Source organism: Strix aluco, chromosome 12 (assembly GCF_031877795.1).
Source record: "Strix aluco isolate bStrAlu1 chromosome 12, bStrAlu1.hap1, whole genome shotgun sequence".
In the NCBI taxonomy this organism is placed as follows: domain Eukaryota; kingdom Metazoa; phylum Chordata; class Aves; order Strigiformes; family Strigidae; genus Strix; species Strix aluco.
Window position 1 is genome coordinate 18,119,370 of NC_133942.1, and position 237,273 is coordinate 18,356,642.

The 237,273-nt window shown below is 45.2% G+C and overlaps 2 protein-coding genes and 1 long non-coding RNA gene across 4 annotated transcripts; all 3 read right to left on the minus strand.

The window, feature by feature from the left end:
- Positions 1-6,761: 6,761 nt before the first annotated feature.
- Positions 6,762-39,640, minus strand: ST8SIA2 (ST8 alpha-N-acetyl-neuraminide alpha-2,8-sialyltransferase 2). 2 transcript variants are annotated; one of them, XM_074837700.1, is made up of 6 exons: positions 39,436-39,640; positions 24,450-24,512; positions 22,336-22,464; positions 21,551-21,808; positions 18,974-19,267; positions 6,762-9,284 (listed from the first exon to the last, which is right to left on the minus strand). In XM_074837700.1, the coding sequence occupies exons 1-6, from the start codon at positions 39,531-39,533 to the stop codon at positions 8,999-9,001; spliced, it is 1,128 nt and encodes a 375-aa protein (XP_074693801.1). In that variant the 5' UTR covers positions 39,534-39,640; the 3' UTR covers positions 6,762-8,998. The 2 variants fall into 2 exon arrangements, with proteins under 2 accessions (XP_074693801.1, XP_074693803.1); XM_074837702.1 differs by lacking the exon at positions 24,450-24,512.
- Positions 39,641-47,890: 8,250 nt separating this feature from the next.
- On the minus strand, positions 47,891-53,214 carry LOC141928946 (uncharacterized). Its single transcript, XR_012624922.1, has 3 exons — positions 53,135-53,214; positions 48,457-48,976; positions 47,891-48,098 (listed from the first exon to the last, which is right to left on the minus strand). It is a non-coding gene; the product is annotated as an uncharacterized LOC141928946 (long non-coding RNA).
- Positions 53,215-87,617: 34,403 nt separating this feature from the next.
- On the minus strand, positions 87,618-235,773 carry SLCO3A1 (solute carrier organic anion transporter family member 3A1). The gene is made up of 10 exons (XM_074837329.1): positions 235,481-235,773; positions 210,576-211,041; positions 123,514-123,612; positions 120,246-120,509; positions 111,820-111,984; positions 110,072-110,270; positions 109,022-109,160; positions 104,461-104,636; positions 101,289-101,353; positions 87,618-96,816 (listed from the first exon to the last, which is right to left on the minus strand). Exons 1-10 carry the CDS (start codon positions 235,649-235,651, stop codon positions 96,437-96,439), a joined length of 2,124 nt encoding a protein of 707 aa, XP_074693430.1. The 5' UTR covers positions 235,652-235,773; the 3' UTR covers positions 87,618-96,436.
- Between the last annotated feature and the right edge of the window lie 1,500 nt (positions 235,774-237,273).

Consider the following 237,273-nt stretch of genomic DNA (forward strand, 5'->3'; position numbering starts at 1 on the left):
CCCTTCGCCCTGCAGCACACTCAGGGGTTCACATTTTTAACAGATCCTTTTGCTAGGAACTGGCTCCTATTCCAACACACATGTAACACCTTCTCTCCATCCCTAATTGCATTTCATTTAACATATGCAATTACCAAAATGACTTCTTTCAAAAATAAACCACAGGGTATTCAGAGCTGACTGGCTTCTCAGATGGTTTTCAGCCAAGAAATTTGTGCCCTCCTGGTCTCTCCTGGAAAGCCCAGGAGCAGGCTGGTGTGCTTGTAAATCTGCCCTTTCCATAAAATCCTGAGAAAAGATCCTGTGAAGCCTGTACTGAAGGCAGGTGAGACACACAGGTTACAAAGCATAACTCCTGCCCAGTCATTTCTAGGCATTTGTTACCGTGTCTTAAGTCAGCAACCTCAACAACTCCCCTGGTCTCCAGCCAGGAATAAAAGTGCTGAAGGAAATCAGGCCACAGTGATTTCCCCAAACCACAGCGCTAACATGCATGGTAATTAATTCTTTTAGTGGAGAGAGTTTTTTTCTGCTATGAACTCTCCCAGGGGCTGACACAATAGCCCATCTAGTTGGCGGTCATCCCATGGCTTTAATCATGTGTCCCATACAATTCTGCAGAAAAATTCAGCAGAAATTTTTCCAGCACGGTGCCGGAAACTGAGCTGCCGAGGTCCATCCTTTGAAACAGAGATGTGACCTTCTGGAGCGGTAGATGAAATCGTGGTGCTGCTGGGCTTGGTGGAAGCTGCCTCTGGACTTCAGTGAGGTCAGGACGTGTCCCACCACGCGCTGGCTTCTTGATGCAAAGAACAGCGTTGCATGCTAAGACCTGGAGTCTTTTGGGGCTCATTATTTGTTTTAAATAAAAGAAAACATCTGAATTCAGGGCTTGTGGTTAATACAGAGTTTGTAAGAACAAAGTTCATTTTTCCTAGAGTTGTCTTATTTATGGAAGAACTTCAAGAGTCCTTTCTCCAGCTTCCTTGAATTTGTCATTGAAGGTTTCCTGAATTATGCTTGCAAACCTCTTTAAATCTGATCACAGATGGAGCATAAATGCTATGTTATTGAAGTTGAAGGACACAGCTTACTTTCTGGGGAATAATACTGATACAGAATAACTAGGATGGTTTTTGTTTTGTTTCCTTTTAACCATGTTTCCTTCAAAGCTTCCATCCATAACACAACATTCACCCACCCCCGTAACGAATTCATTATTTTGCAGCAAGTAAAATCAAACAGGAGACAAATGACTGTTGTTTAGTACCATTAGTTTCAATGGCTTTACACAATATTTGAGTCATTGGCTCGGCTCTTGCTTTGGAGGAATCCCAAATCTGGATGAATCTACGTGCATTATAAACCATCCATGGGGCCAGGCCAGGCCTGCCTAACAGATGGAGGTCCATATGCTTTGGCTCTGCACACATATGGAACACTAATATGCAGTCCAGGAATAGAGCATGCCTCTTCTCCTCTTTCCTAGCAATCTCAAATCCAAAGTCGTTTTCAGACACAAGCTGAGTTAAGCAAGTTCATCTGGAACCTGTGCAGCAAGACACTACAAGGTCCAACCATAATATTTTCCTTGCTCTGTGGTTCCTGCTGAAGCCTAAATTGCAACATTTTCTAGAAAGCGTCGAGTCAAGCTTTCCAGAGTGCTAGTTAAAAAACCCATTACATTCCTATAATGTGCTTTAACCTTTGCTGCCTGGGTCGTGCAAGAACATGGAGTGCTTCATCGGCCCTCGCTGGAGGAATTTCTCCAGGCAACCAAACCAGCAAATAGCTGTGGATATTTCACAACGCCTGGGAGGTTTTGTTTGCTGGAGGCACAGGATTAGTATCAGATGGCCTGCTACCATTTCAACATAGAGGGACTTAGCTTTTATTGCTGGCTGCACTCCTCCAGCAGCGCCGGCAAGTTTGCTCTGGCCAGGCACTGTGAGGGGGGACAACACCCCCAGCTGCTTTTCAGTGTTCAAGGACAATGTTTGTCCTGGTGCCTAATCCTTGCTCAAACTCTGTGTTTTTCTCATCAATACAATGCAATAGATACAGCTCAGTTCTGTTTTGAGCACATGAGCAGTAAATTCAGTGCCTGCACTGTGCAATCCTAAAGGAGGTTGATATCTCCTTAAGATGGTATCTCCCTGATTGTCGCTGGGTTACGCAGGGCCGGGGTGAATGCCCTCCTCCTGCCCTGTGCCTTTTTTAGACCGTTGGAGATAACTGCTGCTGGCTGGGTGCTGAGGATTCCTATGCTCACCAAGAGGGAGATATTTCCATCCATGCTGTTACTTCATGTTTATTCTCAGCTCATGCACAAGGTTATGAGAGCATCATGGTGGGAAGGGTTCATGGGTGCTGATCGTGATTCTTGTAGAAGAGCTTGTAGATTTGTTTGGAGGTGATGTTAAGTAGCTAAATGCATCTGCCTTCAGCTGGATTGTGAATGTAATTGGCATGTGACAGCTTTGCTCATGAAAGATTTGGTGGAGCTGAACAGGAGCTGCTCCCAGCTAGAAAAGGAGCTCATTGCAGAATGCCTTGATGTTGCTAATACAGATGTTGCTAAGAGTCCATCTTCTTGGGAGGATGATGATTTTTTTTTAATTATCATTCAGGCCTCTGTCCAAGGTCTTTCTCAGTCATTTCTTTGCATACACAGGTGATGCACAACTGTCCAGGATGGCAGAAATAAGACGTGTAGCCCATACCCTGCTGGTGGTGACCTCTCCAACCTGGAGCTTAAGCTAGGAGTGCTGTAGTATCCACAGTAACATGACCCAACGTGGAGCTTGGACATGAGCTATTCCATGATGGTACTGGAGTTGCAGAGGAGACTTGCCAGCTCATTAGTGCTCAGTTGTTTTAATAGGGAAAAATAAGATTAAGTAGAGGTGAAGAAAAGGAAAGCTAGAAAGCATTTGAGGTAGTCAAAAGAGGAACCCCAAAGTGAATTGACACTGTTTCTCACAGCACGCTCCTGGAGAAACTGGCTGCTCACAGCTTGGATGGGCATACTCTTCACATCAAGTTGGGCAGGAGTGTTGATCTGCTTCAGGGCAGGAAGGCTCTGCGGAGGGATCTGGACAGGCTGGATTGATGGGCTGAAGCCAATTGTATGAGGTTCAACAAGGCGCAGTGCCAGATCCTGCACTTGGGTCAAAGCAACCCCACACAATGCTACAGGCTTGGGGAAGAGTGGCTGGAAAGCTGCCCAACGCAAAAGGACCTGGGGGAGTTGGTCAACAGCCGGCTGAATATGAGCTGGCAGTGTGCCCAGGTGGCCAAGAAAGCCAACAGCATCCTGGCTTGTGTCAGAAATAGCGTGGCCAGCAGGAATAGGGCAGTGATTGTCTCCCTGCATTGGCACTGGTGAGGCTGCACCTCGAACACTGTGTTCAGTTTTGGGTCCCTCACTACAAGAAAGACATTGAGGTGCTGGAGCATGACCAAAGAAGGGAAATGAAGCTGGTGAAGGGTCTAGAACACAAGTCCTATGAGGAGTGGCTGAGGGAACTGGGGTTGTTTAGCCTGGAGAGAATGAGGCTCAGGGGAGACCTTATTGCTCTCCACAACTGCCTGAAAGGAGGTTGTAGTGAGGTGGGTGTCAGTCTCTTATCTGAAATGTCAAGCAATAGGACAAGAGGAAATGGCCTCAAGTTGCACCAGGGGAGGTTCAGATTGGTTATTAGGAAAAACTTCACTGAAAGGGTTGTCAAGCATTGGAACAGGCTGCCCAGGGAAGTGGTTGAGCCACCATCCCTGGAGGTATTTAAAAGACATGTAGATGTGGTGCTTCAGGACATGGCTTAGTGGTTGACTTGGCAGTGCTGAGTTAATGGTTGGACTTGATGATCTTAAAGGTCTGTTCCAACCTAAACGATTCTATGATTCTATGAGTCTATGAAATTCTGCTGTCTGGTGCCAAGGGCAATAGAGTAACATTTAGGGATGAAAATAGATGTTAATAAACCATTCATAAATGTGAGAAACCTAAAAAGGAAAGGAACCAAAACACTGAAAGAGCTCAAAAAATGTGTGGTTTAACAAAGCATTACACTGGACTCCATGGTTATGTGCCTTGCTTTACCTCTTGACACTAAGGGGCACTCCAGAGCAAACCCCTGTCCCTGCTGTGGGTCTCTCAAAGCTTTAAGCTTTAATTTCCATAGTTTCACACCTCTCTAGCATGAAAAAGGTTCATTTAAATCTTTAAAAGGAGTGGTGGTCAAAAAATAACATCTGTCTGTCAAGATCTGTAGATGGTGCAACCTTTTTGAGACTATTTTGCACAAAATTAAAAATTAATTCATACTGGGATCAACTGAAACCATTTATGTCATTTAAGTGAGACTGACTGAAGTCCACAGCGCTCAGCGCTATTCCCAAGCAGTATCCAAAATGCAATGTAAAAATGCAGACAATTTTCATCACACCTTCAAAACAAAATACTGTGTCTTTCTGGTTTACAAGACTGGTGTCTCAAAAAAAAAAGATGATTCATTTGTTTCTTAGCACTAAAAAAACCCTTCAGGCAGCTTGAAAAAAATGAAAAAAAATATTGTAATTTGATTCACAATGACTATTTGCACTTTGTTCAGTAATTATCTGGGCTGTGGCTGAAGCAGAGGATTGGTTATTGACCCTGCACCAAGCCCTGGGTGATGAAGCGTTCAGGGGAAGGTGACCGTCCCTCCTCCATCCCTCTCGCTCGGTGCCTGGGGGTGAAGCGGTGCCTCGGCCAGCCCTGCCCGGGCGAGGGGCTGGGGAGTGCAGGAGGCAGCTGGGGTCCTGCGCCACAGTTCAGAGGAGCTGCTGCAACTCCCCCAAATCAGCTTTAAATAAGGCAGTGCAGGCATTAATTATGAAGGCTTTTGGCAGCATGGAGCCTGCGGACTCTGCAGCTTGACCAGAGAAGCCGTGCTCTGTGCCAGTGCAAAATGTCCCCCAGGAAAGCAACAGCCACATCACTATACATGTATATATGTATACATACTTTTATAGGAAGAACAAAAGTGCTGTGCTACTGCATGCCTCCTCTGCACAGCTCTGCAGCACACACACAGAGCAACGAGCGTGGTGAGAGCTGAATTAAACTTCTTGTCTGAAGGATCCTTGTTCAGCCAGGATGGGTCTTTAATGGCAGGTTCACTCCTTGAGCTTTGTCCACTGGAGACCAAAATCACTGGAGATCAAGGGGAGAGGAAAATAGGAGTGAGCGTGTCCTTGCCGTGATGCTCGCAGCGTTGGAGGGTGTGGTGAGGTTTCATGGCTGGGCTGGCTCTTAGCCCAGAGACACAAAGAAGCATGTGGCAGATCTGAGGGCTGGGATGTAACCAAGTGAACCATGGTGAAAAAGAAAAGCAAGTCAGGCAGCTGTGCTTCTGGCCATGGCGTGGCTAAGCAGGCAAGACAAGACCCTTATTCCCAAGCTGTTATAAGGGGAAAATGCACCAGAGGCACATGGCGAGGAAGAAGACACTGAGTTTGGCCAGGAGCAGCGATTAGACTATTGCCCCAAAACCACAGTCCCAAACTCTGGGCTTAGCCAGATGGAGACTCAAGTTTACCTCTATTTTACAAGCTTAGGTTGCTTGTTACCATCTAAAGGTCTTTTGGCACAAATGTGCCTACCCCATGGGAGGGAGCTTCCCATCCCAGAGCCACCAGCATTGCCAGTACGGGCTGGCCTCACTGCTGAAGGGAGCAGTGGGACAGAGGAATGAAGACCAAAGGGAGCTGCTGTGTCATTTAGGGCAGTTAAGTACATTCATAGTGCAACACGTGCACCTGCATCCCTGCCTGAATAGCATCAATACTCTTTTTTGTTTCACTCTTGACGACAGAAGAGCCTTAATTGGGCATGAAGAAATTCATCAAGCAGCAGCCTGGTGCAGCCGTTGGGTCCCCATAGCATCTGGCAGCTGCCGTGCTGCAGCCCCGTGGCTGCTCAATGGCTGGCAGCTGCCCCAAAATAGCCCAAATATCATCCACCTACTGCAAAAACTGCTGCTCCCTGTGAACGTGAAACTCCGCTCCCACTGCTTGGGAACAGCACATGGGCTTTACAGCTTGCTGAGCTGCAGGGGCTGGGGCTTGGTGGAGCCAGGTCCCAGCTATTTGCTGCAAAGAGAGACAATAAAGTATGTTTCCAACCTGAGGAGCTGCTCAGAGCAGCAGACTGGAGGACTTGATGCAGCCCACTAAAGGGGAAATTTCTAGATGCTTTTGTGCATATGAACTCAGCAGGGACCAACCCGCATGGCAGCGAAGTGAAAGGGGAGCTCAGCCATTGATTTCAATAGCTGCAGCGTCTTGCTTTTGGTTTGACGCATTTTTAAAACAGGGGTGAGCAGGACTCATACTGGGAATAGAAACATTACCACCAATTTCATCCCCCTGAATAATTTGCCTATAACTTGCCTGTGCTTTGATCCAGAAGCTGCTTCAAGGGCACCAGAAATCCCTTCTCACCCCCCCATTGCACCCCTGTTGTGCTGCTGTTAGATTCAGCTCAATAATCTCTGTAGGCACAGTGAGGACATCTCAGTGACTTCAGATGTCCCCCTGGCCATGCACCAACATCCACTCCAGATGGGCAAATAAGCCCAGCCTTCCCCTCTCCTTCACTGGCAAAGAAGGTTTCAGGGTCTCCCCATTTAATCCCACGGCATTTTATGGTCTTGCCCTCCTTCTCGCCTTTCTAGTCAATGAAAATAAATACAGAATAAAAATAAAAACCCCGCACGTTTAGTTCATTTCTTGTATTTTTATTTAAAAAGAAGGTTTGCTAACAGCAATCAGTACCGTGGCCCAGGCCCCTCAACACAACAGTTGGCTTTAGCAGTCCCTGTGGCTTCATCCCTACTCTGTCCCTCCTCCATGCCGGGGACAAACCAGGGAATTATCCAGCTTTAACAACCACTCCTGAATCACAGGATGCTCCTTGGGATTGCAGACTACTTCCATCTTGCAGTTTTACTCTCTGTCTTCTATCTCAGGAAACCCCAGAGCTTAAGCTGAGGTTCACAGCCAGGTTTAGCTTTATTGTGCAACTAAATTCAAGTAACAAAAAAAAAAAAAAAAAAAAAGAGAAAAAAGCCAGGTTTCAAAAAAATACATCAAAGAAATCATTTTCTGGAGTTGGAAAGAAACATCCCCTCGGTGGCAGATTAGCCCACATTTATCCACTATAATGTTGCTTATACCTTAATCTTAGGCATCTTCATCTGACGCTAATTAGCAGGCTGGAGGCTCCTACGGGTACAGTAGCTTCTACATCCCAAAACATGAAAGTGAGCTCTTCCTTTTAACCACTGGAAGCACTCCGTTTTTAAAGAGACAATGTCAAATATTTCAGCCCCAAACTGTACACTTTTTAACTTTAACACAGCAGTAGGAGGAGGCACAAAGGTGATGATACCCAGCCTTGAAAGCATTGCAGTGCGTGGCCAAGGCTTGCCTGTGTAGTGTTATTTACTCTCCCACAAATTAAACCCAAACTGAATTCACTGAACCCTGGACTCACCCGCATTCTGACACTGAGTGCTAATTAGGAGACAAATAGAGTAGGCTACAGAAGCAGAAAATTAAACAGGCTAATCAGACCAATCTAGTTTCTTCCCTCAAAAAACCCAAAGCTTAGAGAACAGCAAATGTAGTTATAAAAACTTCTTTATATTTTGCGTTCTCTCTGAAAAAAAAAGGGAAAAGATAATTCCTTTGACGTTCATCACTAGGCAAGCATCCATCCAGATCCATCTGACATCCTATTTAACTGTTCAAAGTAAGAGCTAATCGGAGCTTTAAAGAAAGGACAGAGAGGGACTTCAGGAATACAGCGCTGTATGCTGGTTCTCTGTGGAGAAAGTGAAAATAAATTATTTAGACTTGACAAAGTCCCTTGAAGTTCTGCTGTCTTTCTGCTTGGCTGGGTCTCAGGCCTATCACCAATATATCAGCGGTTATTTTTGGAGGGGAAGAGAAGACAGGCTGCTTAGCAGGTAGCATTTGGGAATTAAGAGCTAGATGTACTTACGGTTTTCACAAGCCCTGACAGATGTTGAGTGTCTTTGACTATGGGACAGTAAGACACTTAATACTAATGGTGCTGGTTTGCAGCATCAAACCTCCTTCCTGCCACATTCCAGCATCTTTGCTCCTTTCTAAATTGCTCCTTATGAAAGGAAGAGAAAATACATGCTCAGCATCCTCCTCACCACCCACATGGCTCAACACTGATGTGCACCCGTTCTCTGGAGGCCCTCACATCTCTTCTCCAAGCAAATGTCACCGGGATCAGCTTAGCACAGCTCCCCACCGCTTCCTGAAGACCAAGCCGCAGCCCAGGAGGCTTCTCCCTCATGTCTCCGAAGGCTGTGCTCAGCCTGGTAGTCCATGTTTCAGATGGATCTGTGCGCGACTGCCGGGCACCGGTCCCGGCTGGGCAGGAGACAGGTCCTGCTCGGTGCCGCAGGCAGCCCCTTGGGTGTGAGAGCCGCCAACAAACCTTCCCTGCCCACCCCGCTCCCTGCCCCTTCCCCTCCCCGCCACGAGCACGGGGCCAAGAACGTGCCTCGCTGCAGAGTGCCAGCGCCGGCATCCTTGGCCAAACTAACTACCAAACCTTGGACCAGTCACAACAAACGGCTTAACGTTTACCCATCACCTAACATACCCTCAAAAACCAAGGCCACCTTCACACCTTTGGACGTAGGTCGAACGTCCTTCCGAGCCCAGCAAGCCCACGGCAAGGGGTCTTGCCCAGGCCAGTCACGTCAGATGCTCCCGCATCTCTCCTGCCCCTTCCTTGGTGAACACCAAACAGTTATAATACTCAGGTCAATATATATAGGTACCACGTATATATATTTGTGTCGCTGTTCTGTGCATTAACAAAGACAACCAACCCCACCAGGCACCACTCGTCCTTTCCGCCCCCTCCCCTTCCTCCTGTGGCTGTGCAGGAACACAGCCAGGGACCACCCTACGTGGCCCCATCGCACTCCCCCACTGTCAGCTTCAAGGCTCCCTGCTGGTGCAGCGTCTTTAAGGCTTTGAACTCCAAGGGCATGGTGTGTGGGCTGGCCTGCGAGGTGTAGCCGTACTTCAGGCTGTCGTAGTAGTGGTACTTGACCGGGTTCTGGTTCTGGTCCAGGGGAAAGGGCCAGAAGCCGTAGAGATAGATCTGGTTGCAGAAGCGGGTGGCTAAGGTGTACATGAGGAGGCCAGTGGTGGGTCGTTTGATATGCACCTTGTTCGTTAGCCAGTACCTGCAAAGGGAAAGTAAAGTATGTTATTCCCCCGCACATGGAGCTTGTGTCTTGCATATTTTCTCTCTCCAGCCTTTGACTGAGATATATTGGTGATTCAAAGTGAGAGGTTTCTGACTAGCAGAAGAGTCCTCCATGCCAAGAAAAAACCTCTCTAGGGATTGCTTCATGAATAAGCATCCTCCTGCTCCCTGTCTGGCGGTTACATCACACTTGTTGCTATGGCATTGAAGCATCTCATGCCTCGGCAATCCTTTATGAAAAACAAATTGTTGCAACAGCGGCCTTCAGTACTTCAGCCTACAATTATCTTCCAATCAACCGAGGAGATCAATACCACAGACCAAACCATCCACATGTCAAGTAGACTCCAGCAACCCCTTGAAGCAGACACACTCTCACACACACGCGCTGATGATTTTCATTGATGAATGAAGATTTTTACTCTGACAGTAAACACAAAAGGGCTGTAAAAACGTTTGCCTCGGAATAAAGGGTCACCAGGATGCAAGAGCTAAAACACACTGCTGTGTTCCCATTATACCCAGTGATTGCTACTCTGATCCTGGACTAAAATACATCACAGTCTGCAACATCAGTCCATGAGATACACAATATTGCAATATATGGTATGCGATACAGAGGTCAGCTGTGCTCGCTGCTGTAAAGTGCATTAGTTTCTATGAGGGATGGAAAAAAGAACAGGGGAAGGAGGCGCCCTGTAGTGATGCATGAGCAGAAATGGTATCAGCAGTTGTATTTTGGCCTGCCAATAAAAGTTATTGCAGCATCAACATTCTGCAAGAAGATGTTTCCAGTGCCCAGTGTTTATTGCACAGACAATTTACTGGGTTTGCTCAGCAGAAAACCACTGTCAGAGGAGCAAAATCAGAAAGCAAAAGGTTTGGGGAGGTAGAAGATGCACCCCCTTGGGTGCACTCCCTCCTCCCCTGGCATGTCTGATGCTGGAGCTGCCCCACAGCAGGCAGGGATGGTGCAGACAGCGCATCCCACCGTGTCACAGCCCGCTCAAGACCTCAGATTATTTTTAATAGATATTTCAAAGGGCCTGAGTTCAGGGCAGCACTTTGCATAAAAAACATGAGGAAACAGAGCAAAGCACATGGCATTTCTGTGGTCTCACCCAGAGGTTTGGGACCCTGAGCTGGGTCCCACTGTCGTACATGGAGCCATGGTAAGTGTCTTGCTCCTCATTCACACTTTCTGCCGGGTTCCTGAGGGTCTGGCACGCAGACAACGGGAACCCTTGGGAGAGCTGAGCCTTAATCCTGCAAATTAGCTTTTCGCGAAAGCCATTAAAATTTAGCAACCAAGGCACAAAACGTACTTGCTTGTTCTCAGCCAGATAAGAGAAAAAATTGACTTTTCTGGCGAATCAAATTCTGGAAGCCGAGTGACAGCCTTGGTGTGCGCAGGAAGGGCATGACATGGTTTACTGGGGTCCCACATCCCAGGGGTGCCCAAGTACCTCTAGCTTTAGTAAAAGACAAGCATGACGTTTTGGGGAGGTCCTCCTTGCCTGACTTGTGGAGTCAGCATCCAGCACAAAAAAGGAGCAAGAAACTGGGGGGAAAACTGTGAGAACCAGTATCTCAGAGGCACAGCATCAGCATTTTCTGGGCTTGCCTGGCCATATGGGTTGCACTGTGGGCACACAGCAAAGCTTGCTGCGGTGCCAAGGCAATCTTCTCCCACAGGTAGCCATAAAACAGCCTCCTTGATGAGTTTACAGGTAAGCACATTAGACCCCTGGCGTGCGGAGAGAAATGGGAGATTATCACAACCATTTAACACTGTGAATTAGGGTATCCTCATGCAGCAGGGAAACTACCTGGGAAGAACTATCACGCCACATTAACCAGTTGGTTTTGGGGGAAGACAACTGTCTGGGTTTGTCCTGCAGCTGCTTTAGCCTTAAAACTCTTTTTATCAATTTACTAGCTGGAGCACAGAAAGATGCTGGTGATCTTACGCCTGCCCAAAATATTAACTTTAGGGTTTTGTTGAGAGGTTGTAAAAACTCTACGAACATACAACAACCTTGACAGTGTGATGAAGTGACCCTTGCACATGGGCACCACTTGTGACCACCAATGTTTCAAGTGTATTAATGATAATAAAAATGACCTAGGTCAAACAGAGAAGCGCCCTACAGAAGCACGCTGTCCTCTGCAACCCAGCACGCACAAACAGCCTTACCAAGCCCAACAAGTGTCCGCCACCAGTACCCAAAAACAGCCCTACCAAAACCAACCCGGCACATCCACCTCAGCTAGCAAGCACTCACTCAAATAATATCAGGGCAGGTAACAATGACACTTCAGTTTCTTATAATAAAAATTAAAACCTGTCTCTTTTATCTGTATTTCCCTCTATGGCAGGCATGGCATTGCGAAAACGAGAAGGATGACAAACCTCACTCCTAGAGCATCATAAATTCTCGCTGCTGGCTGTAGCTTTGGGAGGGAGTGATGGACTCCAGGCTGTCCCAGCCCACCCACACAGATGACATACATAATATATAATGCCCAAACCAACACAGAGACTATACCACAGCACTTGCAATTTGTCTCCTGCACAGTGAAGGTGGGAAATCCTCCAGTGAGGTCTGGGAAATACTTTTTAATGACTGGTTTGTGATGGGAGTGTGGGAGCTACCAGGAAGATCTCCCTCTTACCTCTCCCACCACTGGCCAACTGAGACAGTGGCCACATTCCTGGTGCAGGAGAGAACAGCTGGGGATGGAAATAAAACCTAATTAATTCTGTAAACCCAAATGAGGTTGTCTAGGCGCACATGGGATGCTGTGTCAACAGCGCACCTTTAATATGTGAGGTTCGGGATTTTAATTAGGAGGAAAGATAATCTTGAAGCAGGCAGTAATTATTTTTCAAATTGGCTACACCAATCACCATAACTATTAACTGCAACATTTTATGGAAAGAGAAAGCAATTAAAAGCGAAGAGCAAAGAGCAGTCCTGAAATCCGATACCTCCTTTCTCAGAGCCGTTCTCACAGCGTGGACCTCCTTCAAAAGCTGGTGCTGTTTCTGTAAATAAACCCTCAGGGATGGAAGCAGCTACAGAGATATGCTGGTGCCTGAGCGAGATGCAGCTATGAACAGGAACGGTGATGCTGTCAGGCAAAAATTGTCCAAGACAGCTCTTGTTTCAGATCATGATAGTGACAGATGGGAAATGCCATCAGATCTTCAAGGTCATCTTTAGTAAGGAGGGAGCCTAGACACAAGCCCGAGCACCTACTTGAACTAATACTTGATGGTAGTCAAGGACAGAGGTTTCAAGAAGAGCAGCTCAGAGTCTCATCCTAGCTGGCAGGTGGGTTTGGTTGCTCCTCAGCAACATCAATTTTCCGAAAGGTTTCCAAGAAACTTAAGAAGTCTGCTAAGCAGAACTGCACAGCACTGCTGCTAGCTGCCTGACCATCGGTGGGGTGAGGGGTCTGCACTGCAGCCACAGGGGAAGTGACCACTGTATTTGGACTTTAAAGCCCAGTGGGAATCCTTCAGGAGACAAAACGCTCTGAAACTGCCCCTAGAAAGCTGCAGCTCCCACCTGAGCCAGGGAAGGTGGCAACCTCCACATCGCACATCTGGCACACGCACGCCACCCCGCTGACAGCGCTCATCCTCCCACCGAATTCGGGCAGCAGAGCCTGGCCTTGATTTGGGTTGAAACAATGGGTGCAAAACTCCTCCCTGCAGGCAGTGTTTGAGGACCACCAGCAAGGGCAGGGTCCTCTTCTGTGCTTACCCATCATCTCCTGATGTGTCTGAGAAAACACTAAAGTAACTTGTACCCTCCAGGTAAGGGTTAATCTGCAGGATAAAATGAACAAAATAATCCATCACCCTGATGAAATGAATAAAAAACTCAGGTCAATGAAGAAATCAAGTTTCAGCAATATCAGCTGCATCATTTAGAGATACTAATCAGAACAGCTGAAATAATGCAATTTCAGACCCTTTTGAAACAGCTTATTCATAAAAGCGTGATACAAACACAAGCTGTTGTGGAGGTGCTAGTCCTTGACTGTCAGAAGCATATTATCAGTCTGCCACACGCATCCTGCTCCCATTAATACTCACAAAAAACCAGCCACAGATAATCAGAGCGGGTGCCCCGACAGTGCTCCGCACTCATGCTGGTGCAGGGGAGGACAGGACCCGCCGGTGCTGGCAGGGCACAGCACGTATCCCCGCTGCTGGGTGGATAGAGATGAAGTGATGGAGCCCAGGGAGCAATCGCTATCCCCCATCCAGCTTCTCCCAGCCCTCTTCTGTCCATCACCTCCACCAAAACAGCTGAGAGCCGTGTACAGCGATGAGATCTGTGCTGGATGGGAACTGGCAGGTCCCCATCCAGATTCATGCTAATGCTGACTCTAAAAGCTGGACGTGGAGTCAGAGGTGGGCTTTATCACCAGGCAGGGCAATGCCCAAACATCAAATCAAGCCTCTACATTCAGACTGGATATGTACCGTGTGGCTTGGGTCTGGTTTTGGTGACTTGGCACAAGCAAATCAACTCTGAATCACACATAAATAACTCTTTTCTCCTCCAGGTCCTGAGCTCTGAAATGCCTGTTCAAACACACATGGTACTCACACCCACAAGTTAAAGCATTTCCAAACAGAGAGAAGAGGAGAAAAGTAACTGGGAAGAGGATTACTCTATTTCTTTCCCCTTTCCTTCCTATGCCCCTCCCCTTCTTTTGACAAAGAAAAGACTAAGTCTTCTTCCCAATTAACTGAAACAAATTAAATGTCTTGGGGTCTCAGTGCAGACACACCACAGCTTGGGTAAAATGTGCCTCAAGTGCAGAAGGGGTGAGAATAATTGCTCACACAAGGATTTATTTGTGGGATATCCACACGTGGCTTTATGGGGCATTCGTAGTCCCACCCCAGTCACACACTTGTGAATGGCTATTTGGTCATCTTCTTCCCTTACCTGAGCGCAGGACCACTGTCCTTAAACTGTCTGTGGGACCAGAGAGGAAGGGGTTTAAGGCATGAGTCCCCAGAGCAGATAAGCTTTCAGAGAAGCCCCTGTAAGCATAAAGTACCATAAGGGACAAAGGATGAAATAGCTGGTTTAGAAACCCCTCAAGTGGGTGACGTTGGCTGATCAACAGCAGAACTGATCTTGAGACAGAGTGAAAAAAGATGAGGTGGGAGAGCTGTGAAAAGAAAAAGCAGCAGCTTAGGTTTGATGTGTTAGAGAAAAGGGGAGCCTGTGAAGGGAGGCAAAACAGTGGGGTGATGCAATCAAAGCAACAGGTTAGGAGAATAATCTGCACATGTGTCCCCTGCATGGCTACAAGCAAGGCAAGGCTGCTGGAAAGGATGTGGCATCCACCATGGCTGATGGATAGGAAAGGCAGCAGCTGAGCAGCATTACCCTGAAAAATCACCAAAGGCTTAGATGGCGTTTGGGTGTGAGGACCCACGGAGACATCTGAGGCAAAGATGAATCCACTTTATGCCCCACCAGGCTGCACTTCTAAGGACACGTGGCAGAGTAGCACTGTGCAAGCTACGGACCCTGAGCAAGGTGATCGCCGTCGTGAAGAGCGCTCGCAAACTGTCACAGCTACTTGAATGTTAAACCTAACGGGAGACCTAGCCAAGGAGCTGGAAGACTTATTGATTTTTTTATTTTTTTTTTTTCTTTCAAGAAGCTCTTAACAAAATCTTATGGGATTAGACTTGGTTACTGCCAAGAGACCCTCGTGATGGACTCAGAAATGCTAGACTAGATTAGACAAGGCAAACTGAAACGTGTCCATGAATTCTCCGCAAGGAGCGATAGTCAAACCTCCAGACACAATTATTTTCCCCTGCTTCCTGCATTTCATGTTATTTCTCTAACAAAAGCTGCTTGGCAATAGGGATTACAAGGCTTTTTGGAGACACTAACAAGATGACTTGCTTGCTTCCCAGCCAGGAGACGAGCACTGCACTCGCCAGATGAATTGCTCAGGAGACATTTTATAGAATCGCACCGAAGCGAGACACGCACCCCCGAAACGCATGGCACCATCCCCATCCCCACGAGCTGGCTCCCTGCCATGGCACAGCTTTCCTCCTCAGCCTTAGGTAGTGACTTGGCTTCCTTCTGAGCTGCTCCATCGAAACGCTGATGGCTCTCTCCCCTCCTGGCATGAAGATGGTGAGTTTAACCATGTAAGAAGAGCCTCTGTCCTATTGCACAGCCTATCCAGAATCATCAACACAAAAAGCTATCAGCAAACATTTAAGACACCCTTCCAGCTAGGAAGGTGATGACTCAAATGATGCTGTTAAGGATGACAAAACCAAATGCTTTTTACTTATCTTGGCAACGCACACTCCACAAATGCCCCAAATGCACTGAAAATTACAGGAAAAAATGCTCAATTGCAACTGAAATGCATTCTGGTCTGGGGGAAAGCAGAGCAGGACAATAAATATACTGTGGTTCAAGGAGGAGTCAAGAACAAATGCATTTCGCTGATAGTGAAGGAAGAAGAGAAAAGGCAAAGCTTTTGTAGTTGAATTGAAGTTGGCCGAGATGTTAGCCTTTGTAGAAAGTGCTATTCCTTGAAAAAAAAGAAAAATATAAGAGACTGTCTTGGCTGAAAAGACTTTCCCCATTTCTTTGTGATTTCCCAATCAACTCAGGATAAATTATAAAGGGTAGCTTTATCCAGCAAGGGAGAAGATGGGACATCTCTGCAACTGCAGCCCAGAGGGATGTTCTGTGGGGCTCCGTGGGTTACTGATTCTCTGCTGCATGCTACATGCCGCAAAATGTATTTGTTTCACAAATCTCAGATCTGTCAAAGAGAAGTGTAATGCTACGAACCGGCATGTTCCGCAGAGAGAGCTGGAGAGACAGAGGAGGTCACTGGAGACCATATCCCTGCAACAGCAAGGAGTTCGTAAGTGAAAATATAGCACAATTGTAGGAATTAGTACCACAGAAGATGAAAAGTAAACTCATAGTGATTCTTGTCAGTTTGACCTGAGGAAAGACTCCTTCTTCATCCCAAACTACATCATATCAATTACCCTGAGCAGACGGTCAAGACAACCCTATAGGCACCTGAGAGACTACTTCCTATACAGCACTAAGAGCATCACCACACCTTGCCTTCCTCAGCTGCGGCCAATTCATTCAACACTGCCTGAATGCCTCTTAAATCCATTCAAATCCAAACCTGAGGAGACTGCACCAAGGAAAGGGTTAATGCTGACTCTAGCCTTCCCCCAGTACAGCACAGCCCTTGGTCCCCCAGCCCTGGGTGGTCCCTCTGCAAGCCTCCTTAGACAGGCCACAACACACTGGGTAGGGGTTGAAGTGCTCTCATCAGTTCTGGCTTTCTGAGGGGGCTGCAGTTTTAATTATATTAATTGTTAATTAGTAGGCATCCTTGTTTTCCTGCTGATAAGCGTGAGAGCAGGAGGGCAGGTCAGGCAGCAGCTCCCTTGGCTTCGAGGGCAGCCCCTGACGAGGATTAGCAATGGCTTCTGCAGTTATAATTGAATTAGTGATGCCTCTGTGCAACCGCGACCCACCTTTCTCCACTGCCCCACAGCACGGTGACCAGCCCAAGGGACAGGATCGAGGTCCTGGCTGTAGCTCAGATCAGCAGGTACTTAGAGCCTGTCATCAGCATCAGACAGTGCCCAACCACGTGCTGGTACCATATCCATCCCAGACACCCACCAACAGTGGCCGCTTCACTCACTTGCTGGTCTGACTTGTTGCACCCCTCTGCGCCCCAGTAGGTTTTCAGAAGCCCAAATCCACGTTCCTTACATGGGACCCCATTCAAACCCATGGGAGCACTAAAACGTGAAAAAGGAACACCCTACTCCAAGCCATGGGGGTGCATCACTCCATGCACCAAGAGACAGCGCTGAATCCCTGGGCTTGTCCCAAAAATCCCCACATCCCCTCCAGCCAGGCAGGATCTGCCAGCCACAGGTGGTGGCTCCAACATGGCTCTGTGGGAGATGCATGGGGACAAGAGAGCACCTGCCAGCCTGGCTGGACCGCAGGGCTGCAGCACAGAAGGGCCTGGAAGTTGCCGTGAGTTGGAAGATAAGCTCAGCAGCAGAGCTTATCGAGGCATCCTCCTCCTCTCCCGTGGGAAAGCGATGCCCAGACCTTGCCAATCCCTCTGCAAAGCTTCCTACGGGAAGTTTCTGGCAGTGGGAATGGCTGCCAGCACAGGATTAGCAGCCTGTTGATTTAAAGGGCTTATTACAGGAGCTTAATTCTATTTTGACAGATGAAAGTAAGTCAATTACAGCTAGAAATAGCTCAGAATTTGGGTTGTGGGGGTTTTTTTTCTTCCTCTCCTCCCTTTCTGTGAGTTGTGGTATCGTTTCCTTCCCTTTCTTTACCTCAAAGCCAGCATTTTCTGCAAGATGCCTCTCCAGCCCAGGGAAGCCTCAAAGACAGGCGCTTGGGGCCGACATGGCTCTTCTCACCCATTATTGTTGCCTGTGATGCACCGTGGCACCAGAGCCTCCACTTCTCCCAACCCACCCAGGCTGTCTGTGGAGCTGCCCTTCATACCCCTCTCCCTGGGTAAAGCATCCCTTTACGCTTGCTTCTGTGGAAAATGACCCCAAAATCTATCCTGTGCCCACACCCTGTACTGACGCGCAACCTGAGTTCGGACAGAGCAGCATCCAGCATGGACCAACTGGCCAGAAGAGCTTGGGCTCAGATGTGTGTGGGGGAAGAAGTGCTCAAAGCAATCAAGAAACATTACTGCTGAGGCTTAGAGGTGGGAGGACCAGCTACATGAGTGAATTCCCATCCTGGGAGATCAATGGGGTCTAATCAGGATCAGAAAGGACAGCTACTGCCACTAAGCCATCTCCAGCATAAGCCACCACCTGCCTAGACTCTCCAAATGCCTAATGAATCATGACGCTCCCTAGAGAAATAAAGCAAGAGCCTACCCCATCCCCAAGTCATTTACATGGAAGTCTCACCCCTGGGGCGCTCTCTCTTCTATAACCTCCCCATCCTCACCACACCTTTGTCTCCCACACACCTGAAGTTGCAAGAAGAGAGCAGAAAAACCCCTTCCTTCCCTCCCATTCACCACCACCTGGTCCTGATCAGCAGGATCAGACCATGTCAGCCCCCTCCCTGCCTTGGCCAGTCATTTAAGGTGAGCAGTGCAATTAGCACCATTACAGGCATGAACAGCCCTCAGGCCTCTGCCACCACTGAGCCCATCCAGGCTGCCATGAGCTCCCTGACCCAAGGAGCTGTGTGAGACTTGTAGGTGTCACTCAGACACAAGGTGACGAACCTCACCACTAGCTCAGCGTGCACACATTTCTCCAAGGAAAGCCCTAACCATAGGTTGGGGAGTTATCATGGTGACACCCAAGCTTACAGCCAGGAAAACACTGGAAGACTTAGGCTCGCTATATGGCATGTCTAAAAGCCCTCAAATAGCAGAGCGGGGAGCCCCTGCTGGCGAGGTGGTCTCCAGTTCTCATCTGGAGTCCTCCTCACGGTCTGCATAAAGAAACAGCTCGTGCCGTTTGCCTCCAGCACAAACCCATCGATCGCTCTCCAGCTCAGGAAGCTCATGAAATCCTGGCTCTGAGCACACCAGAAACGCTCTCACCCTCGGACAGCGTGCAGCAGGCGCAGTGAGGGGTAGGCAGTCCTGACGTTGATGTGATGCTTCAGGATGAGCTCGTTCACCCACTCCACTCGCTCCTTGCCCCCCTTGGCCATGAACGCCGGGATCCAGAGGATGCTGCCGTTGAGGCTGTGGAGGCGTTGCAGCAGCTTCTCCCTCCAAGTCTCGTTCACCAGGTCCTCAAAGGCCCGCTGGATGACCGAGGGGTTCATAGTCACCAGGTCCGTCTTCACGCCCACGTCCTGCGAGTACTCCTGGACCGGGGCCAGATTGCACCTGCAAGGGGAAACACCGAACAGACCTTTACAAAGGACGTGAGAGAGGGCAGTGACGAACACGAGGGGTGTTTGATGCCAAAAGCCAGGGCCAGTGACAGATGTGCCCATTCGCCCTCATTTTTGGGAGGGGGAGGAGGGAGAATGAATCTCTGCAATAAATTAGAGAGGCTCTGAACTGGTAATGAAGAGCCATCCTAATATAAGGTTGTCATTCCTCAGCATGCTGGCATGTGTGTGCATATTGCTCTGGGGCAATGCTAATAACAGACATGACTCTGGTGTCTGGTGGGTGGGTTTGTTCGGATTGGTATCTCTTCTGGTGTGGTTCAAAAATAACACATAGCAACAAACCTTCCGTCTTTGCTGCCACAGCAGATTTGAAATTAAACAGCCTTTCCCACGCAGGGAAAGCGTTCACCTCTTAATTCCGGCCCTGTTGGGGTAATATTATCCCAAGTCCCTTTCCTTCCCAGTGAATCTCTGCTTAACAGCAGACCTGGTGACACCAGCAGTGGTAATGACACCAGCAGGCAGTGGATGCCAGGACATGGTCTCCACAGGGTTTGGCTGTCTGGAGGCTGTGACCTTCAAAACCCATCTCTTTCTGTAGCATTAATTGGTGCCTCCTCTCAGGCTGTGCAGGCAGATATGGGCACATATGATCCCCAGGGAGCTCCCACGCCACGACCTCCTGCATCACACCAGGGCTGAGGGGCTGCAGGATAAACTACCAACAGATCACCCTCGTTATACTGTGGTTTCCTACAGCTCCTCGAGGGGGGATCTGCAGCTGTTAAACTGTGGCCGTGCCAGGCACGCGGCACTGTGTAAGTGACACCGGTGACCAGCTGATGGGGGGTGCAGAGAGATGCTCCCCAAGCACAGTGAAAACCAGCAGGTACCCACATGTTAGTACACTGCATGCTCTCCTGTGGTGTTTTACAGTGAAGTTACAGTATTTAATGAGCAGGAATTGTATCCTAACCATCTGCCTTGATAATCAGTCATTGCTACCGTTTTCCCAACTTTACAGATGGGGAAACTAAGGGAATGGTATAAAGAAAATCCAGCTACAGGCACACAGGACCCTTCTGATCCACTCGTCACAGGAGTAAAATCACTGAAAATAAACACTAGATCTGAAAGGCAAAGCTGTATCCTGGATGCAGAGCTCACTGCTGGTCACTGCCAGCCCTGCTGAAAAGGCTGCCTGGATGGAGCAAACCTTCATCAGGAAGATGCAGATCCAAGTGGTGGCTCAGATAACCTACAGTGAGAAGAGCACGTCCATGCCAGACCTGCACTGGCATACCCGGCAGGAGAGAAGTTGCTCAAAATCCCAATGCTCATACCCAGAAAAGCTTTTCTCCTGCAACTTTGCTGCCTGACATGAAAGCCCCTCCCTGAACTTTGCCAGAACTGCAATAAGCAATTTTTACCTTTGCTTACTCTGTTACACTTAAGAATGTGAACGATAACACCCTGTCCCCTGCGGACAGGACGAAGCTGCTAGCAGCCAGGCAGGCTGGAGCAGCCAGGTTGGAGCGGGGGGCAGAGGTGACATTATCCTCGTTCCCACGTCATGCTGGGGACCGCCTCTGCGAGCTGCTGATGGATTGGGCTGTCTTCATAATAGACTCGCTAGAAAGCAAATATCTGCACATACATAAATCATCAGCGGACTCCTACAGCCCCTCAGCTAACAGATGTACACGGGTGCTGGGGATGGGAGGGCTGGCGCGCTCCTCCTCTCCACTTCAAGCATCTTCTGTAGCGATTTCAGTGTGTGTCCTAGTGTGGGTCAGGATCTGCTGCTGCAGGTCCATGGGGCAGCGCATCTGTGGGGACATTGGTGCTGGGGATGGAGCAGTCACAGGGGAGCATCAGACCCAGGCATGCACAAGTGTGGTGCCAGGGCCTGAGAGCAGAAATGATCTTGAGGAAGAATACAGCTTGTGTCCGTGGAAGAGTCCAGGACACGGTTTGTTTGCAAGAGGGCAAGCATGTGGGGAAAGAGGAGGGAGTGCTTGGGACTGGGAGTGCTGGGGCTTAATGGTGCGCCATGAGAAGACACGGGGTGCATTTGCAAGATCACTGGAGGAGCGCTTGGTGGTGGGTGGGAGAGTTTGCAGCCGGGCATTTGCATCGGTGAACTCTACGTGTGCACATGGGGCTGCAAGGCTGTGCTGCACCATGCGATCGGGACTCCAGCCCCTTTCCACCACTCCGAAACCCCCTGAACCCCCTCAGCCCCACCGTGCAGCAGGGAGCAGTCCCCTACCTTATCACAAAGCTGTGTGCATCGATCTCGGGGCCGCAGCCGCTGCTGAGCAGGACCCCTGAGTTGCCCACGATGGCGCAGGTGGGGAACTGCTTGCCCTTGAGGGGCGAGGTGCGGGGCAGCAGCTCGTACAGGTTCTGCGAAACGTTCATGGTGCTGTCCCTGTCAAAGACGTAGTGGATGACATCCCCTGGCTTCAGCGTCCCCTTCAGCACCGAAATGTCCTTCTCTGCATCCAAGAACTTCAAGATCTGTTTCCTGAGGACAGGGAAGAAAAGAGCTCCATCAGGTGAGGTACAGAGATCACTTGGGTCATATATAAGATGAACTCTCGCCTCCTGCCTGCCCTTGCTCTGTGGCCAGTCCCAGCCAACTGATGCTCTCCAGGAACAGCTTCCAAACAGGTATCTCCATCTTAACACCTGTTCCTTCTCCACCTATCCCTTCCCGGGGCAGGCTAGCACGGTCAGCCCATCATTAGCGGGGGTTCCCTGCATTCACCCTGGGTAAAGGCTCTCCTTCCCCCCTCCAGGACCAGTGCACATTGGTTCTACTTGGCCCAGAAAATGGGGGCTCAAGTGCTCCTTTTTTTGTCATTGCAAGACCAGCGTGTTCAGCCGGGAATTCATTTCCAAGCGATCGCTTACAGATATGAAGCCCAGCTCAGCAGGAGATAAGCCTTTTATTTCTTTCTCAACTTCTTTAGATGATATACAGAGGCAATTTGCCAGCTTGCACTGAAGAGGACCAAATCTGTCTCCTGTCCTATAGGTAATTACCAGTACCTGATCTTCAAAGAGAGTGTCTGGTTGTGTCTCCATTTGGATGAGGCTGGTTTAATGTTGTGCTTAATGCTTTCATTACTTCTGTCAACAACAGCTGGAGACGAAGAGTCATTTATTACTACTTCAGCTCTAGAGAAAAGAAAGACAGGGAGACGGAGAGAGACAGGATCCGTTAGCATCCCAATGGCACTTCTAATCACTGTCTTTGGCTCTGGCTGCTGGAATTCAAACTTCATCGGAAAAGCAAAATTGTAGTTATTAGCTAAACAAGAACTGAAAGCCTGTTTGTATTCTGCTACACTCAAGCAGACAGACACAAATCCTTAAATACCTGCTCGCTTACATGAACATAGACTTACAGTCAGGCACAGCTCTACAGAAAACACAATCTTACACATCTAGCTGTAGAAAAGCATGCACACAAAAACACAGGTAAAGACAGGCTGGAAGACGGACACTTGCACACAAGACACCCCAGAGCCCCAGGGAGCCCCCAAAATTCACCAAGACATTTCCTATGGGGACAGACGAGGTTGCTGCCCTGCTGCCTCGTGGTCGCACATGACCACCCCAAAGGGGAGCCAGCTCAGCTCCTGGAGAGGTTAAAATCTTCATCAGAGAAGTGCAACCTTCACTTCACCCAAAGGAGAAATTAATTTAGCTGAGCCGCCGAGTGCTGCTTCTGAGATTGGACTACGAGCATCCTGTACTGAACAGGGGGAGGCTGGCTCACTGGTAACTTTTTCTCCTGTTAGAAGAGAGCACCAGGATTTCAGCATCTGTATCGCCTGCTCCAGACCCAGAAATGAGCAGGGGGATGGGCAACAGCCAGATGCTGCAGTTTGAAGATGATCACCGGGAGACCCCAGCTTTTAATCCTTGCTCTGAGAAGCGAATCAGCCCCAGCACTTCAGTGCCATTTACATCAAATGGCATGAATTAAGGGAGCCTCTGAATATTTGATTCCAGCCAGCCGCCCTCCAAAGAGAACACCCAAGCAACTCATCAAGAAGCTGTGTGTGTATCCGCAGCCCTGAAAAAACCTTCACACTTCAGAGCGCTCTGAAAAATACACAGCCAAAGCACTTGCTATCAGTTAAAGGGAATCTCCCTCTCTGGTGCAAAGGGCTTTTTCCAGCTGGGAAATGGTTTATAAATAAATACAATTATAAAAAGCATATAAACCTCAAGGAAGGAGAAGAGTGAGAGATGGGGGCGAGCCGGTGGCCCAGGCTCATGGACAACATCCAGCTCCCAGGGGCACATCTCCAGCCCAGGGAAGGAGCTCCCAAGGACACACTGTGGCTCATGCTATGTAATGTTGCAGAAAGGCAAGGAAATGTGTTTAGAAATGCTGGCTGCCAGTGTCCTTGTGCGTGCTTGTACAGTACCTTTCCAGAGGCTGCCAGTCGAGGATGTTGGATTTTTTTGCATCTTGCATTTTGCCACATCACCTTGTGTCTTGCAAAGCTTACTGATAAGGTGTCAAAAATCATAAAGAAAACAGGGTAAAGAAATCTCGAGAATAACTACGATTTTTCTGTTTGTTGTCCATTTTCTGTGTTTTGATCATGGGTGGTGACATCATCAGAGAATGACATCACTCACTCCTTCTTGTGTGGTGTCACTAAGCTTTGCAACTGCGCCGCTTGGTAATGCTGGGCTGACATGAAATCATTGTAAAAATAACACAGACAGACACTAAATGAAGCTGCGATGCCATGAAATGACTCTGCAACGGAGCGACATTACTGAAGTGCATTACGATAAAACCGGATGGAGCTCTGATGTCAAAGACAGCGATCTCTCTTCTAATAGCACGTAGTAAAACTACGAAAATGGCAACTCTATCACTGACTTATTTTCACAATAAGTAACTCTCTCTTTCTCATTCTCTCAATCACCGCAACTTGCAGATCCTTGGTTATTTGCAAATGATTATCGCACTGAGCTGGGGGATGGAGGGGGAGAAACGATTAAGAAAATGCAAAGCAGAAGTGAAAAGAAACAGATACATTTGCTAAATAAGAACAGCACTATCCAGCGAAGAGGAGAAGCAGATTAATAGCTGCCTTACAGCAAAAACAAATGAACACAAAATCTAATTTACAAACCTATTAGATTTGCTATGTAAGCTGTTCACAGCTGATCTGATTGTACCTCTGCCTCCAGAACTCCTGCAAGACAAAGGAAATGCATTATTTATAAACCCAGCTCCTCTTTGCCAAGCATTGTTCAACAGTCAAGAGATCCTGCTCTGAAGGCCTCCGAACGGAGACACTGCTGCGCCGTTCGCATCCCACCCCATCCAGAAGGGAGATGTCCTGATGCCCGTGAAGGGCTTTTCACATCCATCGTCACTGCTGCCCTACTGCGACCGTAAAATCATTCCGGCAAAAAAGCTCCTAACCAACCCAATTAATAATACCTGCGCGATCTAACCAGCCATCAAAGACATCTGCTCTCCGTCGTCAAAGCAGCATGCAGTCTACAGGTTGCATTAAATACATCTCTACTTTTTTTTACAAGTCAGGTGTTAGCAGCACATAGAGAAGGTCTCCTCCATCTCCAGGCTGCCAAGGGACTTTCCCTGTCCTTTTCAGGTGGGGACTGAGCTGAAAGATCTGGATAGGATTCCCACCACTGTCTTCATCTTGGGCTTTCAGTTGAGACCACCCAACATCTCTATTTTATCCAGACTGAGCCACCAGCCTTCTAGGTGACTTGTGGAGACCTCATCCTCACAGTGACACCTTCTCCCAGCTTCTCACGGGACCCAGGGCCCCGTTCCAGCCCCCTCCGATCCCACAAGTACCCCGAAGCCCCTTGTCCCCACCTTTGGTGTAACCTGGCTGAAGCTACAAGGCCAACTCACCAGTCATTCGCATGCTGGAGCTGAGACCTGAAGTGACAGCCTTGTCACTCCCACGGCCTGACACCACTGCACAAGGACAGGTGCCAGACCTGCCCAAGCAAGACCTATGGGAACAGACAGCCAAAGTTTCCAGCACCTATATGATGCTATAATGAAGAACAGGTGGGAACAAGCCCCTTCAGAAACACATGTCACTCATACAACCTGTGAATCCTTGCTTAAACAAGTATTGGTCTGCATCTAGTTGGCTGCAGAGCCCCTCCTTACCTTAGCTTGCTATTTTGAAAGAGGTCACAAAGAACAAGTCACCCACTTCGTGATGCTCAGTGCGAGCTGAGCTCCTAGTCAGACACGTTTTAACTGCCATGTGCTCATTGCTCTGTTTTATTGTTTCTATTGCACAGATATCCAAATGAACATGCTCATAAAGAGAACCAAATTCTCCTACAGCAGAAATACTGTTACTGGAAATATATACCTTAATGAAAATGTATCTCAGGAGCATGTATTTCTACCAGTCCTAAAAAAATCCCAAATGCATTAGACATAAATGAAAAAGTAATAGTGTGCGTGAACATTTGGTGCTATCAAAAAATATTTTCAGACTTGTGGGATGGGATGTAAATCCCTTTCGTTAGGCTGAGCACAGCCCTCAGCACCACATAACATCAAACCCTTGGAAATGCCGTGGTGGTTGTCCCTTTCCTCCCTCCTGCTGGAGAACATCTACGGCCAAGTCAGAGCACTTCCTGCTTCGACACTCTCCTCTTTCCTTTGACGAACCTGAGAGTTAGCAAGCGGTTTCATTTTTTGGTGCATCAAGGGAACAGCAGGACTACCTTATTCCTAGAGCCTATTGGCATTTAACAAGCCTCCACTTTAATGGGGTTCACCGCAGGGTGTGGGAGCAGACTGGATTAGTGTGCAAACCACGCATCCTTTCAGAGACGTCTCCTCTGAAGGAGCCTTCCAAATGGGATTCACACTCCTTCACACTTGCTGTAAGTCAGATAGGGACTGGATTAAGGGCTTAGAAAAAGAAATGCTGCTCCCTGAGTAAGTGCTGGTTCACAAACTCTGTGAAAAAAATTAGAAAGAGGACAAGACCTGTTTGCTCCCACCTCATCCACGTTTTGCAGCTACGGCAGGACTGATCTGAAGTATCACAACATATTATTCAAATGCATTTATCCAGTTGGGCTTTACAGGCCCCCAGTGACAGGTCTGTGCATGTCTCCTCTTGAAATTAAGGCAGGCATCGGGGCTGGATATGCCAGCTGTGAGGAAGACAAGTTGAGAGCACATCTCCCAGCTCACTGTGCGCAGAGGTGGTGGGGAAGCCAACCGGCTGCCCAGATCCCCTGTTGAGCAGCCCCTCAAGGGAAGTTTCAGGGGTTACTCTTTCTCCCTCACACACTGCAAAAAGCAAAAGTTTTCAAAATATTGTAATGCAAACAGAGGTCGAAGTGTTCTGCTGTCCACATGAACATGAAGGGGGCTGCTCATCAGAGGAGGAGAGAGCAGGGCTCTGCTAGGCATCTTCCCATGACTTGTTCCCTGGCACTGGGCTCGCTGCTTTGCTGGCCAGCAGCAGCCTGGATGCTCTCAGTGGACACCTGAGATGCTGGCAAAGACACTGCTCCCTGTACCAGGCTTAGTTTCTCTCTCCGAGCCATGGAGATTGTCTGAAGCTGGGACATGATACTTGGCTGAAGGTCTCAGCTGGTGTAGCGAATCCTAAAATGCTCCTGTGGTTTCAAAACCATCAGCCTTTGGACCCTTTGTGTACTACAGTGCAACTTCTAGACATCTTCCCTACAGATCTCTCTTTGTACAGCTGAAGACAACGTGCGCTGTGAATATGATACCCCTGGGTGTATCGCCCTGTCCAGCCACCCTGCTCAGCTCGGCCCACCAGTGGGTACCAGCCAGGCAAACCAGCTGCTCAAAACACCCATGCTTTAGCCAAGCATGGTATTTTCCAAGGCCTGTTATACCTCATTATCAACACAGGCAAGCCAATACTGCTGCACTGCTTCACTTCCCCCACCTGGTAGAGGAAAGCATTAAGAAATGGAATGCACTAATTAAGAGGCACATGTTAAAAACAAAAAGTCAGCCCATTTTATTATACCTTGCTGACCTGGAGTTTCAAATCTCTTGGCTTCAAAAGGCAAAGACCAACCTCGATTAAAATTGCACAGATAGGCATTGATTTCGAAAAGCTTTCTAGTGCTACACCATGTTTAGATTGAATTGCCTTATTAATCTAGTTGTTATCAGTTTGATTGTATAGCCAGCTCTACAAAGTACCAACCTGCTTCCTAATCCTATTATTTACAAAATGCTCTTCTTTTGACTTCTGTTGGGATGTTTTCCAGTGATAAGTCGCATCTTATGTGCTAATGCCATATTACTGGCTTATGCCATCTTTTCTCATTTTTGCTTTGAGATTTTCAAGCTGAATTTCCACTATCTAAGATATTATATAGGTCAAAACATTCTGTGCTCAGATGTAAAGTGACACTGATTCATATATCAAAGGATAAAAAAGAAAAATTGTCTTATGGTTTAGGTCCAAATTTTCTTGGATGAATAATTTCTGACAAATCAGGTATGCGAGACTTTTCTATTCACCCACTATGAATAGGCTGTTTAGGGCTTTTGCTTCCCGTTTCATCGTTTCCCACTTTTTAAATGATTCTCTTAATTGTTGCTAGGTACGGTTTGGTCTTGCTTCGAGCAATTTCGATATGTGAAATCAAAGCTGCTTTGACTGAACAAGTAGGTCACACAGCCTCTTTGGGCGAGTGGATCTCTGAGAGCAGGCTTTACACATTCATATTCTCAGGCTTACAGATTCAAAAATGTGCTTTCCATGGGTATTTTACAATGCCCACCTCCAAGTCCTGCTCCTCCCCAGTATCTGTGGCAGACAATACACATGGGAAGCACATGAGAAGCATGAACTAGCTAGAAATTTCAGCCGTACCCAACCACCCATTTAGCCACATTTGTGGAGCCCATTCCTGGTGGAACAAAACCTCTGCCTCTTCCTGACCTTGGGCAACCCAAGTCCTCCTCTCCTCCCTCCTCCACATAAAAGAGAGATAATAATCCTTTGGGGGATTGTTAAATAGAATTTATCCATCTGAATGCCTCAGAAAGAGAGTTCAGAGTGCCACAATTTTTATCTGAGGGGTTCAAATGATTAACACCTATTAATTAAGTTTTCACAACCTGCTTCTGTGTTAGGCTCATTTTATGATCCCTGTTTTATAGCTGGGGCACTGGGGGTGAAGTAACACCAAAAAATGACAGTCTCACAAGCCAGGACAGGAGCAGGAACTATGGGCTTACAGCAGTCCTGTCCTCTTGAAAATACTGCTCGTTACTTGCCGAGAGTGAGTATAGCTCTTTCTGGGTGACAGGGAAGGACACATCACCCAGAGGACCACAGGAATCGATCTGAAAAGATCTCACCGGCCTGAAAAGCACATGCAGCCGTTGGTCTTGTGAAATGGCTGCAGGCTGTACCCATAAAGGCAGTCTGTATCTATTAAAAAAATAAAATCACCACCTATATTTACTTTGCTTTTTAAGGATTGATCTGATGTTCTCCTCAAGACCAGAAATCCTACTTTTCATCTGAAGAGCACCCGAGTGCGATGCCAGGCCTGGTCAGGGACCACCCTCTCAAAATCACTGCCCTCCCAACCCACGGGCTCTCCCTGAGGCAGCTGGAGTGGGGGATGCTGAGCAGGATGCTCACAGACCCTCTGCAGCATGCTGCTTCGTGGCCAGATGGACCCAGTCACTGTAACTAACAGTTTTGGGGAAAGGAATACACTGCCCAGCCACTGGAAATTAAATACAAACAGATAGATCACCCCCCTCCTCCCAGACTTGACAGACTTGCTCCTGCTGACGCTCACAGTGATATATAATCCCATGTGCATTCATGGGCATAAGCCAGACCTTGCAACATCAGGGACTAGCTGGCACGCCACCTCGTTAGAGATGGGCTTGGATGCACCGACTGCCCTATTAAGTGAGTGAATTCATTCTGCTGACTAAGAGCAGTGCAGTCATTAAGCTAAGCCATGTGCTCCCTGAGTCCTCAAAGATGGGGCAGGATTCGCTCAGGCCAGTGCTGTGAAATGTGGATCTGGCTATAGGTTTCAACCCTCCCTCCTCTTCCCTGAAATTCAGGGTTTGTGCTGAGATCAGTAGAGCAGCAAACGCGACTCCAGGGCTTTTGGGGGAAAAATTGCCACATTTCCAAGTTGTCTATGAAAGAGAAATAATTGGCTTTCAAGTGGCAACCTGTCCAGCCTGTTCCACAGGGTGGAAAAGCAAAGGTGTCCCAGGAGCCCAAACTGGGCAGAAACCAAGCCCAGAGGCTGAAAACCAGGATTCCTCAGGGACCGTATCCTGGCTTTCCATCCGCACATCAGGGTCTCACTAGAAGATGAAAAAAGGCCACATTTATTGGCAAGTCCCCTCGCGGGCTTCTCGCTAGACACTCCAGTGGCTTCTGTGGGGTTTAGGTCCACCCATATCCATAAAATGCTCTGTTATCACAGGAGAGACAAATTCGGAGAGGAAAGGCTTCACTGCTGGTTAGCCCTACACATAAACCAACTTGCAAATTAGAAACGCAAGCCAAAGCCAGGCGAGAAGCGATGGGATCAGAGATGCATTTTTGAACCTTGAGATCGTGTACTCAAACATCGTGCGCTCTCCTTAACACCAGTCTTCCCCCATCCAGAAACACAGCTCTCACAGGTTCGTTTCTCATCTCCCCTTCATGCATCACATTTTGTAACACACCAGGAGAAGCCAGGACATCTGACACTTGCAGATCATTCTCTGTGACACTTCATCAGTCACTTTTGAGACTTTCATCCCGGGGTGTGGAGGAGATTGCAACTAAGAGAATTGGTGGCCATTTGGGTAGCCCTGTGTACCTGCACTGTCCCGGTGAGCAAGGTTCCCTCTGTAGGGATTAATTTGGAAGACATTTCTAAAGTGTTTGTCTGCTAGGATGAAAGATCCTGCAATACATGTTGATGAGACGTTTCAAATCACGCTTCGATGTGTTTAAAATCTCACTTGTTCATATTGTCACAGCTTGGCAGCCTGGGTGTCAAAAATTTCCTAAATATCAGGTGCTATTTTTACTGCTCCAAGTTTCATTCTTTCTATCGAGTCATACAACTGCATTTGAGAGAGTGTGCCCATATCATGGCTTTCAGGAAAGTCACCTTGTCCCACTGGGGTCCTGACGCAGCTCCGACACACGAGCCGCAGGGGCAGTGCTTGTGCAGCCAGGCTGGCGGTGCAGCATCTTCCAGCAAGCCAAGGAGACTCAGTGTAAAAGCACCAGTCAATGGCCTCGCTGTGGCTCACAGTGCTTGCTATTACCCACCACGGGAAACACAGATCTGTCAGTCTCATGCAAACCAGCCTTGCTAATTTGGTCACCTCCTCCCATGCCTCAATTCCACCTCCATCACGTCACTGCTCCTTCCCCGGGACCACAACAAGGTGGGAAGGTCGGAGGCGTTCAGCATCCCTACCTGTCAGGTAGTAACCATGGCTCCACATCAGCTCCTGCGTAAATAAGAGCAGGGTTTGGCCCTGAGATTTCTGCCTGGCTATAAATCACTGTGGGTAACCATTGCAAGCGTACGCTGAGAACGCAGGAGTCAAGACACGTGAGTTTGCAAAACAGAGACACCTCTTGTTTAATAGGGAATAAGCCAATTAGGCTGAAACACTTATGTGATAAAACACGTGAAGAACCAGCAGGAACGGCGCAGCTCCGATGACTAAAGGACACAAGGCAACGGGAGGGATGCCCGTGGCAACCGGCCACCAGGACGCTGCTTGGGGATCACTTTGCACTTGGGTAACCAGAGCACCACAGCCAAATCCCTGTCCCTGCCTTGAGCTACCTGCCCTGAAGCACCTGCAAGGGGCAGGAGGATGCTTGAAACAGCCTGATGGTTACTGCTGCCCACGAGGGAGCCATGGTCCAGGACTCTCAGGCTCTGCCTCCACACCAGCATGTGCCTTCCCTGAGCCAGAAAAGTCTCTTTCGCACTCGTAGAGTGTCAGGTCTCACATCCACATGCATTTGCTATAACGTCAGCATGGCCTGACTTCATCACTCCGTGATACTCTTGTTTTATTGCTGATCTAAAGACAAAATACTCACGCGCTCACAGGGCTCAAATGTCACACACTTCACCCCTCCCCGTCCTCTGTACTGGCAGGACCTTATTCCTTCCTTCATCTCAGGTCTTCCATTAGAAGTTTATTCCTGGCGTTGGTTCAGTTTCTTTGGCTGTGTTAATGAAACAGCCAGCAAAGAAAAAGACATTGAAGCAGGCAAAAAGAATCCAGTGAGGGGGTTGGGATTGGGGTGTGTGTGTGTGTTTTGTGTATTTTTCTTTTCCCTTCTGGAAGTGAGAAAGAAACAACCCCAACATCCCAGCGAAGACCTTGAAAGGAGCTGAGACAAAAGCCTCACTGTTTAAAAAACATGTCTACACTATACATTTTTCCTGAGATAATTTTTTCAGCCAACAGAGCAGAGCTATCAGGGAGTGCAAACAGCAGAGCATCAGTCTTGAAGCAGATCCTGTCACCCTGAGTATTTGCATCCCAAAAGACAGAAATCCCAGTGGCTCCTGCAGCACCTTGGATGCCACATACCTTGGGAAATGCAAATGGTACAATATGAAAAGATACCATGTCTGAGGGGCTGTGGGTCCTTGGGCTCATTCTCTCACACGCACCTCTTGCCTACTTCTCCCACTGCTCTGTGCAGCCCCTTGGAATACTCAAGGTCTCTTATTGTTTCTTCTTTCACTGTTGACGTGGATGCCAAGGACCTCTCCTGGGCAGTGACATCCTCCTTGGGTGGTTCTTCTGTACGAGCATCCTCAAAATAACATCTGGTGCCTACACAAAGAGGGCTGGGAGCGCCTGGATGAGAGCTACACCCCTCAACCAGCAACTGCCTGAGCTACTTGCATTACAGGCACTCACCAGCAACAGAGCCATCCCAGGACCTTCGCAGGGACTTAGTCTCCAGATGCTAAATACTGAAAAGCCAATAGTGGTTTCAGAGCTTGGCCTCCTCTCTCCTCTCCTGGCTCATAAAACTACACCGTGGAAATCCAGGCGGCAGTAAGAAGGAGAAGTTTAATTACCAACTGAGCAGCTGCTGGTTGACAGTCAAGTGTGCTTCTGGGCATCTGAAAAGGCACTGGAGATGCCTTATTATGATGCTTAACCTTCGCAGGGGAAACATGTCCCCTGTTGTAGCTACTGGCTGAGAGCTGAATTATATTCCTGAAGATGCTGGTAAAGCCTGGGCTGGGAGGTGACAGGTCACAGTGGAAGAACTGTCCTTCGATTTGGAGCTGCCAGACACGCAGGTGACACCCGGAGTTCACCGTGATGCTGTTTGACTGACAGAGGCCTTGAGAGAGCACTTCAAAACTGTGCTGTGACAATAGGTGCTTTTAAAAGCAGCCCTGCCTGTGGAGAGCGCTGGATGGGGAGGGATAGCGTGATCAGCATGCACATGGCCAGCCTGGGGGGTTTTTTGTTTGTGATATTCCCAGTGGATTTCTGTATGCAGTAACAAGGGCTTTATGCACAGTAGCAGTAAGAAAGAGTCCAGCACTTGAATTTGGAAAGAACTGACCCAGTGCACAAGCAGCCAGCTTGATGAAATGCTGTGCAAGCAAGGAACTTCAGAAGGGTCAATAGTGGGATCAGGGCAATGAAGCTGCTGACCGCCTGGTAAAGGGGAACGTCTCTACAGCTGATGGTGTTTCTGCCTTGTAGTGCCACCCCCAGGAGCAACGATCACCCCTGGGCTGGAGCAAGGACTCCTAATGGGGTTACCTGATGGCAGGACACAGCATTTGTGCTGAGACATCACTTGCTGCTTCAGGAGGACTGTTTTGGTCCCACCACCCACACACCGAGCACCTTTACTTTGTGCTCATCTTCCTTCCTGCTCCCAGCCTGACCTCTCACCCCGCACCATCGCTGCTCCCCTGGCAGGTTTTGGCAGTGCCATGCCTAGATCGGCCCTTTCGCTTCCCCATAGGAGCCAGCGCTGCTGCTGTTGATGAGGATGCATCTCCCAAGGCTGCTACCACCACCAAGGCTGCTGCTCAGCCAAGACAAGGAGTTGTTTAGATTTACAGCAGGAACACAAAGAAAAAGGATCTGTAAAGATGCTCTTTTTTCTTTTTTCTTCTTTTTTCTATTGCATTGCAAAGGGCAGAGCTGCAACACCAGCCTGCTCTGCCGTGGTGTTTGCTGAAGGACACCTGAAACTCTGCTCCTACAGTGAATTTATTGTGCCAAGGAACTCCCTTGTTTCCAGAGGCAACTGGGGATGGAAACTAGAGAAATGCCAAAATAATTATTGTCTATTGTTGTAGTTTGGGCTGATTTCTTGCTGCTGAGGATGACCCAGGCCCAGGGAAAACAAATGATGGAGGCAATTAGAAGAAGCCTGTCTTTCAAACAACTGTTTTTTACAGCAACCGTGCCTGTAGATGTATTTAAGTAGTGCTGGTCTCAGGGATGAAAAGACAAAATACCTGTAGCCTGAAAGCTCACGGAAAGATAAGGGAGCCCCTGTTAAACGCTTTCCCGAAAGATCAAAAGTATATCTGACCCACAAGTAGGCACCAAAGAACAGATGTCCATGCAGAATAACCATGGCTGCTGCAGAGAATACAAGAGAAAACTGACCTCTTCATCCATGTCCGGGAGAGGCCAGGAGGGCTCCCGGCGGCAGCGGGATCTGCTGTGTCACTGCTGGCTGCGGTCCCAGGGCTTCGCTCTCTGCCCACGAGTACGGCAGTAGCACGGCGGAGCGGGCACCGTACTGCTGACGGCTGAATCACTTAACCTCACCGTTAGCTGCTCAACAAGCCTTCGCTAAATGAGCCAACATTTGAAACTCCTTGTTCCCCGCAGGGACAAAAAGATTTCCTTTGCTTTCCAGACTTGGAATTGTGCATTTGTGGGGTTAGAGATGGGAAACAAAAAAGCCCACCTGGGCAAAAGGGACACTTGAAGCCCTTGAGGGAACTGCTTTGCTCTCTTCGTTGCTCTGGTCACTGGGGCTGGCCATGGCTTCAGCAGCTCTGCACTGGCTGGCGACGTGCATCCTCCTACCACAGCTACTGCCCTCCTCTCTGGCCAGCTCAGAAATTCCATCCTCAGGGGCCTTGCAAGTTGCTGACAATCAGGATGGGACCAAAGAGTAACTTTTCACCAGCTGTACTGCAAAGCCCTTAGAGAGGGACTGGTTACATTCATGGCACTGGGTTTTTTTTCCTGTTCCACAGGATTTCTCAGGGGTCTGCCAGTACTTCCCATCTGCTGCCCCCAGCCCTCCAGCTGGACACAAATTCCCTGCAGGTACCACTGCTCCTGCTCAGCTTAAGGAAACAAGCTATGGAGATTTACCTCCTCCAGCTTGTTCTAGGAAGGAGCACAGGAGTTTTGGACACATCTTTATGACAGCCACCCCTGCCCCTGCACGGCAGCAGGAGATGAAGGACTGCTTTACAGGGAGGAAAGGGAGCTCTGCAGCCAACCTGACATTGTCTGCTGGAGCTCAAGTTATAATCAGAAGAGTTGCAATCAGAGCCTACACTTGGTATTTTCTTACTCAAATCAGTGCTCCAACACTGTGTTTATTTTCCAGCTCGATGCATCATGGGGCTTTTGTTATAGCCCTGCCACAGCCAACGAGTACAAAGGTCTCTCCATTGGCTCTATTTACATGAATAGTTACAGGGTGTCTGTGGGCTTCTGTCCTGCAGAGAGGTATTACTTCTCCAGACCAACCCAGATATTTGTTGGCTCACATGCACCTGCTGTGTAAGTGCACAAAAGTGTATGCTGGTAGAATAAGGCACTTTTTTCAACAAAACTTTCTGGTGGAGAGCAAGTCTTAGTCTAACTCTGGGTCAGGCGCGGTAAATCACAGCCTGAAAGACCTAAGCAGGACATTTATACTCCACGGACCAACCTTGACAAGAAGTGTTATGACTACAGCACACTACAGACCACTCAGAGCAAGCACATCAGCCACCATAAAGGACACAAAATCTCTTTGTGGCATTCCTGGGCCTTTGAAAGGCAGGCGTTAGAAAAGGGCACATGAGGAAAAAGTGGCCATTTACTGACAAGCTTCCAGGCAGGACAGCAATATTAGTTACTCCAATTCATCAGTTAAAAAGACCAGAATATAATTCCTCTTGTAATCAGGATGGAAAGGCATGTGGTCTGGGCTAGCAGAGAAAAGGTTGACTCATATTAAGACCAACCCATTACCAAGTGTCAAGTGCTCCCTAAAATGGCTCACACGTTAATTTGAGAAGTCACCTGGTGGCAGCGGGTCACCAGCTCCCTCTACAGACAATCAGGACACAGCCGGACCCCTGCAGAACAGCTACAGCAGATGCATAATAACAAAGACTCCCTTTAAACTGCCACCAAAGAGCAGAATTTTCCTCCTCCTCACCAGCAATAATTATTCCACTCAATGTCGAGTCCTTTGTCTTCCTCCGCGGCAAGAGGTCTGGCCCGCTCCCCTGTCCTGGGGTGGATGAAGAAATGGCTGCGATTGCATTAGTGTTCCTCAAGACAGACATGAATGTGTCTTTTGTTTCCTTCCAGGGAAACAAAGAGCTGGAGCCGGAGTGATGGAGGGAAATGTAGGCGCCACCGGGCTGCAGGAAAAGTTCAGCAGCCCGGAACCAGGTGGTTGCTCGAAAACAAAGTGCCAAGACCATTCGCAACGGCAATACTTCACCGCGGCAGCACACGCCGGCGAGTGCGAGGAGCGAGCCAAGGCGAGCGGGACGAGCGCGCCTGCCTGCTCGCTGACATCCCGCAGCACCGCCAAGCATGCAATTCAGGCGATGCGTCTATAGGTGATACGTATATATAACGACAGGGATGTAGCAGGATGAAAACCTGCGTGCAGAGGTGGCTGCAGGGTGGGAGGAACAGGCTAACAAGAGTGACAAAGCGTTGGGAGCAAGAAACTGCTGAATTTTCATCCTTGCCCTGACACCTCTTTGTTTCAGTATCTTCTGGCTGCAGGAGGTGGTATAAGAGTATCTGGAGGAGAAAGATGGGACTGATGAAGGAGCAAACATCTTTCTCAGAAGCCTTTGGCAGGCAGAGCACCTCCAGCCACCCTTGGCTCCTACCTTCCTTCACCTGCAATGCTGGGAACTTACTGACCTGGGAAACAGCATGATTTTATTTTTGTCCTTTTGCCAGTAATATTATATTCTTACTTTGTACCTAATGAACATTTTGTTCTTTCTTTCTGCAATTTCTCAGTATTTGTAGGTGAGAGAGATATATTCCCCCCCCCCTGCTCCCACCCATATGAGGCATATTCTTCCAAAGACAATCCAAATCACACGCAGGGGGCAGGGTATGTGTAAAAGTGGGCAAGCTGTTCACTCCTCACAATAATTAGAGAGTGTTTCAATGCCAAGGAAAAAGAAGAAAAGAGTGGCACCTGCCTGCATTTCCCAGCCCCCCTCAGTGCCATGAGCCTGCCAGGGGACACCTGGCCAGCTCTTTGCTTTCCTTAATGCTTGGGCTGCGCTGAGCACAGCGAAGGTGGTCTATGGGGGTGTGGAGGAGGACACTGAGCCACACGATCCATCAGCCCAATATTCCTGACCTAGGGGATTGCTGCAAAAATATCCGGTACCTCCCAAACCTCTCATGGAGAGGAGCTGTTCCCTCCTGGGCACACAGAGAGCTCCTGGAACACCTTGGAAGGGTCTCTTTCTCTACACCGTTGTGCACTTTTGCTGTCACAAAGTCCCCTTTACCTACAGGACCTGTTCGCAAAAGATGCTGCTATCGTGTGGCCCTCAAAGTTGAAAACCCTTTATCATCCCCTGATCTGTTGTAGAGTGGGCACTCAGCTTTTCCACATCTCCCCAGACATACACTCCAGCCAGCTCAGAGCATTGTGTGGACCATTCCTGGTACCATGGCAGCACACGGGGATGAAGCGCTCTTTGTGCCAGGCTCCTGTGCTAAGAGCTTAGGGTGTAAGATGAACAGTGTTTGGCCCCTTGCTGTGTTTGGGATGAAGGAGCTCATCAAACCCCAACCACTCTGGAGATGCAATGGAGAAAGGGAATGGGTGGGAGAGGACAAAGCCAGAGAAAGGGACAGGTTGTCCTACTTCATGATTACTTCTTAATAGAGCAGGGTCCCACCTTTGCTCTGTGCATCCCTGTATCAGTAGCACAGCTGTTAACTATGAACAGTCTGGGACTAAGGCATATCAGAGGGCACCGGACTGCAGGACGCCTCCTTCACTCCCTGGGGTGTAGGGTGCTCCTGTCCTTTGCTAGTTACCTCGTGCACTACACTTTTTGAAATGCTGTATGAAACAAGCTCCTCGCTGTTTCTACAGAACTCGTCTGACCCTGTTGCCGTCTCTGCCGCTGCACGGCTTGGCAGTACTTCCTTGGAGGAACTACAGCAACAAACTCAGATGCCAGGGCTGGAAGATAAGCAGCCAGCAAACACCCAATTTCCATACAATGTACATAAAAGAGAGGAGAAAAAAAAACCTGAAACACTGGGAATCCCTAATGAACCAGGGTGAAAAACTGGACAAGTAAGTAACAAAACAGAACAGATTTTCAATAAGGGCACAGCAAGTTCTAGCAGAGAGATCCAGCAGATAGACAAGGAGAGAGAAGAAAGAACAGAAGCCGGAAAAGAAGATGGGAGGAAAGCAAGGGGATCGGAGCAGTCTGTCCGACGGGGAGGACGCTTCAAAAGCTTTTAATTTCCTTTATTATTATATAGATAGTGCCAGCTCCTTGCAGAGCAACAATTCATCTAGCCTGGTAGCCTACAGCCCAGTGCTGGATGTTTCTGGACAAGGCTATTGAGCTCTAAGCACTTCTTGCCTGTGGCACCCAATATAATATAACAATGAAACAATGACAAACATCACTGCATTTCATTTATAATTTCAGCCCCAAGTGCCAGGTATTTGTTTTGATGTAACACAGTGGGCAATGCCACCTGGTCCCAAACAGAAAGACCTTCTGTCATCTGGGCACTACAAGTGCACCCCACATTACTAGAATTATTTGATTTGTTTTCCCACACTGCTGTAGCGGTTTCCTCAAGTTAACGCAAACCCTCCTCTCCACATCTGTTCTTCTCATCCCCTAAGTTTCCAAGCAGCCCTCAGAGATGGAGTTTATGGGGTGGGTAGGGCATTGCTCCTCTCCCCAGACTTTGGGGCTGCTTTAGCCCCTGCCAGACCAGGCACCTGCAGGTGAGCACCCACCCTGTAGGTGACCAGGAAGGGGTGACCACAAAGCCCCTGATGCAGCCCATGGGGACAGAGGAGTGGGCTGAGCTCTCCCACCCTGCGCCATCACACCCACCCAACTGGTCCCTGCTCCATCTCTCCCATCCTACGGACTGGTCGTTGCTCCAGCACCCTGCAGGCTGGTCCCTTATCCATCACCCCCGTGGGCTGCTGCCCTCTCTGTCGCATCCATCTGGACCAGCACTGGCACCCAAACCCCCTGGGCTGCAACTTGCCCCGCCATCCCTGGCCAGCAGACTGCCTGCACCCATGCCCTGTTCAGGGACCAGCTCCATCAGCCCATCAACACCTGAGCACTGCCCGTGCCCAGACCGCTCTCTCCAGACCACTCCAACATCCCTAATCAGACTGGTACCCGCTCCAGCATCCCTATCCGGACCTGCACCTGACCGAGCATCCCCACCTGGACCAGCACCTCAGTGTCCCTAACGGGACCGGCACCTCAGCGGCTCTAACGGGAGCGGTACCAGCTCCCGCACCTCTGCCCGGACCGGCCTGGGTGCCCCCCGCCCCTTGCCCCGGCGCGCCCCGTCCTGCCCGGCGGCGGGGCGGTCCCGCCCGGGGCTGCCGCCGGCTCCGCGGCGCTGCGCGGGAGCGGAGCGAGCTCCCTTCCCACTTCGGCGCGGCAAGAAACGGGGAGAGCCGGAGACAAAGAAACTGTCCGGGCGCCCGCCCCTCCTCCGCCCTCCGCCGCCGCTGCCGCCGCCTCCTCCTCCTCCAGCACCCCTCTCCTCCGCGCCCCTCCGCACCCCTCCGCGCGGGGGAAGGGGGTATTTACCCGCTCTCCTCCTCGATCTCGGAGATATCGGCGAAGATGAGGAAACCCACAAGCAGCGTGAGCAACGCCAGCGTCCAGCCCCGGCACGGCAGCGGCATGGCTCCCGGGCTGGGCCGGGCTGGGCCGGGCCGGGCCGGGCCGGGCTGGGCTGGGCCGCTCCGCGCCGCTCCGCAGGGTGCGGAGCGCGGCGCCGCGTCCCGGCTCGGCGCCGCCGCCGCCCGGCGGGGCCGCTCCGCCCCTCGGCGCCCGCGGAGCGCCCGTCCCGCCCCGCCCGGCGGAGGGAGGGAGTTGGGGGGTGGGGGGGGCACAGGGGCGGGCTCTGCCCCCGCCGCCCCCCGCCGCCAAACTTTGCGGCGCGTCCCCGCGGAGGCCGGGACACCCCCCCCCCCCCCCGACACCCCCCCCGCCCCGCGGAGGTGCCCCCCTGCCAGCGGGCTTTGTTTTTTGTTGTGGCTTCCCCTGCGCGGCCGCGGTACGTCCCCTCCCCTGCGCACACCGGCGCGGTGTGGCGGGGTCAGTCCTGGCTGGGAGCGGGGTCTGGGGACGGGGCACGACGCGCAGGCGGGTGGTTTCTCCCCGAAAGGACAAAAACTGTAATAAAATAAGACAAAGCTAACTACTGTTTGCGATGGCGGTGATTGTACCTTCCCCTCTCTTGCGAGGTGCGTGCAATAAAGCAGATCTTTTGGGATGGAAAACACTGTAAAAAAGGATGATGAATAACTAACCACACCCAGCTCTATTACTATTAATTCCTATTTTAGGAACGATAATTCTTTGCGTTACTATAAATGCTGACCGTCATAACCACACCGGTCCTGCCACAACTCTAATTCTCACTGGAGTTTGAGCAGGCAGAATTTATTTAAGCAGAAACCGCAGAAGGGGCTCCGCTCCTGAGGCACTGGGATGTGTCTCTGCCACACTCAGCCCCTGCGATCAACCTCCTGCAGGCCACAGCCATACCCTTAGATTTTGTTATGGAGAAAAAAGGCTGCAGTTTCTATCCAGAAAGGGAGGTGAAAGAATATGAAAGTTGGGAAGAAGGAAAAAGGGACTGGCTGGGCCAAAGAACGGCCAAAAAAGACCAAGAGGACCTTTCCCTATAGCTCTGGTATCTGTTAGTCCAGTGCCAGCCCTGGAGAGGAGAGGCCGGCTGTGCCGGGGGTTAGGCAAGGCCAGCCTGGCAGAGCGTCTCCAAATCCAAGCATAATTCTTTCGGACGAGAAAGTTGCTGAAAATCAGAATATCTGGTGATGTATGCACCGCCAAGCTGGAGAGGGACGCAGTGGATTTATAATGCAGCGGATAGAAGAAGCACAGATGTGTTGAGAGAGAGAGATACTAATTGCTTACATATTTAAAACAGCATCTTTAGTCTGAATGGGAGGCACCATTAAGCAAAACAGAGCTATTAACTGGGGCCACTTGGAAAGCTGCCATTTTCCCTTCTGTGCACGGCTTTTTGCATCAATACAAAAGTAGGTTGCTCAGGGTGTGATACGCTGTCGATGTTGTGTGATTCCTACTGAGGACACCGAGGTGCTTTGCACCGGGGTAAGCATCTCCATGCGTAGGGGAAGGCATACTCAGCGGAAGACTTTTCTCTTTATCTGGATTAAATGGTGGAAGGAGCCCATTACGAACAATGTGCTTTCCTGGGGATTCTGAAACTCTTGTAGAAAGAGGAGACAAACAAATCACCGCTACATTTATAGGTAAAAAATACAGCATAGGTGAGTCTGGTACAATTACACTGTAGTATATATGGCAAATTTACAGTCTAGTATACAGCTTTTATAATAGAGCATATTCAGGCCCCTGGGGAGAAAGTGATTTTAGGTGGTGTAAGTAGCCCCATAATTTACCTTCTGCATAAATCTGAGAAAAGCCTCATTTTCCTTCTGTTTTATTCTTCTTGGACTCCTTTTGCTTACCCTATTCTGGAGTTTCACAGCAGTGTGACTGGCCTGAGGATGAGGAAACAGGCTTTGAGGTGACCTTGCTGGTGCAGGGACTGACATTGGGGTTTCCCGAGATGCAGCGGGGCAGAGCACCAGTCCCCTGTGATTTGGGAGCACCACACCGCAGCTGGCTTCCCGTCTTACACATCCTCGAGAATACAGATGGAGATATCTGCTCCTGCATCTTTTTCAGCTCCATCCCAGGTGGTGTTTCAGCTCCTTTTGTCTGATCTTTCTGTTTCAGTTGCCAATCATGGTGGCGATGTGCAAGAACAGAAATCTCGATGGAGGCTGAGCAATAAGTGGGGGGATTGTTCAGTGCGTGGTGGGAGTCGGTTTGCCTGGATGAGGACTCTCGCAGGGGCAGGGACGTCCTATCTGCTGAGATGCTTCTTCTGCTGAGGAGTAGCTTGTCTTAAAAGACATGCTGGGATTTGACTCTGCTCCTGCGTGAGTCAATGGAAATGCTGCTATTAACTGAAATGAAAAAAACCCTCCTTGCAGGGTGAGCTGAGTTAAGCTTGATGCCCTTCACTGGAGAGCTCCACTGCTAGGGGCTTGCACAAAGAGCTCTGTGAATCCTGTACTTGGTATCATCTGTTGCTTTATTCCTCTGAAAGATGTAGGTCAGAGAGAAAGATCATTCTTCAGCTGATCAGGCTTCAAACATGGGGACCAGGACCTTGAAGTACAGACGGTTTTGAATGAGGAGGCAGCAAGCTATATACAGGATGCAGAAACAGTGCAGCTTGCTGAATTATGTTGTAATCAATTAACAAGGCTGTATAACATCACCAAGTGTGACTCTGCGATAAAAACGTAGAGATTTTGTTGCACTGCTCAGGACTAAATTCTGCATGATCAGGAGTCTTACCATAGTGATAGAAAGAAATTAATATAATAGATACTGACTGCAGGAGAGGACATTTTATTCTGCATTCGCTCCAAGTCCGTCCTTTACAGCATCCTAGCCAGATTTGGGGGAGGAAGAGATAATGCACCATAGTTTCATGCATTGCTCATTATCCTGAAGAACTGCAAACTGCTTTGGAGCGATTGCCATAGTTCCTCAAGTGTTAGTCATTCTGCACATTCAATTTGCTATGAATCCTCACATGATTCAGCTTAAACAGGTGCATAAATGTTGCAGGATTGGGTCCGTAAGCGTCCAGAGCCTCAATTTTATGTCTCATTTGTAAGATGGGTGGCAGGAAGATGAGAGCAAACTGTCACAAATACACTGTTGTGGTAGAGTAATATGTTCTGAAACAGAATGAAAGGCTATTATATCTTCTAGTTCCTAATAATTTGAGGAAATAATTCTGTATCCAGAACATTTGCAGTAAATACAATAAGGTGTACTTAAAAAAAAAAATCTTAGCATAACGGCAAAAGTAACTGCACCAGAACAATATTGCATTTTGCTGCTTTGAAGGGAGAAGAGAAAAGAAATGGCATTTTTATATTTTCTTTTGACCTTTGAGAAATACTAGGAATATGTAATAGCCATATTCACCAAAAATAGCTCAGAGGATTCAGAGAATAAGAGTTAAACACCTAGGGACATTTACAAACAACTGGCAGAGAGGCAATGAATTTAAGATGTGGGTATGAAAGGCACAGACTCACAGAGAGTGCAAAAATAATACATATTTTAAATACTTTTAATCAATGTGAGAAGCATCATTGAGAATGGTAGTGGCTCCTGAACAAGCGAAGGAGGGACAGAGAAGATGACCCATGAGGTCTTTGCCATGCTATGACGAATTATAAGACCTGGTACAGTGAGAGGTCTCAGGGGACCTTTCTCCATCAAATCTGTAATGCTGTAAAACACACATAACCTTTATCATATCTGTCAGCCAAAATGAACAAAGTTTACAGTCCATTTTATACAGCTAAACAGTACTCTGATGTGATGAAAGGGCATGACAAATGGGAGCCTGTATTAACCAGGGTCGCGATGTTTCATTGCCTCATTATTGGCAACGAACCTGCCTTGAGGTGCTTTCTCCAGTGAAACCCTCAGTCCCGCCTGCGAAAGTCAGGCAACTCCTGAGGGGCATGAAGTGTTTTTTCCTCCCCAGTAGGTTCATTAGCAGGAAGGAAGGATGCTGGTTCAGTAGGCTTGATGCTCTCCATCTTCTCCTGAATACTCTTGCTGGTCTCCATGCAGAGTAAGGGATCAGAGAGTATCACTCCAGCATCTTTACTCATAGATGGAGAAACACCAGTAATAACCAAACAGCTTCCAGAGCTGTCAGTCACCTCACCTGGCTTTATTTACCTGTGGGTGAATGTTTTCCAGGTGGATCACAAGCAGCTAGGTACATTGATAAAGTGCATTCACCTGCCTCCTGGAGGAGCTGTGAGTCTTACTAAAAGACTCCCAAATGCTGGACAAATTGTTTGTCATAGGCAGGGGGAGATGAGTATGGGTCTTTTTTTGAGAAGCAGCTCTAGCAGAGGCATTTAGACATCTCCTAGTGTCGGGCAATCTGAACTTAGCCACATTAGAGGGGTCTGTAACTTTCTGTGGTCTGTCCCCTATTGAACTGAGTGAAGAAGCTCCTCATCTGTTAGGCTGGAAGGGACAGCCTGTATTTCCTTGGAGAAAGAGCCAAAACCCTCCTGATTTTCTCTTTTCAGGGATTTTTGCCATTGGAAGGAGGACTCCAAGTCTATCCTCTTCTTTATACCCAGAGTGGTGTAACAGCAACAAGAAAGCTTTGGTGGTTCACAAGAAAGGGAGAAGAAAATTAAATTGTATTAATTTCAAGCTCTGTTAGGATTTTAAGAAAGTAAAATCAATAGGGAAGGATGGACTCAGTAGGGAACATGACCTTATTTTCCCAGTGTCTGAAGGGGAAGTGCACACAATAGAGAGACAAAAATACTCACTTCTATAAAACCAGATCAGTTTCTTTGATGTTGAAGAAGAGAAGTTAAAACGCTTACGTAAACTGGCATCATTTGACTGGCATTTAGGAGAAGTGTCTAAAGAGAAAAAGAGCAACAGCAAAAAAAACCAACCCCGAAACCCATCCAAAAATCCCCAACCCCAACCCCATCCATTAGTCCTTTCTGTTTCGTTCTCTCCTGCAGTAAATTGCAAGTGGTTGATCCATGCAACATTTCATCAAATATGACTCGCCATTGTCAGAGCAAAATGTTTGATATAAAGAAAGAATGATCCTTCTTTTTTTTGGTCAGGTAAGCTGGTCTGGATTAATAAAAATGCCACATTGACAATGATATTGATAATTTGCATGTGAAAAGCCTTCCACCTGGTAATGAAAACAATTTTTCAGCTTTGCCACCGCTAGTCACAAGAGATAAGGTCTGCTGCCCTCCCCCTCACAATTAACCACGCACACACAAAAAAGGGAAAAGGTAGAAAAAAGGGAAAAGGTAGAATATGTGTGACAATTGCAAATTGCCTGTTATCTGAACCTGATGCTAGGGTATTGATATTTCTGATTGTGGCTGCACAGTTGGCACGGTTTTACAGCCTGGCTCTGTGTGTGTGCCAAGCTGGGCACCTCCAGGTTGGGAAGGCAGAGCTAAGTATGTGCTTGTATAAAGTTTTTATAACAGATTAATGGTATTTAGGGAAAAAAAACCCTCAACCGTTTGCACCCTCCCCCCCCGCTTTGTGGTAAGCAAGCCACTGGGTGGCAGTGCTGTGTGCGCACATGTGTATATATACACACACGAAATGGGGGGGACCCTCTTTTGGGGGGGGTGTCTCGAAGCTGAGTATGTTTTGCTCATCCTTGATACGCTGAAGGCCACCGCAGTGCCCAATGCAGAAGGCAGAAGAAAGGGCTGAAAGATGCTTCAGCGTTGAAGAGCGTAGATGATTGCTGTGTTTCCATCCACCTGTGCAAAACTCGGCAGCCCGAAGGTCAATCCCAGTGTCGGCACTCCAGGCTGATCCAAGCTGTCCTAGCCTTGGCTGCAAACCAACATTTGTCTTGCACAGTCATCAGAGGAAAAAAGCAGCCCTTTGCTGATAGTCCTGAAATAGAAACAGCACAAGATACCTGCACTGTTCCCTGCCTATACTCTATCCCACACACTGCGCCCTTGTTCTTCCCACCCCATAGAGAAATAATTAACCCAGCAGAGCCATCTTTTCAGTCACTCAGAATATGCACATGTGCTTGGTGCATAAGAAGCATGCACATTTCTTGCACTCAACCAGCAATTATTTGAATTTAACAACGCATCCCCCTGAGATAATTCCAAACTGATAAAAATTTCTTACTTATAATGGTAGATTTTAAGTGTCTGATAAACAGATATAGGTTTCAGATGCCAAATTGAGACCTCACTGGGGTTTGAATTTTGTCTCTTATCTCAGTTCAAAGCTGCTAAGACATGACATTTCTTTCAGGTTTGTTTCTGCAGTATACCTTCATCACGGTACTTCTGTCTGCATTTCACGGCCCTTAAAGCACAGGTCATATTTGACTCTAGTTTTGGCCTGTTTCAAGTTGGCAGGTTTGATTAATCTTGTCCTACACTTGACAGAAACCCAATTACTCTCCACAACTGTGTCGAGGAGGTAAATCTACCTAGTTTGGATAAACAATCCTACATGTGGGATGAAGAAATAAGCTGTGTGTGGGCACCATGAAGTATGGGAGGGGGTTTCGTGCAAGATTAACTTGAGATTTCAGATCATTCCTGCCTGTGAGAAGTCAGAGTTAAAAAGAGGGCTGGAGAAGATGACACAAGAATAGGTAAAGAAGAGGTCCTTCCAGTACCTAAAGGGGGCCTACAAGAAAGCCAGAGAGGGACTTTTTACAAGTGCATATAATGATAGGACAAGGGATACCAGTTTTAAACTGAGAGAGGGTAGATTTAGACTAGATACAAGGAAGAAATTCTTCACTGTGAGGGTGGTGAGACACTGGCACAGGTTCCCCAGAGAAGCTGTGACTGCCCCCTCCCTGGCAGTGTTCAAGGCCAGGTTGGACGGGGCTTTGAGCAACCTGGGCTAGTGGAAGGTGTCCCTGCCCATGGCAGGGGGGTTGGAACTGGATGACCTTTAATGTCCCTTCCAACCCAAACCATCCTATGATTCTATGAAATCTTTATAACTCTCCTCTGGGGTCATCCAAGACGGTTCTGCTAACTGCTTGAAAATCTATCACCTTAGTGATGAGCACACCTGAGAAAACCTACAGGAAGGCTGTCTTGTTTTTTCCTCATCTTCTTATGGTCCTTGGGAAAATTTTGATCTATATCTTTGCAAAATGTGCAGATTACAACAGCAATTATAATAAGCAAAAAAAGAAAAAAATCACATGCACACATGGTCCTTTGCAAATGAGAACTTTTCTGCAAGGAAAACATGAGATTCAACAATATGTTCCATTTAGCAAAAATGACAAAATCTTAAGGGGCATTGTAAAGAATGTAACTTCTCTCTACCTCTTACTAACAGGTAAAAAACTGCTGTGCAAAAGGCCTTTAATGTGAAACCTCATTTCAGCTCTAGAAAGGCACTTGATTTCTGTCTACAGTGACTGTCGTTTTGCCCCCCATCAATAATAAATACTTTTCTCTGCTCTTATATACTAATATTTCTTGTCTCTCGTGTCCTTTGTGGTGGGCAGAGCTGCTGTGTGTATTGCTTAGGCTTCAGAACAAAGGGAATTTTGAAAGAGTAAAGTAGGGCAGAGGGATTTCCCCCAAAGAGATCTAGCCAGAAGCAGTGGGGAGAGTATGGCCTCCAGGTTAGCTCTTCCTGTGGAAGCAAGAACAGAACTTCTTTGCCTAGAGCTCACCTAGGACCTTGCCTCTTGGTGGTCAACACCAAGGAAAAATCACCTACATTTGATCCAAAAAGCTCTTAGTGCATTGAAAACACCCCAGTCACAGTAGGAGCAGCTGGGGCAGGATATTTTCAATATCATACTCCCCTTCTGGATCCTAAATTAAAGGTATTGAATACATGACCCTGGTTGTGCAGCACCACGCGCTTGGAAACCCACCTCTTTGGAAACCTGATTTGTTAGGCCAGCGAGCACCTTCCTCAGGAAGGAAAACTTCAGTGCAGCTTGCACCTAAATGCGATTTTTGCTCTGATCTTAGGTCATTAGTGTCCTCTGTGGCGAGGAATATGAATGTTTGATCTGCTGCTGGATTGCACCTAGCACAGCGAGATACCAGCAGAAGGGGGAGACTGCACATAACAGTCCTGGCAGGTTTAAGTGCTCTGTACAAATGTAGAAGGAGTAAGGAGCGAGAAAAAGAGTGTGGGGGAGAGAGAGACCACAGGCATGTAACAGCCTTCCTGACCTAGTGATTTATTTATGGCATTCCTAGAGGGGAAGAAGCCATGCAAAGATCATGAGCCTGCATGCTGCACGAAGTGGTGTGCCGGCATATATTTAACAAGCAACAATACAAGGCACAAAATCTACAGAGGATGGGGAAATACTTCCACTCTGTGTGAGGTTATTGAATGATTAGAGTCAAGGAATGAGAGAGTTTTATTTGGAGAAACCAGAAAGATTTCCCTTGCTTCTTTCTATAAATAAATTACAGGAAGATTTTGGTTTTTCTTCCTTGAAAGCCAGGATGTTTCCTCTCCCAGAGCACACTTCATCACACTTTCCTCCTGGTCCAGTCAGCTCATTCAAGGGCCTCTGCAGGGAATTTTGGATACTGATAGCCATCTCAGGTCTGTAAGAGAAAAGGCTCTGTTCACACCGAGATGCCTGGGAGATATATTTCATAGCAAGCTGCTGTCTCCAGGGTAGGTGAACAATGAAGGGAGCATTGTGGAGAATAGGCCTCCAATATAGCACAAAAAAGGCAGAATCTGTGTCAGCTGAAACCAGTCACAATGTTCATCGGCCTGATGAATACTTGCACTGGCAGATGGGAACGTTTATGAAGTACAGTATTGCATGAGGGAACTGTGCAAAGGTAACTGAACTCACTGAAAGGCCTGATTCTGCGAGGTGCCGAGTCCCTGCAGCCCCTGATGAAGAGCCCATTACCATGGCCACCATAAATAGATGTTATTAAAGTGGCTTACCTTCGCTGGGAACTGGAGCAAGCCTTGGATTTCACCAAGGCAGTCACAAGTGGGACCTGCAGCAGCATAGCGGGGGGCTGCACCGTGCCGTGGGGACAGCGAGGGGGAACACAGGGTATTCGTTAGCACCCGCCAGCCCTTTCACATCACAAAACACTAAGCCCTAAATGAGGACACAGTCTCACATTAGAGCTCTTGACTCTGTTGTCTAAATTAGACCTCATCAGAAACAAGATCCTGGGCCACCCCATTTTGTTTCTGAATTTAGCTTCTGCTTCAGCTTTGGGGATTTCAGGAGGTAACCCTAGTGGCCTGAGGCTCCTGGAGATCTGTGGAGACATAGGGCACCAAGTCTCCCAGCTGCCTCTCCAGCTGTGCAAAGCTGAGGGGCTGATGTCTTGAAGAAGGCTTAGAAGCATCAGCATTGACTTGACTTGAGGAGCTGGATTTAATTATTCCAGGAATGGACTTAATGCTTGAACTTGCATCCCAGTCAAACTTGTCTGTCATTCATAGATTCCTAGTGGAAAAAAAAAAACCACACCTCCATTTATATTTGGGAATATAATAATCAATCAAGCTTTATCTCTCTTGTTTCCGTTCTAGCAGCTTATAACCACATAATAAAAGCATATAATGAAAACATCATAAAAACACACAGTAAAAACACATTCACCATGCAAGTATTGCGATCTGAGCACATCCTGGATAGAAATGCTGAAGAGTTCTTGAGGCTTCTGGTAGGCACTAGTAACCTCCATAACACTACATCACACCCATCCTTTCCACTTGAGGAGTGCTATCTATTTAAACGACAATGGTTGTGGAAGACACACATAAATGTTAGGATTCAGCAAACTAATAACACGAAAGGTCTCCAGAAGACTTTTGCCTTCTCAGCTTTACAAAGTTGGTTAGAAAATTCTGTGAGAAAAGCCTCTTCAGCTGCTTTTGTTGTATTATAGCCCTTATTGGAAAAGCTGCATGAGATGGGTCTTGCATTAACACTCTTCTTCCCTGTGGTTTAAATTAAGGTTCATCTTCACAGGTACTCCTTTGCTTTACTTTGAAGGACGCAAAAAGCTCGCTCTGCCTCCCTGCTCTAGCTTCATTTCCCTGACACTTTTTCATATATCCTTGCTCTAGTAGAGCGTGGTTTGCTCTCACTGTAGATGAATCAACACCCTGTGGATGATTCTGCACTCTGACAAAAGATACTGGTCCATGCTAACTCTGCTTTACACCCAAACTGTTTTGATTCATGTCAGATGACTCTCACTGTGTTGCATTGCGATACCAGTGGCAGAGTAGTAGCGCTCTTGGACTTCTTTTCCCACCCCAGGTAGCAGCGACTCCTTTATCTGGGGAAAGTTGCTTAGGTCAAAGCCTCATGTAGCTGGGCACTGAACCTTCCCACTTGTCCCTTCACATATTTTCCAAGTTTCTCACACTGTTATTTCAGTGAGCAAATAAAGCAGAAATTAATCATCAATCCCTTCAGTGACTTTATCCTTTACTTCAATACTGCCAGAAGAGTTACTTCTCACTTTAATAAGAGCCTCTTGAATTCTTCTCACTTTCAAAGACTTTGTTTTGGGTTTGAAGCCAACGTTACAGTGACACTGTGAACTTAATGGCTCAGCTACAGGTTGATTTTTTTTTTTTTTTTTTTAAGCCACAGATGTTACTAGTAACATCTAAGATGACCGAACCTGGTTATCTTAGAGATCAAAGGCAATATTGTTCCCAGTTTTTTCCAGCTGCTTATTTTGTGTCTTTGGGAAGCACTTTGTACTCACACAGCTTTGCTTTTTTTCTCCATTACTTCTCTCTCCTTTGTTTGCTCGACACTTTCATGCAGAGAAAGAGGAGAAATATAAACTAGGCAAATGTGATTTGATCACAGAGCTGGTAGGGGGCAGGTACAGTCAATCACACTGCCTTGAACTCTCTTGTGTGCTATCAGCTGGAGTTTGTTTGGAGAGAGTCCCCTGAAATGATGTAGCACAGAGATGCCGATCCAAAGCCCATGATCAGTGGATGCCTTTGCACATACTCTGGATTGGGTGTAGTATATAAATATTCCCCCATATAATTTGCAGATGTGGGAAAAGCTGGAGGTTGGTTACCAAAACCTGTAGATTGATTCAGCCTCAGAGCAGAAATTCCTGGCCCTGGTCTTTCAGTTCCTCTCATGAAACATAAAACCACCATCAGAGGCATTTTTTTTCTAAGTTCTCAGCCTCTTCAGAGACACACTAAATTAACCTGGACTCCCTTGGCTTCCCTTAATCTTACAAAAATGCAAGATGCAAAGCAAAACCCTTGTCAGCAAACGCATTACAAATGAAGGCAGCAAAGCTTCCCCCCTTACACCAGCTCTGAATTTGGTCCCTGGGATTTTAACTGTTCCTTTATCTACTGAAAAGGAATGTTAAAAAGTTTAATTGGCATGTAATGAGATAACTATAACAAGTTAATTAGTTCTCAATTAAATTGCGTTTACCATACGTTCTGAATATGTTGTTAGCAATTAACGACACCTAATGAACTTGCAATAGCGACTGAGTTTACAATGATAAGGAAAATAATAATAATAATGCTCACACGTGGTTTCATAGCGCATTAGAAGAGACAAATGATTTAATAAGTATGTGGTTAAATCACCATATCTTGTGCAGCCGCTGGAAGGGAAGCATCCAGGAAATTTATTCTGGCATATCTAACAGGGTCTGGGAGGAAACAATTGGCTTTCAGGATGGGTTTTGTTGGGAAAAAGAATTTCCCGAGAGCTGTAGGAGAATTGCAAAGGAGAAGGGAAAGCAGAGCTGCAGGATAAGGTCAGTTATTCAGTTTTGACTTAAGAAAGCATGACAAAGAAAGATCATAACAAACAACTGGAGTAAGGTGGAAACCTTGGTGAATGAGGGAAAAGGGTTAAATGCTTTTCCAAAATCACTTAAGCAGGTGAGTATATCGAGAGCAATTTGTCTCTGTGCTTGGAGTTAACCCCCCCTTAATGCTTTGTGCCATTAGAGTGCCACACTGAATAGGCATTAGAAGGAAAAAACCCTACAAACTAATTTACATTTTAATGAATTTTTAATTGAACCAAAATCTGTTGTTTCTGTTTAAAGATGCAGTGTTGACTTTGTGGTCTGTGCTGCTGAGAGCCAAGTGGGATCTTAATGTGATAAAAACAATGATAACGCTAAGCTTAATTAGGTTTGAAAGCGTGCCTGGCAAAGTGGTGTGGAATGAAAACGTTCCCTTCCTGCATTGAAGCCGAGCAGCGGGGCTGGACAGAGCCTGGACCACTTGGCTGTCCTGGCTGTGATGAAGCAAGAACCAGAGCTGCTACTTCTTGCCTGTGCAAAGCTCAACTGATGGCACGAGTAGGGTGGGAGAGAAAAACCTGATCCCATGTGCAGTAGGATCACCCACAGTAACTTTAGCTCCATCTTCTCCTGCCATTAGATCCAGTTTAATGACAGGCAGGCCCTACTGGGTTTCTCCAATCACTTTTCTCTTCATAACAGGCTATATCAAAATGCCTTTCCAAGGCCAGGACTTGGAGCCATGGGCTCTCATGCCCTTCTCGTGTTGGAGCACGTCTCCAGCAAAATAAACATATCCTCCCCCTATGCATCCAAGCCTACCTAGAACTAGGAGACAAGAGAAGAGCCCTAATACAGGGATTTCTGACCAGCTGCACTTGGCATTAACCAAAAATGCTCCCTAGTATTGAGGTGCACTCATTTGATCTCTCTCTGGAGTACCTGTAATCCTGTTCCAGGCATTTTAAGGCATTTTGTTGTGTTTTTAATGTCTTGTACCAAGCGATTTGCCAAGTTGACCGTGGCACACACATACCTAAGGAGCTCAATGAAACGGCAGCAAAACAGCTATTTTAACACCAGTTTCTTGCATGTCCTCTTTTTTCATCCTTCCTCTGGCTGCTGCTCCTGGAAGGATTGCTCTGTTCATAACATGCTCAGGGTTTCACGTAATTAAACCTTGGGTTTATTAGTTATTATTTATTAGGTTATTGTTGGTTTGGTTGTACAATGAACATAAGGTGAATACACCCCTCACCTCTACAGAAAGCCCAAACCTCTGACACTCGTAATGAGCCCAAATAGAAATCACAGCAATCAAAACCAAGATATGGCAGCAGGTTTCAAAACCTGTTAAAATCACTGTGTGAGCTTTGTCTTCAATATCCTGCTGCTACCTGCCAGGTCCTGCATTTTGCAGCAATTTGCTCCACTATTGCTCTGTTGTGACACTTGAATTTATATTGTATACGAGTCACTGGCCTTCAATGCTCAACTTTGACCTTTACATTATATGCCATGTTATTTTTGACTTTTAAAAGTAAGGGTTCCCCTGACCAATTTATTTCATACCTCCTCCCGGTACCAGTGGCCAGTAATTTGGTTCCCTGTTAGCACAGGCTGGCAACATGTTCTTTCCTAAAGAAAGTTTGTCACTAAAAGCGTCCTTGCATGCATAGTGGGAGCAGAATGGTTAAGACAGAGACATTCCACCTCATCACACACCTGAAACCCTCCTTATTTCTAGTTGAAATCAAGCAACTTTTCACTGCTGCATCAGTTTTTCAACTGCTGATTATTTCGCTTTCAGAGGTATTGAACTCCAAACTGTCTTTCCCTACCTTGCTGCTGTATCTCAGCTGCTGCTCTCTGGAGCTAGATCGTCTGAACAGAGAAAGCCACAGCTCTACTTGCATTGCCGTGGCTTGGGAAATTATTCTTGCCCGCCCCTCCTTGCTTTGCAACAGCAGGAGCTGTCAGTGAACGCTGCTGTTGCTGGGTGTGATAAGCAGAGTGGTCCAAGAATAGCCCTTGGTCCTGCCAGGGCATACTCCCAGAATAGCTGGGACATTAGGAAGTCAATGGAGGGGGGAAAAAGTCACTGGGAATTTTAAATTTCAATCAGAGACACCAGGACCCCCAAAGCCACACATATCAAGAGAGGTAATGTACTGAGCACAGCACCCAGCAGGCTCTTGCCTTTGCACAAGACATCACCGTGGGGATTCACCTGCCCATAGCAGGTTATCAGGACCTCTCCGGGCAGGCGGGGTGCTGACGAGTGCCAGCTTCCCGAGAGCAGATCTGGAAAAAGTTAGTGTGTTTCCAGTGTATTGTGGTCTCTCTAAACTCCTTTTTTGACTTGGCCATTGAGCATGAGCAGTTCCAGAGCTGGAAGGGTAGATACAAAACCAGTTAGCAGGGCTGGAAAGCTCTCAGAGACCAAGGAGAGGCCTTTTTGCATGTCTTTCTGCTGCATTTGTGCAGGAGCTTGTCACTCTCTAACCCATAGGAACAAGCTATCTTGAAATCCAGGAAACAGCTGCTAAATGACAGAGATGTCTTTGCATTTATACGATGATCATTACTGGAGTGTGTGAACTCAGGCTTCTGCAGATAAGCTCTAAATGTGGGTGGCTGCCACCTCATTTTACTTTTTTGCTTCTTCTTTTAAAAAGGATTTTTCAACAAATTGTGCCCTTCCTTCTCTGCCTTTCTCTTCTCCTCTTTTTCCTCCCTCCTCCCGGGCTACTGCTGTGGGAGGTTAAACGTCAAGTCAATTGAACAATTTTCCATTTTGCTCTGACAGTTGCAGACATTTGAGGCCACCTGGAGCTCCTGTGGCACCAAGTGATGGACCAGGCCAAGGGACTGCCATCTCCCTCTCTAATGAGCCTCAGCGGTGTGGCTGGCAGGTCCTGATGAGTGCCACAGAAGAGGAGTGTTTCTGCCAGAGAGGTCACCTCCTAGTCAGCCTGGAGAGATTTGTAGCTGAGGGCTGTGGGTCTGAATTTAGCTTGATCTGGGTGATATAGGCTCTCAGACCCAGACAACATACACTTTCCTGCTTTCAGAAATAGAGCGATGCTCAGTAAACCACTCTGGATGGCAGACAAAAGAAATGGCAAAGAGGTAAACCACCATTATTTACTGTTGAGGACTTTGCTGTCTGGTGGGTCCAGCTGTGCTGGCACCTTCAAGATCAGACCTTGTTGCAGAGCCAAGAGAAAGGAGCTGAATGTGCAGCCACAGATGAGTTTTTCAGCAGGCTCAGGGTTTAGTGCACCCCAAGACATACTTTGGAGGTGTATCTACTTCTGGCATCTGTCTACGAACAGGTAGAGGGTGAGATGTGGGACTGTGCCTTTGCTGAGCTTGCACGTGGAGTGGGCACAGCTGGTCATTCCAGCACTGCGAAAGCTGAATATCCATTCCCAAGTGCTACCAGTCGCAATTCACTCACCAAACACCTATTACAAAGTTGCTTTTGTGATGGGCTGGGGGAAAAAAAAAAAAGCTGGCTAGTTGCCTTTTCACCTATTCAGGTGCCTATGGCCCAGAACTACTGAAAAGACAGTTCTGAAGTGAAGGATCCCTTAGAGATTATTTCTTTCCATAGCTCTATGTAAAATCTCTCTACTTCTCCCCCACAGTTGAATCAGATCCATTGATCTTACACTGCAAGCTTTACCTCTTCCTTTTCACCTGCTTCTGTCTCTGTTCTGCATAGTCTGGTAATGATTTCAAGCCACAAGAGCTCAATGCCACCTCATAATGAGTCCACTTGTATCACAAAGCCCGATTTTGGGTACCTGGATGGAAAATATTGTCAAGGTCCCATTTATGAAAATGTCTTTAGTTCTGAGAGGAGGATGATTTTGCAGTTCTATTTAGGAAAATGAGGACAACGAAGGGAATTTAGTGCAGAAGGGTCTACAAAGCACCTGCTCCACATGCTGCAGGCCACAAAACACTTTCCATCTCTCTTTGCCTAACTTAATGTCCACAGGAAAAAAATAGGCCCACAATGCATTGTGCTGCAGGAGGTCTCCCAGTGTCCTACGTCTGCATCTGTGGGAGAGAAAGGTGCCTGAAAGATGGGTTTATGTGAATGTTGCTGCAGTGGTTTAAAATATTGCCTCCTCCTCAGTGGGGAACTTGGACCTGGACCTCATTGCACCCAAGCAGGTTTTGGCATCCTTCTTCAAAGCCGCCATCACCACATGTTGCAAGATACAGACCTGTGTGCAGAAGAGGCTGAGATGCTAAACTGAGGGGAGAGAAGCTTTGGCAGACAGGCAGCAAAACAGCTGAAGGCTGCAGTTTCTTAGGCTGTTGCAGCAGGAATTTGTCTGCCAGCACTCTGTAACCAGGAGGTCCTAGTGGGTATGTGGCTGTACATCCATTTCCAGCGAGGCTTAGGTCAATCGTGATCATTTTGTTCCCCAGTTCTGCAATGGGGATAGCCATAGAAAAGCTGTCTTTCTAAGTGGTTTGATATAATTGACTCAAGCAGAGGTCAAAAACTCCTAGGAGATTAGGAGCATGGTCTTCAAATGTGGATAGTTCCTAGCACAACAGAGGCCTGACTTTGGTTAGGCCTACTGCAAATTAATACGTGTAATAAATTATATAACAGATAGAAGAAGTTAAAATACTTCTGCCCAAGAAGGTAGAGGTAATTTTTCAACAGCACTTTTCAGGTTTTCACCAGGCTTCAGCTACTTTTTGAATAATGAATAGATGAACAAGTGAAATACATATGCTTAAACCACAATCCTAATTGAAATACATTATGGTTAAACAGGGCATGTTCTACACAGGCAGAGATCAGTGCGATAGAGCAATGAAGAAGATGGAATGGTGTTTCAGAAGTGTTTAAAAGCTCTTCCCATTCGGCAGGAGTGGCTCACATTTGGAAAACATTTATTCAAGTCTCAGTTGAAAATAAATCCTTGAATGTAGCTATGCTATTGGGAGGTTGCGAAGTGGCAGTGGCCTCTTTAATCATTGTCCCATTCAAGCCCTAATCAGGGCAGCATATGCAGGAATGAGTGCTAGGAGTTGAGAATTCACCTCCTCAGCAGGGTGAGGTTGTTTGTGCCTCTTCTTTCTAATTAGAAGCTCTATTCAAATGTTAATCAGCAACACCATGATTAAGGAGGATTAAAGAGAACACTTGGACATCGCTTCACTGATGCGGCTGAAAAGGTTTTTTCTTTCTTGTAACAAATAAAGATGTTCTTCTGGTGGAAGTCAGTTTGTTTTCCCAGTGTTGTTTGGCCTAACCTTAGCAGAGAGGATGCCACCCCTCCTCCACGATCTTGCGGAGGTGGAAGGCAGTTGTTTTGCCTCCAAGACCTTCTGCCTTTTGTCAGTCATCTGAGCCACTGGTCCTTGGTAAACATTGCTGGTATGCTGAGGCAGTGATGAGGGACTCGGCCATCACAACCAAGAGGAACTTGGGAAATACTGAAGGCAAAGATGGCCTGAGAAAAGGTCACAGGAGGAAGTTCTCTGCTCTGCTGACATTGGCTTTGAACTCTCTCCTCAGTTATTCCAGTGCTTTAATACCCTTCTTATCCCATCTTTTCTCTGCCAATATAGGCTCCTAAATGGCTCTGCTTGGATTTTTCTTCAGAGAAAGGAAGAAAATCACCATGGGGTGAGATGAAATCAAATTAATCTGAGCTGAATGGGAGAAGTCAGTGAAGGAATATTTTTATAACGGATGGAAATGGACATAACCGTGCAACTAGATAGAGATTATATCAGGATGACTGCAGCCCAGATAGAATAAAGATGGACCACAGAACCAATGGGCACTTTTCCATCCAGAATTTCTCTGCTCTCCCCTATTCAAAAGGAAAAGGTTCTACAGAACTAGAGACTGTGACCTTCTCCAACACCCTCTCCTGAGGTGCCTGCATCACATGCCATACCTTGCACAGCAATACCACATCATTCCCAGTGCTTTCTTGAGCCCCATAATTAGGGGAAACAAAAAAACTCTCTTGTGTTTCTTCTGAGAGAAGAACTCAGCTGGCATAAAATGAAACTATTTGTCTAATATTTGGGAAAAAATCCCTTCAAAGAGACTGTACTGGAACTGGCTAGTTCTTCAAATACATGAAATGATTTAATTAAAGGTGACAATTTAAACAGATATTTTAGTGGATAGTGACCTCATTGTAAGTCTGGGTTTCACCATTACAAAAAGTTAGCAGTAGGTGAGACTGCCCTCCCAAGTCAAATGTTGTAACATAACCAAAATCCCAACACAAAAGTATTCCTCTGAACTCTGAGGCCAAGGAAAACTCCCTTCATTTGCATCTTTCAAAAAAAAAAAAAAAAAAATCAAAGCAATCAGTTCATTTCTGGTGGAGAATTTGGATGCTACCTCCTGCATCCATGCATAATCCTCAGCACAACCTTCATTAATCTGTGATGATTCATGACTGGCTTCTCCAGCTGAGACACAGGGTGGGTTCAGCCCTGAATTGCCCTCACTATCTGGAGGCATTTAACTCTGGGGGTGAAAACATACAGATTGCTGTGGGTATTTTGATGCTGACTGTGTTCTGCAAAGTTAAGTGTTGACTTCAGCTGAGTTTCTGACAATGCAAAGTTAGACAAGCAGGGATTCAACCACGCACTATATTATCATATATGGTTGCCTGGGGCAAAAAACTACCAGTGTCTTTAATTCTTCTTGGTATTGTACAGGGAAAAAAGTGGCAATAATAGGCTGTGTGCTTGCAGAGTACTTCCAGGCTGGATTCATTTTTAAAGTCAGCTAAAGGTTAGCACAGAGTCATCAGGGACTTCTGAAAATTAGGGGTTTTCAAAGCATAGAATTCCCATATTGAGATGCTGTTAGCAGTTAATATCCAGTCTGAATCTTCAAATATCAGCTGGGCCTTCAGCATACCTTTATGTCACACTAACAGACATTCACATTTCAGCTACCACCACTGAAATAGTGACTCTCTGAACTGGAGTCCTGTCCTATCTAATGGAGATAGACTGTAATCTTGGGAGGCATAGCTATGCCAGGTTTGATGTGTCCAGCATGGACAACAATGATAGTGGAGGTCTGATGGAATAGACAGGTGTGTAAGCCATAAAAACTTATGGTCTGCTGACCTATAGCAACATCCACATCCCTCCGTTGTCACTGCTTGCTGGTACCTGCACTGGGTGGATTAAGTGTGGCTAGACCAACCTGCCCACATGACAGTATAGCTACACAGAAAAATCAGGGGAGAACTGGAATTGTAGCAAAGTATGCCAGAGGGAAGGTGAGTAGGAAATAATTATTCACTGTTCTTGCAGCAGAAGAACAAGAGAGCATCAAATTAAATTCTCAAACTGCAGAGATAAGCAAATAAGCACTTGGCACATATAGTTTAACTGGAATATACTGCCACAGGATTACATGGAGACCAAAAATATTCATGGCCAGAAAAAACTGTCAAGAGCCATTAAAAAGAAAGACTTAAACACTGCCCAAGGAATGCATATGCTGTTACTGCCTAAAGGTGAAAGGACACAGAGAGATGTTTCCTCTCTTCCTATACGAAAAGCTTCTACTGATGATCACTGTTACAGACAGAAACCAGAGCAAAGCTATGTTTGATTCAGCTGAGTACAACCATTCTTACATCCTTATATATATATAAAAATGTTCTGTTTATGGACTTGTCCTTTCTGGAGAAGTTCAGGATCTCCAGATATTATTTTGACAAATTTTGGAAACTAATTAGATAATCAAATATGGCTTTGACTGATGCTAGACAAGGACCATCTTGTTAGCTCGTTGCCATTAATCCCAAGAGTCCCTCCATAGCCTAATGGATCACCATGACTCCTAAATATCACTTCCTACCACCAGAGCACTCCCAGGATAGATGAACCTCACATTAGCAATGCCATCCATGTCCTTGTGCAGTCAGGATGGTGTTGCATGCTTCTCCTTGCACTCAGGGTCTCGGTTCCTCTGTCCCTCAGTGTGAGCCAGCAGACTGAGAGGAGCCTGTCTCAGCTTTGCAGCTGCCCGGGTCTCTGACATTTTACTGCTGCCACCGTGGCTGTGTCTATACAGCATAATTCAGTGCTTTGCAAAGCTGTATCAGCTGCGACTCAGGCAGCATCTGCACTATTGGCATCTGAGCTGCATGCATGTAGAGCTCCTTGAAAGTTAACATATATTTTTTTCTCATCCACAGGGCAACTTTGGTGTCTCTTGCACCTTTGCACCACAAAGACACACCTTTGCTTAATTTTAAGCACACGGTGATGAGGTCTAACGCCCCCTTTGCTCATCACTGAAACTGTAAAGACAAAAGAGTGCAAAGAACAACCATGTCGGGCTGTGCCATCTCGAACATCTTGCTGTGCTCCCCGCCAGCCTTGGGAAGGTGAGGAGGAAGACTGGCAGGATTAACAACACACCAGAAGTACAGACTTACAGCTTCAGTTGTTAGCGCAGCACCATCAAATTCAGGGGTGAAGCTTAGCAGGGCAAGCAGTGTATCCCTCATGGTTTCTGCATGCACAGCCACCTCCTCAGCAGCCTGTCAGAGCCCTTCCATCCTGCCTAGTGCCACGCACATCCCAGGTAGTCCAGTGGGCACTTTCTGGCCACATCAGAAGCCCACACACGGAGACGTTTTGTCTGCAGCATAGGTGAGTCATAGGCAGCCTCAGTTCTCTCCTTATATTCACTGTGGTGTTGCCATTTCAGGAGCTTGACCTCCTGTGGGCAAGGGTGAAATACCCTCACTAACGAGCTGGCTCTTCTTAGCTAGGCTGAGATCAGCTTGTGCCATTTAGCTAGGGACATCCAGTAGGTACCACTGCACTGGCACTGTCCTTGAGAGCTTAGCAGAAAGCCTGGGAAAGGATGAATTCCCTGTCTCCATATCTTTCACTTAATGAAAACGTGGCTTTGCATCAGAGCCCTTCCATATGCCTAAGTATTGGGCATTTTCATCTGGCAATAAAATTCCCTTAAAGCATTTAAAATAAAAAAATCATAGAGCTACAAAATGCTGAGGTTTTGATCAGAAATCATTATGCTTCCCACATGCTTAGAAATATATTCATATCCTTCTTGCTTGCTTCTTTCAGTTAACAGTATCTCCAGAGGAGTTATTCCAACCTCACCTATTTCTTGGCTTGCAAAGAAATAAAAATCTTATTGATGATTGCAGGCAGATGTGATAAAAGCATCCCAATCAGAGGTACAACACAGCTGCCTGAGTAATGGTTTTCCCACCCCCACGGAGGCAGCACCTATCAAGTGCTGAACTTGCTCTTCTAGCAGGCGAAATTCTGCACCATCACATCTACATACACAGGCAGAAGTTCACTTCATAGGGCAAGAAGAAAGAAAATAGATAAACTCAAAATACCTCCCTGCCCTTGTCTTTACTCCTGTTAACATCCAGGTGTGAGCCTTAGTCTACTGCAGTAGGTCATTTGTTTTAAGATTTTATTTGGCTCAACAGGGAGTCTAGACAGAAGAGTACTCTGTTAACCTGACAAGTTCCCATTGCTCTTCCAGCATTGAGCAAATCTTGGACAAGCTGGTGCCTCAAAGGCATAGCTTGGTCCTGCAGGAAGGCTGAGGTAGGGGCTTTACTGCAGAGCAGCCTGGAAGAAAGATTCTGACTGACCATGCCAGGTCTCCTCTGGAAGCAGGGGAGGAAGGTGCCTCATCTTCCTCTGGAGCAGGGCTGAGACCTTTCAGGGTGCCATGACCACAAAACCTTTTTTTCAAATAATGAGTTAAAGGAGTGGTGGATAAGCTGCTAGGGCCAGTGTGAATTAATAGATAGGTTGCTTTCTAGGGCAGCAGGACTTTGCTTTACATACAGTATAAAGGATATTTCCATGTAAGACACTGGGTCATACCTCAGCCTGAGTTTGAATGCTGGTGGGACCCAAGCTGGAACCCTTTGCTGTTTGCAAAAATCAACAGTAAGTGCAAACAGCTGCATCTTATTGATGTGTCTTCCAAGACGCTGTAATTCTCAACCCCCAGGCTGTTCTTTGACACCCAAAAGCACTCTCTTAGTGCATCTTCTTTGGCACATGTAGGTAACCATAAAGAGGTAACCATAAAGAGGTCACCATGAGGCTGCTTTCTTGTAATACCATCCATTGCCATAGTCCCAGACAGCCTCTGAGCAGACACCAGACAACACAAACACTTTTGGGGGTCACCAGGGACTCTGGACCCCCATCCTGCATGCACAGTTGAGAAACAGGCAGCCCACCAGGTAGAGCGGTCCCACTTTAACGCCAGTCTCCTAATACTGATTCAGTAGTTCTCACAGCAGCAATAATCAGCCACGGAGCCATGGAAAGACAGGCAGGCCAGGTTCATTTTAGATAAGGTAACTGTGGAAAAATGACAGTGGGCAGACAACTGCATGAGGGAGCACTCTTTCCACAGTTAAGGCTCTACTGACAAAATGATTGCAACTTCCCAGCAAGAGCTGCTCAGTCAGGTCCAGAGCTTCAGTTGCTGGTGTTTCTCAGATGATACCTTCCAGGTGGGATTCTTCTCCAAGAAGAAGGAGAGAGGGAGTGAAATTTATGAGAGATGTGGCTATTTTGGGATAGAGGGCTCTGGAAGTCAGGATGAACATGCCCATGGCACTGCACAGTGTGGTTTGGGTTTGTATTTTGCTTTGTTGCAAGATGCGGAGTGCTCTCTCAGTGAGGTCAGGAACTTGGTGTTCATCTACAAACACCCATCCTCTGTCTTCCTGCCCCAGTTCTCCCCACTATGCATACACATGCACAAAATCATCATCAAATTGCCAAAACTTGCTTCTGAGGGCCAATATCTTGTCCAAACCCCTGGATGTTGCACAGGGCAGGGCGTACCAGCTTTCACTAGCTGCTGCAACTAAAGAGCAGCCTACAACAACTCCTGTGGGCTGAGTGGGGCATGATGCTGGGTGAGTTCCCCCCTCTTCTCAGCGATGCTTCTGGCTTGCCTTAGCCCTGGTCATCCCTTTGCCATGTGGTGTCTGAAGCCGGTGTGAGTTGCTGCACACGTGTACCCCTGAGGATCCATGAGCAAAAGGGACCAGGGAGGCTGCTCCAGATAAAGATTTTTGGCCACAGCTCTGAACAGTCCTCTGCTGATGGAATATTTATGATGACCTGTTGCCTAGCAATGACCAGATTGCCCTGAACAGGCAGGAGATAAAATATACTACGGGATGTGGGAACCAGGGAGAAACTGGGAAGGGGAAAACAAAAAATCAAAGTAAAACCAACCCCAAATGGCCACTGATTTTGCTAGGCTTAGAATATTTTACTACTAAGAGATGAAAAATAGATTTTGTTCAGTAAAGTGTTGGATTGGTCAGACTCATTTCACCAGCTAGGTAGAAGGCTTACAGGGATAAAAGCAGGCAGTCAGGAAGCACTTAGCTGTTATGTAGCAAAATGGTTTATTTTTGTCACTGCTTGGCGATGTGTGTCCGGACAGCAGTGTTCTGTGGTGTTTTCTTCCCTCTCGTTGTCAATGTGCCAAAGCTAATTAAAGTGAGCTGGGTCTATCTGTGAAGTGGGATTTACTGAAACAAACTAATCAGAAAGACAAAAATAGCGTGTATTTTTGTCATTTGGAGGGAATTGGTTGGCTCAGAAAGAGGATGGAGGGGAGAGTTGACATCGGATGTCGTCTGGTTTGCCATCTGATGCTCCTCATTCCTCCTGGTGTATATTCAGAGCGCTTTCAGGTTGTTTTTTTTGTTTTTCACCTCCTAGTTTTAACCCCATTTCCAACAAGATGAAGAGCCAAGAGGTGAGCGAGCTAGCATTTCTGAAAAACAACCACTTTAAAAAAGCTGCCAGTACATTTTCTGTTTGATGGACCTCAGTATAAAAGAGGGGAAAAAGGGAAAGAGAGAAGTTCCTTTTCTGTGAAAAGAGATCATCTCGTGACTTCATTCGCAGCATTTGTTTGCTGGAGCCTTTGCAGAGGCCAGCTGTTAATAGATGGGCTGCATGAGCCTTCTCATTCAATTTATCACCAGTCTTGCACAAAATGATTCTGCTGCTTTCGCGGGGGCACAGTCAATCTATCTATCTATCTCACACACCTGGAGAAGCCCTGATTACTTTACTATCCATTGCCTGTCAGTCTTTATTCTTCGAATAGCCCTGTGGGGATGGGATGGTTGCTAGCTCCATTTTACAGATTCACAGAGAAGTAGTCCTTAAAGCCAGAAGGGAACTTTGCATCATCCAACCTAACACAGATCACGACATTTCATTACTTACCTCAGTTCTTTGTGCATGACTGATGTCCTCCTTCCCCATGGTATCCCATCCCACCACTGAGCGATGGAGACTTCCTGGAGAGCTTGTTGCTTTTGGTCAACTTCCTGGAAAACTGTGTTTAATCTCAAATCAATGCGTATCTGCCTTCAGCTCCAAACTGGATGGCTGAGGCAGAGAGAGCCTGAAGCCATGATCTTCAAAAGCAGCTAGGCTCTTCCTTTTACTTTAGGATTCAGTTGGCTGTAAGCACCCTGAAGACTTTCAGTACCTGAATATGGTCTGGTATCCTAATGAATCAAACCAGGGCTTTTGGGTCAGAAATGACACACTGAGCTCCCCTTTCCTACCCTCAAGAGAAGCTCTTTGAAGGTTCAGTTTCAAAGGTTTTCAGAGTCCTAAGGGATTCAGTCAATCTAGGGGCTGTTTGCAATAGCCACAATTTTGGTTTGTTTGTTTGTTTGTTTTTTCCAAGCCATTTCAAAGTAATCCCCAGAAGCTGTAGGGGAGACTAGAACATGGTTAAAGTCCAGTCTCAGAAGATATTGATAAACTGAGGAGAATCACAGAAGGGGAGTGAAAAATATTCAGGCCTGGAGGGGATGATTTATGGTGACAGATGAAGCAGAGCTACCTATGTTGGCTAAACAATGACTAAGAAAGAAGGTACTAATGGGAAATCTATTTGAAAAAGTATAAAATATCAAGGGTAAAGATCAACTGTTTCAGGTGGATGCATGGCAGTGTGCCAGGGAAAAGCGTGGGCCCACTGGCAAAATTACCTTCTCAACTGAGAGGTTGTGGTAAGCTGTGGAATAGTCTCCATAAAGGTCAGAGGAGCTAGTGTGTGATTTCCACTTTAATAATCAGTCTGAAAACAAACCAACAAACAAAAACCTAAATGTATGGGAGGGACTTTCCTGGCCAGACCAGGAGAAGCTCTGTGGGATGGGACCAGTGTTTTCCCTCCCCAGGTTTCAGCATGCTCACGGGCTTTGGTCCCAGCAGGCTCCTTCAGGCATTTTGTCAACAGCTTGAATTTCTGCACCACTCTGGCTTCGTGGATGCTTTTTCAGCTTTGTCATTTTGACAGGCCAATTCTATGACATTTTCTCCTCCGCTGGGTTTGCCAGGCAGAGGCGACATGCACTAGTCGAGCTCCCTGCACTGTTCTTCTACAAAGCAACCCCTGGGCACCTGCCTGGGCTGCAGCCATGCTTGCCAACCTTGCAGCTTTTCCCCCCAGCTGTTATTCAGAGCAGATGTTTAGCTGGACCCCTTGGGGATGTTCACTCAACCGCTTGCATGGTGGAAAGAAATCCCTCTCTCCAAGGTGGGTGATCACTGTGGAGCTGTACGAAGGCACTGGGGTGTCTGTGCCATCCTCTCCCAGCAGTTTTGGGGACAAGGTTACCTCACGCCTTCCCGACTCTCACTTAGAGTCAGTGTGGGGGAAGTAATTGCTGCCTTCTTTAGTAGATAAACCAAGGGCTGTTTAACCTTTGATGACTGAGTGGGTCTGAAATAAATCGAACAATCTTAAACACAGCAAATTATATGGTCAAAGAGAAGCAGAATGCGATGGCAGGTCCATTCAGCTGCTAAAATTGAGGCTCAAGGGGCCAGAACGTGACGCTCTCTCCTCCATCCAAATAAAAGGCTGTCCATCAGAACAGGACAGCCTTTTCAGGGGTGGGGTGATCAGATATGGCACGTCTGTGTCAGGAGCCAGGCTCCTCAATTACCATTGATGGACTGTCACTGGGAAGATATTCCCCTTGGCACAGAATCAGATAATGCTGAGTCAAAACCGTGCCCTTCAGGAGATTTCAAAGGCCCTTGCTTCTTACCCGATGCTATCGCTTTTATTAGCAGCTGGAAGTGTGAGATGCAGTGAGGAAGCACCAGCTCCCCTGAGCTCAGTGCCTGGCTTTGCCAGTGATTTGCTGGATGCCCTTGGAAAAGCCAATTAAGTTTTTGTTGCCTTGGATTTCTCAGTTGTACAATCCAGAGCTGCTTGCAAGCATAATTAACTCATAACCTGACCACACTTTCAGGTACGTGGTAAGAGGAAGGCATGATTGTTTCAAAAATCGGGTATTGAAAGTATTAATAGATTTTTAAGGCCTGAAGCAATGACTGTGCTAATTTATTTACACAGCGTTTGTTAACCAGAGCACAGAACCTCTTCCAGCAGTATCTATACTGCAGGCATGCCTATAAGTCCTGTCTCTGCTACAGCACACCCTCTAAAGAGATGTTAAGTCTTGATTTAAAGATCTCAAGTGACAGAAACTTCATCACATCTGTAGGTCAGCTGTTGAAAGGCTTATTTACCTGCATTGCTAATGTATACCATATTGCTAGTCTGAGTGTATCCAGGATCAGTTCCCACTGTGAGAAGATTAAAGAGCCATAAATGTGAGCAATCTCTAACCCAGGTGGGAAGCTGCAGACGGTGACTGAGTGAGCTCTTTGCATTCTGGTGGATAAACTGAATAGATTAGGGTTTAAGCCTCTCACAATAAAGCAGGTTTTCAAGATCTTAAGTCATTCCTGTAACTCTCTCCAGTTTTTCCAGCATCTTTCTTTCAATTGTAGATGCCCAAACCAAAGAAAGTACCAAAACTGACCTCACTGACATTGCATTTGGATGTAACATCTTTGCACTATTTAGAATCAATTTCCTTACTCATTCATGGCTCATATTTGTGCTTTTAGCTACAGCTTTGTGGTGGTAGTTTGTGTTTGACTGGTTTTCTACTGAGATGCCCTATTTCTATTCTAACAGAGTTTTTGAATACTCTCAGAATATCTGTTTACAGCCTGATCAATGTTTAGACATAAGACTAGGATGGGTAACTTGATATTTTGATCTAAAATAACTTATCAAGTGCCCAGAAGTCACTCTGAGTTGGAGAAGTGAAGTCAAATTCATAGCTGGAGTTGTCCAAACAAGACTTGAAAGGGAACCCTGGACAGAGACTGGAATTAACTTTCAAGGTGGGGTTTGATGCTGGAGCACATCAAACCTGGCATTAAGCTTATGAAGTGCACTTTTCTCTTTTTTTTTTTTTTTCCTTACTGTGGCTTTGAGTAAGAACCAGCTAAGGGAATTACATAGGATTGGATGCTGCAGTCATTTGTTCTACATTTTTATTGCTGAAATGGGAAGGTAAGGAGAACACCTGACCTGGAACAGTGGACCAAAATATAGGCAGGGGCAGATGAGCTTGGGATACCCATACAGGAGAGAAGATGGACAGGTAGAACTGAGTTTTACTGGTGTGCATGTTACATCTGTTCTTTGCTGGCACCTTGTTTAAATACAAAGTCTTTGCAATACATCTGTGAGTTGCTGTGGGACCACAAATGGACTCATGTACATCCATAAGAACCCATCTCAAGTGCATGGCTGTGGGACCACAACACAAGAAATTACCAAAAAACCTGAGTCACCACGCTATAGAAGTAAATTAGAAACAAAGTGTCCATTAAAAATTAATTAAAAAAACCCAAACCTACTGCTTCAACATGATAAAAGAACTGTGGCTTTCAGATGTGCCCTCTTGCAGGGAAGGAGGAGGGTGTGTTTTTACAATGGGCTGTTGGAATTATCTCTCAGAGGCCACCTGCACCTTTTGTTGCTCCTCTTCTGATCAGATCCTCCACTCCCTGGCTTGTGAGGAGTAGCCTAAGAGTTAAAACAGCAGTGCAAAGCCCTGGCTCGCCCTGGGGTAGAGCACTGCAAAATGCTGATGCTCTCACATTTCTTCTGCTGGTCACAGAGCAATTAGTTGGAGTCCGACCTGGGCAGGAGGCTCTAGGGCTTGGCAAGAGGAGCCTTCCTCTGCTGACCTGTGCCGAGCGACTGGCACACGTCCTGTGCTTCTGCCACAGCTCTGCTGAAACCTGACTTAAAACAAATTAATTCCCTGACAAGTATTGCAGCTGCTCCTAGCAAAGATAACCCTGCAGACTGTGGCGTCCAAAAGCCTTCACCTTGTCACTGCCAAGAAGAGCTGGTGATTGCTCCAGCTATATACCAACTGTTTCTAGAGTGGCTTGCACAGACATAGGATGGTGCCAACCTCCATGGAGCATCCCTTTACAAAGCTGTCATCCATGGAGGAAGAAAGAAATCGGGACAAGGAATGCAAGGAAGATGCAGGACAGTGGAACAACAGATCAAGGAATGGTCTTTGGGAAAAAGTTCTGTGGGAAGTGAAGGGTATTGACAGGTAGGAAAAGGTGGTTTTACTAAATAGAAGTTGTGGTAAGAAGTAAAAAAAGCCAGGACTTGCTTTAATAAAAAAATTAAGAAAAATACAAAGATGAGTGGTAGAGACACCTGCAGAGAAACCTGGAATTGAAAACTGCTTGCTTACCTGAACTAAACCCAAGGTTGGCTAATTCCAATTAATAAACCCAAGTTAAGAGCTCCATTTTCTTTCCAAGTAGATATATCCTGCTAAGTAGAACAGACAGTGGAGAAAGATAGTGGGCAGAAGGAAAAAAAAGATAGCATTCACTGAGTGTGAGATGTCAGAGGGGTATACTAGAGGCTATACCAAAGAAGCAACAGATTTTAGTGTTTGCTTTTGAGGGGAATAAAGGGAAAATTGGGGGGAATGGAAAAGTAGAGATGAGAATTGTCCAAACCAAATGATGACTGGAAATTAGGAACTGTGAAACTAGTGGAAAGGGAAGCTGAAGGGAACGGGGACAAAATCCTGTATGACAATAGTGAAAGAAAGGGGGACTGCTGGCAGAGGGGGAAGGGGGAATGGTTTGCAAGGGTGAAAGGGAAGTGCAAGTTCCTCTGCAAAGTCTTGTACAGAAAAACTGTGATCAATCACATAATGAAATGTTTTGGCCTCTGGGAAAGTCCCTTAGGAGCTTCATACAGAGCTTCCAGCTGCTGCATTCAGATAAACAAATGTCATCTTCTCAGAGGTTTTGCATTGCTGTGTATGGAGCTGGACTGTGGGAGGAGGCAGTGCCACGATTTATGTCATATATTAACAGTGTAAAATTATGCCTCTGTGGTTATTGGGGTATATGGTGGAGTATGTTTTACTCCTTGCAGTAAATGTAGCGCTTGCCTTGGGATGTCAATCAATAAAATATCTACCCTAATTGCTATCAATTTATTCATTCATTATAATACTGTACAATGAAAACCAACACTCCTGCACTGTCACAACCCCTGCAGCAACAGCGATAGAGTTCTCACAAAATCAGTTTTGCACAGCAAAACTTGCTGTTTCAGACTGGGACAAATCCCTGTGAAACTCCCAGTGACTTAAGCTCTCCACTGGGATACCACGGGACCACTGTCCATCACTTCTTATTGCTGTGGACAAGGGACTGATGTTCACTTTTGCCTTTTCCGTCATCTGCTGCTGAATGGGAAGACAAAACCTCTCTCTCCTTTCTTTCTATCTCAATTCAGCAATGGAGAACAAAGCTTCCCTTAAGTGAAAGTGTAAGCTTAGATATCCCATTGGTTACTAGATGCTCAGCAGCACGGTGATTGGCTTTGCTTAATAACGGTGACAAAAGCTCCTTATCCTGCCAGAGCAGCATTAAAACCTCCCCTGCACAAAGGGCCGGGCAGGCAGCAGCGGGGCTGACGGCTCTCTCCCAAAGACACCCAGCTTCTGCTGTGCCATGTTTACAAGGCGAGTGGGTTTGATGCTACTTTTGGCTCAGCGGGATCCTGCCAGTATAGCAAAACCTCCTCTCTTTTACCTGGGAGGAGGCAAAACACTTAAGTCAAAAGATTAACTCCAACACGGCTCTGAAGCTGCTCTGGAGGGGCAGAAGCAACACAGCGATGCCTCCAGCCTGGAGTGTGCAGGCTCAGGATGGGGCCGAGGCCTGGTGGCTCAGCTCATGGTTTTTTTGTTATTCCCATACTTCAAACAATGCTCGGGATATCAGGCAGTCCCAGAACAAGGTTGCTGAGGCTTATAACATGATACAGAAAGAGAAGCCTTGTTTCCTACCTTGCTGGTACCCTCAGTCGTGGCTCCTTGCTTTGTTCTGGGGATGCCTCTACATCCTCCGCTCCTTCAGATGCCTCTCCCAGACGTGAATGTATGTGCTGGCAGTTAGAGTTAGTGCAGGCAATTACACTTCTGGGGTTTCTCTCTGGTCTCACCTCATCTGAGCAAGTCAATTAATCTCCCTGCATCTCGGTTTCTCTGCCTGTAAAACAGATAATAATGTGGGCACCACCGAGTGTGGCTTAATCGAAGTGCTGGCATCTCCCTGGCTGAGAGGGCTGCAGAGGTACAATGTTGTTGTTTTTAATCCGAGGCAAAGGAAAATGCTGTTGTCTGACCGGTGGTCATTATACCTGCCAAACCGCTAGCAGCCTGTGCCCACCCCTGGGATTCGGTGGGTCACATCCCAGGACCTCACGCCCACTGCAGCTCTGAGCCACGGGAGGCCCTGCTAAAAATAACAATACTGGCACTTCTGCTCAGGATGCTTCAATTCATCTATTTTTCTTTTCTTAAAGCACTGAGTTCACTAAAACTTATTTTTAAAAAAAAGAGGAAGGAAGAGAGAGAAATCATTCAATTAGAGATTAAAATAATGGCCCCATTAGGCAGTCACTGCTGAATTGGGCAGGAGGAAGGTGAACTGCAAACATCTTATGTTGGAAACAAGGGCGTGCGGGGCATAGAGTTGTATCCTGCAAATAGCTGCTGGTCTGATGCGAGAGGAGCAAGGCTACGAAGGGAAACAGTCCCAGAGTGACGATGGAGTTTGCCCAGGGTTGTGCACTGGGGGTAGGAACGCTGTCCAGCTCTCCTGGGAGGACAGGCCATCTGCGAGGTCACCAAACCTCTCCACATCTCTCTCATCCATGCTGAGTTATTCCTCACAGCACTACAGATCATTACTCTGAGCCTTTCTTGCAGTGAAAAGCAACGCAATTAGAATCCAGGATGAAAATTTACCAATTAAGTAACTTTTCTACAGAGAAAATTGCTGTGCACATGCCATATCTCTTCAAGAGGAGATGTCCATTAGTGCTAATTGTGCTGGTGGCTTTGATAATGGAGACACTGGTCTGTCTGGAGTCGGAAGGACAAGCTTAATCCTATTTCAGTTATGCTATTGAACAGATAGTGGCTGTTAATTACTTTAGTCACTAATTCTCTGGATCACAGTGTAACCCATGATCCAGAGGGGAAAAGTTTTGTATCCCATTATCATATCCCCTGCATCAATGAATGACTCCAAAAATAAGCAACATGTGCTTTGTGACAACTCTATTTTCAGTATACACTCTTTAAACGCTCCATATTTTACCGCAGAAAATGTATTGTGTTAAACCTGGGAAAGCTATTTATTGGGTATTTTTGGTATACGAGTGCTTTTTTGGCATTCGTTCATCTTATGTTCACTTGGATTTTAAGGAGAGGCTAAGTGGCCCTGACATGAGTAGAGGAGGGTGAACTAATTGAAGGAAAGGTAATTGGCATAAATGAACTTTCCAAGACTCAAAGTGCCCTGTAAGCAGAACCACTCAAGAGTGTGGAGAATCTTCATGTTCCCCAATAACAACTTATTCCAAGAAAAAGCCTGTAGCTCTGCAGCTAGTTGTGTGTAAGCAAGCAAGATGTGGGAGCTGGAGCAGGCTGGAGCCCTTCTCTGAAAAATCCTTTGTGTTCTCAGCAAGACATCCTTCCACACAGTACATTGTTCATCTTCCCCAAAATCTCAATTTTTCTTTGGAAAGCTATAGACAAATCTATGGAAATCAATTTCTTCTCATCATTTCTGGTTTAGGAACTGAAAATGTTGGTTTACTATAAATTAATAAAAAAATTTCCTGAATTCCCACCTCTTCTCATTTTCTCATGCAGTTCCCATTAGTCTGTGCTCATTCATCTTAAAGCATAATAGGAAGGGATTTTTTGGGTGGGATTTTTTGTTGTTGTTTGGTGGCTTGTTTGTGGTGGGTTTGTGTCTGGGTTTTTTTTTTTTTTTTGTAACACAACCCTAAAACAACATTTCAAATTCAGGCGCTGACATGTCTGAACGGGTGCACTGAGCCTTCAGAATAATTTTTATGACAGGCAGACAGGTGAAAGGGAGAAGTCGCAGGAGGATTGAAATGTCTTCTAAAACACAAGAACCAACCTGAGAGTTCACAGGATGCTAAAACAGATGGCTTTCTGTTAGGTAATCTATTTTCTCAATTTGGTGTTGTGGAAGGCACATAAACATTTCCTAAGGAGAAGACGACTCCTTGTCTTTTGATAAAAGGCACATGCCCTCCATGCAGCCAGTACCTGAACAAGGAAGAAGAGAGATAAAACTGAAAAAAAAAAAAAAAATCAAGTTGCATTTTTCAAGTCTTTGTTGGAAAAAGGATGTAGAGAGGGTGAATACTCCTAATTATTATCTGAGAAGCATTCACAGACACTAGCTTTGGGGAAGCCTGTAGCAGGTTAAGAGAGCACATCAGCAAGAGCACACAAATGAGGAGGTAACTGCTCAAAGAAAAACAATGCATAAAACATCCTGTTTATGCAAATGTATGATGATGACATTACCAAGCACTGATTAGGAAATAAATCTGACTTGCTCAGGGCCCTTTTTATCAACAATATACTTTTTTCTAAAGAATCTGGTAGCTGTAACCTTGGCTCATTCCTCCTTATTTGACTGTCCCCTGAGGTTAGGTCCAGTACTTTGGAGATTAGCAGGGGTGGGAAGGCTCCTGCTCCGAGGGTGTCCTGCAAGTGAGACTCCAGACATGGCCAATGAACAGGTCAGTGTGGCTTTTGTGCTTGCCACAGGTGAAAACGGCTCTTTATCCATCCTGTAAGCTGCATTGTTCTTGCTCCTGAGGATGCTCGGGAATACACCAATTCCTCTCCAGCCTCGCTCCATGAAGGAGAAACCAGTCATGCAGCAAAAGGAAAAATATGGAAATAACTTGCAGAGTAGGTTGGTTAGAAGTTCACTTCTTGCTGTGTTTACAAAGGATTATATCTTTCCGGTTTTCACTGCAGGGGCAGAGACATCGGGAAGTGGCAGGAATGCTCTACCAGTATCAGCTGATGTGGTCCCAGATACCAAATAGCAGCACAGTCCTCCTTTGATGGTGTTTATTGCTAGGAAGATTTTTCTGGTAAACAGTGGCCATTAGCACATTCTGCAAGTGCCTTTTCTAAGCCCGTCTCATTTTGGCATCTGTGACCTGCAGAGACTAGTTCCTAGCTCTAGAAATTGGCAACAGATCACATTAACAGATGGCCTTGAGCACACGTGTGCCAGGACTCATTATGCACCTTTTTTTTTTTTTTTTTTTTTTTTTTTTAAGAGCTGTGTGTGGACTTAATCCAAGTATGTGGCACGTCTCACGTCTGGGATGATGGTGATACACCTTTGTTATACAAGAAAGGAGCTGTCTCCATTTGTGATGCACTCTGAAGTCCTCACTCACACTCAAAAGGGTCGAAGCATCTGTCTGGTTTGAGTAAACAGCCAGGCGTTCGTTGTGGATAGCTTGGAGTGGGCTGCTGGCAGCCTACACAAAAAGAAGCTGCTGGGATCCATGCAGTCCTCAGTAGACTCCCAGTCTTGGTAGATTTTCCCAGCCAAAGAAAACCTCAAACACTCCCTCAGCTGCTATTCCCATGGCAGCCACAGCACAGGGAGAACAGGGCAGGGAGTAGGAATTCTCTGGCAAAGGGCAGCAGGTTGCAGACAAAGCCCACAGAAAGGACACAACAGAACCTGGGGTATTTTAGTGCTCAGGGCACATTGCTGGGGCTGCCTCCACTGCAGAGCTGGGCAGGGAAGCTCTTGCAGGTTGCAGCTAAAGGACATAGGCACCATAGGCACCTCCTGATCTAACAGACACTGATTTTGAAACTTTTAGCTTAATTTGCATAACTTCAGGTATGTGATATTTACCTGGTGGAGAAAGACTTGTCCCTTTGTCTTCCTGAAGATCACTGTGGCTTGGCTGCCTCTCCAATTGTGTCACCCTCAAATTTTTTTTCCTGGGAGAAATATGTCATGCACTGATCTGTCAGTCACTTCTTCAGGAATATTGAATCTATTAAAAAGAAAAACCTGGTTTTAAATGACATGTCATACTAAACTGTCTCATTATCTCCAAAGTGAGATGAAATGCATTCACGCTACATATTATTTTTTCCCCCCTATGTCTCAGTATTATTCTTCATTCATAGGAATGGTGTTTAGTCTGGAAGATTATAGACTGGTCATAACCAAAGAAAAGGAGAGAAAGATTTACTCCAATCATGTCAAAGGGACCTCAGTGAATATTAACTGATAAAGTATACAGAGATCTCAGCACACCCTCATTGCCCGCCTGTGAATTTATCCAGCTTGATAAATGGGAGCAGTTTACAGAGCAGGCAGAAATTGATATGGAAGAGGCTTCTATCTGGAATGCTCTGTATAAATTACTGGATGCTTATCTGTGAGTAATTCCCTTGCATATGCTAACTGTCCAGACGCTTACAGCCTATGGCAAAGACATTAGATAACCTTCGATTCACAATTGCTGGGGGCAATCTTCATACTAAATAAATAGTTCATCTCTTTTGGACTCAAATGATATATCTGTTTGCAAGCATCACAAGTACTGGTCTAGAAATGGATACTTAAGCTATAATTTTTTTGAAGCTGTCCTTCCTTTTTTGTGCCTGCAATTTGTGGCTGCACTTTATATAATTTAGCAGCCTGCCTCATCTCTTTTATCCATCAGGTTTCTAATGTGCCTATAGAGGTGCCTGTCAGGTAGATGGACAGTTAAATACAAGACTTTTTAGCTTACTCTTTCTTGCTATACATGCTCTATTGAGGGCACAAACTACCCCAAGCGTGTTCCTATATTTGCCCACAATTCTTTCTTGCTACAGACCTATGTGCTGAGCTGAAAAGAAAAGATTTTTCTATTGAGCTTGCAGTCTTGAGATCGGAATTCATCTGAGCAAAAAGTGAGGCCAGGATGCAGGCAGAGTGAAAAATCAAGTACTTGAGACATAAAGAAAAGAGCGTTTCCCAGCACTCAGACAGGTGAGTGACAAATCATCCTCTTTCGACATAACTCCCCCCACCCTAGCTTAATACAGACATTGCATAGTGTTTGTTTGGCATAAGCTGGGTTTATAGCTCTATTTTCTAGAAATAAAATCACAATCGCTACCTGGAAGTCAAAGCAGATTTTTTTCCCCCAAAAGGAATTGCATTGGCACTTGCAGTCCATCTTGGAGGCCAGCACCAAGTGTAAGTGAACCAGGAGGAAGCTCATCACACAAAGAGAAAACTTCAGGCTGCCGAAAGGCTCCAAGCAACTTACAACAGCAGATCAAATCCAGATGGTTTGAAGCTGCTACTTCTCCAGCCATCAAGTGCTAAGCCAGGGATGCCCATCCTGTTGTGACCCAGCCCCTGAGCCAGGGGAACTTTCAAATTTTCAGTCTTGTGGTGACAGTGAACTGAAGCTGTGATCAGTGAATTGAAAACACGCGGCCAAAAGCCATGGTGCGCTGGGAGATGAGTCGCACGTGGATCTGCTGTCCCTGCCTGGAGGAACACAGCCTCCCATGGAGGGTGGGCACAAGGCTCAGGTGGTCCCAGCCACTGCCTTTGACTTAAATATGCTGCTACACAGCAGGCAAAACGTTCACCTTCAGGCTAACGTGAACAAGTTGAATGCGAGGGTCTGCACTGGCATCCTCACACCAGCCATGAAATAAACTGGAAATTATTATTAAAACCTGGGCTTAAGACACTATTCACCCAACAATAGTCTTTGCTCTAACTTTTGCTGCCTAACAGGTTGTGCTGATAAGTACAATTTCCCTTGGAAGTTATCAGTGAAGCTGGATCTGTTTGTTTGCTGGATTTGTATTTCTCAGCTCTGGAAGAGGTGCTGATTCCATACCTCATTCTTGGCATTGCCGGGGTCCCTGGCAGAAAGCTGTGCACAGATCTCTCCACAGGGAAATACTTCATTAATCAAGTGCTGAGAGACCTCCTCGCTACTTTTTTTTCCCCTCTTGATGGTCAGACGTGTCATTTTTCCTTCTAAAAGATGTTGCCTGCAATTCTGCACAGCGCAGGTGCATTGCACAAGCCTCAGCTGTGGTAGAGGGTCTGGCGCTCAGCCTGTATCTTTTGGCAAAGGAGCAGCACTTCCCACCAGGCCTCTGGGATCTTGTACAGATGCAGACACAGAGCTTGTCTTTTGACAAGCTTCTTCCACCTTCTGGGGTTTAACAGCTAGTGACAGTCCATTTCTCCTGGTCAGAGCATTCTGTGAATGCTGTAAGCTATGGTATCATCTCCAGGCTTGGCTGCCCTCTCTCTCAAAGCCAAGATTAACTCATCCTTTCTCCACTTTGTTGTGTGAAAGCAGCATCCAGCAGTTGTCCACAGCTGCAAGGCACAGCTAAGTACCTGGAGTCCATACCCCCAACCAGGGGTATCTCAACCCCAGTGTGGGGGTATCCCAAGGTCTCATATGAAGGCAAAATGACACTCTCTCTCTTGTTCTTAATGGCCTTCCTGATGATGTCCAACATTTTCCAAGATTTTTTTGGCTGCCACTGCACATCGAACTAATGATCTTGGAGAACTTCAGGAGCAAATCCAACTATGCCCATTCCAAGCTCAGTGCACAGAGGTGGCTCAGACTACTTCCCCCTTGATTCGTTACGGTCAGTTACACTGAAGCTCAGATTTACCAATTCACACAGATTTCTGAGATTCATCTGAGGGTCCCCACCATCGTGATGGCATTTGACTGCTCAGATGACCTGAGCTCTTCCCCCTCACTCCAGCTGTGTTGCTAGCAAAGGCACAGCTGGAGGAATGCCCAGCTTTGTTGGGTATCAGAGGAGCAGACACTGCACTGAGCTCCTTGGGCCTTTTGCCCACCCATTCCTGCTCATAAGAATCTGAAGGCAGATTTTACACCACTTATTTTTTTTCATAAAAAGCTGACATCATTTGCATCTTTGCATTAGTATCTTGAGCTGAAATCTGGGAGTTACTGGAGATAAACCCAAGGTCCAAACTCAGCAGCAAGCTACCACTCCACTAGACCCAGCCCATGTAAATAACATCTCTTGCCACTGCTGTATGCCTGTGATTTGGGTCAAAGAAACCTTTTTCTGCATGCTTTCAACAACAATTTGCACAAATTTCTTTAGATCGAGGGTCCAACAAGTGTTCCATGCATGAGAAAATATGGCACAAGTTTCTTTCTCTGTCTCAGCAGAACCATGCATGTTTCCATCTCAAAGGAGAGAAAATCTAGATGCTATTTATGCCTCCTTATGGCTTGTTACAACAAGGACTCTCCCTACTACCTTTCCCAGAGGGGAGAAGAGTTGCCTTCATTTCTAAATTTAGCTTTAATGAGTGCTAAATGAATACGGTAGCAGGGGAACCTAATCTGGTTAGCAGAGCAGCAGCAGAAAGCACAAGATGTTTACGTACAGTGTTGGATTTTGATTTCCTGTGCTGAATCCACAGGAGCACTGAAAGGACTAAAGGCTCCTGAAACTTCAGTGGTTTTGTGGATATACAGCTGGGTATGAATTAGGCAGGTAGTCCTTACTGCCAGTGATGACAGCAGAGCTGTATTTGGCCTTGGGCAAACACACATGCCTGCTGACTTTGCTGCTTGGATGTTGTTTATGAGGGAAGAAATAGCACAGGCTGGAATATATAAAGTTCTGTGCAAAATCATCCACTTGCCACAGCTTGCAGGTGTACTTCACTCCTAACACGTACCCTCTGGCTGTTCCTGCTATCATCTGTGCTCTCTGGGATGACAGTGCCTGGGTTGCCTTTCTCCAGTGCCGGACCTCTGTTCGTTCATCTAAGTTTGATGCAAAATTATTTGCTGCATTTATTCAACTCCAAGATCCCAAAACAACACTATCAATGGACCTCAGCTTTGCTCCAGACCTGATTCTCCAAGTCTCTACTGATAACCTTTGGTCGTGACTTGCGTTATCCTTTCCACCCTTCACAGTTCGAAAGAGTGCTGCTGAACTCAGCTGAGCTGCATGGCAGTGCAGATCTGCAAAATATCTAAATGGCTAGGATGTCCTATCTGACTTTTGCAGCTGGGATTTAGATAAAATGTTTTGTCCAAGGACCAAAACTACTCAAACCTTACAAACCCAAATTCCTTGGTCCATTGCTAGGAAGTAGCTCCACAGGCCAGGAAAAAAAAAAAAAAAAAGACACCATTGTAACCAATGTAGCTCCACTGCCCAAAAGCACAAAGAAGAACACGCACAGGAATAAATTATTCAGATGCCACTGCAAGGGATTTTAAGCCAGGACTCCAGCATTAGCACCTGGCACTTGTCAGAAATGGCAGAGGATGGCTCATGATTGTAAATGATCAAGGCATTTCTTTTGGTCTCATATGAAAGCCGAAACTGTCTTCAGAAACAATAAATTCCACTAGTCATGTGCTGACGCCATCACTTTCTGCAGTCCTGGGGCTTCCTTGGAGGTCTCTGCACCAAACACACATAAAGGATGTGCAGATTGAATTTCAAAAGCATCTCTGCACCCACAACTTCTAGTGATGTCATCTGAAGAGGCCACAACATTCCAAATCCTTTCAGAATTAGATCAGCAGTCCTTGTCACCTCCTCAGAGGGTTTGGTATATCCTTTAGCTTTTAAAAGAATTCGGTATTAAAAGCAGAGATCTGACAAATTGGAGCCTCCCTGAATACAGAAAGAAATGTAAAGACAATAAAGACCTTTCCCTCCTCCCCCCTAGTTTTGAGTAATGACAGCTAGAGAAATAACACTTGTTTGTAAATAACCCATAACCCTTTTCATCCAAAGGGATCTTAGCAGAAAATTAATCCTTTTTTTTTTCCAAGACACATAGGGCATTAACAACACGCTTGATCAGTTTTCTCACTTGGATTTCAACCTTTTCAAGGCTGTGACCACACATTCACAGAAGAGCTAGATAATATTATCTTTAATTTCTCACTAATTTATATGGGCTTATTTTCAGGGGATGAAGCAGAGAGATAGAAATTATTTTTATACACATTTATATTTCAGGGGATGAATGAAAACAGTAAACACCATCAATTATTTAACCAAGCACAGAGGCAGCATGTCAGTTGTGCATGAGCAAATCACTCATAAGAGCTTCAGGGTCAGTTACACCCCTATATAAGATATTTCAACAGTATATAAATTAGTACAAAAGGACGGAGTCACATTTCAGTGCTCTCACAGTTGCCTGGTGTTATGCAGATACTGCATGTTTGTTTACCATTGTTGGGATGAGGGTTCATTTGCATGAGTGGGCATAAAGATGACGCTAGGTCATTTGCAGGGTAAGTTTCCTAGGTACTGTTTCCTTGTCCTATCAAGAAGGCATTATTATTCCCATTTTACAGGTGAAAAGTGAAGGCCTGAGGAAGCAAGGGCAAGTGGAAAAGTACAAGGGACCAAGAAGTGAATTCTAGTTTTTCAGCACATGGTTCTTGAGTCACAAAGTTGATGTCTTCTCAAGAAGTTCTATGCCTCAGAAATTCAAAGAGCTGGGAAACTGCAGCTTTACCCTCTCCACCTCCAACAAAACAAATGTGATTTAGAGATGCTCAGAGATAACAGGTGGCCCAGAGGTCACCAGGGAGCCAAACCCTCACATCTGTAAACCCCACGGGTGAGACCCTGGCAAGCCAAAATGGGCAAACAACAGTGAAGTGTTTGTGAAGATTTATATAAATGATGCTTTAGTGTTTTCCTTGGAGATATTTCTGACCTTTGCCATGAAAGGTCATACAAATGATATTTTTGTTCGCAAGAACAATTGTACAGAGGCAAATGCTAAGAAATATGCATTTGAGTAAAGCTTCACAACAAAGGGGCTTATACAGCCATGCAGAAATCTCTTTGCTGTGTATAAAAGTTTCAGTCCCTCAGGAAGTGAATTGAAGTAACACAATCTAGGTAATACATTTTGCAAAACAGACAATAGCAACGAAAGGCTGGCAAACAGCCAGATGCAATTGAAACGAACTCGAGGCCTGAGATACATCATGGACAGTCTTTGAATAAGGAACATTGTCATAAAATCCAAGCCCATTCATTCATGAATAATACAGGACCAAGAGACAAGTCTGAATTTGTCATGTAAATTATTTACTGTAACTATGAAGTGGCCACCTGTCTAGGCTTGCGGCAGTGTTTGAACCAAGGCCCTTTAAATAAAAAAGGAAAAAATAAAGTTGCTTAAGTTAAAGAGGAACTTATTTGCTATTGCAGAGTAGTGTGCTCCTGCCCTCATGCAGAGGCACGAGTGGGGGACGTGACCTCCATTGGGCTGAGCCCTCCATATTATTAAGCTGGGGAACATCTTCAGGGGGGGGGGGGGGGGGGGGGGGGGGGAAAGAGTGTTTTACTTTGTTCTGCTGGTGATGATCAATGATGATTTTGTCCATGGGGCCCAAGCTACTAAAGGGACCCCAAGGTATCCCCAGATGGCTGAACCTACCAGCAGGATGGTCAAAATGCCAGAAGACAGTGGCATGGCCCACCTTCAGAGAGGATGGCCTCCTCCAGAAGTGGAGTTTGGGCTTAGGCTTAGTGAGATTATAATTTTTAGTATAGAACAGTTATGAGCTCAGGGCAGAGACGTCTTGATTTGCAGAGGCACTTCCTATGTGGGATGGACAGCAGCTCCACAGGACACATCTGCCAAAACCAGTCTGACTTAACACTGATGAGACAACAGCTCTTAGAAACACAACACATTCATGTCCAACCAATAGCAATTGTTAAAAATGGAATAAAAGATGCACTGAAAAAAGTCTAGAAGACATTTCTAAGGATTCTGGATACACCCTTACACACCTACCCCAGACTGTTCCCACCATCTCACCTCAGTCAGCTCATAGCTATTTGCAGCTCTGTTCAAACCTGAGCTGGAAGAGAGATGAGCTGCTCAGGATTTCAACATGATGGTGGGTTGGTTTTTTGTTTGTTTGGTTTGTTTTTTAAGCTGTTGCTCTACAGAGTGCTTCCAAAAAATCCCAGCAGATCTATAATAAACAAGAGCTACTTTTGAAAGCCACTCAGCATACTTGTTTAAATAACCTCTCTCACTCTCCAATTGTCTTGGTTTTTTTCAGGGTTGTCATAGAAAAGAAAAATATCGATGAGTTAGTGGTATGTCAGGGAGTACAGGTGAGAGTGAAGTAATTTACTCTGTTCTTGAAAGCATTTATTTTTGACCTATTTCTCCTGTGTGTGTAGGTACAGCATCTCTGTGTTCCTTCATGTCAATTTGGATGTTGGGAAGAGCATCCTGCAGTAGAGCTGGTGCACAGACATGGTTAATGCGGCACTGCCTGGGACTAGAGGAGTGTGTCACGTTCAGTGCATCTTGAGAAAGCAGACATCTTGCAGCAGGGAAGTCAATAGGTTGTTTAGTTATACTGAGCTTCTAGAAGGCAAACTCATTTTCACCTCTCTATTAAAGGAAAGGTCTTGGATATCAGTGCATTAGATCTTAAGAATGTCCCATCAAAACACAGGCTGCTGTAAAGGTTGTTGTTACCTTTTAAGAGAAATGTCTTACTGAAATCAGCAAGGTCTTTGCTCTCTCCCTCATATGAGAAATGTGATGAATGAAAGCAGGCCATAGGTTCTTCAACCATTTTCCCCAGAAATAACCCAAAGCTTTTCTTCTTGATGCATTCCAGCTTGCTTTGCACTTAACTAGAAAACTGGAAAAGAGATAAAAGGTGAATGATGCCAGACCAGGCTGTCTCTGAGTTTTAACAGTCAAAAGGCTTCTTCAGCAGAAGATGAAAAATCCAAGTCAGCACATACAATGTGGATCGAGAACTACCTACAAACTCCAGTCCTTCTAGAAGGTACACTGTTGAAGGCTTTCCTCTGGATATTTTTTCCTGCCCTTGCTGAAACACACAGCTTTATGCCCAACCCACACAACACAACTGTCCTTTCCATATATCTCTGACAATTATTCCATTCATACCGGAAGGCAGCATTGCCTGTAGAATAGTTTTGATTGTAGCAGTATATTAACTAAAAATACTAATTAACTGATGCACCCTTTTATTGTCTCACATTTCCACTATCATATGGCCTGCTGTGCTCTAACAATATTTTAAAATTCTAATTTGTTTTGTCTTCCCTGGCTTTTAAATACCCTTGCATTCCCATTTGCAGCTTTGTATGGGGATACACATGCAAAAACAAATAAACATGCATTTTGCATACACCTTCACCTTCTTCTGAATGCAGCCCCCAAAAGACTGCTGCTGTACTTGTTTCTAAAGCCTTAACCCGAGTAATGACAACATTTAAATACAGCTACAGTAATACTGGGTAGATAATTCCAGTGATGGCAACAACAGAGCAGGGAAAAGAGAGACATAAAAGGGAACCAGCTCAAATAATATTTGCTGAAAAGACGATCCTAAACATTATTAACCCAATTCTCCTCTGCCATCAAAATTGCACTGCGGTATCCCTGGTTCAGTGAGAATCAGACCCTGAAAGGTAACAAAATTCTTTCTGTTAACAAGCCCATAAACTAATGGCACTTGAAAAACTCAGCACACCAGGCTTTATGGCCCGCAGTAAGAGATTAGACAAGATGCAAGGGCAAAGAGAGTCCCCTCAAACCTCATCTTCGGCTGCAAAGTGTGTTCCTGTGATGAGCAGGCTTTGGTTCGCAGCTCAGTACCCTCTTCTGCATCTCCACACGCGTTTGTGGCTCAGCAGCATGTTTACAATATTAAAAAAAAAATTAAAAGAATCAAATACCTTTTTGTTCAAATGTCATTTCAACAAAAGCTGGGCTGTGTTCTGCCTTCTGGCTTCATCCAGAAGTCTAGATGTCTTTCAAGTTGCTCTGCTCCTTTCCAGAGGGATGTTGTGCATGGATGTTAGTACTGGATGAGCACTGATTTCAGTGGGGAATGAGTACATGTTCTGAATGGAGAAGATATGCTTTGTATACACCCAAGGCTTGAAGGAGAGAGGTCTCCAGGATTTCAGGTACATGCATTCCTAATTAATCTAAGGGTAAGGATAGCATTCAGTGTCCTCTAAGGGCTGCCATGACAACATCATCTTATCAATCATTCATATCATTGGTTCAGCAGTCCCTTTCTTCTTGCACATGAAGAAAGTGCTTGAAAGATAACAAATTCAATCCCAGAAACCATCTTCAAGAGTAAAGCAGGATGAGGATCCACTTCAGCCTGAGCATTTGCTCGCCTTCTGAATTTCTGGTTGCTAAATTCGTCAAATTTCTGCAATTGCCCACTGGAAGCAGCCTGAGGACTCCTGTTTATTTTGCACAGGCCATCCTCCAGCCTTTAGGGGCACGTTCACTCCTCACTGCAATCTTGAGTCCACCTGAGAAGAAGATAGAAGTCACTGTCCCCTTTTCTCTCCCATGTCTCAGTAGAAATTTTCCTAACTTGCTGTATATTGAGACCATTTTTATTCTTTCTGGCCATCTGCTAAAGATGAAAATGGGACCTCTGCTGAGCATCATCATCCCAGGCTCAAGGCTTTTAATGAAAACCTGACTATTTAAGGCCAGGGAGGTGACTAATGGACTAAACAGCCTGAGAGGTGGAGGAATGGCTCTGCTAAAAAGCACTGTGGCAGCCAGCAAGGTCCATGTGCTGAGCTAATGTTCACAACAGACAGAAAGCCCCGTGGACCTCAGACAGGGAACGAACTCCCCTGATCTGCACTTTGTTCCCCTCAAACAGCTTTCCCCTACCTAAGGCCAGTGAAAACACCAGACTTCTACAGCTGCCCTTCACCTTCATGGATTTCCACCTCTAAAATCAGCCTCTCCTCCTACTGAGACCTCTGTATTCTGAAAAATATAGGCTATAGCTATTTGCAGTCTGTGGGACATGAGCAAGCTCTGCCCCTGAACATGGTGCTCCCAGTCTGAGGGTAAGCCCAGCTCAAGCATTGCGCTGGCAGGACAGTGCTGGCAGCATCTTCCCATCCCCTGCTGGGAACACCAGGGGAAGATGCAAATTTGCAAAAGAGCAGACACGAAGCCAATTTTAAAATGAATGTTGGCCTCTTAACAGGGAAAATGCACCATTTGCTTGGATTTTTAAATACATTAATTCTTCTCTCAAAGACTGGATCAATGGAAAAAGGAAACTGAGTAATGGATAATCCTTCACTTGCTTAGGAGTAGAATTTATCCTCATGCTGTCTGGCAAGAGCATGGCCTGCTGTTGGGTGACTGTATGCTCTTGCATTTCCCTCCCAGCAGCTGTGTCTGCTCCCATGTCCCAGGTAACCACCAGGCTGGTCACGTACTAGAAGTATTTACCAGTAGGGTCTGGAGTGGCAAGAGGCATCTGTGAAAAATTCCATAAGGTCTATACGCACTGGTATTTCAAAATAGAACAAAATATTGAATTTCAAAATTTCCACAGAAGTGTAGTGTTAAGCAGATAAGACTGCTTAAAGGCAATCAAAACATTTCATTTTGATAAAAGTCCAAATACTCTATTTTATATGCTGATAAAATTCAAGCTGCAGTTTCCCAAAGAAAACTCCAAATGATCCAATTCCAACGAAGACACCGCACGCTCATCAGATCTCACTTGAACGAAATGCCACTGAAATGGAGATATTCCCACAAAAAGTCATAATTTTGAGGAAATGACATTTTTTTTCCTCATGAGGAATATTCTGACTGGCTGTATTTAGCAGTCTGTTTTTGCACTTTGCCTGCACAACTCAAAGGTGTTTGTGTGGAAGGACAAGTGCCACGTCATGATGGAGCTGAAATCCACCACATTATAGAGATACCTGCTGGGGACCGAGATTCCTCCTTGTGCTGCTGAAAGTTGACTCATAATAAGGTAGGTCTTGATGTGCAACACCTCTTCCAAGCAGGCTGAAAAGATTAGTCATTTTTTCCCCTCTATCCCTCACTTATCAGCCTCCATCTGGTTATCTTTTGTGTAGATCACAGGCACTTCTGTAGTCAAAGTTTGCAGAGCACTTCTATCAGTTATGGCTCATTCGGTGTCAGGGACTGGAGGAATTCCTGCAGCACAGCTCACAGATAACAGCATCACTTGGGAAGGTGTCAAGCACTTTCCTTCTGCCCTGTACAAAAGCAGCCTTACACCTGGTGCCTGCATTTACTGAGCTCCATGTGCACATCGCCCTGCTACTTGCATGACATAGAATGCCCTTTGCCATACAGTAAGCAGTGAGCCCATTTGGGAGCAATGAATGGGGAGGATTTTAGCTCACTTACAGAAGCAGCGATGGCCAATAATACCACAATAATGAAACGGTAGGTAGCATGGCAGCATTTTGAAGGCCTCTAGGTACCTGCAAAACGCACATGCGCCTAAGCCCTTTGTCTCAGCATCCAAGGCACAGGTACACGATTCAGCACAGGGCTGTTGGGAACACACCTGCTGTTTAAAAGCAAGATTTGAAAGAAAAACCTTCAGGCTCCTAGCCTGCTGAAAGTACGTGTCTGATCTCATTACCTCCTACTAATCACGTGAGCCAGGATCTGTCCCTACAGAGCTGAGAGAGAGACAGCAGGAGGTACAAATGGAAAAGCTGTGGATCGGCAGGCAGCTGCCTCTTGCAGAACAACCCCTTTCTCCTGGTAACAAGATCTCTATGGATTTGCAGTGAGGAGACAGTATGGTTCAGGGCTGCTCAGGGTCAGTCAGCACACAAGCTGCAAACAGCTCTCTGAAGACAGTCAGTTCCTAGTCTTGCAAGGCACAAACCCACGCTCCTGCTTTGCCACAGGAGCAATAGGAAACCAGAAACAAGGGATAAAAATTTTGCCCTGCCATGAACAACAGGGGATCCATCCATCTTCCCCAACTGGCTGAGCTGGGCTTTCCAAACAAGGTTGGTGGTACAAGAGTTCACAATTCCAATGATACATTTTATCCTTCCAGTATTCTCCACTCCTGGCCACTAGATTGCTCTTTACACGATCTTTATTCCAGTAAGCACACATCCTAGGGCATGCTCTAGTTGCAAGTACAGGAACACCAGAATACAAAACCAAAACAAGCTATTTTAAGCCCAAACAACTACTTCATGCCATTCAGCCAGCTCAGAGGCACCATAAAGATCAGCAGAGGCTTCAAGAACTGAGCAAACCTGGTGCAGAGCTAAGATCTTCTGCTAAGCACAGATACACAACAACCTTCTCAGCTTGGAGCACCCCAGACTTCATCACCAATTGCTGCCTTAGACCAAGCCTGGGCTCAGAAGACCACAAGCAGGCTGGCCTTGGGAAGGCTGCCAGGATCACACCCTTCATTGGACAGGCACCATAACAGCAAGACTTACCTAAGGCCTAGCAACAGCAAGGAGGAGACGCATCAGAGAGGGCTGAAGGAGGCAGATAAACTTATGCTGTTGATGTGACCCATCTGTGAGTCCTTTCTAATTAAAGCAGGGCTCACTGCACAGCCACATACAGCCTTGCTGCTAATTAGGGAGGGCTGAACACTGACACATTAACCTCTCCGTCTCAAAACATTAACTTTACCAGGTGTAATATCTTCTAGGTGACATAAAGGTTAATAATCTGCATCCACAACAGAATCCAGCTCAGTAAACACCCAATTAACTGGGTTCTGTCAGAAGTAGCAGCAAAATGCAAGGTCTAGGACAGCTGAAGGGAGGCCCCGAAAAGCTGGGTGTGATGTGTGCTGGTATGCACACCCACTGTGGGGACAGCGGGGGACCAGTAAGGAACAGCCAGTGGAGCGTGCAGGAGTGATGCCTTCAGAGGGAGTCTGTGTAGGCTTCAACACCAGCAGTAGCTAGGCTGAGGGAAAGCAATAAAATGAAATAAATAAAAGATTCTTTGCTGTTGACATTTAGCAAAACATTTTTTCCAGCCTTCCTCCCTCACTCCCTCCTTCTGAACCGTTCTCCAAAGCTTCTGTTGTTTGAAAGTGAATTCAAAGCAACAGTAGTTGGATTCAAGTTGTATGCAGTAAAATGGAAGGGTTTTTTTATAACTTTTAATCTTTGATTTGCCCTCTGCCTTCCAGAAGAGAGAACTGGAACAGAAGGATAAAAAATGGAACAAACAAGGAATAACTGAATATTCAACACAGTTTGAATGTAATTGCCTCATTTAGCATCATTTTGTAGAAGCTCAGGAGAAAATGATTCTTTTCATACAACAGATTTGAAACATTTAAAAATAATGGGTCAAATAAGTGCTTGCTTTTATTTTGACCAATGCAGCAGCTAGAACAAGTGGAAATGGATATCATCACATTCTCACAAATGTGCCACCCTGCTGCCCCGACCCCACGGCACTGGGCGCTTTGATGGAGACGAAGGGAGAAGTCTCTGCAGCTCTCGGAGCAAAAACAGCTGCAGGGGCTCAGGGTGCTTTGCAGGGCTCTGCCACTTCACTGAGCTGTTGCTATTTTAGCTAAAAGCTCTTTTTTTTTCCCTCCACAGCTGAACTGAGACAAAGAGTGTCAGACACATTCGTCATCAACGAGACATCCAGCATTTTTCCTAACTGCTCAACTCATGCTCCCTCTGAGGTCCTCCTCATCTTACTGTCCTCCAGGTGTTCAAGTTCCCCCATTCTGCAACCATCTAGATGCCCTCATTCTCCCTCTCCTTTTCTACAAGCATTAATTGAACTTCATCTATCCCATTCCAAAAATCTGCCTTACCTTCTCTGTCACAACCACTTCTTCCCCCGGACCTCTCCTCTGAAGGCACTGCATACACACAGGAACACGTTCAGCCCCACTGCCATTTCTAGCAAACTTTCAACCTCAACGTCAAATCTCCAACCCAAAGTCTCAACTCTGCTTTTACTGAAACTGAAAACTTTCTGGGAGAGACAGAGTACCAGCCCAGCCAGTCAAGCTGGCAGAACCAAAGAGATCATCCAGTGAGACAGGAGAAGAATGAAAATAGTGTTTTTAATATCATTTACAGCAAACTTACAGTATGTATTTCACATCACATATTTCTAAACTGCTCATCTGGAAAATATAAGCTGCAAAAATACAGAACACAGTACTCAAAATATATCGAGCATGTGGTTTCTCTTTCCTTTTTTTTTTTTTTTTTTTTAAATCAATTGTACAGTGAAACATTTCCTTTTCCAAACCAGGTTTTGGTTTATTTTGGAAGTGCTGTTAAGCATCTGCAAAATTACCAGCAGTCAAACCTGCACACTTCAAAGACCTTTCCGAGCACCACTTTCCCTTGGGCACTGTAGGAAAAGACCAACCTACAGCCCCAGGCAGGGTAGAGGTACCTGGGCTCATCCAGGTGCCATGCACGCTGCTACAGACCATCTGTGGAGATGTCCTTCTTCACATACAACCACCCACAAATGCTGCTCTGCCCAGGTGACTATGAAGAACAGCAATGACATGAGGGACAAATATCACTGACTGGTCTGGTACAGAGGCAGGTGGATACTCCTCCAATATTGTGGGCCCTGCACAGAGCTCTGTGGGGGAGTTTCAAGCCATAGGTGTGACAAACCACATGGGGTGGTCTTGTTCCTCCAAAGAGACAATCAGTGTGGAAGCACCCTCCACACACCAATAGAAGATTACATCCACACACCAGCCGCAAACACTTGCCGGAGAATTCCTGAGCTTCTGAAGACTGGAGAAAACTCTCACCAAGAGCCTAGTTAAGAGATGTATCAGGATTTGGAGGGCACATGGCAAACCTGTCTCCCTGAAATGTGTTAATTCTGTTATTACACCATGGAGAAACATGAGGATGGAGAAAGGAGTGAGTTAAGGAACAAAGTAAGTTCCTAATATTCTTATTAGCCAAAAAAAAAAAGCCCCTCAATGTGTGTCAGAGCCACAGAAGGGCCAGCTGGTTGATTTAAGAACAGGAGAAGTTCTTTCCCAATCTGCTTTGAATTTTAAGCTCTCAAGTTTGCTGCTGCTAAGGGATCTCAAGGGTGGAGAATAACCAGGTTTCACAGGCAAGGCATATGCTCCTGATCAACCTCTGCATCAGGAAAACAAGCAAAGATAAACCAGCCAAACTAAAACTTTGCTCTCCCCCCATCGTGAATGAAGCATGGCCAAGGACTGGCTGGGCAGCACTGTCGCTTCTGCTTACAGATCATGTCAAGTCAAGAGCTGCTCTCCTGCATATTTAAGCTGCCTCCACTCTGGCTGGTTTTCATATGGTGCTTGTGTCTCATCTATACAGGGCAAAGGGAATTTTAACAGTTTCTTATTGCAAACATTTCCCATCTAATGCCATTTATGCATTTCTAGCTCACACAGCCACAAAGGTCCCCACGCCTGGAATGTGATATAAGTACATACAGCAGGGAAAAAAAGTATTTCTGCAGACTGCATTTGACTTGTATCAAAATCCTAACGAACACCACATTTATTGTACTTTATTTACACGGTAGTCATGTATAATATAATACAATACAGCGTTCCATTTGCAGTGGTAGGCACTATGGGTTTTAAAAGGTCACAGCTGTTCCCCTGCTCCCCTCCCCACCTCTCCTCCCCACAGACGTGGTACCAAAGCGAACCAAGAGCTCCCTTTTGCAGGATCCCAGCGCTGCTGCAGATTTCCACTGCACCCTGCTCTGAGATGGCTCCTTCCCAACAGTAGATGATGGGAGCTGCTTTCACGCGCTAACATGGAGACTCCCAAACTTTGGTGGTCACAGACCGCTGGCAACCCTTAACATTTGTCAGGGACAGTGATGCATAGCCTCATCACCATGCTTTGCACTGAAAACATCGTGAAGGCAATGTGGGGCTGTAGACAGGCTACAGACCTCTGAGCACAGCTTATAGGCCACCTGCAATCAACAGAGCACAGTTTTAGTCCCACTGCGCGTAAGACTTTAGGAAAATGGCTGATGAGTCTTCAAGAGGGATCATCATCCTCCAGTCAGGCAGAAAGCATCGTGGGCGAAGAACAGGGGTCACCTCTTCCCTTCAAGTTGACACAGTTACAGTTGTGAGGCACCAAAAACATAGCACTGAGATGCAGTTTACATTGAGGGGTAAATGCACTGATATTTGTGCGATGCCACACTGCAAAGGAAAAGGGTTTTGAAGGGCTCAGATATACGTGGCAGGGAAAGATGCCTTTTGCTGTCCTACCAACTGGCAATTCAGCTGGGAAGAACCAAGATATGTTAGGCCATATGCGACTCTCTGTTTCCCAAGAGATTTTTGCTTCCGATCCAAGAGCTGTGCAAACATCGCAAATAAAATTCGCACCACCTGCTTCACCTTAATACCAATTTGGTTTTGTCTGGGTTCATACCCTCCTCATGTTTGCTCTCAGTAATTACTCAAATGAATGCATTAACTGGTAGGAACACTGGGAGAGGCAGAGAATTTCAAGCATCTGTGAGAGAATATTCCTGGAAAGTGGATTGTGAGTTGGAAGCCAGCACTTTGGCTGTCCTGGAGCAGTGTACGTCCAGTGGCGCTCTGCCCACTGGCGTTGAGCAAGGATCCACTTACTCAATTCCTAATCACATACTTTTGAACTGAATATTTGTACTGATGAGAAAATTCCAGCCCAGGCAACTCAGGGAGCAGAAATACCCTCCATGATTTTTATGTCCAGTCAGAACCCGACATGTATGAATTATAAGAAAGCTTTTCCAAACCCCTCCAGACCACAGATGATATGCAGAAATGACCTTGCAAATACACTGGAGGCATTTTCTTGGTTTTCTCAGCAATTCACAAGGAAGAAATAAAAGGGAAAATTCATTTATGAAGTTGCTATAGATTATTTGCTGAGTTGGACTTGACAAGTTTCTTATTGCTTTCTGCCATTTGCAGACACCAACTTTGTGTAGAACAAGCCCAGCACTACAAACTGTTAGGGTATTGCTAATCTTCTCCTTCCTAGGATGTGACACTCTGCTCTGCCACACTTAATTTGAAGAAAGTGGAGGAAACATCACAAACTCATGGTATCCCAAAGGCCCCATCCCTGGAGTCACTCCATTCACCAAAAAATAGAGACTGAAGCAAGGTTTTGACAAGCCAAACAGCATATACGCTACATACATCCTGTGGTCCCACTCTTGAAGCCATCTAAAGGGATTCCTCTGTCCATGTGGCTTCTCCTGAATCCCCTGTGTCCTTTCAGGACTGAGGGGTGCTCATAGCCAAGCAGCTGTGCCAAGACTGAAGCTGAAAGAAAAGCAGTCCATGTTCATATTCTGTGAGGAGACAGAGCCTCCTTCTGCTCCACAGGATTAAGGGAACAGATAATGGCCAAAGATTTTACTTGGCATCACTAGTTAATAAAGAAGTACCTAATGTCTAAGAACTGCTGAAAGGCCATTTTTCAGCAAAGCAATTGTATTAAGACTCAGATTGCTAGAAATGTCAATGGAATGATAGAAAACATAATTTGCAGCCTAGAAGTAATAGATTTAGTGTAGAAAAGCAGAACAAACTATAATATTTTGAGCATATGTAATACTAAGTGAGACCTGCTGGCATCCCAGGCAAATTTAAATGCCACTCAATAACTTTGAACATCTCGTATTGACTTGGTAGAGCTGAGCCATCTGGGGAAGGAAGAACTGTGGCTGGAGAAAGGAAGCTGATGGTCAGTTTGGAAGAAATACCCACGAACTGTGGGTCTCAGGAAGGTAGGACAGGCAGGTCTATCCAGCAGCACTGAAGGGTGGACAATCCATTCAGGGACTCTGGGAGGCTCAGCCACTGCCCTGGTAGTTCCTTTCCTCCTTGGATCAATCTCAACCACCAGATAACCGAAGCTGAGCCTGGCTCATACCAAAGGCTCCCATCACATCATTGCCTGTCTCAGTAAACTGCTGCCTACATTCACACCAATTGTATCTTGGCTGCCTTGTAGGGACAGGAGGGTGTCATGTTGGAAGGAAAGGAGAATATTCAGAGTCTCCTAGAGTTGCTGCCAACAAAAAAGGCACGTCACAGCAGCAGCATGGGGTGTTGGGAGAGGTGAACTCAGATTTAGGTAAGAAAAGCAAAAACTAATGCAAGTGGGAACAGGTCAGTATTATTGCTTATATTCAGGGGCACTCTGCCCTGTGCACAGAGAACCTCTGAACTTTCCAGGCATTAAGCAGATCTAGAGAGAGATCAACAACAAACCTGCTTCTGTCTGCAAAGATAGTTCACATGAAATGAGGGGGATAGATGAGCATGGCTGTGTCTAAAGGCAGAGTGGGAATAAGTCTGGAAATCCTCGTGAATAAAGGAAAAGCTGTTATCACATCAGTCCAGTGAAGCATTTGCATATGTCCTTAATACTGACCATTCCCCATGTCACCTGCCAAGAATAAAACAAACTTCACACCAAGATTGTTCAAGTCTTAAGAAAATACTGAGCCCAACACACCCAGCTGTGAGAAACTCACACAGCAGCAACTGCTGTAGCTGATTTGGGGGCTAAAGCTTCACAGTGCTTGTAGCTTTCAGGTTGTCTTGGGTTTGCTGCAGAGTGAAACTGCTGGTCATGAGATGGAGTTGCCTTTCTGTCTCCCAGGACCTCATTTACTGAGAAAAAAATACATGTCTGACTGAGACACGAAGGTAAACCTGAAGTATATTGCCTCTAACAGCAATGTGATGAATATAAAACTCTGATGGGGATAGGAGGGACTCCAAATTTCATTCAGTCCCTTAATTCTTAATTTTTTTTTTTCAAGAAAAAAAAATGACAATGCATCTCAGCCACTTGGAAATACTCCAATCACTTTCCAAATGTCTGCAGACCATCAGTTCAGTTCTGAAGCATAGCTAACTCAGCTAACTGAAGCTAATTCCTCTCTACATCTTTCCCTTTTCACCTTCCCAGCAAGGTGAGACCCAACTGAGATTAACAGTAGCAGTACTGAATAGTTCAGTGCATCTCACAGGGGTATGGCAGTGTGAGGCTCCTATTAGTCAAATTTCCAAGGAATGGAAGGTTTGTCTAGATAATTCAAGTGATGGCCCTTTCGGTCCCACTATACATCCAAGATGTGCTGGGCAAAGTCAGAAAAATGTATCATTTCAATATGTATAAAAAAGGTTCTGAAAATGCATCCCTTTGTTAACAGGGATGCAAAAAAACTGTTTCTAGCGTCATCTGCACCAATTTTAGATTGGGGTCCCCTTTTGATTCCACTGGGGCTATGCCAAGGTGGTATCTGTGCAAGAGAAAGGAAACCCCAACCTGAAGTCATGCAAGGCAACTGGACAATCCCATAGAGACTGCTAAATCTCAAGTAGTTTATTTTTTCAAACCTCCCATTCCTTAGCAGACAGCCATGCAGGAAACACAGCGCTTGGAAATGTCAAAGTAACATTTCTGCTGAGACTGAGGGCTCAACAAAGCCCTGAATTTCAGTGCTCCTGGATATGGAGAAAAGGTTCCCAACATTAGATCTGGACTGCACAGCTCAGACCATGCCCCTGGTTCTGTTCCCAGGAATGGGCATTTTTCTAACTCCACCCTTGTTCTTAAGTTTCCTGCACGGTTAAGGCAGTTGCGGGATGGAAGTGAAGTGCTGACAGGCGAAGGCCCATACTGCAGTTTGAGAAGCGGGAGGATGTCTGAGACTCTTCATTTGTTATTCTATAACAAAAATTGGGTCACAGGCAAAACTGGCTTGTGGTTTTGAAATCAGAAGAAAAAACCAAAGAGCTTGCTGGGATGGATGAAGGTTTTTCTCTGTGTGTTTTCTTTAAACTAAAGCTCTGCTCTTGAATCTGTACCAAAGCACTGACAGGAAAGCCCTTCATGATGCAGGCAAATGATGCATCCTTAAAAAAAAAAAAAGAGTGGGATGGGGAGAGAGCTTTTCAAAAGTCACATTATCAAAAGAAATAAAATAACAATCGTGCAGGAATTTTAAGTTACAGCTTAAAAATAATGTAAGTAACCCATTCAACTGTATCTCCCATACATACCAAGAGAAGAGATTAAATGAAAAAAAAGAAATGAAAGTGAAAACATTAACCGCCCTGGAATCCTGTTTCTGTAACTCCGGTCAAGGGGGACTTCTGACTGTACTGACAAACCACAGCTCTTGAACACCAGAAGTTCGTTTTGCATCATGTCAGCATGCTATTCTCCTTCACCTCAGACTTTCAGAGGGGAAAAAAATGAAATTGTGAAAGGGGTTACAGAATTTCAAGCATTCAGCTTTTAGAAAGGGTCTATTCTGTGACATTTGTGTTCGAGTCTGAATGTGTGTGTGTATAGTATAAAATCATGAGCTAACATTTGAAAAGACAGCAGTCTAAGTAATAAATTTGCAGAATGAAGAGAACTGTACAGAATGATTTCAAAGGCTTATACTTGACAATTATACATATTTTATGAGACAGTTATGCATCCTGTGCCTTTTTTAAATTCATTGTTTTATGGATGCAGTATCTCTATTTTAGCAGACAGGATATACTAAACCAATCTAATGGTCTAAAAAGCATCATTTACCACCCAACATAACAATGGCACTGCATAGCTTGATAACTTTTTTTTTTTCCTTAAACTCCTTCATTAATCAAGTGATTCTTAACATGGCTGAAAACCAAGAATCAAATATCTGCAGTTACAAAATCTGTCAAGTATTTGGCACAGTGGATTTTATTTGATACACCCTTTTTTTTTTGCCCTTATTGTTGCTGAACATATAATGCTGTGCATAAATTACAAACACACATGTAAAGTCAGTCAAGTGGAAGCAGTTTGATATCCACACCCATCTTTCAATGCCTAGATAAGAGCAAAGTCTGCTAAAAAGGTATTGAACATGAGTGGCAAGTTATCAACCCTCTGTAATTGTGCCACCTCTGGGGTGTCCACTGCCAGCAATGGACAAGGACTTGGGGAAGATCAGCCCCTCTGCCAGCTGCATGGAAGTGACATCCAGCACTTGGTTCAACATGCTGGGTTACTTCTCTGAACATCTGCAAGTTCACAACAGCTTCAAAATACAAATAAAAAAAGGAGCTTTTTGATTATGATGCTAACCCTTAAAACCCTTCTGACATTTAGTCCATTGGAAATGGGTCTGGTTCCTGGGGAAACCTCATCAAACAAAACCAATTTGTATTGCTTCCCAGCAGGAATGTTTTGGAAAAGAAAACCATGCATGCAAAATAAGCCTGACCCCATGCTTCTTGAAATCAGATGAAAGCTTCCCCATGATTTTTTCAGGCTTAGATAAGACTGCATTGCAAAAGCAAAGCCAAATCTGCTCCTGCACGGGTACCTCTTGAGGATTTGAATGAAAATTTCAGAGGTGCTCAATGCTGGCCAGCCTCTGCTTCCATAACCTAGCCTTCCATAGGAACACTATTTGCACATCTAAGGGCAAAACGTGGCCTCCAGGAGGGGAGATTATTCCACCTTCCTCACATGGCTTCCACTGAAGTCAGTGGAATTTCTCAGGTAAAAAAACCAAAAAATCAATTGTGAGTGTTGCAGGATTAAGGTCAGTATTCCTTTCATCTTGTACACACACACACACGCACACACACACACACACTTACTTTAAAGAAAACATCCACCACACAATTTCTAGATTGCAAATTATATATATATATCTTTAAAAACTGGAGAGAACATAAACAGCCTCTCCATATATATATGTGTGTGTATTCACTGAGTCACATAGAATATGAAAAAACTATATTATGTAAATCATCATATTATCTATAATTCTCCAACTGACAATTGTTTTTATAGAGACACAGTGCATTCGTTCTCATTTTTAAAAACATGTTACGTGTCTTCATTGGCTTGGTAGCATATTAGAATGAAGGCGTATGGATAAAAACTGCAGAGGATTGAAGAAACCCCTTGAGTCACGTTATGTTTGGGTGAATTAAACAGGATCCTTCCCCCAAACTAGCATAAATAAATCCTCCCTATGGAAAAGTGTCAGCGATTTAAGGGTTAACATAGATTTGAAAATAATTTTTTAAAAAAATCTTATTAGAGGGCTACACAGACAAGTATTTGGAATTCATCCCCCTTTAAAAATGACAGCACGTTTGGCAAGTGTGAGCAAATGTCTTGAACTTTACTGGGTTTGAGAGATCTGAGCACAGCTATTCACAGACAACCACAAAGCTGCAATCTGCGAATAAGCCTGGGCTGGAAGGACTCGGATACCTCTGACAGCATTGCTCGCCACCTGGATGGTTTCCAGCAGCTTTCAAGGTATTTATCATGGCCTTGTGGCTGGTGACAGAGTGTGACTGGTGGAACAACTCCAGCACTGCTCCCTCTTTGCCATCACAGAACGCAGGGGGTTTGAACAGCACCCAGACCGGCTAACCCTTCAGCCCACGCTGCAGGGCTCCACGTATCCCTGGGACCCCGTTTGCAACCACAAACACCTATTCCAGCATTGCTGTTATCACCTTCTCTATGTCTCATGCCCAAGCCTGTCTGTTTGGTGAGCTCTCCGATGAACCTCCGCAGACGCCCTTCTTGGAGGCCCGTACTGTCATCAAAGGGGCTGGTACCCAGCCACAGCGGCTCCCTGCTTTCTCCATCACCCCGCGGGGTGTCACAAGTGATTCCATTAAAAGATGATGTTCTCAAGAATCCTGGCTGGGTCTGACTTTGAGAAAAAGACAAAAGTTTCCTGTGTTGCCGTTGTGTTTTGCAGTTGTGTTTCTTCATTCGTGCTCTCTTCTTGTTTTTATTAAAAAGGACCCTTGTATTATATTAATATAGTTCACCCCTCCACAGTCACTATAAAACAGACTCCATATTTTCACACCACTCATGATCTTCAAGGTTATAGATAAATTTTGTCCTATGTGATTGATTTTGGGGCACCGAGTCCCGCCCCAGATTGTCTAGGGTGAGAGTAGAGGCAAAAAACTCACTAGTGCTGAGACCACCTTCGTGGTTCTTGATGTATCTTTTATAGTTTTTCCTCAAGCACTGCCAGGTGGTTGTATATAAGATGAATGCAAATGACTTCAGGGCTATAGCAATACTAACATACAGGTATCTATAGACCACGTTGTCATACAGCGCGCAGGCTCCTTGCTCGCCACAGAACGTGCTCCAGAACAGACACGTGGAGTCAATTCCAGCCCCAAAGATCAGCGGAGGTGGGATAAAACCTGTCAAAATAAGAGAGACAAATCATGCTTTTATGATCCTTACGATAAAGAGAGAAGACATGATTGCAGTGAATGGAAAGAGGATACTTTATCGAGGTTAATAGTCCCAGCTGCAGCCTGTAATTCTAATTTTTTAAGTTCTAAATCAACGTAAACAAAGTCTGTGGATGAGTTTTTAGCTTGGACTCAGCGTCTATGGAAGAGATTCCTGCTGCTATCAACATGCAGGAAGGATTTTACTCAAGTTTAAGTGGCTTTTATTAAGCTTCTCGTTTGCCTAATGAGACTGAGTGGAGGGGTAAATGCAAGAGGAGGAGGACAGCCTTTCAGCTTGCTCTCTGTTCAGATATTGGTAATTCTGCACTGCAGGGTGTTCACCTGAAGGATGTCATAGCCTATAGTTCAGAGCCTGAAATCAGCTGAGGTGCTGAGGTCTAGTTTTGGACCTTTCCCTGACAGAAGTTTTTCTCCAAGTCTAAGGAAAATAAACAATGGCCTCTAACAGATGCCAAAGATTAAATCTGAAAAGAAGTGAAAATTTCAGTGCACCATTAAATGAAATATCACAGCAGGATTCTCCCACAGCCACAGCAGCTAACTACTGACGAGTGTTTCTCAATCATAGTTTGAAGCAGAGCTGCAATCTTAAAGCAAAGTAATCACTCCAATCTCATTTAACTAATAAAGGCAATGTTTTTCTTCTCTACTTTTCCGCATCCTACAGGGACATGGTAGAGGCCCCCTGTCTCACATTACCCCAATGGTGGTTAGGACATCCACGTTCCAGCTTTGCACTCCCCAGCCAGCAAACATGCACCGAATGTGCAGCACTCAGAAGAAAATGTGGATGTTCTACATAATGTAAACCGTTTCTCTTCCTTCTGTTATATTTATGGGGGGAGGCTGGAAGCGGATAAACCCTGGAAAAATCCCTGATCGATAAAGTCACTGCTCTGTGTTAAAACAGCAAGCAAAGGAGAGCATTGTATCCATTGAAACCAATGAGCAGGTGGGCACAACACACCCTCAACAGTCACTCCATTTGTAGGTGCTGTGCTGCCTGAGACTCTATAAATACACCTGTAGACAAACAGACACAACAACTGCAGTTTCTAGACAGGAAAGCGTTTTATCTTGGATCCGGTTTCATCATTAACCTGGATTTCCAGGCTTAAAAAAAGGTATCTTCCCTCAGCTTGCCATGAACAAAACAGTGACATTCATGACACATATCCTAAGACTACAAATAAATTGGTTGTCTTCACTGTTCCCTGTGGTAACTGAGATCTCTTTATTTTATTTTGTTGTTGACTAGTGCTCTGCAGATTTTGTTTGATCTTCCTTATATGTTAATAAATTCAGGAGTTAAGAAAGGCTATATGGGCTTTTGGTACTTATTTTAACCAGTCATTAATAGCACAGATGTAGTAAATAAAAACAGGTGATAGAAAAGCAAGACAATCTTTTTGTTAGAAACACTACTTCCAGTCATCACATCTAAAAACCTGCTTATGTTCTGGAAAAAATGTCAGCACCAGCCCCCCGTTTGTCATTTCAATGACTGGAAATTGCAGACTGGGCTGATTCTGCTTCTAAGTTAAAAGGTGCTTTTTTTTTTTTCTGAAACCTGTGGACAACCACACACTCAATTTGGAATTTAAAAATTCAGCTGGGCTTCTGCCAGAAACAAGCAAAAAGACTGTGCTGCTGAATGCAGTTTGTGTGCCCAGTGCTGCACTGGCGCTGGATGTCACTTAAGGGGGTAATATCCAGATGTGCAGTGACCAAACAGGAGCCGCACGCTTTCAGGACTAAGTGAAAACTACACTTGGATCATAATTTTGAGGCGTGATCCCCTACTTGTTAACATGCTGAGAGATGTTGATACAAAGCTTTGGAGATGTATAGGCTGAACTTCAGAGAGCGCTATCATCCCCATCTGCTGGCTTCAACTGGCTTTCCAGGTTTTCAAGATAATTTGGTCTGGAAATTGTTCCTCATAAGACTCGAGGAAGGACTTGTTTCATTGAACTCCAAAGCTACAGCTATGCGGGTGCAGGCATGGATGTGGAAACCTTAAAGAGAAATACATGAAAAACTTTTAGGAACCAGTTTCAGGTCATTTTTACCAGAAGAGGACAAGAGACTCACAGGAACAACTCAGTGCCTAGACCCTCTGAGACATGAGAGTTGAAAGGCTGCATTGCAGATTGAAAAGTCCTTTGGGAGAGAATCACTGTGTTTTTGTCATGTTGGAAGAAGAGAGGCAAGCAACATGGACTTGTAGGTAAAACAAAAGGAGATGCCCTGGTAAGTGGAGGCTTTGCTAGGATGCATGGTGAACACCACCCAGAAAGGATGTGTCTGGGATCTCACAAGTCTAAAACTCTTTGCCATTCCAGACATTTCCATTGCAAACCTTTGGCTCCAACAGCATTGCTTTACTCTCTTCTCTGAGAAACTGCAGTAACACTTACAGATGAAGACACTGTTACGCTGCCCTTCTCAAAGCAGAATTCCTGTGGAATAAGATAATACATCCAGGAGGATACCGGGAGAATTCAGTCTTGTTTCATGTTATTACAGTCAATATTAAAGAGATTCAATCATGTCTTACCTCTTACTGCAAAGTGTTGCAAAAATTTGTGCTATATATATATATTTCATTGAAGAAACTGTAGGGCTGTATAAAAAAAGCTGCTTCTGTCTTACTGAAATCTATTAGCTATGATTGCACCTCCGGGTCTCATACCTCCTATATTTAATACTCTCCTTTGGTTCAAGAAGCAGCTATTATCACTCTCTCCTTAAGTCAAAGCTTAAAGGTGAACAGAAAAGCTTTTAAAATAAATCAGTAAAGCTATTCTCAAACCTCAGGTTGTTAAGGGCAAAATTTGGATACCCTTGCTCATATTGAAAAGTATCTTTCTCTTCATTTTCTATGGGTTTCAAGCTGCATTGCTGATATGCATCAGGATGTATTGTCTTATTTCATGGGAATTCCTTAGTGACAAAGCAACATATAAAGATTTGAGTTTAAATTCTTACTATGGCTTACTTATTGGAAGAAAAAAAAATTTGTTCAACTTAAGCATACACGTCTGAGCCTGGTTTTGAAGGAATTCAAGATGCCACTATCTCAGGAGGTTTCTCTCTTTTAAAAGGAAAGGAGAAAAGAGGGAAAACATATCCCCTTAAGTACTTTTCCCTTTGGACACAACAGCCCACAGCCATCCTCCTCGCAGACTTGACTGCTGACACTGCATTCAGCCAACAAGAGCTGAAGACAGGCCGAAATCTCAGAGCAGCCCCGACAGCTAAAGAAAATGCTTTCTTTGCAAGTCTTGAACCAGAGCTGACCCAAGTCAACCCAGAAGCTTCTCCCTGAGCTATCTGAGCTCTGGATAAGATCACTTGATGGAGCTCTCTGTATGACCGCAGTTACTTCACCAAAAGCAATGAAAATCTAATTGGCTTAATTGCAAACTGGTCTGGGACCACCATGTCCCTTTCAGCTAATGGGGAATAAGGTGTTACAAAAAAAAAAGTAAATAAATGAGGTGACTTATTCAAAGCAATGCATGGCACTTTTGGATCTTTGGTCCCCTACTTCCTAGTGCCTTGCTGCAGTCTAGGAGATGGCATTTTACTCTCCAGCTCATTCCTTTTAGACTGGGAGGGAGGCATGCAGGGAAGGTACTGCCTGTGCCCTGCTAAAAAAAGTAAATTCCACCTTCACAAGACACGGAAACCCTGTGCATGAGATGGACCCACACAATGATGGATCAGAGAGGACTTTACCCTGAATCACTGAGATTAATGAGCTGAAATATAGGAGCTTTAAAATAAAAGCCATCTCTTCAAAGGGGGAGAAAACCCTACTACCCAGAAACAAGATGCAGTTGAATAACAGCCCAGTGTGTTCCTTTTAATTCATACAGGAGAAGGACATGCCGGTCCAGAGGAACAGCCATATGCATTTTAATGGGATATTAACCCACAGGAGGATACAAGCACTCAGCCTGCCTCATTTCACTGTTTCCCTTTCTGAGAGACCTGAAGGAAGGGAAAAACACACCATGTAACACAGGTCCTGTCCCTCAAAGGAGGATGAAAATACATATCCCTCTACTTCAGCAATATGCAATACAGCAGTAATTTTGCAAGCTGCTGACATGTTAATAACAGCTATAGAAGAGTAACTGGTTGCGTGGGACCATGGCAGAAATGGTCATTTCTCATGCAACACCACATTTTCTTCCATTAGCACAATTCAAATGGCAGGAAAAGTGCCTTCAGGAGCCTTGATGTGATATCCTTCACAGAGAGGGCTCAGACCCTGTTGTGTCAGACCCCACTCATGACAGCCACAGCATTGCACGGAGTAGAAATCAACATTTGCATGTTAAAAATACGATTTTCCATGAGGGAGGAGGGGATGGGAGAGAAGGACATGAAATTTTTGTACCTACCTAGCAAACGGAGCAGCAGGAAAAGCACCCCCAAAGCGTAGGACTTGAGTTCGGGGCTCACGGTTCTGTAGGGAGGAGTGAGGGAGAGAGTGAAATTGATTCTTGTTCTGCTTTGATTAACACACCCTGTGGCCATTCTGTGCTGTCAGCCAGGATGCCACCACCACCTCTTCAAAAAGTCATTAATGGGGTTTTTCTTCTCCCTTCGCCCGAACTGCCTACAGCCCCAAAAGTAATTGCATTGGTGATAAGTTCAGGAATTTAGCTAAGTCATTAATAACAACAGCTAATCTTGTCGTTGGATGAGGAAAAATGAAATTCCCATCCCAGTACATCACCATTTACAAGCTCCCCATCGTGCTTTCAAGGCTCCAGATGTTGAGAATTGGTGGGAGAAAAAACTTTTTGTTCCCAGAGTATTGGAACAAGAGAGAGAAGGGAGGATGACGGACCAAAAGGTTCATTCAGCCTGTTAAATCAAGCCTCCCCAGTGAGGACGTGCTCAAGAAGTCTAGTTTAGTTAAGCATGTGAATTTTTCTTATGCTGGTAAGACAACGGTTGTCCTGCCTTTTGCTACGAACACAACCCACTCTATCACATTAGTGTTACCCTTCAAAGGTGTTTTAAAAAATAATACATGGCTTTCTAATTTGCTCAGCTCAAGGACGCTACTGGCTGAAGTCATCCTCTTGGGGCAGGCTCAGCAAAACCTTTGGAATTTCAGAAAACATTAATTTGGTCTTAAGTCTTATAACTGCATTTTATTTCCCACAGTATATAAAGTCTGGGAAAGCAGGGCAGTGATCCCCATATGACTAGATTCATCACACAGGGGAACTTTAAAGGCCTAAGCTGCCTCTTCCATTAGCTCCTTACAGAGGTCTGCAGGCAGTGCTGCTGGTGGCACCCACGGTGGCAGTGGTGGTCCTGGAGGGCCATCAGACAACACCAATAAAACAGCAAGAAAGAGCAACAGGTTTTAAGCTGAGAAGACCATTTTGATCACCTGCCCTCATCTCACACATTACACTGGCCATGTAACATTGTACCATGATTCCTGCATGAAGCCTGTGACCTCTGACTGAATTTCCACAGAGTTTTCAGGCAGACCCCCAGGCTTAATATAAAGCCTTTATGCCATGAGGCATCTAACCTTGGAAAAATGTTCCTGTGGTTAATGCCTTGGCTCAAATAGGATTCTGCAGTAGGGTGGGAAATGAAGGAAACTGAGTATTAAAGTTTATTTTATGGAAAAAATAGATTACCATGTGAAATATTCACAGTGGGTTTTTAATCAGTGGTGGTGTCCACCAGTCCACCTTTTTGTATTTAAGACCAAAGTCAATCCCCATACCTCAGGGAAGACTAAAAGTTGCCACCTGGAGACATCTCCTTTTCTCACTGACTACAGCACTGAACAAATGACTTGCCTAGACAAGATATCTAATTTGTAGACACTGAAGTTCATTTTTAAATTATCCATAGGAGTTGCCAATACCATTTGTCACTGTCATGGACACCAGGGACACACTCAAAGACCAAAACTTTCTTTTAGCAATCCAAGATGGCAGTTGCAAGAGAGCACGAGGTGTTGTATGCTAAGAGCTCTTCTCCATACATTTTAGTAGCTATCAGTGATTCTGAGGGGAGCGTAGTTACTAATTTGGATGTGTGAATTGTTTATTTCCTACATCTGTGAGCTGAATAGTTTTAATATTCCCTTCACTTTCCTCATTCCCTTGTACTCTTCTTCCTGGTTGGTGACTAGCTTATCTCATTTGAAGTCGAGACGAAGATGTCTCCATTCAGGATCCTACCAGTGCTGGCAGTTCCCTTGAACAAAGAACTCTTCAAACTTCAAATTACTTTTGCCACAATATTTATCACGAGAAATCTGATTTCCCTTTAGCTACTGTAGATGCAAAGAGAGAAACGAACTAGTAGGTGGAATATCTCATTTTGTGTCCTGCAGGGAGACATGCCCTCACAGAGCTGTTCTGTCCAAGATCCACTCAAGAGTGTGTTTCTAATACAGACCTTATTGATTGAATTTTATTGAAATTTTCCAGGCAGCAGAATGGATCTGCTATTTATGCCTCTGGTTATTATTCTCAGCAAGTGACAGCCTGGACAGATAAGTAATTCTGGATAAACGTGAGCTTAGATATATACATATATCATAAGTGAAGTGTTCCATGTATCTGGAAATAACACAAGGACAGCTATTTGAATAAGCTACTTTTGCTCACCTATTCATATTGGTTCAACTCAGAGATGTCCTTCAGACTTTCAAGTTCCTTCTGTTCTTGGACTTGGTCCAGAGTGAAAGAAATTAACCCCCAGCCAGGAGAGTACTGAACAAAGTTAGCCTTTCATTTTTCCATGGTTTCTATGATCTCCAAGCCATCTCTAAAGGTATCTTATTAAGCCATTATGCACTGAGAACATGGGGTTGCAATTCTGCCCCTTTCCTGATGCAGTTGTAATGTCCTTACTACCTGGACTGGAAACTGCATGTATGTATTTCCCTTTCCATGCTAATCCCAGCCTTGGTAATAACAAGCCTGCCACCTTTCTTTGCAGCACCCCTGCAGGGATCTTCTCTGTTTGCAAGCCCAGTCCCTCCTCACTCCCATTTTACCAAAGCTGTACTTGAGCAATTCCTGTATTCTCTCTAGCAGGTCAGTACTGTAGGCACTGAAGTCGGTGGGGCCATGCCACAGATGAACTAGGTGCTACCAAGTGAGATACTGGCTTAGAGAGAAAATGATTTAATTAACACTGAAACAGTGGGGCTGAAATTCAGGCAAAACTCCTTGGGATTTCAAGTTCCCAACTCCTGCCTGCATGTAAAGGCAGTAATGTACGAGAAAGCCTGTGCCCATAGTTCCTCATTTGCTGAGGAGGTTCAAAGTCTTTTGAAAATATGGGCAGCTCTTTAAAGGTTTCTCCACCAGGGAGTGTTTAGTCAAAGGAGGATTTTCTAATGAACTGAACCTCCATTTAAGCCAAAGTCACTGATATGCAGCCAAAAAGGCAGAGGCCAGGAGCTGTGCAGGACCCTCGGCTCCCTGCAGCTCCCAGCAGTACCCCATGGACCCCCCCAGCCCTGCTCCCACCCCAAGAGCAGTCCCCAGCGAGCTGATCGCATCCTGCCCGCAGCGGTCCTACCTGATGAGGATGATGACTGACGGCGTCTGCGCCATGGCCCCAATCATGCTGCAAACGCACATCACGCAGAGGAATGTCAAGAAGGCCTCTTCACAGCCGGGGCTGGGGCATTTGCCGGGAACGACGGTGGCATTTTCGGCAGGGACCGAGGTGAGGCACGAACAGCCACTGAGGTTCTGCGGAGGAGCACAGGGGTTCAGGGGAAGCGAGAGCCGTGGTCCCCGCCACCCGCCCTCTGTAATGAGGGCTTGCCAACAGCAACTCTGAATCCCCCAATGGCCAACTAAGTAACTCCTAAGTGCTTATTTGAGGGGGGTTCAGAAAGGATTTCAGAAGCACATCAACTCTGATGCATGCTACCAGCAAGGGAAAGCTGTCCCTTGGCTTGTTTCTTTTCTTCTGCACCTTTCAAGTCTCTCCCATAAATGTCACTATGACAAAATTATTACCAAGTTATAACGCTTTGGAGGAAAATAAAAAACCAATCTGTGTCCCTGAAACAAGGGAGATCCCCAAATTATGGTCCTAATTACTTCCTTATTTACCTTTGTCCTCTTGGCCGTTGCAATTAAACTGAAGTACATTAAAAGCAGGTAAATCTGCAGCACCCTGAATCCTGGGAAGGAGCCACCCAAGATGGGTGCTGCGGCTCACCAAGAGCTCAAGAGCTGAACTATCACAGCTTGGTGGCACAGACACTGCTGGACTCAAGTGCACTACAGGGCTAGTAAATGACATCTGGTTCAGAGGGATTTGTGTTGAGCTAAAAGCTGAAGTCAGGAGAGATAAACTTTATCAATACGTGATCAGAACAAGGGCGAAATGACTGCATTTTTCTTTGATCTCTCCAGCAAGTGCAGGATGTGAAAAAAAAAGCTTTGTTTGCCAGTTACAGATTTAGGGATTTTTTTTTTTTTTTCTTATTTTCCAACTCACCCTCCTGAATTTCTGAGTGGGGGATGCCAGTGCAATTAAGGCACACAATACTACCAAGAAATCCCTTAACGAATACAGAATGAAACAATCATAAATGATTCATGGCTTCTCTTCATCAGCCCGCTGGGTTTGCAGGTCACATGTTTGTAAGAGGAGTAATGCCATAAAATAAAACATATTGAAAAACAGCTAAATCTCCTCCCCTTCCCCTCTATCACGTTCAAGCAGAAATTCCTTTGCTTTTCTGCTGGGGTCCCCTTAGGACGATACAAAAGCACACTTTCTGGTTCACTGCCTCCAAAGATAAGGATCTGTGGGGATACTACTCCAGCATTTCTGACACCAATCTCTTTCTTCTGCATAGGATTCAAATGATTTTCTTCCAAGTAAGTGCACAGAGGGCAAGAGAGACTGCAGTGCAGAACTCAAGGAGAGCTGGAACACACATGCAGGTGCCTTTCCGGCTGGCAAGCAATAATTAACATAACAAATTTCCTGTGCTGTGAGTTAGAAGCTGCCACCTGAAGGCTCCGAGATGGTGACAATTAGCACCACTGCAGTGGTGCTTGCACAGAGACAACAGGAGTTTGTAATTCCTCGCTCTTACTGCAGCGCATTGCTAGCAACCAGGCTGGCCACAATCCTGTGGATTAAAACCCATCTAAATCCAGGAAGGTACATATCTGCACTAAAATATCCTGGGACAAAACTCCCATCATGGCAAACACACAGAACTGGCTGCTTATTTCTCATGGGCTCTCATCAATGGAGAGAAAGTACCTGTTTCTGGCAATGGTGGGGCAGAGTCTATTCCCACTGGTGTGCTTTTTTACAAAACTCAAGGCAGGTCCCCACCTTCATTGCCTGAAAATTTGCCCCTCAATCCACTTTTTTGACCATTTTGCCCAAAGGTGCTAGTCCAAAGCAGTGTGAGTAGTTTGTACCAACTACATCTGCTTGCTTAGCGCTGCACCTCATCCCTACCTGGGAGATTTTTGATCTTTTATTACTGACACACTATACAACTCAGAGACATCAAACAAGGAAACATCAAAGATGGAGTTTTACTTTTGTCCTGTGGAAAGGCAACTTTTTGCCACCTGTGCCAAATTGCTATACATTCCCTTGTCTGCAACCCCACTGCATTAAACCACACATTATCACAGCCTTCCACTGCCCAGCAGCTTGCACACCCAGATTTTCTGTGTGCGTGTGAAGCTTCACAGATGCAGAGTTTGCACCTTTAACAGCATCCTGAGTTTGGGGTAATTATCTAGGCAAATTACCCATGTTTTTAATTACTCATTCTTTTTAAACCCTGGCTCTGACAGGGAAGGGACAGGCTGGTACTTCAGTGCAAAGCCAGGAGATGCCAGCATGGTAATGCCAGGCTGGAATTTGTGTATCTCCAGCCAAAAGGGTGAGAGAAGTAATGGCATCAAATGAACAAGATACATGGTCAGAGGCTTTGTATAAAAGGGTCATTCCCAGGAATGGCTTGAAAGAGAAAATCCTGAGGGTGCCCGAGCTCTGCCCATCAGCACCGATACTCCTACAGCTTTTTGGACAGGCACACCTCTGCAACCAGCTCAGTAAGAGAGAAAAATGAAAAATAAAAAACTGAGCTACACATTGCTTTTAGAAATTGTTCACAGAGGAAAAGTGGAGAGAGGCAGTCAGAAACATCCAATGCAGTAAAGTTAAATAAAGCATTCAGAGAATTTTATGTCCCAGTAAAAAGCAACCCTTGGCTCATCACAAGCATATAACATTCACAAGACCCTCTAGACAGGTCATTACCTGGATTATGGGTTTAAAACCTGGTTTGGCAATTTGGCTTTGCCTCAGGGCCATTGCATGGCCAAACTGGTCCATAACTCTTGAAAACACCCTTTCCAGAGGATGCTACTGCTTCACTAATCTGTGTTTGAAACGTTACTGCAAAAAAACCCACAAAACAAAGCGATGAAAAGAACCCCAAGATGATGACAAAAAGACAAAATAAGAAAGAATGAGTAAGAGAGAGGGTGAGGGAGAGCGAGGCTTTTGCTCAGAGGTTTGCTCTTGCAGAGCACAAGGTCAGGCAGCTGCAGACTGAAGGGTCAGAGCTGAATTTTCATTACTGTGCTCCTTCTAGAGGAGCCAGAACTTTGCCCCAAACCACACAGCGAGGAGGTCGCTCCCGCGCTCCAGCCACAACCACACCTGCTGTACTCTTGCTAAAGACTTGGTGAACTGGTGAGACACTATTCTGTGTGCCCTGTACAAGCTGGCTTCTTGTTAAAATGATTGTGTTGCCGCCCCAGCTGTTGACTTGTTTCTTGCTGGGAGGAGGAAGAAGAAGAGGGCAGGAGATAACACCTTCACATGTGCCACACACTTGTGGAGTCCCTTGTGGGGTTGGTGAAAGCACCTTGAAACTGTGGTATTTCAAAGGGACGCCTACATCTCTGAGGCTGGAGTGGGAATTGAGGAGAAAAGAGGTTTAAGCAGGATGAGCTCGCAGGTCATCTGGGCTGTGAGGCTGCACAGTGAGCTTGCACCTCTGCTCACCAGCGCTCACAAGCGGTTTGTCTCTTTAGGGCAGGGAGGGAGGTTTGATATCTCCTCAAGATGGAAGGATGAAGCCGTGGAGGGGTAATTGCACGTGGTGAGCACTGATGTCCCTGTAGCCACGAATGGTCACTGTGATGAGGCTGACCTCCCACGGGCTCCACACAGGCAGTGTGGCAGCAGTCATCATGCCTGGCACGGTCCCGGGCAGGGAGCAAGGACCGCAGGAACCCCACCAGTTCCCACCCACGGAAGCAACAGGTACTCATTTTCAGCGTAACCCAGAAGACATTAGCATTTCAGCAGCAAAAAATGGAAAAGCAGGCTTTTAAGATATTGTTAAAAATTCCCCACATCTTCTTTATACAGAGATGATTTAGTGTTTAAGGGTTCTCTAAAGGAAATAAACTCTTAGATATGGAGAACTGAAAAATGCAGAATGTCTTTAGATGGAGTGTCTGCTCCCTTGACAACTGCTCTTACCGCTGCCTTAGAGCAAAGCAGGGAAAGAGAGAGAAGCAAGAGGAGTGCAAGAAATGCTTAAACAAGGGTGAATAAAACCAGGATCTCATCATATGTGTCTAGGAACCAGATTATGGAAAAGAGCAAGAGCAAAAAGAATAACAGGATTGTGCAAGGCAAACACAGGCAGGTGGAGAAGTGGGGAGATGAGGAGCTGCAGAAGAAAAGAGAAGCTGGTCCCACAGCCCAGGCTAGCGAGCTCTCATGGGGGATCTGTGTTCTGCCAGTGGACAACTGTGCAGATCTCCCCTTGTGTTCCTTGCTTCCATGGCGAGGAGAAAGACCAGAGGAGGAGGAGGAGGAGGAGGATGGGAAATCCCATCCCACTCTGTGGGTGACCCTGGCAGACTGCTGCCAGAGTCAGCGGGCATTTATGCAACAGTGAAAAACGAGAGCAGCTCAGGCCCATCTGAGGTATGAGGTTAGCCTTTGGGGGTGTAACCACTGCTGGCTGTAAATGAGCTACTCTACCAGATACGCACTAACCTCACTCACTCGCGCTCACAGAATCGTTCCTACAGGCGAGAGGTCCCAAGGAAAGCCCACTCACCGTGCTGCTGCAGCCAGCAAAGCAGGCAGATAAGTATGTGACCCCATCTGCCCCACAGACTGGAGTGAAGGAATCAGTTTGGCATTCACAGTTGTTATTGCAGGGGGAATATGGGTCCAGAGATGAGGTTGGAGTTGAGCTGTAAGAGAAACAGAAAGAAAAATTAATGGGCAGTGTGATGATATCAGCCAGCTTTTCCAATCATTGCCACACAAAGATGGCTTTGAAGGGGGGTAGTTAAGGTAAACAAATCACAAAAAGCAGTGGGCAGGCTATCTGGGTCCCAGTTTTAAGGAATACTGGCTACAGTCTCTCCCTGGGGACAGAAATGCAATGGCCACTATCCCTCTGCAACAGGGGATCTAATGTGAGACTTGGACTGCCTGGTTTACCCAATGAGAAGCCCCAAGGAAACCTGAAGAGATGCTGCAGCAAATGCTCTGTATTTTACTGGAAAAGTAACTGTGAGGAGCTGAGAGTCTGGAGTTGTTGTTTTCTCAAGAGTTGCCACTGCATACTGAGGAGCACCAGAAAAGAAAATAGAGAATAACTCTCTCCAAGTCCTGTGAATGCTACAGGGCACTGTGTACCTCATTTTTCCCATTAAAATGCACCTGGAGCCACTCATACTCTCTCCTCGCTATATCTGAATTTCCAGGCATCTAAAACCTGGTTCTACAAATTCCCCTCAGGCACTTAGATAATGTACAAAGCAGGGCATGTCCCTTGCTGCCAGAAGAAACGAGACAGCGCAGTGGACCCAATGCTGTATAGGTGGCCATGGGTGCAGATTCAGGGCTGGCATCTTTCGATTCAGTTTGACCGATTTTAGTAAAACTCCATTGTCAGCTGCAGGTACTCAACATTCACAGTGATGAGCGGCATGAAAACATCCCAAACTAAGGGCCCTATACGACATTGCCTTCTATATGCTTGCTCCATATGGCTGTCTAAGGGCCAGCGCTGCCTGAAGGCTGCCTGTCGAGGACAAGAACTTGGCATTTATGTTCATAAGGCTGCGAGAGACCCTGAAACTCTCTGGGGACTCACTTGTTTCCATAGGGAACAGTAACCCCTGCCACAGGTCCTGTGTCACATCCCAGGAACAGGAAAGATACATAGCAAGCTGTGGACACCAGGTTCACCAGCATGGCCATCCTGATGGCTCCCAGAGCAGACAGGCTGAGCTTCTTCACCAAGAGGCCACCCAGGAATATGCCCAGACATGCACATGGGATTGCTGTCATCCCTGCAGGAGGAAAAATCCATTAGCAAGAAGCACGAGCGAGGCTCAGTGAACCATACTATTTCAGCTTTTTACTTTTCATCAGAGAGATCTGTGTGCTAGCATGGGGAAACCTTGTAATGACCAACTGCTGGAGTACCACCAAGCTGAGGTTGCCCGAAAAGAGAAGAACAGATGCAAACGGTTATGTTATCTTTCACAGAGGAATTGAGATCTTCCTCCAGTTCTCATCCATATTGGAGGGAGATGTCAAAATTGCTGAGATTGGCCCACCCTAACCGAAGCAGCAGCATCTCTGATGCTTCCTGCAACAGTTGGCAGACAAATAAAATCAAGAATTTTCCGAGGTGTCTAGAGGTTTTGGATGAGTCCTGCTTGGTATACTTCACAGCAGTCTGATCTTCAGAGATTAGGCAATAGTTGCATTTGAAAATATAAAGTCTCCCTTAAAGAATCTTCTTAAACTGCGAGATGCAAAATCACTGCCGAGAGTGACTCACTGTCCAGGCACAGAAAGGCATTATCACACTAAGCTTGTCTGGTTCACTTTTATCCCTTTGCTGCCAGTTATCTTCCAGACCTTACCTAAGCTGGGCTAAGCTTAGAAGCACATCCAAATCCTGGCATTCCTGGACTCCCATAAAAGCCACATGGTAAATCTGGTAGCAACTTTGTTTAAATTAAACAAGTTGTTGTGAGGACCATGGACGTATTAGTCTCCTTTCCTACTGCTAGGTCAGAAGCAGGACGTGCTCTGGCTCACGGGTGATTCCCTCTTTGCTGACCATCCAGCTGCAATCAGAGGCTGACAGATATCTTAATTGGGTGCTGCCAAGAGAACGGCTGTCATAAACAAATTACTGGGCCTGTTTGGGAATGAGCAGGAGGAGAAAATAAATGAAGATCCTGTCTGTGCATCAGTGTCCTGACAGGGAACGAATGAACATTGAGAAACACATATAAATGTGAAACCTCAGCAGCGTAGCATGGTCAGAGAGAAGAGGCCTTTGAAAGACAACCGGGCTGCACTAGCTCGGGTATTTGAACTGCTGATGGCAGTCCAAGGGGAAAGGAAGGACTAGCAGGAGAAACTGGGCTTCCTAACCCAAATGGAGATGGGCTGGAGAGCTCTGGGTTACCTGAACCATGAGACAAGCAGTTCAATGGGCAGCCCTGTTGCTCAGCGAGCAGCTGCAGTCTAGGGCAACCAAACAGCTCAGTTTGGTTGGGATTTCTGCTCTACTTCAGGGCCATCACCGACTTTCATACCCTGGCTGTATCATACTACTACTCACACAACAGGCTTGGCTATAGGGGAAGTGATTGCAGTGGGGTGCAGTGGAGAAGGGAGGATGACAGAGGTCTGCTCTGGGCTCTGCAGCCAAGGCACAGCTGGAGCCCAGCCCTCACACTCACAGACACATTTCTAGATGTCGTGCAAGTTGCTTTTTGGGCAGCCTAACCTGTGAGACTAGTTGAGGTTACCAGCCATGCTGAACACTTTTAAATGCCTTTGGATGCTGGATATTTGGAGGCCACTGTGGTTACTCACCCAGGAGCTGGTTGGCAGATGAGGTGGTGAGGTTGAACTGCTGCTCCAGGTACTTTCCCAGGAAGGCAGCGAAGCCAGCCACCACTGCGATCTCCATGCAGGCTGCCAGGATGATACAGGTGAAGACGGGATTGGAGAGCAAGTGCTTAGTTACTTTGGGGATCACTAGAAGAGAGAAAAAAGGGAGAAGTGTTTTTGCATAGGCTCTACTTGAGGTTCTGGAGGTGCCTTACTGCTCTCCTGCAGGACAAACTCACTTCAAATCAGAAGTAATCTTCTGTTTTGCACAGACAAGCCGGTTGAAATGTGGCAACACCAGAAAAAAGTGAAACACCAGAACAGTGCCATCTAAAGATTCAAATACCAGGAGGGTGCAAAAAGAAGTCACCTGTTGTTATGTTTGCATCTTACAGATGATTTTGAAATTTTGCAGGATGAGTGTTTTCCACCATCACTTTTGTTTCCCCTACGGGGAAGTCAACCAAGCCTAGTATTCCCTTTCTCCTTCACCTTTCCTTACGTGCTCCCCATGAACAACACTGAGCCAGCCGATGGGTGCCATCAGTACTGTATTCAGTACCACACAGATTCTTGCAAGGTTTCAGACACAAGCTAACCCAGCTCACACTTGGCCTTTCCTTTTCCTGCCATCCAGATTTGCTTCATTTCCTTATTCCCATGTAACACTGGCTCACTTGCTGAGGGACACCTTGCAGCACATGTGTGTGCAAGCTGAAATTCTCCTGCTCAGCCTGGGGCCATGGTCATCCATGTGCATAAGGGACCTCATGCCTGGGACAGGCCTGTTAGCCCATGTGTTCCCATAACCCAGAGCTTCGCCAGCCAAGCAACGCCTTCCATGCAGACCCTACCAGCCTTGGTGGCTGCAAAGGTGGAAGAGGACAGGCTAAGCTATCCACTGTGTAAGATGCACACACACTTGCTTTAGTTTCATGATCCCCTGGCTCCTCCCTCCTGAATCATTAGCGTCCAGAGTCCTCTTCTCCAAGCCCATCTCTATTTCCGATAAGCAAACACGAGTTACCTTACAAAGGGAAATCTGGCTAATGAATCAGGTAGCACATTTTCTACTTCAGCGAACATTTTAATTATTGCCAAGATAACACAGCTTGAAGAAGAGAACATCCCAGTACAGAAGAGAGCCTTGCTTTGTCTCAATATCTGATGACTAATTTCTCCCTGAATTAAATGTGAAAATCATTAAGTTTGAAAATTACCTTGCTGAAGTGCAGTGAAGCCTCAGTGGACCCCTATTTGCATTTTGAAAATCATCCCCCACATCCCCTATGGTGTATCAGGGTCTGGCAGATGACAGATTTCTCTGGTGTTGGCTTCTGTTTACCCTTAGGGCTTTTTTTGGTGCAAAATCTAATTGCACTGGCCTCAGCAAGTGAATGCACAGCTCTCTGACAAGGTTCTGCTTGGGTCCCCTTGGTTCTTTCTTGGAGTGGAGGGGAGAAAGGGTTATAATTAGGTTTGAACTAACATTTTTGGAAGGGGCCACTCCACAGTTTCTGGTCTCTTTAGATCACAAATGTTTTTTCACGCTGTATAAAATTCTTGCTTCCTGAGGATTTGCTGAACATAATGAAGGTGCAGGAGGCATAGTATATTTTAGTAGAACGGTGGAAAAAAAAAAAGAGAAAAAAATACTGGGAGGGAGGAACGGGGGTGGGGGATTCAGACGTGGATAGATCTCAGAAGCCACCTGCTGCCTCTTTCAGTTCTTTGGTGGCCACCTACAGAATTTCCTCTTCTTGCCAAGGAAAGGAGGGAAAATGCAAAGGTGGACTTGGCAGCACTGAGCTTGAAAAGCCATATTTAAGGTATTAATGCCTGTTGTGTCTCTGGAGTTCAGTTTGTTCGAGATTAATGGATTCCTCGAGATGTAGCTTTGTGCCAATTCCAATGCAAAGACACAAAGGTCTACCTTTAACTTTATCCACAAAATACTAACAATGACAGCCTGTCTTTTGCAGGAGGGAGTTAAGATCATGGACATTTATTTCTGAAGTTGGCAAAGCTGTTACCCAACCATCATGCATTACCAAGGTCAAAATCCATCCTTTGTACTTGGGGATGGACAGTAAAAATGTTGCAGAGTTATTATACCATCTCACACAAGAGAAGAGGCCCTTGTGACTGCCTTGCCTGGCAGTGTTGGGCTACAAGTCCCACCACTTCATCATTGCTTCTTCTCCCTGTGCGTCCAGCTGTGAGCTTTTTGGGACAGGTCCTGTCCTTCACTGCATGTTTGACCACCATCTACTGCAACAGGGCTCTGTACCAGCTGGAGGGTACCCAGTGCAAAGAGTGCAGAGGCAAGGGAGGCAATGCCTGGCAGCCTCCACCATCTCCTCAGCCAGGGCCAGCTCGTTCCCTTTCATTTTCTAAGGGAAATGACAGGAGGCTCCCCATAGAAATGAATATCCTTTCATCTTGCTACTGCCACCCGTTAAGATGAATCATTTGACACCTGCTGCTGCCTTATCTGTCTCAGTTCTTGGGGTGAAATACCTCTGGGAACAAGATTAGAAGTCAGCAGTGAAGTTTAAAAATCTCTCAATAGATTAGAGTGACGTGCTTTCAGCTGCCTGGCATATGGTGCTGGGTATGAAGGAATGGAAAATGTCTGATACGGGCCAGTAAAGCCCTGGGGAACACAACAGCTAAGCATGGTGCTTCTTCACTGGAGCCAATCCCAGCAAAAGTCATGATAAACGTTACCCTGCATCCTTGTTGGCCCAGAGGTTAGCTGCACACTTTGTAGCAGCACTTTGGAGCTATAAATCTGATGTGGAAGCCCATTCACCAAATGAGAAAAGGGAAAGGTCTTTTGGATTCAAAGGAGTTTCAAAAATCTACTTGTGAACCCACGAGCTGTATCAGACACAGCACAGAAAGACTCACCCTCCTACACTCAGAAGGACCAGCTCATTTAATGTCCTTATCCCAGTGCACCCAATACACTACAGAAACAACATCAGAAAAGCAATTCTCATTGCCATTGCAAGGTACACTGAGAAGAACAAGAAACCTCAACCTCTTTTCACTGCTGTAGTACTTAAAGCCCAACGCTTCAGACTATCCACGTGCAGCCTTGGTCATACGATCATCCATAGGTTGGAAGTGACCCAGGAGGATGTCCCAAATCTCTCCAACAGCTCTGCCAATCCCTTGACTTCCCACCTTTTAACACTCCTAGCAACACCCATGCCAAGGCATCAAGCATCCTCCCCATCTCCTGCTGTGGGGCCAGCTGTGGGTGACAGGCCATGGGCTTGTCAAGCAAACACACACACACCAAGTAGCTTTGATTTGTCACTAAACATCAGGGAGTACCGGGGATAATTGGCAACCTCATTACATGAGGTTTAACTACTCTCCAGAAACGACAAACTATAATCATCACGTTGGTGCTTGAAATGAATTGTTTGGAACATTACAATCACCAAGGCCCCTTTTTCCAGTTGGAGCACCCTACAGAGACATGTTTTCAATTTGCAGTAAAGATGAGGAACACAGAAATCAAAGTAATAAATTAGAGGGAGGTTTAAAGCCCAGTCCACCTAGGACAGTGCAGTGAGGGAAAGGCGAAATGTAGTGTTGAGCCAAACGCTACTTTCTAATAGCAACGTAGGCAGCAAGCCTCAGATCTGAACAGAAAACAAAAGGCACAATCTCCACCTGGCTTGAGGAATAACGGATGAAGAAAACAGTGCAGGCAGCAAGAAAAGAATACCTTCTGGAAAGAGGCAGCTCCTACAAAAGAGAAGATGGAGTAAGTCTAGAGGCGCTGAAGATATGTCATATGAGTTTAATATGCTGAAGTCCATGTGGTCTTGGCAAAATTAGTATCACAAAGGATATGAAGGAAAAGGATGATACCGTGTCAAAGAGGCTTCTTGACAGATACAAGCTTGAAGCAATAGCAATGTTCTTATGGAAGGAAAGCAGGCCTTCTAGTTTATCATCTTGCTCCCAGCAACCTCCTTTGCTCGATTTCAGAGGGGTACGTAAGCCTCCCTCACCCGCATCATGGAGATCACGGCAAGGCACAGAATCTTTTCAGAGACAGACATACTCTGCCTGACCTCAGCTGCTGCTCAGCTTCTGCCCTGAAGCATGCAGGCTGAAGGCCTTTCTGAATTAATCAAAGCTTCTGATAACAAGAATGCTGGCTTTGAAACAGTCAAGAAGAACCTGCCAACAAAGCCCGCATCCTCATGAAATCCAAGCCAAAGGAAACTTGGGAGACTGACGGGACCTGATGTGGGGCATTTTATGATCAGCCACCTCCCCCTTATCTATGATTAGGATTTCTCAGCAAGCCTTTTAGATGTTGGTAGAGAGCCAAGACCCAAATCCAAAAAGGCATTAAGGTTGTGGTACCCATCTGGATCAGGGTCAAAGACTCACCGCTATGGCCATGAGTGGAGGTACAGATGGAGCCCTCTCCAAAAGCTTGTCACTATGGATTGCAGAGCCATGAATTTAAAACTAGCCATCAATCCAGCTCAATCCTATGAACTCCTACCGAGGACTACAGGCTCTCCATGGCCCAGGACCCCTCTGCATAGCCGGGAGCTTCTGGCCTAGTGTTGTGTGTCTGCTCCCAGAGAGCACTTTTGGGGAGAGAAATCCAGGATTCAGAGCAGCTCCCTCTCTAGGTATTCAGCAGATTGGTACACAGAGCAGGAAGGAACCGAACAGAAGACAAGACAGCTGTCAGCTGTACATCCCAGCTCTCCTACGCTCTTGGAAATGAAGCTGGACAGAAACCAAAATGTTTCCAAATCTAGGGAATGTGCAGTTTTGAAATTCATTTAATTCCACTGTGAGTTTTCTTTTAATTCCTTGTGAATGAGCTTCTCTCTCCAAACCTGAAGGATTCCATATCAATTTCAATCCTTTTAGGTTTTTAATCTTTCTCGCTAGACAGACAGGCAGAATGTAATGAATTTCTGGTTTAAATCATTGCAAAACAAAATGCATTTAGAGCAGAATGTTTCAGGGGTGTTAAAGATAAAGCCAAGGAAGCATTTTGAAACCAAATTTCATCAAAAGTGACCACTCAATTCAGTAGAAGTGACATTTCCATATGAAAAGAAATGATTTTAACAAAATATTTCCAAGCACATCCTGGAGCAGGTGGTGGGTTAGAGGCAGCATGTTAACACCAAGTGGGAGGGCAAATGCCGGACAGACATGAGCAGAGGGCACAGGTGCCCTGACATACCTGAGCATCGTCTCTGGCCCGGAATAGCAGAGAGGTCCCCAAAGCAGACCAGAGGTAGGAAAGCAAAGCTGTGCCCCCAGGACAGCAAGGACTGCTGCACCTCACGCCTGAGGTGCTTTCACAGACCATAAGGAGAGCGCAGGGCTGGAACAACTCTGCCAGGCTGCCAGCCGAGAGCAAAGAGCAATGGCAGCATTTATCCATCCTCTTCCCTGCTCTTAATCCTTCATTTGCCTGTGCTCCCAAATGGATTTGTGTTGCCTAACTGAAATACCAATCAGGTAAAGCAGAGCAGCATTCACACACCAGTTCAGCAATGGTAAGCACCTCCCAGGACCGTCCTTGAGCCATCATACCCCTGCCAGTGCTGCTGTGCAGAGCTGCCATGGCAGCCACCCGCCGCCTCTGCTGTCTTTGATTGCCTCTTCACCTTGTGCCGTTCAAAGGCACAGTCTTCATTTCAAGTTCGAAGCTCCTCTTAAGGATGCTTCTTTTCCTGGCATGAAAATACCCCACATGAAGAGATGCCGTGGCTTCCCAAAAGTTGGGCCCTCCCTCCTATTTAGACCTTGATAGAGATGTAAGAGACTTTCTGATACTTTGAGCAGGTTGCTTTTATATTAGTCCTATCTTTTCTGCATGCTAAGGCTAGAGACAGGCAAGGAATCTCACCCAGCCCTGCATCTCACTGTCTTTCAGCAAATCTTGTAGCGTCTTGAGCATCTTCCCACATGCCAGCCATGCCATGTCGCTAGCTGACAGCCATGACCCAGCTGGGAGCATGTCTCCAACTGACACCACCCCACCTCCTCTCCTGCCACGTCCACTCAACTTGTAGCAGTCTCTGCAATGCCAGAAGAAATAAAAATAAAATAAAATAAAAAATAACCAAACCCCTTCAATAGCCAAAAAGGAGACTCTGGTCAGCCTCTGAAGATGCACCATAGATACACTGTGTGTTCGCACAATCGGTACAGAGAAACAACTCTTCCTCCCCATACTGTGCACAAGAGATGGATGATCCTGCACCTCCATGCAGACATGGACTTATGCCTGGCACACACCTGCCCAGGACCAAGCTTCAGAGAAATGCTTGCTAAAAAGGAGTCACAGTTATGGTCACACAAAGCCCAATGAGCATTTCCACCCACAACCCCACGTGTAGGTACATCCTCTGCTGTTCAGCTTTGCAAATACATGCAAACCCCAAAACCCATGACAGGACAGAAGACATGACTATGCATGCACATTTGTATTTTTAATTTCTGTATATAATCACTAGTCCTTTTTAGCCTTGGAAAAAGGCTAAATGGTCTAACTTTCCCCAAAGGAAACTTTATAAAATCAGCAAACAGATTAAGGATACCAGGTGCCACCACATAGGAATGCATGTATATATTTCAGCTGTTGGCAAAATAATGTATATACACAGCAAGGTTCAAGCCATCACCTTAAACACTGCTCATCAAGAATGAGTGAGGCATGTTTGCCTTCCCTTGCAGTACGTGCCTGAACATCTCCAGGCAGACACTTAGCAAACATGACTCTTGACCACGTTCTGACTGTGACAATAGCAGCAAGGGACTTGAAAGGAGATGTCAGCTACCAACACTGTGTTGCCTCTGACAGCCTCAAAGGCATAACTAAAAAGGTCATTCCCCATCTTATTTGATGTGATGCAAATTGTATTTCAAAGTCCATCTACAGAGACTTCTGGAATACTGCCTGATTCAAAATAGGGTTACCTGCAATGAGAAGGCTAACATGGAAGACTGTGGTATCTCCTGATGTAATCAATACTTAGAAGCATATGGATGTGGCAGTTTAATTTCCCTACTTCAATGAGCAACAGATGCTCTAGGAATGCTCCCATGGCCTCCCTGTGTGCAAGAAACTCAGCTTGCTCAGCACCATCCTTGGGCAGAACTGTTGCCCCTCCAAGCAGCAGGGACATGCCATATTCTTTCATTTTTCTATAGGAAAACCTGCAAAAATTTCCAGTGCCCATTCCAAAAACTCAGTGGCTGGAAGCAAATGCTCCGATGAGTCCACGACAAAAGCCACAGAATTATCCAAACGGATGTACCGTGGGAAAAGCTCATTCCTCAAACTTGAGAAAATCCTTGCAACAAGGATGAAAGGATGAAAAAATTAATTTTACTGACAAATTTTCAAACAATTTATCCCTTTACCTTTCTTTTGAATTTTCTCATCAAGTCAAAACTGCACATCTTTGACCCTCCCTTAATGAACAACCACATCAACTATTCAAGGCATTTTTATATTTAAGAAAACACTTTTTTCCCCAAAGTCTCTTTTTCCTTCCCACCCGCACCTCATTCAACTACAAATTAAGGCAACTGCACAGGGAGTAAGTGATTTTCTCCTCATTTATCTAAATGCATTAGGCAGTAATGAAACCCACTCTGCCACAGTGACAGAGAGTGGGAAGCAGCCACCAGTGAGTGCTACAGAACCGCCCTCTCAGATAAAGGATTTTCCAGTGCAGCCTACAGAAAGGATATCTGCCCACACTCTCCCACAGAATGCTGGATCCTTAGTTGACCTTAATTAGAGCCAGCTCCATTTCCATCACTGTGGGACATGACGAGGGATTTTCTACTCTGATTTGCTACAAGCCATACTCTGCCCTGCCACTTTGCTGCTATTCTGGGATGGTATCTACCTCTTCCCCATCCCAGTTTAAGAGCTGCAGTGGTGCCCAGCACTCATTGCTTTGTATCTGGGATTGCACTAAGCTGCAGCTCAGATGCTGGGAGCTCCCAATTTCTTTTAACTACCCTTGATGGCTCGCTCTCCATGTTGGGAGGCAGAGTGGAGCAGGACAGTAGACTGGAAAGTAGTTCACAAATTGCTCTGGCAGCTGTGTTCCCCTTCATTTTTTTTTATCAACGCTACAGGACTATCATGCATTTCTGAAGCTTTGTAGTTTAAAAAAACCCCAAACCTTTCAAGTAGAACAAAGTCTCTCTAAAATGAGAACAATGCCAGAGATAATTAGAAGCTAGGGACTGAAATTTCAGGATACTGAGGTTTTTTTGGGGGAGTAGAGGTAGATAGCCCAAATCAGAGACCAATAATAAATCCAACCAGCTGTTAACCTGTTGCTGACTCACAGAAAACATGACAAGAGCCAGTGTCTCACCTCGCAGCTGCTGGAAGCAGGTTGTGCTGCTCTCCCCGTCCAGCGCATGCCGCAAGACCCCGTTGCTTGGCTTGGGTCTCTCGTAGTCCCTCTCGGGAAGCATGGCCTGCTCGCTCTCTCCGGTGTGCTCCGGCCTTGGGGGCAAGGACTGCGGGAACCCAAACATCGGCAGGGACGAGAAGAAGAGTAAGGCACCACACAGCAGGAAGCCTCCCCACCATGCACCGATCCACCGAGGGTCGTCTGGGGTTATGTCCAGCTTACCTGCAAGGGCACACACACATGTGTCAGTGGCTTGGCCGTGGGGAGGGGAAGATGACAGTGTTAATGATTCTGTAGGCTGGAAGATGGTTGCTGGGGGATTTGTTGGCTGGTGAGGGGCTCCCAGACACTAGGTGGGGAGCCACAGCGCATCCCACAGCCATACTGTGTGAGCCACCAGTGCATAATGACCTCCATATCCAAGAGGTCCTTCGGACAAGCACCCATCACCTTGTCTATCCAGCTTCTGCAACATCCTGTAACCAGGGATGCTCTCCAGTGTCTTTGGCTCTGCCAGCTTTAGGAAGCTGCCATATACCAGTCAGCATCCCCTGTGCTGGCACCAAGGTTTTGGACATCACTGTCCCAGCATGTCAAATGTGCACACACAGCTGACATACCTAGTGGCACAAAGACCTGCATGGAGAAGAAGCAGCATAGACAAGGACATTGCATCTCCATCCCGGATTACCCTTTTTTTCCAGCAGGTCAATGCTCTCCCTGCTTTGACTTCACAGCCCTTTTCAGCAAAGGAGAGATGGGCATTTGAGCTTTATGAGCACTTGTGATTGTGTGGAGGGTGAAACAGTCCTAAATATCGGAAAAAGAAACCCATCCACTGCATCAAATGGGCTCAGAAAGGTAGAGAAATCATCAGAAAATGAAGAAAAGCAAAGTAAAAGGCAAGAGTATCTTGTAGGCCATCACTCAGCAGAGACAAGGAAAAAGGCGGCTCTGGAGCCAGTTTGAGGGAATAAAAATAAGCAACAAGAAAGAAGAAACTGGAAGCTGGCAGAGGGTGCCCAGCGCTGGAGCTGACTCCCAGGGGAGACCCGGGCCTGCGTGGCTGGAATAACAAGCTCCTCCGTTCATGATGTCTGTCTGGTTACCGCCACTCTGAAAAATCTGTCTCAAGTGAGGCAATCAAGTTGTCTCTTGAGCAGAGACGGAAGGAAACTCTTTTCTCCTTAGGGAAAATAACACATAGCTCTCAAATATATATAAAGTTTGAAAAATTGTGTTTTGGAGGGATTGGATTCTTCTGCTGTTATTTCCTCCTGCCTGAAGTGCATTTTTTTCAGGTTCTTGGGAACACAGCCACGTGAAGAGCCACATAAACCAAGGTCGTCTTCATATCCCTTTCCTAAAATAGGTCCTGTATGGAAAGCAGCACAGCAGCATGCCGTGGCATCCCACACCTCCTGCCCGAAATGAGGAGCAGGACAAGGCTCAACCCTCTGGAGCTCGATCTTCTCGTGCCGCCCTGAGCTGCAAGGCAGAGCCAGCTGCCACGCCGAAACTCCTATACAAAACCAGATGGAGGCCATGCATGCCTCAGCCTTCACATGACAGCAATGGACCATGGCCAAAGCCAGCTGGACCTGCAGCTGGAAAGCACTATACCTTCCCTCTGACCTGCTGAGCCACAGCCCCTCCAGGCTTCTCAGTGATAACACTCCACCGTTCTCCTCTGTGGCTCTTTATGTGTCTGGGGCTTTTTGAGCTGTAAATACGGAGCAACATCTTATGTTAAAAATAGACAGATCACATCATTTCAGCTAGGCCAGCATCTTGCCTCTGAGCATCTTGCCTCTGATGGTAATCAGCTACAAATGCCCAGAAAGTCCACAAGAATAAAGTCAACATATACCTGATATTATTCTTGTGATTTGTGGCTCAGGGGATTTCTAAGCTACATTTGGTGTCATGTTCATTTTTTCTTCTATAAACACATCCAATTGTTTTTGAATCCATTTGTAGACTTTGAATACCCTACAGTGAGGAGTTCTACAGCCTCACCTACTCAGAGAAGAAGTATCTTCTTCTGCACATTTGTATTCTGGAGTAAATTATACTTAATGGTCAAATATGTAACAGGGTTCAAACAAGCTTCACTGCCTACAGGACTAAATGACTCTGACATATCTTTGCTAAAGTCAAGGAATGACAAGGGGCCATGTGGTGCTTGACCAAGCTGCAGCTAAAAGTCTCAGCCATCAAAAAAAAAATACTTCTTTCCTGTTCGTTTGATATTATTTAGATTTTTTCATATGTATGCAAGACCAAGAAAAGGCAGTAGCACTTTTCCAGATTTGCACAATTCTGCTCTGAGTCCTGCAAGGTTCAGCTCCATTGAAACGCATCCTGTGAAGATGTATTTGCAACATCACAGAACTAGAATACACCCTGAAAGGGGACAATACCCCTGCGGCAGGATAAGAGTCTGTGGTATCAGATGGAGCTGAGAACTGTAGAAAAAGCATCTGAACAACTGAGGGAAAAGAATGAAGCACCAGGTTTGCAGACTACAGCCAAAGAAAGGGCTTGGAGAGCAGCAGAGAACAGCCTGTCACACATTGCCCTCTAACGACAAAGAGCGCATAGTGCAGGTAGCAATAAAAGAATTTGCAGATTTTTTTCTTAATGTACAAAAAGACAATTTGCAAACAATTTGTTTTAATCCAAGTGCAGATTCAAGGTGAGCAATAATTAGCACTGCTCTGGGAAAAAGCAATATCGCTGTGGGGCTGAATCTGTCCATCCAGACAGGGTCATTTGCAGAAGGTGCCGGGCATAGGTCTTACTGCTGTGCCTCTAGCAGAGAGCCTGGACTGCCCTCCCAGGTCCGGGGGATGGCAGCTCTCCAGATTTCATCCTGTGCTCTGGACACAGCTTCCCCGGCAAGACTATGTCCATGGCTAGCCAGTGTGCCCTGCCACAGCGATAGTTTAAGGTGTCCTATAAGAGCTAGGCTGAAACTCATCTCGCAGTAGAAAAGCCCATGGAGGGGAACAAATTTTAGTTGCTATGAATCTGTTATCTATGGGGATAGAGTTGAAAACTTTTGAATTCCAATCATAAAACCCTTTTAAAAGTGACACCCATACATGCAAAAGGCACTCAAGATGGAACAAGAAGCAGTTTCCTGCTTGTGAGCATCAACATTTTTGTCCTGCTGATACAACATTAGCATATTCCATTTGAAACCAAACCCAGTTCTCCTTACTTGTGTCAATGAAGACAGCATCCACATAGATTTTGGTACAAAAGGAGCCCAAGATAAATCCACAAGCTGGTCCAAATACCAGCATCGTAAACAGGATCCCTACAAGGAGAGAGAAAAGAGAAAATCAGTACTAGACAGGTTATTCACTGCAAGTTGTTCTGCTTGTCTCCTGCAAGATGCTATTGCCCTACTGATGCCAAATAGAAAGGGACATATCTCTGTGTCGAATGCTTCAGGCAAAAGAGCACCCTAAGTGCTTTTTGCTTTTCTGCATCTCTTCAGGAAAAAGAATAGATGGAGCTGTGGTAATGCTGACAGATTTCTACTGAGCTGAGAAGACAGTGTGGATGTATACTGTGTTTTGGTCGGCTGGCTGCTCTAAAGGATGTCTTACTCAAAAGCACAAGGTAAAGCACACCTGTCTTCTCCCCATGGGGAAGTCTTTACCTTTGCCACCTCCATCTAAACTCCTGGTAGACAGGGATATTTTCAGAATTTAGGGTCAGCAAATCTATGAAATGCAGCATTGTCACAGACTGCTGGATAAAGTTCCTTTACAGAAGTAGGAGCACTCTTCCCAATTTGTGAAGCCCTTCTCCCTATCATACCCACATGACAAATATTCTCCAAGGTGTACAGCTCTTCCAGCCTCTCACAACTGCTTGCTCCTCCTGCAAAACCTGCATGAAATTGCCAGTGTAATGCCAGGCAAAGAGCTATTATGAATGAATGACTTATTTGCTTCTGTACAATATTTAGAAGCATTTATTCTCACTCCCACTTTGGCCCTCAAACAGGAATGCTACAGGTACACTGACAACTCTCAAGTATCCAGGACAGAAAGGCAGGGGGACACAAGGATAACCCAGAAAAAGAAGCAGTAAAGATAATATAAAACATTTGTAAATTAGACAATAGGAACATTTTTGGCACCTTCACATTTGGGACAGAAAAACAACAAAAAGTCCCCAAGGACCCTTGTAAATGGCTTTCTGAAGGAAGCAGGGGCAAGTCTGAGCAGCACAGGGTAGAGTACTGCTGACGAACTCCTGTGCCTGGTGAGGAAGGCAGCTCTTCTGGACCCTCGGCCAGTGATGTGCCAGCCTGTGCTGGCACCAGTCTTGGTGTTGCTGCACTTCAGAAACGTCCCATGAAGGAGTTTATTCTCATGTGGGTGCTTTGCTCACTCACCTTCGGCAGCGGGGTACATCCCACATCTCCCTTCAAATCTCTCTGGGAGTGTTGCCTGGCACCTTGGTGCATTTGTAATGCACTTCACCACAGCTATCTCAGCCCTCAAGTTGCTTAACTGGAAACTTTAATTCCCAAGTTCTCTCTCTGTGCATTTCTCAGGAGTTGGAGAAATGATCAGAGCTGCAAAATATTCCCAGAAGACCACCAGCCCTATGCAAGGCAAACCATACCTGCTGATGACAGCTTAGCCAAGCAGAATAAGCTGGTATGGTCAGAAATAACTTCACCTTCGTTTTTAAAATGCAGATCACAAACTAATTCCTCCAGGTTTGTGGCACCATGACTTGGCTGGATTAATATGTAGGTACAAAGCAATGGTGTCTCCAGCCAGTCACCCGTGCAGAAACCCAGCACATTAATGCCTTCACGGCTATCACCTACAGAAGCCAAGAGGGAGAAATAAAGGTGGTGGGAGAAAAAAAAAGTGTCAGGTTGTCTGAGCTGCAGTAACGAGTCACTGCTATCAGGACAGCGGCAGAAGCTGCCATCCCTTGCCCCGTCTCAGCTAAACTCAAAGCTGCAGCAGTGGCACCGCATTGCAGCCCATGCTGCCAGCTTAAATTAGTCCCCAGGGTCTCTGCCCATGATGTTCATGCCAGTAGTGGAGCAAAATGTCTCCCCTCCTGCAGTCACCTTGTCCCCAGGCATTGGGTTTGTGGTCCACGATTCAGCAGTAAGTCGGCGAATTTGTGCTCCTCAATCAACAGAGCTGCTTAGGAAGCCTGTGTCTTGCTCCCCTGGGGATCTATAAAGCCTCATGTGAGAGATCCCAGCCCTTGGTTACCTGCAGAAGCACTTCATGGGATGTGAAATCAGGAAAGACACAGATCAGGCGAGCAGGGAAAAGGGACTTCTTTTCCCAGCACACCCAGCACCATCTCCCTCCTTCCCAGCACCAAGGCCTGCCCCACTTGGGGCTAGAAAATTTTCAGTGACATTTTATAAAATACCCACATCACATTGTTTTTGGTCACTAGATGGCATTAGTGCCTGCCATTCATCCCACAAGTGCCATGTGGAGTAGGCTGGGTGATTGTGCAGTCCACCCCAGCTCCCCAAACACAATCGCTTTACCGGGGGTCCTACAGCCCCCGGGAGGATCGTGCTGATGGCAGGGTGCTGTCTTCACCCCTGTACCAGCCATACATGCAATCAGGCTGTGCCTTTGGCAGTGCGCGTGCAGGAAATCACAGATTTTAGAACAAACTGTTGAGCTTTTAGTCAAAGAGTTAAAACAGACAACATCTAACAGAGGAATGGCCATAACTATTAATCTAATAACAAGCTGACAACCAAAGATCTGGTTTACCTTTGATGACTAAACGTTAATCATTAATTTCTATGTAATTATGGTCAAGCATGCACGGACACCCTGGGCCTCACACAGGTTGGAGCAGCACCTGGGGCAAACTGAGCCCATCATTCGGATGAGGAGCCCTTGGATTTCAGCAGGAGTCATGACATTGCTCCCTAAAAGGACTCAGGGGAAGGAAAACCCAGGCAGACCTGAGCACCTCCTCTTTCCCAGTCGCAGATCCTCAGCCCAGAGCCTGGTACCCAGCACCCAGAGAAACCTGCTCCTCCAGAACTGCCTGAAGGTTCACATCTGCAGGGATGACCCCCCTGAAGGAAGGTTGCTGGGGACACCAAAGCACCCGGGGCTGTGACAGGTTCCCACAGGTACCAAGGAGCCAAGGTGGCTGCCGAACTGCTGTGCCATTGATGGGACCTGTGTGTGCAAGCAAAAGGACTCTGTGGCCAACAGACAGCTCAGGGCACCCACAACCCAGGAGAGAACAGCTCTGCAGCTCCGGGCAAAGTTTAAACTGAAGTGCTGGTTTAAGTAAGATCTTGAGGACAGAATGACATGCTGCCAAAGGCAGCAGATATTTGTTTTCCTTTTTTTTTTTTTTTAAACCTATTGCTGGTTGATGATTTTCTGTAAGTGTTTAACAGCTCTGGAGAACTGGGAACACACCAAAATTGTCATTTGGCACCGATGCAGGCTCAGGCATCTATGAAGGCAGAAGGACAAGGACCATTTCTAACCCTCTAGGCAACACCTTTGGATGTACCAGTGTTGGGCTGAAGAGAGACAGAATTGTCCTGTGATGATCTCCAAACCACAGGAAGGGTTGTCAGACCGTGTGTATACAGGGAAAACCATAGAACTGAAGCGTGTTTCATGGAGCAAATGGTAAGACAAATAACACGGAAAAAGATCATCCTTCGCCAAAAAAACCCAGGGAATAGTCTCCCCTTTTTCAAAGCAGAAGGGAGCAGGGACCTTTTGCTAGTGATCCAGTAGCAGCAGGGAGATGTTTGCAGAGGCAGTTAGCTCAAACAAAAAGCAAATGTCAAGAAAGCTCCAGTCAGTGCAGGTACACACACCGGCACCCGTGACAGGTGAATGCTGCCCCTCCTCACACTAATCTCATCGCACGGCAAACTGCCACTTCAGAAACAAGCTGTGGCTCAGGTATTAAAATACGACAGTTCCCATTCTGGTGGCTGCAAGCTGGATGATATTATTTGCTCTGCAATGTCCTCGCTAGAGGGCAATCTACATCCACTGAACAGGGAAACAGATATCTAAGATCTTACAATAAGATATTAAATTATTATTCACCTCTAGGCTAGCTTAAGAAACCTCATGTTAATTGTGTTTCTGTATTTTCTATAGTTTTCTGTAAAATCAAGAAAACAACTGGCTCACCCCATGCCCTTTCTGTTATCTTTTTTCGAGACTCCAACAAAATCCTACCTGTGCAGTAATAGTATTTTACACTATCTCACAAATCAAGCAGGTTTTGCAAAAACCCAAGGCATGGAGTATGATGATGGATAGTCTAGGGCCTGTACAGAGCTGGACCATGTTCAGGGATCAACAGAACACACTGCCTGGCACAAGAATTGGGCTATTAGGCGACTGGAATAGCGCCTGTGGTTGAGCACTTACATGCAATTGAGGGCTCAAGGGGAAATTAGCCAAGTTAGAATTAGCGTAAGATATCCTTCCTCTTTTGAGAAATTCTGCACGAGTGCTAGTCACCCTGTTATTAGGAAAACACTTTCCACATCATCCACCTAATCATGTAACCATGAAGCTGCTGCTTAGTAGCTTAGCAAAACCCCTTTTTCTGGTGCTGGGGTTGCTGCTAAGGAGAAAGATGTGCTAAACTTGCAGATGGCTTTAACACCACTTGCTAGGTCTTTTACTATGTTTCCTTCTAACTTTTAGATCAGACTGACTTGATAGAGCCAGTGGGCACTAATACCAGGAGCAATCAAAGGTCTAATCCTGGCTCCATAGTCTCTTGCAAAACTCCTATTGATGGCAACATAACTGGTGATCAGTATGGGATACTGCAGCCTCTTCCCTTTCATTCTCAGCTTAAAATTTATTTCTATTGCTCAAAGCAGTACATTCAGTAACAAACATCCTCCTCGAGAGGAAGAAGGGAAAACATCCAATACTGTCCTGGAAACAAATGCTTCTTGCTCTGCAGGGCTGGCTGAGCCTCTTCAAAGAGTCTGTGCTTGGTCCTGGATCCAGCATTTCAAGGAGGAGCAGGGCATGTCCAAACTGTTGTTAGCCCTTCACAGACCAGTGAAAAGTAGGATGAGAAAGGTTTCTCCTTCATGCAATTCGACGGGTTTTTTTATTTTCAATCTTAGAATTATTTTTTTTTAATTCTTTTCAAATTATAGCAATTGTTAGAAATAAATCAAAAGCCGTGAATTTAAAAACAAAATGACCTTTTTTTGGGACAATTCAAACATTCTGTTTGATTACTCACGAATACTTCTTTTCAGTTTGGGCCCTTTTAAAGCACAATTACATTTTATTTTAAAAACAGCTACTCATTTTCAGCTTTCCTGCTCTATCCTCTTCACCACTCTCCTTGTCCCCAAAAAGGCAGGGGGAAAAAAAAAAGAAGCAAGCCAGGCTGGACTGTGAAATCATAAGTATTTTCCTCCCCATCTTTTCAAATGCAACAATTTGCCAAATCCTACTTTGTCCTGCCAACTAACAGATATTTTCCAGGGGCTGAGGAAAGATTTGGGACAGAGGGGAGTATTAGATCTGACATTTTGTGATGGGATTTTATCGCTAGTAAGACTGATGATGCAGTTTTCCCTTAGAGCAAAAGAAGGAGCAGAAGCAGGTACCACTACATCTGTGGCACACAGATGCTCAGTCAGTCATGCAAAATGCACAAGAATCAAGTTGTAAAGACAGGGATAAAGGATGTCAATATTTCAGTAATAAAGAGCTGTCCCTTGGCGATCCAAGTTGCTTTCCAGCAGCAACAGGATCCCAAAACACAAGCAAACTCGTGTTGTTTGCAGCGTGAAGCAGGTGAAACATCGACTCGATCTCTGTAATGAATTAACTGGGGACAGTAACTCCCAGCAGAAACCCTCCTGGCTGGAAAGAAGACATCGAGAGAGATGCAGCAAGGCTTGCCAGCCTCACCAAGGTGCAGCGAGGAGGCATCACAGGTACAGCTCACCAGGGAGTAAGAGTAGGTTCAGCACACAGTCATGGGCTGAGTTAAAAAAAAACCACACAGGAAGCTAAAGGACACCAAGTCACTTCGCTTCAAAGCCTCAGCCCCATGAGGGGCTGAGGACACAAGGAAATTTTTTTTGGAGATCTGCCAACAAGTGCCAGGCAAAGGTGAGCTGGGTAGCTGAGACATGAGGAGGAAAAGCAGCATTTTCCACTGCGGGACAGCATGCAGGGCTGTCAGAGCTGGAGCCATTCCTCTTACTGAAGCCACAGATGTTTCCCATCACACCCCCATTCCTACTTCCCAATCCATTTCCGATACGATGTTTCCCATGTCTGTCCTCTTCTACCTGCAGGCTTGGTTTCTTTAAATGAAATCCTGAAGCAAAATGTCTGGGTTTTGTTTTGCTTTATAAAGGAACTAATGTACTTTGTAAGGGGATTTAGTGAATAGTAGTAGGAATGTCAGAAGTACCGTAAAATGTGGAGAAATGAGAAAATGAAAAAGTCACGTTAAGCTGTCATCTTGTCCTATCTCACATTCCTCCTAAATGCTGATATGAAGCATTACAGCATCTGTCATTTATTTTGCCAACAATAGACTATGCAATAATCTATAACATCAGGATACATATTTCTGACTTACACCTCACAACGTTAAGATACAAGGCCTGCTTCAGGAACATACCTGAAGCTCTTTGGCTTCAAAGGAACTGGCCTGGAAATACAGGAGAAGGTGCTAAACCAAGAGTTTATCTCCCCAAAGACACGCTTCTGTCCTTGTGTGTCTCGATATCAAACTGATCCAAACATCAAATCTCCCAGCCAAGAGTCAGCGTCACTTCCAGGTTACCACCATGGTGATCTTCTTCATGCCTTTGCTCTGTGCATTGGGTGCCACATGTCTAACTTTCAACTTAAAACCTGGTTTTTGGAGATATGTGAATTGGCGAGCATCTCAGCTTGGTACCCAAGAATCCGCCTAGCACTGCGGACCCATCTCACAGCTCTGCACAGGCATCCTGCTGCCAAGACTGAACTGCTATTTGTATTTATGCTAGCCGGTTTAAATCCTACCTTGAGAACACCTTCCTGAGCTCCAGTCACCAGCGCAAGCACGCCCTGAGCCAAGGGTTACCACCCTTCCTGACCTTACCAAGTAGCAGACTGAGATTTAATTGAGAAGCTCTCACTTTGGAGAGCTGGGGGAGAGGAAAAGGGATGGGAGGTTACACCGAGAAACATTTCACTAGTGTTTCCAGCTGCAGGATGGAGCTGGGTATAGAGCTGAATTACAGTCCCTGTAGCCCCTGCCCACTTCTTCCCAAAGCCCCCCTGTCAAAACAGCCCTGCTGCCAGTTCCCAAGAGCCAGCATCAGCAAGAGAAGTCAGGCTCCAACTGTTTCCAAAGCGAGGATTTATTTGATGCTGAGAGGAAGGAGATTTGTTTGTGATGCACTTTGGAAAAGTTCGGGTACAAAGCCCCTGTGCAAAGCAACCCTCTGCCAATAAAGCCCTGGAAAGCACTATGAAAGCACTTCTGCCTCCAGGGACTTGCGATCACATTTAAAGTTTGCTTGAGTTGTCCAGACACTTCTGAAAAATACTGCTTACTATTTCTGCAGCAACCTGGGTCACCCTTCTAGGAAGGGCTGGGTCTGAGGTGCACATGCAGACTGCATTGCTCCAGTCCATTCCTCCAAGGGTTTGTAGGCAGTTGAACTAGATCTGCTTGAGCACCAGGGAGTTAAATAACTGCTGCAACGTGCCTTGAAACTCTGGCAAAGCAGCGACACTTCCAAACTGATCCATAAAGCCAGGGCTCGGATGCCCAAAGCATCCTCACCGCTCTTAGCTGTGAGCAGTTGAATACGGACCATCAGCAGTGAATTACACAGTGTTTCCCAACCATGGGCAAACCCCTGGTGTTGCAGAGGATCCTGTTTTATTTAGCCATGGAGATGTCACTGATACCTGCTGGGCTTATGGTCCCCTTGAGCCAGGCTGCTCCTGACTTGGCACTTCCATGAAATTAAGAGTGTAGGAGGTTGTGCAGTGAGCTCCTAAGGAGCAGCACACCTCAGCAAAGCATACGGCCAAAGCAATGCCTGTTCCCTCTTGCACCACCCCAAGGGACAGCTTTGGTGGGCAAAAAGCTGATCTGTTTGGAAGATGTGGCAAACTTTCTCTGCTGCAAACCTAGAGTTGTCACTGCACCAAGAAACCACTTCCCCGTGGAGGAATGGGTCGGGGAGCGAAATGTGATTTCTGTCAAGGATGACAGCAACCAGGTGCTTCGGGAACCATCACAAAATGCACATATGGGGTACGCAGAGGAGGGCAGAGCACACACATGCACTGCCATGGCCCCGGGGATGTTGCTGCGGACATGGGACAGCATCCTGCTGGGGATGTCATCCCAGCCCCCTGCCTACTGCAGGAGCAAACTCCTTCTAAAAGCACAAAGGGAATGGGCTTTGCAAAGCACGAGATAATCTCAAAACCCTGCTTGTCCCACATTTTCTGCTGTGTGGAGGATGGGGCAGGCCAACGCAAAGGGATTACTGGAATACTGTAATTCGTGTGCTCTGCAACCTGCCCTTAAAGAGACACCAGCCCAGCAGAGCCTGTGGGAATCAAAGGCGTACTGGTACAGACTGGAGATGCTCTGTTCTCTGCACGCAAGGTACTGGCCCTCAAGGCTTGGGATAAAAGCTTCTGCACTCACAACCGGTGGGCAGAGCCCGTTGCTTCAGCGGGTTTTCTCTGATTTCTATTAGTTGATGTAACCTCAAAAACACACAGCAAGGGTAGGGGGAGGCTGTTTCCTAGCCAGATGGCTGCTTCCTGTGGCAAAATCCACCGCAGTCATCCAACACTGCCCATCCTCCCCAGCAGACAGTGTGCCCATAAGCCACCCCGTTCCCACGTGGGTGCAGGGATACCTGCACTCCCACAGAGCCCAGCAACAATGCTCAGCCCCCAGTCTCTCCTTCCCAGCTTTCCTGAAGAACAGCTTTTCTCATTTACCGTGGAAAGGTGTCATTTTTCCTGCCGCTCAACTCCTTGTCTACAGAACCAGCTGCCCATCACCACCTCCTGCTCCCTTACCTCTCCTGCTTATTTGCGCGGCTGTGATCGACTGTAGGAAACTTGAATAGGTGGTGTTGGACCAACGGCATGTTTTGATTTGTTCTGCTTCCTCGGTGCAACTACTGAAGCGAAGGGAATGTTCAAACAATCCTGACAGATGTTTCCAAGTGCCTGCAGCTGTCGATTAATGAGGAGCAACTTTGGGATAATTCACTTTAATGTTTAGTCTTTGTTCTGATGGGGATCAAAGCAGTTCCAGCCCTGTATTGGTATGAGATGAAGTGGGGAGGAGGGAAGAGGCTGGGGGGGTTTCTCCCATCTGTACAGTAGCACACATATTACTTATTAGTTTTGCTTTCAGGAGCTCAAAAACAGCAGACCCCTCAGATAGGGACATCTATTTAGGGTTGCTCAAGTGATGCCAGAGACTGGGAAGGATGTCCTGAGGTGGTGAGAGACTGAACTCCCTGCTCAGCCATGACCTTCCTGATGACAGTTTGCTGCATCTCATCATTTTTCTACCTTTTAACAAAGGCTAGTCTCTCCTTGTGAAGTGTTGCAAGATGCACAAATATTATGCAGTGCTTTAGTAATCAGGGACACAAAATGCGTTAAGAACAAACATCTGAATTTTGATTCTGAGCTCTTCTCGTTGATTCCACACTAACAGCTCATTGCCTGCATTTTTGTGTGTGCAACATACCACCTGGAAAAAGGATCGACAGTGCTGTCCCGAGACATCCTATTTCTCACTGTCAGACCTGCAAACAGCAAACTGGCAAAGCAGAAGTGTTGGATTGAATCTGACTTCTCCCATTTCTATGGGACCACTTGTGATGGGAACCCCATAGAGGGGTTCGGTATTTGACTGCCCTGCCTTTAGACAGTGAAATAAATTATTACCTAGTTTGAAATAAATTATTACCTAGTTTGAAATCAGGTAGCCTTGCACATCTCCCATTCAGCTTCTTCCCCTCTTCTCCTATCAAACTTCTCCATCACTTTCTGCAGCCTGTAAAATCAGCTCCTGTGTCATGAAGATTTATTTTTTAATGCAAGCTACTCACCACTGTATGGAAACGTTGCAGAACAACTTATGTACCCCTGTGTTTAATAAGACTTAATGGCTGTATCTAAAGCTGGTTGGGGGTTTCATTTACTCATCAGGAGGCAGGAAAAAAAATGCACCCATGTTACAGATGTAACAAACTTCTAATGGGATTCTTCCAGGGCTGCAGAAAGAGCTCATGGCAGTGGCCTTCCTCCTGACTGCTGGGAAAGACTACTTAACTTCTTCACAGAACAGTTCTTTGTTCTGGCCTATATTTAGCATTCAGATATTAATCCCTAAAGAGGTTGCTAGGACTTGAAGGTATGTTACATGGAGGTTTTTCCCCAGACTACCAGCGTCGCTTTGAATATTGATTTCCATCAGAATTCAGGATTTCTCCAAGGAAATGCCTGCTGACTTCGAGATGAAATTTGATTCCTATAAGCAGGTATTTTGCCCGGTGAACTACCCTGCATTTTAAATTATTAGCAAGCCTTAAGTTTGTTTTATCAGCAAATCCTTGTCCCCAGAACTATCAAGGCTACATTTGAAAGGATCAATGCTATACCAACAACTGACAGTCCCAGGGGATCCTGAGACACACACATAATGTTTGCAGAGCGGCACAAAAAGTGATTGGACTTTTGCATTAGGAGCACAAGCTCAGCATCCAGCCCCAAATTTTCCATAATGGCTAGGTGCACTTCTGACAGCTCCAAACTACACCCGTTAGCTGGCTTGTGCCCTCATTCTGGTAAGCACAGAAATAAAGAAAACCCAAGCAGAAGAAAACCAACCCCAAATCAAGCAAAAACCCAGCCCAGAGCCCTATCTGTATTGGCCTTTAGGTCACTGCTTTGTTCAGCTGCTGAAATAGGATCACCAACAGGACTGCAGAGAAACAAATCATGCAATGACAAAAGCTCCACAACCCTCAAAATTGCACTTGCAAGCAAACCAAAAATTAAATTAGCCAATTTGTGAGCTCGGCAAGGTGAACTATACAAAAGTCTTGGGATTACTTTGGTCCCACCAGTTGACACTGGGAGCAAACTGTTGCCCACTCCTAACAGTTTTCCTCCTTAGCATCCCAGTACTCTTCCAGGCAGTGAAGGGACTGCTTGCTGCATTTCTCTCCTTACTGGTGGAAGCTCAAAAATAAATTTGCTTATGCTAATCAATCTCTGGCACCAGTCATATGAAACACTAATCCACTAGCAATCTCCATCAGTCTCTGCATACTTAACTAAAGCAGTGAATACTCATGGAGGATTATGAACGCAGTGGTATTGTTGCAGCAGTGTTTTCCTACTTAAGCTGCAATCACTCTGATGCCCTGTCTCCTAATATTTACATACAATCTACGTATAAACAACCTGCAGAATTGCACCAGTCCATGCAAGCATCCTGGTCAGACACTCTGCCTGTGAAAACACACACACCACGTGGTGATTTAGCAGATCTCCCTGCACTGTACAATGCTGTCTTCATTACCCTCTGCCAAAATGCTTGTGTTCATGGTGGTTATTTATATAAAGCAGCATCTCTGAAGGTATACATATTGCTTAACGCTCATAAAAGACACGTCTTTTCCTCTAAAGGATTTACAGGTAGTTTGGACATGCATTGCAAGAGATTAGAGACTCAGGCTGGGTTAGGCAAACTCTTGAAAAAGAGCTTAATAGTCCAGTATTCTGTCACTTTCCACAAAAAAGCAAACAAACAAACACAGAAACAAAAAACTGTCAAAACCCATGCCCTGTCCAGTCAGGTGTATCACGAAAAGCAGATGCTGGGCAATCTCTGAAATGTACGGGCTTGTTCCACCTACCCTGCTGGCTCACATTCTTGTCCCTGAAATTTGCTTGCTATCACATCAGAAGCAGCCAACTCAGTTTAGGAAGCGGGTGTAAGAACATACCTAACTATAGCGTGCAAACCCAGTGCAGGCTCTATACACCCCGACGCATGAGCCCACCAGACACGAATTCCACACCTTCAAGGCACAGTGCAAATATGCCACCCATAGCTGTGGGCTTGAACTAGTGACTTCCACCTTTCAAGCAAATTTTCTTTGTGCTAATTACCCTGGGAAGCAGCCACCAAAGAGACTCTGGAAGAAAAAAAAAAAAAAGCTCAAACACGAAGTACACTTTTTTAAAGGGCTTAAGTCACATGCCTTTGAGCTGTGTTCATCTCCCAGCCATTAAAACACAAACACCTGTTTTACCACATCTGCGGTGCAGCTTTAACAAAAGGCAGCCAGATTTCCTTGCGTTACTTCCCAGGAATTGTGCCAACAGTAGGTTAGTATGGAAATGCACTTCCAGGGCACTTGCCCCTCTATACAGGACTGCAATTCTCCTCCGAGTTTGCTGACCGATTTCTCATTTAACACTGGGTGGTTCTGATCCTACACAGGAGTACAGGGATATATTAGCAACTGCACAAAACCTTCCATCCCTCTCTCTCCTGCTTGGGCAAGCTGTCTACCTCACCTGTCAGCACAACCGGTGTTTGTTAAATGGACATGAGCCTCTTTTGATGCTCTTGCACATGTTTATCTCCATCATTGAATTCTGTAACAGCCAGCACCTCTCATCCTCCTTATATGTTAAAATACACTAGGAAAAAAACCCAACAGATCATACAACTGAGGGTACAATGAGCTATTCATACATACAGGGCAAATCTCAGAGCCTCAAAAATGTGAATCTCGGCATTTGTCAGTTTGGAGATTGGTGCAACACCGCCTTCCTTTTTAATTTATTTATTTATTTTAAGCTGCGCGCAGAGTTCAGCACAGATTTAACACATTTGCTTGAGGATAAGGCTGCCAGGACTGCCTCCCTCTCTCTTTAACCTCAGCCTTGGGGGTATCCCTTTCCATCCCACATAGCTTAAATGAGAAAATGGCGAGTTCCATTTCTAACTGACATTTTATGTCAATACAGACAGCTTGCTGCTTTTCTAAGCAATAATGCAGGCAGGAAGAAAAGTTCAGCTCTGTTTCCTCCCTATTGGAACTCCTCCATGTCAGCCTCGCTGTTTGAAAGGCTGTTCCCTGCAAAACTCCCCACTCCTCCTTCCCACCTCTCACCTGATAGCAGCAGAGGACCACTGCTGCATTTCCAGTCCTTTTAATGCCTCTAACTTAGTGTTTGTCATTTCTTTCTTGTGCTGACAGCACCTGGGATTTCCCTCTAAGCATCAGCCAGAGAAGGTATTTTCCAAGGTTAGAGGACACAGACTCATTCAGTCTGGTATGATGCTGGATACCCCAACAGCCTGTAGCTCCCCAAATCCCCCTCTCCCCCAAGTTGATCAAGCTGTTACACACACATACATGCATAGTTCTTCATCCCAAACACCGCACCTGCCACAGAATCTGTCTCTCTGAAACATAGGTGGAAAGTTCATGTTTCTGCTGTTCAAGCATTTCTGTACCAAGGAAAAACCTCCCATTACCCCATGGTCCCTATCACCCTTGCTCCAGGGCTGCCAGCTCTGCCAATGGCTCCCTGGGAACATTAGCTGTTCTAAATTTTTTTTTGCCTCTTTTGTTTCATGTTTTTTCAAAAAGTCTGAGAGGAAAAATGCAGGACAATTAAAGAGCAACATGTATGGTTTGTGCTTCTGCAAGGGAAAGCAGGGAGAGTGGCCGAAAAGCAACAGTTCCCCAAGAACTGTCTGGGCAACCCCCTGCCCTCCCAAACACCATCAGCAAAACTCTCACTTTTAGCATGAGCACAGTTTCCACATCTTTTGTGATGTCTCTTCCAACGTCCCTTTGCCTGGCTGCTGCTCAGGTAGAGACTATGCTGCAGGGTGGAGGATGACCTACGGGCAACTAGTACTGGGTAAGCCCATCCTAAATTCCCATAGCAAGGAGAGGCCTGGGAATCACCAATGACGTCAGGCAAGTTGCTGGGAACCTAGTGCTGATAACAGTTATCTGTACCAAGCATTTAGGAAAGTGGTGTGCTTTCCTCCGCAGAATAGATTTAATCTAGTCTAGAAATGGCTGAGCCGCCAGGAAGGAAAGGAAATTAAAAACAAAACTTCTGTTGTTCCGCTTCCTCGTATTGCAAATGCCATTAGAAAAAAGTATTTGCTCTGGACAATGGTCATTCTTTGAACTGACCCAAATCTCACTGAAGTTTATGGGAACTCTTGCACTGACCTTAACTGGCTTTGGATCAAATCCACCATTTGCTTCTTATAGAGGATGGCCAGACATTTAGGGTGTTAGCTTGGGACCTGCTAGACTTTTACTAGTGAGCAGCCATGGCCTGATGCCAGGATCCTTGCATCTCTTTCCACCCCTCCTGCCTTCGAGGTCCCTCACTGCAGGGGCTGCTGTGGGCAATGTGGGGTTGTGGCTCCAGACGTGCTTTGCTTCATGGCAACCTTACTTCTCAACAGGCTCTATGCAAACTTCTCAGCAAGTGAAATTTTGGAAGTCTTAATACACACTATTTATGGGTGGGACAGCACTATATTCCCACGTAACATTTCAGAGCAGGCAGTGGGGGTGGCCCAGTCTGACAACCCCCTCCAAATATCCCCCCACTCACCCCATGTGGTGAAGTCTGAGGGATGCCAGATGCTAGTCTGTTTTGGGGGATGGGAGGCTGCCTGGATGCAGGATAATCCCCCAATCTAAGATTACTTCCAATATAATTTCTAGCAGTAGGTTGCATTATAAGCACAAACCCTGGAGGCTGCATCCACAGGACTATGTTTCTGATAGAGTGTTATTCAGCATTTCATCCCTAGTGCCCAGCCTTCCCCTCACTTCCCAAAATTACAGGCCACGTGGATGTTTTCCTGAGGTTTCTTACGAAGTCGCAAGCCATGGGGAGCTCCCAGCCTCTCCAGTGCTGCTCTCATAAAAATATTTTTCTTTGTGCCAAGGAGGACCTTGTCCCTGAAGAGTTTCTTTCTCCCCAGGGGAGAGAACAGCTGCTGCTATCATTATGGGCTTGTCTCCCTTAATTAAGCATCCACAACCACAGCTGAAAGATGAAAACAAAGTCCTTTTCCAGCCCTCCAGGAGAGGGATAGGATGGAGGCTCTGGAAGAAGACAGCAATTCCCTCCTGCGGTAGACCTGGGATTGCCTTTTAAGTTGGGAAGTAAATTAAAAACACCTGAATATTCCATTTAAAATCAAACACATTAGAAAGGCCCAGTTAAAGGTGTTTAGTGGGAGGAAGTCCTTGCCTGAGGGAAGCAACCCTAGTGGGCCATGTAGGATGAACATAGGAAGGTGCAAGATAGCCTCTTGTTACTGAAACGGGACCTCCAAAATTGTTCCTATATCCTCCTCTTCCCGAGTGCTCAGCGACGTTTCAGGAGCTGGTGTAGCTCTACAAGGTTACCCTCCTGGGAGTAACAGCTCAGTGATAAATGCCCAATTTCCACTTTGTTTAGAGATGTCCACCTCTGGATTTGCTACTTTTTGACAGGGTTCATGTTTTCAAGAGGGTAGAGGTGCAGGTTTGTTTGGTTTTTTTTGTTGGTCAGTTTGGTTTTTCTAAAAAAAAAAAAAAAAAAAAAAAGAAAAAAAATTTTAAAAATTAATTTTTAAATTAATACAAGCTCCTTAATTCCCTAATCTTTGGCTTCAAGCTGTTTTTCTCTGTATGCATCCCTTCATCCTGGTTAGACAAAAAAGGGGTTGCACTCAACCAAGTAACTGCAAACGTCTGTGAGTAAAAGACATTGACTTTTACTTCTAAAGTGACTAAAAGTCACTCTGCTACTGTCACTCACTGGCTCCTGGCTGTCCAAAGTGGCTCTGTTAATGAATTCATGGGAACTCTCTCATTTCTCTGACTGGTTATTATCCTGCTTCCAGCAAACACCTCCTGGAAGAAGTTAACCCCTTAAGACCCCTTAGGTAAGCACTCAGAAAATGAAACCAATTTCAGACAACCAAACTATTCTGGCTGGACCTGAGCTGAATTAAGAAGTTTATAGAGCTCGTTATCACCCGTATGCTTCAAGTCCTGCCAGTCAGACTCCCAGTGCTGGCATTTCCAAGCCCAGTCCTGAAAAGCACTCCAAGTTAAGATACTCATACTTTTAAAATAACTCAGCTGAAAGAACTGCTACTGGGAGGAATCCTACTGAGCATGTGACAGGAGGCAGGAAAGAGCGATTTCCAAATGAACAGAGTTGCCTGCTTCTTATATCATCATTTCATGAGGTTTATCTTTATTGCAAAGTCCTGGTAAGTGAAATTGGTCAGAAAGCCTTTGACGGACCTGTGTGCCACTGGAAAAATGCAGTGGATGAAGTCAGGAGGCTTTATGAGACTATGACTGCTTATGCTTATTTTCATTTTTTTGGGTGGGGAACAAAAAGAACAGGATGTTGAAAATTCTCCTTCTCAGAATTTCAAAACAGAACACATTACTATTTTGGAGTTTGAAAAAACATTGTCACTTTCTGTGATAAATTTTCATATTGCATGACATATAGCCATATAAAAAAAATGAAGAGGTAATAAAAACACTGATCTGTCAGCATTTCATCCTCAAAATATTCTGTTGTGGAAAATTTCAAAATCTGCCCCGTTTTCCTCCATGCAGAGGAAAGAAGACCCATTCCCTGAAAACTCAGCACTTTGCAGGAAGCAGAGCTGCTGTCTCCCGCCTCACCCCGGGGAGCGCCAAGCCCCGCAGGATCTCGCTTGGCTGGCCTGTGCAAACTGCCACATGTTTCAGCTGGTGTGGCTTTGGATGATGATCTACTTTTATTATTTTTGGCAGACTTTGTCGTATTCTTTTGGATGGTAATTACATTTTCCAGGGCAGGCTTTCTGCCAGAGCTCAAAACGATGACCAACAGGCCCTTTTTAACCACCTGCTATGAATCCAGCCTTGATTAGTTATTAATGTGCTGTTGAAACCCATTGCAAGAACCACCCTTTCTGATTATGTTACCAGTTTGGCTTCAGGGAGAGAGGTAGGCTTGAAAGGAGAACAGGGCATACCTGTTGACAAATATCATAAGCAATGAAGACAGAAATTTGAAAGGTCTGAAACCGTAGAGGTTTTGTACAATGGTACTTGCCTTTGTGAATATTCAGACTGCACCAGCTTTATCTCCACTACACCCACATCACCTGGGATTGTGCAGCTTTGATATGATATGAGGAAACCCGATACTAACAACAGCCAAAACCACAAATAAATCTTGTAAAAATCTGGGGTTTTTTTCACTTGACAAATATCAGGCTCCCATTTGCTTCTTGTGCTCTAGCTGGCTCTGGGGAATGAGACACGTGTGAAAGCACTGGGTTTCTGCAGGTGTATGGGTGCCTTCTGACTGCCTCCACCCTAACAAACACACACCCTAACAAATGGCTTCATGGACTCATTTATATCTGACAGAGAGTAGGGGTCTTAAACATACTAAATTCTTATGACTGGCATGAATATGTGGTCATGGAGAGCAGCAATAGCTCTGTGCTAGCTCCACAGGTCAAGTAGCAACAGCCCGGCCATAAATGTCTGTATTTATAGGTATTGTAGATACTTATTATGTGGTATCACAGAGAGATCTCAAAGCACAGTTAGACGTTCATCTGTGGGTTGGTAGGATGTGGCAAGCTTGCCTTGGCAGGAGAACAGGTCTTTCAGTCCAAAGAAAACCTCTCATTTCCTCTATCCTCTAATTTCCACCCTCTAATTTTTACCATCTCCTAGTTCCCAAAAAAGAAATAGTTCCTGAAACAGGGGGATCAAGCCATGCATGAGGAAGACTCACACTCTCTCTTGCTGAAGGGAAGAGGCTCCAGTCACTGCATATCACACGCTTCAGGTATTTTCTTCACTAAGCCAGAGAAGACAGAGGGTTGAGGCACCAAGAGGCTAAGGGATGTGACCAGGGATATTCCCATGGTTTTAGGGAACCAGGATCCTAATCCTACATCTGCTTTCTCCAGCACTGCTATCAAGAAATGCTCCAATTCCACATTAGATACTTTACAGTGTGCTCTGATGGATCCCTTCTCATAGTTTGTACAGTCACCCATTGAACTGTATGCCCTTCTCCTTTTAATAATCAAGTCTTAATTTTACCTTCAGTCATCAAGCATAGGAACAAGTCAAGGGCTTGGCACACATCACAGGCACAAAGGACACAGATGTCTGGCACCTTCACAAAGCAGCAGTCCCAAAATGAGTAATCACAATTACACTCAACATGAATTTCTATTCTCTACAGGTACCAAATTTTAAAGGAAATATGACTGACAACATTGCTGACATCCTGCACAGGAGCTAAAACCCAGCAAAAAACCACTTATCCTGATTTAGGACCACTCAAATGGCAGATTTCTTTGTAGATTTGGTCATGAGTATATATTGTCCAGGCTGTATCAAGCTCCCCGATACCTCTTGCATTCCTTCAAAGCCATCAGTGTTTCTCCAGCCAGGGTTTCCACTGCATCCTTCCAGCCTCTCAGGCTGCAGCTGCAGGCTGCTAGGGCTGGTCAGCAGCTTCCCTCTGAGCAGACCTCAATAAAGTTACCCACAGGATCGTTATAAAAATTAATGTGATACTCTGCCATATGTCACCAAATCCGCATCCTGTGGGGGATACGATATATGAAAATTACAAACTTAGTTTTGTGGTCAAGCATCACCAATGAAACGGCCATCTCAGGGGAACATTCTGCCTTCGCTTTCACTCTGTTCTTTTATCATCTCCCAGAAGGTTTTTATTACTAGAGCTAGCAATATGTTTAAAAGGATCCAGAGTGGACACATAGGAGGCGCTTGGTATTTATTGTGATCATTTCTGCTTTGCAAAGCAGGCATATGTCTGCCAGAAAGCACTGTGCTTCGCCTCTGCCAGTGTAACCCGAACTGAGGGGAGAAGGGGACTTGGTTTTCTACATTATACTGTTTGTGATCCTTTCCTCAATGAAGCTGCAACTCTAAAAGGATTTAAAGTGAATTCACTTTTTTTCCTTTGCATGGTGAAATCCAAGGTTTAGTCGGGTTAGCACTCCATGGAGATAAACATCTACAAACATCACAGCAGTTCCTCAGTGCACACTGCATCACCAGGAAAAGTAAAGCACACAACTCTCAGCTTTCGAGGCTTAGGTTTCTTTCTGGGAAGTGTGGCAAAGCAGTTCAGTAAAAATAAAAGATTTTTCCATCCCTGTTGAAATACTTCCTTTAGTCCAATGTCAAGACAAATCATCAGACCTTGTGATTTTTGTTGCCAAAAGAAACATTCCTAAAATGCTTCACTGAAATTATTGAAACGTTGTGCGTGATAAAGGCAAAAATAGATACCTAGAGTTTGTTTCATTTCATTATTATGTTATATTAAAAAATCTTTTGCCCTCATCCAAATGACATAATGTTGACAATCACCTGTTGATTATTTGGATAAATTTGATGCAATCATGCAAAACACCTCAAATTTGAATGAACTGACCTTATAGAAAATTGCCAGAGTGAGAAGCACCCAGCACACACAACCTAGCAATCACTGTGCAAGTTTTACTATGCAAACCTGGTACGTCTTGTTTTCCCAGCTGAAAGGTGCAGGGATAACCATGGGGGTTTTGGATCTGAAAGTGACCTTTATGAACATCCTCAAGCAGGGAGGCTGTAGCAGAAAGTTTTAATAATTTCATCACTGAATTTTGGCAAGATTATGCACACGACTATAGCAGGGCATGTGTCTAAAGGAAATTAACTGGGCACTGAAATCACAGACTGTATTCGTCTCCAGTGCGCTAAGTGAAGCCTTCAGGCAAATTATTATACCGTTCCACTTAGGAAAGGGAAAAGTTTTCTTTCCCGCTGAATGACCATTAACCCCATAATACTAATAGGGGATAGTAGCCATTCAGAATGATAATTGAAGCGTGTGTCATGAAGGACAGTTTGGCAATATGCAATTTTCAGAGTCCAAACAGATTCGAGCCTATCTAGTACATGACTACAGGAAAGTACATGACTGCTCAGCAGTACCATGGCAAAGCTGCTGGGTCACATCTTCTTTATCACCATGGTCAGCATAGGACTGCTCTTGCTGGCTTTTGTAAGGGAATAATTTTCAAATGTTCACATGTACAATTTTACTACGCAAAACTGAGCATTGTTAACACTGAAACAGTGAACAAGTGGTGAAAAGGAAGACAGGAAAAAAGTGTACTTGATGGTATATGTGAAAACTACTATTCCTTTCAACAGCAGGTGCTGTAATACAAAAAAAAAAAAAAAGATGCTGACTGACACAGCCTGAAATTATAAAACCCTTCTGGGGACACACAGACCTATGATGCTGTTTATAAAGGGCCCTTCATCCCTCCTGAAGTGACAACGCTACAGGGGCGCTGCTGCAAAAGGTGTGTTTAATTCCTGCCTTTGGACTGCTTGCTAGCACTGATCCTGCTTTCTACATGCTGCTCGATAAGAAATGTGCTGCAACTACCCCGTTTAGCGATGGCATGCAGCAAACAAAGCCCTGGCCCCCAAACCATTTGCTTTGTGCCATTTCTCCTCCACCACGGTCTGCAGAGGAAAGCACTTGTGTTCCTGTCACAGCAAGAAAAGATAATGTGGAGAAAAACAGGTCACCTCTCGGTGCAGAGACAAGCCTTTCCACAAACTTCTACAGCCCTTTAATATGGGCATATGAAAGAATGCTGGGCTTGCACAGAAGTGGTGGAGATAGAGAAAGGTTTTAATGTGTTTTAAAGGGGGAAAAGGAGCTTGATGAGAGAGACATCCTGCACACCACAGATACAACACATACGGATCTTCTCACCTGCCCCCTGAAGATGGGCACTGAAAGCCCATCCCTTTGCATGGGGAAGCTTGCTTTCATTTCACTGTTCTCACAACTTTTGTCATGGATGATTATGAGATCTGAAAAATCCTTCAGACTGAGCAACTCCCCTTACAAGCCTTCTGGATGTTCTCAATCCAGCACTTCTAGAAAAAATTCCCAGTGAGGACTATTTTTTTTTTGTTTTGTTTCATTACCGTGGTCAAAAATACCTAATCTCCCCCATGCCAAACTCGTGCTTCATAACCTGCCAAAGGAAAAAGAGGCAGCATTACCATTACTAGCCAAAGCATTAAGAGTATTCCTCCCTGATCTCCCTCCAGGAGACCACATTCAATTCCTTCCCTTGCTGGAGTTATACCTGCACCACTCCCTGTCTGATCCCAAATTTCACATATGACTGACTATTCCTGAAGTGGAACCAAGCCACAGGTTCCCAAACTTCTCCCCAACTCATACGCTGGCTCAGGATCTGAATTTTACAGCTCAAGAAACAAACTGGAAAAAAAAACGTAGCAGCAGCAGTCAGAAAAATCACATTTGTTGCATACTAAAAATCCACCTCTTTCACTACGAGTACTTCTCTCTCAGCACAGAGGTTCTCAGACACATCTACATAAGAGGCTTGAGCGGGTTTAGCTCTCCAGAATATGTTCATGCCAGCACTGTGATGTCAGGGCCAACAGCAGCTCAACTCCCAAGACTTGCCTTTTTTGCACCAAAATAGCAGTTAAGCCTGAACAGGAGGTTCTGAAATGTGTTCATAACAATGGAATTAGAGGTAACATTTAATCCTCATTACTCACTATTGGTGTTTAGGCAGCATACTATCTGGCTAGTGAATAATCCAGAGGCAGAAGGCAAAAGAAGTTAATATATGTGAACAAGGTACTGTCATTTCAGAAACGTGACTCTGTGCTGCCTATTAGCCCTGTGTAATCTTTGTAGGCAGAAGGAATGCAAATTGTAGAAGAAAAAGTAGAGCTGGCATGCATAAAGAAGAGAGCAGACAGCTCCATATTCTGCTTCCAGCTCCCTGGAGCCGTATTTACAGTGTATGAGTTGCACTGAAACTTTCCTGCCTATTTAAGTACAGTTTGGTGGGTGGTTCTCCATGTCCACACCACCATGTCTGCCCAACAGCAGTAAAAAATGCTGCTCCAAGACCTGAGCCACAGACAAACATTCCCTTACAGGTGCAGCCATTGCCCCTTTTTGCTTCTCATTATTTCTTTTGCAAGCAACAAGGGCAGGCCAGCTGGCTGAGCCATCGGTGCAAAGGTATCCTACCTCGTTCAAGTCAAGAGGAACCAGACTAGCAGAGACGTGTTTATACTGTTTGTGGTCACCTGGCTCATTTTGGATTAGGGAGGGAGCAGAAGAGCAACTCTGCTGGGATCAAGGGTCAGCATCTCCTAAATACCATCTAGAGGAATATACCAGCTAGAGCAGGTGACACAGTAGAGGCTAGAAGAGGTCACATCTCTGTGGCCTCAGTTTAGTAGTAACACTTATTTCATGGACTGCACATTCCACAGTCCTTGATCTCAAAGTATTTTGCAAAAAAAAAAAGTCAAAATACTGCCTTTCTTCCCTCTGAAGGCAGAAGAAACTGAGCCCAATATACCTGCCTCACTTCCCACTGCTGGCAAACGGCAGAGGAGACGATACAAGCCAAGCTTTCTGGGCTCTCCCCAGCACTCCATCACTAAACATCTTATCTCACACACATTGTGCCGGGTACCACGTTACTGTCCTTTTGGGCTGTGCTGCATCTCCCCTTTGCTTCTCCTACAAGGACAGGAAAGCAGCAGATAAACTGAGGACCTGTCTGCCCCCCTTACACAGACTTCCTTGCCCTCCAGCCATGCTCTTCTCTCTCTCCTGGATAGAACCTCCTGTTTCATTCCAGTGTCCTGACCAAGGCACCTCACTTTCACTCAACACAGTAAAGCCCTTCAAGAACGGAGGCTGCTGCATTCTGATAAAGCCAGCAAGCACCAGGATTTTGAGCAGAAGGTTTGAGTTTGCCGTCTAAGGCGTCAGCTGGCCAGGCTGTCAGGCTGCCGAGCGGTGATGGAGTGAGGGGGCATCCACAGAGGCTCTGTACCAACAAAAAAAAGGCCTAGAAAATGGACTGCCAACTAATAAAGCCCTTCAAAGCATTGCAGGGAAAGCATTTTTCCTTCTTATTCTTGGGTGTATAAAGATTCATGTTTCAGTGCTGTCACTGGATACACTGTAAATGAGGACACGTTGGGTACCACCAGGTACTTCACAGGTTCTTGCAAGTCATCTCAATGATGGGGTGACAAAGGCATGAATTTGCGATATTGCTACCAGAGACAGGGCTGTGACAAAGCTGTGGCTACAGCACAGCCTCCGGCTGGCTTTCAGCCTGCCAGCACTTGTATCCCTTCACTTGCAGCCTGCAAAGGGTCACAAAACTCATCTCGAAAGCAAAATAAATGGTAACAGTAAAATCTGACTCTCAACTTGTGAGGTTCCTGCATGCATCAAGCAAGTTTAAAAGCAGTTCAGCTACCTGCCACATTGCAGAGCAGTCTCTGTCCTAAAATGACAGGTGGTGTAGGTCAATGCCCAGGTTTCTCCATCTGTTTGTGAAATGCTTTACAGATGCGGGATAGCAGGCAATGTGACAGCCCTCTAGTTTGTGCAGAGCATGCTGCAACGTAGCAGAGAAAGAAGAAAAGGAGATTCACTCATCAACATGCAAAAGTGTCAAACTGCCAGAGCCTGTCCTTCCCACCACTGGACTCTGCCCTGTGGAGACAGAGATGTGTAACCACAGAATAAAACAGGATTTCCACCTCTGACATGAAAAAAAGTGAGCAAAAAGCCTGCTGCTTACTCACAGCTCCTTTGTGCTGTCCCTGTTGTGTGGGCAGCAAAAGCCGATTGCAGATTGCTAACAGTAGTCGCCACTGCCATCTTCAAAATTGCCATTTGCAACTGATTAATTAATGCTGCTTGGGTACAGACTGTAATGTTAATTAAGCTAAGGGGGAATTTTAGAAAGCAATACTGATGAGTGCTACAAGGCACTAGAAGGGGCTGAACGTGGCTGTCTTTCCCCTCCAGAAACAGTGAAAACAAACAAACAAGTAAAGTATAGACCTGAACAAAATGGGTCCTAGTACATTTTTAAACAGATCGCATTTGTTAATTTCAAATAAATGCTATGCAATTTAATTTCCAGGGCTAGAGGCAAGAATAATACAGCCCTGCTGTGTTGTCTTCATCTGTCTTCTAATAAACTGATTAGAGCCCAACACGTTAAAGCCCTGTGCACCATTATCTATTATTCAGGTCCCTAAAAGATGTTAATTAACCCGCATGTTCTGAGAAGCTCTATTGTAACACATACAATAGGGAGCCACATGGCACAGTCAAAGCACGTGTTGCTTACTCGTTTTGACTTAATTACATGGGCATGACGCCAAGGTGGTTCTGAAGGAAAAAATACAGTAGTGCAGAGACAATGTCCAGATGCACACATCAGTTTACAGTTCATTATTTTAGCAGGAAAAAACAAATAAATCCACCTTCCTCTGTTCTTACACAACAAAAAAAATCTAGCTTAGTCAAAACTAGGTTATGTCAGGCAAATCTAATACTAAACAAGATAGGTCTGGGTTCAAAAAGCAGCACTCAAAGAGTTGATCTTGCCATGCAGGAAGATCTGAAAAACAAGTGCTTTTTAGGTTGAAATGCAAACTATAAACTAAAGCAATTGTGGAAGGACATGAATAGGGTTTTGACTCAGCTCCTGGTCCCTCAGCCACTGAGAAAGGAGAGGAAAGACTAAGAAGAAGAAACCTCTTCATCAGCTCCTGCAGCCATGGCACGTGCATGCCCATCACAGATGAGGATTCTGGAGAAGGTGCATTGCCCAGACCTCCACAAGCATACACAAAATAAAATCTTTCAGAGGTTCAGCACAAAATCTTCCAATCTTGAAGTTAAGCACACTTAGTGATGACAAAAGGCTCCTCTAAGACTACAAAATTATCTCTCCCCAGATTGCAAGGCACAGGAGTACATGATAACTGTAAGAATTATGTTACTATTTGAACATGATAAAATAACATGTGTTGAACCAAAAACACTGAGCCACAGGTGTTGGTGCTGAAATTATTTTTATTCCTAAATTCTAATCCTGAGGTAGACACTTTGAATGGAAAACTTGGGGTTAAGTTTTGAAAGCTAGCAAAGTTGTAAGCACTAAAACCAAGGCAGTGCAAGGGGATGCGATCAGCTGGTAATGCTGCTTGCTCCATCTCCAACACTGCAGAGCCCAGATTTAACAAGACATCAGGTAGACCGCCCAACCCCCTATAAAGCCTGAAGTACTTGAATGGAGTCTTTTAAACCCAGTCATCAAACACAGAGGTAAAGTCAATGAAAAACGGGAAGGTTTCTGAACCGCTGGTGACTGGTTTCCCAGCACAGGGTCTGTGATTTATGCAGTGGGTAGCTTGTGCTGCACTGATGAGAAAGCATGGTGCTGAGCATCCACGTACCTCACAGGTTAAAATACATTACCTGTGAGACTGAGATGGTGAATATCAACACAAATCACTTAAGGGTGGCAACTGATTTGGGGCCAGTCCAATCATTACCAGAGATAAGCACACATCACCCCTACAACAGATCAGAGAGGATGAAAGGCAGCACTTTGGACATTAGGCTAACTCACCTCTCTCTTTTGCAAAACACGCCTCCCTACTTCTTTTTTTACAACACTTTCAAAAGAAAACAAGAGGAAGAAAAAAACCCCAGACTTTTCCTACAAGGCTCCAAGGATCACAGGCAGGTGAGGTTGCAACAAGAGCACAGCCATCCCTGGCAGGAACTGGCCCTCCGGCTGGGACTGCACCCAAGGTCACAGGCAGGCTTGGCTAGGAGCACGCCATGCTCTTGTTTAAAGGAGTCACAAAATGCAGCTGACAGCAAATGAGCTCAAACCGCTCCTCTGCAGCCAGCCTCCTGGCTCAGTGCTCGCTGATAAGGGCAGGACTTTGCTCTGGGGCAGGAACCGACTCTGTCCCCCTGGGCCTTCATGTTGTGTTTCTCTGCCATAAATCGAAGCCAACTCCATAAATCTGCTAACGTAAACTGCTGGTGGGAGTTATGCAAAAACGACATATGCAACTGGAGGTTTGGAGAGAGCCTACCTTCTTGTTCATCTCCTAGCGCTGCTGGTGGTTTTTTTAAAAGCCATTTAAGAGCTGCTAGATCTGCCAAGCGTGCATTTCAGCCAGCACAACCAACAGCCTTTGGGAGCACATTACTTTGTGGGTTATATTTTATGGCCATACAAGACCTTTGTGATGGGGTTTTAGATGTCTCTGGTGTCAGGATTTTGTACTTAAATGCAGAAGGACAATTTGTTCCGTGTTCTCAGAAAGAAGGAACTTTAAGACGTGACAAAATTTGTATTAGAATTTAATGTTAAATAAAAAAATCTGAAAGAGTTACTTAACTCAAGCTATCCTTAAGCCCTTGTGTGTTGTAGGGAACCAAGTATCAGGGACAAGTTATCTCATGTATATTTATCACAGATCTCGTATCTCTCCTCACACACATGGAAATTTGGAGAGGGAAAAGGCAGTTTGAGGTTCCCTTCCATTTATCCTGCTGAATCAAAGATTTCTCTTTAACTAATAAAAATGTCAAGCTCTCCCTGTGCTTCCTCTGAAGTGCAGCCTTTATAGATGGACCACTGAACTGGAGGGATCATGGGTTTGACTCATGAAAAAAAACAGAAGAACTCGGTAATTGCTGAAATATCCACTCAGCAACATAGAAAGTACCCACCTGAGGTTTATTCTGCTGGCAGAACTGGAAACACTGAGCAGGTCCCCTGATGGCAAGGGAACACCACTAGCCGAGCACCAGCATCACCAGGATTTTATCGCATCATATGTTGACCCTTCTGCGCATCCACCCAGCAATTTCTACCGCTGACAATGGCAGTATTTTTATGATCAACCAGTATCAATGCAGATGCCATTAATATGTCTGTGTATATCAGTGTAAGTAATAGTGCAGTGTTAATTGAATGGCTCAGTGTTCATTTCATCATGCATTAACACTGCTGAGAGTTATATAATTCAGTTCCCAGGGAACATTTTACCATATACCATAAACTACCTCAACAAAAAAAAGCAAAGACAAAGCAAATCAGAAGATCAGAAGGCTGAAAGCTCCTAGCAGCTTCTCCCCTTTTGGAGGGCTGTTATTTAATCAGCTTTTATTTCCATTATTTATCATGTGGAAGCAACTGTGCTGTTTCAGTTGCTGTAGCTTAAAATGTAATAAAATATGGTTGTGACACAACAATACCTGGATCCTCCAGCCAAACCCTGCATTTCAGTGTCAGGATGTACAAAATATTAATCATTTGATGCAGCTGCTGCCGCCTTTATGAACAGAGCATATATTTCACTGCACCCTGGCACATCTCTTCTCCTGAGGGCTTTTATTAAAAAGAGCCTGTGAGTTACTGAACTGTAAGGTTTGCAAGCCAGAAATGTGACCCAATATCCAGGTTCATAATGTTCCTGGAAAATATTTAAATCAATGAGCAGACCCAGACCCTTAAATCACAGCAAAATAACACCCAACACACCATTATACAACAAATCTTTTTTAAGAAGAGGCGGCTGATAAAGCTTAGCTCCTGGCATCATTATTTGTAATGTTTTGTAACCAAGGAGGCCAGGTTCCTACTTACGGATTAGGTCAACAGACAGAGTCAGAAAATATTTGGGCTGACAAACCCCTTCTTATGCTTTAGCTTTGGGTTGTGAGTTTTGCAAGGCTTTCATTAAGGAGAATATTAGCACAATGCAACTGCACAGTAATTACACATGCTTTGCTTGGAGGGGAATGGCAAAGGGAAGCCTCGTCCTCTGATGATGCTGACTGCGTACCTGGGCTGCCGAGACCCGGGAAAGGCTCTGCTCTTAGCCTAGCAGAGTGGCAGGAGCCCAACAGAATGTGACTCTAGGTCCTTGGAGCTCCCCAGCTTTCAGACCAGGCTCATCTGTCTGCTCACCTCAGATTTTAAGAAAAAGGAATACAGAAACACAAAGGAGGATAACAACATTTCTTTTGGCTGCAGCGTCAGTCCTGATGAGAACTGGGTCATTAAAGAACAGCTATTTCAGCCATTATATCCAATTACAAAAAGGAATCAGTCTCTAAAAATAAAGCTTCAAGTGCCTGAACTATATTAAAGGCAGATAATTAACAATCAAATAGAAAAGGCCATGTTCCCCATCACATTGAGTCCGGATGTCCCACTGAGACTTATCATTAAAGTGTATTGATAACATGGCAGCCCCATGCAAAGGACAACAGCCACAGCTCCTGATGGATGATACCAATATACAGTAACCTTTTTCTTGGAGCTTTTGAACACAAAGAACACTACAGCACTTTTGTATTTTTTACCGCTGAAGGAAACTTGTCTGCATTGAATTCACAGATACAACTGACCCACAAATTGGTCAAATACCTGTTATCTCTCTCCAGCTCACATGTCTAAATAGAAGGGATGCATCTAAGTGATGCATCTAATTTATAGATACTCCATTCTCCAAGGACTGAGAAACATGCTCAGAGGCAACTCAGTCCACATGAGACACAAACCATCCTCTAGCAATGCTTACCTCTTTCCACAGGCTCCCACAATCAGCCTTCTCTCTCTGAAAAAAGCGCCAGACCTTGAGAGTGTCCCTCCAGATGAAGATGTCTCAAGGCGACCCTTCATCCCAACTTTAGTGGGTACCACCAAGCCAAGCTTCCTGGTGGGAGTTGGGAGCAAAACACCTTTGGAACAAGAAGGTGGGAAACAGGGTGCAAGATTGCACAGCTAATGATGGGCAGAACCTCAAAGCTTGTTTGATATATGTAAACACGCCAAAGATCAGATGAATCTTTGAAGCACTTGGAATTACAAAGCTGGAGTGGAGTCTCACAAAAATAATCTTGTTCATGGTACATCTTGTTCTTCCTATTTCTGAATGTGATGGGAACACTGCGAGAACAGCCTCTGCCATCACAGAGTAGCATATTGTATTCCCAGGCTGCGCAGCAACAGAAAAGTAGAAGTGAATGGAGCAAAAAAAGTGTATCGCTTTGGCATTATCACCCTCAAAAAGACTCTATGTTAAAAAAAAAAGAAGGGTCTAAATTGCCTGATATGCCATTCATGCCCATTTTATCATCAGAACACTTCTCTGGAGGACAATTTCACAGAGAGGACCCTAAAAGCTAAGTCAGATTTGAGAAATTCATCCACATTGGAGTGAATACCCTCCCTTCTCCTCTTCTCTAGAAGAGTGTTGATGTACTTTATCTGTGCAAACCCAAAAGAAAGGGCAGGGAGGAGAGGAGGGAGGGATCCAGCCCAGCTGCGATAGAGGAGGGGCATCAAACACATCAAGAAGATCAAAACAGCACCCAGCCACTGATGGGGCAGTTCTTGCCCAAACGTGAAGGAGTGAGAAGTTAAAAGCTGTATCTACTGTCTTCTTCCCCACTCCTTCCCCCCAAAAAATGTTCCTAGACTATTTTCTCTTGCTCATTAAAAAAAGAGTACAGCTATTAAAAAAAGACAGAGTTGATAGCACCTTTGGAGGATTCATGTAAGGGCAAAAGGGTTCATTATGAACGCACACCAAACAGCCTGCACAAACACCGAGAACCATTTGAGCTATGGCACTTCTTTTAGATCAACATCTAGGCCTGAACTGAGAGATTTCCTATGACAGAGAATTGCTCAGTAAATTGTTTCAATTGTTAGCTAACCTCAATATAAAAAAAATGCATCCCTTCTTTCCTATCTGAACATGCCCAGCTTCAGCTTCCACTAGACCTTCTTTAGCCATCTGCTCAGCCAAAACAGCTACTGCTATTGGATAATTGTCTAGTTAAAATAATTTGCTGTGTGTTTGTATACCACAACAATAGGCGATGTAGAATATGAAATAAAAAAAGGTATGAGATGGGACAACGCAGACACGTGCATACCTACTGAGCTGGAATACCCAGATGTAAAAGCTGACATTTGCCAGCCCTCCCTGCCCTTGTCCCAAGCCACTGGTCAGGCACACAGCACCGGGGGAGCAACTCCAGCAATCAGCTTCAATATAAACAATGCTCCAGCTCAACAAAAGTTCTTTTATGGGGCTTAACAGCACTTCATAAGATCTATTAAGTAACTTTGGAAGCCTTTGTGCTGCTGCTTTCAAGCTCCCTCTCCAGAGGGAGTGGGGGACCCCCACCTCTGAGGCTGGGAGATGTGAATGCTCTGAAGCATGGCTAAGCTGTTTGCTCATGTCACTGCTTACAGGGCTAAAAGAAGCACCCACTTTCCACATAGATATTGCCCTCCCTCAGATAGTGACAGACTAAGGCAGGACAAGCCAGCTCAGCATCAGTTCAAGAGAGGTTTCTACTGTGCTCTACCCATTGCTTACTGATGACATGAGACAAGTTGCTTCAGATCTCCATGCCTCAGCTTCCCTCACTGTTAAACAGAGGCGAAGATTTGGTGATGAACTACACAAGACATGGGTATTACCACCAGTCAAATGAGGAAAAGGCAGTGTACTTGAGCCTAACATTTGCTCCTTGAATATGATCAAAAATACGCATGGAAGAATGGTCAAAGTTCCCTTGAATGCCACCATCCTGGGCTCCCTCTTCATCCAGTCCTTTCCCAGACACACTCTGCTCTTCACTTCTTGGGTGTTACCTGGGCATTTAAAAGCATTTCAATGAAAAACCCAGGCAACAAGCAGACTCAATGGGGAACAGCCACTCAGAGTCCAACAAGCTGCTCAAGATGACCAAGCCCTGGGGTCAGAGTGTGAGCATACTGAGATGCACTCTTAGGAAAGATGGCAAGGATGAAGCAGGTGAACACTTGAAGTGAGAAGAACCAGCTGCAGAAAAGTCTCAAGCAGAGATGTCCAGGCAGATCATGCAATTTGTCACAGCAGCTTTTTCAGCCTGTTGTTCAGGTTGTGTTTGAACCATCCTCTCCCTCCCTTAGAGGATTATTATCTTACACACGCCCTCCCCTCACTTTTAGCCAAACTCCTTTCATTCTTCTCCACCTCCTTCTCACACACAACTCTTACACATGCTGTTCACCTGCTCGTATCACACCCCTCCCTGCTCTGTGTTTATCATGTCTATTCAGATCCCAACTCTACAAAGATGCTCATTACGTCACACCTGCAAAGACTTTGTTTGCCAGACTTTCAAAAGCTCACAAGTGGGATTAAATAGCATCTAGTAGAGAGTGAGTTGTAGGAATCAGCAAGTTTTTCACACAGGGCCATTCAGGGTAATTACTAATCACACATTCATTGCAGATGCAACCTTTTCTGACCCAATTCTCAATAGGCAACATCTGTCTGCCTGCAAAAACGTGCATCATTGTGCTACAACTCTTGTATATGTAAAAAGGAGCTATTATGTACAAAACGCTCCCCTTTTGCTCAGAAATCTTTCTACAGATTGGATGGGTTTTGCCACTCTTGCACTGCCTTCCTTCGCTTGCCAACAGCCAAGGAACTTGCATCACTTGCCGTTGCACGTCTTGCTTTCCTGGTCCTAAGAAAGAGAAGTGTCAGGGCTGTTGCTGGGGCTGAAAGCTCTTGAGGGTGTGGAAGAAGCAGGGGAGGGTTGCATACCATCCCATCCTTCCTATTACTCTCCAAACATCTCACAGCTCCAGGCAAGCCTGTCTGTTTAACTACTTGCTAATCCAAATTTGCTCACTGCTCACAGGTTAGCTGCCTCCTCTGAGAGTGGTACTAAAGGATGCTGAAAGATGAAACTAATATATACCCATTTTGTCCCTGGTTAACTCAGTGCAATTACCACAAAGTTTGTGTTCCTCTTAACAAAGCGACATTGTACAGAAGGCTCCTGTAGATCACAGCTGGGAGCATGGCTGAGAGCTCGGAAGCACTCCTGGTTAAAAATAGGACAGTACATGGAAGAGGTAGGATTTGTAACTTCTAAAAATAGCCTTCCGTGAAAGGATGTTTTTTACCTTGCTCACATGTCACATGTGCATCAGGCCTCTTGGCTAGTACCAGCAGACATATCAGGATTTTTGCCTGGTCCGAACTCATTATTTCAGAAACATCTAATCCTAACTCACAAATTTAAAAAAAAAAAAAAAAAAAAAGTATTTACCATAATGACTCATTCTGAGAACTACATTCACAAATGCTCCCTTCCCCCTACCAGGAGACACATTCCAGGACCATGTGAGCAAGAAAACACAGTGGCAGTCTCCAAATAACATGGGCTCTGCTTATTTAACAATTTTGGCAAGCCTCTGTTTCCTGATTCAGTGTTTCAGATTTGCAACAACAGAAGTGAGAGATTACAGAGCAGGTTCGCATGGAGGCTGAGATAAATGTAGGTCGACCAAACTGAATTTCCTATGAAGTGTAGGAGAGCAGTGTTGTCACACCATAATGGTCTCCAGCTGTTACGCCACCAAAATACACAGCTAACATTTACAATACATGCATACAGTGCTTAAAAGCATGTACAAAGCTGGCTGGTCTGACAGGAGGTCTACAGGGCAAAGTCACTAACGCAGGACTGAGTATTTATAGAAAGCAGAGAAAACGATCAGTTGGTGACACTGTTTACACAGGTCTGTTCCTGCCACGTTAGTACCTCAACTAAATCATATTGGGATGAGGAGGATTAAATTAAATGATTCTCCAAATTCTTGCTGCCTTCTATTGCTCTGCCAGCATCCCTGGTAAACTCACTGTGAATGCATAGCATCAAAGTTGTTATTCCACAGCGATAAGGAAAGCCCAAACTGCACTGCTGGGCAGAGAGAAGGGAAAGGCAATGTGATCCAGCAGATGCAGCACAGGACTAGCACCGGAGCTGCTGTTCCCAGTCCTGCCACTGGCCTACAGAGCATTCCTCTGCAAGGAAATCTGCCTTTTTGTCTAATTTCCAGATCTCCAACGTCAGACTTCTCTGTTAAGATCTTTAAGATCCATGCATGTTCAAGAGCTAGACTGGTTTCTGCTAAAATGAGGGCAACAAAGCCTCAGGGCCAGTAAAGACCCAGGGACCACCCAAGCAAAACGCGTAAGTTAGTGGAATTCCTCCAGTTTTTCATTTGTCCGTAACAACCAACAATCCATGATGCTGGCAGGTTGCCACAAGACTCTGACAGCAGCTGGTAAAAATTACAGGTTTGGTTTTTCCCTTGATTTGGGCATAATGAGGGAAGAGCACTGAATGTGTTGATCTATTTTTAAGCCAATGAAGTAAGCAGCCCATCTGACAAAAGCACTGGGCATTACAGATTTTCAGAAGGAAAAGATGCCTCAGTTTGGACTGTCAAAAGGATAGTGCCTTTCTCTCAATGGGCTCCACAGCCCTGACTGCAAGACTGGTGTGATTCCACAAAACATCAGGTAGACCAAAGTCGAGGTAATCAGAATTAGGTGTCTTTTCAAAGTGTGGGTCTAAAGACTCTTTTCATAGGTGCTTTGACTTAGCCTTTGGCAGAATAGGAAGCAAAGAGAAATAAATGCATTTCTTTCTCTTCTGCATCCTGGGCTGGCTATACTTACAATGCCACACAAATTGTTGACAGCTTGGTTCAAATATCGTAATAGCAGCACCTGAAAAAGCTTCAATTTTCTCAACAGACTCCTTCAAACAATTCACAATGATAAACTACGTACAGTATGATACAGCTGCTGTGTAGCCAGGACTCAAGGTTTGCGCTCTGGGTAGACAAGAGATGCATTTGTACTATTTCTACCTCCCACATGGGCTCTAGGAGGCAGCTCAGGAAAAGTCCATTTGGTACAACTTGCCTCAGGATTTTTCTTTTCAGCTTTAACATTTTACAGAACGGAATGGCGTGGGACCAAATTGAGACACATCCAGTCACAACCAACTGCAGGTGAATGGACTCTTCTTGCACTTCCCAGCATTTAATGCCAGAGCAGATCCTTATATCAGCTAATCTTAGTTTGCTTTGTGGAGTCAACAGCTTCATCTATGCTTTCATCCAATTACCCCATGCACCAAGACCCCAAACACTTGTGCTTAAATACCATCTCTCCAAAACGTGCTTAGTCTTGAACTGAAGACTTTAAAGGATGGAGAACTTTGTCCACATGTTTATCGTAGAGCACTGGAAGGAAAAGCACTGGCAAATCTGACATACGATGGGCAGCTTCCCTGCTATGTAATGTCCTGGCTCGCTGGTTACCAGCCTGGCAGACCAGATTCTAGCATTTGATGTTACAGCTTTGTCCAAGAGCTGAAAGGTTATTCAGAAAAACAAACGGTGGAGGCTTGAGGAAGACACCAGCAAATGAGCCTACTCATGGCATTATGCTGGAAAGAAGCTGAGCTATCAACTTGACACTACTGTGAGTGGGGAAATTTAGCCATTCTTCTATACAATAAACTGAAAGAAACAGAGGGAATTTGAGGTGGCTGAAGGAAAGAATTGCTTGTTCCTGGGATATGGGTGTCACTGAGGCCCCATGTTTGTATTTCAAGGTGGAAAAAATAGAGCAGGTGAACTGTACTGTACCTGTATGCATCTCATCAGATCCACCACTGAAACAGAAGTGTCCATGAGGCACTGATCTCCGTAGAGTGTAAAAAACAGCAAGAAGGTTTCTGTATTTTGTTTTCTTATAGCAACAGGCTAGTGTCTGGGCAAGGAGCCCTAGTGCCATGTAAATCTGTGGCCTCCCTATATGTGGAAAGGCACTGAAAGAGAGGAATTTATTAAAGGATACAGTGACATGCCTTTGATGCATCAAAACCTACGCTGTCTGCCTCTGAACAACTGAGTCATAATCACAAAGGAAACTCTTCTGAAGTTTATTTCTTCTCTAATTTGCATCTTGTTTTCTTGCTCCTCTTTTGTAACTTGTGCTTTGAAAGCACATTTCCCTGCCAGCAGCAAAGCAGAGCCCAGGAGGTGAGAAACGTCCCACCCACCATTGCAAGGATTCCTCGCTTGCTGCCTACATGTCTTCTAACACTGGGCTGACCCTACCCACCTGTGGGAAGGGGGGAGGCTCCCTCTCAGAGCTCACCCATTACCTGCCTGCGATGGCTCTGGAGAGACCTCCATTCCCTGTGTTGCACCCCAACACTTGGAAATAAATTGTGCTCCATCATAAGGAAAAAAACTATAGATGCTTACTGCTGATTCACACCCATCCATCCCAATCAATGCTTGCTCCTGTGCTTTCCTTAGTCTAGTTTCTGAGTATGACTGGCCTAATGCAAACTTCGCAGCTGACTGCGACTGCAGAGCTTCAACAGCTACTCTGAGCTCAATGATCTGACCATGATGGAGCATCATATTCTTGGGCCACAGTTCCTGCATTTGATTGTAATAGTACATTATTTAATAGTCAAGACATTTGCTGAGTAAGAGCAGCTAGGTACAGGTCTATGAGAAAGTTCTGCATTTAATCTAACATTCTTTACACAGTGTAATGGAAGCACATTACAAAATCCAACATCTAAACCAAAATTTGTTTTCACTTTTGCTCTAAGAGACCATGTTGCAGCCCTAAGCATATTAGAACCGTCCCACTCTACACACATACCCTTGCAGGGTTGTGGGATTGTGGCCTCCTAGGATGTACTTTAAGACACATTTATTGTTTTGTGAAGGGATATTAAATACAACAGCATCTCATGCTGCCAAATTCCAGGGGAAAAAACACAATGGACAGGCATAATTTTTCAATGTTTCTACTACTGCAGGCCTCTCCTTGAACCTAGAACTCATTTTTAGAGAAGGTCTATTAAAACTACTAGAAGACCATGACAAAACGATACTTTAGTTGTATGTTCAGACCACTGTCTACAGTGCCAGTTATGCCCTGCAGGAGTTACTACTCTGACCTTCACACCTGTCCTTCAAGGGGTAACACATAAGCTGGACAAAGCTGTACCCACACCTCCAAGTTCAGTGGGTGACCCTAGAACTCAGCAAAACTGACAGCTCTGAAATTATGCAAAGTTTTTGCATGGGAAAGACAGATTTATCAAGTTCTTGGCATCCTAGCAACAGCTCCATAGCTACAGCCTATATATCTAACCCTAAATGCAGAAAGAAAGAAAAGAAAAAGGTATTTCAAGGTCAAAATATTGTGGTTAATTTTCTCATGAATAATGCAATAGCAGCAGTATGAAATCTTGCCTTCTGCCCCAATCATAGTTTCTCAGTCATCAGAATGCTAGTGGTGTCTTTCCATTTCTCTCTGACTCTCATAGGTAGATACTTGACAATTCAGTAAACTAAACTGAAATGAAGGCTCAACAGAGCACAAAATTTGAGGCTAGTTGCAGCCTTTGAACCAGACCATTATGATATTTTGGGTCAGTGAGTAGGAAAACAAGTTGGGATAGAGAAATGTCAAAGTGTAAAACTGTCAGAAAAAAAAGATGTCAGAAACAATATACTTTGATTCCTCCCTGAAGATGACTCTGTTTGTGATACAATACAAAAATCATTTTACACACCAGAGATCCATAAAGTCCTTTCAGATGGAATGGTAGCAACTGATAACTTGCTCTGGAGCAAGTACAGTGAGCTTCATCACTCTTGATCTCATGTTTCAAGAGTTGACTTTGACCATGAAATTTTATTGGTGACACAAACATTTTTCAATATAGCTAAGCTGATGGTTTTGTAGTGCTGAGAAAAGGGGACACATTTATTTTGATCATTTTATCTCCTCAGGAGACAAAACTAAGAATTTGGAGAAAGATGTAAACTTCAAATCACAGACCTTCTACATGGGTAAATTGAAACTTACAGTATTTCCTTGGCTAGGAAACACAGAATTTCAATTAATTTATTGATCATTTGAAAATCCTGACAGTCAAACTTGCAACACTGTCTTGGTTGCTTGGTTTTTTTAAGCAGACAACCTTGCAACACTGTCTTGTGTTGTTTTTTGGTTTGGTTTGGTTTTTTAAATAAACTGTAACATAGAACCTATAATGTCATCACTAGAAATATCCTTATGAAAAGGTAGCAAAGATACTTGCTAAATCCACTTACGATAAATTTCCACTCACTCACATATCAAAGTCAATGACAAGAGACAGAAACATCTGAAGTGATACATGAGCAATGCTGTAATTCTTAGCTCAGTTGCACCCCGAAATAACTTGGCTGAAGTTTTTCCAAATAGATAGCTCTGGGATTCAACAATTAACTTTAGCCATTGTGTGAAGTATCTAGTGTAACATCACTGTAAAAGAGCAATATTTTGTCACCGGAAAAAGAATGTGTCCCTCAACAAACATTTCTGAGTATATATAATATGGGGGGAAGAGACAGGTTGAAGGCTCTAACTGTCTCAGAGAAATCACAAAAGATGGAAGGTTTCATATTTCACCTAAGAACCAGATCATCAGCAACCACAAGTGATCATTATCATCCTATAGCTATTAACGGATTTATGTAAAAATGCATATGAAGGTCTCCTGCCACAGCCCAGTGTGCCACTCCCACAGTGGCTTTAACTGGGGTCTTTGCTGAAAGCTCGGCATCAATGCCAAAAAAAAGGGAAGAGACACAAAGTTTGAGTTCGTCCTGGGATAGTCACTGAAGGACCATGTAGAGGAATATCAGCAGCTGCATGTGGGGAGCTCTCCCACCGCCCCAGCTCTCTAGATGGAAAAGGATGCTCTTCAGGACAGACAATCTGGTACTCATGAGCATTAAACTAATTTCAAATACTTTAAAATGATAGTTTTAAATTAACTTCCATTTTCTTCCGTACATTAACTATTGAATTGAGTAATCCCCTTCCTCTGCTCCCAGGAGAAAGCTAGCAGGACTATACTTTGTCAATCACATTCTATCAGTCTGCAGCCCAGACTTCCCAAGGGGCACCTTAGTAAATGAGCCATTTAAAACTGGACTGGATGGGCCATCAGCATATGTACAGTTGGAAATCATCTTGCATTCAATCCTGAGAGGACAGGGTTGTAATAAGTATTTCCAAACTCTCATTTCTCTGGTTCCACTCAATGTACTTTTGTTAAAAAGAGAAAAGATAAGAGAAAAAGCGGAGTTAAAATAGCCACTTGCAGAAAATGCTCAGCTTGATCCATCCAGGTCAAGGATCCTGGAATGTAAATACAATGCAATAGAAAGCTATAAAATAATGGACTTGATTGTTTTCAAGTGGGTCTCTCTCTCTCCAGGAGAGCTGCCTTTATATAAGCCATGGTGCCTTCAGAAATACAGTGCCCTCAATTAGCAGAAGTAGTCTTTGAGTGTATCTGTTGAATTTAATCTAGGATCTAAAGTCTGCTCTTTTCTCATGCTTATTCCCTAATCAGATAGTTATTCAGAAGAACAGCAAAGACAATTGTTAAGTGTTTTCATCAGCTGAAATGTGTCTCTGATGCCTTGTAGATGACCCTTGCCCCACCTGTGATCCCACAGCCTGTCAACCCCCCTCACCCAGATCATTGTGCCAACCAAAGTAATTCCTTCCCAAGAAAAGTAATGCTAGGTATATATCTGGCAATGTATTTTAGAGCATTTAAACAACTATGAAGAGGAAGACCAAGCACCAAGTAATCAACCAGGGATGAGTCAGCTGCTTCTTCCAGATAGCTCACAGGGAACAATTTGGATTATTCTATTTATTGTATTACTGTATTCCCAAAGAGCTTAAACAAATGGAAGAAAATACCTTTTTTCCCTAATTAATTTTTAAGTTGTGGAACTCACTGCCACATGATGACAGCCAAATGTTTAGATGGATTGAGAAAGTAATTGGACAAAATAAGAAATCTCTCTTAGGGCCAAGTAACACAGTACCTGTGTGCAGACAGGAGAGAGCAGGGTTTCACTTAACCTGCTGTGAGACAGGACAACAGATAATGCAATGAGGTGTTAACATCACACCAAACCACCAGCATTCAAAATCCCAGCCCTGGTCAGTATATGGATTTGAAGGGACAGACACTCAACTTATATGACCCAAGTGTATTCTGTTGTTTTATATTCGCTCAACATTTGGACCATGAATTTCCATCATGGAGAGGTCCTCGTACAGCCACAGAAACATGACAGCACAGGCAAGAGCTTCTACGCTCCTCTTGGTGCCCAAGCTTGTACTGATGGCATTCAGTCACAGGTTTGTTGATATTGATTCTGACTAGCAGGACCCCAGGAAACCTCCCAACAGCTTTTGGGAATAAAGAAGCATTACTAATTTTGCGTAAACATGTATAGGGTGAGACAGAAGATATTGAACTACAGGGTCAGAAACAAGAGGCAGTAGCAGAACAACAACCTGGATCCCAGTCCAGTAATTTAGGCGTATCAGCATGAAATCTTGAAGTGGATTCTGGCTGCAGCCACTGTGGTAAGAAGCTGTTTTCTTTGTCATTCCCCTCTAATCAAATGTTTTACTTTGCAGAGACAAATTACATTCCTAGCTTTTATTTATCAGGGACTGCTGTGACCCAGCAATCAGCTCCCACACCCTTCCATCAGGTTTAAAATGCTAATGGCCAAATAACATCAGAGGTGATTCATCTTTCAGATGCATCAAGCTGCTTGCAATTGCCAGACTGCTTTTCACACACCAAGGAATGGCTGGCTTAGGGGTCTTATATTCAGAAGAAACAGGATTCCTCCAAGTGACATTTACAATACATTCACAGGTGTCCCACACTGGTAAATGTAGGCTCTTCTCTTCTTGAGTTTCATTGCACTGGGGAAGGTGTGGAAGTCAATCATCACTAGGCAGCATCTCTATAAAATAGCGAACAGGTTCCAAGAGCAGTTAGATCCAACCACCTCTCTGGCTACCACATGCTCAAGACAGTGGGGCACGCTCTTTTTGCTCCCAGCCATGGTCAAACTGTAGTCTCACTCCATGATCAACAGCACAGTGGGTTGAAAACACACAGGCTACGAGATGGCCAAAATTTTCTCAAATCTCATCAAGAAGCAGTTTTTCTATAAAATGTAAAAAATAATTCCAGTATTTTTTTTCCAACAAAAACTTATTTAAGAGATAGAAAAATTAATTATTGGAAAATTTGAGTGGGAAAGGGTGACTGCCAAAAATTGCTTAAGTGCCAGAAAGAAAACTCATTCCATCCCCTTCCTAGTGCCCTGGTGGGAGCACGATGCAATTCACTGGGAGGCCTCAGCCCAACAGACTGGCTGCTCATAACCACTATTACACTCCCCCAAGGCCAAAGTCCCTCTTTCAGTCCCAAGTGCTCCTTCCACAAGAGGACAAAGCTGATACACAAAGATATGGATGGATGCCTTTGTTCTAGCTGTTCAATGGACAAAGAAATCAGGGCAGTTAATTAGTGCTTGCAGCTGGCACAAATTTAACTTTTCTTTGGAGATATGGACCATAAGACAGACTAAATCTGCATCCCCAAAATCAAACAACTGTAAGGGTTGAGGTATGATTTCCAAAGGATGCAAGTCAGAGAGGCAGTGGCTCAGCACATACTCTTAAACTTCTGCAAGTGTGTGTGTGGGGGGAAGAGAATCCAGCACTAATTCTTTTCTTTATTAGAAGTCAGTGCAGACCATATGTGCTCCAACTTTCTGGACTCAAGACAGCCACCTGGCACCAAAGCACTGCACCCAATTAGTGTGATGGATTGATTTCTCCAAGAGGCCAAATTAATGCAAAGCATTAGTGTTATCCAGCTTGTATCAGCATCTCACAGTTCGCAGAGCAGGTGACACCAGCCTGGCAACGCTATGAAGATACGGGGGAAATGTGCATCCCTAATGCTGGCTGGCTGGTCAAGCGCACAGCCAGGATTTGTGGAAGCCTCGAATGACTGCCACGAGACTTCTGCTTCAGTAGGAAACTTCACTCAGCCCCTGACGTCTGCAACCTTGACTGCAACCTGCTAATAAGTCTTTTCATTAACCAGTTGCTCTTTGCCCAGTAAATCCCATGACTTACATCACGCTTCAACATCTTGCCAAAAAGGACTTCTTTTCCTTCTCCCATTTATGCACGGACAATACCTTCCTCTGCTTCTCAGCATTATTACAGGCAACCTAGGGGTCCCATGTTTTGTTCACATAAGGAGTGTTTTTTGCAGGCAAGAGAACTGGCTAAATTCATCTGCCAAGCCTTCACAACAGCAGCAACATGGATCACACTTAAAGGGTCCCTTTGCAGGTCACAAAATCTTTTCAAACTAGGAGCAGACAAAAAGTACTTCAGCAACTCTCACTGTAAGGAAAAATAGCCCTGGAGACCCAACTGCTGTAACAGACTCAACAGTTAACGGCTTCAAAAATAAGGCAGAATTTCACTTTTTCATAAATCCAAGAGGAGATTTCTTTTTTCCTTTGTAAAGCCAAAAGTGGGAGCAAGTCACAGGAAAAGCAGGTAAGGCAGGGAAATGAGGCTCTCATCCCCCCTCAAGTTTGTAGGCAGTGCTGCGGTATACTTCACTGTATGAAAATAATAAGACTCTTCTCATGGTATATTGGCTGCTGCAGCTCCAGTTGGAGTACAGACATGCACCAAAAAACATAGAAACAAAGAATAATTAAAATAAATTACTGTTTTTTAAAAGATGAAAAAATTAATTTGAATATGGCATATATGTTTATTTTAGTTTAAAACTGTGACAACTGTACCAATAAACTTATTACAGACTCTTCACGGATGGCCAGCTTCATGGCAACACCAAATGTTAAATTATGACCACAAACCTTCAATACCACATGCTCCTAAACACACAACCAGCAAGTCAAGTTCCTGTTTAAAAGAAGAAAGCTCTAGTGACATATCTATAATTTAAACTGGGGGGTAATAACCTAGATTTCCAAGAACATCAACAAAAATGTTTGTTTTGGTTTTGATGGGTACACCCTTGGCCAGACCAGTATGTACTCTAACACTGGGTGTTTTACAGTAAATGATGCTGCAAACTATGCAGCACAGAGGCATTTTGCTCCCACCTGTGAGCCCCAGGCTCCCCGAGGTAGCTGGTCTGGCATGATTTTGTAGCTAGCAGAGCATCAGAATGAACAGACAGTGCAGGAACCAGCTTGGTCCTTTAGAGGAACTGACTCAGTACCTTATTCCAAGAATCAATTCAAGGAAAAGCCAGGAAAGCAACAGGAGTATCGAAAGCTTGATTTACTGATAAATTGGTAATTTTTTTTCCCCATGTTATCTTTATGGGACAGAAAAAGGAGGAAAAACAGGAACAAATAAAATAGGATTTCACAAGTGGAACAATTTGCTCAGGCAAATATCTTCCCAGACCACCTCCTTAACAGAACGGCTAAGCAAAATCAGCCAAGCAGTGATCACCAAGCCAAGCAGACTAACTCCTTACATGCACTGATTTGTCTGAGAAGATATGGCAGGGGAGGGGAATAAGCATCACTTAGAGCTGGAAAGGGGAAAAGTATTAACGGTTTCATAACCCAGAAAAACATGAGGAAGAAAACATCTACAAATTTATCCTTGGATAAAGGTCACCAGGGCTTATAAACACCATGTTTCCTCCTTCCTTCTCCTCTCTCCTGAGATCCTTGCTAAAAAGGCATTTACGGCTTTGTTGTAAGACAACTCCTTAGTTTGCCCTTCTTTAAGCTCCTTTTGACAGGTTTGCCCAAGGGCATGTTGGAGCAGCACCCCACAGACATCTGCTGCTCTGTCTTCCTTTTCAAGCTTGCCAAGAGACATCAACTGGATTGCTCTGCAGATACAGATGGGAGGGTGCAACCTACAGGTATAACCTACATGGCATCCCTTTTATAGGTAAAAATAGCAAAACCAGCCTTCCTGCAAGCTCCAGTCCCTGCCTTTTTATAATATGTTATGGCCGCTTCTGCTAATGCTCTGTTCTTTGGCAAAACAGAAAACAAAAGCTTATCTGCAGGGATCATAAACTAGAAGGCTCTCATCTCCTGGAAACAGTGCAGACCAAGAATGATGGAAAAGTCACCCAACAATTGTCTGCAGAGCCCTGACAGAAAAATGCAAGTTCAGCCTTCCCCACAGCATCAGAAGCAGAAACACCTCTCTCAGATGCCAACCACTCGGCTCTCAGCTTGACACTGCCAATATCATAGCTCTGGCTTCTGCTAACAAGATGCCTCCACTTAGGGTAATTCTCCACAGAAGCAGCAGCTCCCCTTCTTCATGTGAGACCGAGGGGTCCCACTGTCACTGCCGAGTGCAGATGCCACCTTCCAGAAACAGTCTGAGGACATTGTGGTGACTTCCACTTTCAGATGTAAAGTCTGAATTAAAACTGACTTTTGGAGGCAACAGCTGAATTACGTTCTCAAAGTAGTTCCGTGGCTGTCCATGAGATTGGGAGTGTGCTGCTCAGTAGCCAGCGCCAGGAACAGAATGAAGAACAGGAACTACCACGAGCACTGATGTGAAGTGAGACAGACGGACAGAAAGGCTGCAGACAAGCCTGTGGAGCGTGGTAGCAGGGACTGATGGAGTGCCAGATGGTTACGCAGTAAAGTTTTGCCTTCCTTCGTGGCTAACAGCACTGCCCTTTGCACAGCTCCACTGTCAGTATAAAATCTGTTCTCATTCGGGGTCTCGTTGATTAATATTTGCTCTCTGGTCCTCCTGTGCTGGTGCAATGTAATGGTGCACAAGTCCCAGCTGCTGCAGTGCCATGAGTGAGAGGGGAAAGAAGGCTCTTGGCCATCTACAAATAAAGTGTTTGTCTTGCAGTTTAGACCCAAATAAACCATTTGGAAATTTGCCCCAGTGATTCTGGTATTCTACAGACTCTGTCAAATGCCTCAGTGAGAAGCTGGGTGCCTGGTTCCTATGGATGCGAAAGGTTTGCCTGCATATGTCTGTGCACACATGCATGGGATGATCCAGGCTGCCTAAAATAACTGCTTAAGCACTGGCAGTCGGAGGCAGATGTCTCGGATGACCTTGATACTGAATTTTTCGGAGGTCATGGGAAAACCCGTGTTTGAGGCTTTAGCAACTGTGACCCTGAACAATGACTGGGGGAATGGTCCACTGTCAGACTTAACTTACACAGCTGTACATACAGGATCACAAAAACAAGTCCCTACACACTACAGGATTTGGGAGACTGCAAATATCATCACTTTGTCCTGCCCTATCTCAGTCCCAAGGCCAGGCACTCAGTCTCTGGCACCTCCAGGAGCTTTGGCACTGGTGGGAACAGTACAAGGACTGCCGTTTTGCCTTGATGCAGGCAGATTTTTGGCCACCTAGTAAGTGAAAACCACAGAATTAACCCTCAACAGTCCACACTAACCCACTGCACAACATATATCATTAAAGAATACTACCGATTCAAAAAGTAAGTTTAGTATTTGAAGGGACTTGCAGAAAGTCAGTGGGGAACACACCACTGTTCCTCATGCAGACAAGTAAATGTTATTCCCACCTTGCAAGCCTCTGGCACAAGTATTCCCAAAGCCTCATCCTCTTTCCCAGGAAAGGCAGCATGCAGCACATTAAAATGGGCTCCTGTACACAAAAATCCCAGACAAAACTTCCAGCTTCTACCTCCACATTCGTGCCTAATGACACCACAGCCACTTGCAATCTATAAAACTACAGCTATAAGATTACAGCCTGGTAATGATATAAATAGATGGTGATGGGCACAGATGATGACAAAGATGAACGGTCAGGGATTTATCATCCATCAGGTGTTGCATTAGCAGATGACTGCCAACAGCAGCAAAGAAGCCGCAGACATCCTGGACGGCTTTGCCCCATTCATATCTTGAACTCCAAATCTGCTGTAAGACTTTCCACTTCCTGAGCAGCTCCCCAGTATTTGCACAGTGCTATTCCCAGTCCATGCTATCCAGAGACGAAGCTGCTGCCTGACCTCAGCTACACTGGGGGCAACATGCCACCCAACCCCATCGCCTCCCCATGCAGCAGGGATATGTCCTGACCCCCATGCTGCATGTTAAAGTCCAGTGCTGTGCGGTGACCTACATCAACCAGCATGACCACATAGGCAGGCTGCTTAGAGCCTAAAAATGTAAAGATTTGGAGGATTACACGGGAGATGAAGCTGAGTCATGTCCTAATCCTAAGTATTTGCCCAATTTTGCGTGCTAAAATGCGATCTCTCTGACAACACAATTTTCTTGTTTGTATTTGTTCATAACCTTGTAGCAATTGCTGCCTCGGCCCCTTTCCTCTCCATAAATGTCATCACTAGAGCCTGGAAGACTATGCATTATAAGCGGGACACCCTGATTTGGCCCATTGGATATAGTGTTATCTTGAGACAGAGAGAGACCTGAACACACAAATCCTCCCTTTCCCCATTGCTCTGACAGTAGCACTCTTTCATGCCAAAAGTCAAAGTAACAAAAAACTCCAACTGCTGAGTAAGGTCAAAAAAAAAAAATATTGCTTTTTCACAACATCTTCTTGACTAGATACGTGTAGAAACATCTTAATGAGGAAAATCAAGATGTAGAGCTGTATCCCAGAGGTGCTGGTAAAATACCAGTTGCTCAAAACATGTAGAACTGAATGCATTTATTGTCCCTCAGAGCTGTTCCAGTAATACAACAGGTCTATAAACAAGGTGAAGCTAATCTGTAAAAATTACTTCTACCGTATTGGAAATCCTCATCAGAGCAGAACACTGTAAGCAGCAACGCAGCTTGGTCAGCACAGGTAAGGTGGTGGTCGTGTGTCACCCAGTACTTGCCCCGCTCCTCCGTTGTCACACCCCAGGCATCCCCAGGGGACAAAGCCCAGTGAAGTGTCTCTGATGGCATTTCACAGCTGCACCACGTGGTGTAAGTAGTCCTGCCTGACACCATGCAGCGATCAAACAGTCCTCGGCCTAATAAAATGTCTTTAAATACCTTAATTAGACACTTTGTCCCTCTATTCAGTTGCACAAATATCACAGGACAGGAAAACACAAGTCGGCAGCATAGAGAAGAGGAGGAAGAAGTTCGAGTAGTATCAGCCAAAAGCTGCCCAACTAAGGACAAGAAAATCAAAAGTGTGAATTTTGGTTTAAGCATCCCATTTCCATTACATTTTCATGAGAAAAGAACTATCCATGCTCTGAAGGTTCAATTACTGACAGGACAGCATCAGTGTAGGGAAAGCACTTAAGTTTCCCAGAAAAGTCAGAAAACCTTAACTATGGTTTAAAAACTAATCCACCACCATCACATTGTAAGACTCTGCTGAAACTTGTACAGGGCTTTAAGGCTTTCAAGGGAAATTTTAGACAGAGCACTAGCATTTCATGGACCAGACAATCCAATTTAAGGGTTTGCCTATGCTAGGAAGTTTGCTGCTTTTACTTGCCTGCGGTGGTTAAAATGTCATCCTGCTCACCCAGCCACATGCCTCAATATGGGTGCAGTTGTGCATGTAACAGTAATTGCATTTGTATAGCTTATTCACTTTTGCAAGCAAAATAAACTATACCAAATAAGACAGTGTTCCCCTTAGCCCTGCACTGGGAAATCCATGAGTACAAAAATAAAATCACATCTCTGACAAAATGGTTATTTATCAGTCTGTGTTTTCCAGTGTAGGCAAATATTTGAACACTTATGGAGACAGGAGGTGAGCAAAGAACCGGGAGAGAAGATTAAATACCTCACTTTCCAATTTGCATGGATTTACTAGTGGCTTAGCAGTGATCTTTCATGGCGTATTTTCCCCCAGGAAAGAAGGAAATGGGCTGACATCCCACTATCTTTTCCACGCTGTGCTGTATCACCTCCAAATTAGCTCTACATGGAAATAAATTCTCTCCTAAAGCAAATAAAACTTTTCCTCATAGCACAATAAGTTTTTCTTCTAACTCAAGACTGCCATTTTAAACACAAACTTGCTCCCCTTACCCCGATTTCTTATCATTAATGGTGTGATACACAGGCACAAAACAGGATTCCCAATAACACCTACTATTCACACAGCTTTGAACCTTGTTCAGGATGTGATATTAGCAGAACCCCAGTTAAAAATTTATCTGGGTTATTTTCACATCATGGTGCAAACTGAAAGGGACAGTTTCAAGCCCCTTCTCTTCCAACCGCTGTTTGGAAGCAGTTTTGAATTGCCCCTGTATTTTCCTCAAGATGCTTTTAAAATGAACAATATTGTCTTTTCCAGCCTGACACAATTTTCAAATGAAAAATTAAAAAGTAAATAAATATTCCAAAAGATGATCCTTAGTTTAAGTATCTGGAACTTTCTTTTTGACCACAATGCTAAGATTTTTTAGGGGTTCATTCTGGCTCAGAAATGAAGGGGAGATGGCACTGCTGCTCCAGTCAAAGTATCCCAGTCTGGGAAGAAGCAAGGCTGGTGGTGATGCTGCAAGCTGGGCGGAGAGGTGAGATTCATCTCATCTCCCACCAAGTGACACCTTCATTTTGGAGGATAAAACCCAGGCAACCAGAAACACCATCCTGACCCTCTTGCTGACTCTCTGCTTTATCCCTTTGGTTGCAGTGCTTCTCTTACCTGAGTTTTTATAGGGTTGGTGTGGGTTGGTGTCTGTGTGCTTGGCCACCATCCTGCCTCCTTCACCCACTACGACAAGTGCAGGCTCTCACCGCTCCATGAGGATGACAACATTCAAAGCACAGACAGAAGGTGCTGGGTGGCACTGCCTAACCCACTCAATCGTACCACTAAGAAGTATTTTATTAGCCAACACAGTTTCAAGCACTGGAGCTAATTCATTTGTTAGTCTTACAGTGCCAGTCTCTCTCTAAACAGATCCACGATATTTGTTTGCGTGGTGTGGCTTCATGGATTGATGCAAACCACTCTCCGGGCCTTGCCACTTTCGCCTTTCCCCAGGGAAACCCAGCCAGCCGACAGCACATAACCTACAGGGCATCATCCTGCTTTTCTTCTCTCTTTGTTGTTTAAACTGATCTGTACATTTCTGGCATCCAGAACACCCTCTTTATTAAATAATGTAATTAGCCACTTGGATCTGGAGCACTATCGTTAGTCTGCAGCTTAACAATATAGGTTAAGAAATGTGCAGTTCATATGCAATGTGGCATGGGGACTCGGATCATGGCTCGCTGTCAGAGTGTGCTCAAATACTGCAAAAAGCATCCAAACTTCCTGAGTGCCCAAGTCCCGCTTGTCCCACAGAGCTCGACTTGCACACAGTTTCTGCCCTTCCTGATCTCACCCCCTGGTTCTTCTCTTCCTCCAGCCACAAGCTGCAATATCTGCAAGTCACAGAGGGCCAGATGGCTGGTTTCTGAAAGCTCTTCTGAGCTCACACCTCCCCACAACAGCAGGGAACACTGGTCCTTCAGCAGGGCCTTTCCAGCACTCTCCCTGCATCAGCAATCCTGGAGCTCTGCTTCACCAGGTAGCCTCCACATGTGCACAGAACTGGGCTGGGAAAGCAGAGAGTGCCCTGGCCCACACAGAGACCCTAGCACAGCACAGAGAAAGGGCTAATTCAGAGTTTGTGCAACTAGAGCTTGGTTCAAATTATTTAAAACTTCCTCTGTGGTTTCTCCTTCCACTCCATCTGCTCTTGGATAAGTGAGATTCTCCTTATCTGGGTACCCATTTCCACATGTGGTTTCATTAGGCTGGTGGATGAGGTTTTCTTATCCTCTGCAGCCTGCCAGAGTGGTGAACAGAACTGGCTCATGAATAACGGATGCTCAGAGAGAGGAAAAAAAAGAAAACCAGGGTTCACTTATCCTTGTTTTTTGGTGCTATTGAAGTTTTCATTAGCTGATAAACATTCTGGCAGTGCAATTACTCCAAGAGAAATCATCATGCAGAACAAATCAGTACATCCACAAGGCTGTCTCCATTCTCCAGTCTCCAAGGGGACCACTTCCCCCATCGATCAATGCATAGGGGAAGGAGATGCTAATTTTTCCTAGTAATACTTCGCCTTTCATCTGAGGTTTTCAAAGCACTCAACACTGAGCATTTGTTTTGTTAATGTTTAGAGGACCCAAGAGAGTGGAGGGCCTCACTGCGTTAGGAAATTGATACAGCCAAAACAGCATCATCCCTATGCTGAAGACTACAGTCTGACCAGACTGGACAGATAAGGTGCATCAGAGGAAAGCAAGGCAAAGGAACTTGTATATAATTACCCATTGAGATGATTATGAAGACAATTCTGCTTCCTTGTGCCTCAGTCTTACTCACTGGATCAGACTGTGAACATTGCAGCCAAGGTCCCCACCAGAGGGACGATATCCCCATGCAACAGACAGGAGAGGCCAAAGGAACTTTGATTAGCAGGAAGCAGGAGAAGTCAAAGAACAGAGACTTATTTCTCTGGCCCCTAAAAAAGGCTCCCAGATATCTCCCTGATAAGCTGAGGCTCAAATACCTGCACAGAGACAGATCCACCATAAATGCCAAGAAGAAATGTGTGGAGAAATGTGTGTGTAAACAACAGTCACTCCTCTTTTCAATTTCAGTATTTTCTTCCAAAGCAGAATGTATTGTATATTACTTGGGTCTATAAATAATTTATGTATCTGAAAGAAAGAAGGCAAGGTCTTACAAATTTAGGCACCATATGCCTACACACACATATTTATGTATATAAATATATGCACACACAATGCTCTGCTATTCTGGCACTCCGTTTTCTTCAGATAGCTCATTTCTTTCTCCTCTCTTCTCTTTTGCAGGATCACAATAACAAAGTTAGGCCTGGCAACATTAGTGAAGCACTTATTTAATCCACCCTTTCAAATTCAACTGATATCTGCCCAGATAATATCAAGAGAGCAGCTGAGGCCCCTTTGTCAGTAGCCTTGAAGGAGTCATAAGCAAGAAGATAATAAGAAATCTTATTACTAGCTTGGAGAGAAAGAGAAAATAGGGATTTGGAGAGACGTGTAATCCAAAATCGACCCTAGGCAAATGCATGTGAATAGGGCTTTCAAATGCAGTACATCAGGAGAGCCCTATAATAGGGTTTTAAATGTGTACAACACACCTAACCAATTAAAAAGGCATTTTATCAGATGTTGCACAGCTCTGTTTCTGTCAGGACACAGAAGTAAATACTTATCCTCAGTTGAAGAAAATAACTTGCCTTTCTATTTTTCTTCTTCTACAGTATCAATGAACAAAAATGGCATTCTTGGTTTGCAGAGGATGCCTTTATATACCTCTTCAGAAACACAGAAACTCTTTGCATATATCTGGAGATGCCATCTAAATCTTAAAAAGCATCCCCAAAGTTGATTTCAGTAACAAGATGCTTTCGAAATAAGCTATCTTGGAGACTAATAGCACTACATACTTGCCTGCAAAGTAACTGAAGTCACCTTATTTCTTGGAATTTTTCAAGAACCAGAGACATGGCATATTTTTATGAACTATTTATCTCTTAAATCTCACAGAATATTGTTTTCTGGCAAATTTTGACCAATTGGCATTTTTATACTTGGAGCTGGATATCACTTCAAAAAATATAAAGGTTTTGTAGCCTTGCAAAGAAGAGACAGCCATATAAAGAAATCACAGATAGTCTGGTCACCAGAATGACCTACACAAACCCTTATGGCAACTATCATGTCCAAATCAGTGATTCCTTCACCTCTGTCCTCTTTCCTTAAAATAAGGCTGGCACTCATTACCCATCATCCCCTGGCAGAGCTCCAGTACACCACTGTTTAAGCTTGCTCAAGATGGGCGAGGAGCTTTTGCTAGCAAAGGCACAAGGACCCATCATCGCTATATCTTCAAAGCCAAGGCTAAGCAATGCTTTGAGGAAAACATTCTCACTGATCTGAGTCTGAAAAGCAAAAGGGCAAAGACGATGCCTCATTATTAATGACAGACGGCTCTCAGTGGCAGATCTTCACAAGGGGAAGTCTGTATCATTTCCCAGTTTGGGGGCTTGGAAACCTGAGACACCATGGAGGTGAAGTGGTTTGCCAAGGGGCACTCACGATGACTCTGCTCCTTCTAATTTATTAATAAACTCTATATACACTGACTCAGCTGGAAAATATGATGGCCTCTAAAGCCAGATGATAGCTGGTTTATGGGCCAGAAAGGTAAGACCGGTTGAGCATATTTCTAAGCATGTTTCTAAAACCGAAGTTATATTTAAGTGCTCATGTGTTACAGCTGATCTCACCCCAGAAAATGAAGTCTATTGTGCTTTGCAGTGTGTCCCACTGGAGGTAGAAATAGTTACCTCAAACAATTGCATGTAGGGGTTTCTTTCTTTGTTTTGTTTTCTAACCTCAAAATCAGAATAAGTAGCATTTTAAGTTGGCCCAAATACTTGGCTTCAGATGACCCATTTCTGACTATGATGACTGTATGCACATCCTTTACAGGTCACCAAACCGTGACTTGCAGTGATGAGCACAGCAGCTCGTGCAGTAACATCCTACCCGTGTGCCTGACCACTGAAAATCTGAAACCTTATCACCACAGATTTTGGTGCAGAATGATTGTTTCCAAAGGTTACACGAATTGTGGATCAAACGTACAGTCAGGACACAGACCCATCTGACCCACTGGCACGAGCAGCTTGGATTTGAGGATTCTTTGTAAGCTTGGGACATACTCACTTGGAGAATCTCAGCCTAGCCTGTATCAGTTCTCCTTTTGTTTGAAGCCACCATAGGATCTAACACCAATAAAAGAGAAAGGTGGACATGGCCTCCTTTGCTGCTCTGACATAGACTACAAGCAGTAACTCACTCGCAGTAAGAAGAGCTTACCCTGCACCCCAACCTACCCTGACCTAGGGGAAGGTGCGGACTGCTGAAGATGATGATGGATCTGCTCTGCCTCAGGTTTGGGATTTAAACAACAAATGAATCAAGTTTGCAACAGAACTATGGACTGAGACTGTAGGTCTACTAGGCAATGCAAATATAGCATATGCTGTTGCAATAGGATCCTTACAGGGACTGCTGTGCAACCCTACGTTGTTCTAGCTCCTGTGCCAGCCCTACCTGTGCAGTCACGTCTCTGCCTGGGATACACTTGGGAGCTGTGCTGACTTAGTTCAGCTCTGTGCCTAATCAAAATTAAAAGCCTCTTAGAAAGACTGCAGTCTGCCAAGACTTCAAAGGAAGGGTTAAGTTAAACAGCACAACTACTTGCAGACCCAGAGGAACAAGATTTTCTTTTACTGTCATAACTGAAAGTCTACGACTGTATACGGCTGCTTGTTGTGGCAGGAAGCCGTGCAAAGAGCTCCTTTACCTCTCTGTGTTTTGCCCATCACTGAAGAGTTATCCCTCCCGCCCTAACAGTTCTCTCCCATAGCTGCTATGTCAACAAGGCACTTCTCCAGCCCTGAGGATTTGCTTCTCCTCTTCAATCTCTCTACAGTTAAGAAGCATCAACTTTAAGAGCTGACATCTTATGGTGATGGTGGATGCCTCCTGTCTTCACACATCCATCCACAGACCATGCTTTGCCAACCCCCAGTAAGCACTTCAAGAGGTGTTTCCCTGGATCAGGGGGAAGGGCACTGCAGAGCTGTGTGGCACTTCTCCAGTAATCACATTCATTTCCTGCAAGTGGATGTTTCTGAACAATATTTGAGAAATTACTGCATTCACTGACACGTTTGCACACTTTTCCATTAATTTCTAAAGATGCAAACAGATGCAGCCTGGCTTTCACGGACATCATTTCACTCCATGGGCATCAGATCCCAAAGGGCAGACAATATTTGAGCACAGGTCAGTGTACCGCACTAGATGCCGCAAGCCCACCTTATTCTGCTGCAGGCTTCAATACCTGCCTGACTTTGTACATCCTCTCTTTGGTTTCCACAGAAATTCATCAAGATGCTCACGTGCCCATCCTAACTGGAGCCTTCCTGACCAACTCTGAATTAAATCTAATCACCAGCTTATTGCCTAAACTTGATTAGTGTCTATGAGTGGCAGGAAACAGGGAACATTCTATAAAATTGAGATCAGGGCCAGGCTTGATAAAACTTGATAAAAATTATCTCTGGAAGTAAGCGTACTGATGGTGTCTGAAAACAGAAGCTCTGTAACAGGGTAAAATAGCCTGTCCAGAGCTCTAAGCCTCTGTCCTGCATCTGGGCTAGCCTGTATAAAGCTCTATATATACAGGTTAAGTGTAAGATGACAGTTAACAGTTTTTAGCCAAAAAACTTTAGATGGATGATAAAACCAATCCAGGAGATGAAGACAGGAAGAAAACACAAGGCATAGGGAAAAGTAGCAAAGCAGCCAACATGTCAGAGGAGCAGCCCAGCTATGCGTTCAAGACAAAGGATCCTCTCTGTCATGCACACTGTTCTGAAGAGCAATGCTGGATTGCAAACCCATGCCAATGCCACTAGCATCCAGGGAAGCCCAATGAACACCTCATACCAAATACCCTGAGCAGCTATATACTCTGTCCTTAACAATGAGGACAACATTTGGAAATTGCTGTCACAGAACGGGAAGTCCTCACACCTCCATCTACGCAGAAGGCACTCAGCCCTCTGCGTGGTACTTGCATCGCCTCCAGAGCTGTATGGAGGTGTCCAGATGAGAATGCAATTGGAAAAAGCAAGAAACACAGCATCAGCTTTCCTGTTATGGAATGCAGAGCTAAAATATTTTTGGCCATCTATACAAAATCCAATTTAGACCTTCCTCAAGTTCAATTTTCATAATTAGAGAACTTTTATATTTCGACTGACCCTGTATTTTCAGGGAGGGTTATGTTAGTTTTGGGTATAAAATACTGATTATCAGCTGCTTCTTTCACAAGTGCAGACAACTATCCCGCTTCCCCAGTCTTATATATCACTAGATCCCTGGGAAAAGCAAACTTGCTTTGTTCAAGGCTTGTTACAGCAGGAAACGAGACATGCAGTAGTGCTGAAGTCTTGTCATGACACCAACTAAAACTGCTGTCAGAGTTAAACTGGCAGTATCTCCAAAAGCTCGAGTAGAGGAGCGATGCCTGGAAATGAAGCAAGGAGGGGCTCTTTTTTCTATGCAACAGCTGGTAAAGAAAGCTACAAGCTTCTTTTCAAGTCGAGCCCTCATTTAACTGAAAAGATTAGAACAAAATCAAACAGTAAGCCACTCTCAAACTGACAAAGCAGGACGATGACACATGCAAGCAAGCAGCCTGCATGCAAAAATCAGACAGTTGAACAAGCAACGGCCTTAGCTTCCTCCTAGAAAGCAGACTGGGAGTTAGACATAGCTTGGCTCTGCAAAACTTTGGAGAATATCCTCTCCCACTTGATCAGCATCCTTTCCCACACCCTTTCCATATCAGGCTTAAAAAGCAGCTTTCAGAGGACCACTGTAACACTAAGGGAGGCATCACACAACAGAAAGGCTCCAGCCCGGATGGCAGACTCCCACCTGGTATCAAGGACCCAAATCTCAACCCCACAGCCCAGCCATCCCTCCTACATGCGAAATCAAACTGGCTGGCAGCTCTGGGTAGAAGTAGAGTTGTAGAAAGACCAAGGAGGGAAAAAACACATTTATAAAACACACTGTTTGGGGAGAGCTACAGCATCTTACAGTGACACAGCTTTACGGAGTAGCTAATTAAGTCCAAGCAGGATGCAGGAATTCTGCTCTGATCTCATTCTCTGTGCCAGTGCTATAAAGACAGAATTATAAACAATAAGTATGACTAATGTGCCTCTTTGGCATAAGGGGTGCCCACTGCAGTTGGTGAGCTGTGTCGCTAGCTCATTTGGCACTAGGAAATCTGACTCTTGGGCAGATGACAATAGGAAAGGCACCTGCTGCTCCCTTCTCCTCAGGGCAGAGCTATAGCTGCAGGACCCAGAGACCCCAGTGGAAATCAGAGCATCTTTGTTCTGGTTCCTGTGTGAAACGAGTGGAAGGATGAGGTATAGAACACATACATCAGTGAGAATTTCTTGGACCTTCCCCCACTTTTACAACTCTTCCAAACCACATCAAGTAGCATATCTCTGGTTTCAATGAACTGCCACGTGTCACAGCACTTTAGCATTTTTTTGCCTTGACTGCAACTAGAAAACACATGGATAAACTGATTAACAGTGATTACCATGACCATTAAAGCATTCGACAGTATCCCTCCCATATGAGAGCATTTCACCACCAACAAAACCTTCACTAAAAACAGGAAATGTACAGCCACAGCCCATGATGAACAACTGGTAGCTCTCTGTGGTTTGACAGACATTTCTATCCTAGTAGCAACCATTGCTTTTACCTCTTTGAAAATATTACTTAAAGCCCACAACACCCCGTAAAGTTTTATAACTGGAGAAAGCATAATTGAAATAATTTATCCAAAAATCTCAGAGGAGTAGTGTCTCAACTGGACTATAATCCAAGTAGTTCTCCAACCCTCCTCCCTGAACACGAGCTTATACTTGGTTGCTGAGGATTCAATAACAACTAATTTTTGCGCCACAAAAACCTAGCTGTCTTTGCTGACAGAGTTCCCATTCCGCAAACTATATTGTTGTTGTTATAGGAACACAAAGGAAAATATCCAACAATGAAAAATAAAACAGATTCCACCAAGTGCCTCAGCTCTGTACAAAGAGCAGACGTTAAAACCTTCAAGTGGTGTCAAAATATCTCTCTCAGAAGTGGCAGGTTTTGAATGGTTTGGTAATTAAAAACTCTGAAGATTGTTGGCTTTAGTTCAGCACACTTCACATTCACAGAAAGGCTTATTTCTTCCCTCCACTGTGCCAGATATTGATGCACGACCGAGATATTTAAACAGCCAGTCAGTCACCAACTTCCAGAGAGAATGGCAAAAGACAGCAATGCTAAAATCCCAACATCTGCAGAGACTGTTCACATATCATCAATCAGCTGGGGTAATAAAGAGACAAAAACTTGCAAAACAACACAAAAGCATGATGAGTGTTCACACCTTGCAGATGAAGGAAGGGTTTCTTCCCACAGGTGTTGCCAACTCTGGGGAATGAGTTAACCAGCACCTCAAGAACAACCTTCCAAGTGTGTATCTCAATGCTGTAGCCACTGTGTGCCCTTTAATGGAGTACCAAGCCTTCTCACGGCACAAGCTCAAAGATCACCATTTTTCCCCTTGATTTATTTTTAGGCCTCAGTACTACCACCTCATCCTATTCATTAAATCCTTCTATCAGAAAAAAGCCCCAAACACCAATACAAAATTGTAGACAGACCAACCCACTTTATCTCAAGGTGCATCACTGCAACACACTCAGAAACATCTGCAATATCAATTTTCAGCTTCAGTATCACATGCTTTCTCCACATGCATCAGTGCCAGTAGTTCAGCGTGTACAGCAGAGCCACTACCTACCCGAGGCTACTCCAGCCACACGGTGAGGTTGATTTTGTGCAAGGCAACAGCTTTGGCTTGGAAGGTTTTACCCTGTGTTGAGTAGGTAGGAAAGCAAGCTGCCCCATAGGGACTTGAGGGCTAAAAATGTGAAATCAGCAGGCACACAAAATCATCCAGAGGCGAGAAAAGCCAGAACAGTCCAATTCATTTAGCAGCAGAGAAAGAAGATGACCCATCTTGTCCCAGCAGCTAGAGAGAGCAAGTACCTCATGGAGATTAATTAACACAATCCCAAAGAAGCTCAAGCAGGACATGGAAGCAACCAAAATCCAATCACCTTAGGAGCCAGGTATTGCCCAGAGGGAGCTCCGTATTGAACATACTGAATAGGAGGCTCCAAAGCCGTCATACTTTGGCCAAACTCCATCACTATTTTAAGAGGAGATCTGGGTATATTCCTTCCAGGATATACAAAGCATACTGAAACATGCAAACTCCCCCATAAATATGTTATAGATCAAGGAGAAAACCAAGTCCTCTTTTTACACCAAAAATATTTTCCACACAAAAGCCATGTTAGTAATTACATTTTTTTCCCTAAAGTGGTGCACACCAAGGGTTAGTCATCTACCTCCCATTGACTCTAATGAGAGCCTTATGGCTAGAACAGCAAACAGCTTTTTCCAGAACATGGTGGGTGGAAGTAATTTCTATTTTAATAGGCCAAGAGTAGTGAGAAAGACAGAAAACCAGAAAAAAAAAATAATCCCCCTGCATGCTTGGAAGTAGAAAAGATACGGCATATGTGTTCTCCGCCTCATTTCAGGGACTTGAAACACATCTTCAGATTAGTTCTTAAAACTTTGTGACAAAACAAGAAACTAATTTTCAGAAGAGATGTTGCTTGCTTGACTTGCTCCTTCCTATAGGATAAACAACTTCCACATGGAAAGGACAACACCAAGATGCAGACATGGAAGCTGATAAATACAACTCGGGTTTGAGAAAGATCATAAAGAAAATGATATACATTGGCAGTGGTTCAAGGCTGGCACATCTAGACTACCAGAGCTAGGGGGGGGAGGGGGGAAAGAAAAAGTAGTCTTCTCCAAAGAGCCAGGATGTTTCAAGCAAACTTGAATTCTGAAATGGAAACTCACCCCCTCGAACCTATACTTAGAAAGAAGATCCCTAAAAAGTACAGTCTGAGACTTCATTTAGAAAAACTGAAAACAATCTTGTAACTGAGGATTTTCAAAACACTTCTGAAGCTCCTTAAAATGCCTAAAGCTCAACTGTTTGCAAGCTGACAAGCTGGGCAACAGACATGAGAACTAGGTTGTGAAGGATATTTTAAAGCAGAGGAGTCTTGCATGGCGCACACCTTTGAGCAGGGACATGGGAAGCCCTACAAATCCCACCTCCAGAGCAGCACGCCTAGTGCAAGCTTGGAAGCCCAGGTTGCTGTAAAGCATGAAGATAGTTCAACCTCTAAGTTCTTTTATTTAACAGTTCTGCTATTCCAAAGGGCCTATTAACAATAACGTTAACATTTGTGTAAGGTTTCAAAACTCTGTACAAGCATCAATTAATCCTCTCACAAAATTTGTGAGGTAAGCAAATGAATATTATCATTTCCATTTAATGAATGAGAAAGCTAAAATACATAGAAGAAGTTAAAGCCAATATTTTCAAATGAGCAGGTGAGCAGAATGAACACACATTTCTGCTTGAGTAAAAAGCCAGGTTGAAGACATACACAGACACACAAACATGCTTTTGTGCACACACAAATCTAGCCAAACTTGGAGGCACAGCTCACAGGTGCTTCACCAGGCTCAGCTACCCTGCTCAAGGACACGCAGCAAACGAGCTGCAAAGGCAGAGGAATCCTGCCTCAAACTGTGTCCAGTGCTCAAACCCACATTGATCTCAACTCAGATTTTTAACCAAATACAACACAGAGGTGGAGGTCTAAATACAAGTAAGTTCCTACAGTTTTCACAGGAAAGGCAGAAAGGCTCAACTTCTCTCTCCAAGAGACAAAAACTGCAGTGGAAACCCATATTTTACCAAACACCAGGGACTCCACATTAGAGAGAACCTTATTAATGCATCCCAACAGAAAAGGATTCAACTGGACGTGTTAACTCTGTAGACAACATCAATGAATCTCAGTCCGAAATCCACGGGAAAATGGGCTTTGTTAGTTTCAGTGCTCACACAAACTCTTGAAGGATTTTTAATGCTTTATCAAGGACTACCTAGGGAAGGCAGCATCAGGTTGAGGGGAGCATCCCAAAAGTGTAATAGAGATCTCTTCCTCCAGGCTATTCTATTACTTGCAGGTCTGGTTACATATTCAGGTTTCTGCAGGAGCAGGGTATGCACACCTTCACACAGAGGGTGACAAGGTTTTCTGCTCAATATTAACACTCCTTACCATACCTGATGCTCATCTTCATGTGACCGAGTTAAATTCTGCTTGGATCTGATGGAAATAGGTAAGAAGCTGCTTGGTGAGTACACCAAGAGATAGGTCCCAGGATCTTTCTTCCAGAAGATACTGAATATTATTCTAACAAGCACCACTCCAACTCTCACTGTAAAGAGTTCATCCCTTAAATCCAGAAGGTCAAATCTGTTGATACACCAGTTATGGTTGGGATGGGAGGTTTGATTCTCACCCAGTAGTGCTCTTCAGGACAGACTATGGTGGTTGCTTCTTCCCTGGTGGCTGGGAGCTTGCTCAGCTGTTGCTGTACACAGTAGAGGTGGTCACTAGATTTGTTTTTGTGTCTGGTTTGTTTTGAATACATTTGTCAAGGGCATTTAAGTATTTGGGCTTGGCATTTTATCTTCTTGCTCTTATAAATCCAAATAAACATCACATCTGCTAGAAAAAGTTATTAAAAAGCACCAATATAAGCAAGCAAAAATATTTTTTTTTTTTAAAAGGCCTCAAAAAAAAAGGGGGACATGTCCAAAAGTCATTAAAGTCTGGAAAAATAAAAACCCAAACTGAACAGTGCATCAGGAGCAGCACAGGCTAATTTATATGAGCCAAAAGCCTTTTGTACAGAGTATACTGAACTGTGAAACAGGTTTGATCATGGGCCAAGTCGTGTTTCCTAGGCTGATGCATGATTATCCAGCATGACTTTGCATTATAGCACAAGGGCACTGGTGTGATCTATGGTAGGGAGCTGCAGAGAAATCACAGGTGATGAGCCAAAAGCCGAGCATTTTCAACACAGAAAAAAAAAAAAAAAAATCCAAATTTTCATTTCGAGTACAAGCAGCTTTGAGTTAGGCAGAGTTTTTAATTGTGGGGACAGGGAGGAGAAGAGTAAATTATTCTTTCTTGATTTATACTAAGCAAGAATCTAGTCCTGTATATGCTTTTACTGCTGAAATATAAACAGATTAGATATATTACAATGACACTTATCTTGAAAGTCAACATGCAAAGTAACAAACATGGATTTGCTGTCAGAAGTAAGACCTAGATTTTTGTAAATCTCAGCTGTTGCTCAGGCAACAGCCACTTTTTACCAGCTAACATGCAGGCAGCATTTTCGCAAACCTAGCCTGTAGCGTTTCTGTGACTCAGTTTACTTGCTGCAAGCAGGGATGAGAACCTCAGGGCGAGGGAAAGCAGCATGTGCTTCATGGTCCCTGCATGAGGAAGGCCTCCCTGGGGTCACTATAAAAGCTGATGTATCCCAGGGAGAAAGCTTTGCTGTCCACTTCGGAAGCAAGACAGACTTGGATCTGTTCTGTTACCTCCCTGGGTAGAGGCATGATGAGGCAGGGCTGCAAGGATGACGACCTGCCCTGTGGTTGTACAATGTTCTTACACAGTTGTAAAAGCCCTGCAGACAAGCCCTGCCAAATACAAGAATTAACAGACCTGAAGCAAAGTTTTGCCTGATCTCCATGGCCACAGAAGCCTGAGATCTAGAAAGCAGCTACAAGACAAGGGGAGAGCCTGCACTCCCTGATTCCCTGCCTCTCCCTCTACTGGAGTGCAGCATTTCTGTCCTCCAAATGTCTCAGCTTGGCTATTTAATTTTTTCTTCCTCCGTTTCTCACTGCCCATAGAGAAGCAACTCATTCCCTGCCAGCCTGTTCCTACTCACCTGATCCTATTGTTTCAGATCATTCTGACTGTGTGCATGGGAAGGAATGCTTGGTAAATGAGTACAAAATGTGTTATTATCAGATTTTTCTTTACGTTTTCTGGCAAGGTGGTACATGTATGTCAGCATGTCTCAACTTTTCTTGCTGAGCAGATTAGATATAACCTCAGAGTTGTTTGGGATGGAAACATGGCAGCAAAGCTGTTTCAGTTCTGCTCACAGAGCGCAGAACTGCATTACTTCACATTTAAGCATCGTACACAAAAAAACCACTTCTTGCAATAACCCTTAGTCCTCAGCGAAATATAAGTAGCCTGCTTTGCTACGCATACTGTAACAACAAAACCCTCTCATTTTATTTCTCTCCTCTGATCAAATACCACTGGATGTTTTCAAACTTGGACACCACTAAAATCTGTATTTCCTTCTAGTCAGTAAAAGGTGTGTGAATATCTGAATGGGGCAATAGGGCATAAATGATTTTTACATGGTAAGCCCCACCATGCTGTACCAAACACAGAGGACAAGACTGGAAACTGTGGGACCTTATGCAAGTGCTGCATTTTCAAATTGGAACAAGAGCTCTAAATAACATTTGAGGAAGAAGAAAAGGAATCCTAGATAGACAAATACAAGGAATAAGTGTCTGTCTTGCCACAGGTGAGACCACAGCAGGCATGCAAAGCAGCCTCAGGGCTGAGGACACGGGGCAGAAGGAGAAAGGGATTCAAATGTGGAGACAAAGCCAAAATACCCAACAAATGTTGCTTTGACCTGCCTGTGCAGCAGCACTCCAGTTACCTGGAGCGACCCTGTGGAAGGAGCCCAGCAGCAACAAGAGATTGTCACAGAAAAGCTGGGTATTTTATCAGGTTAAAAAAAGAAGACAGTTCCTTCCATGTATGACAGTAAAGTAGCAGCCTCCCTGCTGACCCTGCAGAGGTAAAAAGGCAGAAAGATGGGAGGGTTTAGCTGAAATTAAATAGACAGTGGATTAGTATGGGATTTTTATCCTTGACCTGGCTTTACTGCAGACAGCTTACACCCAAACTCATTGGCAAAAGAGAAACCGGCAGACAAGTGATACAATTTTGCCTTGGCACAATCAGAGGAAGGAAGTTATCTGTGCTTTCCCATACACAAGGTAGAATGTGTTTCCTGCAGCCATAAGCTTCTCCTTTCTCCTTTCCCAAAACCACCTAGCAGTATTCAACAGAGCAATTCTGAGTCCTGTACAAGGTTGCTTCCGCTCCCTCAGGAATACAAAAAGAAACTAAGCAATTTTTTGTTGTGTGGTTTTTGGGGTTTTTTTTGGGTTTTTTTTGGTTTTTTTTTTAAATTCACATCCTCCACACATTCAAGATTTACATTCGAAAACAAGTGGAAAAGTTAAGTGCTGCAGACAGTGCTATGAAGCAGGATTCTCCTCTCCTCAGCCAGTCCAGAAAAACACACATGAATCAGAAACAAACCCTAGGAAGTTTGATGCCATCCTTTCATTCACAGCATGAGGGTTTCCCTTCCCCAGCCACTTTTCACAGACAGAAGCTGCATCAATAACCACTTCATCCTACACTCTGAGACGAGACACTGTAGGCAGGAGTTGGCTTTCAGTTAAAACACAGTCCGGAGAATTTTCTGCATTTAGCCTAGCAGTACAGCCTGCAGCCCACCCTGCACTGGCAGGCTGTATGAGGAATGTTTGCCTAAAATAGTTGTGTATCTTATTAACTACAAACCAGTTCTGCTTCAAGTGCCATAGAGACAGCAGCTACTTAAAAACTTCTTCAGAGTAGGTAAAAATTCTAAGGTCAGGTGATAACTTTTTTTTTTTTCCCCCAAGCTGTGGCATACAAGAAAGCCCCTGGCACCACTCCTTTCCCCATCCCAATCCCATGCTGGCTCAGCATCCCATCAGCATAAGGTTAGAGCAGCCCCAGGGCTGCTGCATCCTGTGGCAGCCACCTCAGCACCCGTTTGGGATCCCAGGGACCAGGAGGACTTTGAGGTCCCCATCTCGCCAGCCACAGCAGACCCATGCAATCAGAATAAGAAGTGGCACTAGGCCAGCTGGGCGGCTTTGGGAGGCAAAGCCCTCCTCCCCAGGCCCCAGCCACCAGCTCTGCCTGAGAGCCACAGGGTTGAGAGCCGGTGACGTTTCTATAAGTGTGAAGGCTGACGCAGGTGCAAGGAATGGCAGCAGCAAGGCAGCCCCTCCATCCCTTTGACAAAAGATACACAAACATTTCTTGCTGTGCAATGAACTGAGATTGTCTCTCTATTCACTGTATTTATTTTTGAAACAATCCCCAGAAAAACCCTTGCTGCAACTGCCTTGGAACATCCCAAGCTACCAAAACTCTGACATACTTTCTTTTGAACCTTTTTCCCCCCCTACTTTTTTTAATCCTTGAAATACTGACTTTCTATTCAGTAGGAGTGGCTGACCCCACACACAGCCCCAGCCACCGACCTTCCTTATCCCGGATCACCCTGCTCCCATCAGTTTGAAACTCCACCAGTGTTACTAGGGTATTCAGAAGGAACAGCTTAAATCAAGGTGTGACCCGAACCTCAGGACAGTGTGTTCTCTGAGCAAACAACACCTGCCTTTCCTAATAATTTGAAAATAAGGATGACTTTACTACTCTGTCACAAATCCTTATTCAGTATTTCAGTTTAGTGGACTTAAATTGCTCTGGCATATAATGCAGCCAAAGGAAAAATGCTCCACTGAGCAGCTGCAGTTGCTTGTTTTAAAGCAGAATAATCCTGTGTAGCTCCTCAGGACGTATCACTGGAAATGTTGGGATTCTGTGATGTTAACAACCCATCCCAAGATGACACATGTAATCCTTTGGCTTTAAAACAAAAGCAAACCGAACCACACAGGGGACATTCTCCTTCAGGTCCTGCCATCCCCAGAAAACCACAGTCCAGGAAAAATTTTACCCACTTCTGCATTGCAACCATCTCTATAGTGAAGTGAAGCAGCAGATTAACACCCCATAGAAGCATCCTAATACGACTTTGAGGACAAAATATTGCTATAACGTTTTCAACGGGGGAGGCAGGAAAGAATGAGAACTGCACAAACACTCATCTCTAGGGCTGCTCCCGAAGCAATAGTTCCAGATTAGCTCACACGAACTGCTGGAGCAGCTGAGCTTTCTGGGGTCAGAGGAGGGAATTTCAGTCCTTAAGCAGTTTTGCTTATGAGACTCAGATGCTCTTGGAGCAATCTATGTATACACGTGCACTTTTACATGCGTTCCCTTACCCATATATTGATTAACAGAAGCACGCTCTGTCCTTTCTTCAGTTCTTTAATGCCGACGCTGACTGCAATTCAGCTCTGAGGAAAGGAGGAAGCTCTTACAAAGCTGGGGGAATCGATACATGACAACTATAATTCTCTGCTCAATAATTACACAGAATTTACACTGCTGAGTAGGCTCCCTCCATTGATTTTTACAAAAATATTTACTGCAGCAGGAACACAGGTGTAAGGCTAAGTTTTGAGGCTCTGCCTTTTCAGTGCATTGATTTCAAAATAATAACCAATTTCATACTGTACAATGCTTTAATACCTTTATTCAGACACACCTCCACACAGACAGGAACCTGTGCCTAAAATGTTCTTTTCCCCTCTCTGTTTCTCTTCCTTTGTTCAAAAAAACCAAAGGATTCCCAGTCCAATTGCTCACAAATCCTGCTCTCAGCTACTTGCTGCAGACTTTCCAAACAAATCACACTCCAGTTTAGCAACTCTTAAGTATTTATCACAGTCTCAGTAAGAAATGAGTCATGTCATAGAAGGACGTGAGTCCAACAAGAAAGGAGAAACAACCCTGGAATCAAGTCAACCAGCTCCACCCCATGACACAATTGCGGGGCTGTCAAGATCACCGGACAAGTATACTGCTTTAATATCTCAGTGCCAAGTTATTATAAATCTAGACAGTGCTCAGGCTGTAAATTACACTGTCATGGGGAAAAAAAAAACAACTCCATCTTGACACCAAAAACCCTCTCCCAGTAGTTTCTGCAGAACTTGGAGGGGAGTTGAGAAGGGAGGAAAACACCATGATGTCACTGTTTAACTCTGAAGCAAGCCTGTATCTTATATTAAATGTGAACGTCTGCCCATCCAGCCTTAGAAACAATAGAAAAGAACAGGATGAGGAAAAAGAGACAAGATGAGACAAGGAAATTAGAAATAGGGAATGGAAATATGGAAGGAAAGAGCCACTGGATTAGGAATTTAAGATGAAGACAAGAGATGACTGAATTGCACGGAAGAGGTGAACAAAAAGCAACTACTCTCTCAGGGCGTGTGGGTACCTAGGCAGAAGATGTAAAAGCAATCTGAAAAGAAGAATTTAATTTGTGGAACTCACTGTTGCAAGATGTTGCAAGGCCTAAAATATAAACCAGCTTAAAGTCAGGTTTGATAAATTTTGAAAGTATAGGCTCACTAAGCACAGCAATGGTCCACATGCAGCCTCCAAAGCAAACCATTGAATAGTCAGAAGCTGGTTGCAAATACCCAGGAGAGGATCGTCCTCACCTTGTGTTGCTTCTTCCACATTTGAACATTTCTTACCAGTTACTATGTGAGACAGAGTGCAGGCCAAGAGGGACTCTGGCCACAGTTGTTTCCAAGCTTAATGTGGCATAGAAATGGCATGAACGTGTGTGTGAAGGGAAGGGCAATTCAGCAGCACCACAGAAAGACACAAACTCCCCCCAATTTCAAGGAAAAAAAATCGCCGTCTAATTGCTTCCCTCCTGTTGGTGCTGTCCAGAGGGAAGAAGCAAGACGAACCACGAATCCGAGATTGTTCTTCCACAAAACACTGGTGTACAGCAGCTCCTATGGACTCTTAACAAAAGATACTGCCCTTTCTCTTTAAAATGAGATAGGAAAGTGTAAGCCTTCGACCCAAGAGCAGAGGTCTGGATCCAAACTAATAAATCACACTGGTACGTACAGATGAAGGGTAGCTATATGGCTTTCTGTATATTCCTCTTAACTGCAATCCTTTGAACTCCATTTTCTAATTTCCTATATGATGTAAAGAAACTGTGTTTTAACTCCAGGAAGAAACAAAGGCAGAAGGTCAATACCACATAAGACGTCTCACTTCCTTTGGTTTTCCCTCCTGAGAATGCTGATGCTACTAATGTGCCATGAATTTCATAAGAATGACTCATTATCTAAGTAATAAAACATTATGGTTTTTCCCCCCCTCCTTAAACTTCTCCAAGAGCAGGGATTTTTAGGAGCGCGATCAGGGTAACTCATCGTGGAGGGCGCAGGGGCCACCGCTGGACGTGCAGCGCTGGGTGCAGCATTCACATCTTGGAAACCTTTTCCAGGCACTTTGCCGTGCAATGATAAATGGCAGATTAACATCTGACATGCTAGAGGAGAGCTTGCTGTTGCCCGCTGTAATTACAAGCAAATTGGAAAGGCAGAGGCAAGGCTTCCAGAAGACAAGCATTAGAATGGTTTGTTGAACAATGTTTCTTGGGGTGGCAGTGGGCCCCTTCAAAACCCCCTGCAAGCCCTTCTTAAGTTTTCCCTATGCTGGGGACACACCAAAACCACATGATAAGCTGCCACAGGAGCAGTGAAAGAATCTAGGAGGAATAAAACCTGCACCCAGGCTACAAAGTAATTAATATTTATTGCCTTTCCTTTTTGCACATTGTGGAAACAGATTCAAAAAGAAGTTCAGTGACTTGTGGGAAGAGAGCCAAAATCAGCTTTTCTGCTGCTGCAAATGAGCAGAGACAGAGGAGCAGCTCCTATTTACCTTCTTAGTAGTGCAAATATGTCTGTCCATCCAGGACAGACCTGGGATACTGTACTCTTCTCCTAAACTCTGACATCCCTGTTTCACTCCACATGCACCAGTCCCCCCAGTCCCACGTGCTCGGAACAGCAGATCCCTCCGTGCCAAGCAAAACACACTGACAAGTGGCCCTATGAAACACAGAGATGTATACTACTTGTTTGTCAAGAACTACAACGACATAGTAGCTGTTGCTACTTTGTCAGGAAGCCAAAATTTTAATAGCTTCTGTTGTCCAAGGCCCAAACATCAGCTCCTTCTCACGTGAAGAGAACTTGGTTTTGTACCTTCACTCAACTCTTTTCAAGGAAGCCTGTTATATTCTCAGACCTCTTTCAACATAACCACACACTAACGAAACTGTTTGTTCTCTTGTCACACTGCCAGAAGCATGCAAATACTACAAAAAGCCACACAGAAACAACAAAGTGCATCTTGTTTGTTGGTTTTTATATTTTTTCCCTAGATTAAAGGCAAGTCCCACCATCCAAAATACAGCTTAAAAAGCGACAACTGCAATATATAGGGAAGAGGCTTAGGACCAACTGGTGTCGTAAAGTTTGAATCCAAGGATCCCAAAGTCAAACTTGTCTCGTTGTCACTAGCCTGGCTTCAAAAGGAATGGGTGGAAGTTTTAATTTTCATTCTTTCTCATTGGTTTTTGGTTGCTGTGTAGTCACTTTAAAATTACCAGTTCTACCTAATATCTCAAGTGACAGGTTCCTTCTGGCTCATATCTCACTGCGTGATACAGAGCCACAAATGGATCTTTCTGATTATTTAGCTGATGACGCATCAGGCAGGAAACAAATCTGGCAAACTCTTTCTGAGCAGCTCAGGCTTTGAGCACCCATTCAACAACAGGGTGGCAGAGCCCATGCAAAACCCCCCAAAACAGCCAGGGTGAGGAAGAAGGGTCCTCTTCATGAGTGGGCTACTCTGAACTGCCTTGTTAAAAGCGAGCTCTGGACTGTAAATGCGGTGGAAAGGGTGAGGAAAGAGACCACTGAGGAACAAGAACTTTGCTCCCAGGACATGATGCTTCTTCAAAGCAAGAAAAGGTGAGGAGACAAAACAGGCTGTATATAAATTGTTCAAGATGCATTTCTTTCCATAAATGAATGGCTAAAGTGCACCATGCACCGCCAGAGGCCATCAGAGAAGCATGTAATGTGAATCAGTTCAAGGAAAGAGAAACCTGGGTTGGAGAGGCAGAAACCAAGCAGGTCTCTGGGCTGGAGAGGAGGAAAGGCTGAACGCACTGGGAAGGGACCACACTTACCTACAAAGGTCTCCAGGTACCACTGGTTACAGCAGGGGAGACAGGTTGCAGTTTCACATGCTCACAAAAGGCCTCTGCAAAGAGCAGCTCCTGCCAGACGGTGGAGGTTGCTGCTCTGTTTCCATGCACACTCTGCCCACAGTTTCCTAATGTAGTTTGGTTTTTTTCTTCCTCCACGTCTGAAACATCTCCAGTTGATTTAAAAAGCCACTTTCTTTTTGTGGAAACATGAAAGCTCTCCATTATTCAGCACTTATTCCACATGGATGAAGGTCACAGGCCTCCTGAAAGAGCTTTCCTGAAGTGTGTAACATTAATAGCTGCACCAAGATGAAATTAATTTTATTTTCCGAGATCCTACTTTTGACACTGAACAAAGTGGGTGGGATGGAACAGCAGCAGCAATTCCTTGCATGACTCTAGGGGGATTACATCTCAGGCACCAGGATCAAATCCCACAGACCATTTCTGCTCTCTCCTCCAGGGCATGCACCAAATTCCAAACTCCTGCTCTAGCACATGAATTTGAATACTTATATATCACAGCCAGGGCCCTTCCATGAGTTACATTAACAACACGTGAGCATGTTCCCAGAAGACTTCCAGGAAGTCTTAAAAACCCTTAGGATCTTAATAAGGTGAATTACTAGGTAAAAAGGTTCTTTAGTCACTAGAAAAAAACTGCAAGATTCAAACTATGCCCTTAAAGGAGGGAAAAATGGGGAAAATGAGAGTTTCAGTGAATGGTATCAGCTCCCTCTTCTCTCACTGGGAAAAGTCACCATTTTCATCATATTCGCAGTGTCAAGGGCTGGGTCCCAACAGGTGCATCTCTGCTGGACATACACAGGGGAAAAATAAAGACAAAAAAAAAAAAGGGCTGACCATCATACAGTTCTCACTGCAACGGTTACAGCATTCAGAGGCCTGTGTGAGCCCTCAAGCAGAAAGTTTAATAAACCTCTGAAGATATGACTGATGCTCATTATGACAGATCCAGGCCATACAGCTGGTCCCAGGATCAACTCCATCAGAGCAGCGGCCAAAGTTATGACCTGGACTGAGGCTGTACCTCCACTTTATCTGAAGCTTGGCCCTAACAAGAGAAGGGCTCAGAGGTCAGGAGCCCAAATTCCAACATGTACAGCCCCCGCTAAGGAGTGCAGCAGCATTGGTGCTGCAGTGACACATTCTGGCAGACCCCAAGGTTCATGGGCACCGGTCTCACTGCAGCTGAGTGCTACGAAAGGGTTCTTGATCCCAGCTGCTCCTCCTACCTTCCTACCAGAGGTCACCTAGCAAAACCACCCCCAAACCCCATTCTGACAAAACAATCCAAACCAGCTTTAATCCTTTAAACAGCTGATCTTCTGAACCTGGATCTTTCTGACTGAACAGGGCATAATGACACAAGTAGCTCTGCTGGGAGTCCCAGTGGGATGGGACATCCCCTGTTAGTCACCCACAGTCAGAAGAGAAACAGAACCAGACCCTTAGAAAGGAGCACCCATCCATGAAGGCAATGATAAAGCCACCAGCTCTGAGGCTGAATGCAAACCCACTTAGGAGTAGAAAAAGAGACAGTATGGCAGCAGTGAGTTGCAAATGACAGAAGTCTGAGTCAACGGAGTGTAAAAATTAAGAGGAAGCAGGGGGATCAAGCAGTGTTGTGACCTGCCTTTTTACTATAGGTAAAGAAAGGGTAGCAAGGAAAGAAAGATGACACCAGTGCCCTGCTTTCTGCTGTCCTGACCCACCCCTGTTTAGGTCACCAGTATCAGATGGTATAAACAGCCCAAAGGAGATTTGTCATCATCATGTAGAAATCATATGCCATTTAGAAGCCCTCCAATTAAGTTGACTTTGCAATTCAACAACAAACACAGAAGGAAAATAAATAAAAAGCCAGTGGGTTAAAAGTCAGGATCTCCCTCAGTGCTGGAAACACAGCTCGCATTTAGCTGTGCTGCACAGCTTGAAGACTAAAGCTTAAGCCATGATATTAAAGTTGTACGGCTGAGAAGATATTGGCATTTGGGCAGACGTCAGCAATTCTTTCAAGCGAATTACAGCTACCAAGGGCTAGAAAGTCAGAAGCATTTCTGCTGTGTAAAATGTGACATGCCAAGATATTTATTCTGTTGCAAATGATGCTCCACGTGAACCTTAAATACTGAGCTTCCTGCAGCTGAAAAATAGACACCCCATCCTACACACCCACCGAGTTTTTAGTCCAGGTATACTGATGCTTCTGGATTCTTCTGCTCACCCCAGCCTGTGGTCCCTCACAGGGCATTTGGGACTTGCACGGCATCCAAAAGTCCAAAACCATGTGGTTCCAGGGAGAAAAATGATAGGAAAACGCCTCTACATTAGCCATAATAAGGCTTGTGAGCACAGACTGGGTGATGAATGCGTTTTACTAGCGCTGAATACAAATCAGAGGCAATGTACAACCACGTATTGCCTGTTAAATGATCAGCTCATGTTTTCAGCAAGTCTTTTCACCCTACACCCCCCCCGGAAAGAGCTTCTTGCTTCCCTGAAGGGCACGCGGAGGAAGCAGGACAGGAGAAGGGCAGCTGGGGACACGCTGCCCACTGCAGAGCTCCCAGTAGGAGTGCTGCCAGTTCCCACGGCCAGCGAGACCGCTGCCTGCAGCAGCTTTGCTTTAAAGACCTGGGCAAGCTGTGACCCTGGAGGCCAGAACTGCCCAACTGAGATTCCTTTTAACCCCACTGAATATATAACAGGCTTTTTAGCTGCTGGCCAAATATTAAATGTCACTTTCATGCTAATTTTCAAGCTTGGACACAAGCATTTGTTTTTCAGAGAATGCTCCAGAAAGTCTCTGCCTTCTGCACAGATGGGAACAGCCAAGATCTAGAAAACAATCCACCAGAACTGATGAAAGTTGATTTTACTCCTTATAAAATTATTATATCTGTGATTTTGTTGAATAGAAATGGTTACAGTTAAACCTCCGAAAAACAAAAGCAGAAGATGGCCTTCATAAATAAAATAAAATATTGCCAGTACTTCTGCTACACAAAAAACCTATTAAAGACATTCCTCTATTCAGAAATTAATATTCAAGTTAACCATTTGACTTGTTACCTCCATTTTTTGCAAGGGCTGTTTTTCTGGTTTTTGTGGGTTTTTTCCTTTCTTAAATAAACTCTCTCCACTTTGCTGCTAGAAAACCCTGAAACAGTGGAAAGAAAAGGGAGCCAGCATATCCTGTTGAGCATTAGATCCCATCCAGCTGCATAACAAACGCAGAGAAACAGGAGGGAGGAACTCAGCCAATGGGATTTTGGGCCCATGGGATGTCACCGGTCTGGGAAACACTTTTTGCCTCCTTGCCACGATTCCAGATGCCACAAAAGGCAGAAGATAAAGGCACAGTTCCTGCCCCATGTGCTCAGGCTGGGTATGCAAGGACACAGTCAGTAACATCTCTACTGCACGTGAAGCTCTATATCACCCTTGAAATGGGCCAGGACTATAAGGCACTGATGAACCTTCAGTTTATTAATAACTTTTTTTGCTCCCTAGAGAGATGACATTAGAAATAAAAAAATCTCATTTTAATTTCCCTTGAAGTAACTTGGGAAATGATCATTCTGATTTAACCTTGGGCATTCTTAATTTTTTTTAAAATAGTCTACAACTTCCCCTGAAGGGAGCAATAAAGTAGTTGTGTGTAAATGGAGATTTATTTGGTCACCAGTTGTACGCAAGTGGGATTAGACCATCATCATCATTTTTAGAGCATCATGACTGCATGCACAGCACTGCACAGATGAAGAGCTGTGCCAGACAAGTAATAGGTCGCCCACCCAAAAGGGCTTACATTAATTACGTTAATCCAGTAGAGACTGAGGAGTGTGATTAAACAGTCTCTACTGCTTGGGATTTGGCTGTTATCCAGTGCACAATCTGTGTCTGAAGTGTGTGTGTAAGGGGGATACTCTAACCACCTACCTTCAACACCAAAGCCAGAGACTTGGGTAGATGACGGCATCCTTAGATGCAGGAGCAGTTCCTGGAGAGCAGGCAGCTCCAGAGATGAGCCCCAAGTCCCTCAGCTCGGCTCCTGTAGAGCAGCCAGTCTCTCCCTCGACTACTGTGAACCCAAGGACACCAGGGACTTGAAGTTAGGTAGTAATTTTAATTAAACCCCAAAAGCCTCTTTAAGGAAGAGCAGGAGTAGACACAAGAAACACAAACTTGGTGCTAAACCACAGCACTAAGCTATTTCCTACGCTCCTGATACAGGACAAAGCCTCTTTCAGAGGGGAGGAGAGCTCAGCCACACTGATCCTGCATGGGCAGACACCTGAGGTTAGATTTGGATTCCCTCTCCAGGAGGGAGAAAACTCTGTACAGGAAGCAGCTCATTCTCCTGCTGCACAGAGGAGACTATTGAATGACAACAATTTAAGTCACCTTTGAATCTCCCTTTTCTTCAGCCATAACACAACAGTTATGAACACAACTGGATGAAAAAGAATACTGATCAAATGCAGTAACACAGCCTAGGACATCAGTGGAGTCACAACCCCTGGTCTCTACCAAATCACATGTCTGTGACCAGCAGAAAAGGAGAAGACCCTTCAGGCAACCGAAGCCACTTTGTGCTACATGGGCAGGTTGCAACTAAGGCGGCTTTAACCTGGGTTGGAGGCAATAAGCCTCAGTGGTCAATACTGCACCTTCTGCTCCTCTTCCACTACCTTCCCGTGGAAATCCAGAGGTTACAAAGAACAGAAGGTGCAGACCCTGCAAAATTAAGCCTGTGACTGCTTTGTGCCACTTCCCCACCTTGCAGCAGCAAGGCAGCTTCACCCCAGCGATGCCTGCCAAGCACACTCACCGTCCCCAGAGGCGCAGGGGGTGGCATGTGCAGTGACGCAGGAGGCTGCAGCCGTGACTCTGCTCCTGCAGCTTCAGCACAGCAAAAGGTTATCTCGGCGTCTGGCCCAGCTGGCAGACCCCCACTGCTGCTGTGAGGACCCTGCTGATACACTATCCACTTGCTGTAACTGGAGCCCAGCTTATTTATTTGCTCTGTCTCTGGCAGGCTGTCTCCCATCCAGAGGCTAAGGGAAAGGGAGCAACAGCCCTGAGTCACTGGTAGTAGGCATGGGGAGCTCTGCCTACCCACTGAGCAACTTTTACCAGCCCATTTGGTCCTAAACATCACCTTTGGCAAGCAGACAGCAGTTCTGTGCTACTTAGCACAGCTCCAGAGAGAAGCTGGCAGGAAAAACAATGAATCATCTACTGAACTTTACCCTCTGACAGTGCTAGCGTGGACTCTACCGTGTAGCAGCTGGATCCAGCACTGAAGGCTGTGAGGAGCAGGACCAGATGTACAGCTTCTGGGATGTGAAATGGGAAAGGCCCACTCCTAAACATCAACTATCCCATTTCTATACTCAGGTGACAATGAAGCAAGACCTTTTATCTAAAGGGATACATTTAAACAAATCCCGTTCCTCTCTCTCATTCCTCTCAGGGAGAAAGTCTCCCGGATATTGTGGAAGAACCAAGACACTCTCGTAACAAAGGCTGAGGTCCCAACCCTCCTTTTCCTTGCTTTGCACAACAGAAAATAACAAGTGAAAAAGCAGGTCTGAGAAATGCTCTGTTGCCATGTCTCCTGGGCAGAAAACCAAGGTAGCAACCTAAACATATACACTCGCAGAAGATGGCAGGAACATGACAAAAAGCTATTTCTAAATTTCCAGTCTCATTTGTCAGCTGAGATGCTACACACGGCAAGTCATTTCTCTGTCTCAGCACCGTAGATGGGACAGAAATCCGGTAGACAATGCAAAGAAACACTCCTTGGGCAGAAATCAAAGAGTCAATGCTTGGGAAGTGCCTGGATAATGCAAAGTGCAGATCACTGCTACAGAAATCTGGTTTGCAACGTGTTCTTTCATACTACGGTAGAAAACCCCACTCATACACGCAGGGAAGAATGTAAAGTATAGCCATCCTACTACCAACTTTGTGGTGGATAAACTCACTGCAAACTGTTAAAAAACCCAAACTTGTGGATTTGCCTTACCTGTCATTCCTAGAACTTCAACTCAAACAGAGGTGCTTTTTGATGAGCTGCTGACAGCTAATTTGTTCAAGGTTTGCATTTTGTTTGAAAAGCTCAACATCCCCAGCATGAAAAGCAACAATGTTTTCCTTGGGTCAGCAAAACAGGGCAAATGCAGCTTTTATTTTTCACCCTAACCCTAGATGGGGGAGGTATGGCTCATGCTCAGAGCCACAAGTACACTCAGCCACACGGCTGGGAATGAGTTTTGCTCTGTAACTGTGTAACATCATCCAATTCACAGTTGGAGGTTTTCCAGTTAATAAAACAGCCATATGGGACACTAAAAAACAAACCCAAAAAACAAAAGCATTTCCTTCCTTTGCCACCTCCAGTCTCAAATATTCCTCCAAAAAATGCCAGCCAAAAAGTAAAACAACAGTCAGTGGTACTCCTGAAATTCAAGAGTGTCTTTTTTTCTTACAAGCTTTTTACTCAATGCAACTGTTATCAGCACCTTTGATCTGTTCCTATGGGCAGAAGACAAATAATGATGGGTTGGAGGCAGTAATTAGAATCTTCGGTAAACACTAGGATCTCTTTGGGAACAAGGCTCCTAGCACACTCGCTTCCCCTCCTGACACCACCCACACCATCAAAACACACTGTTTATTCATGAAACAAGCTTGCTTTGCAAGAAAATGGGAGACCATGTGTGTCCTGTGGTCTAGGAGGAGGCACACTGCAATGCCCTTGAGAATCACCCAACAATTGTGATCCAGAAAGGCAACATTTAGCCCAGATTCTATCTAGACACCTAATTCCCCTGGTTATCGATTAAAACAAAGAACCTGAATTTTAACAGAAATTAAAGAGCGTTTTGATGTGAGGATCCAGGCTTCTGTAGACTTAATGGAGATGGCCCATACCATGTTTATTCTATATTGGCTTAACTCCCATCTTAACTCTAGCTGCTTCAGTATCTGCCTCCCCAGCCTTAATATGCTGCTGCTCACCTCTACACTCCACCTCCCCACTTCACCTCACTTTTGCCAACATCCTTATCCTTGCCTTTGCTGAATGCAGCCTTCACTCATGCAGATTTTCCAAATCTTTACCCTATCCTAAGTCACCTCCAACAGCTCCCTAGTGCACTGTAGATTCAATTTCAAATTGCCTTCCTGGGCTGCAGTAAGCAGCAAAAGGACTTTCTCGAGCATATCTTTATCCACTGCTACACCTCCTTGCTTGCCTCCTCCCTCTGCTCCTCCGACTCAGCTCTAGAATTTACTGCCCCTCCAGGACTAATAAAGCCCAAACTTGCTGATTTCAAGGTACAGAGTAAGTCTCATCTGTTTACTTAGGTTTGGAATACCACAGGACAGTGAGACTGATTTACTCAGAAAGCTTTGCTCGAGCTGCTCTAGTCTCCACATTACTACAGTTTTGGGGGGTGCAGCATATGAGACGAACTCAAGGAGCTACACGGGAGCATTTTATCCAGTAACACTGGAGAGCAGCACAGCTTCATTTTCACTTCTGTTGTTTATCTGAAATTTTCACTTCAACAGGTCTTTCGTGCATCAGCAAAACCCATTTAAGACTACATTTTTCACCTAATGGGATGGCCTGCCCTAACCTTTGCCAGCTGCACCAACCTGTGCCTTATCCCCCTCCCCACTTTCTCACCAGTTCAAAGAATTCTTGGAGCACCCCTAGCAGTGGTGGGATGTGGCAAGGCCAGGGTAACGGCATGACTGCCATCTCTGGCAGCAACAAGATTTTTGACAGGCAGATGCCACTTCTGAGATATCTTTACTCCAGGAGAACAGTTTTGCGCCCACTTCACCACCTTCATAGCCTTAAAGGCAAAATCCTAAGCATCCAGGCAAGAAGGCAACAGAATTGGGAAGAAAAATGTGCAGCCTAACTGGGAGATGAGAAAAGCCATAGGGAGCTGTGGAATTCACTGCCATTTCTGTTGCGCAGGCCCTAAGCATAAGCAAGCTTCAGAGGTGGACATGCCAGGGCACACGTCCCCTGTGCTGGTGGCTCCGGGAAGTGGGTTATGGAGCAGCTTAAGGAGCACATGAAGGAATGTCTGCACCATGGAAGATACATTGCTTTGTAGGAATGCAGTGAAATGTTTTAGGTCTCAGAGCAATTGCAGGGCACTGGAGTCAGAAATTCCTGGGGTCTATTTGCACCCTCCTGCTAACTTGTTTTATAACCCTGGAGACATCGCTGGAGAAACAGTATTTGTTTAACCCATGCTTAACTTGAGTTTTGCTGCTACTTATAAATCAAGTACCTCCAGGATGCTAAGCACCTAATGAGGTGTGGTATGCAATTACAGAAGAGACTGGGTTTCCATTTAATACAGAATTCTCACCAACACAGGAAGGGCAGCAAGGTTTGGAGAGATGAGAAGTATATTTTACCAGATCAGGTGACAGCTGGGAAACAAAAAGTAAATCCTTGAGTATGAGTAGTCACACTGGTCAGAACAAGATCCACCAAGCATGAACATATGTGTTTTCCAGCTGCCTCAGCTGATCAAATAGAAGGTGTTATCTCTCCCTACAAACCTCTTACCCTCTGGCACCTGTGGAAGACTCTTCACAGCTTACACAGAACTACTTCAAATAGTTTAGTTTCCTGCAACGCTGCTTCTTGCACAGTCTACAATACAGTGTGCTTCTCTACCGCCAGTACCAGAACAGCATGCTTTTATAGAGGACATAAATGAAGATATGCATTGACATAAAACAAAAGTGCTGTAAAACATCTTTACACTTGCGCTGCAGGAATGTGAGTTTTTATGTAAAATGTGGAGTGAGAATATTGAAAACACCCCCCACCCCCCCCACCCCCAAAAACCAAAACCAACGAGTACTCAAAATGAATGGAAAGATAAGAGGCAACATGCAGCTGAGGACAGTAAAGCATTAATCAATTCTCAAGACACCTTGGCAGCATGTCCAGGGTACTCTGTAGCTCACTTCTTGCATGCCACTGCCCCTTTCAGTCCCCCCAGCGCACAGTTTATAACTCTGTGGAGGGAAAGCTTTCTCTAACAAGTATTATTCTTTTGATGATCAGTCTGATTGTATTAGGACATCCATATGTTGTTAGCTGATGGCTAACAAGATACAGGTGGTCTTTCATCACAAGGGTAATTGGTCTCCGCAGCAATGACTAATACAGCAAAGTTGTCCCAGTTGTCTTTCCCCCCCCCCCCTAATATTATTTCTTTCCAACTCTAATAAGCAGTATCACTGTCTTGTACAAACAGTTACAGCAGGAATGGTTTGTCCAACACGGAGGATAGGAATGTACAAAAAAAAAAAATCAGGAAAAACAAGGTAAGCAGAGGGAGACAGTGAGGAAAGAATTGGTGCACAGTGCATCTTGCTCTTCAACCTGTTTGAACCCTTGAATTTCTACTATTGCTTTGACGTGCTGCCTTTGGCCCAATCCTGCACCTTGTAATAAAGGCAGTCTTGTTTAGCTGCAGTGTGTGCTCTGAGGTATTAAGTCAAAGAGCAATGTGACATATTGTTAACATCCATCCGAGAAACTTATTTAAATCCTCACATTTTAATTGGTTAATAAAGGGCCAAATTTGGATAGCCTCCTCCAGATAAAATCCCTATTATTGAAATCAAAAGGGGACTTATTGAGAGCAGGCCTCCCTCTAAGGAAAAGCCAAATACCTCATTAGCAGCACAGTTAATGAAATAGCTGTACCTTGGCAAAAAGCAAATCTGAAAAAAGACTCTCCCGGTGCTTTCAAAAGAGCAAAGTTTGAAGGAGCAATTTAGGGACCAAACCCCAGACTTTGAGAAGGTAAAGCCAGAAGGATTTGTCCAAAGCCAAGGGGGAAGCTCCTAGATGAATAACCCCAGACCAAGCAAACACAGCCCCTCCGCCACCCCTCTCGGGCAGCGCGGGCGCTCCCAGCCTCCCTTCCCCACGCTGCACCGCGAGGCCGGCAGCGTGCAGCACTCAGGTGGTGTGTGGTGCTCCCCAGCCACGCTCCAGATGCTGCTGAGATACAGCTCATGGCCAATTTCACCTTTCTCATGATCAGTTTAGGTCCTTTACTCATCATTTGCCTTGTGGCAGCAGAGCTGGTGTGGAAGACTCAGCCAACTGACAGCTCTGAAGTGACAAGTTAGTGGGGAAACACCTTGGCACTGGCACAGCGGTGGCTTTCCCGCCAGCAGAGTGGACAGGGCTCCAAAATAAGTAGGCAGATCTTTGGTAGGTTAAATCCCAGCACCAGGCCCCTGGTGACAAATCTGCCAGATGAGAGGTTTTATTTTGTCACCGATCCCATGCATATACTGCCTTCCCCCTGAGCCCATGCACCACACCAGGGAAGGACTCTCACTCGCCTGGCTCTTCTAATGGTTCATAAGGTGACCAAGAAGCACATCAAGGAATTTTATGTTTGTTTTGCAAGGTACCCACCACTTGCGGCCACACTTTTTCCTCCGGGCTGGTCCATCAGAGGTAGACACCTGTAGTTACTGAGACTGCACGATGTCTCCACAGCGGCTCTGCCCCAGGGCCTCACAAAACAGGTACTACTGGGCCGCCTCACACCTTTGATTCATGTCACAGCTGTTCCTCTGGTGTTAACACCATTAATTTTTAATTACTCAGGTTCATACACTGAACCTGTCACAGTGGTCAGGTACCTGTAGGACATCTCATGCCAGTTACACACTCAGCCTTGAGGAAGGTCATCCAGGGCCTGATCTGCCATCACTCCTTGATGTCCCTCACCACCTCTGGGGAAAGCTCGTCCTGCCCCATTCCCCACAGACCTGCAGGAGCTCTGCTCTTTCGGCTGATACATTGGGGAGCGACCTGTGCAGAGCTGCCAACACATGGTAAAGCAGTCATGAAAAAAATGCAACCTAATGGCAGCTTTGGCAGCTGAGTGCTGCCAGGCCCCTTGTGTCAACAGACCCGTATGTCTGTGCCGTGGCACTGTCTGGGACTTTGCAAAAACAAACAGTTTCAGGAAGTTACTCAGGTAACACCTATCTGGCACCCAAAGGGTGTGGATGTCGGCAGGCCTGGCAGCAACATCTCCAAAGGGAAAAAAAAAAATAATTGGTCAATCACTGACAGAAGAGGCAGTTGTGAAAGAGTGAAAGCAGGAGCTTTTGTGGAAGAGTTTTGCATTCTCCTGTACACTCATATAAGCAGCTTGTCCCGCAGATAACTGAGTAACAGCCACCACAGGTGGGGAGGTGTGTAGCCGGGCTGGGCAGCTTTCCCTGCTGCTCACAACATGGCAGACATCACCAAGAACGGCAGCAACAGGGGTATGAAGCCCTGATGGCACTGGGCTGGATGCGTGTGTCAGGATATACAATAAAGCAGTAACTATTTGCAACTTTAAAGCTGTGATTATCTTTCAATACTACTTCAGGTCACTGCCCTCTGTTGCAAGGTTACAGTGGTACAGCAAAGTTCATGAAAGCTGTCTCTTACTCACTTGGCTGAGGATGAGTGGGATAATAATTTCTGACAAGTCCTAAAATATCCTCTATACCAAATTCTTTGTTTTGGTAGGAGAAGACGACAACACAAGCCTCAGTATCAGGCAACAAGACTTCCATCACTGCTTTGAGGCCAGTGTCCTGATTCATGCTGGCAAAGGGGCATATCCTTTGCCTTGTCACGCAATGGGAAGGCACATGCTAAACACAGCTCCAAGTGTCCTCAGTGCCAGCCCATAAACTGGTACCAAAACGTCTGGAGGTTCCTTATGTGCAATGAGTTGGGGAGTCTCAGTCAGATTCCCAGGAGAAGGGCCAAGACTGACGGCACACAGCAGCTCACTCCTGCTTGCACCATCAAGGAAGTACAATACAGCTCTTGACATGGACAACTCAGCACCTTCCAATCTATTTGATTAATTTTATGAACCTTAGGACTAATACCCACTGTCCTCTGCATATCTGCCATTTAAATGACAAGGACACTGCTTTAAAGAAGCTGCCCCAGAAATGATGCACCTCACTACACTCTCCCAGATGATGCCTATTTTAAATATACTATAAAAACAAACCAACATGCTCAAAAAATTCAGTGATTTTTACGAGACACCAGAGTCAGCAAATCCCAATTAAGCCAAAAATCAACTGCAGAGTACACAGAGAGCACAGAGTAGCATGGAAACAGCTCCCACCCTCAATATGCTCACACAAAGTCATTTGTGTTGGACTCAAGCTTTATTTACTCAGCTTGTAACAAAAAAAGCTATTAGCAGAAGGTTAAGGTAACTGGAGCAATTGCTGTAAAATAATGGAGCCCACAGCAGTTACGACTTTGTGCATATATACATTTAATTGAATAAATACATCCATTCAGCTACTGCCTTTCACAGCTCAGCCTTCCTGACTGCAGTGGGGAAGGTTATTCCCATTAATTGATTATTGTTACTGCTCTAATACACCCTACACACTTGTTTATGTTTCCATTTAATTTTCCAGGATATTACCACTGGCACTGTAAAAGGGGACATGTGTAACCGAGCCAGCCCTGCTGACACACAGCAAATGAGAACACAGATCTCTCCCCAAAGGGGAATAATTATAAAAGGCTGCAGGTTATCAATGGATCAGTGGGTTAGGCCAACGTAGCTAATACCGGTATATCCACATGAAGCCATGCGATTTAATCTGATCACAGTGCGTCCACAGGGAAGACAACGCAGTGAATCTGATGCAAAGACACCCTTCAATAATGAACAAGCATCACAGCACTCATGCTGGCAGCAGCACTCCTTTTAGTTTAGTGTTAATATTGTGTCTTTCTCAGCCCTTCGGAGACTGTGGCAGAAAGGAAAGGCTCTCCAAATCACTCGTAGGAGGATGCATTTACTGAACAAAATGATTACAAAATTCTGTCAAGTCTTTAGGCTAAAAATATTGCATACTTATAAAATTGCATATACCAGCAGGGAGAAAAGCAATTCTCTGGAAGAAGTGCTCATGCTCCACAAGTGCACGTGCCCACATGGAGGTAGACAAACTCACCAAGCAGCTTGTGGATATTGAGCAGGCACACAGAGAAAATACAGCAGATAGGAAGCTAAGACTCACTACAAAAGACCTAGCAGAAGCAGACTTTAAAAGAAAAAGAGTTAAGGAAAGCACAAGGCTGGCAGAGCCTTAAGTGGGCGAGCTCAGAGAAGCATGTTCCAGCAAGAAGAGCTAATGTGAATAAAGTACCCATGTTGTTTGCAGAGCACACATGAGCACACAAGGAAGGAGTACAGCTAGGTGGGAGAGGCTGTGAGGAGTGAAAGGGATAAGCAGCCAGATGGGCAGAGCTTTACAGACCTCTCAAGGAGGTCCTAAAGACCTCCCAATCAATACTCATCAATGGAAGGCCTCAAGAGGCTGGTGATATGACCTGTATGCTATAAACAAAAAATTATTCTGCTTGCTATGGTTTAGGAATGTAGGTTCAAACATACACTTTAAGAATTTTTGGAGAAATTCTGAAAGGGCATTCTTGCATTCATCCTCCATGCAAGAGACTTTTCAGCAGTTAGAGACAAAATTAGCAAGCAGAAAAGATGTCCATCTTGACATATTTTTGTGGGTACCCACTAACTTTACACAGAACCTATCATGCTGTACATACCAAGCTATGTAAAGAAGAGAACAGATTTCTAGCCTGAAAGCCAAACATCTGCAAAATCTGCTCTTTCAGCTCCAAAATATTCATGTTTCTCAGAATTTCGTGGTGTCCCCCAGGAAACAGAATTTTGACAGCATCAAAAAAAGGGAGACATTTGCTATTATGAAAGGTGCTGTCACTGCCTGCCCATGCTACAGTCCTTCAAATACACTAAGTTACATACAAAAATACTGGTTAGACAATGGGGGGATCCTGTGGAGGGCTGGGAATTTCAACTCTCCAATTTTTTTTGCTTTTTTCTTTAATGGCATTGAACACATTTTCACTTTTGTTTATAAATCAGAAACCCCATTTCCTTACTAAAATTTTTTTTTAAATTTACTGATGAAGCCTAATATGTGTAATATCAGATACACAGTAGATGAACAGTTTCAAAATTCACAGCAACTGCTTAGCTTACCAACATGAGCTTCCTAATAGAAATCCAAGTACTATTTCTTAGTATTAACACATACAAAGCGTTGACTCAAACTCTGATTATTTCAGCATCTTATGCTGATAACTTGCTATTAACTCACCGCCATAGATACTAACTCTCAGATTTAATTCTTGTCAGTCGAGAAAATGCTTCTGCTTCTCCAAAACACAATGGCTTCTGTCATTTTGACTGACGTAAGCTACCATAAGTGATTTTTCAAATGGACAAATTTATCCCTGGAGACAGCAAGATTCCAACTAGGGCATGTTTGTCTTCCTCTGCGACAAATCTGTAGTTGGTGCTTAAAGCAAGCAAGAAAGCACTAGAAGCGAGAGTGAGCGTTTCTCTATGACTGTCATCGCAAACAAAAAGTGGTTCCACATATTCCATTCAAAATAACCCCAAACCGCTGCAAAGGTCAAAGTCAGCAGTGACAACGCAGGGTCCCGTCCCCCTTACTGGGTTAGTCCCATCTGGGCAGATGTGGACAGAAAACACCATCCTATCGAGTTCTCCTTGAAGGTGAGAGGTGGAATAACCGTATGATAAACCAAAATACACACAGAGAAGGTCAGACAGAAGCCTGGGAGATGAGACAGAAGCAAGCAGTTAAACAGACACATCCAGCGGTGCTGGGTTTTCTGTTCCTCTACCCTGCTATGAAGCAGGCCAAGAACAGCTCTGTGCCCCCAAGAACAGCTCAGGCACACCCTCGCACAACCCATAACTCAGGAGCACTCATCACTCCTCATCACTTACTCCTTGACTCAAGACTTGACCCTTCTGGGATTTCCTTGAAGTCCTTCACGTTACAGAAGTTTCTGCAAGTCAGAGAGCAGTCTGAAGTGGCAGGTCCTGAACGTGTAGGGTATGTGTCCGTGAAGTTAAGCACTGAGACAGCTTCAGCAAACTTAAAGAGAATCTCCAACGCATTAAAGATCAACACAGCAGCCACACAATCTGGCAGTGCTCCCTCCAACATCAATATCAATTTCCTTCATCAACAGGAGACAGAATAATAGCAACTTCCTCTATATAATACAGCCCTTAATTGTCCCAGATCAAATACTGGCTCCCAGAGGCTATTCATTCTGCTCTATAGGTAATCATGTCCTAGACAAGATGCAACAACTTTTACCAGCAAATGTACCAGATGCAAAAACCTTTACCAGGAAGCCCAGAAGCTGCGTATGGAGACTGTTAATAACATTAATCTACCACATCACTGCACTGGCTCTAACTGAATACACAAACCACTGCTGAGAGCAATGTGGGTGCTCCAGTGACCAGAAAACACTTGCAAGCTCTTGCTCATCTGAGAGGCAGCAAATCCATACAACCAATGTCAGATCAGGTTTTTTTGCTCCCTGTATCAGCTCCACGACACCTCTGATCCCCCTCCTAATGACAAAGTCTTCATTGATTTCAACAAATCTCAGCAAGACCTAGACCTAGCAGAAAATGAAATGAAAAAAAAAAGAGGGAAATGTCAAGTGAGTCATTAGCAGGTAGAGAAAGGAACTGTGTAGTAAGTAGTCTTCAACATACTTTTCCTCTTTTAAAATAAACGATAGCACAAATTGAGGGAGTCGTTTCACATTAGTGAAGCTGCAGCAATAACGAGCCCTGCACAGTCTGCAGGAGTGAGGAATTTCTCCACCCAAAGGGGTTACTTATGCCAAATGCCAATAAATTCATGGGTAAAATTAACCTGCTTCTTTGAAAACCTCTAGATGGGAGTTCAGATCTTAAACACAAGAGCAGACACAGACAGAAGCAAGCAAACCAGCACCAAGACAGAAGATTTTTCCCAACTTCAAACAGCTAAGAAAATTCCTTTTTTTTCCCATCTTTTAGCTGCTATTGCCAATGTTACGACCTTTGTGTTGAGCAGGCACTTGGATGCTGAAATGGGAGAATGTATTTCCCATCATTACCAGGAGCAGGCATGGTCCCGCCATCTTTCTAACTCTGTTTATTTGTCTTGTCTTTTGAACATTCTTTGGTGCGTACTTCCATGCGTGCATCTTTTTGATTTGATTTGTCCTTGGTTACCACAACACAGCCCTTTTTCCTAGGGCTGGTTAGTATAGCAACAGAATCTGTTTGGTAGCAACACATTGCAGACATCAAAAAAAATCTGCTATTAGCTCAAGAAACATGAAACTACATGCCAGCAGCCCATGCCACAGAGATATCTTCCTGTAATATCTCACACCTGTCTCTCTAATTACAAAACTCTGCAAATCCCCACCTTCTCGGCAGAGCACAGGCCTGAGCAACCTCTGCCTTCAAAGGACGCACAACAGAGGTGCACTGCCCACCATCTCCTGTGTGCCTGTCACTACAGAGAAACCATGAGACAGATTTGATGGACTTCATGGCCAGAAATACAATAGATTCCACAGATGATATTACTTGCACTAGCAGTTAAAGCCAAAGTTTCACTTTAAATTCCATATGGTATCACATCTGCATTTTTCTGCACGCATGTATCAGTACTAATACAGAAAGGAAGAAGGGTTGGGGGGCGTGTTCTTGGGGGTTTGGGGTGGTTTTTTTGTTGTTTGTTTAAAATAGAGGAGTCTTCCTGTATTGTCATTTCACTGCAAAGAGTCTGTATGAGATATTAAGTTACTCCACTGAACTCTTGTACAACTCAGAAGGAAGGAAAGAAACTCTCAGTACACAGTTATATCTATCTAATTCACTGCCTTGGGACACAAGAGGGTTTTTATTGCAGCAGGTGAACAATTACTAGTACTTAGCTGTCAGGTGAGAGACTGATGCTTCCCCCTCAGCTACAATACAGCCCAAACGCAGCATATACATACTTGACGTCTGCAGTATACTAAAGACAGCAAGGATTAGTCAAGCCAATAATTTCTCAGCCACAGCCAGCCATGATAGAAAGTTCGGCCAGGCTATTACCACTGTTATTAATTAGTTTCTATCCTGAGAGAACAACCTATTCCCGATTTGCTTCTAATTTAAACTGAGGGAACTTACCCAAAAATGCTTTATCCGGTCACACACAGCGTAGCCCCTACTGAGTGAGCATGCTATTATGAGAAAGCAAACTGATACAAATATAGCACAGTGACAGTACACACTCTGCAGTTATTTCCTCTATGAAACAGAGAAGAATGAAGTGGGTAAGCTGCTCAGCCAGCTTTCTGCTAAGGCCACTGAAAATTGCATTGATGACATCAACAAAAATAATCAGTTAAAGACAAATCTGAGAAAATAATTCTCAAACAACATTTTAAGCTTCCTCTCAAGTATTCACAAACCTGAAAAGACACATACATTTCTACCAGCTTCTTCTCCATTTATATTCATGCACAGGATAGATTTTTTCCTGTTAGTTTTTATTTGTACTAGCCAAATTGATTGCAGGTTGATGTAAGAATTAATCATGCCATATCTGAAAACCTACTTTGCAGTAGATAGGCTGGGACAGGGCAGATATTAAACTTCATTGTTGGTACGGCTGATTGGTTGAGTGTGCATACACGTCCACTCTTTTGCAACCCATAATTCATACATAGAAATTCAGATTACAATTTTCATAGCTAAAGCCAGTAAAGCGAACAACCCCAAAATGCTTGGGTTTTTTTTTAAACTCTACATGTAGAAAGGAACATGGTTAGAAGCATATGTCTGGAGGAAAAATAATGAAGCAGCATATAGTAAGCAGAAATGATTTTCTGGCAGTATTTTCCCAGCTACAGTTGAACTGCCAACTTTAAAGAAGTTATTTTAGCATACAAGATGAATGTATCTCAGGAACAAAAAGAATCACTCTTCCTAATCCTTCTCTCATGCACCCTCCTCAGTCCTGTTCTCAGACATGAAGCATTGCTTAAAAAATGCCCATGGAACAGACTGAAAGAAGTTGCTGCTTCTCTATATATTTATAATGGATAATCTTAGAATCACTCTTAATTCCAGCTCATCATTTATGGTGTTGGCAAAGTTGCTCCAGTGAATTTAGTCTCATTATTCACCTTCGGGTTGTACAGTATCTTGTATTTTATATATCATCCTGCTTTATCCTGTGGATCCCTCACAAGCACTTACAGAACCAAGTGAAGGTGAATAATGATCCAAGTACAAAGCTAAATGCTGAAATACTATGATTTTTTGGCCAGTTACAGGAAAACATGGACACACTTTGAATATGCAGAAGAACGTCTTTACTTAAAGCAGCAATACATCCAGGAATGCCAGAGCGTGCTTTATAGATAAGTCTTCCCAACAGGCCTCTGCACTATCCCAAGACACTGAATACCATTCAGAAAGTCAGCAGGACTGTTCAGCTTTGCTGTCTATGGTCATACCCCAGCTGCATTCAGTTACGCTTGGGAACTTGATAAAAATGTCTTTGCAAAAAAACAAACCCAGTAATGGGATCATCCTTTCAGTTGAAAGTCACATCACGACTGGGATGATGGGTCAAGTGCACAGAGTTCTGGTTACTAGAAATTATACTAACAAGTGTAGAAGGATCACATTAATGGCAGAACACACTTCACTGATTTATTACATTGGAGCCATTTATCTAGTGACAAGTCCTGCAGAAAGAAGAATGAGCCAAGCTGGTAAGTTTTTTCAGAGAACAACTTCACCCACAACATCTTCTTTAAACGTGCTGGAGAGGGCACTACTGCTGAAACCCATGAGCACTTTACCCCAATAACAGAGATGTTTCATTGGGTAACTGCAGCCAAATTTCATATCTTAACTATCTGGAAGAATTCTGCAATACGATCACCAGAATCATGACCTCTACTTCAGGCTCACCATATCTCAAAATAGACCTCACTGGCTTCCGCATCCCATTCCGTTACAGGGATCACATTATCTGGGGTCCTGCCACAGCACGCTGGGTCACAGCAGCCACTCCATAACAGGCACTTTCTGGCTAAAATGCGATGGTGGTAGTGACAAGACATGCGTCTTCTCTCGGTCTCCTTATACTTCAATGATCACTCAGACACAGATAAATGCTTTGGAACAGGAAGGGAACTAGGCGATCGTGTGTGTGTGTGGGGGGGAAATCATCAACACACATGCCACTTGGAAATTCTTCAGCTGAAACTCAACCATAAGCCACCAATATCAGAATTTAAAGCAATCTGGGCAAACACAATAGAAGGAGTGAGCATCTTCCTAATCATCCAATAACAGTCACCATGACTGTCAATCTTTAACCATTGCTACAGTAGGAGAAAATATCACCATGTTTCCCCGCTGCTTACAACTGCTTGGTGTAGAGACCCATGCCAGATTACCTTCACAAGCAGAGCAGCACATGGAGAAGAGGCCTCAAGGCATCCCTTCCACCGGCATCAAATAAAAAACAAGAGCGAGATGCCAGCCCTCAAGGAAAGCCTTCAGTGAGAAGTTCAGAGAGCCTTACCTATGTACAGGGAGGAATCTTTCCGCCTCACATGGTCATCAATGTAGGAAACTCCCAGGGGCTGGACAGGGGTAGCACCAATGCCCAGGAGGACCTGTGCTCCAATGAGCAGCAAGTACATCATGTTGGTAGCAGTCCTATTCCTGCAGATAAGGTCCGGGTCTGGTCCCTCATCACTGGTGGACCCGTTGGCAGCACACACATCCCTCCCTTCAGCCCCCCAACGTATTTCTCCTGATTCGTATTCGTACTGGTGGGTCAGAAATTCAGGCAACGCGGAAAGGAGGGCACCCAAGGCCATGACTATCCCTCCACATCCTATCAAGCGTGGCCGGTGTCCTCGGGCTCCGAAGTAGCTCACAAAGAGGATGAGGGCCAGGTTCCCAATCTCGAAGCTGCTGGCAATGACGCCCACGTCAGCACTCTGAAGGTTGAATCGCCGCTCCAAGGTGGTTAAAACACTCACCTACAATAAAGAAATCCAGAGAAAATTACTGAAAGGCAATACAACCTGCCTTCTGTCCTCCCCATATGTCCTGCTAAAGCATAAGTTTCCTTGACTTTCCCTTGGAGTCCGAAACATACACATCAAGGACATCCAAACCACAGTATAGTAGTAGTTGACCTCCAAGCATGATCTGACTATTCAAATACAGCCACATCAGAAGGTCCTAATACCAAGTGACATTTCACAGCCTACCACCTGTCTGAGCACATGTTCACTTCCAACTTCCTGTGTACATCAATGTGTATTTTGGGTGCCTACAGAGACCCATGACTCCAGGATTGGTTAGCCTCTCTTTGGGCTCGCTTTCTATCTGAATGCACAGCTTTCACATTGTGAACACTGTCTCACAGAACCAAGGCACAAACCACACCAAGCCTCATATCAAGCCGAGTGCCCAATCTTTCTCTTGGAATGAATTGCAGTTAGCGAGCAACAGAAAGCCTCGCAGATACCTGGCTCACACACCAGCACAATGCCATCAAGTCAGAGACAGTGATGCACAAATAGGCAATTTGGCCAGCAGAGAAGGCTTCTACTAAAGTATATAAATAAAATGCTGATCAAAGGGTTTAAACTGTTTGTGGATTAGTTAATGACTGGGATCATCACTTACAGAATATTTTTGAGAAGACTGACCAATTAAGGTTTACACAGAAGATTTAAATCCACCACAAAGGGAAGATTTAACAAATAATGGTTATTTAACACCAAGAAGAGAGAAGCACATGAATAGTCTTCAAATATTTAACATTGCTGCGAGAAGGAATGACCTGTTCTTTGTATTCAAAATGGGAGCACAAGAAGTGACAGGTTTAAACTGTAGGAAAGATGATTCAAGTTAAATACAAGGTAGGGAGAAACCAGACTTTTACTGGTAAGGATTGTAAAGCACCAAAATATGCTGCCTGGAGAGGCTGCAGACTTCTTTAAAAGAGCATAGACCAGCATCTGTCAGGAAACACACAGGTATGACTGATCTTGCCATAGGGCAGGAAAATGAACCAAATCATCTCTTGAGAGCTCTTCCAGTCTTGATTACATGGTGCAATGAAACACAATATGGATTTTCTGCAATAGTCATAGCACTGATCAGAGTATGAAGATGAAACATTAGGTACCTCACTTGCTGTCATCCCTGCTCAAGGGAGAAAACTCAGTGCATTCTCATATCTATAGCAGTGTCCCCCTTATACAGGAAAAAGATAACAAGAAATCTTGAACATGTCACAGAAATGCCAGAAACTTTTACCTTGGATAAAAGACTATCTTGCTTTTCAGATCACAAAAGATGAAGATATTTAAGGTTGTCCTAAAACAGGCAGGTTTCTGTATTCAAAAAAAATGTGATAAAGACCTCAGAGCAGAAGGTAGCCCCTGGATAGAATAAAAATAGCCTCCCACTGGAGGCACTGAAAATCTTTGCTGATAAACCTCATGAAGCAGGAGGCAGTCTGACCGACTTTAAAGTATTCTGACAGCAGCTCTTCTCCGGGGGCAGTTAGCCTCTGTTAGGGTACACCAGGGCACAGTTGGACAAAGACAGCCCCATGGGCAATAAAATGAAAAAATGGAAACAACCCACTTCTGCTGCTTTGCATAAGGAAAAACTCCCAGACCTGACCCTAAAGTGTGCAAGTCAGATCTCCGAAACTGGACTGTTTTAATGATTACTGAAAATTCAGCCTTCATCCCATACAGGCAGTTATCATTTTATACTACCACTGTAATCCTCCCCCACTACAGAGACAAGGCAAAAAAACCCAAATAGCCTAAAAATCAAACCCTAGGACTGAATGCAATGCAATAGCAATAATTCTTCCCCATGCCAAAGCCAAGAGAAAATGTGCATGTCAGACGCAGAGGAGATCACCACTTCATCTGAAACACTGGGCGCAGGTACCTGTTGGGGTGAAACAGCTCTGTGATTTACCAGGGGAAATGATGTCCTCTTGTGCAAGGACACAGCATGGCCTGTCCCCGCTCCAGTGACCTCGGCCACGCTGCTCGGCGAGCAGTGCTTGAGCACACATCTAACAGCAACTTCACTGTTCCCAACCCTCCATGGGAGCCAGGGCGACAGAGTGGAGCAGATAGGCACAGACACTGCTAGAAAACACTATGTTGGTATTTTTAAAGCAAGGCACACCAAGGTGGAGGGATACGGACAACATCCCCTTGCCCCATGCAGCCCCACCAGGCACTCATATGACACAGCTACATTTATCATCCACAACACAGGACTGGTTTTATTGCAAGGTGTGATCTAATGGGGCTGGTGCAGTCAGACTGGTAGGACTCCAGACTTCAACACCACAGAGCAGACACCAACAAACTCCAAGTGATGCAAAGCCCCTGCTATGGGAGCCCTCCTTCAAGCTACCACCTCCAGCACATCCCTAGAGGAACTCTGCTGTAGCTGAGGTTCCATGAGCACCAATTTTGGCAGAATGGGGAATCTCTCCAAGATGAGAATATAACTCTGAGCATGCAAAAATCATGTCTGTGGTGCTCATTTCTGAGCTGTACCTAGATAGGAAACTCATAATTACCCATTACAGCTGTGTAAACTGAGGCATAGAGAGCCAAATATTAATGAGACAAGTACAGTCAACAAAATTAATTTGTGATGGAATAATTTAGGCTGGAAGATTGAAAGCCAACAGAAGTGATTTCCCAAGGCCAGCTGGTATTAACTAGCTTTGGAAGTCTCTCCCACATTTCGACCTGTCTGCCAAATTTTACGCTTTTACCATACATGTATACAAGTGGCTAGAAAGCAGGATGTTATTTAGAAACACTTGGATGCCACACCTTACAAGGGTCAGGTTTTGGACAGCTAGGTTTCGGATAAATAACTGCACCATTTCCAAGTGCAATTCAGAGTGACAGGGACAGTAAATTGGTGGCAAACCTGGGAACTAAAATCATAAGTCCCAATTCTCATTCTGCTCTTATTTCAATGGGACTTCAGATGTTCTTTTCCTTTCTACAAAAGCTAAACTACGCACAAGAGGGAAACAGAGTCTCACCATCCCCTAATAGTTTCTTGCTTTGCTTTGGTGAAGAGACTGAAACAAAAGGAGGAGGACCACACAAAGCAAACTCCAACCCTCCTGATAAAAGCTGGCAGGAGTTCTTATTCTTCTGGCCAGACCACACTGCATTTCCCAGCTTGCTCCTTCTGGCTGTAGCACTGCCACCCAGTGCTACCAGCTCTGCCTTTATTAAGTGGTGTATGGGGTGCAGGGGGGCATGATGAAAGAACAAAATCGTCACATTAGCCTTGAGCATCCAGAGGAAAACAGCATCCAAGTACAAAGCACCGAGAGTAGTATCAGTAGAGTAGCCTCCAAAACACTGACAGTCATGGGGGGAAAAAAAGAAAAATATCCCCAAAATAAAAATAGGGCTGGAAAATAAACTGTCAATGTGCAGATTTTTAGCCAGAGAACACCAGGAACACAACTGCATTACATCCAGGGTGGCTGCAGCCCAGACAGCACAGCCCAAATTCTTGCTTTGACATTGGCTGTGACCTTAAATACACAGGCCGACTATGAAATCGGCATTAGCACAGCAGAGGTGTTACCTGCCTTTGTTCAAAACAATCCTTTGTCCATGGCTAGAGTCGTTCTCCCACCCTCCTCTGTACCCCACCTTTACAGAGCTTCCTGCATATAAGGTATAACCTGACTAATACTTGCAGTTTGCATGTGGGATGCTCCGGGTGCCCTTGTAACCGTAGGACAAAAGAGCACTGTACTGCATATATTTCCTTTCACAAGCCTGCTCCCCAGCAGATAAGCCATCAACCGCTCCTAGACACTAACTCTATTTATCCAGAGTTACATAAAATGTTGCAAAAGGCACGACAGGTCCCTGTAAAATACTAACGTCATGTGAAAAGGCTGCAAGGATTATAAAGAGTCGCTGTGTGCCGAGACCAGGTTGGGCATTCAAGAGTGCAGCCCACGTCCCTGCTATTAAACCAACATCCACGCGGGGAATGGAGTGATGCGGCAGCACAGCGGCTTCAGATGGACAACCTCCTGCTAAAACACAGCGGGGAAACGCCAGGAGCCCGCGTTATTAGCTGTGAAGCTGCTATTTCCTGGCTTCTGTCAATTTACACAGCTGTTTTGTCAGGGCTGGAAAGAAGAGATTAAGAGGATATTTGGTTAAAAAAGCTTCTAACCTAAAATGAAGACAGTTACCAGGAAGCTATTAAAACATGCAGACAAGAAACATGAGACATATGCGGTTTGACCCCAAAAAGTTAGTGGTGTGAAACCACTCACTGCACCAGACAAGTCCAGAGGAGGCATGAGAGGACGGAGGTAAAGACAGCGTTGTAATCGTGGCAAATGCCAGTGGGAACAGCACTGAAACTACAGCTTTGTATGGGTATGCGCCTGTGCTAAACAGCTGTACGTTGCCTGCTACTCCTATGTCCTCCCATCTGTCCTGCAGATCAGCCCTTAGCAGGTCACTGATGCTCTGCCCAGGAAAATACTTTAGCTGCAGCACTGTACACTGCCCTCAATCGTGCCGCCCTCATTGCCTTTTTCCATGTCTCAAGGCCTCCACCACCTGCTTTGATAGGAGCTGCCTTTCTGTCTCTGACTCCATCCTCTGTCTCCAGCAGGATTCCCATTTCGCCCACTCCAGACATCTCCCACTCAGTTTTTGAGAGCATCTCCACTAAGATTTAGCTATGGCGTTAGAGAGATCAACAGGACCATGCAGCTCTTGCTACACCATGCTCCTCCAGACTAAGTCTACACCAGATCAATCAACTGGACTACCGTAAACTAAACCAGGTTGGGCATCTGCGCACCTTGCTCACACAGAAAGCAGGCTCGGGATCTAGAAAGATCATGTAACCCAGCCTTCTGCCTTTCTGTGAACACACCGCCTAACATACAATAACAAGAAGCAATTAAAACTTATAGCACACTTGCACTATCTCCTCTTCTTACTAAGCCATAGAAGTCTGCACACACACATTTGGCTCAGGTGATTTCAAAGGCTAACCTCAAAAGGACCTGGGCTAAAGGGGCCTCCTAAATTCACCCTAAAGCACTCTTCAATGATTGAAAAAGGAAAATGATCTCACATAATGCACACAGTGATAAATGACCCACATCAAAAAAAAAAACCAAACTCAATCACCACCTTAAAATTTTTCAAAGCACCTTATATTGCAACCCTGTAACTAAATCCAGAGAAGCTTTTGCCATGCTATTCTGAACTTATTTCAATAATACATGCTCATATTCATCACGCCTGTCTGTTCCAAACCTATAGATCTTGACATTTCTGAACCAAGGTAAATTTGTTCTCTCTATAGGCTGTTTAGTTTATATTAACACTCACCAAAAATGCAATCCACAAACCTGCTTGACACTATTGCCCCACTTTATCACTAAGAAATGAAGAGTGGGGGCACCATTATGAAGTCAGAGACACAGTGCACTGAAAATGGATATCATATTGTTCGTATCTCCAATGATCAAGTCATATTCACCTACAGAGTCTACAGATAAGTTCATTGTATTAATAATACAGGGTTATATATAGAAAACACACTGACTTTATGCCTGAAGGGCCTTTTTAAAAGGCTTCTTTTCAATGTAAAATACATTTTCTCAGTTATGTGGTAAGAGATCGGACTTGAAGAGACATGTCTGCAGTGCTACAGGGTGTAAAATAATTGCCTGGCAACTATGTTCCCAAAGGAAAACAAACGCGAACTGTCTCCCACGGTCGCCATTACAGAGCCAGGAAACACAGGATTCCTCGAAGAGCCAAAGCGACCATTCCAGAAACAAAACTGCTGGTTCCACGCGCCTCCACCCACTTCTTCAGATGTCACCTTGTCCTTTCTTCCAGCAGTCACGCGGGATGGGGCAAAGGGCATCCCATAGTTGGAGGCAAGCTCTCCTCCCCGTAGAGCTGGTACCCATGGGCTCAGCCCCCATTACCACCCACCCTCCCAGCTGACAGCACAGCCACCAGGCTCAGGCTTCAACCCCAAGGGAACGATGCTGATCCTCTGCTCTGATGATGTTCTCCTCCGCAGTTCCAGCGTTGAGATGATCACTTGTGGTTGAGCCCAATTTTTTAAAATGCAGACAATTCCCTTGGCATTTTGCCCACTCCTTCCCTATCCGATGGCTGGGAGGAGGGCAACAAGCTTAATACCCTTTGCCCAGCCCCAGGCATCAGCATTCTTTGCTGCTCTCCACCCCGCTGAAATACTGAGGGCATCACAACCTCCCATCTCAGGCTGCTGATCGTTTGTTTCAACACCATTCCTGGTCCAATGAAGTCAGTGGAATCTTAAAAGATGTTCTCACCGCAGATGCTGACACCCGTGCTGGCTTTGGGCACAGGAACATAAGGGAAAGAAAAAAAGGTGGCGATACAAACACACCCAAGCTGGCTCTGCTCAAGGTCTGGAAAACATCTCTGCATAGAAATTTGCATTCACATGACAGGGATAATAGACGCAGCAGCTGAACCACTGCTGAGAAGTAGGGTGTTATTAGCTTGGCTGTTGCTGCATGTGCCTATGCTGTTTCTAGGCCAGCAGTGGAAAATCTGCAAGTTACTGTACTGGTGCCACGAGGAGTTTGCAGCTCAGATCTATGCCTCACTGGTGTGAAAAATTCATTTCATATGCTAGTGACCAGCTCTGAGATTACTGACACGGTCCAAATTAAGCACACATTCAAGGTCAGGATTTTCAGGGACTTGAGCAGAAAGGGTATTATAATTTGCAGCAGGAGAAACAGCACACTGCACTCCTGGTCGAGGCAAGACACATATTTTTGGCAGCGCCTCCTTTCTGGAACCACGCAGAAAACTTTTCTGCCATCTGTTGTACCCCACTGCTCATCTCCTCCCCACATTTCAGTAGTCACAGCATCCTGTCCCACTTGCCCTCAGCCACCACAAGGCACAAAGCAAGTGTACCTGGGTAAGCCTTTGCTGGGTTAGGCAGCTATGCCACAAACACAGCAATGCTATATGCTGTTGCATGTTGCGAACAGAGCAAAGAGCAGTTGGCGCCCACAGAAGATATCCTGTTTGGTCAGGAGTTGATACATCAGTGCAAAGCCACAGTTTGTTTCAAAATAGGTTGAAACAGAAAAAAGTCATGTGCCTCTTCAAGTTAAACAAGTGTATTTTCCACTACTCTAGTGAAACTGGGATTCATACTGATCAAATATGCAATGTAAAAACTTACCCTCTAATCCAGGCAACCATCGCAGCAAATTGTCGTTACCTTCCTGATTTGCTTCCTAAGGATCACAAGGGATGGACCCCCTTTCCCTGCCTCCCCTGAGGAAGAGAAGGAGCACTGCCCCATTTAGAGAGGTGTGAACAAAAAGATCATCAGGAGTGTTATTTGCAACTACCCCCTCACATCCATCATCCAAAGTTAGCGTGATTCACCAACAGCTCAAAATAGACCCAGGTACAGAGCACCAGGCCACACCAAACTTCCTAGCAAAATCTGAAAGGCTTTTTCCGTTGCGCTGAAACACATGTGCACCATGGCTGGGATCTGCTTTTTTTTTAACCTTTTGAAGTCCCAGCCTATGGTGATATTATCACAGCTGCAGACTGAGTGTCCACACAAGCTTTCTGCCTCCAAGCCTGCTGTTCAAGATTCACCTCACTGTGTGAAGGCAGGTGATATTTTAGGCTCTGACAAGGTATCTACATAAATATATCCAGTGCCAGAATCCATTTGTAGCCTACACTGCTCTTTAGTAGCACACATACAACGAAGCTAGTGGATATTTGAATCCTTATTTATTTTTAAATGTTATATCATTTTCACTGGCAGCAAAATAATGCATCATAAGCATTCAAAGAAGCACATACCTCAGCCCTGTAACTGCATTTTTGCGTGCTTTAAAAACCGTAGCACAGAACAGCGCTGCCGGCACATTTCAAACCCAGAGGATGAAGAATTCCACGTGGAATAAGTGCGCAGCAGCAGGGGCTCGTGAGCAGGGGCAGCCACTCAACTCTGTCAAAGTAAACAGCCAAGGGAAAGCAGCCAGAGCATCGTTGACACATTCAGAGATGGATCTTTTTCCCCATGGCCAGCAAGTAGGTCTACAAAGCCAGATGAAGAGGAATTTAAACTGTATATAACTGAAATGTAGGCTCCTACAGCATCAAAGGCACTCTTGGCCACATACAGGACTGAGAACAAGATTCATACGTGGGTCTGGGACTGCAAACAGGGCACCATCACCCTGGGTTCACTTTCAGGGGAGAAGAGGAGATGAAACTCATGTCTCTGGAAGACTCTTAACAGGAAAAAAGCCCCTTCCTAAGTACTACCAAAGCACTGGAGAGGCAGGCTCCTAAGCTGTCACACTTCTCCACCTACCCAAATCAATGCGAGTTTGCTTGTTTATCTAATAAAATACTTCCTAACACAACACTTCTATGCCTGCAGAGAAGGCGTTCTACTATAAACAGGGCTACTTAACCACAGCAGAAATCATAATGCAAGCCTGACAAGAAAACCTGTCATGCAAAGGACTTTACATTATCTTAATTTATGATCAAGAGCTGAATTCAGGGCCAAGGGTCGCATCCGAGTTATGCCACAGTGCAGATCAAGAAGACAGGCCTGCGGAGCTCGTTGCAGAAGCACTCCCAGCTGCCATGCATGAACCAGGGCAGAAGTGACACAGGCAGGACACTCTGAAGCAGCATTAATAAAAGCTTGGATGGAAGCTGAATTCAGTTTTCACGGTTGGAGGACAACAGTGATTATATAAAGGCTATATACTGAGAGAGGTTTTCTGAAGTCCTACTACTTTTCTCCATATCTGCTCTGGCTCTGCTGATATCTCTCGTGCTCCACTCCCTACTCAGCAGCAAGGATGCCTGGCTACAGCAAATGGGAACTCAGCTTAAGGAGAAGTTAGAGGCACTTCTCATCAACCAGTATATGAAATGCTTTAATCTAGTAAGCCTTCGGAGGAAGGAAGCCATTTAAAGGGAACCACAAAATGGCCACATTGTATTGTCAATCCACAGCACTTCATAACGACTCATAAAAGAAACACCAAATTACTGTAAGCATGTGCAGGTGGAATTAGGGTGTCTCTAGCACCTAACTAGCAACACCCCGAGCTTGTCCCAAAGCCACGTGAACTGCTTGCTTATCCCCATCTCACACCCTGCAGCCCACACAAGATCTGTCCGTGTCATCCTGCTTATTTGCTAAGTAACACCCTCCTACAAAGCTGTTCACAAACAACTCATTTCTCCTTCCACATTGTCTCTGTGCAGAGCCAAGGGTACGAACGGGAGCTGCGTGCCGCCTGCTGCCAAACTTCCCGTTGAAGAATGGGGCAGGTTGGGAGGTGAGCGCAGGGGGTTCATGTTGTAAACAAACAAGCCAGGGCTTGAAGGTAATCTTAAATCTATTCCCCTCTGAGAACCTGGTTATTATCTGAATGTTTCCTGTGTGAAGAATGGTGGGGTGGAAGTCGTAAAGGGTAGACCTGTGACATCTGCATGTTTAAGTCTGGCAGTCCTGAGCACAACACAAGCCATGGAACTTTGTATCCCATACCTTCCTCCTGAACAGAAGGTGATTTACAAGTGTCTTTTAAAATAACACACACAAAATAACATACAGGGAATAAAAAAATTCTTATAGTTAAAGAAAAATGCAATGGGAGATCTAACTAGAACTTGCAGATTTGCCATAATCTCACTTGTCTCAATGTGTTGCCTGTAAAATGGAGATACAGGCAATGAGATGTCTCACCAGGTGATGGGAGCTCTGTTCCTTGGGATTCACTATGAAGCGAGCTACCAAAAAGCCAGTGAACAAATGCATCTGCTGAGGCTGTACACACAGATGGCTGAATTTCACCTCTGTGTCTGCAGGATTAACAATAAGCCATGTCAGAGACAGGCACCAAACAGCAGCTGATGGGGTCCCCTCACTGTAGAATCACCAGACCCTGCAAAAATTCAATAAGCACATGCAAGGAAACAGAAGGCACCACCTCTTCCACTTATCTACTGGAGTCTGATGTGAGCAAAAGCACAACATGAAGAGGTCTCATGAAGGACCACTGCTCCTACAGCAGGGGCACCCCAAGTTCTGTGAGGAATCCAGAAATCAGGCACTGCAGAGTGGGAATGGTTTTTCATTCAGTGTTCACCACCAAGCCAGAGACACTCACCAACCAATTGTTCAGTGCAGCCAGCATGAATGCTGTCTCTTTTCTCCTTGTACTTTCCCAGCCCCTGGTTTCTCTTAACCCTGGTTTTGCAGGTGCATGACACACCAGCCAGAACAAGAGCTGCACATGTGACTGCAGTATTCCCACCACCAGCAGGAATCTGTCACCTTCAGGAGTACTGCTCAAAGCCATGCTAAGCTTCACTGGGGGATATACAGCAAGCAAAGGGAAATGAAAGTCATCTGCACAAAACCAAGCAAGACAAAGCCCCTGATATCTCTGCAAAGTGGCCCATGCAGCCCCTGAGCATGGGTTTCTCAAACTGGGAGATGATACTAGTGGACCCGTGATGGAAAACAGGGATGAGTCCAGTCCAGCTTGCACGGGGGAAGCTGAAAAACTGGCACTTGCATTAGCCTGTCTGCAGGTTACATTAACTGAGAGGGTTTGGCTGGTGAAAGGATCATTCTTCATCCAGTCTCACTACCTGCTATGCTAGTTCTTTTGTGTTCTTTAACCCAAGCCTATTAAAGTTTTCCTCGCCGCTCCATGCCCATTTTCTTCCCATCACACATATCCTCTGCAGCCGTTTCAAAGTCCGTGTTTTCATCTCCTTCCACAGTTCTTCACTCATCCTTTGCAGACATCTCCTACATAAAGTTCATTCTTTTTATACTCAGCTTCTCCCTCGTTCCTGCCTCCCCAAGGTACTAATTACAACACAGTTTATTAGCCAGGCACATAACATTTAGACTCTATATTTGGCCTGCTTTAAATGAAGCTAGACACCACTGAAGCAGTCCACTGCAGTCAGTAACAGGGAGGGAGATTTTTCAAAACTACTTTAGTGGCTTTGGAACAACAGTCCCATTTCCAAAGAGACACTTAGAGTAAGTAACTCTTGTCAATGAGATGTGGCTCAGAAAGCATCTTTGAAAAATAATACCCTCAGGATCTTTTAAAATCCATCACTACCAGAGAGCAAGTAGAGCAGCCCCAAGTAGTCTTTTCATGTGAAGGCTCAAAAAGCAAAGGGCTAGATGCTTCAACCCTGTGGTTTCAGGAATGTGTGAAGGAAGCAGGGATACCATTCAGCTGGCAACAAGGCTGCATCATATCCCAGGGTGAAGGGAGAAGCCTCACAGGTCAACCACAGGTAGGATAACACAAAATTACCAGCCCATTAATTCATTTAATTCAACTTACTATGGTAGCTGATAGAGACCTGGCTCAGGATCCAAACCAGGGTGCCTCTTTCATTCCAGTTACCATTATTGTAGCAGCCGAGTGCCCATCATCCCAGCCCACAAGATGCCCATGAAGCCAGACAATACCATAGCTAGCACATTTGCCAATGGAGAGAAAAAGCACAAAGAAGGCCTGGGGAAGTCCATGACAAAGCCAGGAAATAAGCCCAAACATCCCTGGTCTGCATCTTCACCAGAAGGTACAAATAGTAGTTGTTCCTCAGACAACAAGCATTATCCCATGGGCAAAGCCATCCTCTCCCAAGTCTACCACATGTTGCATTGTCCAAATGCAAATAAAACCAGATTTATCTGGGCATGAACATGAGTCCTGACTGATGAAGGGAGTCAGTTTGGATATGACAGCCCTGGACAGCCAGCTGCAAAGAGCCTGGCTTGAAAACATTTACCCATGTGTGGCAGGAATGTTGCTCTGTCCCTGCCAAGATGCCACCATCAACAGAATCTGCCCAGCCAGTATTGGCTCAGAGGAAACAAAGTTGCTGTTCCCCCTTCATTTAATCTCTCACTTGTGTGAGCAGTGGGGTCGAGGGAGAGGGCAGGGAAATACACAGTGCACGGACTCTTGGAAGCACTCCATAAACTTAATTTTTTGTGATGCTGTCTGGATACCAAGAGTTCTGAGCATAATCAGGATGCTGAGAATCAAATTGAAAGTGTCTGTATCTATACACCATGCACCATAGGGGGCAAATAAAGGAGAAAGCAAAGGTCATTTTAGTCCCAACTTGCATTTGCAGTGTAGCAAAGTTCTGTGTATCTCTTAAAGATCTCATACCTTGAAGCCTCAGTATGATGCCTAACAGAAATTCATAATGGTTTAGTCAAATTCGACACCGGAGTAACTAAATTCAAGACTGGAGTAACCATACACACTGCATTCATGCCAAATGGCACTGTTAGCTAAACCAGGAGACCCCACTTTGCCACAGACCATTTGCATAACATTTCTGTTCATTTTGGCCAACCACCCCCCCAAACAGTAATGTCATCTCACAGCAAGTCATTTTGAAGATAGGGACACAGAAGTATTAAGCTGGGACATTCCAGGAGAGCCTGGGCAAAAACTTCCAGACATGAGACCATACAACCTTAAACTGATTCCCAGACTCGCTGTGGCTTTCACAAGAAAGAAATTCAATTCAATGAAGCTATATAATGACTGAAGGACCTTCTTCATATATAAATGTAGCTCTCTAAAAAGTTAAATTCTGCCTTTCTACCTCCACCCCAGACTCTCCCACCCTCCCTCCCTTGACTCAAAATCCCAACTATGCAGAGTCCTCAACTGGTTTCAAGCCCTGACCCTGAAGAAATAAAAATCTTGTGTTCTGGATGAAAACAATCCAGTTTCTCCTGCCAGCATCCTCTGGTCCCAGCAATACAGTGAAAGCAGGGAGAACTTTGCATCCAGATTTACCTCCAAGTTGTTACCCTGCTAATCAATTGCTCATGGGATAGCTTTCCATAAAATACCAAAGATGTAGCTTATTAACGTGGAGGCATCTTGAAAACTCCTAACGACAAGGGACCCTGGGCACTGTTCAGAGATATACTTCAAGAGTTTGCAATTTGAAAATGGCACAGAACTGATTCTAGAGGCTGCATCCAATATTTCCCAAGAGTCATTATACACAACTACAGTAATTCATTAGGGATCTATTTAAATAAGAAGGCAAAATAAAAATTCTGGCAAAAAGCTTGTCCAGCATTGAATTAAGCTGAATGACTCAAATCAATAAATGCCATCTCAGCTACAAGAGGCTACACCATAAGCCCCAAATGCTTCCACAAGACACAGAAGAAATTTGAAACTTCTGCCTTCTTGGTAAGAGCTAGCACTGAGATTAAGAGCAACACAGCAGCCTTGATGCATCCTAATCCACAGAAAACACTGGACTTCTGTATAGGGCCAGCATTTGAGAAAGCTTGTACAGTTGCGCCAAATGACACAGCAAACCCACAAAGCTGTGCCTCTAGCACATGGTTTGCTAGTGTGGCTTAACTTCAATAGCCATCGAATAACTCCCAAGCTGTTTTTGGAATCCATTCATTCACAGAGAGATTTGTCAATGCAGAAGTGGCCTCAATTGAGCAAATAAACTCTTGGAAGCGAACGGTTTATCGACCTCCGTGGAATACTTGAAATCTTCCCTTGTCAGCCTTTGCTCTTGAGTTCTTTAAAGTTGTTGCGTTTGAATCCCAAAGACTATGGGAAAACTTTTCAGTAACCCCAAGCCAGCTCCCTTGACATACAATTTTTTTAATAGTGTTAAATATCACAGATTATAGCAAGAGAAGAAACAGAAAACAAAACCCAACCTAGACTAGTATCATAGCACCATGACCCAAGGGCTCAAGCTAGCCATGTGGATTTTGATACCACTTTTTGATGACAGAAATATAAACTTGGGGCCAAAGCACCCTCTTTGGACCGAAGCTAGAGAACACAAGATACAGCAGGTTCCTGCAGGAAAACAGCTGAGCTCAGTGGGCATTCATTGCACTGAGCACCTCGGATGAGACCGACTACAGGATCACACAAACCGGCTGATATTACAAAACTAACATCACTGCCCTTCACAAACAAGCACCCCAAGACAAGGCATCCCTTCAGCTAAAGCTCCTGTCCCTCAGCCAGCAGCTGCGCTGACTTCAGACATAAGGACCTGCATTATAACTAGCCATAGGCAGCAGGAAACAAAGTGTGCATCTCATGCAGAGGCTGAAAGGCCCATTGTAATTAACCGCTCTCAGCCCTGTACATTGAACAAGACAAAAACAAAACCCACAGTTTTCTTTTGCTGGTAAGCCCTAAAAATGCTGCCTGCTATTTCTCATAAAGGGCCTATGCGCCCATCGCTTTCTCTGCCCATCACACAAACCGCAGCACTTGGCATAGGCTATGGAGAAGGTTAATTCCCACAATAATCAAATTTTACAGACAATGCCTGCAGGACAGAAAGAATATCACCATGTTTTAGTCATACAGACACGTGTTTCTCCTTGGGCTGAACCTGCTTGCTGCCCAGGGGCACACCACAAAAAAAGGTGACTGACCAAGTGCAGAAGGATCCAAGCACAGGGAAAACCACCTACCCAGTGCCAGCCAACATTTCTCCGAAGAGCATGCTGGTGCTCAAATGATTAATGGTTTACTTTACCTCATGGGTGAGGGCGGATGCTCTCCCAGCAGAGCGCAGTGAGCATCTGATGGAGACATGTTCCCAGTGAGCCTGGGAAGAAGGGGTGGGATGGAGGGAAGGTGGTGTTTTAATTTTTGCCTTTGTTTTAAACATCCAAATCTATTTTAATTGGCAATAAAAAATAATTTTCCCCAGGTCAAGTCTGTTTTGCCCCTGACAGTAATTGCTAGTCTTTATCTCAACCCACGAGCTTTTTCACCTCATTTTCTGCCCCCGTCCTGTTGAGGAGGGGAGTGAGAGCGCAGCTGGGTGGGCGGCTGGCTGCAGTCCAAGGTTAACCCACCAAAATACCTCACCGAAAGAGGTGGATACTCTTTAAAAAGAGAAGAGTTAAAGCTTTAAGAACAACTTGGCAAAAATAGCTTTACTAAACTATGACAATTGCAGCTCTTCGTGCAGCTCAGAGAAATGATGAGAAGCAACTCACAGGACTGAAAGACTGGAAATGTAAACTCAAGTTTTTCCTCTTTAAATATCAAGACCTAGTTACATATTTTTATTTCCCTATAACTGGGAAACAACAGAAAAAGAATGGATCAACCCCTAATTTGGCATCTCAATACATCATGCAACACTCAAACCGTCTCAGGATGAGAAGTAAGCATGTTTCCAGCAGATGAAAGTCATTAGCACGGCACAACAAGCAGCAGGACACCACTGGGGGGGCCTTTCTCCTTCATATTTTTCAAAATAATTTTCTTCTAGTCAGTATTTTTAGCTTCTCTTTTGGAAACTTCAAACGCTGCCCATCTTCTCCCTTGCCATTTCTCAGTATAGACATGTATATGTGCACGTACAGGTCCGATATTATTCAGAGGTGCAGGGGGCTTGTCCTGCTACTGTACCAAGCAAAGCACATGCCGGTCCTCCTGCAGCCTTTCAGAGATCCCCTTCTGGCCACAGTGTGAAGTTTGGCCCACGCTCCAGCATGGTAAGGCTCCCCAGCAACTCTGGTCTGCTGCTAATGATGTGTCAAACTATGTTTGCACGAAACTGAGGAGAGAAGTAGAAAGAGGTAGCAGCTATTTCACATCCTTCTTTTCAGAAATAAAAAACAAGAACCCCAAAACAACCTTTCTGCAGCTCTTCCTATTGAAGTTCTACTGGAGAAAACAAAGACCATTTATTGTTTAACGTAACAGGTTGCAATCCTATGAAGTTATGGTATTTTCTCACTCCCTGTTATCCCTCTGGAGAATTAAAGGGATGAAACAAATCTGAAACTACAGAAAACTCAAACTGTCCTGATACAGCAAACATACTCATCACTGCTATCCTCTGGCCATCCTGCATTTCAGTGTAGGTGCTCCCTGCCAGCTGAGAGCATGCAAAGCTCCCTCTAATACAGGTTCCAAGCAGATTCCAGGAAACGTACACTTTTCACCTTACATAAATTTATAGAATAATGCATCTGTTTCAGGAACATAGAGGGCACCACTACCTGCCACCTCGACTGTAAAACAATTCCACGTCATTTAATTCGATTTTTCACGCATTAAAATGTTAAGTGTCACCTTAAAATACACATACGCAACATACACTTCAAGGTTGTTTCTTATATATTGACCCAAAACCAATGCTGATTTCAATTCAGCCAAAAATCTGTTAGTGGGGGTAAAAAAAAAATTACTACTATACATTTTTACAAATGAAAAGTGAAATGTTTCTGAAAGGTTTTTGTTTTCTTCCACACCCCACAACTCTTCCCAAAGAGCCAAGTTTGCTTTCAGTTTCTTTGTGGTAGAGTTTGTAGTTGCCTTTTTATTAGGAAAAAAACTAAAACAAAAACAAGCCGAGAAAATGCTGGGTTCAGATGCAAACATCAAAGCACCAAAAAAAACTTGAAAGAAAATCTGCCATAGTTGCTTCAGAAACCATAATGCTGGGTGAGTCACAAAGACCTCAATACAACTGAATTATCCAGGTTCCTTCAAAAACTTCACTGTCATTTTATGGATCACTATAAAACTGAATTTTAAGTCTTTTTCCACTTTCAGGAAACTAAGGCATTATGAATTATACAGGTGAACAGCACGATAAGTGTTTTAAAGGACATTTAAATATTAAAAATAAGATCATTCTAGCAATCCTTGCCCAGAAAGCAGATCATTATGTAGCACGGAAAAACAACTTATGTGCTCCCACACCTGCCCTCACAACCACTTATCTAAAAGTCACTGGACCTGCAAACATGCAGAAATCATCCAGGCGATAGCTGCAGACACCAAAAAAGATTAAGGTGTTAAAAAAATAGGGAAATCAGCTGCCTGCTTGGTGAGGAGAAAGAATACTATGAAGAGAGAAGCATCACAGGAAAACCAAAAACAAACCAAATCAAATTGCTTTTCTTCTTGAACCATAGAAAATAAATAACGATGATAAATATGCAAGCAAACCTGAAATAAAGATTTTGCTTTTATGCTGCAAGCAGTCACCTAAAACTACTGAGTGTGTTCAGGCACTGCTGCAATACAGGCCCAATAAAAGAGCTTGAACTTCCATACAATGGGCACTGCCCCTCACTTCAGCAAGGAATGTTTAAGTATCAAAATGCAGAAGCACATCACATTCAGAATAAGGCTGGAAATGAGAAAGTTGCTAACTGGAGAGCTTTAGAAATCTGACTTTAGTTCTGAGGTCTTTCCTAGATTTGCTAAGTGAGGAGGGGCAGATCTAGTCCTGCCTGTGCTGTAGGTCTTCATCTCTACATGATTACAACTGCATCCCCCTTAAAAGCTGGGGGAAAAAGAACGGTTCCTTTTCTCCACGCTTTGATCCATTCACTCAAACAGAAACATCTTGGATGCAGGGACCGTCTTGCTAAACATTACAGAATGCTTCCCCCATAACAGGGCAGAGCCCTCCCAGCGCCGATGGCAAGAAGTGCCAGACACTCAGGGAACTCCCTCAACAGCTTGCTATCGCTACTGATTGTATCGATAGTGTATGAAGCGCGGCAGTGTGAAATCGCTACTTAGTGGCAGGCCATGCTGTTTGCATTTCAGTACCTGTCTACAAAGAGACAGAGTCTAGTGGTTGCTCCAAGGTGACCTGGAGAAGGGACTCTTGGGGTTCTAGTCCTGGTTTTGCTGCAGAGTTATAATGAAACCTTGTAAATCAAAATCACTGGCCCATTTTTCTATGCAATAGGAAAAATGAATTCTTCCAAACTTCACTGGAGCACTTGAAGGAGTTACTACACGAAGTATTATCATGTGTTCATTTAAACTTCCTTGGATGATGCTTAAAATATATCACTTTGCAGCTTCATCTGGTGTTGATCAGAAGACAAAGCTACATTAATTCATCCAAGCTGCAACCTCACCCACTAAATAGTATGCCATTGTTTAATCTTGCTACCGTGAAGGAATACCTAGAGACCAAGGAGCGTACAAGTAAGGAAACATTTTAGATTACGATACACAGAGGACAAATTCTTCTTGATGAATTGCAGAATAACTCTTTTGAAGCAATAAATTTACACTGCTGTAGCAGAACAGAAGCTGGCTTTTGGTCCTTTACAATATCCTGTAAGTGAGGGAAAAGAAAGCCCAAGCAACCCAAGACACACCCCTTTCTGGGAGACAGGGAATCTCTGCTCTCCCTTACAGAGAAGGAAAGGGATCACAGTTCAGCTGAGCCCTCTCTGGGACAGGGGCTACATTACGATTTGAAGAGTCACGCTGGATAAAGTTACTAAGCAAGAACAACACAGACCTTCAGACCAATGTATTCTCTGATCTAATTCAAGATCCCTTTAAACCTTAGCTGCATTAATACTGCAGGCCATTAAAACTCAGCTAGTGGTCACCCAGGCACACAGCAATTGCTAAAGGGATTTTGGAAGCGAAGGCTGGCCAAAAGAAATGAGACGTTGGTTTTATGACAGATCATAACATTTCTAACGGGCTGCTCTTTCTTTCAGGGCTTACAAATATCACTTGGCCCTTACAGAGAAAAGGAAGAACTGCCAAACTTTCTGCTAAAAATAATAAAAAATTAAACAGTAAAATCAATTAGTCCACACTCTTACACATCAAGTGCATTTTGCCTTTAAATGCATTTAACCAAGAAACATCAGGCTGTAAGTTTGGATTTCCTCTGCAAATGGCACACAGTATATAATGTAAGAGATAAACACATTATCTCTACACCATTTCATCTATTAGTAGTAGATAAAAGAAAACTTTAAACCAAAGTATAAATAATGCCAGTTACTCACAAGCCTTCCTGGTACTCAAAAAATCCAACCTACACCTGGATCGGAATTTGATTCTACTAAAGTATATAAAGTTTTTATGTTAATGAGTCAATGCCACACTCCCAACCCAAGCCCCACAGGAGTCTGAAGGCATTAGAACCCAGAGCTGGATCTGGTTTCTCCTCCATCCTGCAGTGAGAGACCTGAAACACATCAGAAGGCTTCTTAGAGAAGAAATATGAATGTAGTCAAAAGAGCTAGTTTAGAATAACTTTCTGCGCAACTCAGCTGCAGAACAGACAATATTCTCTAATGGGAAAGGCATACTAGAAACAACTTTCCAGAAATAACATTGCCAGCAAAGATATATTAAGGGAAAATGAACTGTAAGCAATAACCAGCCAATGCTTGGCAAACTTCATCCCCACTAAAACATTTATTTTCACTCCATGTTTTTTTTTCCCCTTAAATACCCCAGTGACAAATAAATTATGAGCATTACAGCTAATTTATTACTCAGCACTGAGAGGATGGGAAGAAAAAAAAGAAAAGACAGCAGTATTTTAAAGCCGATTCTTATTCTAGGAAAATAAATACTTTAATAAAAACAATAATGAATTCAATGGGGAAAAACTGCTCTTGCAGTTCTGTCACTGGACTCTGAATCACCTGAAACTGGAATTCCTTGCTCTGCCAGACTCTTCTCTGCCCATGCCTAAGCCATTCGCGTTCTGCTGCTCTTAACCAAGCAAGAGCTTTATCAATAGCTCCAGCAACAGAATCAAGCTCTTAATCCCTGCCTCAGTTTCCCCACCTGCAACGTTTTTCACACCCAGTGTATTCAGACTGCAAATACTCCGGGGCAAATTCTACTGTATAGCACCAAGCACAACAAAAAGCTTTGAAACGCTGCAGTACTCCTATATTAAAATTGTCTTTAATGACATCCTCCATGCAGACGTCTCCACTGACTTCAAGGAGGGTTTGACTGGGTCTCTACAACAGGAAACAACTGCTTTCTGTAAGGGGAAAATTGTATTTGTCACATTTAACACAGGAGGGGAAAGGGTCACGCACCCAAGAAACTTAAAAATCCAGGAGCCAAATTCTGCTCTTAATCCCTCAGTTCCCTGGTGCCCATCTCACAGGACCCCTATTTCTGTTTGTTCTGGCAGGTATCCTTTGATGATTAACTTCTGTATTTATCTCTGATACTTGGTTTTTTTATCCCTGAATATGGAATATTAGAATTTCCATTAATATCCCAAATGCCAGTAGCAATAAAACTGAACAGAAGGAGCCTGTCTCGGAGACCACATACACACACACAATCTCACCTGGACTCACATGGTACTGTTTATACTGCAGATACGTTTAGAGGGCTTTCTGCAAGCTGCAGTCAAACAGTGCTGCACGAGCAAAGCTCTAGCTGGCAAGTTAAGCATGGCTCAAAAGTTTTCATTCAGCAAAACAAGAAACAATTTGACATTCATTCCCATGAAAACACCAATGCACCCTCCTTGGGAGGGACCAACTATTTTCCTTTCCCTCTCATGCTCAGGCCAGTCATCTATCACTTGATAAAACACGTGAATGGCTGCATTCAAAGCTGCAGCAAAGAGAGACATCTCAGTAAAGCTCTGTAAAAACAGCTATCCGGAGCACACCAAATAACTGCTTCTCAACGCATTTCCCATATGCATGCCCTTTATCTAAAGAAGCCCATGACTTTGGCAGATGTTGGGCGCTTGCAACTAGGTCAGTTTGAACGGGAGTGAGCTGAGGCTAAAGGCTAGGGAGAGAAAATTAAATTGCACTCCTGCTCCACAAACTGTGGCTGTCAAACCAAGCACACTTCACCTTCTGCTAAAGCAATGATTTCACCACTGGCTAGGCAAAAGATTTGACTGGCAGGGTGATGAAATGCCTTGGCGATAAACCGTCAGGAGCACTTGGAACGTTATTACCAGTTAAAATATTCCAAAATATAAAGCACGTAGGAATTCGGGGCGGGGGGGGGGGGGGGGACGGGGACGGGGAGGGAAGTGTTGCCAAGGTATGTGAATCAGCCTTATCGAAATCCTCATCGCTGCACGGCCGGCATGACTGATCACACTGCTGCATTTGCCTGAAAGGCACAAGGCTCCGGCTGGAAAACGGAGGTTCCAGCCTTTCCCTGCTGGTGCCATCTGCACCAGCAACGCTTGGCTCTTTAATCCATGGACCTACGCAGCAGGAGAGCAACTGGGGGTAGCAATCATCTGGGCATTTAAAAGTTGCTGCGAAAACCCTGAGTAACTTCTGCAGCAGGAATGCCTGCAGACTACAAGCAGCATTTTCCCTGCTGCCACTGCAGTTGCTGGGAAATCCAAGTTTCCAAAAGCACGCAGGAGTAATTAGATGAAGCCAAATAAATGCATACACAAAACCTTAGAAGAATATGCAAATAATAGGGTGTATTCAGAAGCCCCAGAAATTAAAGCAGCAGCACAGGCTTGCATTTGCATAAACTATGCAGGATATGGCACCGAGTCATTTTGGAACATGTGCATTTTGCAAACAGCGAGAGCAGTAATTGACAAATATTTTGGAACGTGACATTGATCAAATACTCCCTGAAACTTCACATGAAGAACCTCAGAGACATTGTACTAATTAACCACAGACATCCACTGTTGGCATCCTGAGGTATTTTCACTGCTGAGTTCTGTGGGAAAAGAATTGGACTTTATAGATTTTTATCAGCATTTATTATTTATAAAGCCCTGTTGGCAAGCACAATGTTTTATGAACAAGTAAAAGTGAATGATCTTTGCTTCAAAACCACATAATGAATGAATGTATACTTTGTACATATATTCAAGTGGGCGCTGCTGGTTTATTGTGCAGTGAACACGGAAAAAAGTTTTTACATCTCTAAAAAGAAATAACAATATCCACGTCTAAATGTACTGACATGAAAGCCAAGACCAATCAAAATCGAGCTCTTCAATCACTGCTAAGAAGCCAAGCCCCTGCCTTGTTTTCTTAACAAGCTGAGGTTTTGCCCTCATGGTCTCCCTGTGCAGAGCAAGGCAGACAAAAACCGAGGAAACCAACTTGTCACCGTATAAGGCGAAAAAAGGTTTCTCTTCCAGAGTTACACATAACTAGCAAAAGTCACACATGTGGCCAAGCAAAGCAGAAGTATGAGTACAGTACTCGCTCATTGCTGACAGGCTAAAATTAGTAGTTTATTCAACTGCCCAGAACTACACACTGTTGTCTGTCCTCCGCAGCATCTCCCTATTTGTCCGCCTTTCTGTTTGCTCTCTGCTTTGTCTCACCTGCTAATTTGTCCCTCGGGGAGCAGCCTGGCATGCACCGCCGAGCCCAACGGCCCCTGCTCATCCCAGGAGCCTGAGTAAATGAATATCCACTTGCAGTTACACCTGGGCAACTCTGCAGTGCCTCCACTGATTTCACCCCAAGGCAGCACCTGAGAACAGCACTTGGCCCCACAGGACACTTGGTCTCCAAATACAATTAGGTCCTCCAGACTTTCCACCAAGCATCTGTCCTGCTCCTGCTCTTGTGACACCTGTAAGCGCAGCACTCGTCCAGATTCGCTTTAAGCACAGATTTACCCTCCAAAGATAATTTCACATTTGCATCTGTTCATTGTATGAAAAGCTGCATGGTATTTGCAATGACGGCAGATAAATTATACAGGGAATGGACGAACACTTGCCCAGTGCAGCTGGGCCACTGCTTATGCATGCTGGGGATTGTTCTGAGTTGAGTTTTCTTTTTTTCTTCCCCCACACTGACCAGTTGTCTGTTACTGCTTGTAGATCTGGCTGGCCATGGGAGCACGATGTCATGCTGGGCAGGATATGGTCCTGAGAATGGCAGAGGGTAGAGACAGCAGCACCTCAGTCGAGTTAACCCCTCGGAGGAGGGAAGGTAGGACTCCAGGAATCTCAACGGCAGCAGTGTTTTCCAGCTGGTGGGGCTGGGGTGAGTGAAACGCTCCAAAGGAGCAAGAGGGAGCGAGCGCACTGCTCCGGTACAAAGCACATCACAAGAGTTGGGGAAAACTGGAAAAGAAATTCTAAACTGGTGAGGAGACAGGAACACAGAGGAGTTCGAAGAAAATGCCATACTAGGGACTATTACCGCTGATCCTGTGCTCAGACACTGTAGCAAACCATGCCAGTATACAGTCTTCTAGCAGTTCTATACATTTCCAGCATACTGGTGCCCACTGGGTGACATCACCTCAGCGGGGTTCCTTGGCCATTACTTTGACGAAGGATTATCCCACACTCATTCATGCTGACAGCTCATTTTGCAAGCAGCTCATTGGAAACAATATATTTACTTACTAAGGTGTTACTCACATAAAAGAGGCATGTCCTTGTCTGGCTCCTACAAATTAAGTGATATGCACCTATATTCACACAGGGTATAGGACTGCTGAATTTATCTCAACAGATGTGATGTAGTTCCCTTTGGAATTACAAATATGTTTCAAACTAAACTTACATGTTTTATTATATGGAGATGACTGTTAATTTCCATTGCATATTAATAGGGAATATTAACTATAGTTAGTTTAACCTCATACCTTGAAAAATTATAGATCACATTCAGGAGAAATTTGCATAAGTAGTTGGAGCATGAGAGGAGCAGTGCTAAATACTGAATACAACTATTGAGAATGCGGAGATCTTACACTTACTGTATATTACGTGTATGGCCTCAAAAAGCCTCAGAGATTATGAACACATTTCTTTTCCATGGAAACTATAATTCTCAAATCCAGCAAGCTATTTTGAGAAATTTAAATCAACTATACACTTACATCTGCTGGAGGAACACTTCATTTTCACAGGCTGCCTCTCTCGGTGTATACTCAAAGGCACAAGCACAGCCGTATGGACATCCTTCCAACTCTTCTACTACAGTTCTGCCTCTGACACCAGATCTCACTATGCAGATTCAGTGCAAAGTCTGATTTTGGCTGTTCTCTACCTAACGCCAAGACTTACGGGGCTGCTGTGCTTAACACCGCTGCATCACTTGAAGAGGACAAGGAAAATTAGTAACGCGGGAGGCACGAAGTACATGCCCCAGTAGGTTTTCTCGGTATTTACTCAGCATAAACCGGGACGGCTGGCGTTCGACCCGAGCTACCGGCCGCCTCGGACACCAGCCCCGGGGTTTCGGGAGTCCAGGGGACCGGCTGCAGAAGTTACAGGCGAGAGGGGCGGCAGAAGGGTGACCCCTCCACGCTGCTGAGTCATTTAAGCCGCGAAACACCGGGCTGTTGTAACCCCCCCCCCCCCCCGGGGGTTGGGGGGCTGCCGGCCGAGCCGCCCCGGCTGCGAGGAAACTTCCCCTCCACTTCAGCCGGCGCATCCCCCGCTCCGCGGCCCCCGCCCGGCTGCGGCTCAGCCCCGCTCGGGGGGCTCCGCGGGGGCTGCGCGGCCGGCTCCCACTCACCAGGTAGGCTCCCACCGTGCCCTGGGCCAGCATCAGGGCGCACTCGGACACCAGGAAGAGCTGGATGCTGGAGAAGCAGGAGACCTTCCTCCGCCGCCTCCGCTGCCGCGCCGCGCCGGCCCCCGGCAGCTCACCGCCACCGCCGGCCGCCGAGCCCCGCTTCCCCGGCATCCTCCCGGGCACCGCCGCCGCGGGATGGCGGGCCCCGCGGCTGCTCCGCGCCTTCCTCCTCCTCCTCCTCGGGGTGCCAATCACAGCGGCAGCCCGCGGCGGCAGCCTGTCCGCCCGCGGGCTGCTGCCATGGCCAGCTCGCCGCCTCCACCACCACCGCCACCACCTCCTCCTCCTCCTCCTCTCTTCTCGTCTCTCCTCCCCTCGCCCTGCCGCGCTCCCTCTCTCCGCCAGCCCCGCGCAGGCCGGATCCGCGCCCCCGCCGCCGAGGGGCGGGGGAAAGCGCGGGGCTGGCGCCGGCGGAGGCTCCGCGGCGGGCGGGGCGGCCCCGTCCCGGGATACGCGCGGGGCGGCGCGGCCGGCTCTCACCGCCTCGGGGCGGGGGGGGGGGGCGGGGGGCACTGACGGCCTCACCCCCCCCCGATGCCCCCCCGGCCCGGCTCCTCCCGGTGCGGGGCCGGCGCCCGCACGCTGGGGGAGCGCAGGAGGTGTCCGCACGGGGCTGGAAGTTTGTCACGCAGGTTGAGGGCGAGATGCCCCCAAAGAGGCCTGGCCCGCATCCCCTGCCCGGCGGCCCGCGGTGTGGGCGCCCTGGCTCCGTGCTCCTGCGAGCGCTCCTTCCCAAAGGGTGAAGGGAGGCCGTGTAAAAATTGAACGTTCAAAAAAACCCCACCACGGCAGTAGGTGTCATGCGTTGCAGCGCCGCTGCCACGTGGGCGAGCGTTTGCTCTCAGGCCCGCGCTCCGTGTCCCCGGCCACGCGTCGTCCTGAGGGGGCCTTTTGTTGTCACTCCCACCTTGAGTTCTAATTTCAAGAGATATCTTCTTTTAAAAAACACTAATCATTACTTCTACTATTACAGATCACATTCCTTGTTGGCGTAATAGCAAAACCTGATCCGCTTTGCTCTTCAGGAGCACCTTTCCAGTTCATTTCTCGGTCCACGCTGGGGGCTGCTGCCTTACTGCCTTAGGTTTAAGCTTCCAGTTAAGCGTTATAAACAGGATGGACAATCTAACAGACTTTTCAATAACTGAAAACAGAGGGATGTCTCTTAAAACACTTGAGCACGTAGAAGTACGGCAGGGGAAGTCTTAAACTTCCGGTTAAGTTTAGCTGCTTGATCCATTTAGTACTGGGATGTCTGTGGCCTTTGAGAGGAACAGTTTTCTGTGGAAACAGGTTATATTTTTTCAAAAGTAATTACACGATTTGGATTCTAAATGTCATTTTCAAAGGTGGTTGAGGCTCCTGAATACCTAGGAAGATGACTTTGAAAATGGAACTTAAGAGCATCCTAATTTTTCAAGGCATAAGCCAGTCATCACCAGTCACACCAGGAAGCCAAGAGAACTGACATTTTAAATGAACCCTTTTTTTTTCCTAGCACCCTTTTTGAGTTTCTTCTCCGAAAATATCATCATGTGTGGGCTTTTTATGAGTACCTTTAATAAACACGATGCTGAAAATTAATCTTGAGCAGAGTCTCCACCCATGTTGATGAGTCTTTACCAAGCCCAGCTGATGCACATTGCCCCAGCAGTACTGCAGACCATCGCTGGAAGGAAATGCCAGAGACCTGGCATGCTCAGCTGTTGCCCTTTGCTCATCAGCTGCCAACA

Coding starts and splice junctions, on each gene's coding strand:
- ST8SIA2 (XM_074837700.1), bottom strand. CDS start 39,533: ATGCCGCTGCCGTGCCGGGGCTGGACGCTGGCGTTGCTCACGCTGCTT. Junction 24,513..39,435: donor GAGATCGAGGAGGAGAGCGG/GTAAATACCCCC, acceptor TTTGTCTTGCAG/GAGTTCTGGAGGCAGAGGTA. Junction 22,465..24,449: donor TTACATAGCAAATCTAATAG/GTTTGTAAATTA, acceptor TCTTTTCTCTAG/AGCTGAAGTAGTAATAAATG.
- SLCO3A1 (XM_074837329.1), bottom strand. CDS start 235,651: ATGCCGGGGAAGCGGGGCTCGGCGGCCGGCGGTGGCGGTGAGCTGCCG. Junction 110,271..111,819: donor ATCTGCCAACCAGCTCCTGG/GTGAGTAACCAC, acceptor TTCCTCCTGCAG/GGATGACAGCAATCCCATGT. Junction 101,354..104,460: donor TCAGTCATCATCCTCATCAG/GTAGGACCGCTG, acceptor TCCTCCCTACAG/AACCGTGAGCCCCGAACTCA.